General features: G+C 42.7%; 1 long non-coding RNA gene and 1 other non-coding gene across 3 annotated transcripts; one reads left to right on the forward strand and one right to left on the reverse strand.

The window, feature by feature from the left end:
• The first annotated feature begins 19,677 nt into the window (after window positions 1-19,677).
• Window positions 19,678-147,736, forward strand: LOC147006291 (uncharacterized). 2 transcript variants are annotated; one of them, XR_015046617.1, is made up of 4 exons: window positions 19,678-19,824; window positions 27,824-27,917; window positions 114,176-114,314; window positions 147,642-147,736. It is a non-coding gene; the product is annotated as an uncharacterized LOC147006291 (long non-coding RNA). The 2 variants fall into 2 exon arrangements; XR_015046618.1 differs by lacking the exon at window positions 19,678-19,824 and adding an exon at window positions 20,874-21,181.
• Window positions 88,555-88,661, reverse strand: LOC115032557 (U6 spliceosomal RNA). The gene has a single exon (XR_003838202.1). It is a non-coding gene; the product is annotated as a U6 spliceosomal RNA (small nuclear RNA).
• Window positions 147,737-256,524: the final 108,788 nt, after the last annotated feature.

The following is a 256,524-nucleotide window of genomic DNA, read 5'->3' on the forward strand; positions in this document are numbered from 1 at the left end:
TATTTCATTTAGCTTCACTTACTATCGACACAGTTTCACTTCTCAGAGTTTAAGAAGAGGTTGTTTCTGTTTGTAAGCTGTCTGTGAATGAGTGTTTAGGACTTTTCTGAAATACAGAGTTAGTAATAAAAAAAACAAAGAGAGAGGGAGAAAGAGAGAGAGAGAGAGAGCTCACAAAGTGAAGACTAAGTAGCATCAGAATGTGAAATGTTAAGTGGGAAGCTGGATGGCCAAAGTTTCAAATGGCATTGATCTTCAGAACTTCTGTGTAGATGCCCTGTGCCACCGGACATCATAAAACACACCCAGCAATGATGATGAAACAGGAATCAGATGAAGACCCCCACCTGCAAAGGAGTCATTAAAGTGATGTCATCATTAGATACTGGCTGTCTTCCAAATCTTGTTTTCCATCTGGAACCACTGGAAAGCAGTGGGCACTTTAAGAGATAGGAAGGATTTTAGTTCAGAGGACTTTCTCTCAAGGAAGAGAGAGAGACTCTGTTCTCTTTTTGTCTCTTTATCTCATCTGTCTCCTCCATTCATGGATGCACTGTAACACCATAGGCCAAAGATAATGGGACCAGTAGTTTATCAACTAAAACCTCCAAACAGTCAGTTAAAATAAATCTTTTCATTGTGCAAGTTGATTCATTTCAGGTTTTTTTCATAGTAACAAAGCTGACCAACACAGGTAAAACTAGTGATGCTTTCTAGGCTGCAGTTTAAATCTATCTATCTATCTATCTACCTACCTACATGTATATAGTTATATATATATAGTTATATATATTATATAAATTGTTTATATAGTCTATTTATAGACTGTATATGTGTATATATACACAATACATGTCTATATATAGACAATACATGTCTCTATATATGTATTATATACATATATAATACATTATACATATTATAATACATTACATGTATTACATACACATATAATACAAATATACAGAAATATATTTTTCTCTCTATATATTTATATATTGTATACAAATTATAAATAATATTATATAATCATATATAAGGTATAACATATATATATATACATATATATATTATATACATATATATATAGTGCATGAAATCACTTTTCTATTTTTGGATTGTTAATTTCTGCTCTTGACCCCAATTAGCTTCAAGTGTCTCCCATCAAATCACCTGCTAGCATAGCTGGCTGTCCCTCAAGTCTTGCTCTAGTATTCATGGACAATATCAAAGCATTTCTCTGTTTCTTTCATTCTTTTTCATATGAATCCTTCCAAGCTATGTATGACATCGGGCTCAAGGGAAGGAAAAATGGCTACCTATTGTAGGAATGGTCACTTAGTGGCCCTTTACCTGTTATTTAAAAAAAAGTAATTATTAGATATTTTCTTTATTTACATTTCAAACGCTATCCCAAAAGTCCCCTATACCCTCCCCCCCCCCCCCGCTCCCCTACCCACCCACTCCCACTTCTTGGCCCTGGCATTCCCCTGTACTGGGGCATATAAAGTTTGCAAGACCAAGGGGCCTCTCTTCCCAGTGATGGCCGACTAGGCCATCTTCTGCTACATATGCAGCTAGAGACACGAGCTCAGGGGGTACTGGTTAGTTCATATTGTTGTTCCACCTATAGGGTTGCAGACCCCTGCAGCTCCTTGGGTGCTTTCTCTAGCTTCTCCATTGGGGGCCCTGAATTCCATCTAATAGCTGACTGTGAGCATCCACTTCTGTGTTTGCCAGGTACTGGCATCGCCTCACAAGAGACAGCTATATCAGGGTCCCTTCAGCAAAATCTTGCTGGCATATACAATAGTGTCTGGGTTTGGTGGCTGATTATGGGATGGATCCCTGGGTGGGGTAGTCTCTGGATGGTCCATTCTTTCATCTCAGCTCCAAACTTTGTCTCTGTAACTCCTTCCATGGGTATTTTGTTCCCTATTCTAAGGAGGAATGAAGAATCCACATGTTAGTCTTCCTTCTTCTTGATTTTCTTGTGATTTGCAAATTGTATCTTGGGTATTCTAAGTTTCTCGGCTAATATCCACTTATCAGTGAGTGCATACCTAGTGACTTCTTTTGTGATTGGGTTACCTCACTCAGGATGATATCCTCCAGATACATCCATTTGCCCAAGAATTTCATAAATTGATCATTTTTAATTGCTGAGTAGTATTCCATTGTGTAAATGTACCACATTTTCTGTATCCATTCTTCTGTTGAGGGACATCTGGGTTCTTTCCAGCTTCTGGCTATTATAAATAAGGCTGCTTAGTTCATATTGTTGTTCCACCTATAGGGTTGCAGATCCTTTTAATAAATAAGGCTGCTATGAACATAGTGGAGCATGTGTCCTTCTTACCAGTTGGAACATCTTCTGTGCATATGCTCAGGAGAGGTATTGCTGGATCTTCCGGTAGTACTATGTCCAATTTTCTGAGGAATCGCCAGACTGACTTCCAGAGTGGTTGTACAAGCTTGCAATCCCACCAGCAATGGAGGAGTGTTCCTCTTTCTCCACATCCTCACCAGCATCTGCTGTCACCTGAATTTTTGATCTTAGCCATTCTGACTGGTGTGAGGTGGAATCTCAAGGTTGTTTTGATTTGCATTTCCCTAATGACTAAGGATGTTGAACATTTTTTTCAAGTGCTTCTCAGCCCTTTGGTATTCCTCAGTTGACAATTCTTTGTTTGGCTCTGTACCCAATTTTTAATGGTGTTATTTGAATTTCTGGAGTCCAGCTTCTTGAGCTCTTTGTATATATTGGATATTAGTTCCCTATCAGATTTAGGATTGGTAAAAATCCTTTCCCAATCTGTTGGTGGCCTTTTTATCTTATTGACAGTGTCTTTTGCCTTATAGAAGCAAAGAAAAGTAATTGTTGCTTCCTGTTATTTTGTTGTTAAAGTTGGGATTCTGTTCTTGCGGCTGTCTTCTTTTAAGTTTGTTGAAGGATTACTTTCTTGCTTTTTCTAGGGTGTAGTTTCTGTCCTTGTGTTGGTCTTTTCCCTTTATTATCCTTTGAAGGGCTGGATTCATGGAAAGATATTGTGTGAATTTGATTTTATCATGGAATACTTTGGTTTCTCCCTCTATGGTAATTGAGAGTTTTGCTGGGTATAGTAGCCTGGGCTGACATTTGTGTTCTCTTTGTGTCTGTATAACATCTGTCCAGGATCTTCTGGCTTTCATAGTCTCTGGTGAGAAGTCTGGTGTAATTCTAATAGGCTTGCCTTTATATGTGACTTGACCTTTTTCCCTTACTGCTTTTAATATTCTATCTGTATTTAGTGCATTTGTTGTTCTCATTATTATGTATCAGGAGGAACTTCTTTTCTGGTCCAGTTTATTTGGAGTTCTGTAGGCTTCTTGTATGTTCATAGGCATCTCTTTCTTTAGGTTTGGGAAGTTTTCTTCTATAATTTTGTTGAAGATATTTGCTGGCCCTTTAAGTTGAAAATCTTCATTCTCATCTACTCCTATTATCTGTAGGTTTGGTCTTCTCATCGTGTCCTGGGTTTCCTGGATGTTTGAGTTAGAATCTTTTTGCATTTTGCATTTTCTTTGACTGTTGTGTCCATGCTCTCTATGGAATCTTCTGCACCTGAGTGTGTGTGGTAATCACGGACTCTGGTACTTCTGGAACTCTACCCTCTGGAACCATGACCCCAAATTAAATACTTTCTTCATAAGTTGCCTTAGTCATGGTATCTTAGCAGAACAATAAAAAATAGCTAAAATAAATGGCCAAGCATATATGAGCAGCACTAATGGGTCTTGATGTGTTACAAAAAGAAAACTTGGTTGGGTACAGACTTGGGTAGTGGCCTAGGGAGGGGACCAGAGAGGAGATGAATATGATCAAAATGTAATATGTGAAAGGAATTAATAGAAATATTTAAAAAATAAATCTTTGAAGAGAGAAGGAGAAAAGAAGGAGGGAGGGAGGGAGGAAGGAAGGAAGGAAGGAAGGAAGGAAGGAAAGAAGGAAGGGAGGGAGGGAGGAAGGAAGGAAGGAAGTAAAGAAGGAAGGAAGGAAGGAAGGAAGGAAGGAAGGAAGGAAGGAAGGAAGGGAGGGAAGAAGGAAGGGAGGTAGGTACAGGATGAGGAAGGGAGAGAATGGAGAAGGGAGCAACTCTCCATCTTTAGTGATGAATGAAAGACATCTTTTCAGCTAGGAATGGGAGTTCTGAAAATGTCACCCAGGTAGAACTGTCTGGCTCTGTCCCACCAGCCATGCTCAGAAGGGAACATGATTTTGACAAATGCAGGTAGAGAGTCCCAAGTTGATGACTAGGTGACACATCTCCAGATTCATAGGTCCTGAGCACATGGGAGTTTAACAGTCTCATAAATATTAGGTGCTATCTCTCCCTAGCTCTGACAGCTCCTGCATCCATTCATCTCAGTGCTTTGCTGCTTCTTTCTGTACATGGAGGAATTCTCCAGCAATGTTTTATGGCTCACTTAAATTGCCATTCACGTCCATAGGCCATGGAGGGAAAAGGGAAGAGAGGATTATAGAGTGACCTACTCAGTGCTATAAATGCCCAGCACTGATTGAGCTCTCTTTTTTGTACCATCTGACTTGTCCTGGAATCTCGACAGATGCTGAAAAGGATACATTAACCCCTTCATGTCATGGGAAGATAAGGTGCTGGGGTGAGGAATTACAAGATTCTTCTCACTAGAGTGCTCCTCTCCAGAGAGGGGGGACAAATTCAAGTTACCTCAGAACCTAGCACAGAAATTTCTACAAATTAGTGACTTAATAAAATTATGTTGGACAAATAAGCTAATAGCTCACTTCTATGACTCCATAGAATAAGTCTAGAAAATTCTCCCCCACAAACATGTGATAAACTCCTCAGCTCTGGTCAGCAGCCTCTATATGCTATCCCAGTTCTCTATTGTATCAGGCTAAACTCTTCTGTTAGAGTCTTGGCTGTGACACCATCAGGGTAGCTGAAGGATTATTGTCTTTACCGTAGTGATGGTTGAAAACAAATCCAATAAATATGATATCGGCTTCAGAAATGAACCTGAGCCCTTGAAATATAATCACGTGATCATATCCATAATGGAGAATCACTGCAGATAAGGATTTGATTCTGTTTATCTCTTCCCAGTGAATGAGCCCTTTTATCAGCTTCTATAGCTTCCTATGTATAGCTTTAGCTGAGAATAAAAAATAGAAACTCAAACATAGGAGCAACAAATAGTGAAGTGACTGTGGTGGTTTGAATGTGCTTGGCCCATGGGAAGTAGCACTACTAGGAGGCATGGCCTTGTTGGAGGAAATATGTCACTGAGGGGTGGGGTTTGAGATCCCTTGCTCAAGCTCTACCCAGTGCAAAAGAGTGCCCTCCTGGCTGTCTGTGGAAGTGAGTCTCCTTCTGCCTGCCTTCAGGTCAAAATGTAGAGCTCTCAGCTCCTTCTTCAGCACCATGTTTGCCTGGATGCTGCAATGCTTCCTATCATGATGATAATGAACTGAACCTCCGAAACTGTAAGCCAGTCCCAATTAAATGTTGTCCTTTAAAAAAGTTGCCTTGGCCAGTAATGAATGCCTAACTAAGACTTAGTGACATTACAGACTTAGATATTTTCATTAAAATCTTTCATGCTACATGAATACCTTTAACCATGTCATCTGCCTCTCTTTCTACCTTATTTGCTGTTTCTCCATTCATTGTTCACTGGTGTGTCAGGAGGATGTAATGGTTATTCTCTTTGGTGATACAGAGGAGCACTCATTGTTCAAAGAGCCCTGGCATCTATGTCCTGAAGTAGAGCATCACTTTTGAAGCAACACTCACTGAACAACAGTGATTCTGGTAAGGAAAGACCAACACCCAACTCCTTGGCCAATTATCATAAGAACCAAATTTATTTATTCATCCGATGTGTGTGGTGCATGTATGTGTGTGAGTACCCACAGATGCCCAAAGAGAATATCAAATCCCCTATAACAGGAATTACAAATGGTAGTGGGCTGCCATTTGGAACACAAATTCCAATCCTCTGCCGGAAGAACACAGAACAAGTACTCCTAACTGCTGAGCCATCTTGCCAGCTGCATAAGAGTCAAATGTAGTGAAGGAATGGTAGTCTCCTGTTTCTATATCATTGACACGTCTTACCTCCACATGACTTGGATTTAGTGATGAGAGACAGAAAGGAGAGGTAACGGGTGGCTCCAGCGGCTGTTCCTTGGACATCTGGAAACAGTAACCATCAGTTTTCCAGAGGTCCTCAACAGTTGTGCTTTCGTGCGTCCTTAACAATTCACTTTTGACAAATGCGTTGTTGCTGTTGAGGTGGTGATCACTGTTTGCTTATTTGTAAAGGTTTCCAAACTCCATTTAGCCTAATTCCTGGCCCAAAGCCCTGTCATTTTCTTGGAGCTGCCACAACAGGAAAGAGTAACTTCAAACAGACAAGCATTCTTTCCCAGTTCTGTAGGCTGCAGATTTGAAACCAGTGTCAGTGCATGGAGCTCCCTCGGGTCTGGGGGAGCCAGATCCCCTCGTCTTCTATCTTAGGTGGTTGTGGCCCCCTCTACATTCCTTCACTCTTGACTGCCTACCTCCAAATGCTGCCTCTTTCTTCACATGGTCCCATGTGCATCTTCTGTGTCTCCATGTCTGAGATTCCCTTTCTTTCTCACATAACCACACCAGTTACTGAGTTTAGAGGCCCCATGTGACATGCGCTCCCTCACTAAGGTGAGGATTATTTCTTCAGATGCCTTATTTCCAGGTGAGTCCCATTCTTAGTTAAGAGACGAAAACATGAAGAGATAGATATCTTGAGAGAGATAAGTTATTTATTTATAACCCAATGCACAGAACAAGCCATGGCAGAGACCATGATACCAATATGTCATACAGTGTTGTCATGCTTACTGTAATCCAGAATCACTGGGAGGTGGGCATGTTGGTGTATGTATACTTACAACACTAGTAGTACGAATGCTGAGGTAGGGGTTTACATGAGTTCAAGGCCAACCTGGGCTAGATACAAAGGACTTGTCTCAGAAAACCCAAACAAATAAATGAACAAAAATTAACAAAACAAGAACAAAGGAATGTTTGCAGATGAGCAGTCAGTGGACCGGAGAACATCATGACTGTATCATAGTTACACAAAAACTAATTAAAAGGTAGTAAAGGGAGATGGCTCAAAGTGTTTGAGGGCTTACTATACAAGCTTGTAGACATGAGATCCAATCTCCAGTATCCACACAACCAACCTATTTATGGCTCATGTGCTTATAATTACATCATTGATGGGTAGGTGTCTTAGTTAGGGTTTTACTGCTGTGAACAGACACCATGACCAAGGCAAGTCTTATAAAAAACAACATTTAATTGGGACTGGCTTACAGGTTCAGAGGTTCAGTCCATTATCATCAAGGTGGGAGCATGGCAGTATCCAGGCAGGCATGGCACAGGAGGAGCTGAGAGTTCTATGTCTTCATCCAAAGGCTGCTAGTGGAAGACTGACTTCCAGGCAACTAGGGTGAGGATCTTATACCCACACCCACAGTGACACACCCATTCCAACCAGGTCACACCTATTCCAACAAGGCCACACCTTCAGATGGTGCCACTCCCTGGTCCAAGGATATACAAACCATCACATTCCACTCCCTGGTCCCCATAGACTTGTTCAAAAACATGAGTCTATGGGGGCCATACTTAAACATAGCATAATGCAAAATGCACTTAGTGCAACTTTCAAAGTCCTCATAGTCTATAGCAGTTGCAACAATGTTAAAAGTCCAAAGTTCAAGGTCTCTTCTGAGATTCATTCAACTTAATTAACTGTAATCCCCAAAGCAAGGCAGGAAACCAGCTGGGCAAACTCCAAACTCTGCATCTCCATGTCTGATGTCAAAGTGGTCTTCAGATCTCCACTCCTTTTTCATCTTTTTTGACTGCAACAAACTGCTTCCTCCTGGGCTGGTTCCACTCCCTGTTAGCAGCTTTCCTCAGCATGTATCCCATGGCTCTGGCATCTTTAACATCTTTGAGTCTCCAAGGCAATTTCAATGTTACAGCTTCTTCTTTCAGTGTCTGGGATTCCACTGGATTTTTGGGACTCCTCCTAAAGGCTGGCATCACTTCTCCATCTCTGTCCTCTGTAGCACTCTATGCTCAGGTTGATCTACTCCATTACGGCCTCTGTTCTTGGTGATCATCCCATGGTACTGACATCTCCAATACACTGGGGTGTTCCACTCCAACTAGGCTTCACCAATAGCCTCTCATAGGCTCTCTTCAGGGTGCCAAGCCTCAAATCCTTTGCATGACCCCTTCAATCCTGGGCCATCAACTACAGCTGAGGCTTCACCTTCTCCAATGGGCTTCCCTGGCCTCTCACAGTGCTAAGCCTCAGCTTCTCTCCATGATCCCTTCATTCCTTCACAAGCAGTACCACCTGAGTGACTCTTACACATTACCAAGTCCAGCCGCAGCATGAGGTACAACCTTGGGTATCTCTGGAACACAGCTTCTTTGTGCTCCCAGAAAACAATTTCCAGAAGATTTCACCTCAACGATGCTGGTCTCTTCTTAATCACCGCTAATTCCTTAGCTCCAGCTAACCAGCATCAATTTTCCCAGTAGTTCCTTCCATTCTTAATTCTAGAGCCAGAGGCACATGGCTGAATCTGCCGAGTTCTGCTGCTTACAAGAACTAGAACATGATCCCCTTGTATTATTACATTATCATTATGTTTTCTAAATCCTTCACTGCCTAAGCTTGGCTATCCTGGTTCTTGCTCTGTAGATTGACCTTGAATGCAGAGATCAGCATGCTTGCCTCATGGGATTAAAGGTGTGTACCACCATGCCTGGATCTAATTAAGCTGGGTAGAATCTTGCCCCAAGGTCCCACTCCCTTAATCTGTTATCTCCTAGAACACGAGATTTTGCTCCATTTCACTTCCTGGTACTCCTTTAATACTCAAACCATATATTTTATATTTTTCCTTTCTAAGCTTGCTATGCTTGTTCATACTTCTCTTCATAAGACTTAACCAGAGAACAAAGTCTCTGCTGGGCTTTTTTGAAACTTCTTTTGTCAATGCAACTAATGCAATTAATCCAAGTCTCTTCACCTTAGCCTCAGGTAAACTTTTCAGACAAGAGCAAAAAGTAGCCACATTCTTCACCAAAATACCACAAAACCAGTCTTTATGCCACATTCTGAAATTCTTCTCCTTTGAAATCTCTTGGGCCAGGTCAACACAGTTCAAATCATTCCCAGCAACAAAGTCTTCTATATTCCTACTAGGATGACCCATTAAGCCCCATTTAAAGCATTCCACTGCTTTCCAAATCCAAAGTCCCAAAATCCACATTCTTTCAAATAAAAGCATGGTCAGGCCTATCACAGCAATACCCCACTTCTGGTACCAACTTCTGTCTTAGTTAGGGTTTTACTGCTGTGAACAGACACCATGACCAAGGCAAGTCTTATAAAAAACAACATTTAATTGGGACTGGCTTACAGGTTCAGAGGTTCAGTCCATTATCATCAAGGTGGGAGCATGGCAGTATCCAGGCAGGCATGGCACAGGAGGAGCTGAGAGTTCTATGTCTTCATCCAAAGGCTGCTAGTGGAAGACTGACTTCCAGGCAACTAGGGTGAGGATCTTATACCCACACCCACAGTGACACACCCATTCCAACCAGGTCACACCTATTCCAACAAGGCCACACCTTCAGATGGTGCCACTCCCTGGTCCAAGGATATACAAACCATCACAGTAGGGATGGACAGATCCTGGGAACTTGCTGGCCAGCCAGCAGAGCCAAAATGTTAAGCTCCCATTCAATAAGAGACCCTGTCCTAAAAGGAGAGGCTAGCCAGCAGGTGAGATGGCCCAGCAGGTAAACAAAGATGCTTGCCACCAAGCCTAATGATAAATCTTTAGGACCTGTATAGCAAAAGGATAGAACTGATTCTGCATGTTGTCCTTAGACATGCACGTGCAATCTGTGGCACACGTTTATGTGGACACACACACAAAATGAATGGCTAAAATGTATATGTTTAAAAAAATAATAGGGTAGAGGACAATAGAGGAAAGCAGCAGTCCACACACGTGCATGCACCCCTCCACATACACACACTCACAATAATATAACGGAGAGATCTACTCTGACTACTGAAAAACACTAGACCCCAGGGCTATCAGACTCCAACCACACTATCTGTGTGTGTTCACAGCTTATGTTCCTCCTTTTGTTCCTTTTCTCTCTGCCTCTGCCAGAGTAAAAGCCCCACAAGAGTAGAGGCACGTGCTGTGTTCACTTCTGTCTGTTCAAGCTTTGCTCGTACACTGGACCCATTCAACATGATTCTTTTTAGTAGAAGACTAAAGCCTATGTTATATGTTAGGAAGGGAGTCCACTGGCTACATTTTCTTTTGCCTTCCATGGATTCCTATGGCCTCAAACTATGTGTTCCTCATCGTCTTAATCTACTTTACCCAGTGGTAGAAATGGATGCCTCAGTCATTCAAACATAGCTTTGCTAGGTAGGTAGGTAGGCCATTCTGTTACTTTTGGTGCAAAAAAAAAAAAAAAAAAAAAAAGCAAGATCCTGTTGTGCCAGGGAAATGTTAGTGATCCACCAAATCATACACAGGAACCAATCTGATGCAACCCATAGCAGTATCTTTATTTTATTCTGGCCCTCTGGCCCTCCCCAGTCACCATAAAGTAGGATGATTTTGGTGGGGGGGGGAGCCCTGGATGTCTATGGGGCAAGGCTTTATAGTAACCAGCAAGCAGGGAGTACATGTGCAAGCATCTCATTGGAAAGCTGCTGTGGCCTTCAACATAATTGGCTGGTGCTGGGAGTCATATCATAAACTTAACTTCTGCTCCCCTCTGCATTGGTAGTGCAGTGTTGTTGGGGGGAATAACCTGTTGAGGGAGGAGCCTGGAAACTCTGGTCTTGTTGGGGATTAACCTAGACACTGGAGCTAGGTTCAGGTTTTGTTGGGAGGAAATTGGAAACAAATGCTAGGTACCAGCCTGTTAGTTTACCTGAGTTCAAACTTAGGTTAGGTTCTCTATAATGGAGTCTGAACTTAAAAGATTTGGCATTGCATCCCTATGTCAAAAGAAAAAAAAACCCAACAAAAAAATGGATAAACATAAATAGACAAGAACAAAGAAATACTTGCAGCTAAGCAGCCAGTGTACCAGAGAACATCTTGACTGTGCCAATCACTTACATAAAGACCAATTAAAAGTTAGCATAGGGCGGGGAGGTGGCTCAAAGGGTAGGAGGGCTTGCTGTGCAATCATGCTGGTCCTTCTACCAATATTATCAATTTTTAAAGAACTGTGAATATATATCCTGTTACTTAATGGGTTAGAATAATTCTCAATGCAAATAAAATAAAAATACTCAAATATTATAAAATAATTAAAATACGCAAGTACCAACATAGTGTGGTTGGCAAATTCATTGACGAGCATGTTTACGCCTTGTTAGCAACAATGATAAAGGAAGCAGATGAGATAAGGAGAAAGGAAATCATAAAAGACGAGAGGCACCTACAAAAAGCAGAGGCTGTGGTGGAAAAGATGGCAGAGACTGGAAATAATGAGGGAGAGCAGTGCAAAGTGAGGTGGCGACTGAAGGCCACGAGAAATCCTTTCTAGAGCTGATGGTGTGGGAAGCAAAACAAATGCTTGAACTGGAGTAAATAATCAAGTTTAGGGGACAGAGGACTTCCCAGGAGCCAGACATTGGATATTGCCTTTCTGTCTCATTCTCTCTTGGGAAGTCCATCAGGTCAGCTCCTATTACCTTTCTTAGATTGTTGCTGTTGTTAATAATTATTAAGTTAGTTAACAAAATGATGAGGGTTCAAACCCAACACGGTAGTGAACACCCATACTGCCAGCTCTTAGGTGTCTGAGCCAGGAAGATTGCCATAATCACAAGGCCAGTTTGGTTTATATAGTGAGTTCCAGGCTAGCCTGGTTCACAAGTATGACACAAGTAGTGGGTTTCATTATGGTGTTTCCACACACATTTGCCACTGTAGTTCGTTTTTATCTGCCCCTCTCGACCTGCCCTCCCCTGCATCTCCTGCTCTTCTCTTGTTTCTTCAAGGTTTCTTTTCACCCCTATATTTAGGGGTCTCACTATCCCGAGCTTTTGTCCCCGCCGGCAGAAACACACTCAGGACAACCAGAATCTTCTGCGGCAAAGCTTTATTGCTTACTTCTCAGGAAGACCCTGAACCCAGAAAATGGAGTCGCTTATATAGCCCGCAGTGTGACGTTTCAGAACCTGATGTGGCATGACAGCTCCTGATTCGTTGCTTGCCCATCACCCCATTACTACGCCCCGAGAATGGGCAGTGACTAGGAGTGAGTTCACTCTCGCACCTGCGTACAAGGCTTGTTTACTAGTTAGGCACAGCGGTCACGGCTCTCCACAGCAATTGCTCGCGGCATGGCTCTCCACATCTCACTTTATCTTACACATATTCCACTCCATTCTCTTCCCCCACATTTGCTAAGGTTTTTTTTTTCTTTCTTCTCACCCTTCTCTTTCTTCTTTCATATCCTTCACGATGCAATTCTAATCAGCCATAGAATGATGAAATTGAAATTGATAGAGCAGGGATCATTATGGTCAGTGAAAGAAGCTGTACATAAAAAGATGGAGAGTCTAGATGTAAGAGCATGTGTGTGTGTGTGTGTGTATGTGTGTCAGGAGTCTTCACATGCATATGAGTTTATGGATTTGTGTTTTATAGAGGTGTGTGTGTGTGTTTCATTCTTCTGGAGTTCCAGAATGCACATTATCTTCCAACTCAAGCCCCAAACCTGAGAGTCTCTACAGCTGAGCCTGGGCTCTCAGTTTCTAGAAGTAAAATCTAATCAGCTCAGCTTGGATGTTGTAGGACCCTGGCCAGTCTGCAGCAGCTGATTATGGGGTAGATTGTCAAGGTGACCTCTCAGGTCCTTATTTTTATACAGCAAGCACTGTACTTATTGAGCCGCCTACCCAGCCCCATGACTGGCGTGCTTTATTTTCATCCATTACTGTTGACTTGAATGGTGCCCAACATGGGAAAAATATTTCACTTTTCACAGAGTCATCTTTTTCTCAGAATTACTTTCTGTTCCCATCTTCATCAGGTGTGGAGTATAACAGGCCACAGTGACTACGGAGCAGTTCTGAGATCCTTTACCACCTAATCAGCTGAATTGTTTTCAACTTAATTATAATCTCTTTGTTGACATAAATCATATTTTGTAGGTTACCTAGTGCTTATGGAGGTCTGTGTTTGAATATCAATTAAAGTTGATTAACACTGTGAAAGGTATCAGTTGAAGCCCTTTTAACTCAAGTGCTTGTAGAAGAATTATCCTGCCTGTTTAGAAATGCTCAAAATTGAGAAAACTGAGTGGTTTTGAGGCATTCTCTGAAGAGGCAAGATAAATGTTATATGTTTCCATATTCCACGTGGCACCATTGGGTTTGATGCTACAGAGAAAACATACAAACAGGCCCAAGAACTGACTGCATGGATTCATGTAACTCATGCCATGTGTTTCTTGGGTCAAAATCCAGTTAGGTAGAAATGAAAATCATGCTTTCTGATAAAATGAAAACAGTTCTAACATCATTTTGCTGCTGACGATGCTTTTCCACATCTTTACAAATCTATTTTAAATTGAAAATATAAATCAAAACCCCATGAATACACATGGTAGACTACACATCCTACTTTGGCAGCATGGTGTCCCACAGGTAAGAGTGGCTGTCTTTGTTTTCTCCTTTATTGTGATAAAACAGTGACCAAAACCAACTTGTAGAAGAAAGAGTTCATGTCAGCGCACAATTTATATTCCATCACCAAGGGAAGTCAGGGTAGAATCCAGGAGGTGGGAACTGAAACAGAAATCATGGAGGAATCCTGCCTCCTGGCTCGCTCCCCTTTGCTTGCTAAGTTTGCTTTTTTTATGTAACCTAGGACTACCTGCTCAGGGGAGGCCCTGCCCATAGTGGGCCAGATTCTCCACACCAATCATTCATCAAGAAAATGCCTCCCAGGTCAATTTGATGGGGGCAATTTCTCAACTGAGTTCACTTTTCCTATGTGACCCTAGTTGCTTCTCCCAGGGCTATGTGGCTGCTCGGGGCTTGTGGCCCTTGCTGCTGCCTAGTATCTCTCAAATGTCAGACTGCATACAGTACTAGCTGGGCTAGATGCAAATCCCCACTTCAGGGGCAAATGCATATTGCTTTTGCACTGATGTAAAGATATAATTTTAAAGATGAACTACCATCATTCAGGGGATACCTGTATGTTTTAATTTATTTCATGTTTTTAATTTTTCTACAAAGAGAAGAACAAATATATAATGTATGCTGATGCTCATATTGAAAAATAGTATTGTAGGAAGTAAAATCAACATAAGCATTGAGTTGAATAAACTCTAGACTATCTGTCACATAGACTCAACTTGCAAAGAGCTGGTCTAATGACATGGAAAGGTCAATATTATGTATCATACTCTATCGCCTGTGTGGTAAACAGTGGATCTATATCCAGCATTTTTATAAAATGCACTACACCTTTGACTTTAAGAAAGTAATTATCTACAGCTGAGTTACCATGTAGCTACTCAGAGGCAAGTGTAACAAAATCCCTAAGTAACAAAAATGAAAGCTGATAAATCTTTATTTTGAAACTTTGGTCACTGTAAAAACAAGTGTCCTTTCTAGTGAACACATTCATGTATTTAGTCCATCTACTGAATATCTTTTTTATAATGTTGATATGAATCACAGTAACAGTTGCAGATGCGGTCCTGCAGAGACTGGCTCTAAGACACATTCACATTTAATTCCAGTTCAGACTTAACTGTCTTTGGGGGAAGAAGCCCGGAAATCTGTGCAGAGAGTCAGTCTTCAATGACCAGGGTATGATGCAACTCTACAGCTTGGAAGAGAATCACAAACACTCTTGCATCTTTCCTGTTATGGCGAGATTAGGGGTGTTAGCTGATGCCTGCCAAGGATCAAAGTCAATGTTAAAGACAACGCTGGGGAGAGCTCTGAGCTGTGTCATGTTCTCAGAAGCGTTTGGTGATGACATGTGGTGTTAGCAAGTGTAGGCTTTGAAGTATTGCCTGTCCAAACTCCATTAGCATGAACCCTTGGAAGGGCAAGTACCAAGACTCCTTCACACTCCACCTGAAGATAGAATGGGGCAGGGGAAAAGGGGGAAGAAACAAATATGTGAAGATTGTCATAGAAGACTGACCCGGGAGTAGAAGAAAGCGTATCAATGAAATACCAATGTCTTCTGGAGACAACAGAATGAAGAGCAGTCAAATTGTGACTTCCGAGTTTGTCTCACTCCCTGATTTTGCGTACAGACCAAGCACCTTAGGGCATGCTCTCCATTGCAAACTGAAAGCAATGGTTTCCCACCAGGGCATTGTCTGCCTTTTGAATGAATGAATGACTACAACCAGAAGGCAGGGAGTGAAGCAGCAATCAATACTGCAAAGAGAAAGTACCATGGGAGTTCCAAAGAGGTACTCATTCCCAGTTGGAAGGTTTCAGAGAAGGACTTGGCAGATGGCCACATTCGAGGCCTTAAATGAAGGCTAACAGCTTGCAGATAGCACAAGAGCACTGTAGAGCAAAGGACCCTTAAGCTAAGACCCATCACACTAAAACACAGAACAGTGAATATGCCCCAAGGAAATCAGAACGAGGAAGCCAAAGCTAGAGGCTCTCACAAAACAGGCTGGAATGTTTTCTTCATTCTGTATGCCTGAGGAGTCTTTAAAGGCATCTAAGCCTGAGAAGGGTCTTGACACACCGGTGGGGTCCTGCATTAGCAAGATTTATCTGATAACAGTGGATGAGACATACTGGGGGCAGAGGAAATGAACTGTAGAAGAATCCATTAGAATACATGAAATGTAAATAAAAGATAAGGAGTTGGGTTAGCCTGGGGACAGTGGAGATGGGGAGGTGGGTGAAAGCAGGTCATATGTCACACCTGTCTGAGGTACAACAGAGCAGGTGCCAGGGCCAAAAGCAAGGTAGAAATGAAGTCCATATGTGACTGTTTACCCTGTGGTGATGGCCCTTTTCAGAGGAACAGTGAAGGATGTCTCAGATGAAAGGCTACAAATTTCATTTGGAAGACCTCACTTTTGAGGGGACAGCATGACTTCTAGATGAAGAGATTTAAAATATAATCTATAATAGGCTCCTAGAAGTCAGCAGAAAGGTGAGCCCTCAGGAGACCCTGGAACGATGACCTCTTCAGGATATAAATACCAGGGTATATTTCTGACATGAACATTTAATCTGAGCTCTTTCCCATAGCATCTACATCAGTATCTCAAGCTCTAGCTCCAGCATCGCTGTGTCAAGGCACTGAGGAGGCTTCAGGAGGTTCTCTTCACTCGGGCAGGGAAGGGTGCAGTGTCTTTCCTAAGCATCTCCTTTAAAGAAAGATAGTTCCGTGGAGAAGTGCTGGCCAAACAAATGTCAATGACAGAGTTAAGATCTCCAGCACCCACATGAAAAGGGGTAACTAGCCTGTCATCTCAGCATGCTGGAGGTAGAGACAGGAGCTGGCTATCTAGACTGGCTTGATTGGTCAGTTCCAGGTTCACCAATTCAAGTGGAGAGTGACTGAAGACGGTTGTTATCCAGTTGTTCTCCACCTTTGGTCTTCATATGTTTGAATACACAGGCACATACATCTTCACACACATGACACAAATGATCTCATAGACAGGCAAACACACATACAGAGTTCTTCACTATACACACACATACATATATGTGTATATACATATACATATACATATACATATACATATACATATACATATACATATACAATGTGTGTGTGTGTTGGTTTCTTTGCCAGTGCTGTGATAAAATACCTCAACAAAAGCAACTTCAAAGTGAAAGAGCTTATCCTGGCTCACAGTTCCAGGTTACAATCTGTCGTTATAGGGAGGTTGCAGAGTCAGTTGTTCCAGATCGTTGGTCACGTCCCAGCCACACTCAAGAAACAAGGAGCAGCAAATCAAATATGATGAAGGGCAGGATCTTCTGCCCAGGGGACAGTCTCACCCAAATTAGACAATTCTTCCCATATCAATGAATGTAATCAAGATAATCCCTCACAAGCATGCCTAGTGGTTACTCTAGATTCTGTCAAGGCAACAGTTAACACTAGGATTCACACACACACGCACACACACACACACACATTCTCTCTCTCTCCCACAGAGGTTTTCTCTAACAGGTGTGGTGGTGTTGGTGAGTTTTTCATCACTATAGTAAAATAAACACTTGATATCATTAATTTATAAAACAACTACTTATTCTGGATCACATTTTTGAGGTTTCAGTCTACTCTGAGGCCTAGGGCCCTTGGTGGTGTATCATGGTGTGAGCATAAGATAAAGTTTAAGCTCTCACACCCTACAGAGGAAATCAAAGAGAGCAAGAGGAAGAGTCCCACAGTTCTCTTTAAGTGCAGCACCTAATATCCTGGTTTCCTCTCACTAGGCCTGTTTAAAAGCCACAGTGCCTCCCAGTCACTCCAAGCAGTGGGGACCAGGCTATCAACAGATAGTCTTTGTAGGCAATCCAGATGTAAACTGTATCATGTGATCTTTCCAGAATCATGATGCTCCAGATATTCAGAATAAATACCTTCAGAAAACACCAAAGTCCTAGTAATGGGGCGGGGGGGGGGGGCTGGGGGGGGGAGACTAAGGCACCTCTTTATCCTTTTTCACTTTATAGGATGGAGCAAATTGAGGCAAGCAAGAAGCACATAATAAACACTGAGTTGATGAACGTCTGGTGCCTACTACTGAGAGAGGAGAAAGCCCGTAAGAGTAGGGGGTGTAGAGGCTCAGCTCACAGAAGAGCATGGTCCTCTTCAGAGGCTATCAAAGCAGCCAGGGTTCTGAGTTTCTTATTCTTGCTTTTCATTAGCAGGCAACCACTGGCATCTCTCAAGGCCACACCCCTCACTGCTCATCTTTGTGCCTGCTCACTCACACAGCCTGCAGGATCAGTCATTAGTTCTTAAGCATCTGAACAAAGATGTCTGTCTCCTCTAATCCCCGAGAGAAAGCCATTCTCCCCTCCAACTACCCTCATAACATCAATTGATTTGATCTATGCTTCATCTTACCCAAACTCTTGACTCAACCTCCTCTTCTGAAGAGGAGCTAGTGCCTTGGTAGTGTTTAGGGTTCCAGCCGCTGCGGTCCAGGGGTGGATGTGACTTTTGACTGTAGCTTTTTGTACATTGGGATGCTGAGCCTTTGCAAGGGCACATATGTGGTTCAGAGAGCAGGAACATGGTGGACAAGGAGGATAGAAAAGGTGCTTGTCTTAGTCATTGTTCTGTTGCTATGAAGAGACACGGTGACCACAGCAACTCATATAAAGAAAACAGTTAATTGGGGCTGGCTTACAGGTTTCAGAGGTGTAGTCTATTATCATGGAAGGAAGCATGGTTGTGCACAGGCAAACCTGGTGCTGGTGAGGTAGCTGGGAGGTCTACAGCCAGATCTAAAGGTAGGAGGGGGGAGAGGGGGAGGGGAGAGGGAGAGAGGGGGGAGGGGGACGGGAGAGGGAGAGAGAAAAAGGGAGAAAGAAAGAGAGACTGGGCCTGACTTGAGAATTTGAAACCCCAAAGTCCACTCTCAGTGACACACTTCCACCAAGGCCACACCCACTCCAACAAGGCCACACCTCCTAATCCCTGTCATAGAGCACCAATCCCTAATGATTTAACATTCAAGTCTACCAGCCTATGGGGGCCGTGCCTACTCATGCCACCCCAGTACTTCATTGTTCCTTCCTGCCTTCTTGTGCGTTGAAGGCTCACGTATGCTCTTTCTCCAGTTCAGCACTAAAGAAGGCAACAAAAACATGAGACTCAAGAGAAACACATCATGAAAGGTCTATCTACTGCAATGCCTCTCATGATCTGTGAGCATCCCTGAACAATCTGCATGACAGTCCAGCAGGGCAAGTGCCTGGTGGGAGCCAGAGGGATTTAAACAGGCTGCTAGATAACTGTTATTCAGAGGCTGCTAGGTATTCAAACAGAACTGTTTTCTGACACATCAAGGAGAGTGTAGAGCCTGCCCCGAGAGAGCCGACATACAAACAGAAAGAGGTAGTTCAAGGTAAGTAACCATGCGCATAATAACAGAACAAGGTCTTTATTTTTCTCTGTGCCTGATACAGTGTCTGATACACACACACTCAAGGGATTTTCTGCACACAGAATCTGGTGGGTAGACTCTGATATTTAGGAAAACATTTGGGTGATATGCCCTGCCCCTTCCAAAACACACCTCCCTTCATCAACAAAAAGTCACAACTCTGAGCCAGGAATTTGTCCTAGTCTCACATCTGGGCATTTTAAGTTCCAGATCACGGAAGTAATTTTTAAGAGAGGGTCCTTCTTCTGTTAGGAGTTCTGGGTACAAACAGTTTAGGCAGATGAGTTCTGTGATGTCACTTCCTGTGAGTTCTGTGATGTCACTTCCTGTGAGTTCTGTGATGTCACTTCCTGTGAGAGCACCTCTCTGCAGTCCTGTGTCGCAGTAGCTCTTTCCAGGGGAGGGACAGCTCAGAGCTCAGAGAACGGTGAAGCGTGGATCAAATGGGTTGGACTGCAGGTTAGACTGGATTTCTCATTCAGGTCTACTTCCAGCTTGTGAATGTCTGTGAGGGTGTGTTGCCGAAAGTGTGTGATAGGTAAGTCAATCTTCACAACACGTGCTCCCCTCCCTCCTCCATTTCTCGTTCGTCTCTTCTCGTCTCTTCTCTTCTCTTCTCTTCTCTTCTCTTCTCTTCTCTTCTCTTCTCTTCTCTTCTCTTCTCCCCTCCCCTCCCCTCCCCTCCCCCTCCTCTCCCCTCCCCTCCCCCTACCCCTCCCCTTCCCCTCCCTCTCCTCTCCACTCCCCTTCCCCCTCCCCTCCCATGAACTTTTGGGAGTAAGCCACAATAAAAAGCCTAAAAATACATCTCCCACTTACTGCTTGTACCAAAAAGCATTTATACCAATTTAGATCTCCAAGAGCATCAAATACATGTTTTTACTTCTTTTACTTTGCCATCATTTGTTATGAGTTTCAAATTTTCCCAATTTCATGGGCACAGAATACTATTCCTAAGTCAGAACACACTTCCTGTTTTTTAGTTGATTTATGCAGGGTTGTTTATTTGTTGGTCATTTATGGCCCTTTCTTCTTAAAGTAGCCTATTTGGGTCTGTCCTATTCTTATCTGATAGGGGTTTTTCTCCTCATTGATTCCAGGGGATGTGTGGTTAGCTGTAAGTATTGTGAGTTCCAACCCTGTCTGCAGCTTGCCAAATTTGAAGTGTTTCTATAGAGGCTTAAAATTCCAAAGTATTCAATTATGTCAATATTTCCCCATTAAGATTTGTGTACGTGTGTGTATGTGTGTGTGTGTACGTGTGTGTGTGTACATGTGTGTGTGTGTGCTTATGCTGCCTAGAACATCTCCCCTTTACTAAATAAGGATTTTTTCTACATTTTTTTATTATAAGGCTTCAGAGTTCTTTTGTTATGTATATACATACACATATATTATGCATATATTATACAATATGCATATATTTGTAATTGGGTATGTAGTCTGGGTTCTCTAGAGGAACAAAGCCAACAGAACAACAATATATCAGTTGTTCCCACTACTCTTGTATGGGAGAGCACTTCTCTATGGCTGTCTTAGCTCTGGGGAGGCTGAAAACTGGTAATTATTTTGTCCACAGGCCTGGGTGCCTCGAGAGTCACAGTCTGATGCTGGAGGCCTGAAGCAATCCTGGAGAGCCACCATGTTGGAAGCTACAGAACCTGGCTCTCATATCAGGATGCTGGCAAAGAGCAGTAGCAAAGGTAGACCAAGTCAGCAAGGTGTGAGAGTAAGCAGGCCAAAAGGAAAAGGCTTTCTCCCTCAGACTTCCTTATCTGGGCCTCTGCTGGGAGGCACTGCCCACATTGGGTCACCATACCCATTTTGATTAACCTCATCAGAAAACCTATCACAGATGCGTCCAGAGGCTTCCTCACACATGGCTGTAGAACTTGGTAAGTGGGGATTCCATATTAACCATCACAGCAGGCGTGGCCTGTGCGAGCTGGTGTATTACTGTAGCTGGGGTTGATGATGTCAGTGCGAGCTGGTGTGTTACTGTGGCTGGGGTTGATGATGTCAGTGCGAGCTGGTGTGTTACTGTGGCTGGGGTTGATGATGTCATGAGAGCCTATTTCTGGATACAGCCGGGAGGATTTTCCCAAGGAGGATGGCTTTATGCTGATGGGCTAAGTAAAGAACGCTTTCACACATGTAGAAGGACATCATCTTCACACTGATGACCTAGAAGGCGCATTCACATCTCCTGCTTCAGGGGGACACACACACAGCCATTGGAGCTCCAGGTTCTTCGGCCTTCACTTTGGGACACACATCAACACCCCCTCTAGTATGCAACCACAGTTGACGGGTCCCACTAGTCTACTGGATTCTAGGTGCTCAGGCTTTTGAACTATATCTCTGGCTTTCCTGATGTCTCAGCTTAGAGAAGACTGCAGGGCTGTATACTGAGCACGCTCTCATAATGACTCCTTCCACTGCCCTCTCTTTACACATGCACATGCATGCACACAGACAGAAGTGCTCTGACTGTATGAGTGAAGGCAATATAAACATTTGTATTTTTATTTTCACTAGCAAAAATGGATGTGTGTATATATGTATATATATGTGCTACATACATATATTTATACATTTGTATACATATAAATGTATATATGCTTTCGTCACAGCTCCAAACTTTGTCTCTGTATCTCCTTCCATGGGTATTTTGTTCCCAATTCTAACAAGGGGCAAAGTGTCCACACTTTGGTCTTCTTTCTTCTTGAGTTTCATGAATTTAGCAAATTGTATCTTATATCTTGGGTATCCTAAATTTCTGGGCTAATATCCACTTATCAATGAGTACATATTGTGTGAGTTCCTTTGTGATTGGGTTACCTCACTCAGGATGATTCCCTCCAGGTCCATCCATTTGCCTAGGAATTTCATAAATTCATTCTTTTTAATAGCTGAGTAGTAGTACTCCATTGTGTAAATGTACCACGGTTTCTGTATCCATTCCTCTGTTGAGGGGCATCTGGGTTCTTTCCAGCTTCTGGCTATTATAAATAAGGCTGCTATGAACATAGTGGAGCATGTGTTCTTCTTACCAGTTGGGACATCTTCTGGATATATGCCCAGGAGAGGTATTGCTGGATCCTCCGGTAGTACTATGTCCAATTTTCTGAGGAACCGCCAGACTGATTTCCAGAGTGGTTGTACAAGCTTGCAATCCCACCAACAATGGAGGAGTGTTCCTCCTTCTCCACATCCTCGCAGGCATCTGCTGTCACCTGAATTTTTGATCTTAGCCATTCTGACTGGTGTGAGGTGGAATCTCAGGGTTGTTTTGATTTGCATTTCCCTGATGATTAAGGATGTTGAACATTTTTTCAGGTGTTTCTCTGCCATTCGGTATTCCTCAGGTAAGAATTCTTTGTTCAGTTCTGAGCCCCATTTTTTAATGGGGTTATTGGAGCTGTGACAAAAGGATGAACCATCTAGAGACTGCTATATCCAGGGATCTATCCCATAATCAGCTTCCAAACTCTGACACCACTGCATACACTAACAAGATTTTGCTGAAAGGACCCAGATATAGCTGTCTCTTGTGAAACTATGCCGCGGCCTAGCAAACACCGAAGTGGATGCTCACAGTCAGCTATTGGATAGATCACAGGGCCCCCAATGGAGGAGCTAGAGAAAGTACCCAAGGAGCTAAAGGGATCTGCAACCCTATAGGTGGAACGACATTATGAACTAACCAGTACCCCGAAGCTCTTGACTCTAGCTGCATATGTATCAAAAGATGGCCTAGTTGGCCGTCAATGGAAAGAGAGGCCCATTGGACTTGCAAACTTTATATGCCCCAGTACAGGGGAACACCAGGGCCAAAAAGTGGAAGTGGGTGGGTAGGGGAGTGGGGGGGGGGAGTGTATGGGGGACTTTTGGGATAGCATTGGAAATGTAAATGAGGAAAATACCTAATAAGAATATTAAAAAAATAAATAAAAATAAATGTATATATGTGTACATAAACACATATGTGTGCATACACATTTATGTCCCTCTGTACAAAAATTCATAGCTGCTTACATTGGGTCTTTCCTGAATTTCCCTGTTACTGACTCCTATGGGATGGGAAGAGCTCACTTCAGGAGACTTGAGCTAGCTAAGGAACACCTCACTTGCAAGACACCTTACTCAGTGGATCTCCAGACTTAAGGTTGCTTCTGTGAAAAACAAAGGGAAGTGTGGATAACTATGTTAGTCCTTTTTTTTATTCTGCCACTAATAATGCACCCCCACAGATTGTACAGATGTTAATGAAAAGTTGAATTTGGCTCACAGTTTTGGAGGAGCAAGATTTTGTGTGGGTGTGTCCGTGTGCAGTGTGCACATGTATATTCTTGTGTGTCCCTCTATGTGTATGTGTATGCACACACAAATGCATATGTGTGCTCTGATCGCTCTTCCTTTCCTATCAAGTATTCAAATATAGACTCTACCTTAATGATCTTGTCTAATCGCAGTCTAGTCTCAACTCTAAGCACCATAGTTAGGAATATTTTGTACTTTACATCAGGGATCAGTTCTCAATTCACAAACCTTGTGGTACACAATTAAGTTGTCACCCCCCAAACAACAATAGTTCATTCTTCTCGTTATTAGAATGTTCACAGACCTACAAATCCTTGAAAACTAAACAAAAAATTTGATCTAAGCAGGTCACAGAATTGGAAGGAGGTTGGTGAAGGCGTGAAACCATGTGGCATTTCATCCCTGCAATGCCGTGCTCCTAAACTGCTGGACTAAGGGGTAGCCCATACCATTGCGTGGACCTAAAGTGTCAGTCCATAGAATAGCATCTGCAGAGTCCAAGTTATAAAACCTAGGCAGGACAAAGAAACATCTCTAGACTTGTTACGTCCAATAGCAGATGAAGCTCAAGCGCAGGGCCCACTTTGCAAGCCAGTTGGGTTGTCTTCATTTTCCTGACTGTGCTCTCACTGTGGAGTGAGCTCATTTGTCACTGGGAAGCTTTTTCTACAGTTCAGTGTTATCTCCATCTGTCTTATGCCAGCAACAGTGTATGTTAAATACAGCAGCTTTGTAATGATATTACTATTGAGTCCTTTCAACCTCTCCTTGCTATTCTTTCTCTTCAAATTTTCCTCATCCTACTTAACTCTATTTGGACATGACATTGAAGTTCATTATGTCAAGGGCTGATGATAATTCTGGCATGACTATTGCTATATTGGATTCATAGACACATTTTCAGATAACTTCTGTTCTTTTATGATGGTGAATTCTCATCCATTGATACACTTAACTTTCCTATTTAATCTAAGTCTTCTCTTTCCTAAACAGGTGATTTTATTTTACACTCTCTAGCAATCTCTTTTGTGAGATTTCTGAGAGTTTTCCTTGGTGGTTGGTTTGCTGGTCTGAAAAATTGATTACTTTTGATAAACATTAAGTAATTATATTGCTAAAGTAAATGGTTTTTTAATCTGAAGGTCTTATATTCAAGAGTCTTGTTTGTTGGTTCTTATATTGTTTTGTGTAGATTTTGTTGAGTTGTCTATAAAAAATACTCCGAACACATAAAAATAATCTTAATATCCCTTCCTTCCCAATTCTTACAACTGTGTTTCATTTTCTTGCTACTTTGAAGTGTGGTGCTTTAGTAGGAATATAAATAAAAGGCTTATGTGCATTCTTTTGCTTTAAAGAAAATGCATCCAGTATATGGCCATTGTGTGTAGGCATCGTCACCTTTAATTCAAAGTAAATATAAGTGCTTCGTGCTACAACATTTTAATCTATTGAGACGATTCCTTTGTCCTTTAGTGGGACAAATAATTAATTTTAGTGACTCAAGAAACATAAAAGAAACCATTGCTTGTATATTATTATGTCTTACGTTGTAATTATTTGATTCGGATCAGCCTTGCTTTTGGCATCTGCTTGCTAAGTGATAACTGCCATTATTACCATGGACTGCTTTCCAGCTGTTTCTGCCACCATGAACTTACTTCATAAAACACGCATGGTTTCCTAAATGCTCCACGTTCTAACACAGTCTGTGGTGACCAGCGCGCTTTTCTCTGTGGGTTTTATTTGGAAGCTTTACAGTTTTGCTAATTTTTTTTGTTTGCTTTGTTCTGTAGAAAAATGATTTTATGATGCTGATTATTTTGTTTAATGAATAAGATTTGTATGGCTTTATTTCTGTTATTTTATTAATTATTTCTTTTATTTCTGAGATTATAATATGATCACATCATCATTTCCTTCCTTCCCTTTCCTCCCTCCAGATCCTTTCATGCATCCTTCACTTTCAAGTTCATGGCCTCTTTTTTCATTAACTGTTGCTATGGACATATGCATATGTATGTATGCGTGTATGTATATGTATACATACACACAAACACACACACATATATGCACATATATCGTTTGTTTTTAAGAACAGAAAATATTTTTCTATTATTATTTTAATGCCTTTTTATTAGTTATTTGTTTATTTTTCATCCAGATCACAGGTCCCCTCCCTCCTCTCCTCCCAGTCCCTCCCATGGGTATCAACCAATCTTGGTATATCAGGTTGCAGTAAGATTGGACACAGCTTTTCTATTGAGGCCAGACAAGGCAACCCAATTAGGGAAACGGAGTCCAAAGGCAGGCAGTGTAGTCAGAGACAGTGTGGGAATGGGCATACCTGCACACTCCATTCAGAAATTTCAGAGATGCTAAACCTTCTGTGTGGAAGGAACAGGGAGAATGGCTGAGCTGCCAATGTCCCAAGGCAGGAACTGATGGGGGGGGGGGGGGCAGAGAGCTTGACTTTTGGTACCCATTCAGGTAATCAGTTCTCAAATTAAAGGAGCAGGAGTAGCAAAAGCTAACAGCAGCCTCTAAATTCCAACCCAAGCATACAAGACAAGAGTAAAGATTGTTTTGCTCCAGAAATGTAGTCTGCTGAGTTGAGGTTTGTGACACTCATTTGTTTACTGAACGGAATATTTTGAGTGCTTCTAATGCTTCACATTCCCTACCAATATTAGGACTGTGCAGATGAATTAAGCAAAATCCTTTTCCAGAGCCGACCTGATGGCACAGTGGGCAAAGTGCATGCCAGAAAGTCTAGTGATCTAAGTTCAATCCCCGGAGCCCACATAAAGCTAGAAGAGACTATCTCTGCATGGTCGTCTTCTGATCTTCACATGCCCCCTGCCACAACAATAGTAATTAATAAGAATGAAACATAGATCATACTTCTCCAACGTTTCTCATGGAAATAAGGAAATAACAGAGAGTTGTGTACGTTGACTAGGAAGATAAACTCATAGAATGCAAGTGGAACCCCAGCACTGGGTGCTCTCTGCTTCCTGACTGCAGATACAGTGTGGTCGGCTGCCTCACGCACCCACTGCCACAGCCTCAGCACCCCCAAGGTGTGAGTTAAATAAACCCACTCTTCAACCCAGAACAGGACAATCGATTCCCACTGCCTCCCTCCTCCTCCTTCTCCCATCCCTAGCCTCTACCTATACTTTGGTTCTTGAAGATACATAGTGCGTGAGAAAAGTGACCAGGTCAGAGCTTTGCGGTAGCCCTTTGGGTAGAGGCTAGGGATGGGAAAGAGAGTGAGAGAGCAGGCAGTGAGAAGGACTTCACCTCTCTGTGCTTACTAAGAGTTAACAGAGAGCAAGGAGGCTTTGAGATGTTTCTGTGCCTACCCACACTACCTAGCCACCCGCTTCTGCTCCATAGGAATTATGCCCTGCATTATGCACCAGGCTATTGCTTTGATTGGTATTTTTATCTCATCCTATAGACTGGGAAAGAGGGAGGGACCAGAATGAGCAGACAACTTTTCTATAGTCACAACAGCTATTACAGTGCGAGCTGAAGCCAAGTTTCAAGCTGACAACCGAGTCTTTGCTCTTGACCTCCCTCTGAATTCCTCACTGTTTATGTTCATGTCTCCCCCACCCCCACTGTGGTAGTTTTAGGGCTGAATGGCACTTTGAGGCCTTGCCAGGTCAGCACCGCATGGATAATTGTATTTGTCTAGATATTAATATTTGTCTCCTGAGCTTGTCAGTGACGTGAAGACTTTGTTAAATGATGTGAATGGATGCCAGATAGAAAAGGAATCAACCGTTATGTCTGTGATGAAGTGTTATAAGTCAGGATGGTGGCTAGAAGACACACAGTCTATAGAATTTTCCAGTTATTAGAAGGTCCTAGAGATGTGTGGATCTCCTCCAGACAAGAGACAGACAGATAAACAAAGATAGACATAGAGAGGTAGGTATATAGGTAGATCGATACACATATATTTAAGTGCATTAGGCATTAAACATCATACATGTAGAATGTGGGGGTTTGAATAGGCATGGCTCCTATATATTCAGGTGTTTGAATGCTTGGCCCATAGGAGGTGGCACTATTAGGAGGTCTGGCCTTGTTGGAGTAGATGTGGTCTTGTTGGAGGAAATGTGTCGCTGTGGGGGCAGGTTTTGAAGTCTCCAGTGCTCAAGCTATGCCCAATGTGACAAACAATTTTCTCCTACCTGCAGATTAAGTAGAAGAATTCAATTCTTCCAGTGCTGTGTCTGACTGGATGCTGCCATGTTTCCCACTATGATGATAACGGACTAAACCTCTGAAACTGTAAGTCAGCCCCAAATGAATGTTTTCATTTATAAGAGTTGCTGGGGTCATGGTGTCTCTTCACAGCAGTAAAACCCTAACTAAGGCACACATCTATACATGTGCAAATGTATATGTGTGCATTGTAATTAAATATCATATGTATGTATGAGTTTTCATATTTCCTGCTGATGTGCAGTATTTCCATAGTGCTTAGCCACCTTCATAAGTCAAGAGCATGAACAGAAATGAAGTCCTGGGCTCAAATCGCATTGTTTTCCCAGTTACCACTCCAAAGTAAAGAGTAAAACTACAGGCTCCAGGAACATAGTGGGTGCTCCATACTTTGTTTCCTTGGGAACAAATTAGAATGTGCACATGCACAGCAAATTCACGGGCAAGGTGGGATTCTTACACTCCATTCACAGAGCTCCAGCGTGCTTACAGTATCCCGGGCTTTCCAATACAATTACATGAAAGGCACAGCAGACACAGGCTAGGAGAAAAAAGTGACAGAAAGTTTGTTTTAAACAAAAGCAAAAGGTTTTAAGGTTATAAAATAACTTCCCAAGTGCAGCCCCTCCACCGTAGTGCGCTGGTGAGGTAGTCATGCTGAGGAGATGGATGAGAAGCACCGAGTGAGGCAACAGAGGCCAGTGCTCAATGACTTCAAGTATGGTTTATTATTCAAACGTGAGGAAGGGAAATGCAGAGAGTCCTCAACACACTGCTGACACTGGGAGAGTGTTGAGGCACAGACTACTGAATCAGGATGTTTAGAAACCGTTCTCAAATTGTATGCCTGGACAATCAAAGCAAATGCATGGAGAGAGAAGCATTCTGAGAGGTGCTGGAAACGCCTAGGAATCTGGCTTTAATCACCAGAAGATTCTCAGATAGACTTAAAGGAAGGTAGCTGGCCAGAGGGAAACAGCACAGGGTGTTAGCAAGCAGTTCCTCCCGTTGGACCTTGGAGGGGGGCGGGCAGCTAATGATGGACAGCTGTTCCTATTACATAAATTTCACTATGTTGTACATACATTTACCCATAAATATGCAACTAAAACACATGGTGGCCCCAAACCACAAATGCAATGAGATTATGAAGATACTCAGAGTACAATAGCAATGAGCATATTACAATAGCCCTAAAGGTGTACGTTTCTTCATGTTAACTAAAAACTATCTAATTGGACTTAAGACCTTCTCAACCAGAGATAAAGCATTCCTAGTTCTGCAAACCTAGCTAACTACCCAGGGCTAATGAAGTCATGGATTTTGGAGGATAACCCACAACCACCACTTTTTTAAACCAGCACAGTCCCCAACTACATCCTAAATATTTGTCCTTATATGCATGGATAAGTATAGTCCTCACCTCTCATCAAGAAAAAAAATATCTTGCCGGGCATGGCGGTGCACGCCTTTAATCCCAGCACTTGGGAGGCAGAGGCAGGCGGATTTCTGAGTTCGAGGCCAGAGTTCCAGGACAGCCAGGACTACATGGAGAAACCCTGTCTCGAAAAACCTAAATAAATAAATAAATAAATAAATAAATAAATAAATAAGAAAAAAGAAAAAGTCTGCAACAGACCAAGACTCTTAGAAAAAAAAAAATCACAATTAAAAAAAAAGCAGCGTTCTGGAGCCTAGTCTCAACTGATATATATCTACAGTAAAGCTCCCCTACCAGAGGCTAAGGAACACTGAAGAAGAAAGCATGGGAAGATAGTAAGAGCCCTCAGAGGCTCCGAGAAGCTGCACCTAGAAAGTCTCATCATGCTTACCTAAGTATGAATTAAACAAGGATGACAATAGAAGACAGACTGATCTGGACAAGAAAAAGCACACAGGCCTCAACCCTACACAAAGAACCGCAGGCAACTAGGGAATGCGGAGAGTGGGGGAAACAGTCTTCCCCAGGGAGGAGCACACCGACTGGTTATCCGGTACCAGGCGGTCAGCCTTGAAAGCACATACATACATCTTCATTATATGGACTAAACAGGTTATGTTAGGAATATATGTGTTTATACATATACATACACGTAACAACAGTTAATGAAAAGGGAGGTCACAAATTTGAAGAAAGAGCAAGGAGGGCTACATGGGAAGGTTTAGAGGCAACAAAGGGAAAAGAGAAATGATGAACTTAAAATATAAAAAAAAGTAATTATCAGCCACAAATGTTGGATGTTCAGTGTCAGCTGACACTGGGCCCTTGGGCCATTATTCTCCTGACATTTTGGAAACGTGTCTTTGAGACTGCTCACGTTTCTGTGAATGTGTGGTGTTCTTTTTGCTTCAGTTGCCATAAGCAAAAATGTAGGGGCGAGGGGGAGGAGCTGTACCATGCCCACCGCCACCTGACAACCCTCTGGTCTCCATGGCTCCTGTCCACTGACTGTATCAAGAGGAAGTGCTCTGTAAATTGCAGGCGGAACCTGTGCAACAAGTATCCATAAAAGAACAGCCAGAGGCTCAGATAAGGAGGAGCATTGTCAGGGTGAGGCTGAGGATGGGGTGAGCTCTCCACTGCCTGCTGTCACCCCGAAAAGCTATTTATTCTTCAGTGTGACAACTGTTTGGGAGAGGGAATTAGAGAGATCCCCTGAAGTCCGCTTAGTTGAAAAGTCTCACTATGTGAATATCGGTGGGCTGACCACACGGTGCTGGGGTGAAGTGGGTGATGGAACAATTCTATTTAGAGGATGATCCTCAAATACTTCTAATCCACTAGACCTCTTGCTTCTTTTTTATAAATCCCAGGGAGAGTCGTACTTAAGGCCCTGATCTTTCAATTTTCTCACCCCATATCCAATTACTATGTCTCACATATTCTACCTGAGAGATATCTCCAAGTCCCTCACTCTTCTAGAACCTTCTCAGTGCCTCTATCAGCTCCCTCGAGGCAGTGTACCTACTTCAGACGATTCCTTCTTCCTCATCGGAGGAGGTACCAGTTCTGTCTTTACAACTCATCCTGTCTTTGTAACGGAATCTCAGTTGTCCATCTCGCCTGTGCCTGCCTTTCCACCCCATACACTGCGCTATTCAATGATTTCTGGTTCCTTGAGGCTATGTACTGCTAGAGGAAGACACTGACTCCTTTCAGATCACCACCAAGCTATCAGCTCCCAGAAAGTTTACCTACCTGGGGAAAGGCTGGGGCTCTGTCTGTGTAGGAGCCTGGTTGGTCACACTGAAGGCTCTGATACTCTTTCATCTTCTGTCTCTCAATGAATAAGTGCTTCTCAATGGGTTCCTCCGTGCCAGGCTCTGTCTTCTCTGCTAAAATGAATGGCTCTATTTCAAGCCTTCTACTGGCATCTCAGTTTCTAATGAGTTGAGTAAAATCTGCAGCTGTAGGCAAGACTCTCTCAGTCGGGGTTCGTTGTCCAGCGCCCTAACTTTCCAGCCACTTATGCAAACATCAGTTCCCAAAGCTCATACAATATCCCACACTGTTTGGTCTGTTCTTCAAATCTTGCTCCTATTCCATCGTGCTCCATTGTCTGCCGGGCTTGCCATCCACGGTTCTAATGTCTCACTTCAAAGCCTTTCCTAACTTCCAGAAAGAGTTGGGCTATTGTTCTTCACATTGTCATAAACTTCTATAAATAGTACCCAGGGCTGGGAGTGTAGTTCAGTGGTAGATCACTGGTCTAGCATATGTGAGGACTGGGTTTGGTCCTCAACACTCCAGGCAGAACAGAACAGATCAGAACAGACAAACAAACAAACAAACAAACAAAATAAAGCTTGCCTTGTACTTCTCCCTTCTCTTTAAAATCTGTACTAATTTTGTTCAAATGTATACTGGAAGAGTTGTGGTTTCCTAAGCTCAAGGGATAGAGAGATAAACTTATTAATTTGGTGTGTATGTGAAGGTCAGAGGAGTCAGTTCTCTTCTTTCACCATGTCAGTCTAGGCTCTCAAACTTGGGTCACCACTGTACTATGGAGCACCTTTAACAATTGAGCCTGAATCACTAGCATGAATTAACAGATTACAAATGGAGCAGAGCCTCATTCAACCTATGGACAGCCTGAGCAGAACACAAAAGTTGGGGAAGGGAGCATTCTCTGTCTCTCTCTGTTTCTCACCCCCGTCTCTGTCTCGATGTCTGTCTCTCCCCCTCCCTCTCCTTCCTCCCTCCCTCCCCCTCTCCTCTCTCTCTCCCTCCCCTTCTCCCTTTCCCTCAGCTTCCTTGAAATCAGCTGGGAAATCAGTCCCTGAATATTGATGAGAATAGACAATAACAGCTGGGCCAGAAAGCACACCGTCGGTTCTCCAGGGTTTCCAGTTTGCCTCCTGTGTACATTAGGATTTAGCCTCTGTAAGCACAACACACACACACACACACACACACACACACACACACACACACACACATTTATGGAGAGAAAGAGATATAAATAAATAACCTATCTCCTTACCGTGTGTGTATTTTCATATTATTCCTGGAACATACACTCAATGTATCTTGAACATGTCATACTAATTTATCTGTATATAGCATATATATCTTGAATGTATGTCAATATCATATAAGTTTGTCAGTCTATCTTCCATTCCTCTGTCCATTTCCTCTTGTTTTCCCTATCTGTGGAACTCTGAATACTGCATACACCCGCGAAAATCTTCTTTGAGAACATGACATTTATGCTGAGCTCTGAAGATTATAATAATAAAAAAAAGGAACCAGAAAAATAATTCTAGCAAAATGGGAATGTGAAAATAAAGCCCGAGGCAGGAAGAACCAGCGCACAGGCAATTATGGGGAAACTAGACTAGAGAGGGAAGGAGGGGCCAGACAAGGAAGGAGCTTGAAGCCTGCTCCTGAAAGCGTCAAAAAGCTGAACACCCGGCTTTCAGTAAATGTCTGTCTGACAAAAATGAGTTCCTGGTAAGTAATTTCCAAAACAGCGAGAGCAGTCCTCAGACTCCGGAACAAACAGAGTTTTTATCCCCATTTTTTGATGGTTTTCACAGAGGTGAGCATGCTGGAAGGGGAGAAGGCTGATAAAAGCTGGCCGCATCCTCTCAGAACATCGGAGGACAGGAAGATGGGAGAGCAGCCTTCCGCCTCGCCAGCCGTTCCCTAACATTTTATCAGTTTGGCGGGTTTTGTCTGCATTTTGCAGAACATACAGGCAGTGGTGATGATCCCCTTTATCTAATATCCTCAGCAGAGATCACAGGCTTAACAGGAACAGGGAAACTTCTCCTCCCAGAAAGCCAGTCCCGGCTCTGCACAAGAGCGCCCTCTTCTGTGCAGTTACAGACTGGCCCTCGGAGGAAGGTTGAAAGGACCCGTCAGGCAGGCCAGGGGCCCCAGTGAGCCCACAATCCGCCTTTACCCCACGGAGGTGCGGAGGTGCGTACATTCAGGATCCTTCTAGAATTAGCCATGAGAGTGAAGGGATGAAGAGATTAAATTCAGGCCACTTCCTGAAAAGAGAAAGGAAGCGCTTTCCAGCTAGGGAGAATCTACTTCCTGGTTCAACATGACAAATGGAAAAGGATGGATACCCAGATACAGTCCTGTCAGAATCCATGGTCAGAGGGATGCACAGAAGTGAACAGGAGGGGTAGGCCGACATGTGCCCTGTGCCGACAGAGATGGGGGAGGTCAGCGTGTCCGCAGCCAGCCCTGGAGTCACATAGATGAGGAAACTGGACCTCTGGGACAGTTCAACACCTGCTGCCTGCAGTGTTTCTTGCCTTCTCACTCCTGTGAAACCCTCTTTGCTCCCCAAAGACTTTCACCTCCACTTTCACATCATCAGTACATATATGGTTCTACGTGCCTGCCCCACGAAGAACCCACATATGGAAGAAAACGTGTGTTGTATGGTCTAGAACACACCATCGGATCCTCAAAATAATCATGCCAGTCAAATAGGCCAGATATATACTTCCAGTGTATTCAAAGAACTGAAGCCCAGAGACGTGAGCGATTTCTCCGCAGACACACAGCAAATACAAGAACTAAGTAAGATAAGCACGCCAAGGAAATGCATGTGTCATCCTGTTAGAGACAAATCTGAGCGGCAGGAAGAAGCCAGTGGTCATTATAGATGTTGCTGAGGGCACGATGCAGATTTTAGTGACTGTTAAGGCTTGGGTTTGGAAGGCTCCCAGTCACTTTTTCTGTTACTGTTCAGGACTTTAAGCTAAAACAACAGTGTGAGTGTGGGTCTGGAAAGGTCAGATCTCACTGTCATTCCTCTGATGTCATACACTTGGTTTTGAGGCATCTCACTGGCCTGGAACTTATCAGGGAGATAAGGTTGGCTGGTTCGGGAAACCTGTGGTTCTGCCTGCTTCCACCTTCCCAAACCCCAGGGTTCTGCCTGTCTCTATCTCCTCAATCCCCAGGACTCTGCCTGTCTCCTCTCCAGCACAGACATTGCAGGCAGACACCACCATGCCTGGCTTTTTATATGGGCTCCGAGGGGTTGAATTTTCATCCTCATGCTTATAAGGCAAGCAAGCCCTTTACTGACAGAGCGGTTGGTTGCTGCACCAGCTTAGTCAGAACACCTCCTACAATGCACGGTTGCAAAGGCCTTTGACTCTTCCCAGAGTGTCACAGCCAGTGGGATTGCTTGGGATAAGCACAGGATCCCGACGGCAGAAAGCAGAGGAAGAAACACCGAGGAAGAACGCTTCAATTCTCCTTCCTTCCCGAGTTTCCCTTGTCCTCACCCCTGAGGGTAGCAGACCCCTGACTTTTATTTCCTCCGTTTCACTTCCGACTGCATAGACATGTCTTTGGAGATTGATCCCTCCCCCCTCCTTTCCCCACAACAGAAAAAAGACACACTCAGCCTCCCTCCCATCCTGATAGCTTCACACTCAACCCTAATCCACAGTCTGAGGTGACTCTTGTGCCGAGCCCATTTTTGGAGGACACAGCTCTTCCCTTGCCACCCTATTGTATGCAGAGTCCATTCTGTGCACAGAGCCCACCAGCACGTGGAGGCTGGGGCTGAGGCACATTCTGGACGCCTGTTTCCAGGTGATTTTTCAGCTCCCTATCAGGACTTAGCAGCCCTGACTTTCCTGATGGGAGAAGACTAATTAAAATGACAAACCCAACATTGATTTATTACCATTGGGATGAAAACAATAAATAAAACCCGACATTGCTAATGGGTTCTTTCTCTCTGTGTCTCTTTCTCATCTCTCTGTGTGTCTATCCTCCCCTCACCCCCCACTGCCCCTATCTACAACCAAAAGTGTGCCACCTGTCTTTCCCATTGGGCTTTTTTCACTACTTCCTCATCATGATAGAACTATTTCCTCCTTAGATAGAACACACACACACACACACACACACACACACACACACACACACACCAGGAAGAGTCTAGAGGCTGAGGCATGTAGGCATCTGGCACCTCCTCTCATCTAGAGGAAGCGTTAGCACTTGTACTTGACAGGTGAGAAACCAAGGTGTTCAAGGGTTACCAGATTGAGGGAGATGTTAGAGCAGAATATCAACGGGCTCTGTCTGTCCTTTGGTACATCCAGCAGTTCTTTCTTCTCCCACAGCTCCTTTTAAAAATAGTTAAACAACAACAACATCTTAGTAAAGACAGGACACTGCAAGGTGCTGATCTCTAGCTGGGGATTAAGCACCTTGGTGGAAGGGAAGTAGGCGTGTCTCCTCTCAGAAAGAGGCTGGCACTCCAAAGGTGGTGAGACTTTGCCATAATTCCCTGCATCCCAGTGATACCTGCAGCCTGATCTGTAGGAGGACCAGAGGCGCCCAGTGCCCGTGTGCTCAAGCATAATCTCAATTGTGTTACACCCTTCCTTGACTTATGCATGTAGAGCCTCTCCTGGCCAATATATCTCATTCCTCTTCCTTCCATAGCAGCAGCATCCGTGAGCCTTGGGCATCCTTTCAGGCTGCTTGCTATATGGGAGTCCCTGACACAGGTCACCCTGAACAACCAATTGAAAACACCTCTCTGTGTTGATCAACTTTCCATAGCTTTGACCAAGGTACTCAATTGGATGGAGGGATATTTATCCTGTCTTCAGGCTGTGACGCTTCAGTACTTGATCCATTACTTAGGCCTAAGATGAGGCTGAACACCATGGAAGCAGGAACATGCAGGGGAGGGCTGGAAGGAGGCTGCAAGAAAAGGTGGAGACCATTCATGACCCTTAAAGACCTGCTCCCAGTGACCTACTGAGCCTAGATATGCCCTGTCTCCCAAGGTTTCCACTAGCTCCCAAAATAGCCCACCAGCGTGGGATGAAGCGTTCAACGCTGAAGCCTGTGTCATTTAAACCATAGCACCCCACTACCCCCAGGACTAGCTTTATACTACTAACCTCCGTAAGTTCTTTTGAGTTTTCAGAAGTTCCCAATTGCATTTTGTATTTGCTTGTTCTTCCTCTGTAAGGGCAAGACTCAGTTGTTATAAATCTAGGACCCAGAATAGCAGCTTAGAATGTAGATGGGCATCAAAAAGTGTTTGCGGAATAAATGGATGGAAGTCCTCACTATATGAAATGATTAATCTCCTTTTACCACCGAATCAAGTTCAAGTTAAACAAATGATCAGAGAAGTGTCTCATAAGCTGCTGTTTGATCCTGTGGCACCTCTCATAGTCTGTGTTAACGGTCCACAGTCAGGCCAGTCACACAGTCCACAAGACGGGAGTTGGCTTTTCCACAGAACAGTCATCGCTGGACTCCATGAATAATGGGAGAGTGGTTGCTTAAGATGAGAGTGGAGCTAAGGGTGGGGAGATGGCTTGGCAGTAAAGCACTCGCTGTATCGCATGAGGCCTTGTAGCCCATAGAGCCATGTGAAAGACAGACACAGGCAGCATGCTTCTCTAAGTCCATGGCAAGATGAGAGGGGAGACATTTGAATCCCAGGGATACAGCATGCCAGCCAGCCAGGCATGTATACTAACAAACAATGAAAGACCGGGTCTCGGGGCAGCTGAGATAACACAGAGCATGGGAATTTGTCTCTAAGCCTGGTGACCTAAGTTCCATCCCTGGGACCTACCTTCATGGTAGGAGGCAAGAACCAAGTCCTGAAAGTTGTCCTCTGACCTCTTCACAAGCACCATGGCAACCGTGCCCACAAGAACACGCACACCCATGTGTACGCATTATTCGGAACTTGATGGTGTACCCTCTTATCTCTATGTACGATTTAACTTATGTAAAACAGAGAACTCCACACAGGTTAGCATTTCTCTGCATTAGCATCCAATGGTAGTTAAAGGGCTGTTATTGGCCTGTGGGCTTGAGTTTTATTTCTAGATTCTTCCACTTTATATCTGTGTGATCTGATGTGATAGCATGGTACTCGTCTCATTATCTCCATAAGAGACTACATCATATTCCTTATCTATGGTATATATGAGATCCTAGTAGAATCCAGAGTGGTTTGAGGAGTAAATGAGACCAGTGTGTATTGATTTCATAAGACTAGACGTTCAAAATGTTAGGTATAGCAGTATTGTATTATCCTGTTGGCCAAACCCTTCTCAACTATTCAATGTATATTACCATTTAACTTTCATGGGCTTTAGCTTAAGTAGGTCATTAGTATCCAAAGTGCTAGATTATAATTATATGGGTGTCTCACCTCGGTGCCCGACATGATGACTTACCATCAATAAAGAATTTAATTTCATCTGCTAATCACACTTTAGAGTGTTCAGAATAAGTCTAAGGTCTCGAGAGGATAGATGTCCTCCGTGCCACTTAATGCTGTCACCCGCACCAAGTCACTGGACGATCTCATTACATTCTGAGGATGGCGTTCCCAGGTAAGTTGGTTGTCTGAATATCATACAGGGCACCTCCCTAAAACTAGCTGCTGCAGCCTATCACAAGCCTAGGTCATCTGGTGCGCACACACGCACACGTGCGCACACACATCAATCAAAAGGGAAACTCATGCAATCCAGGATGTAGCAAACAAATGCCTGAGACCCCTATTGGTATAGAAGCTACTCCAAACGATGGTTCAAGGTCTAGTACAGGAAACACACAAGGCTGCTGCACAGTTGCTTGCTGTCAAGCACTACTTAGATGACTGTATGTGCTGCACTGTTGTGTCATGGATGCCGCTGTGTTATCATGAGCACTACCACACACATGTGAGCCATGAATTCCCTTCTCACATTGTGATGGCCACAAGGTCGCTGGATGAGAGGAACATTTGAGTTCATTTTTACTTATTTATTTTATTTTTATTTTACCTCTCATGCATGCATATGTATGGTTGTGTGTGTGTGTGTGTGTGGTGTGTGTGTGAATTCAAACATATGTGTGCCCTGGTGGAACATGTGGAAGTCTGAGGACAACCTCTCTTTGACCTTGTATTCTATAGTGTCTTTAAAATAAATGAATCACCATTACATTTATGTCTTTATTATTCCCCCCCTCTCAGTGTGTGTGTGTGTGTGTTCACATGCGCGTGCGTGCACTGCCAGTCTGGGATGCATCTGAAGGGACCGTACTGCAGATGGAAGGCTGAGATTGGGAATAATTCTCACTGTGAAATAAACTGCAGTTTACCGGTTAGCTCAATGGGATGGCTGGGGGTTTGGTTGCCATTGTTGTTTTGTTTTTATTTCTTTTTTTTTTCTTTTTTCTGGAGGACAATGAACTCCAGCTGCATTGTTTAGAATTATTGTGTGGAAAATGAAAACTTGTCTCAAAAGCCACTTCATGAAATCATGTCTGCAGCTTTCCCAGGCTTGGGACTGGGAGAGAGGAGGAAGGAGGGAAGATCTGCCATGTAGGGTGAGTGTGGAGGAGAGGAGAGCCACCATGCCCGAGAAGCACACAGGACAGGGAGACATGGCTGCCACGTAAAGGAGCCAGAAGAGTGCAGCCCAGAGTGCAGTCCAATTGGGTCCAGGGCAGCCAAGATAGAATATAGAACCCACAGTCGGGATTTATTTATTAGCTATTAATTTATTGCACACATTCAGACATCACCAGTGTTTCTGTCAAGATTCAGTGAATAGGGAGTGATGAGAGAAAAGTGGATATGGTGAGCGCTTGGTCTGTATTCAGCTGAAATCTCTCCAGACTTGTTGCTTTCAGACTCTTGCCCTGCTTGTTCTTGAAAATGTCCCCATCCTTGTCACAAGCCCTTCTTCTATTTACTGCCAGGGTGGTTTCTGAGGTAGTCACAAGCACAGATAATGAAGCCCGTGTGGATCCCTTTGTGTTATGGTTAAGTGACTCCTCTTTCCATTCTGTTGCCAGTTTGTGACTGAGGCATTCCACAGCCTGTCTTTTCACTCTCCTTCAGTCCCTTTTACAACAAACACTTCTAAAATACTGGCTGCAGAGAAAATCAAAAGCCTAGGAATTCCCCAGCAAGGCTGCCTCAGTCAGTATGACATTTCATTTTGGAATCCCAGGGGGTCAAGACACCCTGTGCAGCCTTGGCCTGCTGGGGGGATAATGAGCCTTTGCCTTTTTTAGCCTCTTCCCTGAAGTAACCGAAGCTCCTTCTCGGGGTTACAAGCAGCACACTAGCACTACACTTCGGGGAAGGGCCCAGTCCACTGACAGACCAGTTAATCCTAGCTGGGTTTGGCAATGACTAAGTTTGCACAAAGCTAATCTTCCCCAAGCATGGGCTTTGAGAAGACTGGCTTTCTAAAAGAATATACCGAACTGCTTCCTCAGAGTCTCCTCAAATTTAGTTTTTATTAGTCTGCAGACCAACACAGTCAAACAACACATCTTCTTACACCATGCCATTCTCAATTCACTGAGAATAAACTCAACTGCGAAGAACCAATGCAACCCTGGTTGCAGATAGGACAATGAGGTTCATCCACAGACTTTTACAAGGAGAGATGAAAATGGATTCGTTAGGATTCATTCTCACATCAATACTGCCCCTTCCCACCACATCTCACTAAAACGTTGTAAAACTCAGCTTTTCTGACGATACCTCATGCAGTCATTGGAAATTATCCATCACTTCATGTTGAAATTCATTTCCTGTCTAGAAACTAGGGTTCAGTAGAGAAAGGGAAGATTCACGTTGTTAGTCAACATAGAAAAGGTCCTGTTTGTCTCACATAGACCAGACTTAGAATGGAGATGCTCTTCCTGTTTAGGGAGAGAACCCATTCACTTCCCTTAGATGTTGGGATGCAATGGTACATGGCCAGCAGAAATAACCTTGTCCTTGGCTGGAAAGATCTGGATATTCCTCACACACAAAGGAGCAATAAGGAGAGGTGGAGAACAGAGAGGCTGTGCTTTAAAAACATAGTCACATCTTGACTTGAGGTTGTTATGTAACTTCAGCACGCATGGCCTTCTTGTCTTTGAGACTCCAAGTGCCTTAAGCAAGTCTATGTAGAAAGAGGTGCTGTCCTGCTTTCCTTTTGACTTAGCACGGGAGTGGCTGTGCAGCCTTAGCAGAGGACTCTGGCTCCTTTACACAGGACATACCCTACTTTCAAGTGAGTATCGAACAACCGACTTCTTTTGTTACAAACAGAGGGAAGTTCATCTCCAGCCCTCCCTACTTTCATTCCTTTAAATTTTAATTTTATTTCATTGCATGTATATGAGCATTCTGCCTACATGTATTTAAATATACCGCATGTGCCTCTGGTGCCTACAGTGGCCAGAAAAGGAATTGTAGTTACAGATGGTTTTGAGCTGCCACGTGGGTGCTGGGAATCAACCTCAGATTCTCCAGAAGAGCAGAGCAGCCAACCATCTCTACACACACACACACACACACACACACACACACACACACACACACAAACACCTCTTTTTAACTTCAATTTTTCTTTTTCTTTTGTAAATGCATGGGTAAGTCACAATTTCCCTTTAGCTCCTTCAAACATCTATGGCATCAAGCATCAATCACCGTATCAAAGTATGTATGGGCTTAATACACAGGTCTTCAGAGTGAGCAGAACCCGCAAAGAATAGTACAGCTGAAAATGTCTCCAGCCAGTATCCTTTATAGTGGTCTGTGAGCCCATAAACATTGTCTAAATATCAGACAGGGAAGCCCAGAATAAAGGTGCTCGCTATAGTCTGAAAGTAAGGACACGCTCTCGCTCTCTTACTCTCTTGCCTCTCTCTTGCCTCTTGTCCCCTTGCTCCCCATTTCCTTCCCCCTTCTCTCCACCTGATCACGGCCAGCCCCTATTTCTCTACTCTCTCCTTCTCTCTGCCTTTCTCTGCCTGTACTACCCTCTTAACTCCCCTCCCCATGCCCTGAATAAACTCTATTCTATATAAAAAGAAAAAAAGAAAGAAAGAAAGAAAGAGAGAGAGAGAGAGAGAGAGGAGAGAAAGAGAGGAAGAGAGAAAGAAAAGAAGAGAAGAGAAGAGAAGAGAAGAGAAGAGAAGAGAAGAGAAGAGAAAAAGAAAAAGTAAGGCCAGTGAAGATGTGTTTGTCTCTCTAACAAAATCCAATACAAGTGAAGTTTGAGCTTAGAAATCACTGTTGCAATCATAAAGGGATACTTTTCTTTAAAACCTTTTCCTACATACTTGCTACAGAAGTGCTTGTGGGAAAGTCTGGCTTTAAAGAAGCCAGAGAAATCCATAACTGAGATAGTGAGGAATGCAGAGGTCACCGCTCATTTTAGACAAATCTGAAATCAAAGTAGCCCTGAGGTGATGCCATGAAAATTAGGGGAATTTTTTTTATTATTAATACAAATTGGATTTGTTCTCTTTCAGAAACAGAGGGCAGGGCAGCCCAAGGCATCTTCCTTCTTGTAACTGTATCTGCTCCATTGCAGATCGCCTCTCCCCCAAACAACTGTTAATAGCTTGGTCCCAAGAAAAGCGATACTGTATTTTAGCTTGTGTGGTGGGACTGTTGCCTAGCACTGCAGTAAATTTTACACAGCAGTTGGCTGTGGGATCAAACTAGCCGGGCTAAATGAATTAAGCAATCGTATCATACTGCAGGGCGTATTAAGGAGCATGCCCGAATTAGGGCACTCGATATTCCTGTCTCACGGTCCCACTTCCGCCCCTATAATGCTTTGGCCCAGCAGGCTGTAATTTGATATTGAACAGGGTTCTGATTAAGTAGATACAGTGAAATAACAGTGAGTTTTGGTTGCATTAGTGGAGTTAAATGCACTTTATTAGCGCTCATTAAGAGGAATGGGAAAGGGAGAGGTAAGGATTCATTAGCCGAGAGCAGCCCCCAAGAGGCTGAGCGATTAAACAGCTCAAGGGGCCAAGCGCAGGATCCGGGCCACACGCAGCAGAGTCTAAAAGTGCGTCCTTTCCCCCGTGACTAAAATGTTTGAGAATAGTTTGGGGAAGAAATGTTAGGTCCAACTGCAGGTCAGCTGAAAGTATGTGCTTCTTTTCCAGAGCTGTTAATTTGACAAAAGGCAGAAGCCCCATAAAGAGAGCGCAAATTATGATTTATGTTTTAGAAGAGAAAGGAAGTTGTATACGTTTGGGAATTTGGGGCTAGGGGCCTGGGGGTAGGGTGGAATCCTGCTACCAGCTATTCAGTTTTAAAGCATATTCCGTGAAAACGGCTTTTACTCTTCGTTGATTTTAGAGGGAGAAACACTTCCAGTAGAAACACTTATACACAAAGCGAATTTCTTTCCTTCTTAAGCGCCTCATTAGTAACGCCTGCCCTGTAAGAATAAATTCTTTCCAGCTGGAGGGATGGCTCGACAATTAAGGGTGCTTACTGCTCTTCTCCAGAGTCCAGTTCCCAGCCCAGCGCCCTGTGACTCCAGGTCCAGGGGATCCAACACCCTCTTCTGGCTGCTCGGAGCACCTACGAGCACTTGGGTATACTCATTCGCACGTATAAACAGCAGCAACAAACATAGTTGTTGTTGGGGTTTTTTAACTAACAAAAGATGAAAAATTTAGCAAACATGATCTCCCTGATTCAACCATGACCTAAGTCGCTACTTTTTTAAAAATGCTGTGACAGGTGGTCTCTTCCAGGTCTCCATGGCAGCTTGGCTTTCTTATTTTAATATTTCTTATTTTAATATTTTGACGTATTCAGGGGTGAGGACTGGACCTGGATCAAATCACATGCATATACCCAGCCACACCCTGGTACTCTGAAATGAAATACCCCCACCCCAAGTGAAGTAAATGCTATTTTAAACCGCCATCCATCCTTAATTAAAAGTCATTAAGTATACTTTTGAGCTAAAGACTTATGTAAATTTTAAACAACTCTGGACAGCTGAATTAGGGAGTCTGATTGTTCCTGTTGTATCTGATGTTGTGTTAAGGTCTGATCTATACCTTAAGCAGTGGGCAATTGTGTAACACTCTGGGCTACAGTTCGAATAACTCCCTTTTTTGCATTTATCTGTGGTCTAAAGGAGTGTGCCCCAAATGTCCAGTGTTAAAGGCTTGACTTCAAGATGTCACTGTTGGGGCAATTCTTTTGGAGCTGGCACCCCAGACTCCCCTACTGATACTGTTGCCTGCTGACTCATGGTCTATGCAGTTTCTCCAACACATGATCCCACCATGATTATCACCCTTGCCAGAGGCTCAAAGTAAGGCAGCCTTTTAACCTTGAACTGGAACTCCAGAAGGGCAAGCCCAAAATAGAGCTTTTCTCTTTACCCATCAATCATCTCAGGTGCATTGTTTCAGAACTGGTGGCTAAGGCTACGCTCTCCAACTTTTTATCTCTTCAGTTCTAGCTTCTCACTTCCCATCGTCTGCTGGGGACAACACAGTGTGTATCAAAGAAACCCGGCCATCATGCTCCCTAAGATCATACTTTGGGGAGAATGTCTTTAAGGAAAGTAGATAAGATGACTGTCATCTTACAGCCGTCCAGATTTGAAAACATTACCACCACTGCATCCATGTAATTGGGTTACTAACACTCTGGATTTTACATCCACAACACATTTGCCTTCATCCTCACCCACTCTGTTACGGGCTTATAACTCAAGGCTGTGGCCACAGCCCTGACACTGCAGAAGGGCTTCCAGCCCTACCAGTGCCCTGTGTGTGCCTCATCTTTGAGAGCAACAGCTCTAGCTGAGTAACTTTTCTTGCTAAGATCTGCAGCACTGTCCTTTGTCTGGGTCTACAAAATGAGCGTCAGCACTTTGAGCATTTAGCTCGGGAGCCTTTTTGCCTTCCCGTGTTCTGAAATCCCACCACTCTGGTGTCCCCCCCCCCTTTCCTTGGGCCAAGCTCAACTTTTTGCTTCTTTCCATATCTGCTACCCATGATTCACTGCTTCTCCTTGTTCTTGGTCCCCTTTCCTGGCCCGGAGTGCAGCAAATGACCTGAAGTTGGCTCCCAGGACCCACATGGCACCAACCATCTGTAACTCCATTTCTGGGAATCTGATGCCCTCTATCTGGCATCTACCAGCACCAGGCATACATGTGGTGCACAGACACAGACAAAACACTCAAACTCATAACATAAAAGTAAATAATTAAAAAAAAAAACCCTAATTCCTGGCAAATGTGTAGAGGAGAGGGCCTTAAAGTAAGAATTTCAGGACACAAAAGCTTTCACACAGAACAGTGAGCGTTGAGAAGCCCTGAAATAAGGACTTTGTTGGCTTTAGCAAGTGAGGAATCAAAGAGTTAAATCACAAAATTCATGATAACACTGGATTCTGGGAAAGATGCTGTCAGTGTAAATTTTTCTGGCACTAATAATATTCTTTAAAAGTATGATGAATGAGTAGTTCAGAAAGAAAATTAAGAAAACAGTTCTTTTGACAACAGCATCAAGAAGAATAAAATGGCAGTAAGCTGATCCAGGGAGGTGGAAGATATTGTACTCTGGAAACTGTAAGACAGACATGGCTGAAAGAAATGAAAGAAAATAGGAATCAAAGGAAATGCAGTGTGCTTGCAGGCAGAAAGATTGAAGACTGTTAGCAGTACACTGCCCAAAGCAGTTTACAGATCCAAGTCCACCCCCTCAAATCCCAACGGTCTCTGTGTAAAATCAGAAGAATTCACTATATTTAATATGGAACCACAAATGACCCAGAAAAACCAAAATAATCTTAAGAAAGCTGAGCTGTACTGGAAGCCTTGTGCTTCCTAGCATCTACCCACACGAGAAAGCCAAACAGTCAACATGGTGTGGCTCCTACATATTTATAAGCACAGACGTTAAGACAACAGAAGAGAAGCAGAAGACAGATAGAACCAATACAGATGAGGTCATGTGATTGCCAGCGGTAGTGCAAAGGGTCCACAGGTTGGTACATGATCTTTCTAAAGCAAGATTGAGATAACTCAATAGCCATGTTCAAAAGAACAAACCACATTAAAATTAAGGTATTTGTACATTCAAACAACATTATCAATACTGTGAAATTAAACATAACCAATAGTAGGCAATGATAAAATAATCCACCTCCTGGGGTACATGGAGGGACATCTTGCTATATTATGGCAACCACTATGAGGTTAAAAACAGCCCAATTCCATTGATGGATGAGTAGACAAGAGTCTGGCGTGTGCAAGGGAATATTCTGACTTCGAAAAGAAGGGAATTCTGTCAAATGCTACAACATTGATGGAGATAAGGGATAAGATAAAACAGATCAAGTATCACAGAGAGTCAAAGGCCACCTGATGCCACTGATAAGAAGTATCTACAGTCCTTAGATTTAATAAGGAAGAAACTACAATGGCAGTTGCCAGGGACTAGATGAGAGGACCACTCAGAGTGACTACTGGATGGCTCTGAAAAGAGGTTCTGGAAGTCTGCTAAAGAACATTGTGCACACCTATTCATCCATCAATGGATTTGGGCTGTTGTACCTTTTAAAATAGTCTATGAGGCTAGGTGTGTGTGTGTGTGTATGCATAAATATGTGTGCATTGTGTATATGTGCATTATATGTGTGTATATTGTGTATATGTGTGTATATGACTGTGTGTGCATGTGTATATTGTGTATATGTGTGTATATGTGCATGTATATTGTGTATATGATTGTGTGTGTATCTGTGCATTGTGTATATGTATGTATATGTGCATAATATGTGAGTATATATGTATATGATTGTGTATGTGTACATTGTGTATATGTGTGTGTATATGTGCGTTATATGTGAGTATATGTGTGTATATGTGTGTATATGATTGTGTATGTGTATATTGTATATATGTGTGTATATGATTGTGTATGTGTATATTGTGTATATGAGTGTATATGATTGTGCGTGTATGTGTATATTGTGTATATGTGCATGTATATGTGGGCATATATGTGTGTATGTTTGTGTGTGCATGTGTGTATGTATATGGGTGTATATGTGTGTTTGCATGCATGTGTGTGTATGTGTGTGTGTATATGTGCGTTATATGTGAGTATATGTGTGTATATGTGTGTACCATATGGGTTACCACAATTAAATAGACACAAAACAAAAAAATCACGAGACACTCACTTGATTGTTAATCCAATTTCACATGTACAAGAAAAAGTAACTTTCTGTAATCATACGTGACTCCTCTTTTGCTCTGCCTGCTCCATAGTAATAGAAGGGATATTAGAGATAAAGCACTGTCCACTGTCACATGATACATTTACTCTGAAGCTGCACTTCTAAGACTAAATCACTGGCCATTTATTTGTACATCACCTTGAGCTATGTTACCTGTAACCTGCAAGGCGATGCATTGAAACAGACACAGCAAGAAGCCACATTGGCACGTGTCTTTAGTAATGATAGCTCCTCCTTCACAAACCCATTGAACCTGGAAGGAAGGCTTCTTCCCTTTCAGAGATCTACAGTTGGCTCAGCTGAGGACCTGGGAGCACCACTGGTCCTGGACCATATTACAGCAACTTTGTGAATGGCAGAACTTTAGACATCTCAGTCAATGTGGGCGGAAGAGAGAAGAATGTCTGATTTTCCTTGATTTATACCAGGGTTTCATCCCCAGAAGTTTCTGTAGCAAGCCTGAACAAGCCAATGCAGTGATTTCCATAAGAAGGCTGTCAGAACCCAAATCGACTTTGCCTCCCTCCCAGCTTCTCTGAAATGGCTGGAAGGCTTTCCTCCTTCTGGTAGACCTGATGCTACTGCAAACAGTGCCAGCTGATGGTTCACTACCTTGATATACTTGGACTGAATGTGAATCACTACCTGATTGAGGAAGATCAATGACAGAAGTAATTCTATTGTTGTCATGGGTTATCAAGGTCCACCAGTCAACCTGAGAGGCTTGGATCTATCTAACATGTTTCCTTTGGGTTAGAACAATTGGATATCACAGGGTCACTGGGAGTATAAACAGAAAATGAGAAGGTTAGAGGGCCATTTAGAAACTAATTTAATATTGTCACTCATGATGAGAAAAACTTTTCTTCGAGCAAGCTGTTTCATGGAAACTCAATACAGGAAAGTGTGGAGTGGTCTTATTGAGGACGGGGCAAGAAGCTATGATGCCCTCCCCACCCAGCCCCACTCTCTCTGGCTGGAACAGACTATCTCAGCACCCATCTGTTCATCCTTAGTGTCTTTCACATCCATCTTGGTCCTAGCTTTTAGTACTAACACACCCTAGTGGGAAATGTTCTCTGTTCTTGCACAACATTTTATCTATGAGCAGGTAGGTTGGTAAGAAGCACTAGGATTTCTTTACCGACCCTCTTTGATCCAGCTGTCAATCTACATATTCTCAGCCTGCTTATCCTTCAGAGAGGATGCTTTTTATTTTTTTTATTTTAAGATTTTATTTATTTATTTATTTATTTACACTCCATATTTTATTCCCCACACCCACCCCTGTCCACCCTCTTACTGTTCCACATCCCATACCTCCTCCCCCACCCCCATTTCCACATAGATGCTCCCCCACCTCTAAACTCCCTAGGGCCTGCAGTCTCTTGAGGGTTAGGTACATCATCTCTGAACACAGACCCAGCAGTCCTCTATTGTATGTGTGTGGGGGGCCTCATATCAGTTGGTGTATGTTGTCTGTTTGGTGGTTCAGTGTTTGAGAGATCTCAGGGATCCAGATTAATTGAGACTGTTGGTCTTCCCACAAGACTTCCCTTCTTCTCAGCTTCTTTCAGTCTTCCCTAATTCAACAACAGGGGTCACCTCCTTCTGTCCATTGGTTGGGTGCAAATATCTGCATCTGACTCTTTCAGCTGCTTGTTGGATCTTCTGGAGTGCAGTCATAATAGGTCCCTTTTTGTGAGCGTCCCATAGCCTCAGTAGTAGTGTCAGGCCTTGGTTCCTCCCCTTGAGCTGGATCCCACTTTGGGCCTGTCACTGGACCTTCTTTTCCTCAGGCTCCTCTCCATTTCCATTACTGTAATTCTTTCAGACAGGAACAATTATGGGTCAGAGTTGTGACTGTGGGATGGCCCCCCTCTCCCTCCTTTGATGCCCTGTCTTCCTGCTGAAGGTGGGCTTATAAGTTCCCTCTCCCTACTGTCGGGCATTTCATCTAAAGTCTCTTTGAGTCCTGAGAGTCTCTCACCTTCCAGGTATCTGGTGCACTCTGGAGGGTCCCACCAACCTCCTCTCTCCCGAGGTTGCCTATTTCTATTCTTTCTGCTGGCCCACAGGGCTTCAGTCCTTTTTTTCACACCCAATACTAGATCAGGTTCCCCTCTCCTCTCCACTCCCTCCCCACCTCATCCACTTTTCCTTCCAGATTCCTCCCTCCTCTCCACTTGTGATTGCTTTCTTCTCCCTCTCAAGTGGGACTGAGGCATCCTCACTTGGGCACGTTTTATACCTGAGTCCTCCAAGTGTACTTCATGCTCACCTGGAAGTACTGTGTGTGTGGGGGGGGAGCGTTATCCCAATTCAAATACTGTTGCCTTTTATATGGCATTGACATTTGTACCGACACTGCAAAACTTACATTGGCCAACTTGCCATTCCTCATATGAGTCTGGCAAGCACCTGCAGAAGGGCACCTGTTTTCTTTATGATTTCTACTGATGGAAAGAAAAGCTATTTTTTTTTTTTGCTAAAACTGAACCCTTTAAAAACCAATATGAATAATTGTTAAATACTGACCTGCAGGTAGAAGTCTTTACTAGTCTTTGAGATGAAATAGAAGCCAACCAGAAGGCAGTTCTGTTAGGGCAGGAATCAAATCATCATATGATTGGTCAGAATCAAAACCATGGCCAGTCAGATGCGGGGCTTGGCAGCCATTGTAGGTGACTGTAGGACTGATGCCTTCTCTTCAGAGGAACCACTGACAGTATGCCAATAGCAAAGTCTATGTTTCCAAGAGAAAATTTCAATTGGGGGAACCACATACTCTACCTCTGTGACCCGAGAAACTCCCAGAGCCTTCTGGCTTTTCTTATGGGATAAGGGGATATATTAAAATAAAGTTTTGAATTTTTGAAAGAGGATGTGTCCACATTTGGATTCCTTACTTAACAAGTAAATCAATCATGCTCCCATGAACGATGTCCAGCATCACAAAATCAAACGGACTGAGAAGCCATGGTAGAAGTATAAGACTTTTAAAGCTGGTTTTAATGAACTAGAGCACAAAAGTTCCCAGAGAGGATTTTGGGTTCCACATGGAAACTAACCATTAATAAATTATCACGTGTGAAATTTTACCGTATGTCACACACAATTATCTGAGGAGGCATTAAAATTCCTCTTTCTTTTTTCAACCATGGAACCATTGGAAGCCAGCAGTACTTCAGCCAAAATGTATAGCAACAGATCAAATTGAGGAGGACATATGAGAGTCTAGCTTTTAAAAATTAGAGTATGTATTCAAAGACATAGCATATGATGTAGTGGCATTATTTCTAGATTAGTTTTTGTGCCAGGAAACTTAACAAGTCATTTGTCTAACATACACTGCATTTAGTAGTGTGTGGAAGTTGGTTATCTGTGGATGGGTTTAATATGTGTACATAAGTACATTTGAGTGTGCATGTAGATGTGTATGCCCGCACATGGTGATGCGTTAGAATGGCGGGTCTCATCTGAACAGCACACTAGGCCAAGGCAGTTCCACATGGAACAGGTTTTATTGGGGAAAGACTGAGAAGGTGGCGGCAGAAAGAGAAGAGGAGGAGAGAGAGAAAGAGGGAGGGGTGTTCTCCTTATTTATATGGAGAATGATGAAACGCAGGTAAAGGTGGGAGGTGAGCCAAGTGGATGTTGGGAATATGGTGCCTGTTGCCTTGGCAACCGGTCTGCAGGTTGCAGATTTCGATGTCACCTATGTGATGTCATAGGTTTGGGAGGTCCTGATGTCAACTCATGGAGGTCAAAGGTCAATACTGGTGTCTTCCTCTATCACTCTACTTAATTTTGTGAGCTAGGGTCTCTCACTGAACCTGTAGCTCATCCATTGGACTAAATTGACTGACCATTGAGCTCCACGAATCCACCTGCTTCTGCTCCCAACCCTGCCCAAGTGCTGGGCTTAAACTGGAACCACTGTATCCTGTTTTCTATGTCTCTCAGCAAGTTACTTTACCAACTGAACCATCTCTCCAATCTTGAGTATTGTTACTTGGAAATCATCAAATATTTTAGAATTTCTGTTTTAATTTGAAAATACAATATTGTTAGATACAGCCCATAAAATGAGAGCTTTTTGGAGCCCTAGTACTAGTATAAGATGTTTCACAAGTCTGAAAATGACAGGCTCCAATTGTTCCCCAGTAGCATCATCTTAGGGGTCATGGGATTCATTTAGCAACACTTCATGGCTTCCTGTTGCTTCTGGTCTTCCTCCAACCTCAGAATACAATCCCTGAGATCGACTTCTAAAATAAATGACTTCTACAAACTCTTATCTTAGGGCCCATTTGTGGGGAGGCCCTTCCTTAGAGTGCTTGACTTCTTGGGATATTTAACAACAACTGAATTTTGTACTTTCATTTCTCAGAGCAGGAGCCAACATCAAAGAGATAAAATATCCTAATAATTAGTGGTATGCCAGGCAGTTTGATAAGTTGTCCTAACAGTCAATGAACCGCTTGGTCCTAGCAGCCAAAGGCAAGCCAGATTTCTGGAAGTACAGTGCCCTTGTACTCACAGAGAAGCCTAAGAGAACCAGGAATGTTAGTTACATAGGGGCGTCTCCCCAGGAGAAGAGATAAAGTCAAATACCTGCATCCCATCCAGAGAGCAGAAAAGAGTGGATTTTGTTAACGATCTTGCAACCTTTTTGCTATCTAGAAGCCAGACCTTTTGTTGTAGAAGCCAATCTCACCCAAATTCCCCTAGACTTTTCCCTCCCTAGACCATTATGCATCTTTAGGGGAGATCTCACATGTACTTTATCACTGGCTGATCTCTATGCTATTGGTCAGAACCCATCCTCACGGTCACATGTACCCTGTAAAGGTGTTTCTGGGTATCTCACCTTAAGCTTTATTGTGCACACGGAATTGGGCTGATTTGACTGATTGTTGCCGGGAACCCTTTCCCCAAGTCGTACTGTGTTATAAACATGCTGACAAGGAACTGCCTGACATTAGGTCCCCCAAAGTCTGATCCAAGTTGACGAACTCAATGTGCACCAGGTTTTCACCCTTATCTCTTCCCTCGGTTTGCTTCCTTGCCTGGACACCTGTAGAGACCCCTCCCTCACCAGAGAGTTTCATAGTCTTCTAGCAGCCAATGGCATGTTGAATAGCTCCTGAGCAGGTTGCTACACTAATAGCCAATGGCGTGCTGAATAGCCCAACCAATGGCACGCTGAGTAGCTGGCTGATGCACCATTTTCAGTATCTCTATCCTTCCCAAAGTCAGTGAGGTTCCAGAGACTGGCACATCTGCTTAATCATCTTTCCCACCGACTTTCATCATGAAATGCTGAGGGAAAAAGAAAAAAAAAAAAAAAAAAAGGAAAGAAAAGTCAGCCACTCCCCTCAGTATCCCATCATGCATCTGTGTCCTCATCTGAGCTACCCTTGAGGGGTAGCAACCTTGGAGAGCTGGAGCTCCTGTCCTTTCATGAATCTCTAGGTCCCAGGTACTCTTCCACGCCGGTAAGGGCTGACTGAATGAGAGAGGTGCTTGCCCTCCGTTCAGAGAGCTTCAACTCTGATGTCTCCTCTCCTCCCTGAGACCCTCCTGGGCTCCAGTCTTACTGAAATTACCCACTGGACTCTTAATTTCTTTTTCTCTTTGAATGGTACTTTGCTTAAATTAAGATTCTTAAAGATCAGTTTTAAGGATGAAGCGAGTGAATTAGCGTCACTGTCTTCAGTGCCGCAGGATTCCATCTTGTACGAATTCCGTGTGTGGATGCTGGGTTCTGACTCCCTGATTGACCATCCCAGGCCACCTTTGCCTTCTATCTGCTGTTCCGGGGACGGCACGAGAGAACTGTGTTGGAAGGTTTTAACTCTACAGCCCACCCTGTCAGCTGTTCACTGTCGACATGAATACAATTTTATTTAATAATAAAGCATTTATTCTTGGAGTCTGGATGACCAGCCAGGCAATGTCCCCAAGTGTCTGAACATCAGAGGATTTTGGCTGCACACTTCAGACAGGCAGCTCAGCTTCAGTCTTTAGTTTTCCACCTGGGTTTGGCACAGTTCCCTGGAAGAACTTTATAAAGTAAACTATTTATATATTCTAGGACTCTGACCAACCAATTAGACATCTCCACGATTCTCTTGTCGGCTATAAAAGGAGTCAGAATTTGTTCTTTAATTTAAAAAAAATGCAAGCCTCATCAATTTCCTTTAGACTTGGTCATTTAACACTGAGTCGGGAATGTGAGTTCTGCATGGGGTAACTGTGTTGGAAGCAAAAGCCACTCTCTTCTATAAGATGCTGCTTGGAGCCAAGGGTTTTGTGTGTTTGGTGGAGGCTTATATCATACTTAAGAGTCCGCACTGGGCTTCTCCGATGCACCAACCACGATGGTAAACTTTTTCTCCCCTCTTGTAATTCAGGGCTTTATAGAGAGGGGATAACTTGGAGTAGTTAAAAATTTTGACGTTCCTGTTTGCAACCTATGGATGAACATGATTTCCTGTGACTGAAATGTTAATTTTTCCTCTCCCCAAAGAAGGCATTATGACAAGTTGTTTTTTTTTTTTTTAATGGAAAACAATCAAACATGAAGAGTCATTTGAGTAACAAACTCTCTGGGCCACGTTGTGCTGACTGGAAGAGCTGCTGAAGAGAACACACAAGAAGACACAGAAAGACACAAAGACAGAGTTGCCCTGGGAAAAAGAATGATGGTGCCCAGGGTATTGGTCCAGCCATGGCTGGAGGTGGGATGTGTGCATGTAAAAGCCATGGCTCAGCATTGAGCTTGCCAAAGCTGCCGCAGCAGTCTCCTCATCCGAAGCAGAACACACCACTGACTTTTATTGTCTGTTTTTAGCTAACACAACATGGTATATTTCTCTTGGGATTACAGATTAAATGCTCACGCATTTGCTCTTTATTTTTTTGGTAGTTTTACTGCCTTTCATGAAGCAGACCTGATTCTTGAGGATATAATTGCAAATGATTTAGAGATTGCTTATGCTTCAACCATTTAAAGCCTAGAGAATAGGACAAATGTAAAAATTTAAAAATAAACAACAGAAATATGTGGTGTTTGACAGGTATGGGGGGATTTGTTTGTGGAGACCAGAATCTCAGATGTCTTCCTCTGCATTCTCTACCCTGTACCTTGAGCTAGCTCACCATGTGGGCTAGACTGCCAGGCCAGCAAGTCCCTGAGGTCTCCTGTCTCTATGCCAGCACTATTGTTGCAGGCATTTCTAGAGTCTTCTCTTCAGTCACTCTCCCATGTCCTGTGCCTTCTGCATTGCAAGACCATGAATATCTTGAAGAGCAGGAGAAGTGGCCCCTGCAGAGGACCAGATTCAACTGCTCGGCTCACTCTTGAGTTTGCTCACACCTGCCTGTAACTGCAGCTCCAAGGGATCTGATGCCCCCTTCTGGCATCTACAGGGATCTGCACACACACTTAAAAACCCTGACACAGACACATAGACAGATAACACCAACAACTAAACCTATAAAAAGAAATTATATTTTCAGTTTCCAAGGTACAGATTGCAAATGGATAGTAAATATTAAAACCTTCTCTAAACACAAGAGTGAAAGCTTCTTTATTATAGAAAACTGTGAAGTTGAAAACCCACTTCAGGAATACCCATGAATATCTTGAAGAGCAGGGGAAGTGGCATCTGGGAGCTCAGCTGAGGGTATGGTAGTCTTCCTGCTTCTCCTCCCAGGAGGGAATGTTTAAAATGTACCACTTTGGTTCCTTGTCAGGGCTACCCAGCAAAGCATTCTGAAGGTTCTCGTGATATTTCTGCCACATGATGGCCAGGGCCAATGGTAAGATGGAGAAGAACTTTATAACAGAATGGTAGCAAGCACACTGCTGTGTCTAGTATGGAAGGCTAAGATGAGCAGAAGGACAGTTATAGCTGGGGTTTTAGGGTAACAGCCTGGGCTTCAGCAACTCCAACAAGCTAGACACAGCCACTTGTCCCTTATGTCAGTTAAAGCAACAAGCACCAGTGACAACCTCTAAAAAGAGGTTTATTCCCTGTGGCCATGTTGAAGAGGTTGAGTGTCCCTAAATTTGTCTTTGGGTAGTGACATGAGCTTTGTTTGAAAAGACGAATAGGCAGGGTGGTGGTGGAGCATGCCTTTAATCCCAGCACTTGGGATGCAGAGGCAGGCGGATTTCTGAGTTCGAGGCCAGCCTGGTCTACAAAGTGAGTTCCAGGACAGCCAGGGCTATACAGAAAAACCCTGTCTCAAAAAAACAAAAACAAAAACAAACAAACAGAAAAGGAAGAATAATTGGGCCATGTGGCAAGAAGTTCACACAGTTATACAGTCCTGGTCAAGGTCTACCCCTGTGCAGTACTGGCTTTGTTCTGAATCTGCAATTCTAGTTTCTGCAAGATGGCTACAAGAAGAATCCTCTTTATCTGGGAGTGACTTGTCATGCCTGTTTTCCTGCCTCCTGTAACTCCAGGTAAGGCGATGACTTAGCTGTGCTTCTTCAGCTCTGGTAGGGCATGAGACAGATTAGACAGACACTCCTTCCCTTCAGGGTTGATACCCAACTTGTACCGGAAAGCATGAACCTTTTCCTGTACCCAAAGTAAAGGTGACAGTCACACATGAAGGCAAAGATATCCGGTTTTTATCCTGTGTTGCGTTACCTGTGGATCCAAAGGAAAAGTCTGGTTTTTTTGTAAGGGAACCTGTGGCCTCTGCAGAGGACCAGATTCAACTGCTCTGCTCACTCTTGAGTTTGCTCACACCTGCCTGTAACTGCAGCTCCAAGGGATCTGATGCCCCCTTCTGGCATCTACAGGGATCTGCACACACACTTAAAAACCCTGACACAGACACATAGACAGATAACACCAACAACCAAACCTATAAAAAGAAATTATATTTTCCGTTTCCAAGGTACAGATTGCAAATGGATGGTAAATATTAAAACCTTCTCTAAACACAAGAGTGAAAGCTTCCTTATTATAGAAAACTGAAGATGAAAACCCACTTCAGGAATACCTACTACAGACAGGCAGGTAGCCTACATCTATGACATGATCAGAGTGTGTGGGGGAGCTTAGACAAACACTTCATGGGGCACCACACAGAACAGGAAAAGATGGAGACAAAGATGTCTGACAGGGAAAGGTCACCTGAGGCCTCCAGCTAGAAACTCCTCAGTTAAAACAACTCCAGCTTCTTCCATCAGACAAAACTCAAAGCCAGCTCTGTCAGCACTTAAGTTGTTATGTTTATGTAAGCATGATTTTGTAACAAAAATGAGAGCCCAGTGAACAGTTTTCATCTCACTTAGCTCCCTTAATACATCGTGAGCATTTTCCCATGTCATTAAATGATCTCTAAATGCATGCTTTTAGTGGCTGCACAGGTTTTTAACACATGACTTTATTTAATGATTTCCTCTTTCTTGGACATTAAGGCTAATCTCCTAAAATGTTCTTTAATGTCAAAATAAACATTTGCAAAGCTTCTATGTAAATTGGCTCCAAAATGATTATTCCTGCCTCTTTACTCTGGGTCTGTATGGACCACTGGAAGCCGGTGGTCTGTCTTAGAGAAGCAGGCACCCAGAATCTGGGGTTGTACTCCTGTCTGGCAGTCACAAAGTCAGGGGCATGCCTGGTGTAGTGTGTGGGCCCTGACAGGTGGATACCACACCACATTTGTATTCTGTCACCAAACACAAAGTGCTTAACTCCAATATTCTATTTTAATAACCAGAGACTGGGCCAGGGAGACGGTGCAGTAGGTAAACTCCCTAGGTGCAGAGACCTGACATCCTGAATCTGATCCACGGAACCATGTAGAGAGCTGGATGCTAAGTTCTTACATGTGCACAGGACTCCTATGATGAGAAGGGAAAGGGAGGCAGGAGAACTACCTAACAGTTCATGTTCCTGCTAGCTTAAAACATGCAGGATATCAGAAACCTGAGAGTCCCTGCCTCCAAAACTCAGTAGAAGATGAGAACAACTCCTAAAAGTTACTCTGTGACTTCCAGGGATCACACACACACACACACACACACACACACACACACACACACACACATTTTTTTTTAATTAGAGGTTGATCAAGGTTAGAAAATAGGATGACTTAATTTCCTATCTCAAAGTCTCTTAATGTTCCTTTCAGCTTAAAATGGAGTAAGAACATTTTGGAGCTGGAGAGCACACACCCTTTTGAGTCCTCAGCAGGCCCCTGAGGCAGGGGCTGGCTTTTGGTCTGTGTCTCTTCTAGCTCTCCTCTTAACCTGCTTTTTATTGTTGAGAAACCATTCGCTTGATCCTGTCCCCTCAGTGTCTGACTACCAATGCCTCTTCCCTGTGTGTGCAATAAAATGCACTTTACTGAGTCTCCAAACTGCCTCTGTGATCTTACGTCTCATGCCCCATTTCTCTTCCCAGAGTCATTTCTGCTGCTGAGAGACAAATCACACTGTTAAGCCATATGACAGGAGCATGAATTTATTGTAGCTTGAAATTATAGTTCGAGAAAACCGGCCTGAGTAGAGGCACAAGCCCCTTCCGGTCCGACCAGCACAGGGGTAGCTAGGGCGCAGAGTTGGCTGACACCCGCCAGCTAGCTACCCAGGACACCCGCCACGGGATCTTAAGACTTCTGGTGAGTGGAACACAGCATCTGTTCCAATCTCTAAAAAGAGACAACTATAACAACTAACTCCAGAGATTACCAGATGGTGAAAGGTAAACGTAATAATCTTACTAACAGAAACCAAGACCACTCACCATCATCAGAACCCAGCACTCCCACTTCCCCCAGTCCATGGCACCCCAACACACTGGAAAAGCTAGACCCAGATCTAAAAGCATATCTCATGATGATGGTAGAGGACATCAAGAAGGACTTTAATAACACACTTAAAGAAATACAGGAGAACACTGCTAAACAGGTAGAAGACATTAAAGAGGAAGCACAAAAATCCCTTAAAGAATTGCAGGAGAACACTGCTAAACAGGTAGAAGACATTAAAGAGGAAGCACAAAAATCCCTTAAAGAATTGCAGGAAAACCAGACCAAACAGGTGTTGGAATTGAATAAAACCATCCAAGACCTAAAAAGGGAAGTAGACACAATAAAGAAAACCCAAATTGAGGCAACGCTGGAGATAGAAACCCTAGGAAAGACATCTGGAACCATAGATGCGAGCATCAGCAACAGAATACAAGAGATGGAAGAGAGAATCTCAAGTGCAGAAGACTCCATAGAGAACATCTGCACAACAATCAAAGAAAATACAAAATCCAAAAAGATCCTAACTCAAAACATCCAGGAAATCCATGACACAATGAGAAGACCAAACCTACGGATAATAGGAGTGGATGAGAATGAAGATTTTCAACTCAAAGGACCGGCCAATATCTTCAACAAAATTATAGAAGAAAACTTCCCAAACCTAAAGAAAGAGATGCCCATGAACATACAAGAAGCCTACAGAACTCCAAATAGACTGGACCAGAAAAGAAATTCCTTCCGACACATAATAATCAGAACAACAAATGCACTAAATAAAGATAGAATACTAAAAGCAGTAAGGGAAAAAGGTCAAGTAACATATAAAGGCAGGCCTATCAGAATTACACCAGATTTTTCACCAGAGACTATGAAAGCCAGAAGGTCCTGGACAGATGTTATACAGAAACTAAGAGAACACAAATTCCAGCACAGGCTACTATACCCAGCCAAACTCTCAATTACCATAAATGGAGAAACAAAAGTATTCCACAACAAAACCAAATTCACGCATTACCTTTCCACGAATCCAGCCCTTCAAAGGATAATAACAGAAAAAAATCAATACAAGGACGGAAACCACGTCCTAGAAAAAGCAAGAAGGTAATCCCTCAACAAACCTAAAAGAAGACTGCCACAAGAACAGAATGCCAACTCTAACAACAAAAATAAAAGGAAGCAACAATTACTTCTCCCTAATATCTCTTAATATTAATGGACTCAACTCCCCAACATAGACTAACAGACTGGCTACACAAACAGGACCCAACATTTTGCTGCTTACAGGAAACTCATCTCAGAGAAAAAGATAGACACTACCTCAGAATGAAAGGCTGGAAAACAATTTTCCAAGCAAATGGTCTGAAGAAACAAGCTGGAGTAGCCATCCTAATATCTAATAAAATCGACTTCCAACCCAAAGTCATCAAAAAAGACAAGGAAGGGCACTTCATACTCATTAAAGGTAAAATCCTCCAAGAGGAGCTATCAATTCTGAATATCTATGCTCCAAATACAAGGGCAGCCACATTCATTAAAGATACTTTAGTAAAGCTCAAAGCACACATTGGACCTCACACAATAATAGTGGGAGACTTCAACACACCACTTTCACCAATGGACAGATCATGGAAGCAGAAACTAAACAGAGACACAGTGAAACTAACAGAGGTTATGAAACAAATGGATCTGACAGATATCTACAGAACATTTTATCCTAAAACAAAAGGATATACCTTCTTCTCAGCACCTCACGGTACCTTCTCTAAAACTGACCACATAATTGGTCACAAAACAAGCCTCAACATATACAAAAATATTGAAATTGTCCCATGAATCCTATCAGATCACCATGGACTAAGGCTGATCTTCAATAACAAAATAAATAATAGAAAGCCATCACACATGTGGAAACTAAACAACACTCTTCTCAATGATACCTTGGTCAAGGAAGGAATAAAGAAAGAAATTAAGGACTTTTTGGAGTTTAATGAAAATGAAGCCACAACATATCCAAACTTATGGGACACAATGAAAGCATTTCTAAGAGGAAAACTCATAGCTCTGAGTGCCTCCAAAAAGAAACTAGAGAGAGCACACATTAGCAGCTTGACAACACACCTAAAAGCTCTAGAACGAAAGGAAGCAAATTCACCCAAGAGGAGTAGACGGCAGGAAATAATCAAACTCAGGGGTGAAATCAACCAAGTGGAAACAAGAAGAACTATTCAAAGAATCAACCAATCAAGGAGCTGGTTCTTTGAGAAAATCAACAAGATAGATAAACCCCTAGCCAGACTCACTAGAGGGCATAGGTAAAGTATTCTAATTAACAAAATCAGAAATGAAAAGGAAGACATAACAACAGATCCTGAAGAAATCCAAAACACCATCAGATCCTTCTACAAAAGGCTATACTCAACAAAACTGGAGAACTTGGATGAAATGGACAAGTTTCTAGACATATACCAGGTACCAAACTTAAATCAAGATCAGGTTAATGATCTAAACAGTCCCATATCCCCTAAAGAAATAGAAGCAGTCATTAATCATCTCCCAACCAAAAAAAGCCCAGGACCAGATGGGTTTAGTGCAGAGTTCTATCAGACCTTCAAAGAAGATCTAATCCCAGTTCTTCACAAACTATTCCACAAAATAGAAACAGAAGGTCCTCTACCCAACTCATTCTATGAAGCCACAATTACTCTGATACCTAAACCACAAAAAGACCCAACAAAGATAGAGAACTTCAGACCAATTTCCCTTATGAATATCGATGGAAAAATCTTCAATAAAGTTCTCGCTAACCGAATCCAAGAACACATCAAAACAATCATCCATCCTGACCAAGTAGGTTTCATCCCAGGGATGCAAGGATGGTTCAATATACGGAAATCCATCAATATAATCCAGTATATAAACAAACTCAGACAAAAACCACATGATCATCTTGTTAGATGCTGAGAAAACCTTTGACAAAAATCCAACACCCATTCATGATAAAAGTCTTGGAAAGATCAAGAATTCAAGGCCCATACCTAAACATGATAAAAGCAATCTACAGCAAACCAGTAGCCAACATCAAAGTAAATGGTGAGAAGCTGGAAGAAATCCCACTAAAATCAGGAACTAGACAAGGCTGTCCACTCTCTCCCTACCTATTCAACATGGTACTTGAAGTCCTAGCCAGAGCAATTAGACAACAAAAGGAGATCAAGGGGATACAAATTGGAAAAGAAGAAGTCAAAATATCACTCTTTGCAGATGATATGATAGTATACATAAGTGACCCTAAAAATTCCACCAGAGAACTCCTAAGCATGATAAACAGCTTTAATGAAGTAGCTGGATATAAAATTAACTCAAGCAAGTCAATGGCCTTTCTGTACACAAAGGATAAACAGGCTAAGAAGGAAATTAGGGAAATAACACCCTTCTCAATAGTCACAAACACTATAAAATACCTTGGCGTGACTCTAACTAAGGAAGTGAAAGATCTGTATGACAAGAACTTCAAGTCTCTGAAGAAAGAAATTAAAGAAGATCTCAAAAGATGGAAAGACCTCCCATGCTCATGGATTGGCAGGGTCAACATTGTAAAAATGGCTATCTTACCAAAAGGAATCTACAGATTCAATGCAATCCCCATCAAAATTCCAACTCAATTCTTCAATGACTTAGAAAGGGCAATCTGCAAATTCATCTGGAACAACAAAAAATCTAGGATAGCAAAAACTCTTCTCAAGGATAAACGAACCTCTGGTGGAATCACCATGCCGGACCTAAAGCTGTACTACAGAGCAATTGTGATAAAAACTGCATGGTACAGGTATAATGACAGACAAGTAGACCAATGGAACAGAATTGAAGACCCTGAGATGAACCCACACACCTATGGTCACTTGATCTTTGACAAGGGAGCTAAAACCATCCAGTGGAAAAAAGACAGCATTTTCAACAAATGGTGCTGGCACAACTGGAGGTTATCATGTAGAAGAATGCAAATTGATCCATTCCTATCTCCTTGTACTAAGGTCAAATCTAAGTGGATTAAGGAACAAAACATAAAACCAGAGACACTGAAACTTATAGAGGATAAAGTAGGGAAAAGCCTCGAAGATATGGGTACAGGGGAAAAATTCCTGAATAGAACAGCAAAGGCTTATGCTGTAAGATCGAGAATCGATAAATGGGACCTCATAAAGTTGCAAAGCTTCTGCAAGGCAAAAGACACTGTCAATAAGACAAAAAGACCACCAACATATTGGGAAAGAATCTTTACCTATCCTAAATCAGATAGGGGACGAATATCCAATATATATAAAGAACTCAAGAAGGTGGACTACAGAAAATCAAATAACCCCATTAAAAATGGGGCTCAGAACTGAACAAAGAATTCTCACCTGAGGAATACCGAATGGCAGAGAAGCACCTGAAAAAATGTTCAATATCCTTAATCATCAGGGAAATGCAAATCAAAACAACCCTGAGATTCCACCTCACACCAGTCAGAATGGCTAAGATCAAAAATTCAGGTGACAGCAGATGCTGGCGAGGATGTGGAGAAAGAGGCACACTCCTCCATTGTTGGTGGGATTGCAAGCTTGTACAACCACTCTGGAAATCAGTCTGGCGGTTCCTCAGAAAATTGGATATAGTACTACTGGAGGATCCAGCAATACCTCTCCTGGGCATATATCCAGAAGATGTCCCAACCGGTAAGAAGGACACATGCTCCACTATGTTCATAGCAGCCTTATTTATAATAGCCAGAAGCTGGAAAGAACCCAGATGCCCCTCAACAGAGGAATGGATACAGAAAATGTGGTACATTTACACAATGGAGTACTACTCAGCTATTAAAATGAATGAATTTGTGAAATTCCTAGCCAAATGGATGGACCTGGAGGGCATCATCTTGAGTGAAGTAACACAATCACAAAAGAACTCACACAATATGTACTCACTGATAAGTGGATATTAGCCCAAAAACTTAGGATACCCACGATATAAGATACAATTTGTTAAAGGCATGAAACACAAGAAGAACGAAGACCAAAGTGTGGACACTGTGCCCCTTCTTAGAATTGGGAACAAAACACCCATGGAAAGAGTTACAGAGATAAAGTTTGGAGCTGTGACGTAAGAATGGACCATCTAAAGACTGCCATATCCAGGGATCCATCCCATAATCAGCTTCCAAACGCTGACACCATTGCATACACTAGCAAGATTTTGCTGAAAGGACCCAGATATAGCTGTCTCTTGCGAGACAATGCCGGGGCCTAGCAAACACAGAAGTGGATGATCACAGTCAGCTATTGAATGGATCACAGGGTCCCCAATGGAGAAGCTAGAGAAAGTACCCAAGGAGCTAAAGGGAACTGCAACCCTATAGGTGGAATGTAAGGAGCCGTCCTCACATTCGCCATTATAAGATGGCACTGACACCTGTGTTCTAAGTAATAAACAAACCATCTGCACATGCGCTGGGGTAGTTTCCCACCCCATGTGCTCTGCCTTTCCCGTGACGACAACTCTGGCTGATGGGCTGCAGCCAATCAGGGAGTGACACGTCTGAGGCGGAGGACAGTCCTCCATAAAAGGGAGGGGGCTCCGCCATCTCTCTCTCTCTCTGGCTCTCTTCTCCACTGGCTCCTGATGGGGTAAGCAATAAAGCTTGTGCCGCAGAAGATTCCGGTTGCCCTGAGTGTGTTCTTACCAGGGGGAACAAAAGCGGCGGGCAACAGTGGAACAACATTATGAACTAACCAGTACCCCAGAGCTCTTGACTCTAGCTGCATATGTATCAAAAGATGGCCTAGTATGTCATCACTGGAAAGAGAGGCCCATAGGACTTGCAAACTTTATATGCCCCAGTACAGGGGAATGCTAGGGCCAAGGTGTGTGAGTGGGGGGGTGTATTGGGGACTTTTTGGATAGCATTGGATATGTAAATGAGGGAAATACCTAATAAAAAGATTAATAAAAAAAAAGAAATTATAGTTCACTTATAGGGAAGTCAAGGCAGTAACGACACTGTTGTCAAGAGATGATAGAGAATAAATACAAGTAGACTTACTGCTACCAAGACCCCTGCCCTCACTAACCCAGTTAAAAACAAACAAAATGATGTCTTGCCCGAGGAATGGTGCCACCCACAGTGGACTGAGTCTTCTCACATCAACTAACAGTCAAGACACCTCCCATAGATTTACTTGCAAATGACCTTGCTCTAGCTAATCCTTCACCAAGACTCTCTTCCTGGATGGTCCTAGGTTGTGTCAAGTTGACAGTGAGAACTCACCATCAAAGCTCCTCAGACATTCACTATGGGCCAGCCAAAGTTGATCATAACGATTTCTGTTCCCCGTTCCCTGCCTTGTGTCAAGTGGGTTGCATCTGTTGGCATTACCTACAACAAAGCTACAAAGTGTAATCTCTTCATTTCGCTTGAGATGAACGGAGCCCACGGGGACAAGGTAGGGTTTTGAGTTTCTCTACTATGCATGTTTTTCCTTTTCTACTTTTTTAACTTCTAAAAGACACATAGCCATCTCTATTTGTAACATCACACACTTAGAAGGTCTCATGTGTCACTGTCCTGCACCTTTACAACCTTTGTCTCATAAATCCAAACCCTGACACCATTAAACAATAACCAGCCTTTTATTTTCCATCTTTCATTCTGTCTCTGATTCTGAAGGACCTATTGTCATATAAATGGAAGTGCACACGAGCTGCTATCTCGCCACTGTTTAATTCACTTGACAGAACATCTTCAGCTTTCACCCATGGCACGGCGTATTACAAATTTCCCTTGCTCTCAAAAGCTGAATAACACTTGGCTTTCTTTATATACCCATCTATCAGTTTGTACTTGAGTGGAGTCTGTGTTTTTAGCTATGAGAAACACTGATGTAGAAATGTTCCCCTGAGAGCCCGTTTCCGGTCCTTTTTAGAATGGACTCAGAGGCTCCACTGTTCGAACACTAGAGCCTCCTCACTTGCCTTTTGCTTTGCCGCTGTCAAGATCTTTTCTTTGCGGCCCAGGTTTCCTTTCTTGTCCTATTTTAGTTCCCTGCAGGATAAAATTCTGTTTGCCCCATAAGTCTCTCTGGATGGCTCTTAGTTCAGTCCCTTGCACACAGTAGGCACTCAATAACTAATGACTAACTAGATAAATGCTTACTGTATCCCTGGTGCAAAGTCTTATGGTGGTAGGAGACACACATGACCTCAAGTCTGAAGATGGTGAGAGTTTAGAAGAAGCTTGCTAAACAAAGGAAGTCCTCCTGTCTTCTAGAACAGGAAGTATACAGGGCTCTATACTTCCTGGGGCTTCCAAGACCCCGTGGCACCTGGATCAAGAGTCAAGACTGAGCATGCTGAAGAGTTGTTCAAGCTAGGTCAACTCCAATTTGGCAGAAATAGGCCTAAGACTTTTTCTCTGGGGTTCTTTCTCCCAACATCACATAAGGATGCTAATTAGTCAGTCATGCCTTGATGCAGAACACTTGTGACCTGGAGAATTGGAGGGAGAAGCTGAAAGGGCAGCTGTGGAGCAGCAGGGGCAAGGGAAGGGGAAGGGGAAAGAGACTAGAAACTCCTCTCCAGAAATAAATGCAAGTGAAATCAGGTCCAGTGAGAAGCAACTGGAGAAACAAGCCTGGTAGTCTCACAGCTGGGTTCCTTTGCTTAAAATACCCAGCCCTCACTTTGGGAAAGTCCCTTCCACACAGGAACATGCTGTGCTGAGAGATCTCAGAGGCTGAACCCCTAGTGCAATGCTGACTTCAACTTTCGTTTTCACCCTGACAGGCACAGAAGTAACTTCTAAGCAAGGGCCTTGATTGTCATGAATTCACACCAGGTTGTGGTGCTGGCTTCTGTCTCACAGATGAGGAAACTGAGGCCCGGCTTAATGTAGCAAGCTGCTTTCATAGCATTCTCAGTATTTCTATCCAGATCAGGGCTCTGGATTTGGACTGTGTTCCCTGGGAAATGACCAGCGTGGTCTCCATGGTGCTGCAAACACACCCGTTGAGTGGCTGCCTGGTGGCTTAGTGTGGCAGATGTGTGCTCTTCTCCCAGATCTGCCCTGGCATCCCTGGTATTTCCTGTAGATACCGTCAAGAGGACATGCCATAGGCTTTGGTTTCAAAGACCAATGAAATAGGACGTGACCCATCACCATGACTCACTTTTAGGGACTTTCTCCTGAGGAGAGCCACACAAATAGCCTGGTGACAGACTCTACTCATGTTGGTAGAGCACACACCCTGCTTCCCAATGGCTGGACGGCAGCTGCACTAATGAACACACATTCATTAACAGAACGCAGCACTGTAAAGGCCCGTGAGGATTAACGTACTCTGGTGCCAGCTGTCATTCATTTACTGCTTCGTGAGTGATGCATCAGAATGCTATCCATGTAAGAGGAATTGCACACAGGTCCTATTCCAGTCTGCCTATAGTCTAGCGAATGCCACTATCAGATTGGAAGTAACAGTTTGGTCAAAGTAAAGCAACAGAGTTGCAAAGTCACAACAGAAGACACATTCCTACTTGGTCCAGCTGGCATCTACCTGCTCACAGGCCCCAGGGACCAGGCTTCTTTCTCATCCAAATTCCTGCCTTTCAATCACACAGGCCCCATCTACTGTCTGTCTCACTTCCCTGCCCCGTGTCAAGACCTCTTCCCAAGTCATCTTCAGACCCACGGGCCTCACACATCCCTCTCAGCTCCTGCTCACGCATGCTGTGTTAGTGACAGGGTATCATCAGTCTGCCCGAGAAGCTGACTCTGAGTGTCCAGGTCTGTGAGAATGCCTGATTTCCCTTCCCTGTGAGGTACAGTCCTACAGATTTCAATAAGATGGATCATGGCCATACCTGGGGTCCAGCATGGTGGCAGCACCTCTTTGGTATTGTTCTTCATGGCCACATCTCTCCTGCACCTGCAGTTCGCGACTGTCACTGTTCTCATAGCACGTTACAGCTTGAGACTGGCTCCTTTCACCCCCAGCCTTTATGTGCAGTGCAGGCTGCCTTCTTTCTACTGAAGGACATTTGAGTTGTTTCCGGTTCGAAACAGTTTGAATACAGCTACCTCGAACATATTGGTTCATGCAAACATACCTTTTCGTGCTCGCAGGCCTGAGATTTCCTGGAGAGTGTGTTTAATTTTATAAAGCCATCACCACAGTTTACAAGCCCAGCAGTGATGGATGCGAGTTCCTCCTGCATCTCACCCCCTTCCCAACACTGCATTTCAGTTTTGAGTTGAGGTGGTGCTGATGATGGAATCTAAGACTCACGCATGCTAAGCATGCATCATTGAGTGATCCTCAAGCCCTAACTGCATTTATGTGTGTTAGACTTTTTTTTTTTTAAATCTGTTTATTTATTTACATCCCAAATGCTGGTCCCTCCTCAGAGACTTCCTCCTCCCAACCTTGTTCCCCTTCACTTCTGAGAGGGCATTTCCTCATATCACTCCCCACCCCCACCCCACCCCCCAATTCTGGTGCATCGAGCCTCTGCAGGATTAGGTGCATCCTCTCCCACTAAGGCCAGACAAGACAGTCCTCTGCTACATATGTGCTGGGGACATCAGACCAGCCTATATGTTCTTTGGTTTGTGGCCCAGTCTCTAGGACCTCCCAGGGATCCAGGTTAGTTGACACTGTTGATCTTTCTGTGGAGTTGTCATCTCCTTGATGGCCTTTAGTCCTGCCCTTAACTCTTCCATAGGGGGCCTCACCTCCGCCCAATGTTTGTCTATCTGTCTCAGTCAGCTGCTGGGTAGAGACTATCACAGGGCTGTTAAGGTAGTCTCCTGTCTTCAAGCACAACATAGTTAATAGTGTGAGGGATTGGTGCCTGCCTGTCCATGTGATGGGTCTCAAAATGGGCTGGTCACCTGTTGGCCATTCCTTCAGTCTCTGCTTTTTTTTTTTTTTTTTTTTTTAAGATTTATTTTTATTTTTGTGAATGTATCTGTGTAGGCATGATGTAGTACCAGTGGAGGCCAGAAGAGGGCATCAGACGCCCCTGAAGCAGAAGGTACAGGCAGTTGTGTGCTGCTGTCATGGATGCTAGGAACCAAAACTGGGTCCTCTGGAAGAACAGGAAGTACTCTTACCACCCTGGGATCTCTCCAGCCTCATAGTTTAGGCATTTTGATAGGTTTTTAGTTACATATTACTATGATTAACTGAGTGGTGCCCTCATAGTTTAGGCATTTTGGTAGGTTTTAGTTTTATAATGATTAACTGTGTGGTGCCCAAATGGGTAACGATACCAAGCATCTTTTCTTTTGCTTTCTATCTTCTCTGACCAAGTGACCAGTCAAGTCTTTTCATCTATTTTTAAAATTGGTTCATTCGATTTCCTTGAAACTGTCAGTTTCCAAGAGCTCATTATCAATTCTAGATACAAAACGCTCAGCTATGCATGAGATTTGAAAATATTTTCTCCCAGCCTCCGGCTTGTCCTTTAATTTCTGTCTGAGTGTCCTTTCTGTTTCAGTGATAAGCCATGATGACAAAAAGCAGCTTTTAGGGGAGAAAGGGTTTATTTAGTTCACAGTGCCACAGTAGCAGAGAAGTCAAAGCAGCAGGAACTTGAAAGAGCCAGCCATGTCCACCCACAGTCAGGAGCAGAGAGCAAGGCTCTCTCATGCTCCCTGCTTGCTTATTCTCGGCTAGATCTCTTCACTCTAGACCTCCTGCCTAGGGAATGTTCACTAGCCCTTCTGCTAGGGAATGTTACCACCCATAGTAGGCAGGATCTTGAAGTGGTTTTTTTGGAAAGTTGGACAGATGGTATTTTGCTGGGGCAAACACATGAAGGAACATTTAGCTGAGAAACACACCAAAGAACTTCTGATAGAGCTGAGAAACTTCTGGTGGTGTGCTGCATTTCTTGCTGCTTCTGAGGACTCAGGCTGGTTGGCAGAATGATGCCAGCCGAGGCAAGCCACGTGCTGAGGCCAGACCTGTGGAGGACATGTGATATTTGGAGAGTATAAATAGGACTCAGTGGGCAGTGATGGAGGAGGGTGAGCTTGACCTGCTTGCAGAGCTAGTTGTGCATCTCGCTTCTTTGCTGATCTTTGCTTCCCTGAGAGAGGCACAGCCAAGAACTTCTCCTGGTCTCCTGGTGTCTCCTGCTCCCTCCTGCTGACTCAAGCCGAGGCTGAGGCCTGGCTGTCTCTGCTAGGTAGTGCCACCATTTGCTATCCAGTGTTTGCTATCCTGACTCTAACGAACTTGGCTGCTGGTGTATCTCTGAGGTGTTTGCTAGTGGATTGAGCTGCAGGTCTGCTGACCTGTGAACTGAACTGCCGATTTCCAGACAACACAGACAGGAGTTGCTCCAAAGAGCCTTTCTAAACAGGTCCACGTTCCCCATATTCTTTCTTTCCCACTACCTCTGGTGGGTGGTGAGCTACAAGGGAGGCTAAAGCGTCTGAGAACCATCATTAACAATAGGTTTGAAAAAAATTAAAGTTACAGGTTCTTCCCCCATCAGTTGAGGAAATCATACCAAACCAACATAGGCCAACCATTTCTGGACGATCTCTTTCCAGGCGCGTGCTAGGTTGTGTCAAGTTGATAGCTGTAACTAACCAGCTCAATTCTTTTGGCAGAACTTTAGCAGAACAATACTTTTCACTAAAAATAAATGAATAAAATCTTACTTTGGTTGTGTGGCCCGTGATCTTGGCATCATTTCTCACTTTTTGCCTCAACCCAAATCATGAAGATTTGACTGATTTTCCTTCTGGAATCTTTAGAGTTTTATGCTGAACAAAGAAAGCGAATAATCGCTCACTGGGGTTCATCGACACTTGACCTGGGGGGTCTAGGAAAATTTAAGACCCTCCTGGATTTCTTGTCTGGGAGTAGCTCTGACCTCAGGTGTAAATAAGATCACAAAGATCACAGTTTGTTACCCACCACTTAGAACACACACACACACACACACACACACACACACTGAATATTAAGTACCACTCCCATCAGTGAGTGGGGCAGGACGCCACAATTCAGTGCATGGGTGTTTTTATGATGGTTGCCACATTACCAATGATTTCACAGTGCCTCTGATCAAACGTTGCCAGCAATGAACAAGCCTGATGCATGTCAGTAAAACTTGCTTCTCTCTCTCTCTCTCTCTCTCTCTGTGTGTGTGTGTGTGTGTGTGTGTGTGTCTTCTGAAATTCTGTGAGAAAATGTTTCCCAATGGTGTATCTGATATTTAAATGGGAAGCTAGTTCTCAGAACTGTGACATTCTTTCTGGAAGGGGTCACTGCTCTTCAGGTGTCTCAAAACCCTTATCACTAATGTGCCTGAGCGTGGGGAGAGATGTCACATCCTGTGACGGCCAGTTTTCATTGTCAACTTCACTGGGTTTAGAATCATCTAGGAGACACATCTTTGAGCAGGTCTGTGTGGGTGTCTGTAGGGAGACTTAACTGAGGAGGGAACACCTTGGCTAAATATGATCTCGACATCCTGTAGTCTGCAGTACAGGTTGACAATAAAGGAAGTAGAGAGGAAGGGAGCTGAGCCCAGAGAGTCACATCTGCCTGCTTCCTACCCGAGGACACAGTGAGCATCTATTCACACCCACAGTGCCATGATTCAGCTCCGCAATGGACTGTATTCTCTCCAACCAAGAGCCACACGATAAACCCTTTCTTGTGTTGTTTTCGGTTGCTTTTGTCAGAGCAACAAGAAAAATAAAACAAATCCATTATTTCACTGAACCATTTAAACTAACTCGCTTTTCTTGTAACAAAGAAGGGCTTTTAAAAATCTCTTCCCATTCTTTCTGGGGGAGTACAAAATCATTGACCTGTTAGATCCTGGATATACATTACCCTCCCTGTGTGTGTGTGTGTGTGTGTGTGTGTGTGTGTGTTACATGAAGATGGGAGACCTATGTTAGACATAAGCATGGTTACCTGACTTCCTCTTGCTACAACAAGAATGTTGTGTTCCCCAAAAGCACAAGCAAGAAGATGATCCAAATGATTGTTTCTGTAGTGTCAAAAGAGTTCACACTTTTGACACTTGGTCTTCATTCCACCAAAAAAAGTAGAAGCGTATTGTTGCGACAGAGGAAGTAAAGGCGTTTTCAAGGTGGAGATCAAGCACTTTCCCAAAACTTGGTCAAGAGATTTTAGTAACTTAAAAACTGTTAAGTGTGTTGCTCTGGCCAACTTCAGAGACCTTGTGACTCAGAGCGTTTACAGAGCTGATGTAACTGTTCTGGAAATCTTTTGACTTGAACTTAAAAGTCACTTCTACACAGCTGCATTATGTCCACCTTCAACAGCAATCTGGACCCAGAAAGCATGGAAGGAATAGGGGCAGGAAAAGCCCAAACTAAACCCTGAGAGGAGAATCACAGAACAAACCTTGGATGTAGTTCCAGTCATTGGCCACCAGGGGTCTGTCTTCACACAAGGAGCTGTGCGCAGAGGGCGTGTTTCTGGGACTTGGAAAACCCAAAGCTTTTCTGGATGTTTGTGGTGCATCCAGATGTTGGTTGTAAAGGTGCAAAAGCAAAGCGAGTTCTCAAAGCCAGTACAAATAACGTGCAGCTTCTCGTTTAAGTATTTAAATAGAGTAGCAGATGGAACTTGTGCCAATCCTTGGGAGAACGACGGAGCGGTAGGTGGCCAAGAGAGTGGAGACCCAGAAAAAGTTAAAACACAGGCCATCTGTTCCCGGATCTCTTTCTACTTCACCTGGTTTTCACTCTCACCCCTGTGCCGTGCTACAGCTGAAAAACATCACTACCAAAACGTGCTGGGAGAATTTTTATTTGTCTGTCTTAGCCTCCAGAATCGGGAGTGGCCCTGCATTAGAATTGGATAACCCAAGTGCCTTTTGACATTTAAAATTCACACATTTGAGGCCAACCCCAGGAACAAGAGTTGTCTCTTGAGATCTGTTAAGAAGCTCTGCAAATTAAAGAGTTTGTGGGGAGGGGGGGTGTCTCTAGTACTTTTAGTTGCTTTGTTTTGTTTTGAAATAGCCAAAAGATTTTCATCACTTAAGGAATTATCTCCTTCGTTCCCTTGCTACTCTGAAAGTGGAGTAGCCACTTCTGAAAGTGGACATTCCTGAGAGTCCAAGATATATATTTTTCACACTTTAAATTTTGAAAAGATGTAGCTCTCCGGTCAGCTAATGTGGGATGGGTGAGTTACTAGAAGCGACTGTTACTCCATCTAGACATCATAGTGGACTCTGGGCAGGAAGCCTTGTCGGGCCTGAAGAGCTTGTTCCCTTTGAGGGAATGTTATTTTCCTTTGGCTTTATTTGTTGATGTTGATGCCTTTGGGACAGTGATCTCAGTGTATCTAGTGGCTGTGCCCACCAGGCTGGTTAACCAGGAACAAACCCTCAGAGAAGGGTTGCCTCTCGGACCCTGCCTTCTTTATTCTGGTCTTTTGAACACACATAGATGTCTTCATTACAGCTCTGACTCCTTCTAAACTGTGCGCTCCTTAACCTGATTTCTCAGCACGCATGCAGCTGTTTACTAATTTATTACTCACGAAGAACTTCATGCTGTGGCTAAAATTAAAACGGGGACAGAGTCTGCCCTCTCAAAATGATGCCGAACTAGTGGAAAGAATTCTAAAAACGTATTTTTAAGGTGTATACATTGTTGTGCACACATGCACATGTCTGTCTGCCTGTGTGTGTATGTGTGAGGGGGGTGGGGCATGCACTTGTGTGCAAATGCCCTCAGAGGTCAGAAGAGGACATTGGATCCCCTGGAACTGGTGCCTCAGGCAGTTGGGAGTCACCTGACTTCGATGCATGCAGGGGGGGGGGTGAGGAACTCAGGTCCTCTGGAGGTCCAGCTAGCTCTTTCAAACACCGAGCCACCTTTCAGCCCCAGCAATTCCTTAAATACACTTCTGGATCTAACTGAATATTATGAGCATGAGGTGCTGCAAGCATGCACCCACTGTTTTGTGACCTAGAGGCTCTCTCTGATCACCCACATGACACGTCTTCTTCAGCTTACAACTATTACATTTAGAGATCACCGTCGCTGAAATCTGCGGTTCTCGAGCGATGTCAGCAGAACCCTGCCCTACATATTCAGATAAAATAGCTGCGCAAATCCTCCTTCCAATATCGTTTCATTACGCGGAGATACCCAGTCGATAAAAAGCAAACCAGAAATTCTCTCTGAAAAGCCATTCTCACTTGGCTCGAGTGATCTGGATATAATTATTTTTTGCTTTATTATTATATTTAAGCCATGGCATCTGTTTCCAAACTGTTCTGGGATAGAAGAATTAACAGGAAGCAGGTTCTGCAACTGCACTCTCCTCTCCCCAAGCCGAGTGAGCATCTGTGGGGAGTGATGAACACGGTAAAGAGAAGCAGCGGGAACCTGAAGGGACTCCCAAGTGCTTAGGAAACCACAGAAGGTTGACATGGAGAAGACCATCTCTCTGTCTCTTCCAGGAGCCAGTCCCAGCATGCACGGGACAGCACACCTAAAAGCCAGGCAAATGGGCTTGTCACTGGGAGGGATGAAATGGGAAGGAAAATTTGCCTGTTGTTCCAGATTCCAAAACCCATCTGGTCACTGGGATTTCAAAAGCGCTAACCCAGTGGCTGCGGGGCTCCATACACTAAGTCTATAGAAGATAATTCCAGCCCCAAACCTCCCTCTGTGTGCTTGCTTGTAACTGCTGAAATCTAACTCATCTGCTGGCTATAGACGTTGCCTTCCTCTTGCTGTTTTCTACTTAAGGAAGTTATCGATGTATTCGTTCCATTAAAGTTTATTATATGTTAGCCAAGACCCAAGAACAGGCACATAAAAAAGTAGATTTGGGTTTCACCAGCAGATTTCCCTGACCAACAGTACAGCCAGTGCTTTCATTGATCCCCCAAAGAACACTCGATGGTTGGATTTTATGCTGTGGACACGGTGACACCAGGAGCTCCTAGAACGGAGGACAATGTCATCCTTGATCTCTTTCCTTTTTAATGTTATTACATTTGTTTATTTCATGCATGGGGGAAGCTCATGCTATGGCGTGCCCGTGGAAGTCAGGGGACAACTTGATGAATTCAGTTCTCTCCTTCCACTATATGGGTCCTAGGGGTCAAATGTAGGTCACCGGACTCCAGCAGGAAGCTCTATCTGCTCAACCGTTTTTTGATGGCCACTGATCTCTGCCTTAAAGTCAGAATTCCCAGGCTTCCCCCTGGTAAACATCTTGCTTTTACCTCATGTACAAGTCATCATGGGTGTTCACATTTCCAACATGTGCTACACACATAAGTTATTTGGAATTTCTCTGCACAATGGATTGTCTTGTCTTCATTTATGGTGGGTAAATTACTTGGAGTGATGGATTATCAACCAATATTGTGCTATTGCTTGTGTTACTCAAACGACTCCAGCTTTGGCGTCTTAACAGATTTTTAAAAAGCCAGAAAACAGCGCTTCACATTTCCAAGTCCTAAGTTCTGTCCTTTCTGTCCAAGTCCTTCTGTTTACTCGTATGGGGGTTAGAGAATGCAATCTATGGGATCCCGATTCTTTACAATGTGTTGTCTTAGTCAGGGTTCTCTTGCTGTGAAGAGACACCATGACCATGACGACTCTTATAAACGGTGGCATTTTTGATTGGGGTTTTGCTCACAGTTTCAAGGGTTTGGTGTATTGTCATCGTTGGGGGGCGGGTGGAGCATGGTGGCAGGCATGGCAGGTATGGTGCTGGAGAAAGTGCTACCTCCTGATCCACAGAGAGAGAACTAGGCGTGGCATGAGCCTTTGAAACCTCAAAGCCCACCCCTAAAGACACATTTTCTCCAACAAAGTGACAACTCCTAACCTTCTAATTCTATCAAAGAGTCCTACTCCATGGTGACTAAGCATTCAAGTATATGAGCCTATGGGTGCCGTTCTTACTCAAACCATAACAGTTATTAGGTTTTCACTACAACCTGCAAGGTGTTGGATGTTAACAATGATCTAAGTGCTTGAAAATGATTCTCACTTTCCAGTCATTGAGAGAAACTCCTGGATCATGGATTTGTTTTGATCTTGGGTGGACACACACACACTCAGTCAGATGTGAAACACTCCCACCACGATGGTAGATAGCAAAGATCTTCAATTTCTCTTTAAATAGCCTTTACATGTATTTATACATTCTGTAACTACATTGTTAAAAGTCCTCAAGACTGTGTTTATGTGTTTTCCTTGATGAATTAATTAATGCTGAAAGTTTGTGTCGTACTGTTTTTAATTTAATTTAAAAAACTCATACTCATACTTTCTTATCATTTCTACCCCTTTCCTCTTCTCCTCCAGCTTCTCTCATGCTTCCCTACTCCTCCACAAATTCATCACCTCTTCTTTAATAACTGTTGCACATATATGTATATATATATACATATATATGCATGCATATGTATATATAAAATACAGCCTGCTGAGTCCATTTTGTGTTGCTTAAATGTACGTATTTAGGGCCGAGCACTTGGGATTGGATAACGTATCAAGTGGCTTGGCTTGACTCTCCCTCAGTCTTCCCTGAAGCTCTTCATCTAGGGATGAAATATCTTGTCACCATCATAGTAAGTAAAGGCTAAGTTTTTCTACGCAAGACATAGATTATTAAGACTAATAAAATGTTATAATCCAACCAGAAAGAAGAAAATTCAATGAGTGATAAAACACACACAGGGAAATCACCAACCGGGAGGAATCCCATGCAAATATCATGTTGGCATGCTAGCGGCTACCATTGTGTAGGCTGCCAGATTGAGATGTCATGGCTGTAGCTTTCCTGTCATTTCTAAAAGACACTGTCTAGCAGTGTTCCTCCTGGTCCTCTGGCTCTTACAATCGCTTTGTGTCCTATTCTGCTAAGGCCAAGGCAGAGGGGTGGTCGTGTACATGTACAAACTTGGGTCAGACAGCCCACAGTCAGCTGTTCTCTGCATTTCCATCAGTTGTGGGCTTGTGTAGGAGCCTCGTCTACTGTAGAAAGAAGCTTCAATTGTGAGAGGCAAGAACTACACTCATATCTGAAGATATGAACTATAAAAGGCATTAACTTGAGTTTTGTCTTTTTTTTTCTTCCAAATTCTAACCCTTTGAGCAGCAATAAATTTTTTTTCTGTTACTATAACCTGCTACCATGTTGGAACATGATTTGGGGGGTTATCTAAATCTATGCTCTCAGGCTGTGGTCATTTATATTTTGCTCCAGAATAAACTAGAGAAGTACGCTTTTGTGTGAGCAAAAATACATAAGTAGGCTCACATTCACATTTATTTTTTTAAGTACAACTTACTCTGCACTTGAAAGTTTTAGTTGATACTTTAAGTGATGGTACCTCTCCCCGGAACTAGAAACGGAGAGGTCACTCTCAGTGTTTCATCTCTCAGGGGACCATTTGAAGTATCGCCAACACGGGAGACACGGGAACCAGTTCTCTCTTCTTTTAATACATTGGTTCCTAACTTGCGGGCTTTGACTCCTTTGGCAAACCTCTATCTTCAAAAAAATTTACATTATGACCCATAACAGTAGCAAAATTACAGTCATGAAGTGTAGGTTTTACGGTTGGAGGTCATGGCAACATCTGAAACTGTATTTAAGGGTCATGGCATGAGGAAGGCTGAGGGCCAGTGCTTCAGTAAGAGGCTCAAGGCAGAGTGAGCCACCATGCAGATCACAGAGACCGGGATTTCAAGAAATAACTTAAGCTTTCTGAAAGCTGGTCCTCTAGGGCTTGGTTCTCTTTCTCTCGTCCAACGAGGGCATAATCCTTCTCGCTACCCTTTCCACCCAAAGGGTCAGAGGTATATTTTTGTTTCCATTTGTTTTTAGGGGGTATGTGTATGTACAGTGTGTGCATGTGTGTATGCATGCATGTGGAGGTCAGATAGCTTATTCTGTTGTAACGCACTTGTTTTTTGAGTCAGAGTCTCTTACTGAACCTGGAGATCAGTGGTCCAGCTACAGTGGGTAAGTCCCAGTATCTTCTGTTCTGCCTCCCCAGTACTGAGATTACAAGCATGCTCCCTACACACCCTTTCTATGGGTGCTGATATCACATACAAGTCCTCCTGCTTGCCCATCAAGCATTTTGCTGTCTAAACCATCTTTCCAGGCCTATCAAAATTGTAAAGTATCCTTTGTAGCTATAGTGCCTTTGGCTAGTCTGTCTTGTTATGAACTGAATCCATTTGAGAATTTGTTTTTGTGGCAGAAAAAAAAAATCAAAGCCGATGCCCATTCTCTAGTAAGATCTAAATGTCTGGGTGTGTTAACTCTAGCAGGCACATCTGGAACTGGAGAATGTGGGACGCATGCACTCCAAATGCATTGCCACCCCTATAAAGTCTATACAAGAGCCTGGAGTCTTGACGAGCTGATGGAGCAGCTCTCCTCCGGGGAGGAGACACTGCCTATAAAATATGCAACATATTACCAGGCCCTTAGTCATTAACGATTGCACCAAAGGGTCTATGACTCAACTGTAGAAGAGAAGATTAATTCTTGGCGAAACCTACTCTGTCAGCCTGCCTACTCTGAATCTAAAGTCATCAAAACCCAGACTTCCTGCCAGATTTCTTCTGGGGAGCTCAGACTCATAAAGTCTTACTTGAACATCTTCATTACAAGTATGACTGTAACCAAGAGTGACAGAGCCTGGATAGTACAACGTGTGTGTAGAAGAGAAACACTGTTATGCAAGGGCAGGGAGAAATCTCTGTCTGGGTCTTCCTGGCCTTGATTACAGCAGCTGACTTTGGGAATCCGGGCCAGATTCCACTCCCACCTACAGGATGCGTTCTGCCTCTTGTGAGACCAGGGTCACTCCCATGGCCATCAGCATCATGAACCTCAGAGATTATTGAGACAGACTTTTCTTTTCCTTCCTTCCTTCCTTCCTTCCTTCCTTCCTTCCTTCCTTCCTTCCTTCCTTCCTTCCTTCCTTCCTTCCTTCTTTTCTTTCTTTCTTTCTTTCTTTCTTTCTTTCTTTCTTTCTTTCTTTCTTTCCTTCTTCCTTTCTTTCTCTATCTCTCTTCCTTCCTTCCTTCCTTTCCTTCCTCTCTTTCTTTCTTCCTTCCTTTTTTCCTTCCTTCCTTTCTCTCTCTTTCTTTCTTTCTTTCTTTCTTTCTTTCTTTCTTTCTTTCTTTCTTTCTTCCTTTCTTTCTCTATCTCTCTTCCTTCCTTCCTTTCCTTCCTCTCTTTCTTTCTTCCTTCCTTTCTTCCTTCCTTCCTTTCTCTCTCTTTCTTTCTTTCTTTCTTTCTTTCTTTCTTCCTTCCTTCCTTCCTTCCATCCCCCCCTCTCTCTCTCTCTCGTATTGGATTGCACTATTCATTCATGCTTTCTTCAGAGCTTGTTGCAATACCCTGCTCCTTTCAGATCCTCTTGGCAGGGGCTGACACAGGCACTGGCCGGCAGTGATTGTGGAAGTATGAGGGAAAGAGAGGTAGCCTTCTCGTCTTTCTTCAGTTCTGTGACTTGGGCTGTTCCTTGTGTTATGACCATACGGGGAGGACTGACATAGGCATCTGGATCTGGGGGTAGAAGTGCAACTGTCACATCTTGTTACTGGGGCTGTGTTAGCTTTCCTTAACTATAAAGGCATGCTTGAGATAATGTACTCACAAGAGATCTGTTTCGGTCTGGAAGTTCCAGTTTGATATCAAGAGGACTTTACTTTGCCTCATAAGGAAATATTTCATGGTGGTGTATATGGCAGGGAAAACTACTAACTTCATCACCTTTAAGCAAGGAAATAAGTAATGAATCAAAGTTTTCTATTCTCTTCAATGGTGCATCCCCAGCGGTCTGAGGAACTTCTGCTACGCCTTCTTCTTTAAAGGTTCCATGACTTTCTGTGATGGTTGGTCTTCACTTCCGATTTTACACAACCAAGCCTCACCAGGGAAGAAAACCTCAAGAGGGGCTGTCTGCATTGAGTTGCCATGTGGGCATGCTGCTGGGGGTTGTTCTAATTAAGTCAATTGATTTGGAAGACCCACACCACTGTGGGCAAAACCATTCCTTAGGAAAGAGGCCATGATCTGTGTAAGAGAAGTCAAGCTGAGCTCAGGCAGGCATAATGTATCTGGTCTCTTTCTGCTCTTGGCTATGGATGAGCAATTCTAGCTCTCATCCATAAGTCTCTCAAGTTCCTCTCACCTTAACCTCCCTGCACCACGGACCACAACTTAAACCTCCTCTCCTAAAGCTGCTTTCGTCTGTGTGTTTTCTCAGCAGCAGGACTGAAGCAAGAACACCACCTCTCTCTGAGATCTGTGCTGCCTGCCTCAGGGTCAGCTTCTGTGGATGTTAATGTAGCCACATATCCTCAGCTACTTACAACAGTGAATAAATTGCCTACCAGCTCTTTGGGAGATCCAAATAAATCTCTTGTGTTTGTGTGCAGTTAAAAAAAAAATGCCTACCAGCAGCCCTTGTTTTAAAGGCCTTGTCCCCAGAGTGACACACAGGTGAGACCTTTAAGATGTGGAACCTGCTAGGAGATCTTGGTCCTTTGGGGGCAAGCTCTCAAAGAGGACTGTGTGAAGCCTCTATCTCTTCCTGTTTTCTGCACGTCCTGGTTGATGAAGAAAAGTCTGCTAGCCAGCTCCTCCTGATTTGGTGAGGTACCTTGCAGGACGCACAAAGCTACTCAGTCACAGACTAGAACCACAAGGCTATGAGTCAATATCAGGGTTTTCCCTAATTTTTTAAGTTACTGAATTGGATGCCAGCCTAGATTACACAATGAGATCCTGTCTCAGATAAACACAACAACAACAACACAGCAACACACCCTTTAAGCCACATCTCAGCCAGCAGCGGATGTTATGATTCTTTGTGAGCTGTTATTTTAGTAGATTTGTGCGAAGCGACACTTTCTACTGCTTTAATTTTGAGTTCTGTGCTCTACAGACTTTTATCATTTTTCTGCTTTCAGAGTCATCTGTAGATTTTCTCTGCCTGGTTCTCTGTCAATTTAAGTCAATTTGGGTATTTTGGATATTATAGTTTTTATTTATTGTAAAAATGTATTTTATTTTTACTTCTGTGTACTTGTGTGTGGGGGTGGGTGGGGATTGAGGGTAAGTTTATGTTTGGGTGCAAGTGGTAGTAGATCCCACAAGAGGTCAGCAGATCCCCTGGAGCTGGAGTCACGGAGGTTGTGAGCTGCTTGTTATGGGTATCCACAACTCACGTTCTCTTTAAGAGCACACATCCCGCTGAGCCCTCTCTCTGGGCCAGTTGTCACACTGAATGCATTTGTTCCCATCTACTCTGCCTTTTCAAGGATTTCCCCAAGGTATCTATTTCATGACAATTTTATTCATTCCTATGCCATTTGAAATAATTTAACTAAATAAAACAAATTATATCTGAAATGTTGGTATTCTCTATGAAGTTTCGGGTTTCTAGTTTAAACTGTGCTGGCTAGTTTTATGTCAACTTGACACAAGCTAGAGTTATCTGAGAGGAGGAAAACTCAATCGAGAAAATGCCTCTGTAAGATCTAGCTCTAAGTCATTTTCTTTTTTCAGAGTTTCTCTGTGTAGCCCTGGCTGTCCTGGAACTCACTCTGTAGACCAGGCTGCCCTCAAACTCAGAAATCCACCTGCCTCTGCCTCCCAAGTGCTGGGATTAAAGGCATGTGCCACCACTGCCCAGCTTTTTAAATTTTTAATAGATTTATTTATTTTATTTATATGAGTACACTGTAGCTCTCTTCAGACACACCAGAAGAGGGCATCAGATCCCATTACAGATGGTTGTGGGCCACCATATGGTTGCTGGGACTTGAACTCAGAACCTCTGGAAGAACATTCAGTGCTTTTAACCACTAAGCCATCTCTCCAGCCCCAAGTAATTTTCTTAACTGGCAATTTACTGGGTGTGCAGGGGTGTGTGGGGTGGGGGTGGGTAGAGGGGGTGGAGCCTACATTGGTTGGTGCCATCGCTGGGCTGATGATCCTGGGATTCTATAAGAAAGCAGGCTGAGCAGGCCATCAAGGGCAAGCCAGGAAGCAGCACCTCTCCATGGCCTGGACATCAGCTCCTGCCTCCAGATTCCTGCCCTCTTTGAGTTCCTTTAGTGTTGAACTGTGATGGGGAAGTGCAAGTCAAATAAACCCTCTCCTCCCCGCCTTGCTGCTTGGTCATGCTGTTTCATCATAGCAATAGAAATCCTAGCCAAGACGGCTGAGAAGGTCATTTCCGCTCTGGATTTACCTTCGTTCTCCCAAAGTCTCAAGTATGCAGCCTCAAGCCTAAAACCCAATCAGATAAAAACAAAAACATCACAGCATAATGCTTTTTGTAGAACCTCATGATTTTAGTGTTTCACCATGCAAAAAATTATATAGGGAAATAAAGAGTCATCAGCAGGGGAATGACTGAATAAATCATGGTAATAATACTCTCAGAAGGATAGCTTGGAGAGATATCTTGCGAAGTATTTGTGAATGAGAAAAGCAAGCTGTAGAAAATTGTGAATAAAACAATATATATGTATACTAATACATATTTGCGTCTATAAATGAGCACAGAGAAAACGGAGATCATGCAGTGGTTGAGATAGGAAACCTAATGGGAGGGAGGAGAAGGATGGAGAGGAGGAAGGCAGGGAGGAGGAGGAGGGTGGGGGAGGATGGGGAGGAAAGGACAGTGGTAATAACAGCAACAAGGAAATGATGAGCACAGGTTTAAAGTCTAAAAACTATAAGCTGGTCCCAGTGTTTTCTTTCATCACTCTGGAGTTCATCTGTCATTTGTCTTCAGGTTGTGTCACCAGGAGACTAAGCTCTGCTCCGCACTGAGCAGTGAGAGTGGAATGGAGCAGGAAGACCTTAGTTCTGGGCTCCCAGGTGTTGTGTGCATCGCCTGCACTGTGGGTGTCAGGCATCCTCACCCACCTCCTGAGCCAGGCACTCCCAGGAGCACCTCTCTTGACATCTGGAGATGTGGTTCCATGTTGGGGTGCCTGAGGGTGTGGTCCTCCTCTGTGGTCCATTCAGGCACTGCATGTTGCTCTAAGCCGTGTATATAGCCAGTAGCAATCCACCTAGCAAATGTCCAGTGACGTTATCAAATGTCCCTTAAGACGACACAGTCATGAAGCACTCATCTAGTCTGAATGGTTATTATACGTCCCCGTGAAGTGTGTTTGTCCGGTGTCCCCTTTGGACACTCCAGTCATTGCATTAGGAACTGGCCTCTGAGTTACGTCAGTGGCCTTGTTCTTGATTAAGTGTGTGTCACCTTATCACTGTGTGAGAGGGAGATATGAGCTTGTTTTTCTGATCCCTATTGTACAAACAAGTTACGATGACTCATGGTGAGCTCAAGGAGTCTCAGCCTCAGGTGCTTGGGGGGTGTTGGAAATAAATCTTAATTATCTGGATTGTTTTGAGGCACTGTTATGCAGTGAGGGAACAATGACTTTGAATTTTTTTGAAAATGAGGGCAGTGCCAATTTATTTGCTCCCCCCCCCCCCAGCACGTATACACAGGAAAGGTTCTGCTATTTAATGCTTCTTTTAATCTCAGTGATGGGAACTCGGGCAAAACCCAAAAGCCCAGATGAAGGAATGGTCAGGAGCATAAGAACTCATAGGTTTCTGATGCTTTGCTGAAAAGAAACCGTATGTGTTTGGATGGAGAACTCTAGAATACCAATTAGCCTGATTGTACAATCCAGAGTAAATTCTCTCCTATGAAACACCTGACTTAAGCTGTAAAGGATGCTCTTGAATTCATTTGCCTCAGTCCTACTCTGAAGTACTTGTTTGGGATAAGAAGAAAGGACAGACCTTAGTTCTGGACATCATATGACATCCACAGAATCATTTGGCTGGGATTTTTGTTGTAGAGTTTGGTCTGGGATTTGACCTCACAGTAATCTGTAGGTGAGGGTCAATAGAAATCACTGGTCCTCCCACCTCCAGCAAACCAGTGCCTACTGAGATGGTTTTTTAATGAACATAATTTACAGAAGATACACAAATAAATATATAAACAAGTCCTTAATGGTGGTGTGATGCTGATTGGCTGAGGACAGCTCATAATACAAACTATGCTTACAGCAAGCAAGCAAGCAAACAAACATTTGCTTGTGTATTTAATAATTTTTTTCCCAGGCACTATCTGCCAGACATATTATGCTGGGATTGTCGTGATGAACAAAGGCAACTCACAAAGGCCAAGAGCTTGTGGAGCAAGGATACTGTTAGTCTACACTGTCACACACGAGCCTTCCAGGCTGTGAAGCCAAGGTGCTTCTGACACAGGCTCTGCCTGGAAAGGGAGGGAGTGCTGCCCTGAAGTTTGTGCTTACAATGAGGTCTAAAGATCATTAGTGGTTACTTCAGAGCAGAAAGGAGCTGCTGTGGCTTGAAAGTCTGTCATAGACTCCTGTGTTTGGAGGTGTGGTCGATAGCTTGGAGCAGGTTTCAGGCCAGATCTAGATTAATGAGTGACCCAGGGTGGGTCTTGTGGTTTCTTAGCCCAGCTCACTTCTGTCTTCTCTGTGTTTCTGGAAGACAAATGCAATGTGACCAACCAACTGCTTCCCACTCCTGCCAGCCAATGTACCTTCCATCCCATGACAGGTGCACGCCCTTGACCTAGAAGGCAAATTAATCTCCTTCTCTCACCTTAAGTTGTCAAGTATTTAATCATAATCATATGGAAAAACAACTGCTTAGGGAGGGAAAGACATTTGGAAAAGGGCACACTGCGTGTTAAGTCCTGGAGATGAGAACAGAGGGCCAGGGACAGAGAGCTGGGGGAGATGGTGTATGGTAGGCTTGAAAGATAGCTGCAGGACAGCCTTTCCCATTTAAAATCAGTTTCCCCTGATTCTACAAGCTATGAGAAAAACAGGAAGAGTGTGAAGAGGGAGGTGACACAATCCGTGTCACTGGCACAGAAGGTTGACACTGTTGTGCTTTGAAATCACCCTGGACAAAGTTCAAGAGTGGGTCTGGGAAGGGTGAGAGGGGATGCTGAGAGGAGATCCTGGAGATGCTAGATTGACCCAATCTCACGATTGTGATGCTTTGCCAAGGTGGACATGGCATTGATGGTGGAGAAGGAAGGGAAAGGAGCAGGTGCAAGAGATATGTGACATCTGACGGACAGCAGTCAAAGTGGTTGTTGGGATTGGATTTGTTTTGCTTTATTAAGACAAGGTCTTGCTGTATACTCCCTGACTAGCCTAAAACTGATGGTCATCCTCCTGCCTCAACATCTGGAATGCATCATCACACTCAGCTTCCAAGTTCATAGAGTTGCTGCTGTTTGGTTTTTTTTCCCTTTGAGACAGGGTCTTGTGTAGCCTGGGCTGGTCTTGAACTCCCTATGTAGTCATGGATGACCTTGAACTTCTGATCCTCCGGTCTCATCCCCTGGGTGCTAGGGTTGTGTATACGATTTGTGTAGTGCTAGGGATGGAACCCGTGGCTTTGTTCATGATAGGGAGTACATTGCCAACTGAGTGCATGCCCAGCCTGTGAGTTCTTAGCATACTTTATCAGAAAGTAAGTCTGATTCATGAAATAAGACAAGTAGAAAGGACCTACTTCCTCTATGGTAAAACCTAGGGTAGGACTGCTTGTGTATTTCTCACCCAGAACTCTTCTCACAGTCTTACTCTTCCAGCAATCTTTGCATGTAATGGAGCCCAGCCCGGACTAATCCAGATCAGCCTTGGATTCTGGAGGGATTGAAATCCAACAAGACAAAGCACAAAAGACCCACACAACAAGTGACGACACAGAAGTGACATGGAGTCCAAGGTTATCTCAGTAAAACTCCAAGTCCAAGGGGACCAGGATAACCAGGAGGAGCTGAAGCCACAGCAGTGGTATTTGAGTGGTTTGAAATCTCAGAGCCCAGAAGTCTGAGATGTGCTGTGGGCTAATTTCCAATGAGCACAAAAGCCTAAGAACTAGCCTACTATATTGCATTTTCCTAGAGTATGCAGGGCTCTGAGTTTAATACTCAGAAACACACACGCATGTGCACATGCACACCCAGAGAGACAGGGAGAGAGAGACAAAGAGAGATAGAAACAGTATGTGTGTTTGTGTGTGTGTGTGTGTGTGTGTGTAATAATTAAGGAAGAGGTCATGAATTTGAGAGGGAATGGGAGAGCACAGGAGGTACTGGAAGAAGGAGATGGAGGGGTGGCAACAATTTAAATACAGTACCCATATATAAAGTTCTAAGAAGAAATTAAAAACTACACTGAAACGATAACACTAAAAAACTTTAAACGCTAAGAGATCAAAAGTAACTATTCAGTCTTCACTCCTTGGTACCCATGTGATTCGAGGGCATAGTATCATATCTAAAATGATTTTGTATAAAAAGGTTGTCCCCAGGACCCCCTCCCATTGTGACCAAATCACACTTTAACTGTTGCCTGGGACCAAATAATCAGCTCAGAAGGACCAATACGAAAAGGCTGTCTGACCACGAAGGTTGTGAAAAGCAGTGACTAGCTACAGTTAGTCTCAGGGCCAGGGAGTAGCCATGAGAACCTCTTGTGGCTCGTCTAGATCAGATCAGTCGGAAATTCCCCAGAGCCACAGTAAAAGGATACTGGATGTTTAGGAGTGTCCCAGAGCACCAGAAGATGTTTGCTTCATTACTGCGATGTTTCTACAGCTGTCTGCTTGTCGAAAGAGCTGCCGGAAACCTGTCATCCGTCTTCAAAACAACCAAGGGTCACTAAAGCCCCATTATTGGCCCAACACAGGAAATACAACAAAGCCCGGCATAATACCCCTCTGCTGAAAGGAATCTGACTTGGGAAAGAGTTGATGGGGTTTCTCCAGTATTGCTAATATAAATGGTTCCCAGGACAGTCATGATGAAAAGGGATGTGTGTTTAAAAATCTTGGGGTTTTTGACATCAAAATGGCCATCAGCAAGAGAAGGAAGCCTGTGCCTCAGGATGCCATTGCTTCCTGGTGTGCCAGGAAATATTAACCACGGACGACAAAGCAAAATAAAACAAAGGTGGTTGTTGACATGCCATGTGCTGTTCCTGCACACAGGAGTCATGGGAGGCAGGCAGAGCCATGAGACTGCCCGTGGCTGTCCCAGCAAGCCACCTGTGTAACCTCAGGTGTAGCATTAAACAGGTTTCTTTGTTCTAGTGAAAAGTGAGAAATGTCAGTTTGATTACTGCCCATTACCTTCAGTAGTGGAGTTAGACACCAAGTCTGAATCACCCTAGGGGTTTGTATGGGACTCTGAGTCACGATGCTGATAAAGAAATTATCCAACTGTCCATGTCCTGCTAGCAACTGGAAGTGTATAACCTCTCACCTCTAATCTAAAAATAAGGACTTAGAGTTCTCCAGTAGATATTTCTTTGAAGATGTTAAGAATGATCCATTCATTGGTTTGTGCTTCTACTCAAACACACACTTTGTAAAATTGATGGTTACTGTGTCTCTCAACCTTGGAGCTCTCTGGTTCCTCTCAGCTCTGAGTAGAAAGCATTTTCATTGACCAAGTTTGCAGTCGATTAAGCCTGGGGTCTCTGAGAAACAGGCAATGACAGAAATTCCTTTTCACTAAGCATGTAGAAGGGGGACAGAACTGATGTTGTAAAGCCTATTTCGTTGTGCTGGAGTAACAAAAGTCACGAGTCTGCTATAGCCATTGAGACAGCCTAGAAAATTCCAGTCTCTGTTCCACTAGGTGTCCATCTGTCCATCTGTCTCTAGCATTTTTCCTACATAGCCCTCTGCCTGACCAGTCATCTAGTTCTTTCCTTTTTGTCTTCCCTGATTTCCATCATTCCTTTTTTTCTCCCTTTCTCCTTTCTTCCTTCTTTCCTATTTCCTCTTTTCCCCTTCCTTGACCCGCCCCCTCCTCCCTGCCTAATTAGAGTGGAATAGATGAAGCATTTCCTTCTGGGGTTGGGGGGTGAGCTGTAGTTCAGTGAGGCTTGAGACTATGTATCTTAGACAATGTAACTAGCTATGTCTCTGCTCCTTTGGTCTATCTTAATTTAAGAGTCTTGAGCATTCAAGGTTATGTAGCAATGGCCCCAAACCTACCAAATCCTAGCAATATAATCTTGCCAGTTCTCAAAGGAAAACTTTTACTCTTAAGATCCAGAGCTACATGCTTGCCAGCAGTCTCTTGTCAGCATTTCCAAAATTCAGAAAGCATTTGGTGGCAAGCATTTGCCTCAACTGAACTTTATGATTTACAGTTTTGTCAGGCCAAGTAAGAACATGCATAAATACTCGGCGACAAAAATCTGAGTGTTTGATTACAGGGTGCTTCCAAAGACCCTGCTGGAGATTTATGTGATCTTTCAGAGGCTCTGAGTCTGCATCAAGACATGCACATAGCCATTGGCAGCTCTGTACAAAGGAAGTGTATGCCCAGATTGCCAACAGGTAATAGACATCTGATTAAATTAAGATAGGTGTGGATTTAATTTCCTCAGCTATATGAACACCTGATTCAGGCTGTCAGAATTCATACATAGAGAAGCCAAAGCCAATTTTTAGAAATCCTCTCTTAAAAATTAATCTTGGTATAATACAGTTATCAAACCCTAGGAGGAAATCTGTGTGCAGACTCTGTCTTTTCTTTCTTAATGCCATACAAGGCATGGCTGTTCCCTTGCCAATATGACACCCTTGAGGTGCACCCCACTCCTATGGTGTTTAAGTGACTTCCTAGCCCAGTACGAGAGCGCTGAACCCACGAGAAAATGTAAGCTTTTCTTTGAATTGCATTCGTTAACATCTCATTGACCAAATCAAGCCTGTCCATAAGGCCAGGTCAGAGTGGGAGACAGTCAAGAAGGTATTTCAAAGGCTGTGGTTCCAGTGACCAGGGGAATCTGTGCCTGCTTGTGTAACCTGTGACAAATAACCTTCACATGAAGAAATGTCCCTACGCTCTCGATAACCACTGTCCTGAAGCTAGAAAGGGGTGAGAGAGGATTTAATCTGACTCTAGAACTTGCTCTCAACCTCTGCATGAGCCTTGATTATCCCTCAATGCTCTGACTGACTTCCACTTCCTTCCAAGGAGAGGCAAAGTCTGCCCGACAGGATGGAGTCATCTGACTATAAATCTAAGAGCAAACAGAGGCAGACACGCAGCCGCTGCAGCACCACCCATAAGCAGGTGCCTGGACTCTCAGTTTGAGAACGCTAAGGAAAATTCCAGAACCATCATCTCCCACAGCCCTGCATTCTGTCCAAATGGAATTCTCTTTCTTTCTTTTTTTTTTACACAGAAGGGGCTGTAATAGTTTAATTTTTTAAAAAGCAAACATACAGAACCATCAGCAAATACACTGAACAATTTAAAAATATTTGTGTCTCAAACCCCTAGTTTGTACAATAGAAATATTAAATTCAGAGGCACCCACAGAAACTTCTCAAAAAGCATTTAAGTCGCGGACTCCTCGTTAAAAAGGCTGTGAGGGAAGGCAGCAGAGTACTTTTCGTTGGGTGGCCTTTGTTTGTTTGACAGGCCTGGGTATTGAAGCCAAGGTATTGCCTATGCTGGCAAAGTGTTATACCGCCAAGCCCAGGACTTAAATCTGGCCTTTAAATATTGAATCCTGCTTTATCCCAGGTGACCCAAATGCTTTTGTAGACAAATAGGCTGGCCTCAAACTCACATACATCTGCCTATTTCTGCATTCCACAATGTGTGAGTGTGCCACCACACCCTGTCTAACTATTTTTGAAAAGCTCCAGGTTAACTCTGATGTCCGTCATGTCAACGCACTAACTCTAGTTTGAGTGGGCCACCTTGGTTTTTTTGTCTCTGGGTGTGTTGGAAGCCTTCTTTCCAGATTTCCTGGGAGTAGAGAAGGAGCTGGCCTCTGGCTTTCTGAATTCCCGAACATCCTTTTTTTGCTTCTTCCCTGAGGTCCCAGGGGCGGAGGCTTCTGGAATCTCTGTAGCCAGCAAGGCCTTCCTTTTCTTACCCTTAGGTGTACTTGGATCAGATTTCAATTTTGGAGTTTTCCCTGTGATATTTTCTTGCATCTTTACATTTTCTTTATCTGGAGTCTCTCCTATTGGTACCAGTTGTGGAATTGTTCCTTCACATTCCTCTGTAACTCTCTGCTTTGTGTGTGCCTTGTTGGTCTTTTTCTTCTGGGCTCCTGGGCCCTTCGCTGGAGCACTACTAGCTAACCCACTCTGAGTTGAAAGAGATGCAACCTTCTTGGACTTCTTCTTTAACATTTTGCTCTTCTTCTTCAACTTTGCATTTTCATGCTTTCTCTTCTTTAGTTCTTGCTTAAAAATATGGAACGCTTCACGAATTTGCGTGTCATCCTTGTGCAGGGGCCATGCTAATTTTCTCTGTATCGTTCCAATTTTAGTATATGTGCTGCCGAAGCGAGCACGGAATTCTCTTTCTTTCTCTCCTTTCACTGTCTAGGTTGCCAGATGGAAATATCACAGAGATATGAGCCCACTATATGAAGCCAAAAAATTGAGATCTGAGATTCTGATCTGGATATTCCCTTACAATCAGAGTATTCCAAAAATACCCACTTTAGGACAATTTTCAAGTTATTTATGTCTTTGGAGCAAGTATATCAAAATAGGAGACGTATTTGAACTTAAGACTACCTTAATAAAAAATACGTAGAAGTAGCATTATACAGATTGAGCAAGTCATTTTTATATATTTGGGAATAAAATATTTATCTAAATACACACAAATTTATGTAACAACAGTTAATGATAAAGGGGGCCATAAATTTGAAAAAGAACAAGGGAGGTATTTGAGAGGGTTTGAAGGGAAGGAGAATATGATGCAATCATATTATAATACCAAAATTAAAAGAATAAATAGAAATTTCTACCTTGAAAATCAATTTAACTATATTTAAATAAACCCACATTTACTTTCAAATAGAAAAAAATGCCCCCTTCTTCCTCTTCTTCTTAATTATTTTTCTTCTCTATCCTATGACTCAAAATCTAAGATGATCTTTGGCTTAGTCTTCCTTATATGATGCTGATTGTCCTACCAAGGGTTTCCTGTAGTGATGAAGGTCAGTTTTACTGTGACTCCATGCCTGATGGTCTTCTGCTAGTGTTCTAGGTTTCAAACTCTAAGGAATTTAGGAAGACACAGTCCAGGACCTTCGTGAGTAGTGGTATTCATACACTGAGGGAGGAGACACTTGGAGGACCAGAGATGGTGGTAACAGAAGTCATGTGGGATGTCCACTGGAGGATGGGACTCAGACCACAGGGTAAAGGATTTTACCCAGGTAGAAATCTCACGGATAGAATGATATGATGTTACAGAGGTGGCAGGAGGGGGGGCCGATTGAGCAAGTCTACAGACACATCCATAGGGAACAGGAGGGCTGCAGACACCAGGAGAAGGGCTGGCGGCAGTCTCCTGCTCCTCCTCCAACCCCCCCCCCTCTCTCTTGTGCATTTCTGCCTTGTTTCAGAGATGGAAAGGGCTGAAAGGTGAAGTTAACTAGAATGCATTTGATGCATGTCTGAAACCATCAAATAGCACACTTAATTAATTAAAAATGTGTACTGTGATACAAAGGAAAATGAATGACTATTTTAAAGGTGAAAAATGGGAACTGTGCTTATAAGACATCTGGTCCTAATTATTTTCTGACTTTCAATTTTAAAATAAATAAAATTATATTTGAAATGTTATATTTGTATATGTATATACACATATATACATACCTATATACATACATACATACATATATACATATGTGCATGTGTGTGCATGTGCATGTGAGTGTGTGCCTGTGTATATATGTTACGTGTGTGGTGTGTGTGCACATGTGTGTGTATGTGCTACATATGTGGTATGTGTTTGTGTGCATATGTGTATGTGTGTGTATGTGTTATGTGTGTGGTGTGTGTGTATGTGTTATGTATGTGCATGTATATGGTTTGTGTATGTGTTGTGTGTGTATGTGCTATATGTGTGGTGTGTGTTGCATGTGTGTGTGTGTATATATGTATGTGTTATGTGTGTGTATGCATTACGTGTGTGGTGTGTATGTGTGTTATGCATATGTGTGTATGTTTTGTGTTATGTATATGCATGTTCGTGTGCATGTGTGTGCATGTGTGCGTATGAGCTGTTCTTGACATACCTCATTCCAGGGAGCGTCTTCATCATCTCTCTCACACTGTGTCTTCCCTCAGCATGTGACAGGCTCAGAGTGCCATTTATACTGCTGTGAAATTGAAGCATCCCCTTCACTAAAGACATTCACAGCCACCTTGTAAAATAGCTTTCCTTAATCCAGCAGCCACCCAGCAGGACACAAGCCTGTGGAGAAAGAAATCCTAGACCAAACCATATTCCAAAGAGGGCTGGACTCTAATCCTATTGTGGCTGGGTCAGCTCCGTTTTCAGGCTTTTGGATGTCTCTGCCCGGCACACAACTAGTCAGAAGATCATAGAAAACATTAAATACTTGTGTGTGTAGAAAACGATTTTTCTGCAGCTGGTTCGTTGAGTTCACTTTATTAATAAATTTTGAAAGGTGTTACTAATGACTGACTCTATGGAGAATTGGGGTGTTCTGAAAACATTATCCCCCAGATCAAATGAGGAGAATTAATGGTACAGGATTTCTGAGACAAGCCAGGGGCAAACGAAGTGTGATTTTGGCAGAAGAAAAGAAAGCAAAAATAAATCACGTGTTTTAGAGCATGCTTGACTTAAATCCATATCCCAGGTGAGCAACAAATGCCAAATTGTTATTCACATACATTTTTTTTGTGGATTTCTGCTCCTGACCAAGATAAATTAACAAGGATTTGATAAATCTTTACAGCCTGTGTAATCAAATGCATATGCACATATTCACATACATGACACTACATGCATGATTTCACATACATGACACTACATGCATGATGAAACAGAGCAATTAGCAGTCTTCAGGAACCACACACCAGGCAGAAAAGAGCAGTGGTTCCTGAGAAATGGTGCTCACAAAAGGTGAGCCTCATGACTACCCACCACTTATTGCCCAGATGGATCAAAGGAGGGAGAACTCAGGGAGGAGGACCCCAATGGGTATTGCATCGCTGAGGTTAAAAACTCTAAGCCCAGGGAGAGCAACTAGTGTTCACAAGAAGCGTGTCAGGGAGAAGTGGGTCAGAGGGGGATAGAGGAAGCCTTCCCTGAATTTCCAGCTAAGAACTGCTCAGCATGAATGTTGGAGAAAAGCACCTGAGGTCTAGAGGGTAAGAGACATGTCTCCTACAAGGAAAAAAAAAAGATAAAGTCTACAGGCACAATGATCATGCCTTCAATCTTAGCACTCAGGAAGCAAAGGCAGGTGTGTCTCTCAAAGTTCAAGATCAGCCTGGTCTACAGAGAGAATTCCAGGCCAGCATAGGCTGTACAGTGTGACAAGGTAAAAGAGGTATCTGAAGCAACGCCAGCACGACAAGAAGAAGAAGGCTTAAAGCACTGTGTAGGAACCGGAGCGATGGCTCAGTTTGTCAGCTTACTGCTCTTTCAGATGACCTGGGTTTAATTCCCATATTGGGTAGCTCACACAACCCTGTAACTATAGCTGCAAGGGATCCAACTCCTTTCTTTCTTTCTTTCTTTCTTTCTTTCTTTCTTTCTTTCTTTCTTTCTTTCTTTCTTTCTTTCTTTCTTCCTTTCTTCCTTCCTTCCTTCCTTCCTTCCTTCCTTCCTTCCTTCTTTCCTTCCTTCCTTCCTTCCTTCCTTCCTTCCTTTCCTTCCTTCCTTCCTTTCCTTCCTTCCTTCCTTTCTTCCTTTCTTCCTTTCTTCCTTTCTTCCTTTCTTCCTTTCTTTCTTCCTTTCTTCCTTTCTTTCTTTCTTTCTTTACCTCCACAGGCACCGACAGGCATGTGGTACACTTATAAACACTCAGGCCCATACATACACATGAAACTAAAAAGTAAAACAAACATTTTTCATTAAAAATATGTTGAAGAAGATTCTTAGCAAACTTGAACTCTATACCTAGAAAAAAATATATCAATTAAAATCCAAAATACTATACAGATACTCTGCTTTCTGTCATCAATGGAGTGTGAGAAATGATAATGACACAGCCTTATGAGAAGGAAGATTGTGTGAGATGGGAATGTGTCTGAATACAAGAGAAGGAAGAATTATGGAAACCAGTCATTGTTGTTTCCTTACATGCTACTTAAAATATAATTTTAAAGAGATTTGACAATTTGGAGGAATACAATAAAACACATAAACATAAAATCTGTATATTGTAAGTCAAGGGACAGGTACTTAGAAAAATTAAAATGTGCTATCAAGAGGAAAAGAGAACAAATGAGATTCATAGAATACACTCCAAGGAGGCAGAGAACAGGAAATCAGAAGGATGCTATAATTAAAAATAGAAAATAACGATGAAGATGGTAGGCTTTGACCACACCATGTCATTAATCTTAGCTAAGTTTAAATGTTTTCATTAAAACTCAGATGTTGCCATGTTACACAACATTGATGAGAAGCCTCTGCAGTACTTAGGAATTAGAACAGTCAATGCAATTCTAAGAAAAAACAGCGAAAACAAGAGAAGAGCTAGAAATATTTATATTGAATAAAATGAAAATATATTACATCAAGATGGGTCCTCTGCCAAGGCAGTAGGATTTAGAGACTCAGTGTACAGCAGTACAGCATGTTCACTGGAGAGGAAGGGTCTCCAGGTAATGGCCCCAGCTTCCACTCTAAATAAGAAAGCTAACAAATAATAAAGGCCAAACGAATAAAAGACATATTAAAGATGAGGGCAGAGGACAATAAACCATCCTTAGATGTCCAAAACCAGGGATCAAATCAATTTAGTGCTATGGGGCTATTTCTTGAAATCTGTTCCCTTGGTGAAAATTATTCCAGTTATTACTTTCAGGGGGAGATGGCAAAGGAAGTGTGGACCACTTCACAGAGGAGAGGAACTACAGCAGCAGAAAAGAGGAAGACACGTATCTTTGCTGATTATTGGATCAATGGAGGCAATTTTCTTCCTCCTCGGTGGAGGACGGTTGATGGACAGTTGAACTTGGGAAAGCAGTGCATTCTCTGGAGCTTGTAGTGGAGAGTCAGAGTGGATATAAGCCAATGGACTGAAGTTCATCCAGTCCTTAAATCTCTGTGGCTGATAGCGATGGTAAAATGAGAACCTCGGGTACAGTGACTGCCTTCAACATTCTATCATTACTTTAGCATCTCTGGAAATAACTGTAAGAATTGACAGATGGGGTCATAAAATCATAATGCCTCTGCCCAGCGAAAGCAACCATTACCCAAGGGAGTAGGCAACCTACAGAACAGGGGAAAGATTTTTTGCTAGCTATATATCTGGCAGCAATATATATATATATATATATATATATATATATATATATATATATATATATATATATATAGTGTATATATATATATAGTGTAAGAAGTACACAAAACCAAAACCAAACAAAGTATAAATACCAAGAGCATGAAGTACAAATGCTACCTAGACATATAAAAATTGACCATCTTTAGCCATCAGAGAAATTCAAATCAAATCTAGATGAAGGGCCTGTGAGATAAACTTAACAACTCAAGTGTGATCTCGGAAGCCCACAGAAGGGCAGACCCAAGATCCAGAAGTTGTACTCTGACCTAATCCGAGTAGAAACCATTAAGAAAACATACAACATGCAGGGTACAAAGGTGCATGCCTTTATCCCAGCACTCGGAAAGCAGAGGCAAGTGGATCTCTGTAGATACTAGGCCAGTCAGGACCATAGTGAGATACTGTCTGAAAGGGTGTGTGTGTGTGAGAGAGAGAGGTGGGGGTGAGTGTAGGGAGGAAGAAAGAGCCTTACACACTGCTGATGGGAATATGAAAAGTAATGCAGAAAAGCATTGTGGAGCCCTCCTGTCCCCACCCACCCCACACTAAACACAGACCTACAATATTACTGAGCTACAGCTGTCATAGAACCCATCTCTACAGTGGGAGCCACCCTCCCCTACAACACCTAGGGCCCTGAGCAAACTCCACAAAGCACTGTATACCAGGCTGCTCTTATACTGGTCAGTGGAAAAAGAGAAGTGGCTTTGACTCGCTGACACAAAGTGTTGTTAGGACAGTATAACTAACTACTTATCAGATTCTACTAATGAACTAATGTGGAAACCAGGTTTTAGAAATGTTGACCAAGTGTCTGACTTCAGCCTTCATGATCTGAAATCCCACGCAGGTTTACAATGAGGCCAATTTTATCATCTACATTTTTTTTTTTTACAAATTACATCTTCATTTTCTTTGTCCCATCGCTTCTTTAAAGATGATTATTGTAACCCACAATGTATTATCTTTACAAAGTACTGCATAAAACTATCTGTGTGGTTCCTTTGGGAAGATCTGTAGTCTGTTCACAGTGGCTACACCATTTTACAGTCCCTGGGACTCTGAGGACTGATCTTCTGGTATGTTTGTTACTTTCTGCTTATTTTGAGTTCATTCTGTTTTTTGACAATAACACCCTTGCTAGTTTCATCCTTGTCTCTATGATTAAAAACATCTCTACAAAAAATCAATTTAGGAGAGCACAAGCTTGTTTTGGTTTTCAGTTTTAGGGTGAATGCTACAGGGGGCAGGGGGAGAGCAAGGATAAGCACAGGCTCACTTGTGCTTAGCTTTAAGAGCCTTGGTATGGTATATACAAACTAGAATAACCACCTTGTCTCAGTCAGAATGGCTATCATTAAGAAAACAATTAACAACAAGTGTTGTCAAGGATGCTGGGAAGGGAAAATACTCGTATGCTGCTCTGGCTGCTCTGGCCACTATGAGAATAAGTATGAAGGTTCCTTGAGACATTGAGATAGATCCACATATACTATTCCTAGGGGTGTATTCAAAGCAACACACCTAAGTGTATTAAGTACAACACAGAGATGCCTGCATATCTGTTTTCACTGCAGTACTATTCACAGTAGCAAAGATATGGAATCAGTCTAGGTGTCTGTGAAGAGACAGATGCATACAGAAAATGTAGTACATACACACAGTAGAGTTTTATCCAGCTATGAACTGGAATGAAGTTATATTATTTGCATGGAAATGGTTGCAACTATAGATCATTTTAATCAAAATTAGTCAGACGCAAAAAGCAAACAAACATTGTGTGCTTTCTCCCACTTGTAAGTTCCAGAAAAATTTTTTTATATAAATACATAAAAGTCTTTGTGACATTAAAGCAGAGGGGAAGGTGCTAGCAAGAAGGGAGGGGTGAGGCTAATAAACAGAGAGAATGAGGGCTGGCAAATACAGTCAAAGTGCACAAAATACTTGAAGGGAATTGCACTATGAAACAGAGCATTATGTAAAAGAGTACACACCAAACAATTTTTAAAAAGGAGACCCACAACTTTCACATTTTTATGGGAGATAAAATGTACACAAGGAGAACAACCTTAGAAAGAACTCTGTTTTAGAAGCTACAGCAGAACCATGTGTGCTAGAGGCCACAAAGACACTAAGGGGATTATGGGAAAGCATCCATGTGCAGTGGAATACCGTTTGTCTGTCCTGAAAGGCCTCACCAGGTGGCGGCAGTTCCTCCGTGCTCTCCAATGCCGAAGCATCAGGGTGGCTTGACCAGCTGGCTTGGACAATTTGTCAGGAAGAACATGACTAAACCCAAGTCCTGAGTGTCTTCTGCTCCTGGGTTCTGCGTGTGGCTGCTCTTCACGTTAGTTTGTGCTTCCTCACAATATAGCTATGCCCACAGAGCTTAGTGCCTGTGCACCCCTGGCTTTCTGAGAGAAAGAGTTTGAAAACTTCCAGTCGTTTCTAGACCTAGGCTCAGAATTCTCAAGAAGATGCTTCTGCTTCAGTGAGCACCACAGAAAGGTAGCCAACAGACTCTATGTCTTAAGGAATGTGTGCTTTCAGCCCCACAGGCTAGCAACTTGGAAAACAACATACTGAACACCTTCAACTATGAAGGAGGAATGCCCTAGAACAAGAACCAGGAAGATGTCTCCCTTACAGTTTGCCTTCTAATGGTTTCCAGACCCTAAGATGTAAGATCCCCACTCCTTATTAGATACAAGGCATATTCCACTCTTTTCCAGAGGGTTGATTGGGGGTGAGGTTTTCTTTCACTCGTGTATTATGATTAAGTTTTGTTTTGTTTGTTTTCTGGATACAGATTTCCTTATGCAGCCACCTGTCCTCAATCCCCCTGCCTCAGTGTCTGAAGTTCTAGGATTGTAGGCATGCATCGCCGCATCCAGCTCCTATTATGCTTTACTGGGCAGAACAAAGGCTTTGCCCAGCTGACATGTGGCAGGGACTGTCAGAGAGCCCATTCTCATGGTCCATTATACGGTTCTGAGAAAGGAAACTCAGGCAGGTTCAACACATCCTCTGTGTGGACGCCAAATGTCTTGTGACGTGGGTTCTTCGGGGCTGTTTTTAGTGAGGACACTCCAGTCTTATGAATCTGACAGGAATTTGGCTCTGTGCCCTGACAGAATGCAATGTAGGCATAATTTGATCTTCCTGTAATTGTCTTTTAACTTGGCAATCCAGACTAATTTTTTCCTGTGAAGTGAGCCCAGAACGTTACTGGGACAGTGGTTGGGTTAATTAATGAGGCGTAATAATGTGCATAATAAAAGCATATGATCTGAGTTTTCTTCCCTTATTTTTCTCTTTCCTTCCCATGGAGAATAGCTGGCCCCACTGGAATCTGTGAGTCACATTTTGTTCAAGGAATCTTTTCTTGTAAACAACAGCAAGGAGAAAATAATAACTGGAGAAACATCTGCTTGATTGAGTCCCTGACTTTTGTTTTCCACTTCCCCCCTTTGCATGTTAAAGGAAGTAAATAGGAAAAAAAAATCTAATTATATTACTGTTTACTGATTACAGGATAAGTTTTTATTGTGTTTATTTTAAAGACCATTCTAAGACACACCCAAAGCCTTAATCTTTTTTTTTTGTCTTTACAACCACTTACAGTTCCCTCTTCTTTTTCTTTGTGGTACGTGGCTAACAGCCTTTAAAGTCACCAAATAGTTGTACCAACCCTTGGATCTGTGTTAGCAGAGAGGCTTGGAATCCATAGTTATTGGGGGGAAATTTTCACAGGTGTCAATGACGAGGCTAGTGGAAATCAAGAATCGGAAGTGGCTTTAGGTTCCAACAGTTCACCGGGTATGTCTGAGTCTGAAGAAACCGTTAATCGGCTTTTCCTCTTGAAAACTGATCCATCCACTTTCATTCTAGGTAAGATTGTCAAGGTCCAGCTATACCGCAAGCCCTGTGCTAAGTGGGGCATAGTAAGATTAACACCAGCCCTGGGCACCATGTGGAATCAGCGTTAGACTCAAGTGAGAAAGAACTGTTCTGTGGATATTAATATGGCACCAGAAGTTGAGCTGTCCCTGGTGTTAGAATTGCATATGGGACCTTTAGGAGTAAGTAGGTTATCACACAGCTTGAGCAAGAAGTAATAGTTCACCAGGCAAAGCCTCATTTCAACTTCTAAGCATAATACTTTGAAGGGGTGGCGAATAGAGAAAATATGAGACAGCCAAACATGGTCTCTATATTAGGGTGCCTAGCTGATGGTATTTTGCCAAATATCTATCATTTAGCTCACAATTTACTTTAGTTGAAATTTTCCTTGGTTTGATGATTCCAATTTTTTTTTCTAAAAATGAGTGTTATTTTTGATCAATGTCAAAATCCATCTAAAACAACTTTTGTTAAAAAAAGAATCATTAGCACAGCAGAGCCTGGCACTCGATGTTATGTGCCTACATTTGTCCCTGGACACTGCCAAGAGCTGGGAAGTTCACATAGTACCAGAACAAAAAGTTCCACTCATTCCATGCGAGTCACAGGTAATGAAGTCATAATGGAACCTCTAGCCAGACCAGCGCCACGCAAACAAGGCGCATCAGGAAGCAATAATGCTCCAAAGGGAAGATGTGCTCTTCCCGTTCCAGAGAGCATCACTTTCAGCAGTGAACTAATACTATCAGCTCTGTTACCCTTCTACTAAACCCCGTCTGACCTTTGAGTAGATTATGGCAAATATATCTACTGCTTTCTGATTTTCAAAAACCTCTTAGAAAAACTCTCCAGCACACAGTTTTTTAAATAAAGTTAATTCAAAAAAATTTTTTTTGAGACAAGGTCTCACTATATAACCCATGTTGGCCTCAAGCTTACTTGGGTCACAGGTATGTACCACCATGCCCAGCTAAGTATTTAAAAAAAAAAAAAAACAACTTTGATATTTAGCTATGAATATACAATTTTCAGAGAAGGGAAAGTGCCACAACTAAACACTTTAACAGAATACTGAAAAATTGAAGCTTTGTGTCACTGTTCTCATGACAGTCATACAAATACACTAACTAGTATCTTACTACTGAGAATTTATAATTTGAACTAATATCCATCTGCACAAATATGCAAAGTAATTCAAGATTAAAACAGCATTGCTTTAATATTCAGGGCAGAAATGACAATGGCATGGGGCAGAGTGAAAAAAGAGAAGGTGGACATGTGAACTACTTACTCATAGAAAGTGCAGTTTGTAGATTAAAAGAAGTCAGAGATATAAGCTTTAAGTTTAAACTGTTCAACATGTCCTCCAGGTAGCATTTACTAGAACTGCAATTTCTTTTGTGGGTTGATGTTCTAGTTTCACGCTGATGGCTGTGACAGCGTACTCTGACAAGAAGCAACTTAGGGAATAAAAGTATTTATATCATTTTATAATTCCAGATTACTAAAGTCCATCACTGTGGGACTGTCAACTCAGAAACTTTAAACAGTCACGTCACACCCAAATTCAAAACCAGAGGAAAATGGATGCATATATGCTTACCTGTGCTCTGCTCAAGGACTAACATAGTTCAGAACCCTTGCCTAGGGAATGGAGCTGCCAGTAGTGGGCTAGGTAGGTTTTCACACATCAATTAAATTTTATTAAGATGACTCCTCATAGACATGGGCAACTCAACATGGATGATCCTTCATTGAGACCCATTTCCTAGGCGATTGTAGGTTTGTCAAGTTGGCAATTTGTAGAGAACTTCTTCCTTGACCAATTGTGTTTTCTGTCTTGCTTGCTCCTTAACCTAGAACTGACCTTATTATTTGTATGTAATTAAAATGGGATAAAAGCAGGCTGAGAGAAAAATAAACCCGTCTCAGCCTCAGAACATGCTGGGGTCATGCTACATTGTTGTCTAATTGTTCATTTTCTTTTTAATCCTCATTCCTTCCCTGGAGAACCCATTGATGGACTGAGCTGGCTTGGCCAGCAATTGAAGTTAATCACCATGGTTGGTCTCAAAAAATTAGGCTATATCATTTCATTGAGAGAAATCTCTATTTATAATCTAATAATCAAATAAACAGCCCAGCCAGGCGTGGTGGCACACAACTTTAATCCCAGCACTTGGGAGGCAGAGGCAGGTGGATTTCTGAGTTCCAGGCTAGCCTGGTCTACAAAGTGAGTTCCAGGATAGCCAGGACTATACAGAGAAACCCTGTCTCGAACAAAAAAAATGAAACAAACAAACAAATAAAAGGCCCAAAATACTCAAAATACAAGGCAGTTCAGGCCAAATGTCATGTGAATGGCTAGGTAGAATTGTCAAGGTAAGCTTAAAATTAAATAAGTATTTGAAAAGGGTCTTGGAATCACTTTCCAGTGGCTGTTTCCTCTCTCTGGTCTTTCCAATTTAGTTTTCCTCACCTAGCCATGCTTCCTGGCAAGAGCTCAGTCCTCAGCATAGGGCTGTTCCATTCCTTTGTGACCTTGCTTGGGGGGTGGGAGGGGTAGGAGTCTTTATCAGCCTGTTCCCACACTAAACTAATGCATGTTCCCATCCTTCATGCTAGAGCCACACTCTTGTCTTCTTTCTTTGACCTTTAAATTTCCTGTCTCCTCACACTAGCAATGGCTTCAGTTCAAGGCCCACTCTTTTGGTGTTCCTTAACCTTCCCTTTACCAACTCTCAGTCCCTTCTCACTGGAACACACACCTTATGTGATAGATCTCTCTCACTAAGAGATGGTTCAACCATTAGCACCTTCTCAATGGATCCATATCAGGTGGATTAGCTTTAAGCATATTCTTATAGCTAGAGAAGGTGATTGATCTTAACCCACATGATAGCTCTGTCATCAAATACTTATTCTCTGAACGCACGCTCTCTATCCAGGATACTGTTTTAGTTATTGCAATAGACATGGCTTCTGCCTTCTTAAAGATCATGCCTAACTGAGGGAAATACCATAAACAAGCTCGTGATAAATAAGATCAACTCGGGTTCATATAACTGATATAAAAATAGTTGCCATAAATGCCAGCTAATAGTAATAGCTTATTCTGTTCTGTATAAATTATCTTAAGTGCTTTATATCAACTATCACATGGAAGCCTAGGAAATAAGGGTAATTATTATCCCTTCACTGCAAGACATGAAACTAAAGCTTAGAAGGTTAAGAAATGTCCTTGAGATGTTACATCCACTAAGGATCATGACCAGGATGTAAAAACAGGCAGCTGGCCTCTGGATCCTGTTTCCTCCACCCACCTGATGAGGAAATTCTGGTGCACAGAGAGTCTTTGAACTGAGAAGTCAGTGAAAGGCAACAGAGAGAAGAAACACTCAGCCGTCCCTGCCCAACAATGCACCCCTAAAGGAACTCTGAAAGGTATGAGGTCAGATGCCCCTTCTCTCCTGTAAATTTCATCGAAGGAGATTCATTCAAACCTGAACAGGTCTTGCGATCTCAGATCTTCTTTCCTTTGCATGCAAGGGGGGAGACTGGGTTTCCAAGGAAAGACCACGAGCAGCTCAAAGAAGGACCACATCAGTTGGACATGGCGGTCCATACCTGTCCTCTGAGCACTTACGGAGGGTGGGCAAGAGAATGCAAAGTTCAAGGCCAGCCTGGGATTTATATTGAGTCCTTGGCTCAAAAATTAAGGAAGGGAGGGAGGAAGAGAGAAAGGGAGGAGAGAGAGGGAGGGCGGGGAAGGAAGGGAGAAGGGAAAGAAGGAACCTTTTCCTCTGTCTTGTATTCCTTGCCTTCCCAGAGGGCCCATAAGCAACTCCTCCTTCTCTACTGGAATGGTAAGATCCAGCTGCCCCTCTGTTTCTTTTCTTGTTTGAAAAGTCATGTGTTCTTGTTATACTATCTTTAGAAAATATCAAATATATAGACAAACCATGTGTTCAGTGTCAGTCAACCCCAAGCTTCTCTATACCTCTTGCCTTGTATTTCTATCTTTCTTTCTGTACATATTTTAGCATGTGTTAAGTTTGAGCGTCAGATTTTAACAACTATGTAACCTCCTAAAACACACCTCACTTGTTATAGAACATCTAAAGTCTATGAACATTGCAGCACGCATGAACACCATGAATCCTACACTGATAGATTGTTTTAAATTTTGTAGTAATATGAACAATAATGAAGTCGACATCTTGATGAATCCACAAGATGCATTTTCTTCTATTTCAGATTGGTTCCTTAAGATAAATTATTTGAGTGACAATAATTGAAGTAAAGAATAGGAATGCAAGTAGACTCTTGAAGATTTCCAGGAATCGTGGGAATCCCCTCGGACTAACACCTTGGAGTTAGCAAGGAGTGTCATTGCCAGTATTGGATGTTTTAAAAAGAAAATGAGAGGCTGTGAATACAGATCCCTTCCCACCTCCACCCCCTCCCGCCAATGCAGTTTTCTAGGCCCAGCCTTAAACACCACCTGCCTTAGTCATGTTTTCTTTTTTTCTTTTTTTTTGTTTGTTTTTGTTTTGTTTTGTGTATTTTGTTTTGTTTTGCTTTGCTTTGCTTTGCTTTGCTTTGCTTTGCTTTGCTTTGCTTTGTTTTGTTTTGTTTTGTTTTGTTTTGTTTTGTTTTGTTTTGTTTTGTTGTTCGAGACAGGGTTTCTCTGTGCAGCCCTGGCTGTCCTGGAACTCACTTTTTAGACCAGACTGTCCTCAAACTCAGAAATCTGCCTGCCTCTGCCTCCCGCATGCTGGGATTAAAGGCGTGCGCCACCATGCCCAACTTAGTCATGTTTTCTATTCCTGCTCAAAACATGACCAAGGAGCAAACTGGGGAGAAAGGGTTTATTCAGCTTACACTTCCACATTGCTGTGCATCACCAAAGGAAGTCAGGACAGGAACTCAAGCAGGGCTGGAACTTGGAGGCAGGAGCTGATGCAGAGGCCATGGAGGGGTGCTGCTTACCAGCTTGCCTCTCCTGGCTTGCTCAGCTTCTTTTCTTACAGAACCCAAGACTACCAGCCCAGGGATGGCACCGCCCACAATGGGCCCTCCCACACTTGATCACTAATTGAGAAAGTGCCTTACAGCTGGATCTCATGGAGGCAATTCCTCAAGGGAGGCTCCTTTCTCTATGATAACTCCAGCTTGTGTCAAGTTGACACACAAAACTGGCCAATACACTGCCCATGGGGGGGGGGTCAGCTAGAGCATGGCCCCTAAAACTGCAGGTCATGACCCCAATGCAGAGCTGAATGGGAGGGGGTTCTCAAAGTCATGCAACAGTAAAGAATTTCTGAATGTATAGCAAACAAAGTTGGCTCAAAATCAAATGGCTAATGAACCCGAGATGCTTCTGGAATTCTGGGTGCTGTTGTATCTCACGACTTCACCCTAGCCTTGATTCTGAACACACAGTGCATACCCACCACACAATGCCACCTGAACACTATCTGGAACACAGCAGCTGAGATTTACAACTGTAACGTTATGAACTGCAGTGTTCAACTGTACAATCTCCTGTTCTTCTCCAAGCACAGTGGGTTAGTTACAGAAAACAAACACCTCTGATATTTCTCCATCTTTACTCTGGTTGCATCACCTAACCAGTAGATCTCAGGGTTACCCTGTGTTAGAATGGTGTGATCTTCAGAACTGCTGTTTATGTCGCTGACTTGAATTTCATAAAAAGTTTCAGTGAATTTTGGTTTGGTATGGAGCTCCCAATAATTGCTGAAATACTCTGTGTACCAGATACTTATGTCAAGCTGTGTTCTCAACATGGGCAATTGTAAAATCAAAATACTGATCAGTTATTAAAATCCTTGAAGATCTTCTATGTCATATAGCACCAAGCACCCATCCAAGATTTAATTCTGTATGCAAAATTAAACAAGAATGCCCATTTATGAGTCTGAAAATCAGTTTTTATCCTTCACAAATGATAACATTGTTCATGTTATTTACTTTAAATGCTCTAAAAACAAATTGCTTCAGGAGTATTCCTTCAATATTTGACACGAATATCTATTGTATCAACATGATACCTGGGGGAACCCAGAAAATTTCTTAGGCAAAAAGGGTTCTTGGGTAGGAAAGTTTTAAAAGTTGTGCTCTAGAGGAGAAATCTTAGAAAAAAAAAAAGGTGGGGGGGTTGACTGGATTGCAACAAGGACACTGGGGGGATGGACAGAATTATAAAGGGTCTCAAAAGATAAGGGCCTGGACTCCTGGAATTTGTAGAAATAAGTATGTCCCTCCAAAAGCTAGGTAGAGAGCAAAAATATGGAGCACAAAGCCAATATAATCAGTAAAATAAATCCTTGCAATTATTTGGCTTTTGGTCTCCAAATAGTTGTGTGTGCCTCGAAATGGCTTGATTCAGAGCATCATCAAGACAACTTGGTCTATTTCCCATTCATAACCCTTTCCTGAGCTGCCCAGAGGACCAGTGAGGAAGCAGCAGGATAGGAAGGACCTCTCACATGGAGGCTCCCAGTGTTGATGACTTTCTTTAATGTGCTAATACCCTGCAGACCCAGGCAAGGCTTAGAAAAAGGCTAGGAACACAGAACTGTCTTGGCTGAAGCAAACATCTTTATTTATTTTACCCTTGGCAGCAAGACAAGTTTATTTAATAACCACATAATTTATTATCAACTTTGAGATTAAGGGTACCTAAAAACATCCCTTTGCTTGTTCTTTGAATTAGCCAAAGGCAAATTAGGAATTTTGCCAAACAAGGCAATGGGGGAAAAATCATCTACTGGGAAATAACAAGGTTTGGATGAGTCAAATTAAAACCATTCACTCTCCTCATAAATAGTTTAGGAAAAATGAAATAAAATAGTTACCACTGCTCTGATCCATGACAAGCCCTCAGAAACTTCACATGGCGAGATGCCAGAACCTCAATCAGTCACCAGGGAAGCCGAGAATGCTGGAGAAGAGGCAAAAAGCAGCCAACCTGGAAGAGAGGCAAAGACTCATCACCAGGAGGAGAAAAGAATCCAAGGTCTTTTCACCCAGTCCTTGCCTCTAGAAAGAACCAACTTCATATAAAAAAGGAGGTGGGGGTTCTAACTAGTCCTGCAGGGAGGGGGTATGTTGTCTTCATCTTGGTCCATTCTGGCTGAACTCTTGTCCCAGATTAGAGTTACAAACAAGATTTGCTTGATTTGGGTCTACCAGCCAGTTATCATATGCCTTGGCAGTAGGTATATGCCTTGACTTGACCTGGGCAGAGTAAAAATTTAACTTTCAGCCCAACTAGAATAAAAAACAAATCAATCATGGTATTTAAAAAGCCAGCCTTAAGATGTCTTTATCTCATGGCCAGACTTAAGTTTATATCTCAATATTTAAAACCCAGATGAGTGGAGACAAAGACAAACCAAATATTTATAAATTGCCAGAGAGAAACTACTGCAATACCTAGCCCCAGATGCCGAAGGTAGGAACAGAAATGCTTTATGTACAGCCTCTTTGGCCATTTTTTGGAGTTTTAGTGGCCAATTAAGTTCTCAATGTCCTTGCTGATGGCTCTGGATTCACCAAAGTCTTCCAAATGCAAATATTTCCCACAATGGTGCTGTTTCCTTTAAGGGTGTGTCACTAAGGAAAAGGACCTCTCTAGAACAATCTGGGCACAGAACTAGCTGGATGAGTGGTGGTTTGGTCCACCACATCTAAAAGGGAAACCTAGTGCCCACGTGATAGGAAGTCAACCTCAGTAGACAACTGAGCTAAAAGCTGGTGTTGATTGATGTAAGGATGGAAAAGACAAGAGTTGCCTGAACAAGCTGAACTAAGAGGGATGAAAAAGAAGTCAAAGGAAATCAGACCAATCCTTTAATTGCATTAAATTGTCATCTAGGGCAATTTATGAAGAAATGATAATACCTCTCTATGCAGATGTCATTGTGTCAGGATGGATGAAAACTAAAGATCAATATTAGTGGTTAAAAATTGGCGTTTTGCAAAATAAAATCTTTATGTCTCCTCTCCGTTCCCTTCCCTTCCTCTCCTCTCCCCTCCCCGCTTCCCCTCTCATCCCCCTCCTCTCTTCCTCTCCCCTCCCCTTCATCTCTCCCTCTCTTCCCCTTCCTCTCTCTCTCTCTCCCCCTTCTGTACCTCTCCCTCCCTCTCTCCCTCTCCCCATCTCCCTATCAGGCAGGGTCACATGAAACCCAGACTAGCCTTAGAACGTACTGTTATATAGTCTAGGATGACCCTGAATGCCTCATCTGCCTGAAGTACACACCAGCACTCAGGTTTCATGGTACTGATGATTGAACTCAGGGATTTCCCAATGCTAGGCAAGCACTCTATCAACAGCCCTGTTCCCAGCTCTAGCATCACCTTTCCATTCAAATGGAATTCTGGAGGAAGGCAATATACTTTCAAATAGATTATCATTAATCTGATGCTAGGGATTTGGGGCTCAGGGATAGAACATTTGCCTAGTAAGTCCCGGGATTAATCCCTAGCTTTAAAGAAGAAAATAGAAACAGTAAAAGAAGTAAGCTTTTTTTTTTTTTTCTGTTGGGTTTCACAGGTTGCATGTGATATTAGCTTGTTGTGAGTAGTAGTAATTCCATGCTTTTGTGTTACTAGCATCCATATTAGTTTCCATTCATTGTTTACCTAATGGCTGCTGAACTGAATTACTCTATGGCAGCCCTAAGTATATTATAGATTTTCTCACTAAACCATTCCACACCCTCATAGCAGCAGCAGCAGCTATACACAACTGCAGTAACAATTGCAGGACCCTTCGAGCATTCTTGCAAGGCTATGAATAACATCTTTCTTTCAACCTTCAATTATACACTTACCTCACTGAAACTACTATTATCTTACAACATTTTGGGTTAAATAATTGCTGCATTCTGAAAGAAGCTCCCTCCCCCAACTCCGGTTCACTCAGGTACATCTTCACATTTGAAAAACCCTAATCAACCATGAACAATCTCAAGGCAGTATGCACGCAGTACAGAACGGTACCTAGTGAAGGAGCCTGGACTCTCCAGTTTGTCATCTAGACTTGGATCTAACATCTGAGGGGCCTGGACCATGAGGACACACGTCATCTCTATGTGCACCTGAAAGAAGAGGACAAGGAAGCATGTGAAGAACAAAGGAGCAAGCCAGGGTAGCCTCCACACCAGTGCCTTGCATCCAGTTAGCTCCCCCTGAAGCTTATTACTTCTTTCTTCACCTTTCCCATCAGAAGGGCCTTCCAGTCTTTACCACTCAGTGTTTCAGCCACAAGGATACACAGGATATGTTCCTCAGTTTTCTGGTCTCTAAAAACCATACAGATCGCCTTTCTGGACTTCATTGTTGGGTCTTGTTTGTCTGTGCTTGGCTAAGCTTCTGGTTTCTCAGAGAAACCTACCTGAGATCAAGCTAAGGCAATGTAGCAGTGTCATGCCAAGACACAGTGTGCTTGGTTGAAGTCAGAAGAACCCAGCTGAGGGCTCTGCTGCCTATTCAAACACTGGCTTCAATCCGTCCAGTTTAACTCAGACGTTACAACACATGCACCTAGGCTTTTAAATGCGAGAGTCCGTGGAAAGTGCAAAACACTACAGGGTGCAGGTGTTTATTATCACCCACATGCGTTTTCCTTACTTACAACCCATGGCGGCTTTTTGATGGTTTTGTTATATAATGAAAATGTAATTATGTAATAATACATTCCATATTTTGCTTATTATATGTCAGACACACAATCTGCTTGTCACATGTGCCCACAGTCAATTATTCCCCTTTGCAAATTAAGTCTCCTTGATTCTCTTCCCACACACCACATGTGGACCAATTGCTCTCACTACAGAGTGGACAGTGATCTTTCCTCAAAGGCCCTCCATAGAGCCTGATGTAGAACTGAAGATGCTGTGGTTCTCTGCTTCCTCTGATGGGTTCTTCTTTCCCTGGAACACATCTTCTAGCTCTTGTTCTCCACTTGTATGGCCCAGCAGAACATCTCAAATATCTTTGCTCTTTCTAGAAGCCATTTGCTCATTCTGTATATGGATGGCTTCTTACTGTTGAAAAACCACTTAAACACCAATTAAGCTTATTCTGTGTTCCACTAGGTCACCTTACACTTACATTTGTTTGTTTCCATAAATCTGCACATTTTACTGAATTTTCTTCATACCAAGAACAAGGATGATGTTACCTCAAGTCGCACACTGCACTGTGTATAAATCGCCTGGCAGAGGACGATCCATCTTCAAGTGGAGAAGAGAATTGTGAATGGCTTCTGAATGTACCAAAAACTTCTAGTTATTTGTTTTCCAATAGCATATTGGGTGTTTTCTGAGGATTTCTGGGTCATTTGGGTTCCCATACTCTTTTGTATTTGAGCTCTGTCAATTTTGTTAATTTGAGAGAGATCAGTTGGACAATTATTCTAGATCATGAAAATACACATGGGTCTCATCCTCCAGAGATATCAGACATTAGTAAGTTTCTGTCTACGTACGTGTAGTAAGTCGATCAAGTATCTATGAAATTCATTTTGGCATCCCTGGCTGTCCTGAGAGTCTTCTGGGAACCCATGCTTCTAATTCTGGGGTTAACAAATCACCTAAAAACAGACTTCGACATACATTCATTTATGTCTGAATGTTGGTCCTTATCCTTTACTTTTTAAAAAACAAACTATCATGAAAAACAATATTTAGCCTTTTGTTGTGAGGGTCAGGAGTCACAGTGAGGTCACTGGGTGCTCCTCTAGGTCAAGCCAGCTCTAGCAATGTACCAAAGGTGGGCTTCACCCTCTTTCCCCCAAGACATCGAATCACAGCTGAGTTCTGAAGCTGGTGTCTTTTAATTTCCAGTTTTATCAGCCTGAAATATCCATATAAGCACACCTACCTTATCTCCCTTTATCTTATATGCACTAGATTTTGTATGAATTGGTAATATAGCAAAGATGATTTTAAGCATTTCCTTCTACAAGAGGGAACTGGAAATGAAGCAAATGTCACAAGGGAGCTCCCAGGTAAGAGGAAACAGAAAGGTGACCTGGGTGTTTGCCCTGGGTGGCTGCTGGATCTCTAGAGTCTAGGAAGGACACTGGGTACTGTTTTGCTTATTGAATCATTTGGTTATCTTCCCAGGTGCCTGTAATGCCTGTAAGAGTAGAAGTTAGCTGGGACATACTTGCTGCTCAGCAATCCATTGTTAAATTAATGAGTGAAGAGACAATAGCAAATCAGAGAATACTGACAATGAGGTCACTATATTAACTTTCTGTGTCTGTAGCACTTACTAGTTCTGGAAGCACTGCATAGGCATCCCTGTCTCAGGCTACAGATCAGGAGAGTGGACATGAATTTACTTGCAGATGGCAGCCTCATGGTGACACCGATGGTCTATAGAGAACCGTGGACAGATGAGGCTCAAGAAAGAAGGGACACAGCCACCCTCAATTGGGAAAGCTAGATGCCATTGTGCACAGAAGGAAGCTGTAGAGAAAGGTGGCCAAGCCTTCTTCCTAGGGGGTTATACTGACAGAGTGACCTAGGCCTACCAAGTAACAGTAGAAGTTTCCCTGGTATGAGACATTCTTTCTGATACAGGAGTTTGCCACCTTCCACCCATTCTTACACAGATGCAGCCATAAGAAGTTATGCCAGGCTCAAGTCCAGCATCTTCTAGACTATGAAGACCAACGTTAGCCAAGTGATTCACTTCCCACTTCCAGCACGTGCTGCGCAGCTCAGACAGAACGTATTGTTCTCACACCTGCACTGTTTTGCTCACAGCTATCCGTCTTCCATTTCAGCTGCGCCTCTTCCTGGAATTCTCTCCACCACCGGCAGCCCATGCAGCTACAGTCCCTCAATACATCCTTCAGCCGTACCATAAAAATATCTGGCAGCACATCCGCCCTTCTGCTTCTGAATCTCTTACAATGTATGGCTGTGCTACCCATCACCACTGTGTAATAATGGATCTTTTCCTCCCAATAAAGAATAAGGGTTCTGGGGTCAAGGACTGTCTTACTCATACTCGTATATAGCTGCCCACCTTGTACAGGAAGTGGGAAGTGAATCAATTGGCTAACGTTGGTCTTCGTATTCTAGGAGACACGGGACTTCGTTCCTTGAATTGTTGAGATCGTCTTGTTGTATGTAAAAGACTCTTGATGAAATTATCTTGGGGTGGTGGTGGCTGGAGGAATGGCTCAGCAAGCAAAGCACACACTGAGCAAGTCTGAAGATCTGAGCTCAGAACTCCAGACCCCACATAAAGCCATGCTGTCTGAAACCCCCATGTCACGGAGGCCAGACAGGGAGGCAGAGACAGGAGACTACATGTAAGCTCATGGTCCAGTTAGCCTGGCATATGCACTAGGGAACCATTAGAGATACTGCGTTGGATAAGATGGAAGGTAGGGATGGCCACACAAAGCTGTCCTCTGACCATCACACACATGCTGAGAAACTGTGTCCCCATTCACATACATCACGTGTACATACGCACATGACACATACATAAATCATACACACACATACACACAAAGTCATAAATTATTGAGGGAGTAAATGCACAAGTGGATGGACCATTTGTTGCCATGATCTCCACCAGATGTTAAGGAGCAAATTTAGACCGTTACGAGAATTTCACAGATTGAAACAAACTTCAAAGCCTTTTTTTTCTGGGGGAAATTTCTGCTCCAGACCCAGACTTTATTCAGCACTGGCTGTTCAGCCACCTAGAGCCTCTTCACAGTTTCCACCCTTCTGTTTCACTGCTACAAGTCAACATGCAAATCTTCAAAGACCTTGCATAGGGTCTCCCAGAGATGTGCTGTTGAAAGGCGCCTGGTTCCTTCCTTGACCTTTTTAGACAAGGCTGCTGCACAGAGAATGCTCCAGATGCATAGCGCGCTGGGACCACACCAGCCTCATATGTTCCACATTGATGGATGCTGCTCTATCGAGGGCTGTGAAGGATTCTGGAGGGGGATAATATTAGAACGGTAAGCATGGGCTTGTTGTCAGGGCCACATGATGAATGAACGGGGTTAATTCTCAGGAAGGCTTTTTTTCCCCTCTCTCTTCTCCAGCAAGGTTATTTGGAGGATTAAAATATTTAACATAAGGGAGACAAGCTATTTACTTCTCCTCAAACTAAAAATGTTCCTAGTTGCTTGTTAGGCTCCTTTTAGTCAGAGTTATGATCAGAGTGCACAGAAGGAGCGCCTGCCCGCACGGAGACCCCTAGAAAGTGGAGGCTGCTCCCTAATGCTTGCTATATTTTGGCTTTTCCACTTGTTAGGGAGCACCCCATATTACATTATTGCACCTTCCCTCTCCATTAACAAACTGGGTCGCCTTGGGACTGCTTGGATTTTATCCCGTCTACTTTTAGCTGTATCTAGGCCCCTTTTACTTCATTAGTTCTTACACCTGTCGGATCCAACACCTAAGCAAGGCGTAAGTAAGGAAAAGTTGGAAACTCGGGTGACACCAATGTCTGCAAAGCCTCACTTGGAAAAGCCATCTGTACCTTTTTCTGCAGGGGTCTGCCTTCTGGGGCTGCTCCCCCTCTCCCCATCTCATTCCAGCCCTGCCCAGGCAATTGTGCTGGTCTCTGGTTTTCCACCAGAGCATGGTGTGCAAGATATACCCGACACATGGGCTGCCATAGGCTGTCTTCCTGGTTTAGGATACTCAGGGGGAAAACAAAGCCATCTATAAAGACTTTCTAGTTTCTAACATAAGCTTCTGCTTGGGTTGTAAAGTGTATCTTATTGGTCATCTCAGGTCTGAAGTCCATTCCCTAAACTCATCAGTATGAAACCCCAGCAGCTGCAAGCCCCGGGCACCTGCAGGGCACCCCAGAGAGGCTCTCTGCAAACAGGCAGCTTTATAGGCAGTGGGCCTAATGGCCACATTTCAAGATTTGTTTTTCAAATAAGTGAATGTTAAGTGAAAAAAAAAAAAGAGAGAGAGAGAGAGAGTTTACGATGTCAACGAGCCAGGGAATGTTCCATTGGCTAAGAGAGTCTTATGAGAAATCTATCTCCCAGCCTCTGATTTAGAAACGTAAATCAAAACAGATTGTCCTAGATTCAAATAAAGGGAAGAAAGTTGAAAATCTTTAATGAGTGTCATACCAGTGTTCAAATCAAGTACTCTTTCCAGCTGTAGTGATTATGGCTAATGAAGGAGTGTTTCCTAAGTTAGAGGCTAATCCTCAGAAATTGCTATGGAGGCCAGAATGTTCCTTGGGTTTAGGTGGGGGTGTCTGTTCACTTTGGTTAAATCCCCTAGGGCTGTAAAATCAGTGAAACAGACTGGATTAGAAATCAGGGGAGTGAAGCTCTGGTCTGCCTTTCATGGATTCTTTGCTTCCACCAAGGTCTCCGGTTGCTCCTCTTTATACTGCGTTTATCCCGTGGGCTGGCGATATACAGACACTTCCCAGACCACATATGGAGATTGAAATATTGGCTCTGTGGTGATCAATGGACAGTCCAAATCCAGCTTTGACTGTGAGCATAGAGGAGGGAGGGAGGAGAGTCTACAGTCCTGAGACTAGCTGTGCAGGTGCCCTCTGAACATTGAATTCTTTCATATGCTTAGGGGGTTCACCCATCTCCTTCTGCACAACCAAATGTACACATTCACTGATGTTTCTCCAAGCTTCCCTCTCGAAACCAAGAAGGAGAAACCTTGTTGAGTAATAAAAAGATATGACATGACTATCATTTTTTTCTCATTTTGAAGTATTTTATATTAAAAGGTAAAAGTACATTACAGAGTTAAGCGAGAACGGGAACGGTTCTTTCCACCATACAAGGGGTTTCAGAAACTTCTAGAATTTACTTAAACCTCAGGCAAAATGCAAAGCTAGGCTTCAAAGCTGGTTAGTTTTGTGTGTCAAGTGAGAAATGCAGAGTAAGCGGCTGTCAGCATCCCTAAACTCCTCTGCAACCTTACTACAGACTGGGATTTGCGTCCCTAGTAAGAACCACACAGCATGCACGTTCACTTTGCTCATCTTTTGGTTGGTAACACAAAGACCACGGAGCACAAGGGAGCTGAAGTGATGGTGTCTGCCTTGGCAAGTTCATTCGCCAGGTGGCCTTGGGTGTCAACCTGAATCTCTTTTCTCATCATGTATGTGGCTTCCGTATCTGACATCACTGGCTCGTCTTCTTGCCCTACTGGCCTCTAAAGTGAAAGAATGAAATCCCACACAGCATTAAAGCATATGTACTTATGTGACTCCATAGTTGTGCTGACTGTATTGCATATGCGTCATTGGTACTCAGGACTCTTGCAAGAGCAAATTTGTTATAAGGTTGGTTTTACAATAGATGATCTCATGTGTGCATGCATACATGTGTGTGTGTGTGTGTGTGTGTGTGTGTGTGTGTATGTGTGTGTGTTGTATGAACAGACATATGTATATGCACTCACTTATAGCAGAATTTCCCCCAATTAATTTAAATATTAATACAACAAGAAGCCTGCATTGGACAGGGAAAAGGAAGTCAAAGCTAAGAGTTTCAGAGACAGAGAGAGACAGGGACAGGTAGAGGGGAAGGAAAGAAAATGGAGGAAGAGAAAAATGATCCAGATTCCGAGTGGGTTTAAATAGCCACAGGTAGCTATGCATATCGTCTAAGGGATGGATCATTACAGGACAATTTGTCTTATCTAAGTGGGCAATTGATATCAATATCAATTAGCACTCAAATTATTGTGTGGGCATCTTGTGATTTGAGAATTTATTGATATATAAATCTGATTGATGAATTATAAGTTTCTAGAGTTGGATTTACTGGGTTAAGGGGATTTATGACAACTAGCCACAGGGGGTTAGTTGGCTGAGAAGGTACAAGCAGCTCTGAGGCAGGCGAACCCGGAGCTGGGAAGACCACTGCCTGGGGCTAGCCTAGAGGCAATGAGACAGAGTAGCTGTGTATATCCTGAGATGGTGCTATTTTTTAAATATTTTCTGCAACATTCACCCGGAAAATAGAGGTCAGCTGTGTGTCTTCTTCAGCAGCTCTTCACAGTACTTTTTAAGATAGAGTCTGTCACTGAGCCTGGAGCTTGCCATTTTAGCTAGGCCAGCTGGGCAGTGAGTCTCCGGTTTCCACTATCTCGTCGAGCTCTGGTACTGTCTTTACAGGCTTGCACTGACAAGCCTGGCTCTTATGGGAGTGTTAGGGATCCAAATTCAGGGCCTTGTGCTTGCACAGCAACAACTTTACCAATAACCATCTTTCCAAAGACACTTCCTTGTTCTTTTCTGGTTAGGGAAGCATTGTTACCTTTCAATTTATTGTTGAACTTCAAGGTTGCCCCCAAAGATGTACCATTTGGAGGATAAATTCTTAAGAAAGACCATCTCAAGTTGTACAAGGGTCTTTGAGGTTGAGAATGAGGTGAATAGGGCATACATATGATTGACTACAAGTTTTGCTGAGGAAAATGATATTATTCTATTTTTATACATTTCAGAAACAAGAACAAGACCTCTTATGGCATTAAACAGGAATGAAATAGGGAGTTTTGAAGACTTTTACACTTGTCTTTCAGCCATTGCCATTGTCCATTGGGTGCCAGTCTGTACCTTGTCATGGGACTTTTGAAACCCTATCTCAAAAACTAAGGCAGAAAAGCAATTGAGGAAGACATTCTGATGCAACTCTTTGGCTTCTACACATGGCATGCATAGGTAAGTATGCCTGCACTCACATGGGTATACATGCATACAACACACAAAAAAACCACACATGCACACAAGTCCATGCACAAAACACACATAAACATATGCGCGTGCACACACACACACACACACACACACACACACACACTTTCTCCAATACGCACTTTCCAGCTCTCTCTCTCTGAGTTAGATCCCTGGTGGTTCAGCCCACAGCCTTGTCCTAGCCACCCTCTGGAGGAAGATCTGTAGGCAGCCTTCAGTTTTCCCTGTGTCTATGCAGGGTTATATGACCCAGAACTTGCAGTCCATCTTTAAAAGGTGGCTTGTACTAATAGATAGAATTCTAGGTTGGCTCTTGTCACAGGTGGGTTCTTGTATAAAACTCTGGGTGCACACAATGAGTTCCTCCACTCCTCAGGCAGAGGATGCAGATGTATCTATTACTTGATTGGCTGAAAAGAAATTAGAATGGAAAGTTTTGAGGGCTCAGGCTGATGTCCAACGTCAAAGAGGTCACTTGTAGCTACCTCACATCCAAACATACCATGTGTGCCGCGTGAAGCCAGGCCTCCGTCTCCCACTGAGGTACTGCAGACGGAGTCTGCCTGCACAATCCCTCTCAGGGGCATGTGCATGAGAGGCAAGGCAGAGGGGTAATATGAAACATAAAAAACACAGCTGAGACAAAGAGTTGCAATTGCAAATGGCCCTTAACCAACACCAGGCCTCATCTGCTGGTAGTGTTTGAAGTCTGCAGACAGAGGTCTGTGCCAGTCCCCTCTAATTCCTCACACTGGAGCTCATCAGAGGTGGAATGCAGAAAGACTGAACCTCCCGCAGGGGAGTGCTGTCAGGAGCCAAAACCAGGTCTGTGGGATGGGTGCCTTGAGTGACATAGCTGACTTGGGACCAGCAATTCACAAGGTGACCAGAAATGGTGTCCTTTCTGGCCTGTCTGTCTATAGAGGAAGTGCAGGAGAAGGTTGCAAAGGGGAAGGGGGTCTGAAGAGTGCCTGTAAGGTGTGTGGGACAGTGCTACCAGACAGGCATAAGAATGGCAAAGTTGAGTGAGCTCAAACCCCAGGAGTCTCAGAACTTAGAAAGGCAGGAGTGGAGCCATCCCTAACTGCCTCTACCTGCTCTGGAACACATAACGACGACACCCCTTTGAGGACCATGAGCTCTGGGTCACCATAAACACCAGGAGGTCTTCTCCATGCTAATGAGGCATCTAGGTAGCTCTGATCCTTCAGCCAGAGAGCTGGATATTCTTCCTCACAAAATGTATTTATGTCCTGGTTCACCCCAAATAAAGTATAAGCATTCACTGCCCACCATCAAATAAACCAGTATGAACAAGCAAGCAAGGATCAGCTCTTCATTAAGAATTGTTCTGGCCCTGCCTTACCCTTCCTGCCCAGTGAGTGGACCAAGAACTCCACCATCCCCACCCAACTCCTACCCCCTTGTTCCTGACTCCTAGCAGTGCACGAGTGGTACCCAAGCAGTCCTGGAATCACAGCTTTTTCCCGAGACTCCACTGTTTGCTCCTCTAGTCAGTTAAGGGAGGACCTGGACTGGGGACCACCATTTTTTGGACTTTGTTCTGCCTCCCCTGAGCAGCATGCCAGTGGTACCCAGGCATCACCAGTTGAGAAGCAGGATGAAGAATGACAAGTGCTGTCTCCTGAGGATGTGCAGCCGAGCCACAGCCGTGAGTCTCAGGTTCTTTCTCAGTGTTTGGGTCCTCAGAAGAGAAGAGCAGTCATTCAGGTTACCAAAGGTGGAACAGGTCAGCCTAGTACAGTGGGGTTCATTCATTCTTATATTCCTGTGAGCATCTGATGCTTTAATAGATAGGAGCACTCTCCTGAAAAAGGGCCAGTCAGTATGGACTCTGTCCTCTGCTACATGACCTGAGGTGATAGGTAGTTAACATTCCAGATTGGCTTAGTATCAAACAGGACCAATCTGCCAAGCTAAGACTCAGTCTTTTACGTTTAAAGGTTCTAGTTTATCCCATTTATTTTTCAAGAACTTGGATTGAAGGCTCCCTGGAGAGTCTGTGGTGTTGAGCTCACATCGAAAGGCTGTAGCATCTGGAATCTGATGTCCGTGGAAGGCAGTGGTCACAGACAGTCATGCTCAGGAAGGAAAGGAGTTTGCACACATGTGCTAGTTTCCTCTCTCTCAATTTTCCCGTCTGGACTCTGGGTACTGACCACACCCAGAATGGCTCTTTCAACCTCAGCTACTGTTGCATAGGTCAATGCTCTATAGAAAGCTCACAGGTCCTATGTATTTCTCAATGTAGTCAACTTGAAGATAAATACCAACTAGGCAAGTCAGAAAAAAAAAAGTTGTGATACTTGATATTCTTTCCAAACCACCAATGGTATGACCAAAATAAATTATGGGAGAGGCCTTTTAATTTTTAACCTGATGTTTCATTTATGCAACCGGCATCAAGCACACACTGTGTTGGATCACTGTTCTACTGTATGAAACATCTGCTTTATACAGAATCATGGCGTGTGATGTGCTCCTCCACAAAGAGAACCATGGATACTTGGGAAATGTAAACTAGCCAGCTCATCTCCTGAAGAAAACTCAAGATAATCCAGTTGCTTTTAAGAATCCACTCGACTACATTAGGTCGAGTCTTCTGATCCACAGAAGTTCACAGTCTTGTCCTTGTCTGTTCCCCTTCACTAAGGACAAAGATAAACTTTGGAAACTGTCCCGGTCTCTGATCTCCCCAGTCTCCGGCCCGGCGACAAGAACGACTCGGACACCAAGTTGGGTTCACACAGCAACTTTACTTCGGGCTTTTTCCTTTACAGCTCTCTTCCCCAGCAGCTTCTTCTTAGGGCAAGGGCTAAACTACTCCTATTACAACAGCTTCTCTTCTCCCACCTCTACTCACAGTAAGGGCTAAAACTACTCTCCTCACTACTCATGTCGACTCACCTCCTTCTAGCGCCACCCCACCTCATCCAATCAGAATTCACACACATGCTCCAGGCATGATCTCAGGTCATTCACAGATAGGCTGACAGGTCACGATCCAGCCTGACAGGCAGCCCACACATGCAGCCTCACTGCGCAGGCTCGGGTAAGGCAGTAAACAAGTGGGTTTCACAGGGCCTGTGGCCGTACTGCTTCCTGCAGGAAACAACCCAAGGAGCAACCCAAAGAGAGCCCTAAAGACAGAAACCTAGTATCTGCAGCACTGGAGGAACAACCCTTTCAGTGCTTATTAGGAAACATCTCTCCCTGTGGAGGAATAGGAAAGACCTGTTTGAGGAACCCCAACCTAGCAACTCAGAGTACACCAGGGGGCTTTAATCATCCTGATTCTCCCTCATCAAAGGGGAGTTGTTCAACATAACCCTAGATGTCTGGAAGCACTGGCAAGAGAGGTTGGGAGCTCAACAGACAATTCACAGGAAGAGAAGCAAGTCCTGCCCCCTTCAATATCTAGATGTTTCTCACCCAGAAACACCAGGTAGCAGATAGGAGACTGAGAAAGAGGATCACAGACCACAGTAGGTAGCTTGGCCCAGATCTTTGCCCCAAGTCTGAGAGTCCCCTCCTCCACAATCGCTTCCACATAGGAAAGCCAGATGCCCATAGAAGGGCATCTAGGTTGGGAAATGCTTGGTCTCTCTGCTGGACAGCAGGAGAGTGCTTGTAATGGGGAATCCGCCAAAGGTAGACAACCCAGGAACAACTCTACTTTCATGTAGCTGTGCTCAGCATAACAAGCAGCTGGACTAACAGCCCCATTCTTCAAGATGGATGAGATACAGGATCTAAGAAAATGCCTTACACTCTCTGAGCAGGGATCAGCTGAGTGAAGTAGCAAGATATGTTTTGGAAACAAATTTGCTACTGGAACTTTCCATATTGTAGGTCAGTATTTGCTGAACCTGAACAAGTCTATTAAAATAAAATATCTAACAGGACATAGAACTAATTGTCTAACAGCACAGCTAAAATGCCCAGAATAAGACTAAAAAAATATTTATAAACAAGAGTTTAAAAAACTGAAGACTTGAATTGAAAAATACAGGCAAAGAAATATATCCTAGTTAGCACTAATTGTCAACTTGAAACAGCCCAGATTCACCTTGAGTTAAAAAAGAAAAAAATCTCAACTGAGTAACTATCTTTATAGGGTTGGCCTGTGGGCATGTCTGTGAGAGATTTTTTTGATTGTTAGTTGATGTCCACCATGGACAGAACCATTCCCTATGCAAGTAGTCCTAGGCTATATAAGGAAGCTATTTGAACATGAGCATGAGTGAGCCAGACAGAAAGTTAGCAAAAAGGCTTCTTCTATGCTTCCTGCCTAGGCATTCCTATCTTGAGTTCCTGTCCTGGCTTCTTTCAGTGCTGAATTATCATCTGGATTGTTAAGCAAATAATCTCTTTTCTCTCTAGGTTGCTTTTGCTCAAAGTGTTTTCATCAGAGCATCAGAATGAAATTAGAACCAATGACAAAACCACATGATGGGAATGTGACATTTTTAAATTATATCATAACAGTGCTCCAATACATCATTCCAGATTCTGTTGAAGATAAAAAGTCAGGAAACATCATGAAAGAAACAGAAGTTACAGCAGGGTGTGATAGTACATGCCTTTAATCCCAGCACTCAGGAGGTAGAGACAGGCAGATCTCTATGAGTTTGAGGCCAGCCTGGTCTACATAGGGAGTTACAAGCTAGCCTGACTGGGAACTTAAACATTTACTTCTCAGTTTCTGATACCATTACAAAACGGAGACCCAAAAAGGTCATTGACTGCACTTTAGCCAAGCAACAGGATGTAATGCAGATATATAAGAACCTAACAACAGCACATCACCCCTCTCCAGTCCCCCTCAAAATATCAATTTATCCATAAGCTAAAAAGGGAAAGGCAAATAAAATATCAAATACCCATTCATTACAAAAGGCTAGCAAGAATAAAAAGGAATAACTCAATTTGATTAAAAAAAAAAAAAACCTCACAAAAATCTTATAGGTTGTATCATGCTTAATGGTCAACACATTCATCCTGAGACAAAATGCCAACACTTTGCTACATTTATTCAGCTCTAGCCGGGAAGGTCTAGCCATACTGTTGTGATGGGATGGGAAATATGGGCCCCAGAGGTGGTGCTGTTCGAAACATTTGTGGAGCCTGTAAGAGTCAGAGCCTTACTGGAAGCAGTGGATCACTGGAGGTGAACCTTGAGTTTTATAACCAGGCCCCACCTCTGGTTCACTCTCTTTATCTTGATGGAAGACAGAACATGACCAGCTCTCCTCCTGCTTCTGCCATCTTTCCTGCCTATTATCATGTCTTCCCACCATAATGGACTGTGCCCCTCTAAAACTGTGAGCCAAGTAAACTTAAGTTTCTGCTTAAGTTGCTTTTGTCAGTGTGCGTTATCTCAGCAACAAGATAACTAGGACACATGTCAACGTGGCAGAGAAATGAAATAGAAGGCAAACGTTTAGAAAGGAAAGCCACAAGGGCTCCCATATTTACAGATGTTATGTTTGATGGCACAGATAAAGAACATTTAAAATAAGCAATACTGGGGCCTGTGAGACGGCTCAGTGTGTCTTTGAGCTCGATGTGCAAGCCTGGAGACTTGAGTTTGACCCCTGGAACCCAAGCCAAGGTGTAGGGAAGTGAAGAGAAGTGACTCCATACCGCTGGCCTCTAACATCCATAGCCATGCCAGGGCACATGCACACATTCTATATACACACCTGCCATAATAATGATTAAAAATTAAACTACATAAATACATAATAAATAAAAAGAATAAGTGGATTTGGAAAGCCTAGTAGATACAAAATCATCTATGAAAATGGGGTTTAGACCATCACTGGGAAGAGAGGCCCCTTGGTATTGCAAACTTTATATGCCCCAATACAGGGGAATGCCAGAGCCAAGAAGTGGGAGTGGGTGGGTAGGGAAGCAGGGTGGGGGGAGGGTATAGGGAATGTCTTAGTTAGGGTTTTACTGCTGTGAACAGACACCATGACCAAGGCAAGTCCTATAAAAAACAACATTTAATTGGGGCTGGCTTACAGGTTCAGAGGTTCAGTCCATTATCATCAAAGAGAGAGTGTGACAGTATCCAGGCAGGCATGGCACAGGAGGAGCTGAGAGTTCTATGTCTTCATCCAAAGGCTGCTAGTGGAAGACTGACTTCTAGGCAACTAGGGCGAGGATCTTATGCCCACACCCACAGTGACACACCCATTCCAACCAGGTTACACCTATTCCAACAAGGCCACACCTCAAGATGGTGCCACTCCCTGGTCCAAGGATGTACAAACCATCACATTCCACTCCCTGGTCCCCATAGACTTGTTCAAAAACATGAGTCTATGGGGGCCAGAATTAAACATAGCATAATGCAAAATGTATTTAGTCCAACTTTCAAAGTCCTCATAGTCTATAGCAGTCACAACAATGTTAAAAGTCCAAAGTTCAAGGTCTCTTCTGAGATTCATCCAACTTAATTAACTATAATCCCCAAAGCAAGGCAGGAAACCAGCTGGGCAAACTCCAAACTCTGCATCTCCATGGCTGATGTCAAAGCAGTCTTCAGATCTCCATTCCTTTTCATATTTGTTGACTGAAGCAAACTGTTTCTCCTGGTCTAGTTCCACTCCCTGTTAGCAGCTTTCATCAGCATGTATCCCATGGCTCTGGCATTTTCAACATCTTTGAGTATACAAGGCAATTTCAATGTTACAGCTTCTTGTTTCAGTGTCTGGGATTCCACTTGATCTTTTGGACTCTTCCTAAGGGCTGGCATCACTTCTCCAACTCTGCCCTCTGTAGCACTCTAAGCTCAGGTTGATCCACTCCACTACGGCTGCTGTTCTTGGTGATCATCCCATGGTATTGACATCTCCAATACACTGGGGTGTTTCACTCCAACTAGGCTTCACCAATAGCCTCTCATAGGCTCTCTTCATGATGCCAAGCATCAAATCCTTTGCCTTACCCCTTCAGTCCTGGGCCATCAACTACAGCTGAGGCTATACCTTCTCCAATGACCTTCCATGACCTCTCACAGTGCCAAGCCTCAGCTGTTCTTCATTACACCTTCATGCCTTCAAAACCAGTACACCTGGGTGACTCTTACATATTACCAAGTCCAGCTGCAACAAGAGGTACAACCTTGGCTATCTCTGGAACACAGCTTCTTTGTGCTTCCAGAAAACACTTCCCAGAAGATTTCACCTCAGTGATGCTGGTCTCTTTTTAATCACTGATAATTTCTTAGCTCCAACTAACCAGCATATATTGTTCCAGTAGTTCCTTCCATTCTTAACTCTAGAGCCAGAGCCATGTGGTTGAAGCTGCAAAGTTCTGCTGCTTGCACGAACTACAACATGACCCGCTTGTGCTATTACATTGTCACTGGCTTTCTGTTTTCCAAATCCTTCACTGCCTAAGCTTGGCTATCCTGGATCTTGCTCTGTAGATTGACCTTGAATGCAGAGATCAGCACGCCTGTCTCCTGGGATTAAAGGTGTGTATCACCACCTGGATCTAAGTTTATCTGGGTAGGATCTTGCCCCAAGGTATCACTCCCTTAATCTGTTATCTCCTAGAACACAAGTATTTGCTCCATTTCACTTCCTAGTACCCCTTTAATACTTGAGACTTATATTTTATATTTTTTCTTTCTAAGCTTACTATGCTTGTTCAAACTTCTCTTCATAAGACTTAATCAGAGAACAAAGTCTCTGCTGGGCTTTTTTGAAACTTCCTTTGTCAATGCAATTAATCTGAGCCTCTTCACCTTAGCCTCAGGCAGACATTTCGGACAAGGGCAAAAAGTAGCCATAGTCTTCACCAAAATACCACAAAAACAGTCTTTATGCCACATTCTGAAATTCTTCTCCTTTGAAATCTCTTGGGCCAGGTCAACACAGTTCAAATTACTCCCAGCAACAAAGTTTTCCATATCCCTACTAGGATGACCAATTAAGCCCCATTTAAAGCATTCCACTGCTTTCCAAATCCAAAGTCCCAAAATCCACATTCTTTCTAATAAAAGCATGGTCAGGCCTATCACAGCAATACCCCACTCCTGGTACCAACTTCTGTCTTAGGGTTTTACTGCTGTGAACAGACACCATGACCAAGGCAAGTCCTATAAAAAACAACATTTAATTGGGGCTGGCTTACAGGTTCAGAGGTTCAGTCCATTATCATCAAAGAGGGAGTGTGACAGTATCCAGGCAGGCATGGCACAGGAGGAGCTGAGAGTTCTATGTCTTCATCCAAAGGCTGCTAGTGGAAGACTGACTTCTAGGCAACTAGGGCGAGGATCTTATGCCCACACCCACAGTGACACACCCATTCCAACCAGGTTACACCTATTCCAACAAGGCCACACCTCCAGATGGTGCCACTCCCTGGTCCAAGGATGTACAAACCATCACAGGGAACTTTCAGGATAGCATTTGAAGTGTATATAAAGAAAATATCTAATAAAAAAAAAAAGAAAATGGGGTTTAACTGCTATACACTAAAAATGTATAACCACATAACCAAAACAGTATAGTTAATACTTGCCCTAAAGAAAATGAATTATTTAGGTATAGACTTGAGAAAAAAAAAAAACATAGGTTTCTACTCTGAAAATTACAATATGTCAATGGTAGAGTTAATAATGATGGCATACCATGCCACACTCTGGGAGAGTCAACAAATGTTACAGGCAGCCATGCTGGGGCTGTGATGTGGCTGAGCCATAGTGTACTCCCCTGGCATGTGCAAGAGCCCTGGGTTTCACCCTCAACCTGAGATGGAAAAAGTCCATTCTACCCAGACTGATTCATCAGGTTAATGTAATTCTTACCAACATCCCATCAAGATTTTGCTATCATAGGCAAGATTAGCTTATATTTATACAGGAAACTGCAGGGTCCAGAACAACCACATCTGCCTGAATGACAAAGCCTGAGAAATCAGCCTGCTTGCTATGAGGCCCACAGAGTGACCGTGGCAGTTAAGGTGGTATGGTAATGAGGGTACGGGAGGGGGGGGGCAGCAAGATGGCTTTGTGGGTAAAAGCAATTGTGACCAAACATAGTAGCTAGAGCTTGCCCCCAGGATCTAGACAGTGGAAGGAGAGAGCTAACTCCTACAATTTGTCCCCTGAACTCTGCATGTGTGCTTTCATACACCCACTAAATCAAATTTAATCAATTTAATAAAGTTTTTAAAAGTAAATCAGGAATGACAGGATGACAGTGGCAGAAGATAAACAAATAAATAGATCTCACAAGGGAAGCCAATTTAGACATGCATAAATGCTCCTGGATGGTTGTGGTTATTTAAGAGGAAGAAACTTTTAGGAGATGGTGTAAATGGTGGTAGAATGCTGGACAGTCATGTATTAAAAACTCAGAATAGCTCAGCTGTGCACGTTGAAAGTGTTTTTAAATAATCCATTTTTTTGAGTACAAAGACTTAGAAACCACCGAACTTAAAAATATTACCAGACTATTATTATTATTTTCTACATAGTAGGCACAACAGCTTTTATTAAAACTTATAATAGTTTTCTCTCACATAAAGTTCTCTTATCTGTGGCAAATAGATTATATACAGCCAAGAAAAACTCATATACTTGAGGTCTCTAGTGTATTTAATGTTTTGTAGCAAATTTTAATTTTCTAGGTAGCTGCAAAGAAGGAAAATTAGGCATCATGGTGGAGTGATAGGGAGAAGGGCACGTGAGAGGCACTATGGAGATAAATCAGTGTTTTCCAAGTTGTAACAATTATATCTACATAAGTGCAGTTGGCGGGTGAGAATGGAGTGTTGGCCCATGAGGAAGAGGCACTTCCCTAAGGGAACTTTCTAGATAAACCAAGAAAGAAGGGTGAGAGGACGAAGGGTGCAGCACAATTTACTCTGTGGGGTTAAGATCCCAAAGCAAAGAAAATATTGAATCATCAGTAATTTTTAAGACAAAGTTATTACTGTCATGAACTACCATATTGGAAGTTTAATTCGCATTATAGTTTGGTTAATATTACTCTAAAGCTGCAGGGGAGGGATGAACTAATGAGCTGGGAACAAGTGAGAAAAGATGCCCCCAGGATACAGCAGTGATTAAGGATTTATAACAATTATTTTATTACATAAATAATTGTGAAAATCACTTTGAAAGTCATTTAACAGTCAATTAGCATGTGTCTTCTTTACAACTCCGTATGTTCAAGAAAAACCGAAGCCTTATTTTAATTACATCCTTTGAAGCTTTACCTGATGGTGTTCAGATCTGAGACAGACATTGAGGTACTTCCCCCCTGGAAACCATGCAGAATAAACAAGAAAAATTCAGATCAATAGGGGCGTGTATCAAACTTTCTTTTTCTTAATAATATAACAGGAGAAGGTAGTATTATTTGTAGATTCATAGAGCATTTCTTATAACTATTAAACTGTAAACAATGAGGAAAGGAGGGAGAGAGGGAGGAAGGGAGAGAGGGAGGGAGGGAGACAGGGATGGAGGGAGAGAGAGAGAGGGAAGAAGCAGGACCACCTGAGATCCTTCAAGAAATAGAAGAGGCAGTTATGACTTGATTCACAATGTCCTGACAAAGGCCATTCTACTGCCATTCTTCTACCCAGCAGGAATGTCTAAGGCAAACATAAGACCTTAATGTGAGTTGTACTGTCTTGATTGAAGAGTCCTGGCTCATACCTATTTTATTCTGAGTCATTCTTTGGGTTATGTCATTAATGACATATAAATTTAGAGGCATTGAGTGATGTACTTTTGATAAAATGAGAGAAGTTACACACACACACACACACACACTCCCAACTGAGACTCCACCAGCATGATGTGTATATGTGTGGGAGGACGTTTGTTTTAGGGGGGTTACTCCTGTTGGAGAGAGGAGTCCAAAACCCATTTCTTTACCTATGGAGATTATTATAGTCAGGTCCTCCTTTGGAAAGATGGGTGACACAAGGCAATTGGGGTGCCAGCACAACATGTGGACCATGGGCCATATTGGCAATATCTTTACTAGGAGTGTCTGCATTTTAAGAAATCTTGATCTTTAAATGCTTTTATTTCAATTGGATCACAGAATCTTAAGGAATAGGTAGACCCTTACATTTCTACTAAAGATAAATCCTTTCTCTCCTGAAACTAGAAAAGTGTATGGGATGTTGAACTTGTATATTACACTTGTGCTGTGCCCATAAAATATAGAGCCACTCTGGAAATTGATGTTTCTCTGAGTCACTCACTAGAAGAGATAACATATTTTTACTGCTAAGTGTCATATATGAATTTTTGTTTTACCTATGGGTAACAAAGTTATTATAAACAGTTTAGTAACATAATTCAGTAACTCATTTAAGCAATTCAGGATAGAATTTATTAAATGAGAACCATTCATTAATTATTCTATTCAGCTTCCCACCCTGCCTCAAAGGTAGGTATACATCTACTAATTTCTTAAAATCACAGAGAGCAAATGACTGTTTGAATGCTTCATTTTCTCACCTATACTCATGAAAGTGTCAAATTCTGGGCAGAAGTCCGGGGATAGATGTTCTAGAACCTACTCAATGCTGACAAACTTCAACTACAATATATTTACTTAAGAACAATGAATTGGTTTTAAAATAAGCATGTGCCAGTGTCAATTTGTCCCTTTAAATTCACCTTATAACTCAGGAACAAAAAACTTAAATGGGAAAAGCATTTAAATGCACATCTCTCCCAAGACTATAAACAAATAATAGTCACCGCAAAAGACACACAATCCCACTATGAATCAAAATCACAATGAGCCAGCACTTCATACTCATCAGAACAGCTATTAGGAAAAAATGAGGCAAGACGATGATGTAGAAGAAATTACATTTATAACAGCTTCAAACTGAAAATGGTCCATATGCCTATCAAATGACTTATAGGCACATCCCCCCTCCATGGAACATTATACAGTATTAAATGAATAAAAATATGGATACATGTCACAATATGGAGAATTTCAAAAGAGTTGTACTAACTACAGGAATTCAGTAAAAAAAAAATAATGTAGATTGTAAGTTCAAAATATAAGGAAACTCAATGGACAGAATGCAGATCTATAGCTATTTAAAAAGGCTGAGAGTGGATGAAGGGAGTTTTTGATGTGATGGACCTGCCTACTTTATGCCTTGGTTACTGAATAAGTAAAGATCACCATAAAGCTATTAATATTCTGACCAGGAAGATGGAAAATGAGGTAGGTCTTACTATACAAGGACAGCAGTGTAGATGCTCAGACCCACATAACACCTACACAGATGTGGTGGCCTGCAGAAGTCCCACTGCTTGGGAGGTAGAGACAGGGATTCTTAGAGCAAGCTGACTAGCTAGAGCAGCAGGTATTGGTGAGCTCTGGTTTCATTAAGAGATGGTGTTTTAATAAATAAAGCATAAAAGAGTCATAAAAGGCATGTGACACCATCTGTGGGCATCTACATACAAATGCATACAAGCATGGGGCCTACACACATGAGAACATGCATGCACAGACATCACAAGCAAACACATACACACATACAAATGGTACAACTTATTAAACTATACAAATAAAAGCAAAACAAATTGTTTTAAGATTTCTTTTCTGCTAGGGTACATTAATTACCCTATACTTATGTCCCCTGCTAAGGCTATCTCCATAGACCAGGAGAGGCAAGAAGTTTGCACCTTTGCTCTGTCAGACTCCCTAGCCTGTGTAGTCTACATTCATCTCTTATGGTATGTTACCTTCAAAGTCACATGCCGAAACCTAATGTGTCAGTGAATAGTGATGCTATTAGGAGGAGCTACCCTGGGGAAGGAAGTCATGGGGCTTCCCTTGAGAATAAGGTTGGTGCTCTATGTAAAGAGACCCCAAAGAGCTACTTTGTCTCATCCATCATGTAAGAACACAGAGAAATGATCCCATCTATGAGCCAGGCCTCTCACAATGGGTTTCTGCAACTTACTAGCCAATCATTTAGAGACATTCAGTTTCATAATAGCAGCCCGGGTGACCTCTTCAACATAGAAGAATGATTCTTCCATTTTGAACCCCCATCCCTGTGGTCAGTGCCACTGTGTCAACTCCATAGCTTCTCCAAAAAGCCCTTAGAACAAGACAAACTGCCAGGTCCACCGCCCACTCTTGCCTGCAAGATCATTATGTAATTTCTGTCATCAGGCAGTGTTTTAACTAAGTTACAAGGACATTCCTCAGCAGCAAATGGAAAACAGTTTTTAATTTCTTGGTCCTAGATGTATCTAGCAAAGCACAAACTGGAGACCAAAGCAGAAGGAGAGGGGCCAGAGAAATAAATGGCGGGTTATAAAGCGAAGTTGTAAGAAACAATCCATTATCCTGTTGGAGCATGCGTCCTAGGGCTTCTTGGGAAGACAGCCGCCATAAACAACACCCTCCCCTGGGAACTGTGGCACCTGCTACTGATTTTTCTCTCCTTGCAAGTTGGAAATCATGGGTAGAATTCCCCATACAGTAAGGACATTAGCTGTTGCTTTCAGACAGCTGGGCAATGTGTTTTCAAGATGTCCTTGAGCACCCAGATGGCAGTCTGAACCCAAGGATAGATGGGAAAGAAAAACAGGAGAAACGGCAGACAAAAGCAGCCACAGAGAAGGAAAGAGGCAGAGAGACCTGGAGAGATGGTGAGAGAACGAGGGGAAATACAGGTTTGATTTTCTGGGGTTCCCTGCATTTCTTACTTGGCAAGTCTCTAGTCTGAGGACGGTTTCCATACTTCATAAAGCCTCAGTAAGCCTGTCACCCCAAGCACCTTTTTGTACTTAATTGTTAGTTTCATATGCAATTGGAAGGAAATATAACCCATATGTTTCTGTTCATTTACACTTAAATCATCCAAAGATGGTGTTTTAATCCCAATTTGTCATTCACAGAAACTTTGGAGATTTCAGTAAATCTCCAGAGGCCACCTTAATCCCTCCCGCTCTTGTCTGTGGTCTTCGAGTAAGTTCAGAGATTTGAAATCAAGAGTTTGAGGTCTGCTCCAGGATTCACAAGAGGTTTTGAAACAAAGACTCCCTCCCTTGATTGGTTCCCATCCAACCTCAATACATGGCCATTCTCACATTTCCTTGCTCAATCTCTTTCCTCTTCACGCTCGTGTTGGATGGCCCCAGGAGTCGGTGACCATGGGTCCTTTCCCCTCTTCAGCTCCCCGTCATCTCAGCATCTTCTTTAACCTCGTGGTGGTGTGAATAAGAATGGCCCCCTAGGTTAATATATTTGTTTTTTTTTTTTAAAGTCATAGAGAAATTTAATACTTTGTTTTTTTTTTTTTACATATTTTCCTCAATTACATTTCCAATACTATCCCAAAAGTCCCCCATAGCGCCCCCCACTTCCCTACCCACCCATTCCCATTCTTTTGGCCCTGGCATTCCCCTATATTGGGGCATATAAAGTTTGCAAGTCCAATGGGCCTCTCTTTCCATTGATGGCCGACTAGGCCATCTTTCGATACATATGCAGCTAGAGACAAGAGCTCCAGGGTTCTGGTTAGTACATCATGTTGTTCCAACAATAGGGTTGCAGATCCCTTTAGCTCCTTGGGTACTTTCTCTAGCTTCTCCATTGGGAGCCCTGTGATACATCCAATAGCTGACTGTGAACATCCACTCCTGTGTTTGCTAGGCCCCGGCATCGTCTCACAAGAGACAGCTATATTTGGGTCCTTTCAGCAAAATCTTGCTAGTGTATGCAATGGTGTCAGCGTTTAGAAGCTGATTATGGGACGGATCCCTGGATACAGCAGTCTCTAAATGGTCCATCCTTTCATCACAGCTACGAACTTTGTCTCTGTAACTCCTTCCCTGGGTGTTTTGTTCCCAATTCTAAGAAGGTGCACAGTGTCCACACTTTGGTCTTCATTCTTCTTGAGTTTCATGCGTTTATCAAATTGTATCTTATATCTTGGGTATCCTAAGTTTTGGGCTAATATCCACTTATCAATGAATACATATTGTGTGAGTTCTTTTGTGATTGTGTTACTTCACTGAAGATGATGCCCTCCAGGTCCATCCATTTGGCTAGGAATTTCATAAATTCATTCTTTTTAATAGCTGAGTAGTACTCCATTGTGTAAATGTACCATAATTTCTGTATCCATTCCTCTGTTGAGGGACATCTGGGTTCTTTCCAGCTTCTGGCTATTATAAATAGGGCTGCTATGAACATAGTGGAGCATGTGTCCTTTTTACCGGTTGGGACATCTTCTGGATATATGCCCAGGAGAGGTATTGCTGGATCCTCCGGTAGTACTATGTCCAATTTTCTGAGGAACCGCCAGACTGATTTCCAGAGTGGTTGTACAAGCTTGCAATCCCACCAACAATGGAGGAGTGTTCCTCTTTCTCCACATCCTCGCCAGCATCTGCTGTCACCTGAATTTTTGATCTTAGCCATTCTGACTGGTGTGAGGTGGAATCTCAGGGTTGTTTTGATTTGCATTTCCCTGATGATTAAGGATGTTGAACATTTTTTCAGGTGCTTCTCTGCCATTCGGTATTCCTCAGGTGAGAATTCTTTGTTCAGTTCTGAGCCCCATTTTTTAATGGGGTTATTTGACTTTCTGGAGTCCACCTTCTTGAGTTCTTTATATATATTGGATATTAGTCCCTTATCTGATTTAGGATAGGTGAAGATCCTTTCCCAATCTGTTGGTGGTTTTTTTGTCTTATTGATGGTGTCTTTAGCCTTGCAGAAGCTTTGTAGTTTCATGAGGTCCCACTTGTCAATTCTCGATCTTACAGCACAAGCCATTACTGTTCGATTCAGGAATTTTTCCCCTGTGCCCATATCTTCAAGGCTTTTCCCCACTTTCTCCTCTATAAGTTTCAGTGTCTCTGGTTTTATGTGAAGTTCCTTGATCCACTTAGACTTGACCTTAGTACAAGGAGATAGGAATGGATCGATTCGCATTCTTCTACATGTTAACAACCAGTTGTGCCAGCACCATTTGTTGAAAATGCTGTCTTTCTTCCACTGGATGTTTTTAGCTCCCTTGTCGAAGATCAAGTGACCATAGGTGTGTGGGTTCATTTCTGGGTCTTCAATTCTATTCCATTGGTCTATTTGTCTGTCACTATACCAGTACCATGCAGTTTTTATCACAATTGCTCTGTAGTAGAGCTTTAGGTCCGGCATGGTGATTCCACCAGAGGTTCTTTTATCCTTGAGAAGAGTTTTTGCTATCCTAGGTTTTTTGTTATTCCAGATGAATTTGCAGATTGCACTTTCTAATTCGTTGAAGAATTGATTTGGAATTTTGATGGGGATTGCATTGAATCTGTAGATTCCTTTTGGCAAGATAGCCATTTTTACAATGTTGATCCTGCCAATCCATGAGCATGGGAGATCTTTCCATCTTCTGAGATCTTCTATAATTTCTTTCTTCAGAGACTTGAAGTTTTTATTATACAGATCTTTCACTTCCTTAGTTAGAGTCACGCCAAGATATTTTATATTATTTGTGACTATTGAGAAGGGTGTTGTTTCCCTAATTTCTTTCTCAGCCTGTTTATTCTTTGTGTAGAGAAAGGCCATTGATTTGTTTGAGTTAATTTTATATCCAGCTACTTCACCGAAGCTGTTTATCAGGCTTAGGAGTTCTCTGGTGGAATTTTTAGGGTCACTTATATATACTATCATATCATCTGCAAAAAGTGATATTTTGACTTCATCTTTTCCAATTTGTATCCCTTTGATCTCCTTTTGTTGTCGAATTGCTCTGGCTAGGACTTCAAGTATAATGTTGAATAGGTATGGAGAAAGTGGACAGCCTTGTCTAGTCCCTGATTTTAGAGGGATTGCTTCAAGCTTCTCACCATTTACTTTGATGTTGGCTACTGGTTTGCTGTAGATTGCTTTTATCATGTTTAGGTATGGGCCTTGAATTCCTGATCTTTCCAAGACTTTTATCATGGATGGGTGTTGGATCTTGTCAAATGCTTTTTCCGCATCTAAGGAGATGACCATGTGGTTTTTGTCTTTGAGTTTGTTTATATACTGGATTACGTTGATGGATTTCCGTATATTGAACCATCCCTGCATCCCTGGGATGAAACCTACTTGGTCAGGATGGATGATTGTTTTGATGTGTTCTTGGATTCGGTTAGCAAGAACTTTATTGAGGATTTTTGCATCAATATTCATAAGGGATATTGGTCTGAAGTTTTCTATCTTTGTTGGGTCTTTTTGTGGTTTAGGTATCAGAGTAATTGTGGCTTCATAGAATGAGTTGGGTAGAGTACCTTCTGTTTCTATTTTGTGGAATAGTTTGTGAAGAACTGGGATTAGATCTTCTTTGAAGGTCTGATAGAACTCTGCACTAAACCCATCTGGTCCTGGGCTTTTTTTAGTTGGGAGACTATTAATGACTGCTTCTATTTCTTTGGGGGATATAGGGCTGTTTAGATCATTAACCTGATCTTGATTCAACTTTGGTACCTGGTATCTGTCTAGGAACTTCTCCATTTCATCCAGGTTCTCCAGTTTTGTTGAGTATAGCCTTTGGTAGAAGGATCTGATGGTGTTTTGGATGTCTTCAGGATCTGTTGTTATGTCTCCTTTTTCATTTCTGATTTTGTTAATTAGGATGCTTTCCCTGTGCCCTCTAGTGAGTCTGGCTAAGGGTTTATCTATCTTGTTGATTTTCTCAAAGAACCAGCTCCTTGATTGGTTGATTCTTTGAATAGTTTTTCTTGTTTCCACTTGGTTGATTTCACCCCTGAGTTTGATTATTTCCTGCCGTCTACTCCTCTTGGGTGAATTTGCTTCCTTTTGTTCTAGTGCTTTTAGGTGTGTTGTCAAGCTGCTAATGTGTGCTCTCTCTAGTTTCCTTTTGGAGGCACTCAGAGCTATGAGTTTTCCTCTTAGAAATGCTTTCATTGCGTCCCATAAGTTTGGGTATGTTGTGGCTTCATTTTCATTGAACTCTAAAAAGTCCTTAATTTCTTTCTTTATTCCTTCCTTGACCAAGGTATCATTGAGAAGAGTGTTGTTCAGTTTCCACGTGAAGGTTGGCTTTCTATTATTTATTTTGTTATTGAAGATCAGCCTTAGTCCATGGTGATCTGATAGGATGCATGGGACAATTTCAATATTTTTATATCTGTTGAGGCCTGCTTTGTGACCAATTATGTGGTCAATTTTGGAGAAGGTACCATGAGGTGCTGAGAAGAAGTTATATCCTTTTGTTTTAGGATAGAATGTTCTGTAGATATCTGCCAGATCCATTTGATTCATAATTTCTGTTAGTTTCACTGTGTCCCTGTTTAGTTTCTGTTTCCATGATCTGTCCATTGGTGAAAGTGGTGTGTTGAAGTCTCCCACTATTATTGTATGAGGTGCAATGTGTGCTTTGAGCTTTACTAAAGTTTCTTTAATGAATGTGGCTGCCTTTGTATTTGGAGCATAGATATTCAGGATTGATAGTTCCTCTTGGAGGATTTTACCTTTGATGAGTATGAAGTGTCCCTCCCTGTCTTTTTTAATGACTTTGGGTTGGAAGTCAATCTTATCAGATATTAGAATGGCTACTCCAGCTTGTTTCTTCATGCCATTTGCTTGGAAAATTGTTTTCCAGCCTTTCATTCTGAGGTAGTGTCTATCCTTTTCTCTGAGATGAGTTTCCTGTAAGCAGCAAAATGTTGGGTCTTGTTTGTGTAGCCAGTTTGTTAGTCTATGTCTTTTTATCGGGGAGTTGAGTCCATTGATATTAAGAGATATTAAGGAAAAGTAATTGTTGTTTCCTGTTATTTTTGTTGTTAAAGTTGGCATTTTGTTCTTGTGGCTGTCTTCTTTTAGGTTTGTTGAGGGATTACCTTCTTGTTGTTTCTAGGGCGTGGTTCCTGTCCTTGTATTGGTTTTTTTCTGTTATTATCCTTTGAAGGGCTGGATTCGTGGAGAGATAATGTGTGAATTTGGTTTTGTCGTGGAATACTTTGGTTTCTCCATCTATGTTAATTGAGAGTTTGGCTGGGTATAGTAGCCTGGGCTGGAATTTGTGTTCTTTTAGTGTCTGTATAACATCCGTCCAGGATCTTCTGGCTTTCATAGTCTCTGGTGAAAAATCTGGTGTAATTCTGATAGGCTTGCCTTTATTTGTTACTTGGCCTTTTTCTCTTACTGCTTTTAGTATTCTATCTTTATTTAGAGCATTTGTTGCTCTGATTATTATGTGTCGGGAGGTATTTCTTTTCTGGTCCAGTCTATTTGGAGTTCTGTAGGCTTCTTGTATGTTCATGGGCATCTCTTTCTTTAGATTTGGGAAGTTTTCTTCTATAATTTTGTTGAAGATGTTTGCTGGTCCTTTGAGTTGAAAATCTTCATTCTCATCCACTCCTATTATCCGTAGGTTTGGTCTTCTCATTGTGTCCTGTATTTCTTGGATGTTTTGAGTTAGGATCTTTTTGCATTTTACATTTTCCTTGATTGTTGTGCCGATGTTCTCTATGGAATCTTCTGCACCTGAGGTTCTCTCTTCCATCTCTTGTATTCTGTTGCTGATGCTCGTATCTATGTTTCCAGATTTCTTTCCTAGGGTTTCTATCTCCAGTGTTGCCTCATTTTGGGTTTTCTTTATTGTGTCTACTTCCCTTTTTAGGTCTAGTATGGTTTTGTTCATTTCCATCATCTGTTTGGATGTGTTTTCCTGTTTTTCTGTAAGGACTTCTACCTGTTTGATTATGTTATCCTGTTTTTCTTTAAGGATTTGTAACTCTTTAGCAGTGTTCTCCTGCAATTCTTTAAGGGATTTTTGTGCTTTCTCTTTATTGTCTTCTGCCTGTTTAGCAGTGTTCTCCTGCATTTCTTTAAGTGTGTTATTAACGTCCTTCTTGAAGTTCTCTATCATCATCAGGAGATATGCTTTTAAATCCGTGTCTAGCTTTTCCGGTGTGTTGGGGTGCCCTGGACTGGGCGAAGTGGGGGTGCTGGGTTCTGATGATGGTGAGTGGTCTTGGTTTCTGTTAGTAAGATTATTACGTTTACCTTTCGCCATCTGGTAATCTCTGGGGTTAGTTGTTATCGTTGTCACTGTTTAAAGATTGGAGCAGAAGCTGTGTTCCACTCACCAGCAGTCTCTAAATCCTGCGGCGGGGGTCGTGGGTAGCTGATGGTACCCCGGTGCTGGTCCAGCCGGAAGAGGCCTGTGGTCCTACACAGGCCGTTTTTCTGCTTCCCTAACTAATGCAGTCTCTGGTCCCGCGTGCAATTGGATTGGAGCAGAAGCTGTGTTCCACTCTCCAGAAGTCTTAAGATCCTGTGGTGGGTGTTGTGGGTAGCTGGTGAGTGTCAGCCGACCCTGCGCCCCAGCTTCCCTGGTGCTTTTCTGACCGGAAGAGGCTTGTGGCCCTATGTAGGCCGGATTTCTCTCTCCCCAACCAGAGCAGTCTCAGGTCCTGCGTGATTGGACTGGAGCAGAAGCTGTGTTCCACTCACCAGCAGTCCCAAAATCCTGCGGCGGGGGTCGTGGGTAGCTGGCGGGTGTCAGGCAACCCTGTGCTCCAGCTACCCCGGCGCTGATCCGGCCAGATGAGGCCTGTGGCCCTACTCAGGCCGGTTTCTGCTTCCCTAACTAATGCAGTCTCAGGTCCCGCGCAATTGGATTGGAGCTGAAGCTGTGTTCCACTCACCAGCAGTCCCAAAATCCTGTGGCGGGGGTCGTGGGTAGCTGGCGGGTGTCAGGCAACCCTGCGCTCCCGCTACCCCGGCGCCGATCCAGCCGGGTGAGGCCTGTGGTCCTACTCAGGCCGGTTTCTGCTTCCCTAACTAATGCAGTCTCAGGTCCCGCGCAATTGGATTGGAGCAGAAGCTGTGCTCCACTCACCAGAAGTCTTAAGATCCTGTGGTGGGTGTTGTGGGTAGCTGGCGAGTGTCAGCAGACCCTGCGGCCCAGCTGCCCCGGTGCTTTTCTTGGTTAATATATTTGAATGCTTGGTCCCTAGTCAGCGGAACTGTTTGCAAAGGCTATGGAAGTATGGCCCTTGATGGAGGAGGCGTGTCACTAGAGACGGGCTTTGGGGTTTCAAAAGCTCACCTGAGACCCAGTCTCACTGTTTCTGCCTGCAACTTACTGGTCAGAAGTGAGCTGTCAGCTACTGCTCCAGCGGCTTGGCTGCATGCCTGCCATTGTGCCCCCTGCCCTGATGCTCACAGATTCGTGTCTGAAACTGTAAGCAGCCCCCCAGTAAATGCTTCATTCATAAACTGCCTCGATCATGGTGTCTCTTCACCCTGCTCTAGAAACCTCATGTCTACCCCATCCTCCTTAGCATCATCCTTACTTCTCAGAGCTCTCCTTCCCTTTTTCCTATGTCCAGACTCTCATTTGACATTGAACTCCCTTGAAAGCACCTCCAAGTTAGCGTTGCTGTGCGTTGATGTTGCCTAGGAGATGAAACACTGCTCACTGCCTTGCCCCAGGTACAGGGTGTCTCAAAGAAGCCTCTGTGAAACTGTAATGGCTTTGTTTGTAGCACTGGGCTTTAATTTTTAGAAAAAAAATTGAAGTTCCTAAGGAAGATCACTACATTCTCTGTAATGTGTAGTATTTTGTGCATTAAAATGCTGAAATGATTTTTATTCAAGCTGTGTGAGAGATAAAGCAGCAATATACACATTCTCTTCGCCTCTGAGACCACCATAAATACTGTTGTCTGTTGATCTTAAACTCATGTCTGTTACGATGCACCAGATGTTAGGAAATACAAAACTTGATGGGGCCCTAAGCATTACCAACCATTTATTTACACCTAGGTCCTCCAGCACACTTCCTGTTCCTCAAGAGCAGGCAGTGTGTTGTTGGCGAGCTTAGCCTCAGTCCCCAGCAGTGTTCCTGGACAAAACTGAATGGGGCTCAAACCTTTGTCAAATGTGCACATCGCTTCTATAGACTTTATCACATCCCATGCCCATAACAAGCCTGACCGGCCAGTACCATGATCCCCATTTAAGACTTGAGGAAATTAAAACGTAGGGAGATTAAACCGTTGTGGCATAGGTGCACAGTTAACAAGTGCCACAAACTTAACTCCAGCCAGTACCTTCTGAGTTACAAATCCTGTATTCTTTACATTATGCCATGGGCGCTTTCAGGTGCCGTGTGTCTCTTGACTGAGAAAATGACCATCATCATCACCGTTTTCCAGGTCAAGAAAAGCAGAACTCAAAGCCCTGCCAGGTAATTCTGTTCTCATCTCTGGCAACTGCAGGAACCAAGAATAGGAAATCAGCCCAATTGTTCGTTCCTCAGTCAATTCGAGTGCATCTAATGAACACCATGTGTTCCTTGATCAAATAATCCCACCAATAAGACGAGCACAGACCAGCATGCCTGGTGTAAAACTCCCTCCCAGTTGGTGGTAACAGAGCTGAGCAGTATGCTGGAGGCAGAAGTGCTTAGAAAAAGTGTCACTTCCTTTGACCTCCTAACCAACACACTGAGAAATTACCAGCTGTGTGCTTCTGACGACAGTTTGATCTTGTGACATGCATATTATCTTATCTAGATCTTTCTCACTCTATGGCTGTATTCCCTTCATCTTGGTACAGTCTGGCCATAGGAATCCCATTCCTCCACTTCTAAACCTCTGAAGCAAGCTTGTGAACTCCCATAGTTAAAGTTGAAACCAGAGCTCGCAGCAAGGCCCAAGGCCATGTACAGTTCACCAGCTGCTTATGCCCTGGGTATTGACTCCAGTCAATGCTCAGGGCATAGAGAACACTTGCTTTGTCTCAAGCACATTTCTGAATAGGTCAGGGATCTGGAATCCTTCAAAGCCCAGGGTCCAGATGGATCTGCTAGTGCCAAGGCCTCCTCAGCCATTCCCAGTGCCCAGCCTATGTCCTCTGCCTCTCTCTCAGAACTCAGTGTTTGAAGTGTCATGTCTTGTGCTGGTGAGCAACAACCCAAAAGGCTCATCCCCAGCCTCTTCTAGGGCAGTCAGTAGGAGACAATGGAGCTGCATAGACTTGCTAAGGATCTGTGTGAAGGCAAGAAGCAATCTCATACCTGTGTTCTTGGTACACGCTTTGAAATATTAATTGATTCATTTCTAAATCTGAAGAAGAAGTGCAGACTTGGAGACACTGGATTTTTGGCATGAAGATTTCTAACTGTGAGAGCCTTATGTGGTAGTTTTTACTTATCTATTTTCCAAGAGTGTAATAAAACTTGGCTAGAATATGGAATAAGAAAGAACTTGAAAAACAAAATCTAGTGAGTATCCATCCATTCTCAAGAAAAACTATGAGTTCATCCTCCCCGTGATGTGAAGCTTTAGCAGAGGAATCTAGAAAGAAAGGCTTGGAAGGGATTATGGAATCGACCAGAGGTTTAATAACCAAAAATAATTAATATTGAAAGGTTTGCTATGAAATCAAATAGCAGACAAAGACAAATGAAAGCTCCAAAGTGTTTGTGGGCTTTCCATCAGAGAAGCCTCAGACAATGCCAATCAGGATGCAGTGATAATGCTCAGGAGTATCCTAGGAAGGGTGGGTACTCTGTTGTGCTTGAGGCACATGCCTCCTCAGTTGGTTTAGGGACCTGGCAGGCCAATGTCCTATGTCACCGTGATAGTGTTCTTACTAAGCTCTTGGCCTTAAGAGCTCCTAAACTCTCATAAGACAAATTGGAATACTTCCCCAAAACAATAAGTCTCTCCAAAGAGCCCATGGGACGCCATCGATCTTCTTTTTGCTTCCTGGCTCAAGGTGTAAATATGCACTCTCTACTCTGATGCACTCTCTACTATGACCATCTATCTATGTGCTGTTTGAAGGTTAAATAAATCGGCTTCCTTCTAACTCCCTACTGATCTTGGAAGTTGGGTCACTCGCCGTCATAAGAAACTTATCTTGGGTATCTCAATGCACTGGTGAGAATGTGACTGACATAATACCCAAGGCAATATGAGTTGTAACTGTCTTCAAGTTCAGAGGTCATTTGTTTTTACTTGTATGTTTGTTTTTACACAGGTTCTATAGAAAATACTTTAGGAGTAGAAATCACCTCTCCCCAGTACAGTGGCATTCACTGAAACTGTGTGTGAGTCACAGCCCAGGTGGTAGTGATCAAATAACTAGTCAGGCAAACAGATTTTCACTGTAGTAGAGGTAGGTTCTGTCGTGGCAGAGAGAATTCTGCACACTGCAAACCAAAAGAGAAAGCCTTAGCCCATCTTCTAAGTCCTGTTTCTCCTAGACCCAACCTTGGAACTCAGCAAGTATTTAATACATGATGTATAAATGAGTCCATGGTGAATCTGGGAAAGCCATGTGTTTATGCAATCCAGGCAAGGTCAGTCTTTCTTAGGGAATGCTGGGAACTTCTACTGGAGAACAGGTAGACTCAAATGCCTTGAGTCCTACCTCAGCTCACTGACAATATTCCAAAGCCAGAGGTATTATTATCTTCTACCACCCCAAAATGGCAAGGTAGGGCAAACTTCCTAAAGGCACCTCAAAGTTTATATTCTTTTAAAAAGAAGAAAAGACTTTCTTGGTATGTGTGTAGGTGTGTGCATGTTATGATACGATGTGTGTTTTCCAAGAGTTGGTTCTCTAATTCTACCATGGGTTCCAGGGATCAAACTCACATCCCTGTAGGCTTATATGGCAAGTGTTTTTACCTGCTGAGCCCTCTTACAGGGTGTCTTCACACTCTCACCTGTCCAGGTAAGGGAGTTAGGATGAATCTGTCCTGCAGAATCATCTGGCCCTTACAAGGCTCGATGGCAGGAGGAAAGCAGCATTCTTTTTGTTAGAAGCCCTGGTCTATCAGATATAAGGCCAGATGTGTGCCAGGCCTGCCTGAGTGGGAACCACATACAGGGATCCACCAGCAAATTCAAGAATTCCACAAAGAAAAACATGGAGACAAAAGTTAACCGTGGTGAACACACCATTTATTGACCGGAAGATGGCAATCATAACTCCTCATGGACTTTGGAAGACCCATGGAGGTACCAAGACCCAACAGGCCCATGGGCTGTTCCAACCCAACCCTACCAACTCATTTTCGAAGTTATAAAGCCAGGCTCACACACTAATGCATGCACATAATCTCAGACCATCATTGTTTATCTAATCCCTTTAAAGCAGAGACTATAATTATGACCAGATAACCAAGTTGCTTCCTGGCACCTATTCTGACCCACAATCTCCTGGACCTCACCTACTGCTTCTACTCTGCTCCATTGATTCATTACCTGACTCTTCCGACTTTGATATGGATCTAGCCCCAGTTGTTTTGAAGACTGACATTTTTCTGAGGACCCATGAACTTCTGCTTCTCCTTCGGTGGTTCATCCCTGCTTGGCCCCACAGTGGAGTCTCCACTCTTACCCAGATCCAGCCCAGCCCAATACCTGTCAAGCACATCTGAGACACCAAGAGCTCACACATCCCTCCCTAGCAGTGTAGACCCCAGACCTCAGACACAGTTATGACACAGGAAAATCCACATTTACTCTAAGTCAAAGGTCCTGGACTCAACTCCCACCTGAGTTAGTAACCGTGTGGCCTTTGGTAAGCCAACCTTGTTGAGTTATGGTATTTGTATGTGAAAAAATTAATAATGATAGCATTCAACCCAAAGCATTTCTCTAGGGATTGGAGAGCCATCCCAGTGGAAAAAGCACTTGCTGGGCAAGTTTAAGTGCCTATGTTCAATTTTGAGTTTCCACATAAAAGCAGATAGGTGTTATAGTGTGCTCTCCCAGTTCCTGTACTGGGAAACAGAAGCCGGAAGATTGTGGCATTTGCTGTCCAACCACACTAAAATGGTGAGCTTAGAGTCCCAGCAAAGACCTGGTCTCAAGAAAAAAGGTGACCAGCTCCTGAAAATGACACCTGATGTTTATCTCTTGCACATATGTGCATGCGTACATACTCAGAAGTACATCTACACATATGTACATACACACAAAGAGAAAATAAAATTTAAGTTCATGAATTCCTATTTATTGTTTGTTTTAATGCCCATGTTATCATGGCTGACCTTGCTTTGAAGAAAAACGACTTTGCAATTTCATCTTCCTTCAGTTAGAATGGTGAAGATCAAAAGCAAGCAAGCAAGCAAGCAAGCAAATAATAACAAATGCTGTCAGGACTGTGGGAAAAGGAGAACACTTAGTCACTACTGGGGAAGTGCACACTGGTACAGCCACTAAGGAAATCGTGGTGGAGATTGCTCAAGAAGCTAGAAATAGGTCTACCATATCCATCTTGGCCATATATACCCAACGTTCTCTACATCCTACTATATACCTGCTTATCTATGTTCATTCCTGTTCTATTAACAATAGACAGAAAATGGAAACAGCCTGGTTTTGACCATCAACTGATGAATGGATAACAAAAAAATTGTTCATTTGCACAGTGAAATATTATTTAGATGTTAAGAAAAATGAAATTATGACATCCATATGTAAATGAATGGAGCGAGAAACAATCATTCTAACTACGTTAATAATAATCCAGAAAGACTAACATTTTTCAAACACTCCTCTTATCTGTGGGTATTAGCTTAGAATCTTCAGATATGTGTGTTTCATTTGGCATACCAAGTCCATAGGGGATGCTTTTAAGGGAAACAAGATAGAACCGTTTTATAAAGGAGGAAAGGGAAATAAATGGAACAGAAAGGGCTAATTGGGATGGGGATGAGAAAGGCAGAGTAGAGGAGGGGATGTGGAATTGTTCTACTAAACACACTATCTAAAATATATTATACACATGAATACAGAGTTTAAATGAAGTTACCCTGCAATTGGGTGGCACGCCTTCTGTTAGAAACCACAGATTAACAAATAAAAAGCCTGGTGCCCAGGGTATGTTACTTCTTTTGGAACTGTTAGCCTGTGAGGTCCCATAGACCCTAACTATTACATGCCAATGACAATGGTCTTGGTTACCCTCCAGAGGTTGATAGTAGGACCCTATTTCTGAAGATACCACATACTTGACTCGGAGAAGATGAGGAAATCAAGCTGGTACTAACCTAGAAGTTTTATCCCTACTGGCTGACTAGCCATCATACTAAAGGAAGGTTATGGGTGTGCACTGTGGGGGAAGAGAATTAACCAGCTGTGACACCTATGGCAAGATGCATTCCCAGGTGTAAGGGGGCAACAATAACAAGAGAGTAGCTAGGCACTTCATTGGATTTAAGTCCTGCCCCACAAGATGAAACCCATACCCCCACCTCTAGTTGAGGAGCTACTTGCAATTCATAGCTGAGGGGAGAGGAAGAGGCAGATTTCTTTAAAGGCACAGCTCATGATTATTTAGCCATGCTCTGGGGGTGGCCGTACAGTATAAGGGCAGCATGAATTAGAATTGATGGAGAAAAGAAAGTAAATAGGAAAGGAGAGCAGGACTGAAAAGAGTTGACAGAGGGAGTTGAATATGATCAAAATACATTGTAGGGAATTCTCGAAGAACTAACAAAAGAAATTTAAACGTGAAGACGAGTTGTAAATGGCCTCTGGCATGGCTGTGGCAACACACCTTTAACTTCAGCTCTCAGGAGGCTGAGGCCCCTGGATCTCTGTGAGTCTGAACCCCATCTGGTCTACATGGTGAGTTCCAAGACAGCCTATAAAGTGGTGCCTAGTCTGAAAGAGGGGAGGGGAGGAGAGCTATGCAAGGCAGAAAAGTATCAGACCCATGAACACGTCCATAAAGAGTACTCACTCTTGGATATCTGATCAGCTTGAAATGAAATTTATGAAGTCCCCAAGTCTGCTCTTGGGAGGGAAAATACTGGAGGGGTGGACACTCCTCCGATTAGAGCTGGCTTACTAGAGCCAGATTCAAATGGATACAGGAGAACAATGCCTACACTGTAATATAGCTTCTGTGGAATGAACTAGAAGAAATTATTGTTACAGAGAGTCGAAATAAGAATAGCTAGGCATGGGCATTCAATACACCCTGACAAGAAAGAATGGAGTTGCAGTCTAGTAGGACTAGAGGCCATGGCAGGAATCCATCCACAGCCACCCACAGGTACCATCATGGAGGGACCAAAAGGCAAGAGGTCTGTGTGGCATTGAGACATCACATATTACTATCAAGAAGAGCTATGTACTTGGTTCACCAGGGCCGGTTTCCAAGCTAGCACCTGCGCTCCTCATGTCTGGCTGCAGCCAGCGCTTGCTCTCTCAGTCATCTAGAAAGAGACTCAGAATCACCACCAACTGGGAAAAAGAATTAAGGTGATGATGTTGCCTCTGATGAAAATACTCTGTCAGGTTTAAAAGGTTTCATCTCAATTTGACTCCATTAAATTCACACGTGCAGGCAAGCACTCAGAGCCTCCTATCAGTTACAACATATGGATTTCACAGTGAGAGTGCAGCCAAAGGCAGGGGTTTAATTGGAAATAGGTTTATAAGCTGCCCTAAAGCAGCAAGGATGATTCCTTAGCAAGTAGGAATGTGTACACGTATACACACACACACACACACACGCACACACACACACATACACACACACGTTAAAAAATAATAGGAGAGAAAGACTTTCATCTCTCTGTGTGTGTGTATGTGTGTGTGTGTGTGTAGAATTTCTCCCGCAGAAAACTGTTCTTGGTGATGGGGCAATATTTTCCAGAAAGCTGGCAGCATTTACTTGTCCCACAGTCAATGAGAGAACTCAATCTGATATTTGATGGTGGGAAATCTGTATCCCCAAACCAAATGGCCTCTGTGCTTTCAGGCCTCTGAACAAAAGACATCAGGAAACAAACTCATGGCAAAGAGTCCCAAGGACGTGCATGGAATCATGCCTACGTAGCCGAAAGCAGGACAAAAAAAAAAAATCTCTGCATTTCATCAATACTGTCGTTATTTAGGTCCCCAGCCTCAGCAGATAAAGGAAGTATGAGCTCGAACAGTCAACCCAACATGTAATACTTTTCCATAGGTATAGGGCATCAGCATTAGTAATGATGCTGGGGGTATTCAGAACCCCTGACACCACACTTTCACTTTATACACAGTGTCTCTTTGAATCTGCACGTGAACTCCATAAGCTGGGATAGTTGCATAGCATCTTACAGATCCTGTAATGTCCCAGGAACATTACAGCTGAACCTAGCTCCTAAATGTTGCCCTTGTAAGCTTTAACTCCAACATGTAAAGCATGAGCTTTGAGGTCGAAAATTTGTGTGTTCCCATCATTTCAGCATTTGCTGTTTTCTAGCTGTGTGGCCAGAAGAAAGCCTCCTACTGGATCCCCATTTCTCCCATCTGTAGATGTTTCCTCCAATAGGTGTGTTCACAGATGGTGTCTTACCAAGCAAGCACCCACAGCACATACAGAACCACCAGACAGTGTAGAGTCGGAGTAGTTGTTAGACCATAACACAGGCTGCACTTAGAAGGAAGATACCATGACTCCTTTGTCACCATGATTCCCAGATGGTAGACAGCCATCACCTGCTAGAAAGGGTTCCTAACTTCCGGTGTGTGCATCTGTAGATTCAGGAAGGAGAGTAGCCAGGAGAGCCCAACTCCAACTCCAACAGGGAATGGGCAGTTTGAACCCATGTTTATGGAGAGATTCCCTCCTAGGGTTTATTTCTTAAGGTGACTTTTCACACCAAGCTCAAGCTCTTGTGAGGTTTGTCCCAGGAACATTACAGCTGAACCCAGCTCCTAAATGTTGCCCTTGTAAGCTTTTAACTCCAACAATAGAAGCCTTGAGCTCAAAGCAAAGAGTCCTCCTAGGAGATTAGATGGATGCTTAGATATTGTTGAAGTCATTTCTGTCATAATTGGAAGACAGGGGAGTGATGGATGAAGATGCAAGTCAAACAAATATTTAAATATGCTGTGCATAGCTTTAGCAGCAATGCTATCAGATCATGGTTTGTATGTTTATATTTGAGTAGAGGCGATGGGGAAGCAGGGCATTTCTTAGCAGTGCAGGGGTGGAATGCTTCTATATTATTCTGCAACCATCCTTATCTCCCATTCATTGGAGAAATGTAAAGGCCCAGCCACCAAGGGAGGCCAGAAAATGAAATAGACACAGAGAGTGTGCCAACCCTCAGCTCCCTAGCTTGTTGATGGAAAAATCAGCCAAATGACTTTCTGTTGTCCTAGTATTCAAGAGGGAGGTATTAGGTGGTCACTATTCCTAAAAAGAGGTCACTAAGGAGTAGGACAAAAGGCAGCTGGTGGAGTCATTAACCACAGCCCTTCTTATCCATTTAAGCCTGGTGCTTGCTTGAAACGTATCCTCCTTGAAATCCAGAGTTCGAGAAAGGAATAAAAACTCTTGAGATGTAAGGAAGTTTAGTTCAAGGAGACACAGAGAAGGAGGACCATTCCTACTTCCCACAGTTGTCAGCCGAGATGCTCACAGGAAACCATTCAGCACAGAAGAGTCCAATCATTGACCTCAAATGGATAGAAACAGAAGCTGGGTGCTCTGGGGAACAAAGACTGCTTCTGGAAGGGATGCTGTGGAAATATAGGGTCTGCAGCACAGAGAAGAGATAAGAATGGTTTGAAAATGGAGAGATTGTCACAAATAATGCATTGGTTTTTAGAGCTTGAAATAACATTTAAACTCACCTTACATAATATCGGGAACTACAATTCTGTCAATTTGATATGGTCCTCAGGCCTCCGGCATTGGCCATATTAGGTGAGCAGCTCTTAGCTTACTCCTGGATCCTGCAACGAGAAAACAGAAGCGTCTTGGTGGATGAAAGCCAAGCTGAGGCTTGGGGAAGAAAATAACTGATGGGGATTGGGACTGGAAAAGGACACTGGGCTGTTTGCTGATCAAAGCAAGAGGGCAGTCATTCCCCCTAATTAATTAACAGCAGGAAGGGGTGTGGCCTGCTGAGCTTAGTGACCTCCAAGGTCCCAGCTCAGAGCTTCTCACTTCCACCTGCCAGTCTCCTATAGTTTTTGGGAGGACAGCCCATAATGTGGCCCAGGTGTAGCCTTCCTGCTGATAGATCAATTACTCTAGGTAGTAGCCTGGGGCTGACTCTCTAAGACCGTTTCTCAGTCTTGTTCTAAACAACCTGCATGGATGCATGGATTCAGACAACATGTTGAACTGTTCCTGAGCCTCAGCCTGATCCCAAGAGCCACTGACTTCCCAGAGATTCCTCTTGGTCCTCAGCAGACTGAGGGAATGCAGAAGGCAGGTCTCCTGGGAACACTTGTGAACCCAGGGTTTATAGCTTGTTGGTTTTTATTGTTGTTTTTCAAAGTCCTAACCCATGAATCTCTGGCTGACTTACCTTTCCTGAGAAGTGCTTACTGAGAAACAATGGCTCTGGCCAGAATGGGGGGAAGCTATATCTAGCTTGAAAAGTTGAAAGCTTTTAACATTTTACATGTCTCTGTCTACCGTCACCTCTGTTAGCCATGAACATAAGGCAGTTGATTGATGATTCTGATGATCGCCATCTCCGCATAACCTTTTGGGAAAGAATGCCCAACAATGATACAAACTCAAGTCCAAGCCCAGTTTTAAAACTACATTCAGGCACCTTCTTCCAGTGTCACAGGGCAGGAGCTATGTCCCAGGGGTGAAGCAAAAGGAAAACAACTTACTTGTGGTAGTTCCTCCTTACTCAGTGACTAGCTAGCTGGTGTCCCCCTGTCAACTGCTGGCTGGGTGACTCCACTCTCTCTGAGTTTCCTTTGGAAGGGCACATGGTTTTACAGGAAGCTTCTTGGTTCTTTCTCTTTCCTATGTGGGAATGTGGCCTTAAGAGTTTAGATAGGAGAGCTGGGGAGACTAATCAGAGAACACTTGTTACTCCCACAGAGGACCTGCCTTCCGTTCCTAGTACCCATATGCACACAGTACACATACAACCAGGCAAAACATTCATATACGTAAAATAAAAGAATCAATCTTTTTGAAAAGGATTATAATGAGAGAATTATAATTATATGCAAACAGCTGTAAGTGTGAATAAAGTATAACGTTTAGAAGGGTGTTGGGATAGTGTTGGTGATGGGGAAGGATGGGGGTGCAAGCAAAAGGACACTGGGGTCCTGAAAGAGGACACAAAGCTAATTGTTCTTCTAGGTTTGACTCTGACACGGTTTCCTTTTTATTTTTATCTGTGAATTCAATAAAGTTATCTTTATTATACAAAAAGGAATTAGGATGAGGGCTTACTAGTCTTCGAACATTGCCCAACAGGATATCTGGATAGCTTCCACAGGCAGAGGGATGTCTGGGAAACCAGTTTCAAGGGTGACAAGAGACTCTCAGTCCCCCTCTGCTCCTTTTCTTGATGGAATGATAGTGCCTTGTTTTTTCTTTTTAAAATCATTGCTGCAAACTTGTGTTTCCCAACCTGGCAGATTATTGCTATCCCTCCCCCACCCTTGGAGAGCTGGCCCTCAGAGCTCAGCCATTCATCCAAATAGTTGGTATCAGCTTCCTTCCAGAAACCGCTCGATCTCAACAAGAAGGAAAAGATAAACCAGAGAGCTTGTTATTTGTAAGTGGTAGGAAGAGCCTTTCACACGATAAGCCTGGACTTCTATTTTAAGGCTTTATTTTTCCAAATAAATCTATGTAAACAAGCATTTGGGAATCCAAAGAAGCATGCAGAAGTAACTGCTCTCATCGTTCTCTTGGCTGAAGTCACGGCAGGAGTCCCCTGGGCTGGATTTTTTGTATGGTGGAGGCTGGGAGTGGTAATAACAATGATAATTTAAAAAAAAACAAGAACAAATATCTCCACATACGGAGGGTATCCCCAACCCCAAGTAGAAGGGACCATGAAAGCCAAATCTGAAGATCCAATACTTGCTTTCCTTTATAGACGTGTAGGACAGAGAACATGAACATGTGCACAGACAGAGAACATGTGCAGGAGTGCTCTGCTAGGATGACTGAAAGGATAACAGGAAACAATACAGTGTGGCCACAAAGCTATCAATGGGGCAGTCTAGTCCATAAATGCTTGTAGAATGGGAAAACTTCTACTTTCATGCGTCCCTTCCAGTGTTGTCTCCACTCCCCATCTCCATTCTCAATACCATTTTATAGACTCAGTTTGGGGAGATTGTTTTGGTTATGTTTTAAAACACATACATAACACAGTTTTGAAAAGTAAATCCTTTGTTTGTGTGCTCTCCTGGGAAGGGTTTCCATCTTCATTTGCAGGAAGATTTACAAAGCAGCAAAACAGAAAGATTCATTTTTACTCATTTTATCTGTGCAGGTTGGACTCGCAGAAGGCTAGAGGCCTGTCTGCACGACGCCCGTCATCTAACAAGTCACCTAGGATGTTCACCCACGTGACACAGGGGCACTGGTCCATTTGATCACACCAAGGCCTACGATACTTTATTTTCATTTAATTCTGGAAAAAGTGGGGCCCAGAATGAGAAGTTATTTGCCCAAGACCACTCAGAGCCAATTTAAAAAGCTTGCAGTGGAATCGCAGGGTATCTCGCTTCAAAACATTAAAAAGGATTTTTTTTTAACTAATTAAATTTACTGTTCGACAATTCCATTCACGTATCTATCACATTTTGGTTGTTCTCATCCTCTCTTCTTTCCTCCCCATCCCTCTCACCCCTTCCTCCCAATAACTCCCTTTCCCACAACAGGTCCTTTTAAAAAAAGATTGATTTATTTATTATATTTAAGTACACTGTGGCTGTTTTTTTCAGACATGCCAGAAGAGGACATCTGATCTCGTTATAGATGATTGTGAGACACCATGTGGTTGCTGGGATTTGAACTCAGGACCTTTGGAAGAGCAGTCAGTGCTTTTAACCACTGAACCATCTCTCCAGCCCCCAACCATTACATTTTAATCATGGTAAAATACACGTGTATAAAAGTCAATATCTTAAACATTTTATGTAGCCTTCCTCGTGATGTGAGATACTTCCACATCGTTGTGCACTCATCTCCAGCATCCTTTCAGCTTCCCACAGAAGCTCTATGCTCACTCAGAACAGCCCCCTCCCTCCCTCCAGGATGCTGACAGCTAGCATCCTACCCTCCACCTGTATATAACCGACAATTCTGCAGAGTTCACATAAGTGGAAATACGCAATATCTCTCTTTTGTGAGGAAGAATAAGTTCACCTAGCACAATGTTTTCAGTACCCATGTCTTTAAATGTGTCATAAATGACGTTTGATTTGTCACACATGATTGTTGTATCCTTACACATTTTGTATTAACAGGCATATACTCATGTAATGCACGTGTCTTCTAAATTCTACAAAAAGTAAAAATTTTACAAAACAAGATTCTACTTTCACATTTCTTATACAGTTACAATAGTGGCAATGAACTCCTTGAACTTTTAAAAGAAAATTCTTCCTATGTCCTAATCCCCACCCCACCCCACCCCCACCCCTGCCTCCAGGTGCTATAGAAGAACAGTTTGCTGGGTATAAAATACTCAACAACTTTTGTGTTTAACTCTGGAAATATCCCAATTATTTGCTCTGTACAAATTTTCTGCTGTAACATCTGATTACTCTATTATTTGAAGATTCCTGTATTTGATGTCTTTTTTTTCTTACTGCCTTAAAGTCATCTTTGACTTTCTATAATTTACACTTTAATGGGATCCTCTTTAAATTGACTCAGTCTAGAGTTTTGTGGCACAGATTGTGTCTTTGCTTGAATTCAAGGGCTTTAGATCATTATCTCTACAGTTCGGTTCTCTGCCTCAGCTCCCGTTCCCTCCAGGGACGCCATAACTGAGTAGATTTGTTTGCTGGCACCCATCAGCTCATTAGTCTGTCTCTTCTGTTCACACCTCTGTCATTCTCTTTTTGATCCTTTTACTCACTAACTTCCAGTGGCCTGTTGTCAAATTCACGGACTTCTTTTCTTTTGCCTTTCAAGTCTGCTACTAAGCCATGGTCAGTAAAATTTCCAACTTGGTTATTTCATTTTCAGCTCCATGCTTTCCATTTGGTTCCTCTTTGTGGTTCCTTTGTCTTCGTTAATATTCTTATTTTTATTGTGTGTCTTTCCCGTGATTCCCTTTGTCTAGGTTTTGCTTTAGAGCTCAGAGTATACATTGCCTTGATGTCTTTGTCAGGCAAATCTTAAAGCCAGTTTCTGGAGGCTTATTTTAAGTGAGTCACTTTTGCCTGTTTCCTTTCTCACCTTGAGAATTTGTGTCAGATTCTGAGCATTTGAAAAGTAAGTCACCTCTCCTAGTGTGGACCAGCTTTGCACAAGACTCACTCTCCAGTCATGCATGAAGGCAGACTGAAGGTCAGTTCTACTCAGGACCTGTGTCTTCTCTGAGTCGCTTTCCCCATTTCTCTCAGTAGCTCCCTTTAAACAGCCTAACTTACCTGTGAGACCCCCACACTTCATCTCAGGGCTCCTTCCTCATTAGTCCTCACAGCTCAGTCTGCCAACTGCCCCCCTGTATCTCAGCACTCACCCCAGTCAACTTTAGCAGCCTCTAACCTGATGGCCAAACCATGCCACCATTGTCCCCAGCACTCTCAACCAGATGGAGCAGAAACTAGTGCCCTGGGAAGTCCCAAGTGAGCCAGAATACTGTGTTCAAGTTCTACTAATTCCCTGTTGTTTGACACCACACAGGGACCAGGAATCAGGAAAGATTCTGCTGTCTGTACTGCCCAGAACCAAAGGGACACTAGGCCATGCAGGACAGGGGCTGCTCATCCTTGGTTAGGCACTGGCTTCCTTGCAGTGGAGTCCCAGTTTCTAGCATCCCCACAAAGTCCCACTGGTCCAATTGTTGCTGTTCACTTGGTTCTCACATGGGAGAATGAAAACCTGGAGTTCCAACCGGTTGTTTGAGGACCAACACCCTCAAGCCCATAGTCATTACCTCTAGCATATTGCTTCCCACCTGAAGATAGACCAGAACCAGACTCACTGAAAACTCCTATCCAACTAAATAGAAACTAAAGGGAGGCGGGAGGCGGGAGAGCTAAGCTAGAATATAAAAAACCTCCAGAAAGAGGAGAGAATTAGAGTGGGGGCCCTGTACACTACTCTACAGTGTCTAGCATGAAATGGCTTCATTGCTGAAATCTTCAATGAAGGAAGAAACCTTGACATTCTCGATCCTTCTAAAATTGTTCTGAAACATTTCATCAAGTCCAAACACAAGAATAAGGAATTCTCGTTGTTGTCCTCAGATCAAATTCAAGGCCTTGTGCATGTCAGGCAAGCAGAGGCCCACACAGAGACATCACCAGCCTGGGAAGCAGAGATTCATCCTCTCACATCAGTGGTGAGACTGATTTGTTTGCTCTGCCCCTGACTCCCCCTTTTCTAGAAGACATCTGGAAGTGAGCTCTGGTCATCATACCTGTAGGAGATATAAAAGCACTGCCATTAGGAAAGTATGGGTAGCTGGAATATTTGGGGAGCCTGGCCTAACTCTCCTGCTTAAATAAACTGCATAGATGAGGGTTGAACTAACATTTGGTGGCTGCAGGGCGCTGGGGCTGGGGCTTGACAGCCGCCCTGGAAGGCTCGAGGTTGACTCTGTATTGTGTTTAATTGCTCTGCTTTCCAGACCTGGGTTCCCAGAGAATTTCCCACCAGAGCAAGGAAACTTGGTTTGAAAACTCAGCCCTGGTTCGCCATAAGCTTTAGACTAAACTAAATAAACGTGGATGAAAAAGGGATGCTGGAAGTGTGTTTGAAGAGTCTACAGAAATCCTTGAAACAAAAACAACAAAGGCGGGACCAGGAAACAAAGTATTAATTTCACGTCCCCCCCATTAGCTTTCCACCTGTTCTGTCTGATCCTTATTCAGCGCAGCGAGGGGAAAGGGCTAATGGGAAGCACATTTATATCAACAAACCTGCTGGAAAACAGGCCTGATCCTCCCACTGAGCCTGGGCCCTCCCCTAGTGAAGGCAGTTCCCCTGGCCTGGCAGGGAGCCAACCGTGGCAAGCTGGTGTCCATAACTGTGGCTAATGACAGCCCACTTTCACTCCAGGGGTGCCATAATTGCCCAGAGCAGTTTACAGATCCGTTGCTTCATGGCCATATTTCAGAAAAAGGGATCAGAGGTCGGCAGAGCCAGGGTCTTCACAGAGCAATGAATAGAACCAGCCTCACTTTGGCCCCAGGTCCTCCCCTGGTTTAAAACTTCAGTAGGCTTGTATATTCTTGTTTTCATTGTTTTATATTGTTGTAAAATACATAAGCTTGTGTAAGTATGTGAATGGACACATGGATGCATACATATGCGTGTGTGCATGTGTGTGTGTGTGCGCGCGCGCGCGTGTGTGTGTGTGTGTGTGTGTGTGTGTGTGTGTGTGTGTGTACAGGCCTAAAGTCAACGTTGGGTATCATTCCTCTGCAGTCTCCCATTTCGCCTTTTGAGACAGGGTCTCTCCCATTAACCTAGAACTCACCAAGTAGTCAAGGGGTGACTGGTCCCTGGTACCTCCATGCTTGTTATCCCCTCTCTAGAGCTGGAATTACACGTGTGTACTTCTTTTGCATGGCTTCTGAGGAGTGCATATCTTCAGGCATGCGCAGAGATCACGCCACTGTCTGAACCAACCTCTGAGTCCAAAGTATCCGCTCTTCTGATAAAACTCTATCCGGGAGCCACACAGCAGTGGGAAGCGGGTGGGGGGGTGGGGGGTGGGTAGAGGAGAGAAGGGTGATGGACAGTGAGTCAGAAGCTTGCCCTCAATTGCTCATCAGCTCTATAAAACCTGGACAGCCAAAAGAGCCCAGAGCCCAGAGCCCAGAGCCCAGAGCCCAGAGCCCAGAGCCCAGAGCCCAGAGCCCAGAGCCCAGAGCCCAGAGCCCAGAGCCCAGAGCGAGTCCAGAGTCCAGAGCCCAGAGGTGCTCTCTTTCCAGGCCAGCAGTGTGGTGGGCTGCTGTCCTCATGGGTTAGGATTTACTGAGACTGTCCTGAATTATACTTATGCAACCCCAGAGAGAATATCCCAGGACACACCTGTGTTATATAGTTTAACCTGTTGATCGCAGGCTACAAACCTATATGGCAGATTACTTCGCTGAATGCTGTAGGCAATTCTAGCACAATGGCAGGAATCTATGAATCTAAATACATTTAAACAGAAAACAGATGCAGTAAAAATATGATATAGGAGATTGTTCAGGGCTGCTCAGGTAGTGTGTGAGATGAACAGGGTTGTTATTCTATGCTCTACACTTGTATGTTCATAAGAATTATCTCCTTAAAGATAAATTAGGTCACTGTGATTTTCCAAATTGCTTATTACACCAGAGCATCGCTACAAGCATATATATTGCATGCTGTGACCATAGCTGTGACTTCCCAGGCATTGGGAATTCTTGTTCTGTTCTAATGTCACAGGATGGGTCATGTATGGGGACTGCCACTGAAGAAAATGTCATGGTTTGATGTAAGACCACATTTATACAATGGAAGAAACTCTATGGTAATTTGCATTTTATCAAAGACAAAGGAAATCATGGAGATAGACTAGAAAGAGCCTGGGGCTGCCGTTCCACCTGGCTGTGATGGGCATTTCCCAGAGGAGAGCAAAGGCTCTGCTGAAGAAGCAAAGGAGGCCAGTGTGTGTGTGTGTGTGTGTGTGTGTGTGTGTGTGTGTATCTGTGTCTCTATGTGAGTATGTATGACTTTATGTGTCTGTATGTGTGTGTATGAATGTGAGAATGTGTGTGTATGTGTGTGTGTGTGTCTGTATGAGTGCATGTATATGGTCTGTGTGTCTGTGTGTGTGTGTGTGTGAGAGAGTGTGTGTATGTGTGTGTGTGTGATCGTGCATTTGCATGTATGTGTTTGCACGTGTGTGTGAATGAGTATGTGTGGAGTATAAGTCCTCTAGCTGGGGGGACTGCTGAGCATATAGCAGGAATGGAAACTGAATTTGTGTGATTAGAAGTATGAGAAAAAGGGAAAACAAAGAAAGAGCAGGGGGAGAGAGGGAGGAAGAAAGAGAGGAAGGGAGGGAAAGAGGGGGAGAGGAGGAGAGGGAGGGAAGAAAAAGGAGGAAAGGAAGGAAGATAAAGGGAATGAAGAAGGAGGAGGAGAAAAAGAAGGGGAGGGGAGGAGGAGGATGAGGAAGAGGAGGAGGAGAAGGAGAAGGAGAAGGAGAAGGAGAAGGAGAAGGAGAAGAAGAAGAAGAAGAAGAAGAAGAAGAAGAAGAAGAAGAAGAAGAAGAAGAAGAAGAAGAAGAAGAAGAAGAAAGAGGAGTGGAAGGAGAAGGAAGGGAGAATGCTGATGCCCAAGGCTATCTCTGGGTAAACTCGGTGGGTTACAAAGAAACCTACATGAATCTGAAGAAGAACGAGACCAAAGTGTGGACACTTTGCCCCTTCTTAGAATTGGAAACAATCACACATGGAAGGAGTTACAAAGACAAAGTTTGGAGCTGAGACAAAAGGATGGACCATCTAGAGACTGCCATATCCAGGGATCCATCCCATAATTAGCCTCCAAACGATGACACCATTGCATACACTAGCAAGCATTTGCTGAAAGGACCCTGATATAGCTGTCTCTTGTGAGACTAGGCCGGGGCCTAGCAAACACATAAGTGGATGCTCACAGTCAGCTATTGGATGGATCACAGGGCCCCCAATGGAGGAGCTAGAGAAAGTATCCAAGGAGCTAAAGAGATCTGCAACCCTGTAGGTGCAACAACATTATGAACTAACCAGTACCCCGGAGCTCTTGACTCTAGCTGCATATGTATCAAAAGATGGCCTAGTAGGCCATCACTGGAAAGAGAGGCTCATTGGACACGTAAACTTTATATGCCCCAGTACAGGGGAATGCCAGGGCCAACAAGTGGGAATGGGTGGGTAGGGGAGTGGGGGGGAGGATATGGGGGACTTTTGGGATAGCATTGGAAATGTAATTGAGGAAAATACGTAATAAAAAAAAATATTTAAATTAAAAAAAAGAAACCCACAAGGTATCCCTGTGACAAGGGACTTGGAGTGAAGGGAGAACTGTGAGAGTGGGAAGGAGATAAGAGATGAGAATCAGCGGGGTGTGGTGGCACAAGCCATTAATCCCAGCACTCGGGAGGCAGAGGCAGGCAGATTTCTGAGTTCGAGGCCAGCCTGGTCTACAGAGTGAGTTCCAGGACAGCCAGGGCTATTAAGAGAAATCCCGTCTCGAAAACCAAAAGAGAGAGAGAGAGAGAGACAGAGAGAGAGAGAAAGAGAGAGAGAGAGACAGAGAGAGAGAGAGACAGAGAGACAGAGAGACAGAGACAGAGAGACAGAGACAGAGAGAGACAGAGAGAGACACAGAGAGAGACAGAGACACAGAGAGAGAGAGAGACAGAGACAGAGACAGAGAGAGAGAGAGGAGAGTCAGAGTCAGAGAGAGTAATCATAATCATAGAGATGTAAAAAAAGTGTCAAATAATGCATTTCATAAAAGAAAAAAGTGTTTGCTTTGTAAGCCAAACCAAACCTTGGAAATAAGAAACCTAAGTTACTCAGTGAGTGTAACTTCTTGTTGTCAGAACTGCCTGGGCTTTGTCTCTGAATTATATTCCTTGAATAAAATAGGAGTTATTCATCTTCCCTCTTTACAGATATTTTACTTCTCCTGTCTTTCTGGGTGGCCATACACAGCCTTTTCAGTCTGAACTGAGACTCCTTCTTAAGCCCTTTCCTGTGTAGTGGCAATTGTATAGTGGAGAGTTTCTCCAGGTCTTCGCTCCTTGTCTGAAGCAATGAAGATTACAGCACCCTGAAGTATCCCAGGTACAGCTAGCTCTCCAGTCTGACTCTAACTGATATCGGTTTGGGCCAACACGCCATGCTCCCTTCCAGGAGGTTAAGTTAGGAGTTCTGACCAAAGCCCACTTCAAGCTGAGACTCCACAGTGGATCACTGTAGAGGTGCAGCTGCGATCTCAGAGTTAATGCTACTACTTAAGATTTCCAGACGCACAAGATCATGCTGCTGTGACCCTGTCCACTTGTGTGGCTGCCAACGTCTTGTCATTTTACACAAAACAACAATCACACCCCCTCCCTTAACTTTGATCTTACAGAGTTCAATCAAAAGGGCAATAAAAGTCAATTGCAAAGTGTGGGACTGGCCCTGTGTCAGTGAAGGAGAAAGAACTCGAAACACACATCTTATTAAATAAGGATGGGAGTCACAGCAGCCTCCACAGGAAAAGGAGTGAAGCTGGGCATCCACACCAGAATTTACCTGTGACCTCACACTGGTGCTGAATGCGCAGCTAGAAAAACTAGAAGCATATCCACTACACAGCACCTGTCCTATCACCGCAAACTGATTTGCCTGTCTGAATGTTGTTCTTCCTTCTCTATCTAAAGCGCTCATCCTGTCTCTTACTGTTGGTCCTTAACTGTCCAAGAAAAGAAAACCAAGCTTAAGAGAAGAAAACCACTGATTCTTCTCTCCTATTGTAAGCAATCTCTGCTTCTGCCTTCCTACCCATGTAAGAGCACAGATCATCCCTCACAGAGACAAAGAAGAACAAACAGTCCTTCTGAAGGTTCTGTGCATGTATACTGGAATAGCCAGAGTCCAAGACAGAAATGGGTGGCTGTGTCTCATTCTCCCAAGTCAAAAGGTCATGGACAATGCCCAACCAACCTAAGTCATGTATGTTAACATCTATATCAGATACATAGGTTGATGGTAAATAGATAGATAGATAGATAGATAGATAGATAGATAGATAGATAATAAGTAGGAGTTAAATGGATGAGAATTTGTATTCCTTGAGCTACATGGGTTCATTAAAAATCATTTCCAGAGATAGAATCATGAGGGCAAAACAGAACCCTTAGACAAAATAGGGAGTCAGTTTCCTGAGGTAACTGTAAGCTATTTCCAGGAAAGAGATGAAAGTCAAGGCAGAAGTTGAGCAACCTCCCTGTGAGTCAGTTCACATTAGCTTCTCATCACTTACAGATGCCAACCCTCAGAAGGGAAGCCAAAGGAGGACACAGTGTTGCAGCCTTCATTAGAGCCTCACATCAGAGTTCTCAGTAGATAAGTACTTGCCGGGTTTACCCTTAGATATGGAAGTGGTGATCAGCCAGTTACCGTAGGCGTGACAGGATTCCTTTCAGAGTCCAAAGGACCAGAATGGCAAACAAGCTCCTCTAGAACTGAGCACACTTCTCCTTTTCCAGCCTCCCGCAGCCATTTCCCTGATGCATGTAGTCTTACCCCAAGAAAATCAGCTGAGTTACCATGGTACATCCCCTAGACCGTGGTGGCTACTGGGAGATGGGAGTCAGAGATCAATCAATGGGAGACCAGACTCTTGCCTCAGAGTTTATGCTTGAGTATGAAGACGTCTCAAACTCAAATCTCCCTCAAAGTGTATCATGCACATTTAACTGAAATAAATAAATAAATAAATAAACCACTCATCATCAATTTTTTGCATGATTGGTTCCATGGTTCAAATATACAAAGAGAAAGAAGAAATAAAGGTGCTATTGATTCCCAATTAACTCCTGCTCCTTGGGTGATTGAAGACAGAGCTGGCTAGCTCTTAGAAGTAGACACTGCTGCAACATTTCTTCCCCTGGAAGGTCCAGTAGTCAGACGTAAACCAAAATCAAACGTCTCCTGGAGACAGATCCGTGACAAGTTGCAAAGTTCCCCAACTATTGTCTGTACAAGTTAGATGTCATGTCACACTAACCCAATATTACCGGAATGCTCCCAAGAGTAGCACCAAGCAAAGGGACAGCAAGCAGGCTTTTCTAAACCTCATCAGACACATAAATGCCCAAATCATAAGCTTAAGTGTCCCCCTGAGCACAGGCAAGTCTGCAGAACGCATTAAGATCCCAGCGGTATTTTCTCTCCTTCCTAATATTTCCAGCCAATGTTTCTACAAGAAGTTTTGGGGTCAGGCAAAGGGTATCAGGTTTCCTTATAACCTATCATTTGCTCTGGGTTTTACTCCACATGGATTCTGTTGAAATCATAATTTTGCCAGTGAACTACTTAGATGTCTTAAGAATCTCCACAACCTGCACCATAGAAGACCCGACCCTAAGGAACAGAGGACTAAATGTGATTTTCTTCGGTGATTTGTTTAGAAAAATATAAGTATTTTCAGGAAATGCATTTTTTAATGTTTTCTGTTTCAAAATGTCCACCCACGAAATGATATGCTTGGCCTCGCCCACACTGGGATTATGGCTAGATAATAAAACTCCAGGAGTTATACACTGAGCATAATAAAAGTGATAGTTTATTAAATCCAATATAAAGCAATAGACAACACAAAGGCTAACATATTAGGACGGTAAGCCATCTTGACCTGGGCTGCAGCTTTATTGGTGTTCCGCATCTGCAGGTGGTTACACGCGATTTTACTATCTCCTGTTCAATATAGCGATCTGATTAAAACCCTACTTATTACTTATCCGGTTATTCTTTTATTAGCTTGCACCCAGCGTGTATCACCTAATGCAATTTAGTCAGACACCTTGTCTAGAAGCAGATGGGAGGAATGCTTTGAAAAGGATGAACAGGCATCCATTAAAATACACAAAGAAGAAAGCTGAGAAGCCAAGGGGGCCTATGACCTTCTGATGGAGAAATCCATCCCTCGAGCCCTAATCTGTCCTCTGCAGTGTGAACATGCCACCTCCTCCTCCTGCCCCCAACACACACACACACAGACACACATGCACACGCACACACACATGCACATGCACACGTTCTGCTGAGCCTGAGATGCAGCTGCGACCATGGAATGGCTGAACCTAAATCCAGGCATCTGAGCTGCAGGCCGGAGTGCATGTGCTCAGACATACTGCAGGTCGCCCCACTTTCCTCCCTGTCTGTGTTCCCCGTGCATTCTGACAGTGGGAAAGGGTAGGTGAAGAGGTGTGGTAGGTCATGCCAAAGAAGACAGAAGTGAAGGCAACTGTCAAAGACAAGGACAAAGACAAAGGGGCTAGTCAGAAACAGGTCTGCCTTCTGAGGACAGCAAGGCAGAAGTTGTCTGCAGGGAAGTAACCAGGGTGGATGAATCTAGAGGTCCTGACCAGGTTTCAGAGGGTTCATTGACAATCAGTCCCCAAACTGGGGAGAATATAAAGTCATGTCTCATGACTCCTTTGCTCCAGGATCCAAGGCAGCAAGTGAGCTGCTTAGAAGGGCATCTCAGTGTCCATCGCAATGGGAGGAACAGGAAATATACCCCCGTCCTGACTTCATGCTATCTTTTATGAGCTTGAGGCCAGATACTATGAAAACCTTCAAAGCTTTGATGTTTACCTCATGAAAACAGCCTGGGGATGCCGTTCCACCTGGCTGTCATGGGCATTTCCCAGAGGAGAGCAGAGGCTCTGCTGAAGACACAGAGGAGACCAGTGTATGTGTGTATGCATGCATGCGTGTGTGCGTGTGTATGCATGCATGCATGTGTGTGTATGCATGCGTGTGTGTGTGTATGCATGCATGCATGCGTGTGTGTGCGTATGTGTGTTTCCATAAATAATGCAGAGAGTTTGGTTTGGGCTGCCTTATTAAATATTTTATATATTTTTATTTATGTTTCTGAGTATTCTGTCTGCACGTGTGCATGAGTTCACGTGCACCAAGTACATGCAGAGCCTGCAGAGGACAGATGGCATTCGGTCTAGTGTTATATGTGGTTGTGAGCCGCAGTGTGAGTGTTGGGACCTGAACGCAGGTCCTCTGCGAAGTCAGTGAGTGAATTTTCCTGCTGATCCACTTCCCCAGCCCCTGTTTTTGGTTTTCATCTTGTTTGAGTTCGAATATTTTTGATGTCATTTGAAAGTAGCCATGACATAAAAAGGATTTTAGAAAACCTTGGATTTTATTTTTTTTAAGTTCTGCCTAAAACATTGTTTATAGGCTTCAAAACTATGTCAGCTCTTCTAAAGGAAGGCAGATATGCAGCCCAGCTCCTTACTGTGTTTAACTGAAGCCATCTTTGTGTGTTCAGGCCGCGCCTCTCGAGTAACTTTGGGAAATGCATTGCTCTTATCAGAAAAAGACAGATACAGCAATGGCTTTTACTATCAGGCACCATACACATTTATTATTAAACAGCTACACCAGTCCCATGAGCTGAATGTTGTCCCATTTTAGAGGAAATAGAAATCTAAATTAATTGATAAATGCAGAAGCTTTACAGTCTCTACAGAACTGTGGCCTACTTAGGCCAAGGAAACTTAAACACCATCAATTTCTGCCTTCCCGGCAGACAAGTAGGAACTCTAAGGCTGGAGAGATGACTCAGAGGTTAAAGCACTTGCTATTCAAATGGATTGCAGATCCCCAGAACCCATGGAAATGCTGGGCTGGCAGAGCCACCTATAGCAAGCTGGCTATCAGAACAAGCCATCTTGTCAAGCTCTGTTTGACTGAAAGACTTTGCTTCAACAAACAAGGTGAGAGCAATGGAGGAAGAGTCTTCATATCAGCCTTAGGTCTTCGCATGCACATGCACACGTGTGGCACACACTAGCACACACGTGTATGCCCACACACATGTGAACATACATACAATACCCATGGATACCACACACACAAACTCATGAAGAGAAATATAAGTTGAAAGTCAGCCCTTGCTCCAGGAGCCAAGGATTTATGGTCTGGTGGCCTGTGACTCACAGTGAGGTACAACGGACCAAGATCTCTGGCTCTCTGAGCCAGACACTGGGGATGGGCAAGGAGCAGAACTGGGAACTCTACCTGCAAGTAAACAAGGGGAGCAGAGATGATGGGAGAACAGGCCATTCCTGACTCCATGGCTATCATCTAGTCCTAAATGCTCTACCATACCAGACACACAAAGTGAGTGACTATACTCCAGCTTCATGGTTGTGCATGCCAGCTTCCCTAAGATGCCAACTCCAAGATGCAGATTAGCATGCAGGAAGTATTCTCTGTAGTGTTCTTAGTATGGGACCCCAGAAGGCAGCAAGGGGAAGCAGACAGAGGAGAAGTGTACTAGGTTTTCTCCACAGAGGCCAAGGCCAAGTCAGTAGGGAAAACACTGAAGTTAGGAAGGCTGAAAAGACCACCTCTGTCCCAAGGACAGAGAAGCTGGCTTTGTGCACACTGTCTGCCCACTCATCAGATGTGAACTGCTGGTGGATATAGCAGAGCTCTTTTACTAATGTCCTTGTCCAGAGAGGGCTGATGACTGAGGGTCTTGGACCAGCAGTACTCCCTGCTTGTGCCAGGAAAGGCTGCCAATCCTGAGGGGCTCTCAATGCCCACTGCAGTAGAATGAACAATAAAGTTCTAGTGCCCTGACCCCATTTAATCACATTTGACCTTGATGTCAGATGCTAGGCAATCCCAGAATGCTTTGCTGATTCCATGGTGTGGAGCTGGTGAGCACCGAGACACACTGCTCATGTCCCACGTGTTCATCCAGCATGCTGTTGTCACTGCTGTTATTTACAAATGCCTTTTCAGGAACTGGAGGGATAGGTGGCTCCGCGGTTAACAACACTTGCAGCTCTCCGAGAGGACTGAAGTTCCGTTCCCAGCAAGAACATAGGCGGCCCACAACCATCTATAACTGTAGCTTTTGAGTCTGACACCTTCTTCTGGCCTCTGTAGGCATGTGCACATGCGCGCACGTACACACACACATACACCCACATGCATGCACGTGCACACACATGAGAAACAGAGAGACAAAGAGACAGAGACATAAGTAAAAGTAAAATATAATCCCTGAAAGAACTACATTTACAGGGGCCATGTGCTGAGAGCCAAAAAAGCACGAGGAACACATTGATCAGTCTCTACACACGAACCTCGGGTACCTGGGAAGGACACGTGGAGCCTTGAGCAGCACAGAAAGCTGTGACAGTGCTCTACTTCACCCAGATTTTTGGTTTTCTTTGGATGGGGTAGGGATGTGAATCACCACTTGTGTTGAAAAGTATTTTTATTTTCTGGGAAACTTTGATTACTAAAGATAACTTAATTCCCTCTCTGAGTCTGTAGTCAAATATGTGTCAGGGAGAAGGCACACTTCACTATTTATTACAGTCTCCAAAATCCCCTTCCTTACCAGGAAAGCATTTGTTTCAGACCCAGCATGAGCTAACCCTGAGCGTGGGGAGCCATGCCCTCAGTTTGAAAGCCTGTCGGGATGTCTGCTGTATTGACACTCCCCGCTTTGCTGGCAACAGTGCCCACTCTTTACACTGGGAACAAACTTCCCCTCCTTTCCTTATCATCTGGACCAGCAAAGGGCTCTCCCCTCCCTACTCCAGGCCCCTTCAACTAAGGGGTCAGGGAGGAACATGAGAGCCAAGCTGCTGGGTGCTTTCTCTGTGTGTGTGTGTGTGTCTGTCTTTCTCTCTGTCTTTCTCTCTGTCTTTCTCTCTCTGTCTTTCTCTCTCTCTGTCTTTCTCTCTGTCTCTGTCTCTCTGTCTCTGTCTCTCTGTCTCTCTCTCTCTGTCTCTTTCTGTCTCTTTCTGTCTCTCTCTCTCTGTCTCTCTCTCTCTCTCTCTGGAAGTTAAATATAGACCTGACAGAGATGAGGGCAGAAAAGGGTGGGAAGTCATTCCTCTTATTCGTAGTTGCCCAAATAAACATTCCACTAGTTTATGCTGCTTAGCTACTTTGCTCCTGACCTTTCTGAAGCCCAATTGTCTGATGTTCTCACTGGTTCTGTACAAAAAGCTGTGACTTGCCAATGAACTGCACTTGTCTCTTAAGGCTCTAAGGTAGTAACCGTGAAAACTACATTTGCTTTCAAGGAAGTGGAGAGACAGATGATCTTGGTTTCCCTCAGGAAGGTTTTAGAAGACAATGAAGCAGAAGCCTGAACACTCAGGACATCCCCCCCAACCTCCCGCAAGCTCTTAAAGGTAGGTGTGCTAGCATCATAACAAGATTACAATTTAAATAACTCGTGGGTTTAGATTTTCTTCCAGAGTTCTTTTTTTCCATATATAAAAAATCTACAGAATAACTGAAACCAAGTCATAATGCCAACCTCCCTCCTTGACAGTGGTGGGGGATGGATTTTATACTTAAACTGATCTCCTGGGATGAATGGTTAGCTGAAGAGTTAGGGTTCTCCTGCTAGAAGATGGCATCTCTCCCAGAGCATCATTCATTTATATCCCATTGTGGGTTGTTTTGGAGGTATTAAGGACCACATTATCTCAAACTAGGGGGACTATGGAGAGGAGTTCTAGTAAAAGGTCTGTATGAGTTACTGTTGTGTTGCTGTGACAAAATACCACAACCAAGGCACTTTATGGAAGGAGGGTTTTATTTATGCTTATGGTTTTCAAAGGCTGAGAGTCCATCATGGCAGGAAGCAGTAGCTATGACTGTAGGAGTGGAAGCTGCAAGATCACACCTTGAACTGTAAGAATGAAGCAGAGAGATGGAGTCCAAGATACTGGGACTTGCACACGGCTTTGAAATCTCTCTTTTTTTTAAAAATTTTATTTGCTTTTTTATTAGATATTTGCTTTATTGACATTTCAAATGCTATCTCCTTTCCTGGTTTCTCCTCTGAAAACCCCCTATCCCCTTCCCTGTTCCCCTGCTCACCGACCCACCCACTCCTGCTTCCTGGCCTTGGCATTCCCCTATATTGGGGCATAGAACCTTCACAGGACCAAGGGCCTCTCCTCCCATTTATGACCAACTAGGCCATCCTCTGCTATGTATGCAGCTGGAGCCATGAGTCCGACCATGTGTTTTCTTTGGTTGGTGGTTTAGTCCCAGGGAACTCTGGGGGTACTGGTTAGTTCATATTGTTGTTCCTCCCATGGGGCTGCAAACCCCTTCAGTTCCTTGGGTACTTTCTCTAGCTCCTTCATTGAGGACCCTGTGCTCCATCCAATAGATGGCTGTGAGCATCTATTCCTGTATTTGTCAGGTACTGGCAGAGCCTCTCAGGAGAAAGCTATATCAGGCTCCTGTCAGCAAGTTCTTGTTGGCATCCACAATAGTGTCTGGGTTTGGTGGTTGTATATGGGATGGATCCCCAGGTGGGGCAGTCTCTGGATGGTCGTTCCTTCAGTCTCTGCTCCATACCTTGTCTCTGTAACTCCTTTAAAGGGTATTTTGTTCCCCCTTCTAAGAAGGATCAAAGTATCCACACCTTGGTCTTCCTTCTTCTTGAGTTTCATGTGTTTTGCAAATTGTATTTTGGGTATTCTGAGCTTCTGGGCTAATATCCACTTATTAGTGAGTGCATATCATGTGTGTTCTTTTGTGATTAGGCTACCTCACTCAGGATGATATTCTCAAGATCCATCCATTTCATAAATTCATTGTTTTTAATAGCTGTGTATACTCCATGGTGTAAATGTACCACATTTTTCTGTATCCATTCCTCTGTTGAGGAACATCTGGATTATTTCAGCTTCTGGCTATTATTAATAAGGCTGGATGAACATAGTGGAGCATGTGTCCTTATTACATGTTGAAGCATCTTCTGGGTATATGCCCAGGAGTGGTATTGCTGGATGCTCTGGTAGTACTATGTACAATTTTGTGAGGAACCACCAAACTGATTTCCAGAATGGTTATACCAGCTTGCAGTCCACTGGCAATGGAGGAGTGTACCCTTTTCTCCACATCCTCACCAGTATCTGCTGTCACCTGAGTTTTTGATCTTAGCCATTCTGACTGATGTGAGGTGGAATCTCAGGGTTATTTTGATTTGCATTTTCCTGATGACTAAGGATGTTGAACATATTTTTTAGGTGCTTCTCAGCCATTCGGTATTCCTCAGTTGAGAATTCTTTGTTTAGCTCTGTGCCCCATTTTTAAGTAGGGTTATTCGGTTCTCTGGAGTCTGACTTCTTGAGTTTTTTGTTATATACAAAGGCTTTGGAATCTTAATGTTCACCTCTAGTGACGGACTTCCTCCAGTAGGGCCATACCTTCTAGACCTCCTCAAGCAACTTCACCAACTGGAGGCCAAGAATTCAAATCAATGAGCCTACAGAGGACACTTCTAGTTCAGACCACCAATAAGCCCATTACAGACACCTAACCCAGAAGAGATCAGCTGCACAGATATCTGTGAGCACTTAGTATGTGTGATTAGCAATGCTAGCTCTTCTGGCTGCTTCCAAGGTGAACAGGATGAAGGCCTTTAAAATGCTAACAGAGTCGAGATTGTTATCTGAGACAGGTTAAAACAAAACAAAACAAAACAAAACAAAACAAAACAAAACAAAACAAAACAAAACAAAACAAAACAAAAAGTAGAGGCTGCAAGACAGGCACAATCCCAGGGCTGAGATTCCTAGTGAAAAGTAAGACTTCATCAGATGAAGTAGAGGAACTGGAGGCACCTGAACAACACGGAGAAACTGCATCTCCTGGTCATGTAGCTGCTGAAAGCGAAGTTCTGTGGCTGATCACCAATGTGGGAAGATGAGCTACAGGTCGATCTGCACTATCTCAAAGAGGAGGCCCCTAAAGGGCTTTGTGATGCCCCCAGCTACACCACTTCCTTCTGTGAGGCAACAGTAACTTCAATCGGCACTAAGAAAGCTGACTCCAGTTCTGCATTGAAACTGGGCCGTGGGAGAGTGGCCAACCTTTTTGTTGTTACAACATAAAAGTTCACTTGGGACATATCATAGAACTAAATATAAAAGACAAATCTACAAGCTTCTAGTGAAAGAAAATAGAAATATTTCTTCATGGTCTTGGGATATTTTGATGATGTTTCAGTCAAAAAACATTAGCTATAAAAAACACACACAATACATTGAATTATTAATTCACTAGTAATCCACAGGAACCCTTAACACAAAAAAGCAAATTATAGAGCTGGAGAGATTTGGTTTTTAAAACATAAACAATGACAAACATAGAAAAGAGTCTTATAGTGAAATCTCATGGAAGAGACAGAGTGGGTAGTTGGTGCTTGAGGGTTCACTAGCTGCTGGCTTTTAGTTAGTGGGGAAATGAAAATTACATACAGCATAGCTAGCCTCAGAGCTAAAATCAAAGACCGGTTACATCAAAAATAAGGAAGGGTGTCAAGGAATTGTAACAGAGTCAAGCATTTGGGGAAAGGCTGAGCAACCTCATGGTAGAGAGTTAAAAACGCCCTGGGGTGCCACAATGTCCAACACAAGAGGAAATACACGTTCATAGAGAGATATACTCTGAGATGTTCATGGCAGCTTTATAACTGACAGAAGTAGGAAGTGATCTAACAAGACAATGCATCAATAAATTGTGACATAGAAAGCACAAAGCTACTCCATGACAATAAAGAATAAATGGCTGCCGGATTGACGCTTTGATCTCGGGACCACCTTCCCTGCTGAGGGCCATGAAGAGGCTTTATTATATAATCTGAAACTATCAACGTTGACATGTCAGAAAGGAAAACACCAATAATGTTGCTGCTGTTAAGTGAAAGTGAGTAAATGGTTTTAATGAAAAAATAATCAAGCTTGTCAAAACAAATACATTTAGTGATGAAAGTGATACTGTGGGCTTGGGTGGAACATAGTAATAGAGGGCTTGCCTGCATTTTCACAGACCCTCGCTGCAGTCTTCAGCCCTCAGGCAAGTACACACGCACACACACACACACACACAATGCACACATACATACATACATATATATATGCACTATGCACAACCATACACACAAAATACATACATATACACATGCAGACACACACAATGTGTGTGTGTATATATATATATATATATATACACACACACACATATACATATATATGCACACACAAACACACAGAAAATTTATACAAACATACATACATGCATACATACATATGCATACACAACCACACACAAAAAATGTATACATGCATACATGTGTATGCACACACACAAAATCATACTTTGGGGGAAGGATGTCTTCAATGGTTGACTTAGTAAAAAGACATTTGGATTTTCAAATTTGCTTCTCAATTCACGTTACAATGCTATATTTCCTATAGCCTTGGGGAAAAAATGAGAGGGTAAAATTATTTTGTAGTTTACAACAGCACAGAAAATGGAGCAGGGCAATTGTTAATTATAAAACCACTTGACCTTAATGACATTATGAAAAGCATCTCGGGGACTTCCAGAGTGACACTTCGGGAACAGCTAAAGGACAGAGTATATTTATGGGCAGCCTTAGGGAAGGCAGAGCTTCCGTAGCTACAACAATCATTACTGGCACAGCTTTGGCCTAATTGGGGGACCTAATTGGGGGAAGGGTGTCAAAGGAAGAAGGGGTTTGATGAAAATGGTCCCGATTTCGATTTGTACAGTAAAACTCATAGTGAGATGCACAACTTTTAACTATGATCCTACGTGTTTTAGTCACAGGCACGGAGTCAAGCAACGCATTCAAACTAAGCAAGATGGCAGGGAAGAGTAGCTTTAAAAACAAAGTAGACAACTAGAAAATAATACAGTCGATACTTGTGCCACAGTGGCATAGAGTTAACCCTTTACCCCTTCCTTCAGGAACACGAAGCAAGTGCCCCACCACTACGGTACAGTCCGTGAGGTTTGTTTATCTTTGTGTGACAGAAACTCATGTAGCTCAGGCTAGCTTTGAACTTCTCACCCTCTTGCCCTCAGTTCTAGAGTGCAAGAATTACAAGGCACACGCCACTAGACCCAGTTTCCCCAATACTTTTTAGTAGTGTTGTTGTTGTTATTATTGTAATTGATTAACTAATTAATTAATTAATTAACATTGAGGTCCAGTTTCATTAAATTGTTCCAGATGACCTCTTTCTTATACCTGTGTGCCTCAGCCTCCCAAGCAACAGAATTCCATGCACGGGAGAGCCCAGGTTACTTTATATTTGTTTGCATGAACTTAATAATTCTCATGAAGTAAAAACTTATAACAAATGAAGTTCTAAGACTATTTCGACTATTTCTTTCCCTAGTTGACTCATGGCTCGATGTGGGATATTTAGGCAACTCTACAGAATAGGTAATCATATCACTGTGATACTTAAAATAACAACACTAAGAAATGGAAACAGATTCCCCTTCCTTCAGAATGCGAAGCTCTGAAGACCTGAGTTTCTCCAAGATTTCCACAAGAAACCTGAAGCTTCGGATTGGCAGTGCTCACACCTGAGGTGACCTTCAGCAACACTCACTGTGTGATCAAGAAAAAAAGAGCCTCCCTTAAAGCTTGCTCTGACAGCTACCTCCACCCCAACCTCCTTCCTGCAGTCCACTAGTTAACAGTTTCCTCTGAGGTTTCCCCTGGGAATCTGCCACCTCTCATAGGTGACTTGGGACAAACAACTCATAGAAGTCGCTCTTCTCCAGGTGTCCTTGATGGCCTCCATCATGAGGTCCCCTCTAGACCTTGCTAGGTCCTTAATTGCTTCTTTAGCAGAAAGGCTGTATGCCCTTTGGATAGCATGGGAAGAGACGTGGACACTAGCTGCTCATCCTTCAAAGATGAGCAGGGCAGAGCAATGGGTCTCTGAGGGCAATTCAAAGGAGAAAGCTTACAAGTGTTTGTGGAGGACGTCATGAGTTTTATTGCATTTCCCCATTTTGGTTATAGTATTATTATTATCATTATTATTATTTAGAAGGAAATATACACACATGGGGAATCACAGGGTCGTGCTGCAAGAAATCATCCAACAAATAGTTTTCCCTTGATTTGTCTTCCCAGGGCAACATGGCTCAGTCCTCCGGGTATGTTTTGCTATAGATTATGTATACTATCCAAGTTGTTGAGAGATTCCTTAGGGACCCACTATTGTAAAGCAATATTCCAGGGAACATGGAAAGTACCAGTGCCAGCCCTGGCCTTTGGGTGGGCTCTAGCTCTGCTTCCAGTAGGAGTAATGGATATAGATTCTAGTACATTTCACAGAAATTGGACATTAACAAGGCCTAACCAGTGGGAGGCAGGAGTCTTAGTAGTGACCCATCAGAGGCATGTGGTTGGGACAATCTCTTACCCACAGGGAGTAATCACCAGTATAATTTTTGTAAAAATCACATGACAGCCTGCTTTAAACAATGGATGAGTAGCATTTACAGTCCTAACGGGAAGGTGCTTGATACTACAATTTCCAAACTAACTTCTTTTAAGCAATGCAATATATTTACAAACACTAAAGAGTCGAATTATATTACAGAGTTCAAAAGAAGACTCTGTCTGTATCCCTGTGTAACTCAGGGATACAGATAATTCTGTAGCCAGAAAAAAAAAATTTCCTGAAAATGCAGGGATCACTAAAGGATTTCATGCCATCCAGAACAGGGCAGCCTCTAACATCGACAGATGAAGAAAGAAAAGGAGTTCTGGCTCTTGTCTTCTTCTCTTGTAGCCCAGCAAAGGGCTGGCTTATCAAAAGGCAGGAGTCATATCGTCCCAGGCATATCTGCTGGAGGAAATGTGTGCTCAGGGCATCGGCAGATTGTCAGGCTCCACAGCGCAGTAAACGTCACTACTGTGACCAGGCTTGGCTGCAGCACCCTCGACTTCACCTCCATGTGGAGAGTACATTGTGGGTCTAACAAAACTATTCAGGCTACGCCCAGCATATCCTCAAATACACATAGCAGGTACCTGAGCCCGTGGGGAAGATTGGGTTCTTTTTTTCCAATCCAAACAGGGTTTCATTTCTCCTTGTGAATGAGCTCATCTGACAAATGCTGTTGCGTGTGGGGAGGACAGTCAAAAAGATTGCCAAATTCACTCTCCTGGGAGTGGGGTTTGTGGACAGTAGCAAAGCATCAAGCCTCCGCTGCCCTTTCTCACATGTTGCTCGCTTGCACAGTGCCACATTTTATAGGTACGGGAAGCACTTAAGGTGCTGTGGTAAATAGGTCTCTGTCCACGTGTCCTTTCTAGTCACACCCTTCATCTATTCACCTCTGGGCTGGGGTGTCTTCCTAGAAGCTGATTAATTTAGAAATCCTTAGCACTGTGGTCCAATTCAAACTGATGCGTTTGTCTGCTTTCAGACCCAGGATGACAGGCTGTCGTTTGCTCCTGACCGCATGCATCAAGGCAAAGGAGAAAGCTCAACACAACAGAGTTTCTCACCATCCACCTATAATAGCTGATTCCAGGGCCAACAGGGGTCATTGCTAATAGATGGTGCAGAGCTCCTGGGGTAAAGATTGTATGTGAGTTCTGCTCCTTATAAAATAGAACTGACCAACTCTACCTCAGCAGTGGTGGTGCATAGCTCTCTCAGATCTCTGAGCTTTTGGTCAGGAAAACTGAAGAAGAGCAGCTCTCTTTCTTTGAGGGGTCCTTTAGCTCCAACCATCGTCTTTGGCTTGTGTATCTATCATACAGTTCCGTTTATAGCTTTGCCTTCACAGAGCTGTGTTCAGTGGGAGGAAGGGCCCTCTGTCCCGAAGGTCACAGGACTCAGGATCTCTCATTCTTCCCAGCGTTCATTTCCCCACGGGCTTCTGATAAGAGTTGGGAGAAGGCCAGCATTATCACACACGTTTCATGTCTAAGTGGCAAGGAATGGACAGATCCCCGAGTGAGCCACCTGAGTTTGTACATCCTCTGATCCACAGGTTGGATTTCCAGCCTAGGACACCATCATAACAATTGACCCATGTTAGACCCATACACCTTTCAAAAGCACCAATATTTCTATCAAGATCTACAAGCATTGGTATGTTGGGGGGAGGGGTGTCTGGGGAGGGGGGTGATGAGAGATCTGCCTGCACCCTACTGGGCATCCCCAATATCACAGTGCTCAGACTTTCAAAACCCAGTAGCTCCCTGGTTCGTGGCAAAAGAATACTTATTTTTATGATGTTTACTTCATCTTAGATTCAAAACTGTTTTTATAGTTTTCTCCAGTGACCAATGAGTGGTGGAACAGGGTGCCTAGAACAGCAGAGCCCAAATCCCAGCCCAGAGAGGCATTACTCAAGCAAGCTACCTGTGAATTAAATTAACTACAACAATATAAATTCTTTTAATTGACCTCATCATAATTAAGCAATCAAGGTAAGGGTGAAAGTGCAGGCAGGGACTTGGCAGATGTGTGGGCGTGGTCTCCTCTGGTCCCCCATCTCCTGGGCAGCCCAGACCTTACAGGAGCTGGCCCCCGCCCCAGGGCCACCTGCTGGCCTGTCACACCTGGTGCAAATTCCTGGAGCAGCCTGCAGCCACACCTCAAGGGCAGGCAGGCCTTTAAGGTGCAGTACCTTTAGGGATCCCCAAGGCCTCCTCAATCAATAATCCCCCCCACGGGGGTGCTTTTACGAGAGTTGGATTATGGGGATTTGGTAAGATGTCGATTAAGCAGCACTTCAAAGAATGGCTGCAGCCGCACCTGCACCATTTATGAAGGTCTATTAATAGAAAGCACAGAGTCTAGCACTAATCCCGGGCTCATAGAAAATCCATGATTTACGCCTTAGGGCCCAAAAGGCACTGAGGATTTCAGTCCACCCGCTACCTAGAGGCAGGGTGTGACAGCCCTCACATCTAGCCAAGGGTGAGCTCTGTCACTGGGCTGTGAGGGACCATTCTGGCCCTGACAGTAAATAGAAAATGATTCTTGAGGCCTTTCTAGGATCTACACTTTTTCCTGTCCTAGGGTGGCCATTGTCATGCAACAGGCACTAGGCAAACAGAATGAGCCTGCTAAGGTATAAGTGGAAGCCAGGATCTTTGATGTCAGAACAAGGGCAGGTCAGGTGCTAGCCTATCTTCTCATCTCTCCTTTAGAGCTGTACCTTTCTTATCCTTTGAGGCAAGGGGGCAGCCACACCAGCAAACTGCATGAATTTGGGAATCTCTCAGGTTCCTGTTTCTTCCTAAATGTTTGTGTATTTGACTCTGTCACTAAGAGCCAAGAAGCAAACCTTATTAATCTCATTATTCATGTTCCTCTTGGAAAGTCAGAGGCCCAGCAGCTGGCTTAGTTTTGCGGAATACATGAAAAAGACAAAAGTGTGTTTGAATCATAGAAGGAAAGACTCAGATGGCATAAAGCTGAAAACCAAAAATCCCCCAAAGAGTAAAGTCAAATAAACTTCTGCTCATCATCTCCCTTCTCCTCCTCCCCTCTCTTCTTCTCTTTTCCTCCTCCTGTTCTTCCCCACTCTCATATCCTTTCTCCTTCCAATGTTGGGCAATAGAACTTACAGTCTTTTGCATTCTAGGCAAGTACATTGAGCCAGACGCCAGCCCTTGTCAAAAGAGAAGCTCAACAGACAGGGAGCACTGGAGTGGGGTGGGTGTTCCCTGCAACAAGCTGGGTTGTCTGTTTACTGCCATATGATGACCAGAGAGAGAGAGAGAAAAATATATGGGAGATTAGTTCCATAGATGACTGTCATCTACTCATAAAGGAACAAGTGTGTGCATGTTCACGAGTGCTTGTACATCTGTGTGCAGACAGTTCTATTAAAAGGTTTCTTATTGCTTTTTTCTCACTAGGTTGAATACAAACATACTGTCTAACTGTTACCAATTGCGTTAAATCTTTAAATCAAGTCTTCACACACAAAACTAAAGCTTCAAACTATGGTATTTTAGGGAGTGCTCATCCTTATGTAAAAAATTCTTCACATCCCCAGAGTTCACCAAAACCTTCTCTTCCATAGCTGACTGTTTCCAGAAGGAAGGAGAGGACTGAGGTGTCTGGGAGGCAGTGATGACAGCAGTCATCCATTCCAGAAGGAAGCACTGTTGGACACACATTAGACATGTTGGAAGTGTGACTCAGGTTGGAACACCCGTAAGGATCAAGATTGCACCCCACTGAGTCCCTACAGGTGATGTCATAGACATTATATGTAGATTGTTCCTTAAAACCTGAAGACTATGTGGGTATCAAGGAGAAATAAATCCATCTGTGAGCTAATTGTTAATATTCTGCTGTGTTTCCTTCCAGTGTCTTTTGCATTGCTGAGAGATATGATAAAGATACTAGTACAAATGTTTCCACAGTTAAACAATGGAGGTTTACACTTACTCTACAGTGAGTTCATCTCTTGAAGACTTTCTTACCCAATGAAATACTTTAAAATATTAATTTTCATTCATTTAAAACTTTGACTACACTTTAAGTTTCCTAACCATTTCTTCTTTGACTGAATATTATCCCCATGTGGTGTGTGTGTGTGTGTGTGTGTGTGTGTGTGTGTACACGTGTGTGCATGAGTGCATGCCTGTGTGTAGGGTGCACTGGATTATCGACAACAGAGTTTGGCTTTGATATTTTAATAGATATTCTTCTATTGCTGCCCACATTATATCCCAGATAGGGTCTTTTCACTGAGCCTGAACTGGCTAAGCTGGCTGGCCAGTGAGTGCCAGGATCAATCCATCTCTGCCTTCCCCAGCGTAGAGATAACAAGCACATGATACCACACTTGCCTTTTAATTGGGTGTTGGGTATCCATGCTAGGTTCCGTATGTTTTCTCAGCAAACACTTTACCATTGAGCTGTCTCTTCAGCACTGGGAGACACATAAGACTTCTTCTTCACGCTGATAGGTAGCATATCACAGCCTCAACTGTGCCCCACCAACCCACTCACCAAGAGTCCGAGCGCTTGAGCCTGCATCTCACTAAAGCTCTGGACCTTGGTGCAAATCATTTCTCCTTGAGTTTTCTTTCTCTCTTCTAAAATTGATCTTTAATAGTAGCCTGCAGAAGAGTTCTCACTGGGAATTAATGAGTTACCTCGCTGTTTACAGGTCTTTAGACTGTTAAGAGAACACATGGAATAAGAGATGCACAAGCATCAAACTGGGGCTGTTACAAGAAGGCATTTACTTACTCTCCCCATCGGTCTAGGAGTCTGACTGGAAGAACAGACACAGACATTCCATTCAGGTGTTGATCACGGATCATCATCTATATTGGGTGTAGCTGGGGGACTGCACATGTGGCCCTGGCAAGGCACACTTCCCTAGGTGTGCTTCAATTCAGATGTCCCTTGCACTCTTAGTGTTCAATGGCTCCATAATACAAAACTGTAGCAGTAATGGTGGGGTGCTTCTATGTAAACACTGGAGGGGGGGGTCAACTGCAAAAGCATCTCCTGCAGGAGGACCTAACTGAGTATGCCTGAGAGACCAAGGGCTGCTGGTGCAAACAGTGCCAGCCAATCAGGAACTGCTGTCTAGAAGAGATGCTTTCTTGGGACCAATGGGGGCACGGGTGGAGGGTATGAAAGGAGCTTGCAGCAGGGCTCAATTGAGCCATTTCTCACCTGCTCCTAAAGTCTGTGTCATACTCTATGCCACCTCATCTCCAACCCCTAAGGCAGGTAGGGCTGGGCAGTAAAGTAGTCCAAGGCACAGGCAACACAAAACCCCTCTGCTGAAGTCAGAACCCTACATTCTACCTTGTTCCCTTCCCACTGCCCATCTCACCTCTCACATCACCTCCTGACCCCAAAATACACCCTTGCTTCACTCAAACTGAGATAATGCCCAACCCCCAACAGATCAAGAGGAAAGGACTCAGTCCTGGGCCCTTGAGACTTGTCTTTGGGGTAATTAGTAATAACAGCCCAAGAGTCTTTCTTTTTCTTTTTTCCCATGTCTTCTGCTCTCCTCTGCATCTTGATTTCTGCCTCTGGCTAGTTCTGATTGGATGACATAATATCTCCTTTTAGTTTGAGTGGGTTAGAATGACAAAAGGAAGTATATATGGACATGCATAGAAAACAAGGCATGCTCTCTATGCCTCTCTCTCTCTCTCTCTCTCTCTCTCTCTCTCTCTCTCTCTGTGTGTGTGTGTGTGTGTGTGTCTGTGTCTCCTCCTGTCTTTATTCATAATGCTCCAGTTTGGCCAGCATGTCACCTCAGGATTCCTGACATTAATGAGGTACCAAGAAGTGGAGAATTGCCTGCTGAGAGACAAACTTCAGGAAAATTGTTCCAAGCCTCTTGCTCAGCAGAACTGATAAGATTAAATTAGCCATAACCCAGTAAACAAACCGCAAGGGAAAGACCAGAAGTTTATTACTCTTTTTTATGGCATTAGTCCACGTAATTTAATTTCAATGATCTTATGTGCTAGTCATAGTGAGTCCCGTCTCTGTGAGAACACAAACCATTGGTCTGTTTTCCTATTTGCAGTTAGTTTTTATAATTGGACTAAGGAAGACTGACAGGAAAGAGAGTCCTAAAATAGCTCTTGTCTGATCATTTCTTCCCTACAGCATCATCTCCTCTCCTTCCTTCCTTTGCCTTCTGTTGAGTCCCCACATCCTCCTATAGCCCTGAGGCTGAGTCACTGCTTGGCCCTAGTCCAGGCACATATTATCATGGAGTACTTCTACCCTCTGATCACTAGCTCATCTGTTGTCCATCATTCGAGATAATGTGCCAAAACGGGACAGTAAACCTTTGATAATGTGCTTGTTTGCCTCGTGATAAGAAGCCACGTTATCCCTCACCCACAGATATGTGTGCATCTGTGAGCAGCAGAGGGGCCCATATTCAGGGGCTAACTCTGCCAGCTGTGTGGTGAGATGGAGCTGCCACCGCTTGATCTGCTCATCTGTAATGAGGGAGTCTTAGAAGCTTCGCTCACCACAGTGAACTGTTGTAGGACTTAAAGGGAAGTGTCTACAAGGCACGCTGGGAACTGAAAAGGCCTTTCTGTAGAATGAAACAACATTTTCAAAACTCATGATTTAAGCCACATTTCAGTTCTTGGCAGATGGTAAGTTCCCCATTTGTGTCCACTGGTCTGGCCCTTGGTTTGGGCATCTTTCTTCTGCTTACTGAAGGCAATCGTGATTGACCCACCCCCACCCCCCGGCCCTGCCACATAATTCTGTAATTACTTCAGACCAAATTAAAAGGTTACCAGAAGCCACTAAGGTCTACATTAACATTGGGTGCCAAGGTTGACAGTCTTCCGGGCTTCCTACCAAGGTATGGCTGGGGCTTGGATTTTATCTCTAGCCAAGATATCTTTGCCACCATGGCAATAAGACTCTCTAGCATTATTTTTTTTTTAAAGTTTCATCTTAGGATTTGCCTCTTTGAAAGCAAAAATTGGTACACATGCACATTGGGCCCCAAAGATTGGCTAAAACTAACAGTAATTTTATTTATTTACCTAACATTGGCAGAGAGAGGAAATAGGGAATGTCTTTCCCATATATTTTGGCTATCTTTGGTAGTCACTGAAATTCAAGAGTAGATGATGTCAGGGTCCTTTTGCCTATGGAAATATCTATGCCAATAAGACTCCAAATCTCTTTTTAATTATTTAATTATGTGAACGTATGTATGTCCCTGTAGAGGATGTGCACGCTGAGGGCTGGTGCTCACGGGCCAGGAGAGCTAAAGTGACAGGCAGTTGTGAGCTGCCAGCCGCAGGGAACTTGATTCAGGGCCTCTGGAGGAACTATACACACTTTTAACTCTCCCCAGCCCTTAAAGCTTTCTAGCCTGTAATCTTAGCAGCTAGGGTCTGCATTTCATCTTTCTACATCTTTCTGCTCTACTTTTGAAAATGTGGATCTGTAAACAAAACACAGGTGTTTTTCAAGTTGAATCTAAATTTTCGCATTTTATCGGTGATATTTAATCCACTTATAATTAATACAATTGCTCACTTTTAAGAGTACATAAATATTGCATTATGAGTTTTCTTTCCTTTCTTATCTTTTAGAAAAAAATCATTTGAGAACTAGGAAGGCAGCTCGGTGAGTATAGTACTTGCTGTGCAAGCACAAAGAAGTGATCTCTGATCCCCAGCACCCATGTACAAAGTGGGTTTCATGGTGATGTACCTATAACCCAGTGAATGGACAAAGAAAGGAGGCTCCTGGGAGGTCACTGTCTAGCCAGTGTGTTGAGACTGGTGAGTCCCGAGGTCAGGGAGAGGCTCTCTAACAGAAGGTCAAAAGGAATAGCCGAAGATGCTCTGGGTCAAACTCTTATCTACACACATATGCATGTATGCACTCATATACACACACACACACACACACATACATACATACACTCAGACACACACACATACACATGTACATGCACACACACATACTTACATTCACACACATACAAAGGCAGTGAGATAGTCACCAATTTTATTTTAAAACTATCAATTCTCCATTGTAATAGATGATTAACAAGCATATGGACAGGAATCATCATGGAGAAGACTTTCCAAGGAAAACAAACAGGAGAGAAAATAGAACTACAACGTCTTCTTCATCCAGAGATATATTGGTAGATGGCATACCCACTAACCTTGATTAAAATTCTTTAACATAAATCAGACAGCAAACACACTGTTACTATAATTAAAACAGCATTAAAGAGTTGGCATTAAGTTTAAGAAACCATTTCAAGATATATTGGCATAAATTCATAAAACGATTACACAGCATAAGAAATGCACTTTAATGCTACCAACCTATACATTTAAATATATAACAAAATGCTAAGTTTCATGTTATGAATATTTTACCATAATAAAAATGTTCACAGAAAGAAAGCAGAGGAGACACAGAAGATCAAAACTACCACAGAGCAATTATGAACTGAATGATAGACGTTCTCTGGTTACTGATGAGGTAGCAGAGTAGCATAGCTGCTACTGTCTGTATAATCAACTATGGAAAAACTACAGATGTCCAAAGGAAGCAAGGCTCTTGGGAAACATTAAACAAAATGAGAAAACTCTGGGGAGAAAGAAAGAATATCCACAGTTGTGTGTGGAGAGGGGCTGGTGCCACAGGCAGCCAGTGTAGCAGCTGTTAAAAGCAGGTTTTTGAGGGTCTTTTAAATCCCCCTCTTGCCCCTGATAATCACTGCATGTCTCAGGGCCAAAAGTATGGCAGTCCTAGCCCCTGCCAAGCTACTATCAGGAGAGGATCAAAGCCCTCCTGAGTGAGATGAGAAATGAATAATGATGGACTTTAGCATGCATCCCACACCTCCCTTCTCTGGCCACCAGCTACGGTGAATGACAAAATCACTTTGTGAAGGATGGGCCATTAACCCAGGTACAGAGGATTTGTTTGGTTGTGTGGAAGCAAAATGCACTATGATAATGAATTGCTAACATCAAAACACCCCAAGCTGGATAACAATAGCCCCTCTCTTTCCAGTGTCAGAGACAAAGAAATGTAGCAGAACTCAACCCTCAGCCCTTTCCTGAACCAAGATGCCTGACTATGTAGGTGATGTACTGTGGGAAACGGGAGCTCATGGACAGATATATGCATCCAAAGCATTCATCTCCTGCAAAACCCAAGAGGAGCAACTCCTAAACTGAGGTAGACATACCAGAAATACAAAGTAAACAAAATAAAAAAAAAACCCTCTAAAGTAGAATGCTAGTGTTGTAAAATAGGAACAAGAAGTCATAACAAAAGCAAAAAGCAATAGGAAGTATAAAAGGTGTTTGACCAATATATGGAATCAGAGTAGATTCCAGCAACAGAGAAAGAAGGTATACGTGAAGTATCATTCAGTCATGAAGAAAAATACAACTGTATCATTTACAGGAAAATAGATGGAGATCGTGTTAATTAAAAGAAGCCAAACTCAGAAAGATAAAGGTCTTTTCATATCCGAATAAACCTAAATCAAACCTAAATAAAAATAAAATTTTGAATCTGACACAAAAGTATCTGGGAGGTGAGCAGGAGTCAACAGGAGGGGAAATGAGAGCATAGCACATGCAGATTGAGTATGAATAAAACCCAATGACACACTTGGATAGGGATTCGAGGTAGGGCCAATATTCTATATACCACATATTTTTCAAAAGTTTAAGTTCAGTGGGAACAAGGATTCTAACTGGTGGCATAAGCAAGAGAATTGATAATGGTTTGGGTTTAGATATTTGAGTGTCCAAATTGAAATTCTCTAAGAGAGAAACAAGAAAAAGCTAGGTTGGAGTTGAGGATGTAGCTCAGAGAGAGAACACTTACTTGCCTAGCATGTGGGAGTTGATCCTGAGGGGAGGGGGTGGAAACCAAAAAAAAAAAAAAAACTACAAAACATAGGAAAAGCTAGTCAGCATGAAGGAGATTTAAGTGAAAGTGAGACAAGCTGCAAGTCTCCTAGTATTTCCCTAGGAGAATTGAATTGCATTGAATGTACTTGAATCTGCAGTTAGGTACTTCCCACTAGATCAGAAACTCCAGTGCCAGGATACTCAACCAACCACCCCATAAGTGTTCTAATGAAGGATTTGTGTCACCAGAAGACCCATTAGAATATCATTTACATTGTGCATTTTATAGCCCTCCATTGGCTCTTCTAAATGAGAGATCTGGTCTACCATAATGGAGGTGGTGGTGGGGGGGGGCACCTTACTTTACTCCAGTGAACATGCCACCAAATGTCATACATATTCATTACAATTTAACTCCTTGCTAAAGTAAAATACTAAACCCTCCTCTTTCTCTCTCTCCGTGTTTCCCTCCTCCTCTCTCTGTCTCCCCACCCTCCCTTTCTGGAATATACTATGCAATTTGCTTTGCAAAATAGTTTTGAAGTGTGTCTTTTGGCTGCATTCTCCAAGATGCCAAGAACTGAGGAGAAAACTTTACTAGGAGCAGATGTGTCAATAGGCTGATAATTTCTCAGAATTATTGAATGATGATTAAAACCTCAGACGGACAAGGCTTTTTGTATGCCTAAGTATGCAACAGTCAAACTAAGACTATCAGAGATAAAGACACTATTCAAAACGTTTCCAAGAAGAGGAGAAAAAATAACCCACAGTGGAAAAATAATAAAATTTATGTCATATAACTTGCCAGAAATGTGGACTCAAGAAGTGGAATTTTTAAGGAAAATACCCACATTCTTAAATTTAATATTCAGTGGAACTATCCTTAAATATGAGGATTAGTAAAAATATTCCAAAGCATATGGACTTCAGGATATATCAGTCTGAAAGAAATTTCTGGAGAAAATATGAAATAAAGATTAAAAGATGTCTTATAGGAATGCAAAGAGAGATAGAAGAATTAGGTAAATAGTTCACTTAAGAGCCGGAATTAATCAAGAGATGAAGAAAAGGATGTTACAGCCATACAATCCAGACTAGCATGGTGTTGGGTGCAGGTTTGCTCTGTGTGTGTGTGTGTATGTGTGTGTGTGTGTGTGTGTGTGTGTGTGTGTGTGTCTGCTCTCTGTCTGTCTGTCTGTCTCTGTGGGTGGGTGCATCTCTCTCTCTCTCTCTCTCTCTCTCTCTCTCTCTCTCTCTGTGTGTGTGTGTGTGTGTGTGTGTGTGTGTGCATACGTATTCTTTAATATTTTGAGATATGCCTTATCTATCCTTCAGAGTTCATCACGAGAGAATGTTACACTGTATCAAAGACCTTTTCTGTATTTTTGAACTGATCTTTTTTGTTTTTTGCTCTTGAGTCTATTTGTATAGTTGATTGGGAAAAATTATTATGTTTTTATAAAGTGGTCAAGAAAAGTATCAAATAAACTTTAATACCTATTTATGATTTAGCCACTCAAGGATTTAAGTATAGGATTATAAAGTACACATGTAGCTGAAATATAACAAGCGTATTATTTTATATAGGGTAGTTAGGAACATTTGTTCAAAAACACAGACTGAAAAATATTATAATACAAATATTGACTAAATATGTTATTATGGGCCAAGTCTGTAATGTAATATAAGAGGAGATAAAGCTATCAGGAGTGGGAGCGAGAGATGAAGCTCACTGCTGCCGTCACTGCTGTAGGAGAGTCAACTTCTTGGCATGCTACCATTGTAGCCACGCAGAGCCCTTGGCTCAGCAGGGCCCCTGGCTTGGCTTAATACTGTGCTTGCCATGCTGGAATTCCTAACAGTTGAAGTGTTATTTGTAAATGGACTCTATTGGAGCAAAGGAGCATACCCACAAGCAGAGGAGAAATGTGACAGTTACATCTCGTCTTTGCATTCTGTCAACACATCGAAGGTCATGATGGCTCCTGCGCATAGCGAGGACACACAGCTGAGTGACAGTCAAAGCAACGTAATGACTGTGTTATATATCTGATGATGTGGCCCAGATGGCCTGGAACAGACGTGCTTCAAGTTAGAGCTTCCTTTGAATGCCAGAAGGTGATAGTGTTTCTAGAAACATCAGGGAAACCCCTTAATCACCAAGGAACCTCTTAATTCCTTTAATTTTTGCCCTTTCTTGTGTCAGCCAGGGACCTATGCTAGTGAGTGGGAGCCCAGGGCTCCTTATTTTCTCAGTCCTTCCATACCTGTGCAGAAGACAGAGAGTAAGGAATGTCCTGTATGTAACAAGGACTGGTATGAAAGTTTCCTCTGGGACAGAGTTCCTATGCTCTTGTATCATACATTATTGTAATGAAGCCAATTCTGAGTAAATGCTCTTACTCTTAGTTTATGCCTAGAAAAATGGCTCAGTAGTTAAAAACATGGACTGCTCTTGCAGAGGACCCAAGCTCAGTCCCCAGCATGGACTCACAAACACCTATAACTCCAGTTCCAGGGGATCTGACATCCTTACTAGCCTCCATCACACACACACACACACACACACACACACACACACACACACTCACACACATCAGTTTGAAGGCAGTATGGGCTACATAACAAGATTGTTGCTCAAAGCTTAAGCAAAAAAAAAAAAATTCAATAAAGAAAAACCAAGTTCTCAGAAGTAGGAAGAGAATCTAGAATATAAAATTAACTTCTAAAATCAGTATCATTTCTCCAAGCTATAAATAGCCAGTTAAGAAAAATATTTAGATAATATGAAACACTATTTACAAAACTAATAAAATGCCTCAGATCTAATTTAATTGAGAATACCATAGAACTCTAGAGAAAATATTAATAAACAGTCTAAGTTCTTGGTGTACAAACATGCACACACCAATTTTCCCCTAGTCAACCTACATACTTAACACAGTCTTCATTACACTTCCTGCTGGAGTTTTATTTAAGCACTTAATAAATGTATTTTAAAACCTTGTGCAGACAATAAAGGTTCATGCATAGCAAGGAAGTTAGAAGAGAGCAGATGTTTAAAAGAGTAGCTAAGCACAGTAGTTATGTAGTTGACATACACACCATACACACACATGCACACTCACATGTATATACACACATGCATAAGCACACACACATTCCTCAATAGAACTTGACTGAAAGATTGGGAAGAAATCCATTCAAAACCTAGCACATGGCAAAAAACAGAGTCAGAGAACACATGTTCGGTAGGCAGGTTAGTTGATGATCCGGAGCAAACAGGCTCGTGGCATTAAAAGAAAAACAACTATTCAACATTTTACATAACTATAGGTTCTAGACAAATAAAGTTCTTCAATACAAAAGTAAAGCAGTTCTCTTCACAGATGATAAAACAGAGCTAGCTTCATGCTGTGGGACTCAGAAGGGCTGTGGCTCAGATGGGACAGGGTTGAAATGCTCTATTGCGGCCATCTTGAAGTTCTCCCCAGTGTTTAAGTCACACCTTCAATCTGCACAGAGCTGACATATGAGTATGGTGGCTTGAATGAGAAATGTCCTTATGTTCTTGGCATTTGAATGTTTACTCACCAGTTGGTGGCACTGTAGAAACAAGGGAGAATGTATCAAAAAATTGTCTTAGGGTATTTTTCTGCTGTGAACAGACACCATGACCAAGGCAACTCTTATAAGGACAACACTTAATAGGGGCTGGCTTACAGGTTCAAAGGTTCAGTCCATTATCATCAAGGTGGGAACATGGCAGCATCCAGGTAGGCATGGTTCAGGAGGAGCTGAGAGTTCTACATCTTCATCTGAAGGCTGCTAGCAGAAAACTCGCATCCGAGCAGCTAGGATGAGGATCTTAAAGCCCACAACCACAGTGACACACCTACTCCATCAAGACCACACCTACTCCAACAGGGCCACACCTTCTAGTAGTGCCAGTCTCTGGGCTGAGCATATACAAACCACCACAAATTATAAGGGAAAAATTGACAGAATAACATGAATAGAGGAGTCAAACAGCACTGTTGTATGGAATGTGTACAGAGACACCAACCTTCACTGAAACTTTCAAAGTTGTCACTGGATTTTTTGCTTTTTGTTTAAGACAGAATTCCATGTATCTCAGGCTATTTTTTAAACTCACTGCGTAGTTGAAGACAACTTTGAACTTCTGGTCCTTCTGCCTCTTCCTCTCTAGTGTATTGATGACAACCATGAACCACTACACCCATTTCCTATGGTGCCTCCTGCGTGTTAGGAGAGCACTTTAACCACTGAGCTATGTCCTAAGATCTTTTCAACTATTTCCATAGGAACAATAAGTCTGCCTCAAATTATTGTGTATACTTGGTTTTCATAGTATTTACTCTTCCCAGTTTTAGTAACAATTACTAGAGATGAACATATTTTTGGAATAAACATGATTACCTGGGTCACAGAATTTGTGTGATGATGAGAGAGTTAAGAGGAGGCTATCTTCAGAGTGATCTTCTACCAGGAGTCAAAATGCCTTGGGCTTCAGAAAATATGCTTTATGGAGGGACTAGAATATCAGATAATCCTAAAAGTCAGGTAAGATGAGACTATTCAACACACTATGATAAACTAAAAAGGAATCTCAAATTTCTGAAAATTTGTACCAATTCTTAAAGCTATGTCTTTAAGACTTGGGCTTGCTTTTAGTTCTCAACAAAGTATGAGAATGACTCTCAGAACGACTCATTATTCTCTGGGCACCACAGCCAGGCTCAAGTTTTTTTTTTTTTTTGACTTGCATAATAAATAAAAGCTCACAAAAACATGTGAACATGGATGCATTAGTCAACTTTCCAACTCTATAGAGGAAAACCCAAGACAATCAACTTATAAAGATAAAACATTATCTTGGCTCACAGCTTTGGAAGTCCATGACAAAGTGACCCTGTTGATTTGGACCTAAACATGCATAGGTGGTGCATCATCATGGCAGGAACATGTAATAGAGTACAGCCATTGACATCATGCCCAGGAAGCAAAAGAAGAAGATAAAATAGGACCCTGAGGGGTTGGCTTAGTGGGTAAAGTGACCGACACCAATCCGATCATGACCTGAGTATGCTCTTTAGAACCCAAGTCATGGTTATGGGCACTTAAAATCACAGCAGTGGTGTAAAGGAACAAGAGTTCCTTGGAGATCACTGGCAGAACCAGTTTAGCCCACTGAATATGTTCTAGGTTAGTAAGAGATGCTTTCTTAAAAACTGACAGGTGGAAGACGACTCAGGAATGACCCTTGAGATTGTACTTTATCCTGTGAATGCAGAAACAAACATGTACACACACCTAAGTAGATTAATTACTTTTCTGTTGCTCTGATTAAAAAAAAAAAACATGACCAAGATGACTTATAAAAGGAAGAGTTAATTTTGGCTTTTAGTTTCAGAGGGTGAGAGTCCATCATGGCAGGCAAGCATGGCAGCAAGCAGCAGTGATAGGGACATCTGGATTGTTTCCAGCTTTTGGCTATTATAAATATGGCTTCTATGAGCATAGTGGAGCATGTGTCCTTATTATATGTTGGAGCATTTTCTGGGTATGAGCCCAGGAGAGTTATAGCTGGGTCCTCAGGTAGTACTATGTCCAGTTTTCTGAGGAACCACCAGAATGATTTCCAGCTGGTTGTACCAGCTTGCAATCCCACCAACAATGGAGAAGTGTTTCTCTTTCGCCATATCCTCACCAGCATCAGCTGCCACATGAGTTTTTGATTTTAGGCATTCTGATTGGTGTGAGGTGGAATCTCAGGGTTGTTTTGATTTACACTTCCCTGATGACTAAGGATGTTGAACATTTTTTTATGGGCTTCTCAGCCATTTGAGTTCCCTTAGTTGAAAATTCTGTTTAGCTCTGCTCTGGTTCAACTGGCAGTCAACATGTAGATGAATGCAAATTGATTCGTTCTTATCTCCCTATACAAAGCTCAAGTCCAAGTTCATCAAGGACCTCCACATAAAACCAGAGACACTGAATCTCATAGAAGAGAAATTGGGGAAAAGCCTTGAAGACATGGGCATAGGGAACAAGTTCCTGAACAGAACATCAATGGCTTATGCTCTAAGATCAATAATTGACAAATGGGACCTCATAAAATTGCAAAGCTTCTGTAAGGCAAAGGACACTGTCCATAAGACAAAATGGCAACCAACAGATTCGTAAAAGATCTTTATCAATCCTACATCTGATAGAGGGCTAATATCCAATATATACAAAGAACTCAAGTACATTTTTTCCTTTTACATAGAAAATGAATTCAAAGATCTGACTGCCTTTGTAAGCACAGACAAGTGGGATCTTGCTCTGAGATTTCCATTCCTACCATGCCTGGGCCTAAAGTTATTCTGTCCTAGGCTGACCTTGAACTCAGGAATCTGCCTGCCTCTTAAGCACAAACAATAAACTTACCTGGGTGGGATCCTGCCCGGTGATCACCACTCCCCAAATTTTTTTTTTAATCTCCTTCCCTAATATCTTTCTGACAAGCTGGCTCATAGTGAAGCTGCCTCTGTATATCATGTTGGCTCTGCTCCAGGGGTGGGAAATCTTGTCACACCATTCCTTCTAGGCCATTCAGGAGTTGGCAAAAACAAAATAAAACAAAACAAAATAAAACAACAACAACAACAAAAAAAAAAAAACAGAAAGAGAAATGAAAGAGGACATAATCTTCTTGAGGTCACACCAGTGACCTAAAGACTTCCAACAAAGATTGAACCTCTTTAAGGTTCAATTCATCCCTCAGTACCAGCTTGGGTCCAAGCCCTTAGAACATCAAGCAAAAGAGATTTAGGATTCAAACTATGACAATGTATTTAGATTGTTTCCTTCAGCAAAATACACACTTCAAACCAACTATTAATTATTTCTCAGTCTCATTCCAACTCTGTGAGCTGTGCTCCAAGAAGAGTAAATCTAAAAATGAGAGTTTTGTAAAAATAATCACATGCTGCCTTCTTTCCTTAGAAGGGAGAACTTTTACCAGTGTCACAAAAACAGGTAATTACTCTGGTTAAAAAGTATGTAGGAGTCTCACTTCAAAGTTATGCTTGGAACAAGCATGCTATGTGGAAATTACTAACAGCCTTCTCTTTGTCACATTGACATGACAAATGTCATTTTAATGGCTTCTCAGGCATTGTCCCATTTTTAATGTCAATGGAAAACTAACTTTTCTAAAAGGCAACTAAAATTTTTGCTGCTTAATTTGATGTTTTCAGTGTATTTGTGTGTATAGGGAGTGAGTACTCCTTACCAAAGCAGCTGCATCTTTCATCTTTAGCAGTATTTAGTAGGCAGATTGGAGTCTGTAATAAAACTCTCACGTATCTTTTAATCTACAAATATCAAATAATTGTTAATGGGTTTTCCTGTGTGGACCAATTCTTTCATGCTGCATTGGTCATTATCCATGCTTTGGGTTGAATTTGTATATATTTATTTAGGATTCTTACATCTTTGCCATGAATAACATTGATCTGTGGCTTTTGGTTATATCTTTCTTTAGTTTAAGTGTCAAAATTGAGCTACTCTGTTTTTAAAAGCTACTGAAGGGGGTAAGAAGATGACTCAGAGGTAAAGGGCAGTCTTCTCAAGTGTGAGAACTATAATTCGCATCTACAGAGCCCATATAAATGCCTGGTGGGCATGGCAGCCCGCCTGTAATTTCAGCAGAAGAAGGCGGAGACAGGGATGCTGCCCTGCTCCCCAAAGTTAGCATCATGCTAAGGGGAGAAAAACTCAAAGCAAGCTGGCTAGAAAGACAAGAACAGGAATGTCAGGCTTGATTGACAGACTCTGCCTCACTGCATAGGAAGAAGCTCTATGGAGAATGAGTCCCAACATCCACTTCAGGCTTCCACATGTACACTCATTAATATCCATTATGTACCCCACCATGACCACCACAGGAGGAGGAGGAGGAGGAGGAGGAGGAGGAAGAAGAAGAAGAAGAAGAAGAAGAAGAAGAAGAAGAAGAAGAAGAAGAAGAAGAAGAAGAAGAAGAAGAAGAAGGAAGAGGAGGAAGAGGAGGAGCAGGAGGAGCAGGAGGAGGAGGAGCAGGAGGAGGAGAAGAAGAAGAAGGAGAAGGAGGAAGAAGAAGAAGAAGAAGAAGAAGAAGAAGAAGAAGAAGAAGAAGAAGAAGAAGAAGAAGAAGAAGAAGGAAGAGGAGGAAGAGGAGGAGGAGGAGCAGGAGGAGGAGGAGGAGCAGGAGGAGCAGGAGGAGGAGGAGAAGGAGAAGGAGAAGAAGGAGAAGGAGGAAGAAGAAGAAGAAGAAGAAGAAGAAGAAGAAGAAGAAGAAGAAGAAGAAGAAGAAGAAGAAGAAGAAGAAGAAGAAGGAAGAGGAGGAAGAGGAGGAGGAGGAGGAGGAGGAGCAGGAGGAGGAGGAGGAGGAGCAGGAGGAGGAGGAGGAAGAGGAGGAGGACTTGAAACCCAGCAGGGTAGTATATGCTTATAATTGCAGCTCCTGAGGGCAGAGTCAGGAACATTATGGATGTGAAATGCGAGGCTTGCTTGGGCTCCAGACCAACCTGGGATATGCAATGAGACCCTGTCTCAAAAACAAAGAAAAGAAGATGAAAAATTCTCTGTAGTTTTCTATGCTCTGAAGAAGGTCTATATAACTACTACTACTTCTACTACTACTACTACTACTACTACTACTACTAAAACATATGCTGGAACTTTTCAAGAAAATGACCTTGAATGTTCCCACAGAGGAGTGGGTGGATACTGGGTCTCTCCCAATTGTTTCACATTCTTTGATTATTGATCTTGTCCAGTTGAACACATCTTCTGGAGTAAGAATTACTTCTGTGTATTTTCACAGAACATTGTGAACTTCATCTACAGCCTGGTTCTACCTCTGTAAAAGCAGGATCTGCTCCTCCAAGCTTAAGTTCTTTGGGATCTGTATTTGTTTTCTCTGTGCTCCTTCATAATGTGATTTGTGGCATGTTTCAGCTTTAAACATCTCACTATTCATCTGTTTTAATGATCTTCTTTAAGAAAAAGATGTTACAGCTACAAGTTTTATTGTTTCTATTCATTTTATAGCTATATCTTCCATTAGTTTCTGCTTTTATTTCTTGTGTTTTATTTGCTTTCTGTAGGTTTATTTTTCCATTTCTATGTCATTAATTATACAGTTGCTCTAATTAAATGTGGTCTATGTGCACATTTGTTTTCTAAAAACATGAATAAATAACACATAGTCACTGGAATACTGTTATTTACATTTGAATACCACCATACATTTTAAATGTGGTCACTTCATCTGCATATATACACTTATATTATAAGCAATTCTAATATAATTTCTTCTTCTCACCCAGTTTTAGTTAGGTAATTATCGTGTAAACATCTTACATCTTTAACATTTGTTTTTTTTAAGAAAACATGATTTTATTAAATTATAGTCAAAGATTATCCACTTCTCTTATGTCAAGATATCTTTATTTATGTGTATGTTTGTGCATGAATGCTACACAGACATAGAGATGTCCACAGAGGCCAGAACTGTGCAACAGATTCCATGAAGCTGGAGTTACAGATACTTATGAGCTGCCCAGCAAGGGTGCTGTGAATAAAATTTGGGTCTTCTGGGGAAACGGCAAGAACTCTTAACTGATAAGCCATTTCTCTAGGCCCTAGTTATTGGTTTGCATTCATAAGTTCATTTGTCTCATTTGTACCTAATATGTTACAAATATGTATAAAACATTTGTAAAAAGTATCTATAACATACTCCAAATCTGCTAGGAAAAGAGGCTTTTCCTGTTTCCTGGTTAACTAGCCATATACACATATTTAACCAACACTGTTAATTCACCTTTTAAATATGCATTCTATCCTATGATGGCATTTTTCAGTCATCAACAGTATTGAAGTAACTCACTCACCACCATATTTCTGGATTTCTCCTACAATTACAGCAGATTTTGCCTTGTCTGGTGCTGTTTGAGTATCTTGGAAAAGACTTATAGCCTTTGTTTTCTATTCACAGTTTAGAGAGGAGACATAATATTCTTGACTCTCCTCCCTGGCCATCCTCACCCCAAGAGTCACCTGACATGATCACCCCACTCAGGTAACTTTTTTTTAGAAAGGTATTCTCTCTTACTCTGCCAAAATAGTCTCGATTCTTCTTCTCTTTTCTCTCCAACCACTGCCAGCTGTGCTTACACATCCATAAGTATGCTCTCTCCTCTCACTAGACTTAAGCTCCTGAAAGGCAGGAAATGTGTTTTCTGAGTGCCATAATCCAAGCATCCTTGTAATGCCTGACAATTCATTGGTGTTCATTAAATAAATGTAAATGTTAATGTAGTAGTTTTAATTTGGGTCTTATTATTCCTAGTGTCAATCACTGAATTTGCCCAGTATGTTCATTTCTAATGGTTTGGTATCATTTATTTTAGGTAGTTCTCGAGGAATTGACATGATATCAACATTCAATTTAGGACTCTGTTTTAATGTGAAAATTTAACCCGGTCATATTTACTGTAGTACTGATATGTCTCGACTTATTTCTGGCACTTGAAAATTTTTATTACTTCCAGGCACAGTTGCTCATGTAAATAGTTCTAGCACTGGTAAGCCTGAGTCAGAAGGATCATTTAGACAGCCAGGAAACACATCAAGACCCCACCTCAAAAATAGATAAATCGGGGCTGGAGAGATGGATCAGCAACTAAGAGCACTGGCTGCCCTTGTAAAGCACCTTAGCATGGCCTCCCTGCCCCCAGTCCCCACATGGCAGCTCATAATGACCTGCAACTACAGTTCCAATAAACCCATTGCCCTGGCTACCACTCTGGCTACCACTGCATGCTTGTAATACATAGACACACATGCAGGCAAAACACTCATGTACATAAAATTTAATTTTTAAAAAATGAAAATAAATTATGAAAAATCAAACAAAGGTTGTTTATTATTACTTTCTCTATTGGTAAACAGTTTTGATGAAGAGCTGACATACATGAATACTTTAGAGTGCACCAAACCTGTCACAGATTTTGAATCTCAATATTTACAATAACCTTAGGATCCATATTGCCATGGAAGAGAACAAGACATCCTGAGGTTCAGTCTCCTGTCTAAGGCCCCATGAGTGCTAAGTTGTCAAAACAGAAGTCAGATAGCAGAAGACTTTCTTACCCTCTAGTTTTCTCTTCCTCTCTTCTCTGAGGTTCTGGTTTTTAACTCAAATGACTTAAACCAGGAGTTCTCAACTTGTGGATCATGACCCCCTCTAAACACTGAACAACCCTCTCATGAAGGTAGGACACCTCAGACCACTGGAAAACATAGTTATTCATATTACAACTTATAATTATGAAGTAGCAATGAAAATAATTTTATGGTTTGGGGGGTCACTACAACATGAGAAACTGTATTAAGGGTCCTATTATTAGGAAGGTTGAGAACCACTGCCTTAAATCTCCCACTTTCTATTTCTTATACCTAGAACATTCAACATTTTAATTATGGATATTTCAAATTTTTAAAAACTCAGTATCTTGTTCCTATTTTCTTGAAAAGTAGAGTGTTATCAGCCTACAGTCACTACTATTCCTCCTCTTGAAGTTTAGCTAAAATAACTTAGAATTTTATTTTTATTCTAGGGTTGCCTTATTGACACCAATTTCATGCTGCATTATTTCTTTTCAAATGATCTGCCAATCTTTTTGCTATACACTCTAGAAAATTTTCCCCATTACTTTATGTCTCACTAATATATTCTCTTTTATGTCCACTGTACTACAGAAACCCTGTCTTTCACTTACGGCAATTGGTAATCAGACAACCATTGTACTGATTTCCTAAATTTATTTTTTACTCTTTGATCTTTGGTCATTGAAATCTGTCTTTATTTTGGTTGAAACTCCCATTCAACTCTTTCCAAAGCTACTTAGATTTTTTTATTCTCCCTTTGTTTAAATCTCCCCCCCCCTCTCTCTTTCTCGTCAGCTATTTGTCATGTTATATTGCTTGGCTCTCAAATAATGTTTCACTGTTCAATCTGATTTATCATTACAGGTTATAGTTACCTTTGATTACCAACTTGCCAGAATCTAGAGTTGTCTGTGAAGACAATTTCAAGTGCGAAACTACCCAAAACAGATTGACCCATGTGCATGTCTATGAAGGGTTGTTTTGATTGTTACTTGATACACTGTGGGCAGTACCATTCCCTAGGCAGGTCATCTTGGACTGTTGTACGAATGCTGGTGATCATGAGTCTGCAAGTAAATTATTAAGCAGTGCCCCTCCATTGTTTCTGATTCAAGTTCCAGCTGGAATGCCTATCCCGACTTCCTTTGTTGATGGGCTATGACCTGGTGATGTAAGCCAAAAAGTTCTCTACTATGCTAATTTTGGTCAGAGTGTTTTATCACAGCAACAGAAATCATACTAGCATACTTGTCTTAGCTAGGGTTTTACTGCTGTGAAAAGACACTATGACCAAGGTAAGTCTTATAAAAAACAGCATTTAATTAGGGCTGGCTTACAAGTTCAGAGGTTCAGTCTATTATCATCATGGCAGGAACATGGCAACATCTCAATAGGCGTGGTTCAGGGAGAGCTGAAAGTTCTACATCTTTATCTGAAGGCTGCTAGTGGAAGACTGACTTTCAGGCAGCTAGGATGAGGGTCTCAAACCCACACCTGCAGTGACTCACCTACTCCAACAAAGCCACACCTCCTACAGTGCCACTCCCTGGGCCAAGCATATACAAACCATCACAATACTCCAGTAATTCATCCATTTTCTCTGTCAATGAAGGAGCCGATCTGTTTCATCATCCTCAACAGAGGAAGGCAGAACAGTGAGCATGCAGATGGGCAGACATGCTAAAAGGCAGGCTTCCTGTTCTGTGACGAACAAGGAGCAGGGAAGGAGAGAGACCAGATGCAAAAGCTGTCCTTTGGGGGCTTAATGTTCTCAGGTAGTTAGTTCATCCTTGGCAGAACTGAGTTCCCCTTGTCGCCCCCCTGCAACATTGAAGATTTCTAAAATTAACTCGGGCTCTGCTTCACTCCTCTGCCAAGTTCTTCCCACAGGGGTACACTAGTCTCTCCGTGGCCAACACATGACATTAATCACTCTCATGACGAAAATAACCTTCACAAAGAACTTTGTCCAAAAACATGTGAAGGCCTGGATTTGGATCAGTTTAGCCTCGAAATCACGCCATGAGGTTGTCTCCTTTGCTTCCCATGATTTCTTGATATCAAAACCAAGGCTGAGAGTGATAATGAGGCTGTGGAGATTCCAGGCTTGGTCCAGGGTCATGTATGTAAGGATGGAGTCAAGAGTGGGCCCCCAGAGAGGCTGCAATTCTTGCAGGCCCACCGGGCCTCATTTGCTAGGATGCAGATCTTCTATTATAGTGTGGGTTATGGAATCCTCTTTAACCCTTGATCAGGTCACAGAACCTGAAGGAAAAATATTTTTTTTAAAAAAAAAAAGTCTGGAAGAGACAAAGGTGTGGATTATAGGGAGGTGTGCTTTAAGAACCAAGGCATCGAATGCTGCGCTCTGAGATGGGGTCTATAATGGCTTACCCAGGCCACACTTTGGCGACTTAAGAACCCGTGATAGGTCGGCTTCAGGCGGTCGTTACTGTGATTTATAAGCAGGATCCAGCCCCTCATGTCCAGCCATGTGCCATTCTATTTAAACTCTAGTGTTCAAAGGATTGCTCCTGCTCGCGTCAACGTGTTTAATAGGAAACACAAGCCACTCTGGAGACCTCAGTCCTATCTCCTAACCATCAGCTACTTGGATTGTTCCAGAATTTGACGCTCTATTTTTAAAGTTTGAAGAGACAGGAGACATGCTGGGTGAACTTCATCAGCATCTCCCGCCAGATGCGGTCTGCCACACAAGCCAGCCAAAGAGGCCATGCAGTGGGCCAATTAAACAGCAGTCGACTGAATAAATGAGGTGAGGGGAGGAGTAGCAAAGGGTTTTCCTCTCCACAGACAACAGAACACAAGATTAACTTTTCTTGAGGCTCTCATGGGTGACTCTCTATTTGCTCTGTCAAACATTTGAGTTTTGTTAGATAATCTTGACCAGGCTGTCTCTGACAAAACAGAGGGACCACACCTTAGTTACTTACGGAGAAAATCTGTTTTCCAGATCTATCACCAGGTTGTACCAGAATGAACCTGTCCTCAAATATGAAACCATGAGGAGGATTTTCAAAGACAGTTGCCTCAAATTGTAGGATCATATACAACAGGACAATTTATACACGGGGCCTTTGCATTCATGAGCTGATATCTCACTTCCTTTCTTCCTTGATCTTCATGTTAGGCAACATAAACCCTGAGCTCAGACTCTTAGTTTGGCAATGAGTATGGAATGGACAGTGTAAGACCTGGGTGGATGTTGCCTATCATTGTATTGGACCCTCTAGATCTTAGTGGAGAGATCCAAATGGTGAGGACCAACATCACAGCCTTTTCAGACAGCCCAGCTCGGGGAGCCAAAGGGCAACACATTTACATATCGCACTTTTGACAGAACAAGGACTTCATCCTCTGAGGGTTGCTTGTGCAAGCATGGGATCTTTTGTGCTTGCAGACAAACATTCTTTGACTTGCTCTGTGATCTGCATCCCTGCCTCCCCCCCACACAAAGGATGCTATAAGACAGGCTCGCTTGTCTCTGGTTGCAGCTATTGGGAGGATCCTGTCCTAAGGGCCCTCCACTACATCACACAGCAGCATCTACACAAATGGGACGAATTCTTTGAGAATCAGTTTACTATGACTAACCCGGATCCCTCTTTATTTGGTCTGTTAAGAAGTATAGGAGAAGATTCATGGTCTTTTTCTTGTCCTCACAAGTACCAATCTTAACTCAGATTTATAAGATTCCTTTTCTTATTCCTTTCTCTTTCATTCCCTTGATAATGTATTTTACCATGTTGAATAGCATACATTTTTATAAACGTTCACAGTGCTTTCATGGAACAGAGCAAGCATGGATTAAAAAAACAATCGAGAAATACAGCTCAGTATATGGTCATCCTTTTTCTTGGGTTTAGCCTTTCTAGCCCTATTGGGTCTGATCTGATTATTTCACAGGGTTGGACAAACCCTGCTGAGCACATGAACTCAATTAATCAGTTTCATAGTATCTCCTTGTCGGCAATAGGCAGGTTGTTAGACTACTATAAACTACAGAAAGTTATCAACCCAGTTATCAACAATTTTATTTACCAAACTCACTCTGACTTCTTTCACATAGAAATCACTGTCTGATGGGAGCATGGAGGAGGAGGAGGAGGAGGAGGAGGAGGAGGAGGAGGAGGAGGCAACCAGAAGAGGGAGCAGTTACATCAACTCATACTCATGCTCCTGAGAAAGCCCTTGGGCTCATAGAAGGTTAGTTCAGGTTTAGCACACTGTGTTCTTTTGTTCTTTGTTGTCTTTGTGTGTCTAATACTGCAGTTAAATAAGAGTTGTTTCTTGGTCTTTATTACTTTTCTGATGCCAAATAATATGTGATAGTACCTACTAAATAATTTAATACCATAAATAGATTCCATATCATAGATGGATAGATGATTGACAGAAAGACAGATTAGATTAGATTAGATTAGATTAGATTAGATTAGATTAGATTAGATTAGATTAGAATAGATAATAATGATAGATGGGTGAAGGATGACTGATTGATAACATAGACGGACAGATTGATTAGGTAAGATTATAATGGTAGGTAAATGATAGACAGACAAATAGATGGTTGATTGATTGATTGATTGATTAATTGATGTAAAAGACAGATGGTAGATGGGTGATAGATTGATAATATAAAGATGGTAATGGTAGCTGGATTGATGACTGATGATAGGTAAATAGATAATAGATAGATAGATAGATAGATAGATAGATAGATAGATAGATAGATAGATAGATTATATTCAATTAATCTTTCTAAAGGAAATGATCAAGGGCTCAGGGGAATGATAGAATCAACAGAATGACTTAGATGGGGACTTGAAGCATCCTGGAAGAGTGCTATGTGCATCGTGTCTAGAAGATGAAGATTGGTAGTCAGAGGTTGAAGAAAAGTGCCAAGATTCTAAGGAAAGCAAACAGTGTGTACAGAGTCACAAAGCTGAGAGAAAGTACTACACATTTGGGAAATTGAGAGCATTTCTATTTGGCTGGGAAAGGCAGAAAAGAATAATATGAACTTGGAATGTGACTCTTATCTCAGGGACCATGGGATTAGTGGATTCTAGGTAAGAGATGGGGATAGACTTATTAAGTGAAAGCATGTGTGGTTTGGGGAGGATTACTGTGACTCAAATGAGGATTGTAAATTACCGGCAAACACTGAGGAGAGTCGCCCATAAATCCAAGGGAGAAATGATGAGGAGGCTTTCAATTAGTGTCCGCATGTTCTGGCGGTGAGGGACACAAGTTGACAGCACCGACAGACTTAGTGACCCTTTGTATGAGGAGAGCATGGGGTGAGAGGAGTCTACCACACTTCTCACATCTCCATGTTGCTTAACAAGATGCATGCAGGTGTCATTTCCCACACCAAAAAGAAAAGGAAGGACTAAGAGAAGGGTGATCAAGCCGATGCTGGATGTTAGAGGCCATGGGGAAGCCCAGTGAGGAAGACCTGTAGGCACACAGCACAGCTCCAAAGATTGACTTGTATGTGCTGTGATGCTGTAGGCATCACTGCAATATGCTTTTCGAGCAGAATAGAAGAGAGTGAAGGACAGAATACCAGGAGACATTGTGCTTTATGTGGAAAGCACAAGATCATCCAAAGACAGGTTCTAAGAAATACAGCCAAGAATGCGAGGAGAAGCCACAGGGTGGGGAGATGGAAGATGAGTCCCGATCAGAACACCCTGAGCAGTCCTTCTGAAAACAACTGCTGGTGGAAATCAAAAGCTGAAAGTTATGTTTCCAATGGGAATTCTGAACTGGAAGGGAAATAAGGATCAGGCTTTAGGAACTATGACCACAGGAAAAATGAATAGAAGCATTGGTCATTCTATTAAGGATTTTGTCCACGATAAAGATGAATAGGGGAGTCACTGGTGTGGATTTAAGGTCAGGAAAAGGATTTAAGAAACAGAGGGAGGCTGGAGCCTGCTACCAGCTGAGGTCACACCCTATTGACTGGGAATACTAGCATGCTATAGATGAAACAAAAAATCCTGAACGATTCTGGTGATGATCTTATGTTCTCAGGAATGAATTCAGACTGTGGGATGGAGAGGACAGACTATAAATGTGACATCTCATCCACTAATGCAAGTTAAGGACAGTTACAGATAATTACACTATCACACACACACACAAACACACACACATACCCCAAGATAAGGACAGGAACAGCCAATTACAATATTACACATACTCCTCACACATACACAATTCACACACACTCATATGCAGATAGATAGATGATGATGATGATGAAGATAGATAGATAGATGCATGCATGCATGCATGCATAGATGAATACATACATACATACATACATACATAATACATACCAAGGAAAGGGCAGGAACAGATCGTTAAATATTATATACATATATATATACACATACACTCACACACACACATATGCAGATGAATAGATAGATGATAATGATGAAGATAGATAGATTAGATAGATAGATAGATAGATGCATGCATGCATAGATGAATACATACATACATACATACATACATACATACATACCAAGGAAAGGGCAGGAACAAATCGTTAAAATATTATATACATATATACATACACATACACTCACACACACACACACTAAGATGAGGTCAGGTACAAATAATTATAATACCATAGACACACATGCACATACACACACATATATACCAAGGTAAAGGCAGGTCCAGATAGTCATAATATTATACATACTCACATATATTTATACACATACACACATATATATGCATGCATGTATGTATGTATGTATGTATGTATGTATATGCTTCCTATATATGCATATATAGTGTATACAAACATATCTAAGAAACATTAAAATAAAAACGAAAGCCAATAGTAACTGTTTAAGAACGGGGAGCATTCATAACCACTTCTAGAGAAGCAGAGAGAGAATAAAGTAAAGAACCTTAAACTGCAAAGACTAGCTGAGATTGAGCCAGACAAACAGGGCGTGTGCTCCATGGTGACACTAGGTTTCTCCAGTATGCAGCAGGAAAGTCTAGGCAGGAAACAGAACTTTGAATTCTGAGTTGAGTCTTTAGTGGCTATTGGGTCAGACATACAAGGAAACTAAGATCAGCAGAATAACTTTCCCAGTGAGCTCATGAGATTGAAGCCCGGCGCCTCTACCATGTGTATCTGACAGGACCCAGCAGTGTGTGTGTGCATGATCACATTGTTAAAGGTAGGGACATTTCTCTAAAACATCTGTAAACTCGTGTCTTCTGGACCACTGAATGCATGATCTCACAGCAGCTATGGTCACTGCACAAGATCTGTTCAAGATCAAGTAAGTCAACATTCCAGGATGGATTGTTGGGGGAGCACATGAGGCCTCACTGGTAGCTGAAGTCATATTTGGCAGTTGATGGCTCCTGAGTATCAGGGATCATTTTTCTTTAGGGGTATTGGTTCCTGATAGGTTGCTCATGCTCCAGTGGACAGACCCACACCCATGAACATACAGGTGACACTAAATGGACTCAAAGGTTTCAAAATAAAAGGTGTAAAGTTATGAAGGGATGTTTTAGGGGAGAGTTAGGGAGAAGTTGAGGGAATGAGTGTGGGGTAAATATCAAAATCTATTGTATAGATCTATGATATCCTTAAATAATAAATAACAAATACATAAATACAAACTCACCTTACAGCTGCAGCGGGAGGTCTTGACACATAGAGCCACAACCAACTGGTCAAGGTGCACAGCTTAAGTGACTATGGACTGCTTAGCCCTAAAAGAGCAATGATGTAACACCTTCGCTAGCCCCAAGTTCAGAGAACATTTTAGAAGAGGTGGAAAAAAGTTTGCAAGATCTAGACATCAGCTACATGGTGAATTCTGGAAAATCCTCTGCTCTCTGAAAGTGTGGTGTTTTCCAGAGAGACAAATGGAGCTCACAGAGCCAAGCACCAAGAGGATGTAGGTAGTGGCTACTGAGTGGTAACACTCACAAGGCTCAAGAAAACCTGCTGTGCCTGGAAACCTGAAAGGTCATTGACATGAGAGGCTTTAGTAGAAATGTCTCCAGATTGGACAAGTCTCCCAACATGTTTACAGTGTTACCACTCCAACCTGAGGAGAGGAAAGAAAATAAAGGAGACTATCTAAGTGACTATCAGCAACCTATCTGCTCACAACTATCAAGATCACACTTGGTAAGGCCACTGGCCCACAATGGACACTCTGTTTTATCTGCCAATGGAATTTTTATTTGCTTATTTACATAGTGCATTGATTTTAGGACAAGTATTTATAGATATTTTCTTCTGATTATAATTAGGACATTTTATTAACAATTTTAATTGAGGTCATTACCTATGATGAGGAGTTATGGGATACACCTCTGTTCTAGGACAGTCTCCATCAGGATACTACGTTGTCACCTCCAGACAAACCCTCCATACAAGCTCAGGATGTTCAGTGCCTCTTGCTGGCTACAAGGAGAGCAAGGCATGTCCAGGTTTGCTTCAGTCTCTGTGGTAGTTTGAATATGCTTGGAGCATGGGTAGTGGCACTATTAGGAGGTGTGGCCTTGTTGGAGGAAGTGTGTTGCCATGGAGGTGGGCTTTGGGGTCTCCTAGTAATCAGATTCTGCCCAATGTGGAAAAGAGTCTCCTTCTGGCTGCCTGCAGGAAACAATCTGATCTTAGCAGCCTTCAGACCAAGATGTAGAACCCTCTGCTCCTTCAGAACCATGTCTACCTGCTTGCTACCGTGCTTCCAACCATGATGATAATAGACTGAACCTCTGAAAATAAGCCAGTCCCAATGAAATGTTTGCCTTTATAAGGGTGTCCTTATTTCTTTACAGCAATAAAACACTTTAATCTTCTCATCATACTGTTGGTATAAACCCATCTATTGTGTAACACCATCCCTAGATTTAAAAACAAAAAACATCGACTATCCCAGATAGGAGACCAATACTTAGTAAAGTAAGGCTATAACCACAGCCAAGTAGTCAACAGGTGAATTTATTAAGTTGCTTCCCTTGGGTGTGTGAAAGGAAAATTGTATAGTCTTAAAAAAAATTGCTACATAACACCATCTCAAAAGTCTGTTCTTCCTTACATCCAACCTAGGGAGGAAGAAAGCTTTATTTCATCTTACAGATTAGAGTCTATCATCTAGGGAGTTTGGGGCAGGAACTCAAGGCAGGAAATGAAAAAGACCATGGAGGAATGCTCCTTACCTTACTGCTTTCATGGCTTGCTCGGCTTGCTTTCTTATATAGCTAGGAATGGTACCGCCCCTAGTGAACTGGGTCTTTCAATGTCAATTATTAATCAAGAAAATGCCCACAGGCTAACCCTAAGTAGACACTACCTCATTGACGTTCCCTCCTCTCAGGCAACTCTAGTTTGAGTCAAATTGACAGAAGCTAAACAGCACAGGAGATGATCAGCCCTAGCTGGGTGGCTGGGTGGTTGGCTCTAAAAAGGCTAGCTTACTAGGTTGCAAGGGCGATAGGCTGAAGAAAGCTTCCAGTGGTGGGGGAAGGTCTGACTGGCAGAGTGAAATTGGCCTGGTCTGTCTGCAGCTGTTTGGGGATCAAATTTCCATGTCACCTGCTTTGGCCTAGGCTTCAGGAACTGAGCTGTCAGACAAAGCCCTGTAATTGCCCCAGACTCATCCACACCTTCTCCAACTGTCTCCTAATTGAGGTTTAATGGCTTTGGTCACAGAAGGGAGCTTTTCCTGTCTTTATAGATAGACATTCTTTCATCTGAGCATCAGTCCAATTAGTTTAGCATCTGGAATAATTGACAGAAGTCAGACCTGACTGCACGGAATTCCCCAGGCCACAGAGGTCTTTGTGGTATTTGCCTGAATGGGTGTATGTGTTTTCGTTGTATTTGGGATGCCATTTAGAAAATGGGCCTATGTCGAAGTAGAGGAAGTGGGAGCCCATGGGGCTTTTTGAGATGGTTATGCCCGGCTTTTATTTGCATTTTCTATCGTACATACTTCTTGTATTCACTTCTTAAGTGAACTGACTTAAATACTGTTGATTTTTTTTTATTTCAAATGGGGTGCGATTTATTTGGGTCATGTTAGATTTCATTCTTTTCTCATAAAGTTAACGCCACCTGGAGATGGGTTTAGATTTGACTATCACGATGGCAACTCCTCTACAGTCTTGAGCCATTATGAACTGAGCCCAACACTGGAAGGCACAAACTCTACAGTGGCATTTGGCCCCTGGAATCATGTAACTGCAGGGCACGTGTGAGTATGATATTTTCAGTTGTTGGCCAAGCGAGCATAAGGAAGTAGGCCAGTTGGCCACTGGAGTGGCCCCTTTGTTTGGGTTGGCTGTATTTAACAAAGCAGCTTGGGAGGTGTATTCTAGTTGAGAACAGGGTTCTTCACAGCAGGCTCCTGATGAGATGGTAGCTTTGTTCAACTGTCTGGCATATATAGTGACTTCAGGAAGCTCATGATGGGGTCTTGCCTAGAGTAAGGGGATTGTCACCAATTGGAATGGGGCTATGCAACAACTGGTTAGTCTAGGTTTTTCTTAAAGTCTGAAACAAATCAATGCAACCTTTTAAATCACTGTTTTGAAAAGGGAACACGTGAACATATTTGTTGAATTATTGAGAGCTGTTTCAGGATTGGCTAGAAAAGGGGTGTAGGAGGCTGTTCCTTGAAAAGCCTGTGAACAAGCGTGTCTTCTGCTCCTTCAGACACTTCAACCACAAGCCAAGGTGGCTGCTCACCTGTTGTGTCAAAGGAGGAGAGTAGCGGACATGCACAGGTTGCTGCTATAGATGCTCAGGCATGGATAAGTGAAAAAACATGGGAGTTTCCCGTAGTTCATCTCTGAAGGAATGGTCCCCATCAATCAGCCTGCATGTGTTTATTAACCTCTTTTGAGGTCCATAGCCCCATGGTAGGTTACTGGGAAGAAGGATAACACATGGTACCTTCTCTAAAGAGAGAGAAAAAAAGGTTAGCAAAAGTTTTCAGTCTAGGCAGGGTATAATGAAGAATGAACTTATACAGCTCTGAAAACATTCTCTAAGGACATAAAGACAATGACTAACACTTACAGAACACTAACCATATTTAAGGTCTCTCATCAAGGCTTGGCAAGCATCACTTCATACTTTTAAACCTCACAGTGCTCTGAGAAGTAGGTTCTAGTGTCATTTCCTACAAACAAAGTAACTAGTCCACAAAGTTGTACCGTATGCTGGGTACCACAATTAACCAGTGACTCATCTTTATCTCTTATGAAATTATTTAATTCCTCAAAGAATATAAAGAACCATCCCTTAAAAATACCCACTTAAAGACTCACTTAAGATGCAGTGAAGTCCCTGAGCAACCTGTCTGACCACATCTCTTCCTCCTGTCTTCAGAGTTAACCCTACCCCTAAAATTTAGAACCCACAATTTTAACCACTACCTTAAATTATGTGTCAAGAAAATTAATGAGCATGGCAGCCATCAGAAAGAAGCCATGGTGTTGGTTGGATTGAATGGCAACTGGGAGATTGATCCACAGAGGAAGGAGCTTTTGGAGCAGGGGGAATACATGGAGAAAACCAGAAGAATGTATGGGGTGGGTAGAAGTCTTGGTTTGAGGACAAACAACATATTGGCTTCTTTGCCATGCAGTATTTGAAGGCTGAGGAGATGGAACATTGGGTAAGATCCTTTGCTGCACCAGCCTGAGGACCTAAGGTGGAGTCCTCAGCACCCACATGAAGAGCCAGGTGTGCACACCTCTAATGCCAGTGTTGTGGGGGTGGGTAGAGACAGGACAAGTGTTGGGGCTTCCTGGCTGCCAGCTCAGTTCCAGGTTCAGGAAATTTGTCACTGGAGAAGGGCACAGAGGGTGATAGAGCAGGACACCTGACCTCTTCCTCTCATTAATGTTCCAGGTTCATTCCTCCTGACTCTGGGTGACACGTTTCTGTGACGGTGGGTATTCGGCTGTATAGAAACTATTGGTCCCCTCAGGCTAGATGCTCAGCCAACGTGTGAATCCACAAGGAGAGGGCCTTTGTCTCTGAAAGGCCAGAGACTCCAACAATAGCGGTTTTTCCCTAGTGGATCGTTCTGGAAGACAACAGCAGATAAGTCAGTTGGTTCCAGAACCGTGTAAAAGAGGGTTGGAAATACATCTCCAGCCATGTTTTACACACCTGTTCAGCTCTCGGTAAGTGATTCGAGGATGTCAGGAAGTTCCTGGGCAGTGCATATCCTCCTTCCCCACAGACAGACACAAACCAGCAAGACGCTCTTCTCCACTCGTGTTGGTTCAGGACCATGTTCGTGGTTCCATTGTGTACAATCAAAATTCTGAGATTCTTTAAAACCTTCACAAGGACTGAAGAGATGGCTCAGTGAGTGGTTAAGAGCACTAGATGTTCTTCCAAAGATCCTAAGTTCAATTCCCAGCAACCTCATGGTGGGTGACAACCATCTATAATGGGATCTGATGCCCTCCTCTGGCATACAAGTGTACATACAGATAGAGTACTCATATATATAATATAAATAAATCTTTTCTAAAAACCTACATGAAGAGTTGGTATATAATGGTGCTCAGACAATACTGACCAACTTCTGACTTAATATTATAATCAGGGCAATAGGCTTAAAATTTTTTTCTGATTATGGTACCAAGCAGCATGTTTGATTTCTATAGGAACAGACCAACAGATTCATGTGCCGGACGCTTGGGATGAAGCCACAAATCCTGTATGTTTCTCTATTTCATAGAAGAAGCTTTTCCATTACAAAGAGGTAAGGCAGTTCAGATAGAGAGAGATGAGGTCCATGGGCACTGTCCCCCCTGCAGAGCAGTGACTTAGTGAGTGTAGCAGGAATAGTTCTCCTTTTCATTTTCCTCTCCTTCATCACCCATGTGGTACCCTCTCCCTTCCCTGGCTTCTCTTTATAGTGGTGGGTTGAAATCCTGGAGATCATAGGACCTATGCTGTTTGGGGAGAGTTGCTGGGGAAGTTACTCCATTCTAGTCCTGATCCAGGAGGATTTCACAATTGTCCTCCTTTGACCTGTAGTTCTGTCGATATCAGGGGTACAGTTTCACCCTTAAACAGCAGATAGACAAAATAACCCTTTATACCTAACCCGTATTTGAAATTACCTGAACCCCATGCATGTGAACGAGCCTCAAAATAAATAAATAAACAGATAGATAGACAGATAGATAAGTAAATAAATAAATAAATAAATAAATTCACACACCCCCCCCATTGCTCTCTATACTGAAGGAAGCCTTGAGTATTAAGACTACGGTTCATTCCCATGTGACAGACAGTCTTTTATTTTTGGAAAAACTAACATCTCCTCCCAGGAATAGACTTTTACATTACTAATGAGATATGAGGTGCACTGCCAAGGTTCCCAACATTGCAGTGAGCCAGTGACTTGTTACATGGCTGAATTCGGGGTAACCAGATACGCATCTTCAGAGGAAGATAAATGGTCATTTTTCGAAAAGAGGATGGAAACATCTGGATATGGATGGAAACATGTGGATATTTGGGTCCCCTTCGGGAGCTTTATTAACTTCGCAAGTAAACACAGCTTTCAATTTTGAGTCAGCAAGAATTTGAAGACAGATTTTTCCATGTGAGGACTGGACTAATGGGGTCAGGTTTGGCCATTCTAAATATTGCTCCCTCTGTCAAAGGTCCTTGTAGACCAAGAGAGAGAAGGCTGTGTGAGGCTTGGAAATGACTTTTCTTGTGAGAAAGGAAAAGAAATGTGGGTAAAATTCTCCAGTCAGAATTTTCAAAAGGAATGACCCAAATTAGCATCTGTCTGTCTATCTGGTCATTTCTTTTCTTTTTGACATGAATGTTACAACAGACTTACTCACTACTGGAAAAAAATAAACAACAATAAATCTACTCTTTACTGGAAAATGTTGAAGCACTTCTAGTACACTCACAGAATGAAACATGACTCAAAACTCTAAGAGTGAAACTCTGACCTACACCACGTGGGTGACTTGCAAGTGTCCTCTGTTTAACCAGGCACAGAAAGCCACCATATTCCATGTATGAAAGCTGCAAGCCACCATATTCCATGTATGAAAAGACAAAATGGCAGACTGGGAGGAACTGGTGCTGGCCAGCAGCTCAGATGTGAGGCCTGCTGCACAGGGGAATATCTTGGGCTTCGTAGAAATTTTCTTGCCATAGTGAAGACATGTCTTTTATCATCTGATGGGGCAAAACTGAGCAGCACAGAAGACCAGAGAGAGGGCAGGGAGAAGGCGCAGCACTTCAGAGCACTTGCTGCTCTGACAAAGGATTCAAGATGGCTGCCCAGCACCCACACCAGGCAGCTTGCAATCACCTGTAATTCTAGTTCCAGGGTGTCAGACACCCTTCTGACCTCCCCAAGTACATGCATACATGTGCACACACACACACACACACACACAGTTAGAAGTAAACAATGACTGTGACAAGAGTGCCTCACTGTGTGTGTGAAGCTTGTGAAGTCCCCAACGAATGTGCACTGTTGGCATGACAAGGACCTCATGCCTCAGACCCACAGGATTGGCAAAGCTTTCTCTGGTGAGGCTCAGATCAATGGCAGCTCCTTCCTCTGCTTCAGAGGATGGATGTTTACAGTGTAGGCAGCAAGTGTCCACCATCGCTTTCTCCCCGTGAATATTGACAGCCTGAGACAGTTCCCCTACTGCTCCTACTGAGATCAGCTAAGCCTGTCTCCTGGATTTAGCTGTACAGCATATACACTGCCTCCTTGTCCAATTGCATGCAATAACCCCATCGCTCTATTCAACTGTATAAAATAAGCATGGGAGCGTCCAGGGTGCTGAGGCTTCTTCATTAGACAATCTAGTCCATCCAGTCCCAACTTTACTGCTTCCATGTGTCACTGTGCCTTTCCTTTCTTCATCCCTCACCACTCCAGTTAGGCCAACCCCTGAAGTTGTGCAAGGATGCAGGTAAAATGTACCTTACCCTCCACTTTGAACATAGAGGCAGTATTTCTTGCCAGACCAGCTCACAGTTTGAGAGTGGTCTTTGTGTCCTGAGAGAAGCATAAAGAGAAATATTCCAGTAGAAGAAGGAAGTATGTTCATATCCAAGAGTAAATACTTCTATCTATCTATCTATCTATCTATCTATCTATCTATCTATCTATCTATCCATCTATCTATCATCTATCTACATCTGTCATCTATCTATCCATCTATCTATCCATCTACCTATCTATCCATGCATCTATCTATTATCTATGTATCTATCTTACTATTCATACAAATAATCCATCCTAATTTTTACTTGATTCCTTTACTTCCAAAGGACTCTTAATTTCTAATAAATACTTAAAGCCATTAAATAAAAAGTATTGTGCTTGGCATACAGAGTGCCCCCCCCCAGGCTCATGTATTTGAATACTTGGTTTCCCAGCTGATGGCTGTGTTTGGAGAGATTTTAGTGTCTCTAGGAGCCAAAACCTTGCAGAAGGAGGTGGGTCACTGCAGAGGGTCAGGGCAAACCTTGAGATTTTATAGCCTCATTTAACTTCTTTTTCTCTATGCTTGCTGTCAAAGCAATATGACCACCTAGCTGGCTATTCATTCTGCCAATCTGACTTCCTTGCCGTGATGTGATAAATCCTCATGAATTGCAAACTAGAAGAAACCCTTCATTCCTTCTTTAAATTGCTTCTTATAGGATGTCTCCATCATGAAAATGAGAAAAGTAGCTAATATAAGGGATAATACAAACAAAATGGAAGCACTGGAAAAATATAGTCTAGCACCAGGTATGGTGGCACATGCCTTTTATCTCAGCACTCAGGAAACAGAGGCAGGCTGGTGAATATCTATAGCTTCAAGGCCAGCATAGTTCGAGGACAGCCAGATCTATGTACATAGAGAGACCCTGTCTTGAATGAACAAACAACAAAGTCTGGACAGGCGCAGTACATCCTTACAAGGACACAAAGGAGGTTGGCTGCTCAGAGCATGCTAGGACGGGTCTACCTGCACTGTCTTCACAACCACTCTCTCCAGGATTCTTTTCCAGTGCAGTGGGCACAAGCTCCTCCCTTCCTAGAGGCCGTTCAGCTCAGCAGTCTGGGGAGCATCACTGTGGCATCAGAGCTGGCCGTACCAAAGGATGAGCACTGATCTAACTTAAGACACCATGAAGTGTTGGGGGATTGGTCTGTTGCTATGGATACAAATGCTAAATTCTGAACCCCAAGATCTGGTTGCCATCCAGATGAGAGAGCATCCTCCCATACACCGACTTTTGTTGTGTAAACTTTGCTCACTGATTTAAAAAGCCATTGATTAATAAAAGGCTAGACTCTGTGACAGGGCAGTAAAGAGAGAAAGACTGGACCAGCGAATCCAGTGAGGTGGCTCAAAGAAACCACGGGAGAGAAGACAGAAGAAGGAGATGGTCACCATGAGGCAGAATGGACCATGAGTGTGTGGCCAATAGAAGTTTGTTGTGAAGACACATTGGACAGAGAAAGCTGGATGAGACTCAAACTACAACTAACACAGGGTCTATGGTCTGGATATAGGTTAGAATATCTCAGAATCTGCCCAGTCTAGGCTTACAGCTTGTAAATAAAATATAAGATTTGTGTGTCTTCTATATGTGCTAGCTATAATAAATATTTCATTAACAACGAACAGAAGTCAAAACCACTTACATTCTGTGTTGCTCTAGAAACTTTCTGTCTGTGACTATATTAAAGTCCCCACATCATCTACATGGTAGGCATTTTTGTCATCCCATGACCAACATCAGGAACCCCCATTGTGTAAATAAGAACAGAAGCAAGAAAAGCTTAAGAACACAGTCCAAGACCTCACAGCAGGTAAGAGGCAGAACTGATGTTAGAGCATCCATGATAAGCACCATATTCGATTCTCCTAGATGCCATGGGCAGAGTGGAATCGTCCTCAGAAACACACTGCCAACCACCAAGCTTCAGACCTTGTAAAGGAACCTGGTTCTGATGAAACAAGAGATTGCTCAGAATTATGGCTCCTTCTGTAAGGTTTCCCCATTGTTTGTCAAGCTTTGCTAAATTCCCCAATACCTACAGGGCTCTGACCACATTTCTGTGGTTACAGATGTACAGAACAAGCATTTGAGTGATATTGAAAGGCTGTGGGTTTAAAGATGTGAATAATGTCTTTGAATTTGACATATTTGCCATATTCCTAGAGATAAATTGAAAATAATAAAACTCCATAGACTTCCCCATCAATTTAAGTTATACATACCCCTTAGAGATGTTATATATTTTGAAATATATCACATTTACATATGTCTTCTATGTATACATATGGTAAGCACCTAATGGACACTGAGTGTTTATACATTTCATCTTAATCATTCATTTCTCACTGAAAGTGTCACTGAGCAGCATAGCAAAGATGCCAAGTGAAAGCTGTCTGGCTCTACCATCTGCATCCCCAGTCTCCAGGTGACATGACATAGTAGGGTACCATTACTAATTCAACCTCTGGGAGCCTAAGTTTCAGGGGCTTCTGTTGTGTTTTGCTTTGTTTAGTTTTGTTTTGTTTGTTTTGGTATGTACATGTGTGAGTGAGTGAGTGTGTGTGCGTGTGCGTGCATGCATACCTGTGTGTGTGTCCATATGCATGCTAATGAGCATCTTGGTGTGTGCATGTTCATGTGGAAGTCAGAGAATAACTTACTCCTTAGCCTCTGTCCACCTAGTTTTGTGGGGCAGGGTCTCTCACTGACCTGAGCTTACCAATTTGGCTGGCAGGTGAGTCCCAGTGACCTTCCTGTTTCTACATCCTTGGTGCAGTCACCACTTAGGTATTATTTTTTTTAAGGTGGATGTCCCGGGGATCGAACCTATGTCCTCATGTTTGCAAGACAAGCACTTTAAGAACTGAGCTATCACCCCAGCCCACGAACTCAAGTTTTCTTATATCCTTATGTGGCACATAAATGATAAGGTCTATATTGTCTTATTATTTCAAGAATTGTGTGAGATATATGAAATTCCACATAGCATGTAGACCAGTTAATAGGCTTTAGTCCCTAAAAATGTAAAAGTTCAAACATGCCAAGAATCTGATTTTTGTCTTCATCATCTTTCTCTATTTTGTTTACTAATACTTTCACTCAGAAAACAATGCATGAAGGAGATGTGTATATTAGTGAAGACAAAAATAAATAATAAAAAAACATACATGAACAAAGGGACCTTGGCAGTGCTTTTAGCTTTAAAAAAAACAAAAACAAAAAACAAAAAACAAAACCAAAAACAAAACCACAGCCTAGACAATTTCTTCCAGTGACATCAAAGACAGAGTCCTTACTCTATCATATCAGAAGTGGAGTCCTTTTTAAGGTTAGAGGTTCCCTCTGAGGTCCATGACCCCACACCCTATGCTAATAAACTCCAGTGAGCAGGTTCAAAGTGGCACACTTTGAATTTTTTTAAATGAGACAAAAATAAAAATCGAACATATTATTAAATATCAGAGCTTATTACACTTTCATAATAATGTTTGCTTTGTGCAACATTTGCCTGCATTGTGTGTAGTCATCTGTGCATACTGCCCGCATTGTGTGTAGTCTGTGCATGTCACCTGCATTGCTGCATCGTTTGTAATCTGTGTAAGCGGCCCCAGTGCATTGCTTGTATCAATGGTTGGTGGTTTTCTGATAAAGAGTAAAAAAAAAAAAAAAAAAATCAAGGGACTCTTGGGGAATATCTTTGGGAACCTAGGGGTAATGATCGGTTTGAATGTCAGCCAGCCACAGTTTAGAATCACCTGATTAGCGAGCCTCAAGTGAGGAACTGTCTTGGTGGCTTTACTTGATATGAGAAGAGCCTCCTCGCATGTGGATGGCACCTTCTGGTAGCATCCCAAATAAAAAGGATGGAAGACTGTGGCCCTCCTGCTTGCTGGGTATTTCCTCTCACTGGTCACTTGATTTGGCGATGGTATCATTGCTGATATCAGAGCCACAGTTTCCAGGCTCCAACGTTCACTAAGGGCCAACTCTTCTCCTGGAACCTGTTAGGCTTCCTGCACCAGACTGCAGCTGCTGAAACCTCCAGCCTTGTGGACTGAAAAACTCCCAGGTTCTAGGTCTCTCTGGTGTGAGGCAGCCACTGTGGTAGAACTCCCAAAGGGGCAGAAGTTGTCCCTTCATTATTACTGTTGTTTGTTTACCGATCTTTTCTTTTCATTTGCTTCTGAATCTCCCAGGGAAGGAGATGCGTATATGTGTGAAGACAACAAGACAAAACATGGTGGGTCGAATGAGACCTGAAGGCAGGACCTAGGAGCTTTGCCTACAGTTGGTTCTGCTTGTGTCTACATTTGAAACTAACAAGGAGTTAGATAGAGTTAGCCCCCAGAAGAATAAAAACAAACAAAAAAACAATGTAGAACTTGAGTCTATAATTTCATGCTCTCCCTTGTACACGCATGCACTCCAGGAGACCCCTGCTTCACCTCCACGGTTTTGCACACTGACTTTGAACGCTTTCCAAATGTGGTAATGTGGCCTAACTTGCTTGTTATTTTTTTTTCTCAACATAAAAGATCATAGGCCCTGTTAGACGCATCAGAACATCATTCTGTTCACCTCGGGCAAACGTTCTCCCTTCCACATTTTCTTTGAAGGAGGAGGACAGAATGAGGCTGGGGGGAGAGGTGGGGGAGAAGAACGGACCACTGAGTTTCCACTTTCCACAGAATGGCAAGGTCCTCGGGGAGACAGTAAATTGAAATTAAGGCTGTTTCAGGCAGCCTACAGGATGTGTCTGCAAATGTAGACGCAGAGAAATGGTGAAAAAGTCTGTTTGTGCCCATTCATACAAAGTGGGGGCCTTGTAATGTGCTCCAGCCCCTGGGAATGGTGGCTGGCCCGAGGAACGGAGGCCGGAAGAATGGGATGGATTTGACATAAGTACTTTTAAGTGCTCTGAAGGCCCCCACTCCTCCCTGTGGTTTACAGCAAAGCCCACTGGGAGCCACAAGGAAAGAGCCCAGTGAATCCCCACAGCTTTTCGTTTTAAGGATAACAAATCTTAAAACAGGTGTGAGCCCAGAAAGCTCCCTTTACTCCCTGCTTTCTCGGTCTTCTGTGGCCAGCCAGCTCTCTCGCTTTGTTATTATCATTCCACAGATGGAGAAGTCTGGAGTCAGGCAAGGGAGGAGAGAAGCGAGAAGCTGAATAAACAAAACGTGCTTGGAGTGACTAATATTCATGAAGTCCGCTGGTCATGCACTATGAAATTTATTAAAGTGTGGTTTCCACGAGAATGTATTAGTGGAGCTAATGAACACAGAGTTTTAAAAAGTGGTCTCCAGGAAATGGCTTCTTGGGCCTGGATATGTCCAGTGAATAATGTAGCCAGAGATTATATCGTCAAAAGCTTCGTTAGGCTGCTGGGGAAGGTGGGGGTGCCGACACCAGGGAAGTGGGGATAAAGGGAGACTAGAAGTCTGACAGTCCCTGAGTCTTTACTCATTTATACTCATTAAGCCTGGAGACTGCGCAGAACTGCCTCTGAACTTCAGTGCTGCCACCTGGTGGAGACGAAGCGCCATGCGAGGACCTGGGAAACATGGCGCCTCCATCCTCAGAGTCAAAAGATTTGAATGCGTGATTCAGGCTGCCATTAAAAACCCGGTGCACTGCACTCATCGTTTCCTTGGTTACTACAGTGTGTTTAGAGCAAAGACAAACACGGGCACGGGCACCGATTGTGCTGAATCAAACCTAAATACATGTGCTGTTTATTTTTGTACAGCTGTGATCAGAGAGCCTGAGATAGCTTTAAAGGGAAAATCACTTATTTTGGCTCATGGTTTCAGACATCTGAGTCCCACCATCTTGGCTCAGCTGATTCTGAGCCGCTGATGACATAGTAGAGGGAGCATGCTGAGGAAGACGATGTTCTCCTCTGGACCATCAAGAGGCAAAGCTGCTGGCAAGGGGGCTGAGGAGCTGACATAACCTTCAAAGGTCCCTCCCTGGCCTACTAAGTCCCCGGATGCTCTACCTCCTGTGGTTTCCAGACCATCCCAAGTTCTAGCGTCTGGGGATCATCGAGCCTGAATACGTGAGTCTGTGGGGGACATTGCACATTCAGACAAAACAGGGCAATGTGTTTTGTTGGTTTTGTTCTTTGTTTTTTAAGTTCTCCCATTCTGCTGTTCTATTCTATCGGGACCTTCAGTTAGTTTTCATAGCATCTTATCTTCAGTCTTAGGCTAATGTTTTGCTCTCTTAAATATGTTTGTTTTATAATCAGTTCCAACTCTTGCAAAATGTTGAACTCATCCTGTATTCCTCTCTTTCAATCTATCCACTGTATCAGCAAGCAACACCTCTTGTTTGTGGTCACAGCATCCCAGGACCACTTCATAGACACCGCCATTACCCACATTTTGACCGACTGGTATGGCTCCTGAATGATTGCCACAGCCTCCTGATTGAACTGCGGGTTTCCAGCTTTCCAGGTTCTGGTCGGCTTCCCTTTAGGCACCAGAAGGGGGCAAGAGAACATGATAAACACTCGCCTTCGTTGCTCAAAGCTCATCAAAGAAAATGCTAGACTTCTACAGTGTGTTTCAAGGCCAGGTCTGCTCTCCCGTTTTCCACTCACTGGTCTTCTTGCTGGTCCCCACTGAGGCTTGCTGGTCCCCACTGAGGCTTGCTGGTCCCCACTGAGGCTACCCTCTCATTGCCCTGTCCAAACACTTGACAGGAGGCAACTTAAGAGAGGAAGGGTGTATTTCTGGCTTACAATTCAGTAAATTAGAATCCATAACAGCAGGGACAGCATAGTGTATGAGACAACTGTCATATTATATACATAATCAGGAACAGAAAACAGACTTAAAGTGGGGGCCAGGCTACAAACACTCATAGTTGATCAAATCCACTCCCATTCTCTCCCCTGCCTCCTCACCTCCCTCCAGTCACTTTCCCCTCCTGAATTCATTTATATGCTTCCTCTCCCTCTTCCTCTCCCCCTCCCACTCCTCACTCTCTAATTTTTAAAGATTATATTTACTTATTTGTGTGACACATGGAGCAAGCCATGGCATTGCGGAAGTCAGAGGATAATGTTCTGGAATCATTTCTTCCCTTTCACTATGTGGGTCCCTAGGAACCAACCCAGTGCCTCCAGTCTGGCAGGCAGTGACTTTAGCCACTGAGCCACCCATAGGGTCTCCCTCCTCCCCTCTCTCCCTCCCCTCCCCCTCCCCCCTCTAATACTTGATGAGTGCATTTCATGCTGTTCATCTGTGCATGGCTCTGGAAACACCTACTGGAGCATGGCCAGGCTCTTGGAGCCCCGACCTTGAAGGAAACTCAGTTTGCCTCTGCTTCTGACCATGGTTAAAAGGTTTTTATTTCATGCACTGACTGAATGTAATTGGATTTGCAGTTATCAGTTTGTTCTTTGTTTTTCTACATTTCTAATATTGTGGTTTCTCTTTCAATACTTTCTGTAATGGCAGGAAAAGCTTTTGTGTACCATTTTGATTTCTGTTCTTCCTTATACTTTATTTTATTAACAACTGCTTTGATTGATATACATACCACCATTTGTCATAATAAGGTTCATGATCTAACTAGTTGAAATAAAAGAATTTCAATATACTTTCCTGTATACTCCTTGTCTGTAGCATAGCTGATTATATATATCAGCATCTTAGACTTTACATATGTATATATATATACATATATACACATATATATACATATATACATACATACACACACACATATATATATATCAGCATCTTAGATTTTACATATATATATACATATATACACATATATATACATATATACATATATATACATACACACACATATATATACATATACATATACATATACATATACATATACATATACATATACATATACATATACATATACATATACATATACATATATGTGTGTGTATATATATATATACACACACACACACATATATATATACTCTGGCATAAGTTCAGGCTAGCAGAGATGTGAGCTTCATGTCACCCCTTCTGCCATGCTTAGCCTGAGGACTGCCCACCAGCCCAAATCAGATAATGTGCTTCAGTTGAAGCTAGCTGTTTTCATGGCCTGGCTAATCTTCAGGGAAATCAAGAGACTCGGAGGGAGGGAGCAGCATCATAAGAGCAGGCTCCCATAGTTCTCTTCTGAGGTTAGGTGGCTTTTCAAGCTTGAAGGTTTAAGGATGGTGTCTTGGTTTGTATTGGGCTCTAGATTACGTGTGTGTGTGTGTGTGTGTGTGTGTGTGTGTGTGTGTGTGTGTGTGTTAGATCAGTTTATCTTCCACTACAGGTATCTGTGCGAGAAGGCTTGCAGCTTCTCTCACTCAGTTAGCCAGTGACGCTCCTAACTTTAAGCTGAGAAGCAGCCACCGGTTTTTCTACTGTTGTTGAGCTTAGTGAGTAAACTGAATGGCTTTTCCTTATCATAGAATGTCTTGTGGTAGGAAGGACTTCAAACCACTTAGAGCCCATGTGGACTACACTGCCTGGAGATTAGACAGGAGAAACACTGAGACACCATGTCAACAAGTCATCTTTGGAAAGAGCTAAACATTTGACAAACTTCACTGACCAAACTAGGGTGAGATCAGGGGATTAAAAGACATCGACACCAATCAGACGTCTCCAAAGATGGGGATAAGAAGAAAATAAACCCAAATTCCTACAAACAGAATTTGGCTACTTTTGTGGGAATCTCCTCAGGAGGGAGGGCAGGGGAACGTTTTTCTAAAGCAGTTGAAGATGTGTTTAAAGCTGAACTTCAGAAACAGGACTATAATTATTTTTTTTCTGATATATTTTCTGTTGAGACATGTTTGACGATTGATAATCAGTGAGAGGGTTTTCAAAAGCTTTCTGATACTGACTCTTCACATCTTGACTGATGAGGTTCCCCCGCATCAGCCTCACCCAGACTCGTGTTTTCTGAGTTAAATAACTGAGATTTATCTGTTTTTGACAAGCCGCCTCACACATTCATCTCTGTGTCATGACGGTGAATTTCCAAACGCTGAAAACTTCACACAGACTCTAGACTGTTTGCAGGTTTACACCCTTCCCACACTGAAAACAAATATTAGAAGGGAAAGCTCACTCGAGAAGAGCAGGAACAGGGCGACTGATACCAGGTTAGACCACCCAGAACGCACCAGGATTAATGGCAATCCGTCCTGACAGCATGCTGACCACAGAGATGAGGTCACCCTAAGAAGTGTTTTGAAGAGGAAAATAAAATCAGCGGAGTGCAAGAGAGAGCGAGAGAAAATGTAAAGTCTAAGATGCACACGGCCTGAGTGTTTCTCCCCATTCGTTTTGGAAGCCCTTGGGTGTTTCCAGGGAAATTTAATCTGACCGTTTCTGAGCCATTTACACTTAACTCACCACAATGTTGTTCCATCCTAGTCACTGGTCCAAAAAGCCCTCCAAATCATGCCCATAAAGATTCCTATTAAAAGCAATTGTTTTCTTTTCCTTAAAGTGAAATTATGCCTTTCCAGATTGAAAGGAACATGGACATGAACTCTAAAAAGAAAACTTAGAAGACAGGAAATGCATACACTTTGGACCAGAGCGTGCCGTCCATTTAGATTTCCAACCCTGGCTGCCCAAGGTTTTGGCAAGTCTGTCCTGAAGGGTTTACTATTCCTTGGAAAGCCAAAGCGAGTACTCCCAGGCCCGAGGGTGGGGGGTGGGGGGAGGGGTTGGGTGGGGACCTGGCCACCAGGGAAGAGGGAAGACACTATGACTGGATTCTCAGCACTCAGAAGGCCAAAGCAATGGAATTTGTGAGTTTGAATTTAGCCTGGTCTACACAGCAAGTTGCAGGTTGATCTTACTCCAGTTTAAAAAAAAATGTTTTTAGAGTTTTATTTTATTTTTGAGATGGGGGCTTACTATGTAGCTAGCATGGAGTTTTCTATGTAAAACAGGCTGGCCTTAAACTCACAGAGATCCACTGATCTCTGTCTCCTGAGGGCTGGCATTAAAGGTGTGTATCATGATGCCCAGCTCACAAAAGTTGTTAAGAGATTTAGCCTAATAGTAATAATATATATGTATATTATATGTATATATGTATATTTGTATGTGTATGCATATATATATATATGCACACATGTATAATAATATATATTACTAACTGTGCTTCCTCCAATCCCAGCAAAGCCACATAGTGGGAGACCTCAGATGTAGGCAAGAAGTCAAGGACTTCTGTAGTCCAGGGGTTAAGCTGTAAATGAGAGAAACTAATCCCGGGCAACAAATGAAATTATTGTGTAAGGTGCTGCCATTGCCTAGAACATAGTAAGACCTTATCCTGGTGATAATGATGTTATTATTATGAGTGTTTGCATTGACAAGCTGACCATAAACCAAACACCTCAAAACAGAAATGATGTTTGTCCATGAATTCACCTGCTTACGAATTCCAGATAACCCCTGTGAGGATGGATGGCTTTTGTTGTTTTAAGTGAGTGACCCTTTAGGTTCTTCATTTATTGGACTTTGCTAGAAAACTACTGTGAGGAAAGGCTTTGCTGCCTTGGGATGAGTGAAAGTAGTTTGGCTCTGGGATTTGTACAGTGTGTACTATGTATGGAAATACTACATCAGTTAAAAGTATTTTAAGGGGCTGGAGAGATGGCTCAGAGGTTAGGAGGACTGACTGCTCTTCCAGAGGTCCCGAGTTCAATTCCCAGCAACCTCGTGGTGGCTCACAACCATCTGTAGGGAGTTCTAGTGCCCTCCTCTGGTGTGTCTGAAGAGAGAGACAGTGTATTCACATAGATTAAACAAACAAACAAACAAACAAACAAACAAACAAGCAAATCTTTTAATTTTAAGCCCTTCAAATCTGCTATTGGATATGTATACTCTCTTAACATCTTTGTTCCTTGTATATGCACTAAGCTACTGAACAGTAGGAGTGGGTGCATCTGATTCTAGCCCAGGTGTTTCTTACAATTAGAGTGTCTAATTAACTATACAGAATTAAGACTGCTAACTAAAGCGAAGAGTGTCCCCAGTACAGTGAGATCTGCTCAAGCATGCTGCTGCAGAGGCTGCCTCGACCAAGACTTTCTGGAGAAACCTGCATTGTGTCATCTTTATGTCTCAAGAGTTGCTCTAGTTTTGCTTCCTATCTGTCATCTTTATAAATCAAAGGACAAAAATCTGCCTGCCCCTCCTGTTGCCCAGGGTTACCAGAAGTGCATGAGCCATCATTTACAAGGGTAACAAACCTTTGCTGAGGGAATACTCTATTACAGGCACCCACCTAGACACTGTGGAACCTAGTGCATTTTGTTTTAAACAAAGCTAAGGCTGGGTAGGGAGACAGCCCAGCAGGTATTTACTGTACAAGCCTGAAGAACTGCCTTCAAATTCTAGGACCTATATAAAAAGCCAGGTATGGTGTACACACTCGTAATTCCAGTATCCCATAGTGAAATGGGAGGCAGAGACAGGAGGCTATCCTGGCTTATAGGGTATAACAGTGACCATTAGAGAAAGAAACAGCTTCCAGAAGCTGGATGTTGACCGCCATACAAGTGCCAGGCATGCACACATCCTTACACACATGTATACACACACATAATAATGACAATAACAACAACAATAATAATAAATTGTTCATTTTTAAGGCTAAAACGTAGATCAACTTCTTGCAATAGGAAAGCATATATAAGTAAAACGTATATCAAATAATATAAAGCCCTTCAGCAAAAGGAAAGAGGGTTTTAAATAGACTTCAAGAAAGTCATCTTTATACATACATACATATATATATATATATATATATATATATATATATATAAATGCCTTGCAGCAAAGTCAATACTACTATGCTTTTTAATGTTGTTGACCGTTTTCATTTAAAACAAAAGCAGAACAGACTCAAAATGACTCAAACAAGAAGAGGCTGGGCGTTTAGGTCAGTGTTAAGAGTCCATGTTCTGTCGGCCATGGCTGGAGCTCTCCTATCTATATACCTTTGTTCACTTAAAGTTCACAGCGACTCTATGGACTAGGTAGTTTTACACAGGGGTAAGAGTTGTTCAGAAGTTATGCAATTGGCAAGCTGAATCTGTCTCTGGCCCAGGATCTGGCCACTAAGAAGGAAGAAAATTCTAGGCAAACAGGATCTGGGTCTTGCCTTCTGTCTCTCCTAGCTCTGTCTGTCTCACCTTCGCACAATAGGGCGCCACAATATTTTCAGGAGCCATACTTAGTGGACTAAACAGACTATCTGTCTTGCGTCCCTTCCTTCCCGAGAAGAAGGCAATCTCTCCAGCATGTAGTAGCTCATTTTTACAAACAGACGAGGAGCCTGCAGTGAATCCCAGGCCCCATTCCTAAGCCAAAGGCTTTGAAAGGCAAAGGAATTATCAAAATTGATCAAGGCAGTTCTTGGTGTGGGGGGTGGGGGGAAGTAAGAGAATTACAAAGAGTCCAAGTGTGGAGTGTGGTAAAAGTAGGCTGTGCTTTTGTATGGCTTTCCCTCAGCTAAGACACAGCAACAAGGGAGCCTCCTGCCAAGGCCCACACAGCTGCAATGCATGACTATTGTCTCTCTGTGCTGGAAGCATCTGAAGGTGGGATCCATGCACTCTGTCAGTGGCTCTCAGGTCATATGGAAAAGAACACACAGGGTACCCCTGCAAATTCTATTTTCCATCTTCAAGATTCCAGTCTGTGAGCACCTTTATTGTATACTCTTTTTTTCCTGAATTACTGAAGTGTTGATCAGAGCAAAACCATTTATTTTGACCTCAGATTTCAAAGTGGCTGGTTTTCTTACTCATTTTGTTTTTCTTTTCCCAGAAGCTTTTAGTTTGACTAGAGATCATCAAGATCATTTTTATTGATTATTTGATTAATTAATTTTGCCTAATACTATAAGAGAGCAGAGAAAAGCCATCTGAGCATATTTTTTTAAGCAAAAATTAAACAAAAATAAAGGAAGCATTCTCCTGGAAATTATCCTGAAATATACCTGAAGATAATATATGATTATGTCAACGATGGCTTAATTTATAGTTCTGCTTGTCAGTGTTCATTTTCCTTATCAGAGTGACTCAGTTAACATGCCCCATTGCCCATCTGGCTTAATTTGATTCCTAACTCAGCAGAGAAATTGTCATTATCAAGCCGACTTGGATTTTAGCTCTGCTCAGCATCTCTCTCCAATCACAGTGATCTCTTTCCTCTGCTTGGCACAAGGATATGGGTGTTATAAACAGCTATGTTGCCCTAGCACCTCATAATGGCATTACGACAACAATTTTATTGGCCCATAAAAATTTTGCAACTTCCCCACAGTACAGAGTAATCTCCCCAACTGTTGTAGAGGGTCTTAAATTATATTGCGCAAAATTGAGATGAATGAGCTTGAGTATCGACGCATAGATATGGGCTTTTTTCTTCCTTTCCTCTTTGCCAAATGCAGAGAAAACTGTATCCCAATCCAGCTCTTTGTCAGTTCCCATTAGAAACGTTTAATACTAATAAAATTTATGGGTGTAGTTTCCAAAGGATACTGCCAGAAGTCTTTAAGATTACTCCATCAGTACTTAAAGACAACCATTGTTCACCTTATAAAAATCTATATGTTGCCTGACGGGTATAAAATGTAGCTTTGTGTGCTGAGTCAGCATGGGAGTCCCACCCCTCGCCCCTGCCCTTTTTTTTTTTGGTTGAAATGGAGTTCATGAAATAAAAGTAAATGTGTTCTCAAGTCCATGAGGAAAGATTGATTTGAAAGTATTCCCCCAATAAATATATAAGTGACAGACCCTGGACAGAAACAGATTATATATATATATATATATATCATGATTTCACATTCTCCACCGGTAGGACATAGACTAATTCATTTTAAAGGGTTTCTAACTGAATGTTCATAAATGAAGATACAAATGTTAAAAGTTGAATGGAGACGGCCCCATGAGGCATGTGTTGTTTTTAGAGCAAGTTCTTGGGAATTAATACTCACATTTATAAGCACTCATCATATTGAGCAGGTTCGTGGGATCATGACTGATTGATTTGTACGCAGTACATACATACATATGCACACACACACACATACACACACACACACAAATACACATATTGCCTCTACTATGGCTTTATTTGTGTACCAGAATTGAGTACCAGAATTGCAGACATGTGCATTTTTGGAAAGCGACAGGAAAGTGGAAGAGGCAAGGCCATTACATAAAGATGGTCACCCTGAAATAAATCTGAATGGATCTGAATACTTCTTATATACAGTGCTGACCACTTGCAGTCTTACCACTTGCACATACAAGCTGTGGGGGTTGAATGAGAAATGTCCAGCACAGGCTCAATTGCTCGAACCTCTGGTCCCCAGTTGGGAGCACTGTTTGGTAGATATTGCAGAACCTTTGAGAGGTAAGGTCTTTCTGGAGAAAGGACATCACTGAGGGCAAACTTGGAGACTTTGTAGCCTCCCTAACTTCCAGTTTGCTCCATTTGAGTTCGTGGCCGAGTCTGGGGGCTCTCAGCTTCCTGATCCTGCCATGCCTGCTGCTTGCTATATGCCTCCTGCTGTGATGGACTCTTATCCCTCTGGAACCATGAGCCCAAATAAACTCTTTCTTCTGTGAGTTGCTTTTGGCTGTGGGGTGTTATCACAGCAGCCAAAAATAACGAATACACAGGTCCTTATTTTATGTGGTCACTATCTTTAGCTTAGTCAAAATGCCTTCTAAGTGGTAGGTGTTTAACATGCATTTTTAAAAATAACAGGTTCAAAAAGCAAGTGAATGAGGTTTCTCCCACACAGAGCTCTGAAATTTATAGACCATAGAGCTCATAAAAAAATTTCAGCATGAAAGTAAGGGGTTTTCCACTGTGACATCATCGTGTATGTTAGCGTGGGAGGCCACACAGAGATTTGAGACAGTTGTCTCTGAAGTGTCACCTAAATACTACTGAGAATACACTGAGAGCAATGTGGTATGGGTAGATTTTAAGAATATATTTTCTGATCTTCAGTTCTGAAAATTGTGTCTGCTTCGGAGGTTCATGTGGTGGAGGCCTCCTGTTGATCTTCCTTTCTGCCTCTACACAAGACAGAGACACTTTGCATCCCAAACCTTGCTTGGTACCCTGGGCTGAGGCGCATCCTGCTCCCTCAGATATAGCTGGTGCTGGAGAAGGCGCGTGGGCTCTTTGGGGCACAGTGAATCTATATAGGGTGTTTCTACATCTATCTGCGCTGTACCCACTGTTGAAGGTACCGCCTGACACCCAAGCCACAGCACTGTATATAAGAAGTATTCAGATCCATTCAGATTTATTTCAGGGTGACCATCTTTATGTAATGGCCTTGCCTCTTCCACTTTCCTGTTGCTTTCCAAAAATGCACATGTCTGCAATTCTGGTACTCAATAGCCTAAGGCAGGAAGATGGTGAGTTCAAGGCCAGCTTAGACTACAAAGGGAAAGACTTTGTCTAGACAGCAACGTTAAAAAGCACTGCTCCTGTAGAAGAACCTGGGAACAGCAAAACTAGAGAGTGCTGGGTGAAAGGACATGGACAGCACCCACTGTACCCGGGTACAAGCTCTTAGAAGATTCTGCTCTCTAGAATTTGTCAAATGACCTAAAGAGTACTTCATTTAAATATAAAGTTTATTTTCCTTTTAAAATGCATGTATTAACTTTTAAAAGAATTCATACAAGCATTTTGATCATATCTATCCCCCAGTCCTTCCCCCAGCTTCTCTCACATCTGCCCCCTCCCCACCTCCACGCCTCTGCCAGTTGCTTGTCCTATTTAAATATTCCAAGGAGTCTAATTAGTGCTGAACATATATTCCTGGGTGTGGGTCATCCACAAGAACATGGTGAATCTACCAGGGACCACACTCTTAAAGAAAAACAACCCTCTCCCCCTCCCCCAGAAGCCATCCGCATCAACTGTCAGTATCTCCTCAGCAAGGGTGGGGACAGCGAGCTCCTTCTTGTTCCGTGCTAGAGTGTTGGCCATGTTGACTGGCTCCATTCTGTGCAGATCTTTCATGAGATTGTGGTTGTAGCGGTGCAATTGTGTCCAGAGGACAATGCTCCGTTCTGGTTCTCCTTAACCTTGGGCTTCTATACCGAACCAATAGCCAACCTTTGGCTCCTCTCTTCTGGACCCTGAGCCCTGGAGATCAGGGTGTGAGAAAGATGTTTCATCTGTGGCTGACCACTCTCCAGATACCGGCTTTCTGGCCTTTGACCAGTTATGAATATCTGTGTTAACCATTAAAGCTGGACTTCCTTAAGGAAAGAAAACCTGGTTCTGTTCTTTCCCATGTAACTTGCTGCGTGCAAGAGACGGTTCTGCACTAAATTAAAATGAAAATAGGAAAAAAGAAAAGTAAAATTGATTCTGAGCTTTGTTTTAATCCCATAAGAAGAGATCAGATTGACTTTTGAAGTTCTGTCTTATTAAAAATGCCTTCTCATAAAATTTTATATGATTATATGACATAGCAACATTATAATCATAAAATGTCATTTTGACTGATTATATACTAATGATTATGGTAATTTAATGATGATAATTCTATACATTATAAATGTTTTTCAACAATTATTTCCAATTTTAAGATCAACGAAGAAATTTTAAAAATTAGATTTTACTCTTGATATGGTATGTATTTTATGGGGAGGGAGAGAGGAAGGAGGGTATGTGAGTGGACCCCCTGGAGGTGGGGCATAGGTGCAGGGGACTGAACTGGGGTCCTCAGCAAGTGTGTTACATATGTTTAACTCATGTGCCTTCTACCCAGCCACCTTCTACTTAAACATTTTTAAACCTATTTGTTTCCAAGAAGAACAGCAATATCCTAAGTAAATTATTTTCTCCATAAAAATATCAATGAAATAAAATTCTGCAGGGAGAGTAGAATGAAAATAAAAGTTCAAGCCCAGCATTGTGGTGCAGGCCTTTGTTCCCAGCATTCGGGAGGCAGAGGAGGGCAAAGCTCTGAGTTCAAGGCCAGCCTGGTCTACAGAGTGAGTCCCAGGACAGCCAGGGCTCCACAGAGAAACCCTGTCTTGTAAAAACAAAACAGCAACAGCAAACAATTCATCTGGCACAGGGCGAGCTCCCAGAACAAATCAAAGAAATGGAAAGTCAGCCTCGGACTCTAACCACGCTCACCATCTTCAAGGATTTCTAGGGTTTGGATGCGTTATGGAAAAGCCTTTACTTTTTAAAGATGGTAATATCTCTGTGCATGCCCCATTCACAGCAATACAATTCTTAGTGGCCAGAGGTGAGAGTGTTCCACCAGTCAGCCATCCATGGAGATACGAATTATAGCATGAACATCGTGAGACATCACTCAGCTGTGAAAGAAAGGAAATGTGGACTTGTACTTCATACAATGTGGGTGGACTAGTAGAAATAAGCCATTAACATGGAGATAAACACTGGAGGACTCTCCCCCATTTTCATGTTTGTACACATTTGCATGTGGAGGGGCACATGTGTGGCTGGATGAACATGTATGTGGAGACATGGTGTTTGTGTTGGGACTCAAATCTCAATTGCTCTTTCTTATTCAACGAGACAGGATCTTTCAATCAAACTTAGGCCTGTCAATATCGCTAGGCCTCCAAGACCCTCTCTTTTGCCCTTCTGAGGCTGGGATTGTAGGTCGCCACGACCATCTGGCATGTGCCTGGCATGTGCCTGGCATGTGCCTGGCATGTGCCTGGTATCTGGGTTCAGTCTTAGTGTTATGTGCTTTAACATGAGCCCCAACACCGGAGAATTTTTAAAATAAATATTTAAAGTGGCGCTGAAGAGATGGTTCAGGGATTAGAGCACTTGCTGCCATTGCAGTTCCCAGCACCCACGTGGTAGCTCACAACCAGCTATAACATCAGTTCCAGGGAATCTGGCAGCTTCTGCATTCATAGGGTATGCATAACTCAAACAGGCTCACACACACACACACACACACACACAACCATAAAAAAAGTAATTCTTAAAAAGAAGTACCCGGAGTGGTGTGCTGGCTAGTTTCATATCTATTTGATACAATCTAGAGTCATCTTGGAAGAGGAAATTTTAACTGAGAAAATGCCCTACAAGATTGGCCTGTGGGAAAATCTTTAGTGCATTTTTTTCTAATTGGTGTTTGACGTAGGAGGACCCAGCCCACTGTGGGTTGTAATACCCCTGGGCAGGTGCTCCTAGATGTTATAAGAAAGCAGGCTGAGCAAACCATGGGAGTAAGTTAGCGAGCAGCATTCTTCCATGCCCTCTGCAACAGCTCCTGCCTTCAGGTTTATGCCCTGTTTGAGTTCCTTCCCTGACTTCCCCCAGTGATGGACTTTAATGTGGAAGTGATAGACTGTAATGTGGAAGTGATGGACTGTAATGTGGAAGTGATGGGCTGTAATGTGGAAGTGATGGACTGTAATGTGGAAGTGATGGACTGTAATGTGGAAGTGATGGGCTGTAATGTGGAAGTGATGGACTGTAATGTGGAAGTGATGGGCTGTAATGTGGAAGTGATGGACTGTAATGTGGAAGTGATGGGCTGTAATGTGGAAGTGATGGACTGTAATGTGGAAGTGATGGGCTGTAATGTGGAAGTGATGGGCTGTAATGTGGAAGTGATGGACTGTAATGTGGAAGTGATGGACTGTAATGTGGAAGTGATGGACTGTAATGTGGAAGTGTAGGCAAAACAAACCATTTTCTCCCCCAGCTGCTCTGGTCATGGCGTTTTATCAAAGCAGTAGACAAGTGGTTAAGCTCACAAGTGGTTAAGACAGAACAGAAGATGGTGCTCACTGGTGGCTGAGGGGTTACGGGTGTTTTACTTAATGGATATCTTAGTTAGAGTTTCCATTGCTGAGAATAGACCGTGATCAAGGCAACTCCTATAAAGGACAACATTTAATTGGGGCTGGCTTACAGGTTCGGAGGTTCAGTCCATTATCATCATGGCAGGAAGCATGGCTGCATCCAGGCAGACACAGTGCTGAAGAAGGAGCCAAGAGTTCTACATCCTGATCTGAAGGCAGTTAGGAGAAGATGGAATCTCACACACTGAGCAGAGCTTCAAAGCCTACTCTCCCCCCCCCCGCACCCCCCCCACAGTGATGCAGGTCCTCCAACAAGGCCACACCCACTCTAACAAGGCAGCACCTTCTCATAGTGTCACTTCCCATGAGCTAAGCATACTCAAACCACCATGATGGGTAAAGCTTGTTTAGAAAGATGAGAAGGTTCTGGAGAGTAATGTGGTGGGAATGATGTGTGGCATGGATGTGTTTAGTGGCACTGTATCTAGAGTCATGTATCTAGATACTAGATCTAGTATAGCATGATATGAACTGTATGACATGGTATGAACTATATGACATGGTATGAACTATATGACATGGTATGAACTATATGACATGGTATGAACTATATAACATGGTATGAACTGTATAGCATGTTATGAACTGTATGACATGGTATGAATTGTATGACATGGTATGAACTATATGACATGGTATGAACTATATAACATGGTATGAACTGTATGACATGGTATGAACTATATCACATTATATGAACTATATTACATGGTATGAACTATAAACTATATTACATGGTATTAACTGTATCACATGGTATGAACTGTATGACATGGTATGAACTGTATGACATGATATGAACTATATCACATTATATGAACTGTATCACATGTATGAACACCATCACATGGTATGAATGGTATCACATGGTATGAATGGTATCACATGGTATGAATGGTATCACATGGTATGACATGAATGTGTGCACTGGCACTGATCTGTAATGACAAATAGAGTAGACATGTCTATGTCATGTGTCTCTTCCCACACTTTTTTAAATGATGGTAGAATGAACTGTGCATCTTTCTGCACTTTCTGAAAGTGTTTTTTCCGGGCTCTTTCTACACTCAGGCTCTTGCATCCCAGTTAACTAGCTTTCCCACCGTATAGGATCCTTCAGACTCATCCAGCTTGGGTGTAAATAGATTGTCTACAGCCAAGTGTGTGGATTTTTAACATGAGAAAACAGACATAAATCACGTTTCAGAACTCAACACAAGCCCTACGTCTTCCACGTGTTTATTCATTTTGAGCAAAGCAGCTAAACACTAATGCTTTGTGAACAGGCATTTTTACCCTTTGTAACATCCCCCTCCCCACCCCCTACCTGCCACCCCCCACATAGGAGTTCACCAGACAACAGAAACGTCAGGATAATTCCTGCTTCTTAAGGTACAGAATAGAATCCAGTAAGATGCCTTTAAAACTATCAGTCATTGCGCCAATACCAACCTTCCCCAAAACTGGAACGAACGTCAAGCCAAAAATAAAATGTAAAAAAATTATCCCCTGTTTAGCTCAGATCAAATGGACTGGAGGGCTGCCAAATCTTGCTTTGTTTTATGTTCTGTGGAGACAGACTTGGTCCCCGAGTCCCTCATCTTGTCAACATTTGTGGGAAGTGGATTGCTTGTGACTGTTGCTCTCGCCACATAGATGGAGAGAAAATAGTTCTCTCTTGCCCTCCATCAGGGAACATGTGGTAGTAAGAAAATCATACACAATCCTCTTTTTAAATAAAACCAAGAGGGCTATTTTTATTTTTTGAAAAAGGGGGGGGGTACATCAAATGTTATTACAGCAAGAGAGTGGCCATGAAGAGAATCAACACTTTCAAATCACTGAGAAGGAAACAAAGTGAGGGAAAGTTCACCAGCATCTCCCAGGGACCAGAAAGGGACCGCACAGAAAGCAGAGTCCTCTGGTGCCCACATTTCCACTCCAAGATCATCTTCCTGCTAAATCAAAGGGGTAAACAGTGGGAAACACATCTCACATGTCTCCTTAGCAACACAAAGAGCAATGAAGGAAGGAACGCAAGTGCCATCTTGACCTGGTGCTCACCACACTCAGAAATCAGCACTCAAGTGTCAGGCTTGTGGCTCCAACCCCTACAGCCATTCGGAGTACAGCGAGGGAATCTAGACGACAGCAGGGACAGTTCCTGTGTTCCTGAGGCCTTGCTTCCTCAGCTAAGAAAAACAGAGAGGGAAAGAGACATAGACAGAGAGACAGACACACAGCACACTGACAGAATGGCATACACATACAAACACAAAAGGGAAACATAGATGGGGAGACAGAGACATGACATACAGACAGAAGATAGACACATACACACACACACCCAAAAGAGAGGCAGAAACAGGCAAACACACAGCACACAGGCAGACAGAAAGATATACACATGTATGCACACAAAAGAGAGAGACAGACAAACACACACCCCACAGACAGACAAAAAGATATATATACATACACACACATGAGAGACACACAGAGAGACACACAGAGAGGGACACAAAGGGAGGGGGAGGGGGAGGGGGAGGGGGAGGGGAGGGGGAGGGGGAGGGGGAGAGGGAGAGGGAGGCTAGCAAGAGGAGAGAGGCCAGTCACAGTGGTTCCATGTGGTCTCCAAACACCTGTGACCCATATATAAGGGGCAGGGACAGAGTGCACGACTGCTGGCAACTCCACCAAGCATCAGGGGTTACACACACTGGAGGAACATCTTCCAGAACACACTGGAGAGAGGGGCAGGAGGTGGAGAACCCTACACAGTTTCCTGACCACAATCCCGCTTTCAATGGATTGCAAGTGGGGTTGTTATTTAAAACTAGACTTCAGAGAAGAGCAGCTTTGTAGCCAGGCAGTGGAGCTAAGCAAACTAGGGACAATAGAGATGTCCACGGTGGGGTTCTCTATACTTCTCGATTCTCAGTGATTTACTCTGAATTCTCCGCTTGACAATATTCCCCCCTAAATCAGAGCTCATGGGACCTTTGTTTCTCCTGCTCTAAATTACAGAAAAACAGCAGAGCAAAGCGAACAAAGGACTCGGCTTTGGAGCCCAAAGCACCGGACAGATCAGACTCCCAGGCCATAGTCCCAGCCCTAACAGCCATGAGAGATTCTTAGTATGTGAGCATGTACACAGGTACATGCATACATAGGAGACTTACATATGTGCTTGTACATGTGTGTGTGAGACTGCACATGTGTGTGCTATCGTGGGTGCTCATGTATGGGTCATTATATTCTTGTGTGAGACTATATGTATGCGAATGTACGTGTGTATGAGTGGTGTGTGCAACTGTGTGTATGTGTTCAGGTGTATGAGATGGTATATGTATCTGTGATTGTGTGTGTGTTTATATAATTGCAATGATTGTATGAATGTGTGTGTTTGTGTATGTGAGGCTGTGTTCATACATGTGCATGTGTGTAAGACCGTGTGTGATTGTGTACATGTACTCAGGTGTGTGAGACAGTGTATGTGTGTGTGTGTGTGTGACTATGTGAGACAGTGTGTGGTTATGTGTGTGTGTGTGTGTGTGTGTGTGATTGTGTATGTGAGACCGTGTTCATGAGTGTGCTTGTATGTCAGACCATATGTGATTGTGTACATGTGATCAGATGTATGAGACTTTGTATGTGTGTATGTTTGTGTGAAAGAGAGAGAGAGGGAGAGGGAGAGGGAGTAATTGTGTGTATATGTGTGTGATTGCATGTGACATTGAGTCTGTGACTATATGCTTGCACATGTAGATGCTTGCATGTGCTCACTGTATCAGTGTGGTTAGACAGAAAGGGCAGAAGGTAGAGGCGAAAGGGGTAATAATTTTAGTTATCTGAAATCTCCTACTAATTTATCTTTTATGCTTGACATAAATCTTATAGATTTCACAGAGTTAGGTCAGAGCTCAGAAAAGAGAAAGGAAGAAGAAAAATAAGAACAGGAGACTGAAGAGAAAGGAGAGAGGGAAAGGAGCAGAGACAGGCAAAAAGAAAGGGGGGGGATGTACTTAGGTGAGAACCACCTCTTGAGAGAAAACCAAAGTGGAGGCCACATGTCGAGGAACGACCATGCTCCCACATGTGAGAGCCAATATATTACTGACTTACTCAGAGTCATAAATATGACAATTTGCCTCATTTCAGACTGAGGTCAGGCTCAGCCCAATGAGCCGCCATCCTCCTCTGCTTACTTAATGCCCCTAAATATGAGCTTTCCCCAAAGCTCTGTGCGCATATAACATAACGCCATGTGCATCTGCGGTGGGGAGCGGGGCTCCACAAGGTGACAGGAAGCAAGCTGTGAACACAAAGATACTTTTAAGCTGAATGCTTGAACATGATATACGGAGCCGAAGACCGTCCATCACGGTTATTGAAAGTGTGACCAGCAAAGCTATAAACCTGACACGAAAGAAGAGAAAATATGACTTGTTAGGTTGAAAAAGTACCATAGAGGGAATTATAAAAGGGGAAAATTTCATGACAAATTAGTTTGTATTTTTTGTTTTCATTTCTGACACATGGAAGGAAATGCTATATGTTTGCTTAAGGAAGTGAAAACTTCTCCACTCCATCCATTTAAAATCCTCGCCCTTAGGCCTTTTGTATCGAAGCATGAAGTTTGGAGGCCTTAAATAGGCATAATGTTTCCCCAAAGAATTTGGCCTCAGAAACTCGATTCAGAAGGGCTAAAAGGGAAAAACCACGTTAAAACCTGGCAGTGTCTGTTTAAGATGGCTCAGAAGGTACATCGATTTGTTTCAGGGCTTCTTTACCCTGGATGAAGTACTAAATGAAACTGGAACAAGAGTTTAAAGCAAGAAAGCCACAAACTTGGAGTGGTGCGGAAAGCTGAAGCGCATGCGCGTGACAGAAACTTCTGCCTGGAAGAGAACGCAGGGACTTGCTCACAGAGAAGATGCAGAATGAGCTGGAAAGTTGCAGGCGGGGAGGGTGAGGCTGGGGATCCCACATGTATTCCCCTTCTGGGAAGGAAGATTTGGAATTATTTAATAACCACTTCCCTGCGCTGAGCAGCAGATGAAGCTGAGCGGACAAAGGAAGAGAAAGGACTGAATATTTACTGTAAAGTGTTGTTGGAGTTTGAGATGGGTCGGGGAGGGGGGACATAAGACAAGATACAAAGAAATTCCCTTAAGCGGAACATACTAGCAATGATGCTTATTAGCCAGGAATATCTTTCAATCTAATTTCTAAAGACACTTTTTCTCACTAATCTACAAAAATCAGACTGGCTTTGTTTTTGGCTGTTTGGTTTTTTTTTTTTTTTTTATTTAGCCTCAAAACCTAACCAAATCTTTTAAAATTGAAAGTAATTCTAAAACTAAGAGAAAAGAATAAATGAGCAGAAATAGCAAGGAAAATTCAGAAAACCAAGGTTCATGAGGTTAGAGTTCTTATTTTCCTGTTGGTGGTTGGTATTGCTATAACAAAATACCTGAGACCAAGCCCTTTATGCAGAAAAGAGAGGACTTGCTTTGGCATAGAGTGGTAGAGATTGAAACATCTGGTATGGGCCCCCTTGGTACATCATAGTATGACATCATAGTATGACATCATAGTATGACATCATAATGTGACAGCAGTGCACAGAAGCCTGCGCAGCATCCAACATGTGAGGTGACCTCACTTTATGAACAGTTTTCACAATAACCAGTCCACCAATGCCTAACCCACACCAACACAGCAGCCTGGTGCCTTCATGGCCTAATTCACTCCCTCTGGGCCCTAACTTCTAAAGTTCCTAACTCTTATTACACTGGGGCCAAGCTCCCAGCATATAAACTTTTGAGGGATAAATTATGACCTGAGTAATATCAAAACTATTGGCAGCATTGCTATAACTAAGCGGACCAATGTTGAGGCAGAAATTAAACCAAGCTCAAATAGAATGAAAGCTGAGTATCTCTAATCGAGACCCAGCATTTTGGGACCTGGAACATTTTGGACGCTGAGTTTTTGATGGGCATAATGAATTACCTATAGGATGAGACCCAAGTCTAATCAGAGTTCATTTTTGTATCTGCTATGGGATACCTCAAGCTTTACCTCAGCATGCTTGTGTTTTAAGTGACACATGGAGGTAAAGTGTGGAATATTCCATCTGTGCCATGTGCCTCAGAATTTGAAGTATATCAGATTTTAGATTTGGGATGCTCAGCCTTTAACAAGAAAACACTTAAATTTTGTATATACAGAAGTTGGAGTTTCAAATTGCTATGGGGGTGGGGTGAGGGGAAGACCTGTACTTGGTCTAATGTTGGAACAGATGACTAGTAATTTATAAAATTACCTGAACTATATCCCTCGTTACTCTGGATACTAACATGAATTTTAAATGAGTCAAACATTTATGTGCCAAAAGATGAAAATATAAAAGCACTCAGAATACGTGAGTGAATATTTTTCCAATTTTGTGGCAGATAAAACAGTTCTAAACATGTCAGAAAGTGAAATATAACATGATTTTGTTGTATAAAAATGCAGTGTGGGGGCTAGAGAAATGGCCAAGCAGTTAAGAGTGAATACTAGTCTTGGGAACACTTCATAGTACCCTGTCAAGTGGCTCACAGCTGCCTGTACCTCCAGCTCCATGGAGTCTAACATCTCAGGCTTCACAGAAGCCCCTTACCACCAGCACATACTCATACACAGCCATATACACATAACTATGATAATTAACAGGTCTTTTAAAATGCCGTGCTACATTTACAACAAAAGTTAACAAAGTCAAGCTGAAAAATACATGAAATTTTCATGCTTGTACTAAAAATATTTGTATGGCTATTGTTGATACAGTTTATGTGACAAGAACTCTCATACCTCAATGGAACAGACACCTCCACAAGAAAATCTACGCTTGGCTTGAGTTTTTAAATAACTAAATGACATTGAGAGTCTTGAGAGTCGTCTGGCTAGTCCTTCAAATCGTTCCTCACCTCCTCTACAAATAGGTTCCAGCGACTTTCGCCACACAGCTGTCTAGAGTACAGCTTTCCTCTTACACTATAGGAGTCAGTTCTTCCTTTAAGATTCATTTCTTGCCAGACGAGGAGAAACATGACCATGAGCCTAACACAGGGAATGCTGACGTAATCAGCACCAGTTCCAGGACCATGAGTTCCAGGCCAGCCTAGGAAGCATAGCAAGTTTAAGATCAGCATTCATTTACACAGCAAGATCCCATCCTTAAAAGCCTAGGGTCAGGAATTAAGGGAGTTTCCTGTTATCCCAGAGGACCCAAGTTCTGCTCCCAGCACCCAAGTCCACCAGTTTACAACCATGTGTAACTCCAGCTCCAGAGCATCAGTCATCCTCTCCTGGGTTCTGTGGGCACACACACACACACACACACACACACACACACATAACACATTCATACACTCACACATGCATACACTCACACATACATACACACTCACACACAGACACTCAAACACACACACACTCACACCCTCACACACACATACACACTCATACACTCACACACGCATACACTCACACATACATACACACTCACACTCACAGACACTCAAACATACACACACACATACACACTCACACATGCATACACACTCACACTCACAGACACTCAAACATACACACACACACATACACACTCACACATTCACACACTCACACACACTCACACACACATACACACACACACACACACACACGACATCTTTTCACAAAGCTTCCTCTCTGAGGATTACCCTTCATGGTGTCCAAAGATGCTAAACTGTAAAGGAGAAAGGCAATCAATAGTCCCACAGATCGAAAGGCAATCAATAGACCCACAGATCTGTTAGGCCAGGACAATGACCACCATCAAAATATTCAGAAAGTTGTCCTCTGTGGTTGTTTACACCTTTAATACTGGCACCTGGGCTGACAGGTCTCTCTTTATGAGTTTGGGGACAACCTGGTCTGTATTAGCAAGTTCCAGGGCAGTCAAGACTACAGAGTGATACACTATCTGAAAGAGAGAGAGAGAGAGAGAGAGAGAGAGAGAGAGAGAGAGAGAGAGAGAGAGAGAGAGAGAGAGAGAGAGAGAGAGAGAGAAAAGAAAGAAGAAAGAAAGAAAGAAAGAAAGAAAGAAAGAAAGAAAGAAAGAAAGATAGAAAGATAGAAAGATAGAAAGATAGAAAGATAGGTAGGTGATATTTCAAAAGCTGTAATAGTGGTACTAACGTCTTAGGCATAACCAATTGCTATCTATCTGAATTTAAGCTTAATCAGTGGGAAATAATTCATGCAGACTACTGTAAACCTTACTATCTGTTGCTGATCAAGTCATGGAATCCAGATAAGGACCTACTACTCCACTTTCCTAAATCAGTGTATTTTCTGACTTCTCTGAAATACTTATCCTTATAGCCACATAAAATTGTGGCTCTCTGAAAAAACGCCAAATTGATTTCCAAAGTGGTCGTACATGTTTGCACTCCCACCAGCAATAGAGGAGTGTCCCCTTCATTCACATCCTTACCAATAGGTGCTGCCATGTGAATTTCTGATCAGTCATTCTGACAGGTGTAAGATGGAATCTCAGAGTTGTTTTGATTAGCATTTCCCTGATGACTACGGTTGTTGAACATTTCTTTGGGTGCCTCTTCATTAGAGATTCCTGTTGAGAATTCTCTGTTTAGCTCTTTAGCCCATTTTTTTTTATGAGTATTTGGTTCATTGGTGTTTAATTTCTTGAGTTCTTTATATATTTTGGATATTAGTCTTCTGCCAGATGTGAGCATACGCTTGAGTTGTTGGTGTTCTGTTCAGGAAGTTGTATCCTATACAAATGCATTCAAGATTATTCTCCATTTTACCTTCTATTAGATTTAGTGTACCTGGTATTATGCTGAAGTCTTTGATCCACTTGGACTTGAGTTTTGTGCAGGGTGATAACTATGGATCTATTTGTATTTTTCTACATGCAGACATCTAGTTAGACCAGTACCACTTGTTGAAGATGCTTTCTTTTTTTCTGTATGGTTTTGGTTTCTTTGACAAAAATCAAGTATTTGTAGGTGTGTGGGTTAATTTCTGGGTCTTCAGTTTCAGTTCCATTGATCAACCTGTCTGTTTTCATGCCAATACTATGAAGTTATTATTATAATTTCTCTGTAGTACAGATTGAAATATGGGGTGGTGATACTTTCAGAAGTTCGTTTATTGCTTAGTATTGTTTTAGCTATCCTGGGTTGTTTGTTTTTCCATGTGAAGTTGAGAATTGCTCTTTCCAGGTATGTAAAGAATTGTGTTAAAAGAGAACAAAAGAAAACAGGCACAGAGGTAGCAGAGGACTGCCTTGTCTGGCCTCAGTAGGAAAGGGTGTGCCTAATCCTTGATGCCCCAGAAGAGAGGGATAAAAGAGGGCTTGAAGTGGGGATGGGTGAGGGGCTAGGGGACTGGAGGGGGGTTGGAGGGGTGGAGGAGCACCCTCTCAGAGGCAAAGGGGAGGAGGGATGGGGTAACTCTTGGAGGGGGTACTGGGAAGGAGGGCCACCTCTGGAATGTAAATAAATAAAACAATTTAGAAAGAAAGAAAGAAAGAAAGAAAGAAAGAAAGAAAGAAAGAAAGAAAGAAAGAAAGAAAGAAAGAAAAAGAAAGAAAGAAAGAAGAAGAGAAGAGAAGAGAAGAGAAGAGAAGAGAAGAGAAGAGAAGAGAAGAGAAGAAAAGAAAAGAAAGATCTTTGACCATCCCTATGTCATATTTCAGTCAAATAGGACATACCAGGTTCAAAACATAGAACAGAGCCCGCCTCTTCAGAGCACAGACAGCAAACAACACATTCTGAACGACTATGGGAATAGGAAGGGGAGAAAATTGTGACTATAGTTTTACAGAAACTGATTGTACAAATTATCTTAGTAGTTAGAGTAAACTATTTTATGTATTAAAATGGTGATAATGGTTTCCTTTTTTGTTGTTTGTTTTTTGGTTAAGTATGCTTCACCTGCTTCTCATTTATTGACACCAATAAAGCCAGTTTTAGAACATAAGGCTTACAATCTACATATGAAAATGAGTACTCACATTAAGGAGTACAGATGTTTCCAAAAGACTGATATCGTACTTAGCTCTCAGATACAGATCCATCCTTCCTTCCTTCCTTCCTTCTCTTTTCTTCTCTTTTCTTCTCTTTTCTTCTCTTTTCTTCTCTTTTCTTCTCTTTTCTTCTCTTTTCTTCTCTTTTCTTCTCTTCTCTTCTCTTCTCTTCTCTTCTCTTCTCTTCTCTTCTCTTCTCTTCTCTTCTCTTCTCTTCTCTTCTTCCTTCCTCCAGAGCTCTTGATACATTACTCTTTCTAAGACCAGTGACTATATGTTGCTCCTTCTGACCCCTCCAGCTTCAAATGAGCTTAGACAATTTCTTACACTAGGCAAAGAGAACATGGGCATCAGAAGAGACTCACCAGCATCATTCATTTCTGTTTGCATCAAAACAATCTCAGCAAGTTGGCTGAACAAACTCAGAGTCACAACATAGAGAAAGGGTTTCTGCTGTGGTAGAAATAGGCAGAAAGTGACACAACAAAAGATGTGACTAGAAGGATAAAGAACTAGGGCCATAATCGTCAACACCAAGGACAAACCAAATATTCATCAACTAGTGAATGTGGTACCCAATTTGGCATTTTTTTAAATTTATTGATCCAATATAGTAAATAAATATAATATACCAAAACATCAGAATGCTATTTAGCCATTAAAAAAGGAGAATTCTGATGCATGGAAGAGTCTCAAAATACTCTAAGTGAAACAATCAGGTCCCTAAATGCTAAGGGTGGGATGTACTTAGGCTCTAAAGGTAGGCTTGACTCTTCAATGTAGATCGATGCTTTTATGTTCACACAGAACATGCATGTGTACCAGTCTCCAGCTCCTCACCTTCTCAGACATGCATCTGTCCTGTGTGGGTCATGTAGTCATCCTTCAGGGTGAATGATGACCTCACATTGTCATTTCAGTTTGCATTTCCTTAGTGACTAAGGAGGTTGGACATCTTTCATGGGCTTGCCATTGTTGGTGACAGGATTATAAAACATTGACTCATAATAAAAACCAACCAAACAACAAAACAGTAAGTACCATTAGTGCAGTCAGCTGCAGTGAGAATGGAATAGAATGTTGATCAAAGGAAAAGGAAAAATTCAAGGACCTCAGTCCAACAAATGAATTACATTTTCTTAGAATACACACTCATGTGTGACCTTAGCCAAGGTTAATGAGAATTGTTAGGAAAAGCACTCCCAACCATCATTTTGCATCCATATCTGAGCAAAGCACCACCACTCAAGTGTAGTGAGATAAATTTGAAAGTGCTTTGGATTTTACACTATGGACAATGACTGCTCTATGCTGTCGTGTTGATTTCTAATGGCTGTTTAATGTCTTCCGGACCTCCGTGTGTTCCCTTTGGGTATTTAGGCAGTGTGAAAATCATCTCAAAGACTGAGTGAGCCAAACATGATTAGGGAGTAAAGCTGTGGCTGTAGTACAAACACAGTATCCCTCGGGGTCTCCTAAGGCCAAACAGAAATTACTTTGGGGAAATCAACAACATTAGAATGATGAATGAAATCTTAGCTGGGTGACTTAGCGGTTGGGCCTTCTATTCTCTGTCTATCAAAGGGCCTAGCAATGTTTGAAAACCAGGCCAGTTGCCTCAAGTTCATGCACTCGTTCTGAATCTCTGCCTGCCTGGATCCTAAAGTGAGTGGTGCTCCCTTGAACTCTGTGCAGTTGCTGAAGCAGCTGTACACCGTAGGAGTTGATCCTCCTCAAGGTTGGGGTGAAAGAGTCACTGAGCCCCACCTTTTGGAAGCTACTTTGGCTACCACGCTCACATGAAGTTCAAGGCTCTCATGATGAGTCCTAAAGCCTTTAATGTACCTATTTGCCTCTGCAGCCTCCTCTGTGGTCTCTGAGAACTCCACCACTGCAGAGAAGCAGAGCAGCAGACCTTTATTCCTTCCTATTCTCTGTCTCTCTCTGTCTCTGTCTCTCTCTGTCTCTCTCTCACTCTCTCTGCCTCCCTCCATTTTATGTGTTACTCAAAGCCCAGCTGTAAAAAAAAAAAAAAAAAAAAAAAAAAAAAAAAAAAAAAACACACACACATAGCAAAATTCTCACTGGGAAGATTTCAGCCTCAAGGAACTGTAGAGATTCTTTGCAGAGACCTCCTAAGATGCTCAAAGGCTTTTCCGTATCTCCTTAGTCCAGATCAGCACCTCATCCCTCAGCTGCTCGTCTTTCCACTGATTTATTAGTTTAATTATCCACAAAGTCCACAAATATAGATAGAACAATCTCTGTGTATGGGACATGGAACACCTGCATCCGTGGAATCAATGTGCTGATCTAAAGCCTAGAAAGGCCTTTCAAGTCATTCCCATCCATCTTACAGCTCACCAAAGCGCCTTGCACTGCATCCTTCCTCACAGCACACTAGCTTCTGTTTGATGGAAGATAACATGTAAAGTGCCCATTCACCTAAATCTTGCAGGGTAACCATCATAAGCTCTGTTCTACATATTGGTACAGCTTATCTTCTGCCTTCTTTCTCTCTGGACAGGTGTTTTCAGCCTTCCCACAGGATAAATAGATGACTGAGAGATAGATAGATAGATAGATAGATAGATAGATAGATAGATAGATAGATGACAAACAGAGAGATAATATTCAGATATGACAGTAAAAGAAGATATAAACAGAACAAATTGCTCCGGTTTCTGATTATTTTTGACTAGTTACTAAATAATAAATAGAGCCCTTTGCACGACTATATTTCTGAGTTGAGGGCTAAGTTTCAGTTATCAGTAAAACATTGCTTAATATCTCTATTTGTAAATGCTTTTGATACAGAACTTGCCTATGGACATCTGATCTGAAGTCTGTGGCAACTTGGGCATTGTGGTAACTGTGTAATTTTGTCTACAAAGGGTCTTTTGTTATAATTTCTAACAGTGTGATGGTAATCTCTTTCCACACCATGCCCTTCTGTGGAAAATATTTTATCTTTGCAGATAATTCTGAATTATCTTCATTATAACTTCTACTGGAGGAAAGTTATTAAACTGTAACATGTTTTACATCAAGAACATATTCTTCTGAAGAGTGGTTTGACTTCTGCAAGCCAAACAAGGAATACAGCTGACCACTAACTACCATTTCTGTGTTGATATCTTATTTTTGGTATCCTTGGGCTAGGTTGTAAGGAAGAGAGAGAAAAAGGAAGGAAGAAAAGAAGAAAAGGAAGGACACAAAATTTGATCTATAATCTCACATGAGCATAAACATTACTTTTGAGAGAGACAGCTTTGAGTTTGTCATTGTCTTGTGTCTGCTTATTTTGTCTTGATTTAAAACCTTGGTCATTAGGTCTTTAAGATAAAATTTCTTACCATAATCAAGTTAAGAAGAGCAATAACTCGCATGCTTTTTGTGAGCTTTCTGCCACTCTGGTAAAATACCTGAGATAATCCACTGAAAAACAGAACATTTTCTGAAGGAGGAAATATGGGAAAGGATGGCTAAATTAAAAACCTCTAAAATGGCATATGGAAGCCTACTTCTGTAGAAAATTCCATATATATGTATACAATTTTATTCCATACATGTGTGTGTGTATTATTTATAAGCATTTAAAAAGATATAAAATGATTTATATACATATAAAACATTCTAAGTGCTGTTACTCTGTAATTGGCAGGCATTACCTCTCCTTGACACCACAAACTAGCAAATAAACAGCCCAGTGCCAGGTATGTGTTCTATCTTTTTGAGTTGTTGGTCACTGTGGTCCCATAGACTGCCTCTCAAATATGGCATGTATTTTTACTGCTCTTGGTTACTCTCCAGAATGTGAATATAATAGACTATTGCTGGAGACAACACATACATGAGTCATAGAAAATGGTGAAATTAATCTGGTTCTGACCTGAGAGCTGCATCCTACTTGCTAGCTTGTATAGTGCTGGAAGATGCTATAATTGCTACCAGGAGAGAATTGGCAACAGTCTTACCTAAATGAGCTCTGCAAGTTAAAATTAAACCTGGCCTGGAAAGACCGGCTCACTGGTGCAATGGGGGCAGTAATGTTATAGAAGTAACCAACTACTCTCTCATTGGATTGAAAGCCTGCTCTACATGATGAAACTTAGGCTTGGTACCATTAGTTGGGACAAAAACCCATGATTGGCTAGATCATAGATTCTTGAAGAGAAATTAATTCCATTATTTTGTTAAGTTGGCATGGTAATAAATCCCTGAGCTCTTATCTTTATAGCCATAGATTGGTACACCCCCTTCAATCCTTATTAGAGAAGCTTTTACACAGCAAATGATAGTTAAAATGGAGACCCAAAATGCAGAGAATGAGAGACTGTAGAGGGTTCAGCTCCAAGTGGAGCATCTATATCATAGCCCATCACCCCAAGATCAGGGACTAATGAAGAAGAAGCATAAAGATTATAGGAGTAGATGCCTGCAACAAAAATGGCACTTGCTTGATACAAAAGGGTCTCTGCACACATGAACCCATATTGGCTATGGCTGCATTCACCAAGATCAAGCCAGTCAAAATAGCAGCATGGGTGGGAAAGGCTCTCATGAAGCCCCACCTAGCTGAGCAACTATTGGCATCATGGCCACTGGAGAAGAGATAGTTTTATGAAGGGATCCAATCCCTATCTCACAAGGTAGCCATGCTCCAGTATATGGTCCTATACTGGTGAACATATGTGCATTATGTGCAATCAGTGGGTTTTCAGAGGGAGAGAGCACATGAAGTTGGGATGGAAATGATGGAGATATAGAGATAAAACCAGAAGGTAGGAAATGGGGTGGGATTGTGTAAAATTTACTATATACATGTCTGAAATTCTCATATTTTTTTAAATTTAAGGTTTCTTGAAGTAGAGATTTCTGGTTTCTTTGGAGACTCAGTTGTGTCACATGATGCTTTTCTGGAAACTCTCTTAGGAGAGGATGCTTTGCTGAGGTAGACACATGGGAGGATGTTTTGCTGAGAACACACATGCGGTGTTTGGAAAAGGTGTAAATATAACCCAACTGGCAGTAGCATTGGTTCGCCTTGCCACTGTTTGCTGGTCTGCATTGGGCTTTGCTGGCATTGCTCCATCTTGTCTTCTTCGCTGATCATCATTTGTTGAGACTTCATAGAGGGAAACCCACCAAAGAAATTCTCATGATATTCCAGAGGCTTTTTGCCATTTCTGCAGACTTGGGTCAATTGGCAGAGCACTGTGGTTTCTTCTGGATTGATCTGTCATTGCTGATTTGTGAATGACGTTTGCTGCTGATTCATGTGAACTGACTGCAGATATCCTGACAACCAAGATTGGGTTTGTCCCAAAGAACCATTTCTAAACAGGTTCACATCCCCTTTTGCCCTATTAACCTTTTCTTTCTACTACCTCTAGTGGGTGGTGGGCTAGAAGGGAGGCTAAAGGTCTTAAGAACCCTTATTAAAGTAGATTTTGAAAAGTCTAAGCCTCCAGTTTCTTTTGACCCATGCTTTTCTGAGGTTTCAGCCTATAACATCTGGAACCCTGTTGTTTTCGGTCTATGACAGTACTTCATGATGAGATTGTATGATAACGGAGGTACTGGTCACAAAGCAGAGACAAACAGAGATGGGCGAAATGGCTTGGGGTCCAACTATCTCTTCAATGGTATATATAATTAATGATATAACTGTCTTCCATTGAATCATCCCCCTCAGAGATTACTATGCCCCAAAAGCACCATAAGATATGGAATCAAGACTTTAACAGATAGGCTTTGGGGAACACTATAGCTCCAAACTAGTTACTATATCTGTCTAATTGCTATTTGCTTATAAATTATTTTGATTTTTCCTAATTTTTTATTGCCTTCTCCTAATCTTGATTATTCACTTATTATAACTTTTTATAAAATTTTAATCTATATTACTAGATGTTCCTCTTACCAATCAGACTGCATTTGGTCCATTTGTTCCACGCAGATAGGAATTGTAGACAGGCAAGGAAGAGTTCCTCCAGTGGAGGTATGTGACAGACTTCCTGTGTTTTCCTTTTCTGTCATATGTGTGATATGCATGATTATGTACATGTATGTGCACTTGAGTGTGCATGTATATACCATGGACTGACACGGAGTGCCTTTTTCAATTGCTTTTCACCTTATTCATTGAGACAGGGTCCCCCAGTTGAACCCATAAATCCCCCAAACAGCTAGTCTGGTCATGAAGCTCATTCCAAGCATCCCCTATCTCTGCCATCTGAGCACAGGGATTAGAGACATACCCAGCTGTATTGGGCTTTGTGTGGATTCTGGGGATCAGAACCTGTGCTTATATTCACATAGCTCCTCCAGTGTTACATCTCTCATGCAGGCCTGGGGGTGTCTATCCTGGATGCCTTGGTACTGTGGTGGCAAAGCTGCAGCTTCCAGCGCTTGGGTATCTTAGACCCTTTGGCTTTAAAGCCTGGCAGCTCTCAGAACTCTCCAGCAACCCTTTAGCTGCCAATCATCACCATCTGGTGGCTGCCACTACTTACATTGGCACTGCTAAGGTTGCTGCTGTTTCTGCTGACACATATGGTGCTGGCATTTCTTGAGCTACTGCCACCGCTACTACCTCTGTCTTTGTGTTACCCACTCAGCCTTGTCTATTCATGACAGAGATAAAGGGTAGACAAGATAAGACCACTTGAGAGAAGTCTTTAATTGGACCAAATGTTGCAACACCAAGAGAGTCAAACAGCCAGAAAATGGATGTGTGCTATAGATCTCCACACAAAGAAAAATCATTTTTGTGCCAATCATAATATAACCTTTTTGCATGAGTGATGGTAGCATTTCTGCTCAGCCAAAAGGCAAAGTGTTCTTCTTATACAGTAGGGTCATCTAGATTCCACCAAAACTTGTGCTAACAAATTCCTAGGGCAAGATATTTGAAACAGTTATGTTGGTGGCTGCCATTTTGGGAGCTAGAGTTATGTTTTTGCAGCAAAGAGCTACAGTTGCCCTAGAACTTCCTCAAGGCACCCATGGCGTGTCTGAAGTACAGTGGTGCTTTGAGAGACTTTAACCCGACTGTTGGGCTGCTTGCCTTTTTCCAAGATAGACAATGCACAAGGAAGAAGGAAAATGGCTGTCAATTAGGGACCCTCATGCCTTTGCCCTCCAACATCTTAGATTATTTACTGGAAAAATAAATATCAGAATGAGTGCTTACAACAAGGACATCTCATTAACACTAGCAATGTTTTTACAGTGTTTAATGGCAGTTTAACAATACTTAACATCTACCCAGCACCAGTGGGCTCCTCGGTCACTCCCACTTATAAGAGTCTATACAACTTATTATAGCACTGCAAATCCCATGTTACTTGTTTTATGGCTTAAAGTCCTCCCCATTCCTTGAAACAGTCCAGTCAAACTATCCCTTAAGCAAACTGTTATATATAAATACTTCAGCAGAATGTTTGTGAATGAGTGAATGAATTGTACTGAGAGGCAGCATCTATACCCTAGTCAAATTCTTTTTGAAAGGCACTTATTAGGTATTTGCTGACAGAAATGAATAAAACATGTAAACCAATTTTTTTTTTAGTATGGCCACCCTTTGTTTCTGAATAGTAATAAAATTTGTAAACATATCAGTTTTTATTTTTTAGTATGTAAGTAAGTGACTCTAATGAGACTTATACCGTAAGCCATGTGTGAAAGTTGAGACTCACACTTTGCCAGTAGACTCTTGATATTAAAAGGACAAACCACAGAGTCCTAATTTCCTATTGCTGTGACAAGATGGTGTAGACAGAGGTTCTATTTCCAGCTTAAAACAATTCCTAAATATATCCTAAAGAATGGTGGCTTCTTATAAACCTTCATAAACTTTCATGAAACTACAGTTCAGAAATGAAGACCACTCATCTCCTGTGAACTCCTCATGCCAGCATGTTTTGTGTGTTTGAGTCTCTATGACTTGGGCTCAAAATAAATCAATTGATAGTCAAGCAAATAGAATAAATATTTTAAACTCTGAGTTGCCTCCACGCAACACAGTTCTCTAACCTAGGAATAAGCAAGCTACTCTTTAATTATTTCCTTGCTCTCCAACTGCTAAAATTAGGCCTGGATGCTTTAGAGTGTGGATCAAGTGCAGTGACTGATGCTTCTATTTCCTGGGGTTGTGGCAAGCACCCAGTGCTTAGATCGTTGCCAGCAAGATACAAGACAGCAGAACTCCACTGTTAAACAGGGATGCCAGGAAACACAGATGACCTGCAGTCAGTGCCCTAAGAGAATTTATTCTTAGGGTAAGTTAAAAAAAAGGGGGGAGGGGAGTAAAAAAGAAAGAAGCCAAAAATAGTGAAGATATAGGTAACTTTAATGGCTACACCACAGTTTGAAATTCAACTTGTGTGTCTGTCAGATCACCCTCAACTAAGTGTGAGGATATACACCTGTAATTCCAGCAACAGGGAGGCGGAGGCAGGAGGATTGCAAATTCAATTTGAGCTGGGCCACACAGCAAGCTCTATCTCAAAACAGCCAGAGTAGGGGAAGAGAGGAAGGGGGGGGGGGAGAGAAAAAAAAGGGAGAGAGGGAAGGAGGGAGGGACAACGGCAGGAGGAAGATACTTTAGTAAAGCCCAATGTCCATCCTAAACTTCAATTCTGATGTCAAAGACTATGAAAATTTGAGTCAAGTGCTTCTAAGCCAAGGTCTGGTACTAATTCACTGTTTGACTAAATTGGATGCTACCAATCACATGGTGACTTCTCTTGCTCAGCCTGGATGGAAATGACTGTTAAAGAAGGTGAAGCTCTTCCAGAACTAATACAGTAGATAATCAAAAATATTTGCTTTATGGAGGGGCCACTTTTACCTATTGGTAATGTCTAAAAGTAAAGAGGAGAGATACAGGAGAAAATACAGTTAAGAACTGGGACCACCAGATCTGGTCATAGAAACCTGTACATAGTCCCAGCAGTATACTCAAAACATTGAGGCAGACAGCTCAGAAAGATTTGGGGCTTCCCTGGACTACACACAGGGAGTCCAATACCAGCTGGGGAAATTCAGTGAGCCCCTGTCCTACAATTAAAAATAAACACAGAGGCTTAGATGACAACATACTTGTGTAGCGTGCCCGAGGCTCTGAGTTTAATCTTCAGCACAAAAACAAAGAAATAAAAATAAGCAAAGACCATAAAAGCCAAAGAAACACTGCCCCTGTGGTTCCTGATTTGCAAAATGAGCAATTCCATGTGCTCGGCTTCCCTCATACAAGAGCACGTTTGTCCGGGAGGGGACCGGTGGCTGAAGTCGGAAGTAGCAAGGGCATACTGTGTTCTAGAAATTCTTTTTGCCATTTCCCACGTGCAAACTAATATCTTTGCCACAACACTTCCCAGAAGAGGAAGCTGGGAGGTGGAGCTCAATAGCATGCTGCACAGCTACCCAGCCTGAGAGGACCGCTTTCCTCCTCAGGAGCACAGCTCCAGAGTCTCCAGCCTTAGGCACCACGAGCCATCTTGTCCCTGGAGCTCACCTCTGCTACTTTGACTGAGCAGGAAAAAAATTCTTCAGTTGGCAATGGGGCTCACTTGGTAGAGTGCTTGCTCGCAATGAATGACGTTCTAGGTTTCACGTCTAACACCCCATAAAATAGTCAGGTATTCTGACATACCATGCAGGGTGGAGGCAGGGGGTTCAAGAGCTCAAGGTTAAGCTGTAAGGACTAAAGTGTGAGGTCAACCAGGGACACAGCAAACTCTTTACAATTAGGACTCATTAAACTCCTCACATGACTCTCTCCCCTATGAATCTTTCTCCGTATTTTCTACTTCTACTATTAACTTAATTCTGTTAGTTTTGACTGCTTCCTTGAATGAGGGGAAGGGGAACCATAAGTTATGAACATCCTAACTGCCTCCCACGCCCCAAAGTGGAAATACCTGCTGGGCCTGGTGAATAGGGGAGCAGCTCCCCAAATGTGGAGACCAGCTGGATCCCATCATTCAGCACAGAGCTTTCAAGACCTCTCTGGGGCTGAGAGCTGCAAAAGGCAGGTGGGGGGGGGGCGACGACACATCACATTGGACAGTGTCATGGCGACAGTCATCTAATTATGCTCAACAGGAAGAACTCAACTAAGTGTCTAGAAAAGGCAGGGCTTTGGGGTGACTGGGTACTTCAAGGTTTCAATACTTCCTGGGGGCCTGAGTACTCAGAGGCTCCCAGAGAACCCCCAATTTGTTCTTGTTCTGTCCTTGGGCGTGGAGGCACTTTACAAACTGGAAGCCAAAGAGATGTTCCGGTGACCAACTATTGAAGAGGCAATGTGTAGAAGTCTGGACTTTCTCTTCAATCAGACATACAAGAACATCTCCACTCTGCAGGTGTCTGGGTGCAGCCTTGTTTGCCCTCTAGAAGGACTGCTGAGGTTAAAGAGCACTTGGGGATGAAACTTTGGTTCGCAGCATTCTTTAATCCAGTTTCCTAAGAATCCTGCCAGCACTTCTCAGGAGGTAGTGAGCCTGCATTCCGAGGGTCAGCACCAGGGCAGGACCAACTTAGAAAGCTGTTTGGGCTTGCTATGAGCACATTCTACACACACACACACACACACACACACACACACACACATGCACACATGTACATATGCACACTCATATATACACACAGTGCACACTCATGGATACATAGACACACACACACTGCATACACACACCACACACACATTCGTGCATACATGCCACACACCACCACCACCCCCCCACACACACATGCACATTCATGCATTCTCTCTCTCTCTCTCTCTCTCTCTCTCTCTCTCTCTCTCTCTCTCTCTCTCTCTCTCTCCCTCTCCCCCTCCATCCCCCTCTCTCCCCCTCCCTCCCTCTTTCTCAATGCACAGAGGACCACAAGGAAATTTTACTTTCTTCAAGCCGTGGTCAGAGTCACAGCAGCTTCCAAGAGTCCTCCCACAGCCCCTCCTCCACCAGGAGATGCAAAAGCTGCATGTACCCCGCCTCTGCACCTCTGCAGGCTCTTGATTGAGAATCCAGATGTTCCTACCCTCCAGGTTCTCAGCAGTGACCTTCCTTTAAAATGTCAGTTTGTCTGTCTGCTCTACACATCTGAAGAAATCTCCAAAGTCACCACCGGCGGGGGAGCCGCCTCATGGTTTGTGAGAAACACTGACTGCAGCTAGAGCCACACTACGTTGAGGAGAGGACGGGGTGGAGGGAAGGGACCACAGCTCCCTTTCCGGCAGTGTTGTCTGGCTGAGCTCTGACTTCAGGGGAAATGGTGCCATCCAGTCAGTGAGGGACCCAAGTCTCCATGGAGGAAAATCTCCCCACAACCAGGTACACAGCGGGGGCTGGTAGAGAGGGACACTGGGCAGAGGCCTCCTAAGCCATGGGCATATCGGTTTTGGGTTTTTCTGCTTTCTGCTGGCATAAGTAAGGATTCAAATTTGGACCTTTTGCAGAGAGAAACAGATGCCATCAGATAGTGTAAATTCCCCTAAGAAGATAACTCCCTCTTCTTAAATTAGGGAATTACTAGAAAAACCTGCCAGGTCCTCCCAATAGGACTACCCTGTTAACCTCAAGTACTCAGTAATTCTTGTTTATTCCTGTCTACCCAAGTCATAGGACAAGGTCTGAAGTTTCTCTTTGACTATTTGTCTATCTATCTATCTATCTATCTATCTATCTATCTATCTATCTATCTACCTACCTACCTATGTATCTACCTATCTGATAGGTTATTTCTCCATCACTGGTGAAATGAGCCAATTTAAAACAGAATAGATTATATTACAGGCAGATTTGTTGGGAAGCTGCTCTCAGGTCCGCAAGTTCCCTGGCCCCAAGGACTAAGGCCAGGGAAGTTGACATGGGGAAGGAGGGATAGGGGAGGGAGAGAGAAAGAGAGAACAGAGGCATACATGCAGAGAGAGAAGAAGAGGAAAGAGGAGGGAGGGAAAGAGAGAGCACAAAATGTCTGAATTTTATAGGGAGGAGCCTCTGGGTGGAAGGGCAGCCCAGCCTCTGGGCTAGAAAGTTTAAGGTTAGGTATGCAAGGTAGGGACTGAGGGATACTGGGAGAACATGGAAGCCAGGTCTACTTTGATATGTAAAATATACACCTCAGTCCCTTGTCCTGAGTCTGAAACCAAACACTATGCATCTATATGCATCTATGTATCTATCTATTTAAGTATCTATATATCTACCTATCATTTATCTATCAATCATCTATCTATCATCTATCACATATATATCATCTATCTTTAAATCTATCTATCATCTATCTATCTACTTATCATCTATCAGTCTATCTATCATCTATTTACTTTACTTACTCTCTCTAGCTATTTTCTGTTCTCTGACCCTGCTATTTTCACTATGATCTCTTTATTCTTCCTACTCTGGCTATTCTCTCTCTCTCTCTCTCTCTCTCTCTCTCTCTCCTCTTCCAGATGCCTCTCTCTCTCATGTCTGCAAGTATCTACAGTAAAAGCCTTCACCTTAACTATGGAGCAGTCATATAGGTGGTCCCTTTCCGCGCCCCCTCAGATGGACACATCTGCTGAAACCCTCAAATCCAGCCTCTGGCTCTACCTTTGTCACTTGAGCCTTCACTGTCTACCTGACTTACTTCTGTCATTCCAGGGATGACAGAAATGATTGATAAACATCTCTAAGACAAATGGCCAAGACCACCTCTGAGCAGCAGAAGAATGCTACGGAACAGTCCCCCTCCCCCAGCCCAATGAAGGTGATTACCCTTGATGATAAGCCTGCCCCTGAAAGCAGGACTTGTAAAGTCACCAGAGCCAGACTGTCCCAGCAAGTGAGAGTAACTCTATCTATCAAGTTCTCTGATCCCCCAGTGGGACCAGAGCTGACATAATGACACTCTTGGCAAGCCTGCCTGCTCTGTGTCTGTCTGTTATGCATGTCTAAAGCCCCTCCTTTGTTTCCTTTTCTAGAAAGCTCTCAAATATATCCCCACACACCTCTGTTTTTCAGTACTGGAACATGTATCAGGGCTTTGGATTTGGTTGCTATATCTCTTCTCTTGTTAGTCTTGTAGACAGACTTGGGGGCCATTCTGTCTTCCAAAAGTGATCTTGTTGATCAAAACACTCCATTTTCTGCCAAAAAAAAAAGAAAAAGAAAAAAGAAAAAGAAAAAAACGAAGTGTCTCTTTTATACCTTCTACAAGTTCACCCTAACCTGCCCATCACCTCCACCATTGACACTACTGTGTTCAAACTGTAACTGCTGGGTCCTCTTCTCAGTCCCATTGGACAATGCTAAGTGACTGGCCCATCTGAGAAGTTCATTGTGGCAACACACGATTTTATACAGCCTTCTGAGAGTCAAGCTACTATCCTTTGTCCAAATCATAGGCCGTCCTGGAAAAGCTCTATGTACAAGGCTATAACATATTAGCAATTTCAGGGTACTGATTCTTTACGAAAACTATAGGACCCATCCTCACTTTGCTTGTGTTAGAGAATGTTTGCTTACCTAGTCTTCTCAGCTATAATGACACAGACCCGGAAGTGCCATGGCTCACCAGTGGACTCAGTGGGCATTTTCATTGCTTTTAGTTGACTCACTTGTAGACTCACTATGTAGAACAGTGGAGAGAGGGAAGGTGAGGAAGATCAGCCAGACCACACTGGGAAGTGGGAACAGAGATGTGTGTGTGAGGGTTGGGGTTCTGTACTTCTGGAAAGAGAACAGAAGTACAAGTCCACAGTGTCAACAACAACTGAACTTTGAGGGTGATTCGTGGTAGGCAAGAATAATCCTGATGGAGGTCAGTAACAAACAGTTGTAATACCTGATCAATAAATTTGTTTAGGAAGAAGAGAGCAAGCATCCAGGCATAGCACTGCACTGGGAGAGGTGTGGACTACGGCTCAATTGTGATAGCCAGTGGGAGGTAAGAAACCTACCTAAGAGGATTTCTTCAATGGCAGCATGGAAAGCAGTATGAAAGCTTCCTAGGGAAAAATCTGAACTACCTTATGAGTCCAGTGGCCCACTTCTGAGTATATATCAAATGAAATGAAATAAGCATGTTCAAATCTACCCATGTTCAGCTACACTCGCCAAGACATGCACTCAACGCAAGCTTCCATAAGAAATGAACAGATAAAGAAGATCTGATGTGCCTACAGAATGGGGTGTTATTCAGCTGTAAAAAGAAGATGAGCCACAGTCTACAAACATAGGTGATCCACACACCTTTGATAAAGGAAGAAAGCCAGGCAAGAAGATGGCTGCCTGACCGCATTATCTGCTGTTCGTGAAATTTCAAAAGATCCAACTCATACAAAGACACTAATCATCGATTACTAGAGGCTTGAGGCAGGAGCCATAAGAGATGTTGATCAAAGCATTAAAATGTTCAGTTATATAATGAAAAGGACTCAGACTACTTCGCTAGTGTGGTAGCTAGTCTTAACACTGTGATGTATACCTGGAAAGTATTGAGTGGATTCTGAATGTTCTCAGCACACACATACAAAGGCAAGGACTGTGCTGGGTAAGCAAAAACTGAGAGATTTATCACCACCAGTACCAAATGCTTTTCCCCAGACTGAAGATAAACTAGAATACACAACGTAAAACACCAGAAAGGACAAATTAATAATTATTATGAAAGACATTGTGACAAAAAAGCTGTGCCATGAGACATCAACAATATGGCTTATTGAGAACAAGACCTGAACAGTAACGACAGCAGTTTATATGCCAACATGCATGAGAGAAATCTCACAAGGTCCCACACTTAGATGAAGAACTACAGCCAACTGATGACTAAGGGGGAAATCAATCAATGCTGGAGATAAACCCCTTGCTGGTTAGTCAATGCCACGATGTGCTCTGAAAACATAGGCATATACGTGTGTGTAAATGAAAAAAATGTATATATGTAAATGTATATATATGCATATGTATGAATGTGTGTGTATGTGTCTGGGTGTCTGTGCATATGTAGGGGCAAGGATTTGAGAGGGAGAGACATGGGAGAAGTTGGAGAGAGGAGAAGGGGGGAAATTACGTAAATACAGTACACATATATGAAGTTCTCAAAAAAATAATTTAAAAAAATAACATTTTCTCATTGTCACCTCAATTTTAAATGGTTATATACATTGTAAGAACATATACACCAGGCAAGACTATTACCTGTCTTAAAATCTCAAGTACCGTCCCTTCTCAAAAGCCTGGATCCTTGCAGGGCTAACTAGGTAGGCTCTGACCCCTCTCCTTGCCACTTCCAGTGTTCTTTCCCTGTTTGTTCCACAGAACTATGGGCCTTTGCTTACATTACCATGCTCCTACCTCTGAGAAGCCCTTCCCCAGCTTACCTTCCCTCAGAAGTGCTTACCACCCTTACAAAGCCATTCTTATTTTTAAATTATTCTTATGACCCACATGCCCTCAAGTAAGTCCAAGTCTCTTCGTAGTGTTCATGTATACATCTCCAATGACTAAGGTAGTACCTGGCTTAAAGCCAATGGCCAACAAATTCTCCCTGAGTTAAAAAAATTTAAATGAGTAATTTATACTTGTATTCTACTAAACCTATTTTTCTGGAACTGGGGAGATGACTCAGTGGGTGAGAACCCTGGCATCATAAGTGTGGCTGTCTCAGTTCTCCCCCAGAATCCACAGAAAGGCAGAAATAAAAAAGCAACTTGAATCCCATACAAATGTGCATGATAATAACAACAACAAACTTATGAAAACAGGAAAAGAAAGGCATTCCATTAATGGACCTTTCCTGGTTAAGAGCTCTAAGCTAAATTGTACTGAGTGGCTTGCTATCTAAAACTACCTTTATGGTTATAAGGCTTCCAGAGTTCCTGTGTTTTTGCTGGAAAGTTTATGTATGTCCAATTAAAGAACACTAGGAAGATAACACATTTAAGAGCTGAAAGAGAAGAAGGCTGGAACATCCTGAACATCTATTTATTGCCAGGTCCGGGAAGTAAGTGTGTTAATGGCTGTTATGGTTAGAATTCCTGACACACAACTAAAGGGGAAAGAGATGTTTCACTCCTGATTACATAAAATTCAATTCATGGTTGTGTGGTCCATGTGTTCGAATGGGCATCATGGTGGCAAGAACCAGGGCTAGAAGAAGGCTGTTCATTTTGTCGCAGGCAGGATACAAAAAGAGAAGTCTTCAAAGCAGAGTTTCTGGTTGCCAACTCCCTCTAGTCTGTCCCCACCTCTCAGACTTTCTACAAACTCCCAGATTAATTCCACTATTGAGGACCATGTGGTCAAAACACATGTATGGGAGGAAATTCCCATTTAAGCTGCAACTGAGACATTGCATAAGAAAACTGGAAAGCACATTAGCATCTTCCCACCAGTGGGAGAAGGATGGAAGGCTGTCAGAGCATCTAGTTGTCCCCTCCTCTCAAACAGCTGGGATTCATTTTAAGGACCATTTTGCTTCCCTCACCATGACGATTTCCTCATATTGTCTCCTCAACCTGTGTCAAGGAAAAAACAGTCCATGTCCTCAGAAAGAAGGGCTTGTAGAGGAAGCTAGACCACTGTATGTGGAAAACCAGGGGATAACCAATCTTTGGTGAAGAATGTCACGTGAAACTCAAAGTAACCAGACATCTTGGAAGCAGCATCAACACCATCGGGAGCCACCAGATTGCACAAAGAGCAGGATGTGACCCTGGTTGTCTTTAGCAAGAATGGCGGCTGTCATCTTATCAGCCGTGTGTCAGATCAGTGCATGGGCACCACAGGAGCATATGGGAAGTCCCAGATCTGAAACTCCATACCCATTGAAAGTGTCATGAGCTCTGGACATTGTCCTCAGTGACCTTGGCCCTTCTGACTCTGTCTTTGTATGTTCTCCTAGCCTGACTCGAGCCCTTTGCATCTCACCATTCATTGGGTTTCTAGGTCCAGAGGACATATTGAACAGGACTGAGCAAGTATAGGCCATGAGGATGTGCTGAGTTCAGGAAACAGGAATGGGAGATACCTGCTTTCCTCGTCCCTCTAGTGGAATGTGGGCTTCTGTGATCTCACCTATCATGGCGTTTCTCCCAGAGAAAGGATGTTCAGGTTAGTCATGGCTACTGAAGTCTACATAGACTGCTTTATAATCTCATCAACATTCCCTCTCAAAGGTGTCCTTCTAAACACCCTTCTTTTCAGTATAGGGACCCCACCTTATGTAACTTAAAACAAAGCCACTATAATAGAAACAACACAGTGCTGGGTTACTCATTCCAAGAGCAAATGCCTAAGCTCTTTGGCCAGTGTCTGCTCTTCCTATTTCGACCTCATCTGAATTTCCACATTTGATAATAAATACAAAGCACACCATGACCAACACAGTCTACACACACAAGAATCCTTCCTACAGGCAGAAGAGACCACAGAACACACCATGACCAACACAGTTCAAGCACATGAGTCCTTCCTACAGGCTGACGAGACTACCGCAGATGCTCCAACTTTTCCTCTACAGCCATTCTTTGTCATAACTGCCCCAGCTAGCGCTTAGTAGGGCAACATGTAACCATTTAGCAGCTGAGAGTCCTTGCTGTTCTAGCCTGAGTTAGTTTCCAGTTATCTCCTGGTCACCTCAGCTGCTCTAGCTGACTGTGCAAGAGGAGGTGCCACACCTCTTCCTGTCCTGTTTTAGAAATCTGGGTCCATCAACCCCAAATAATAATTCAGCCTTCCCTTTTCATGCGTATCACTCATTCTCCATAAGTTCAAAGCAAAGCCTCCATCCTAACTAACGCCCCAAGTTTCTAAGAGCCTTCAGCAGACAATATATCTGAATTGAAGATCCATCTTCCTGTCAGGCTATGGTCAGTGGGACCTGTAGTCAGGCCAGAAAGTCCTATGCCCATTAGTCTCTCGTCTTATTTCAAAAGCTTATTTGATTCTACTGAGCAAAATTTTGTTTCAAGAAATACTGAAATTCGATCAGACTATGGTGCTTATAAAGCAACAGCACAGAAAGATTAAAACTTCATGATGTTGAAGGATTTAAAATTTGATGAAATTGGTAGCCAGAGAATATAAAACAAGTATGTCATGATGTATATATAATTGATGGGGGCATAATTTCTACTCTATAATATAGTCAGCTTTAAAGCTCTTTAAAGTCAATATCCTCCTGCTGCTCAGGCCTGGTTGTTCCTTCTACATAGTTGGAACCTAACTATGGCCCTTGTTAGGTCACCATGCTGAGAGGAAGACCCTGCTACCTAGATTTTTGCACAGCCTTTATCCATGCCATCATCTGAACCTCTCCATCAGACCAAGAAAAGACTTAGACAAGATCTCTATGAGGGAAAAGCCCTTTGGTCTTTCTGACGAGGTAAAGCTGCCCCCATAGTGGAGCCTCTTGGTGAACTTGCCGATGAATGCAGTCTCATCCACTGAGCTCATCTTAAGGCATGCATCCAGTATCTTCCCTGAGTGTACCCATCACCCCTTCTCAAATGTTATTCTTTCCAAGCCTCTGACCATCTGGCCAAACCATCGGCCACTGTCCAGGAATTAGACAGAGATAATTGCCTGAAGCCATGTCTCCTAGATAATTAAGCACACCACAGACATCTGTTCCCAGGAGAATCTTTATGCTTTATGAATTTGGGGACCACCCTTGAGTGGCATTCAAGCACCTCAGCAATTTAGAGCCCAACACTCTGACTGGCTCCTGGTATAGTCCGAGGAGAGAACGCAATGAGCCACAAGGAATGAACTAACTCTTTCTGGAACCTTACAGAGAGCATGGGGTCCCAGGGTCAGGGTGGGGCTTCTGCCTGCGATTTGAATTTGAAGGGGCTCTGAACTGAGCTACCAGCACTGTGGCCCATGTGCCCTCTGGATCTGCTCACTTTACTACCACTGCAAAAACCTATGAAGCCACAGAAACACTTGGGGTGTGCACCCACCACTCCCATCCCACGTCTAATTCCAACACAAACAGAGGCCAGCAGGGAACATCCTGTCTCTGTGGTGGGTAGAGACCTACAGAGAAATTCAGGGAGGGGGAAATGCTTTGGAAAAGGTTTCTTTTACTTTTTTTTTTTTTTTTTTTTGAGAACTTCAATTTCTGAAACTCCTTCCTATTAATCACATCTTGGAGTCTGAGATTACAGATCGACTACCCTGGTGGCCTTTGAACCCTAATTAACCCACTAGCTCATTTGGTGCCCCTACTTTATTTAACTATGTGTTGCAGTTTATAAAAAAATATGTGGCCTCACGTCTGGTCAAATACTGCACATTCCACAGTTCTTGCTCGGGCCACTTCCTTCCCTATGGAGCTATTGCCTAACTTTTCCAAAGCTGATATTAATATCTCAGACCATTATAATATAGTTATTTTCAGGGAAGGCTGGGAGGAAGTCACGTGGCATCAATTGATCCCATGGGGTCTCTTAAGTCTCCATTTAGCATGTTGTTTTTGTTCACAGCAACAGCAATGGAGTGGAAACAGCAAGGAAGTCACCATTATTGTGTTAAGTGAGTAATTATTTTCTAGAACTTGTTTGGTTAATGAGTAAGTATTCCTTTTTTAAGTGTATGAAGGCAGCTAGTAGCTGGGTCAAAGGTATGCGCTCACGTGTGCACGTACACACACACACACACACACACATGCATGCACACACACATACACATGCATGCACACACATGCACACACATGCATACACAAGTACACACACACACACAAAGGTACACATACACACACACACATGCACCCACACAAATCACACACAGGCACGCACACACACACACATACACACAAATCTAGGCTACCAACCATTCTATGGCATTTTCTTGACTGATGTTCACTGTAAGAGGGCTCAGTCCTTTGTAGTGCCACCACTACGCAGGTGGTACTGGATGGCATGGAAAACAAGCCAGTAAGCAATCGTTCCTCCATGATCTCTGTAAATTCCTGCCTCTAGGTTCCTGCCCCAACTTTTCTTCATGAGAAACTATAAATTATAAATCCCTTCCTTCCCAAGTTGGTTTTGGTAGTGGCATATATCACAGCAATAAAAGTCTAATTGGGACACAGAATGAGAAATCCTTCCAGTGATTTCTGGTAGGAGAACCTGCCAGTTCATTGGCATGAGAAGTAATTTGTCTTTTACAAAGATGCATCAGAAAAATACCAATTAACTATTCTTCGAGGTGGCAGCAGTCAGCACTGGGGAAACTGAGTCAAGAGGATCGGTAATCATATTTGAGTGACTCTGATGCCAAGTGCATACTGAGATCCCGTCTTTAAAATGATTTAAAAAAAAATGTTGTGCAGTGTAGATTTGTTTTGAAGATCCTGGAGTGAGAAAAGAATGTGTCTAAAAAGAAAAATACAAATTTTCTTAATCAGAGAGAGTCTGAGAGTTGTTTGCCCCAAAGACTAGATCTTAATACGAAACCTTCCTCAGTTTTTATACTCTATTAAAGTTTTATCCTTAATCAGAAAGCCAACAAAATAGGTAATAAACCTGTTCTTTCTTAATTTAGTCAGATCAAAGTATTAAAGTTGTTCAGTTCACATAACCCATTCGCTATAACCAATAAATAAGTGTAAAAGGTTTTATGACCACGGGTGTGAGAATGTCTCCTGGGATACTGTCACGCATAGCAGTTACGAGGCTGTGTGTATGCATTCCCACCAGAATGCAGGATGTAAGGAGGCGTGGCTCTGTTTGAGTCATTCTTCGTCCTGGAATCCCATCCAGAGGGGCTGCTTTCAACTGCTGCCCTCACAGAGGGTCCACCACCTCCTGGACTGTGCCAAGCTTATGGAGGTTTAAAGGCGCTCTACCGAGCGGAAGCTGGGCACAAGCTAACGGGGAATGAGGGACAGTTTACTAATGACTTGGGTAATTATTCAACTTGTGAATGGACTAGGGCCTTTGATTCGCCTTCTCTTTTCTCCCTAGTCTTTTAATTGCTCATAAAAAGCCTTGTGAAGTCAGTTGGAGCAGGAAGTGAAAACTGAGCTCCTCTGGTCTATCGGGTTTCTTTTGAGTCATTCCAGTTACTGTGCGGAAGCGGAAGTGATTGAACCCGCTGGCTGACTCAAGACTGGGGCCCAACTGTGGATTCTGCTTGCCTACCCCACCACATCCAAATCAGAACAATGGTCACAGACGCTGGGGGTGGAGGTGTGTAGCGGGCAGCGCTGTAGGAAGCACAGGAGACTGATTTATCAGCTCTTTGTATTTTTATAGAGGTAAAAATGGATGCCCAAAGAGCCAAAGGGAGTTTACTAATGTCACAGGGCTCATTTTAAATGATGAAGTGAAAATGCCATTTAGGATTTGATAAATAACAGTGGCTATATTGTATTAATGTTATAATGATTGTGTATAGTAAGCACAATACAGGAGTTCAACAGGAGTTCCATCTTGGACTTTTTTTTTTCTAGAAATAGTTGCTTTCATTATGAATTTCAAAGACGATTTATAAGCCATCCAGTAACAATGTTTCATTTCAGAGCCTACTGTCCATCATCATGTGGCTGGAGGCAGCAGCATACCATTTAACTCACAGATACACAGAAGATAGCAGAGCTACCTGTTGATGGAAGTATAGAAATATCTTTAAGCCACGAGCCAGACTGCCCCTGTTCCTATAGAGATGTTTTTAAGACTTATTGTTATTATATGCATGCATGCACACCTGTGCATGTGCATAGATATACGCACATTAAGTGCAGGTTCCCTCAGAGGCCAGAGGTGTCAGGTACCCTAGAATTAGGATTACAGGTGGAGGTGGCCACTAGCTTACCTGATGTGGGTGCCAAGAACTGAGTTCATGTTCTCTGCAAGAGCAGCAGGTATTCTTAAATGAGGAGGCACCTCTCCAGCCTCATCCTGCAGAGCTCTTAAGGAGCCACCTAGAGAGAAAGCCAGGTCTTCATCTGGTGAGGAGGGAAAGAGGAGGGACAGGGGAGTAGGAGCAATGATGTCTTCATCTGTTCCCTTTGTCGCGACATAAACTCTCTCCTGCATCTGGAAGGTATGACTTTACATTTTGCACAGTCTGGAAGGAACATCTGTCTGTAAACGGCTTAAAACAGCTTTAATGTATAATAAAACTCCACTACAAGACTCTGCTACTGAGAAGAGACTCTAGAACAAGAAAGGGCAGTTTTGAAGGAGACAGAAAAATGAAGCAAAACCTCCTGCTGGTGAGCCAGGTTCTCCTCAACTTCAGAAAACTCAAGAAAGAAATATCAATGCTCTGTGGGCTAGGGGACGCTCAAATGAAGTATCCAGAAAGACAGCCTGCCACACAGATTTATGAAGTAGCCAGTGTAGAAAGAGACAGGGCTGGCATGGTTGGGGATGGGGGCGGGACAGTGGGATAAGAAAGACAGCTTTCCTTTTCTCTCCTGTCTTCTGACTGGATGGCTGTACACATTCACTTTCCTCTTCCAACGTTTGTTAGGTGTGACACAATATGCTAACATAACTTTGTGCAAAGGACACTTGTCTGGCATTCAGACACGCCAGGAATTCAAGGCATAAACTCTTGTCTAGCACATTTCCAAGATAACTACATTTCCCAGCAGGACTTGCTCATTCGAAGAAGTTGACTCACTTTCGGAACAGGTGGGACCCTCCCTCTCCATCTGTGCCCCGGTTTGTTTCTGGGCTAGATTGTGGGAGGTGAGGGTGTGAAGAGAGAGTTTCAGGAGAAAAGAAGTTTCAGGAGAAAAGATGGTTGTTAGCTGGGCAAATGTCTGCGAGGAGACTAAAGGTTTCCTGGGAAGCTGCTGTGTTCAAAGTTTTCAGGAGAGAACAAACAACACTGATC

Source organism: Mus caroli, unplaced genomic scaffold (genome assembly GCF_978045245.1).
Source record: "Mus caroli unplaced genomic scaffold, Mus_caroli_1 scaffold_1, whole genome shotgun sequence".
Taxonomy (NCBI): Eukaryota; Metazoa; Chordata; class Mammalia; order Rodentia; family Muridae; genus Mus; species Mus caroli.